This window comes from Eptesicus fuscus, chromosome 10, assembly GCF_027574615.1.
Source record: "Eptesicus fuscus isolate TK198812 chromosome 10, DD_ASM_mEF_20220401, whole genome shotgun sequence".
Taxonomy (NCBI): domain Eukaryota; kingdom Metazoa; phylum Chordata; class Mammalia; order Chiroptera; family Vespertilionidae; genus Eptesicus; species Eptesicus fuscus.
In genome coordinates, this window is record NC_072482.1 from 11,709,325 (window position 1) to 11,965,407 (window position 256,083).

At 48.3% G+C, this 256,083-nt stretch overlaps 6 protein-coding genes, 2 long non-coding RNA genes, 3 other non-coding genes and 2 pseudogenes across 19 annotated transcripts; 5 read left to right on the forward strand and 8 right to left on the reverse strand.

Moving 5' to 3' along the window:
* Positions 1-19,529: 19,529 nt before the first annotated feature.
* LOC114228841 (60S ribosomal protein L12-like) lies at positions 19,530-20,014 on the forward strand (annotated as a pseudogene).
* Positions 20,015-28,066: 8,052 nt separating this feature from the next.
* On the reverse strand, positions 28,067-55,857 carry MED20 (mediator complex subunit 20). Of its 2 annotated transcripts, none has more exons than XM_054722355.1 (5): positions 55,750-55,857; positions 53,476-53,630; positions 47,098-47,351; positions 32,898-32,979; positions 28,067-28,151 (listed from the first exon to the last, which is right to left on the reverse strand). In XM_054722355.1, the coding sequence occupies exons 1-4, from the start codon at positions 55,761-55,763 to the stop codon at positions 32,908-32,910; spliced, it is 495 nt and encodes a 164-aa protein (XP_054578330.1). In that variant the 5' UTR covers positions 55,764-55,857; the 3' UTR covers positions 28,067-28,151; positions 32,898-32,907. The 2 variants fall into 2 exon arrangements, with proteins under 2 accessions (XP_054578330.1, XP_008157136.2); XM_008158914.3 differs by lacking the exons at positions 28,067-28,151; positions 32,898-32,979 and adding exons at positions 42,147-42,450; positions 45,268-45,459.
* On the forward strand, positions 36,486-44,562 carry LOC129150555 (uncharacterized). The gene is made up of 3 exons (XR_008557268.1): positions 36,486-36,688; positions 36,941-37,293; positions 44,497-44,562. It is a non-coding gene; the product is annotated as an uncharacterized LOC129150555 (long non-coding RNA).
* LOC114228850 (small nucleolar RNA SNORA29) lies at positions 43,346-43,450 on the reverse strand (annotated as a pseudogene).
* Positions 55,858-55,968: 111 nt separating the features above from the next.
* Positions 55,969-66,074, forward strand: BYSL (bystin like). Its single transcript, XM_008158913.3, has 7 exons — positions 55,969-56,523; positions 60,151-60,313; positions 62,388-62,526; positions 62,857-62,990; positions 64,034-64,194; positions 64,362-64,464; positions 65,439-66,074. Exons 1-7 carry the CDS (start codon positions 56,256-56,258, stop codon positions 65,782-65,784), a joined length of 1,314 nt encoding a protein of 437 aa, XP_008157135.2. The 5' UTR covers positions 55,969-56,255; the 3' UTR covers positions 65,785-66,074.
* Positions 66,075-67,774: 1,700 nt separating this feature from the next.
* Positions 67,775-158,628, reverse strand: CCND3 (cyclin D3). Of its 4 annotated transcripts, none has more exons than XM_054721964.1 (6): positions 158,392-158,627; positions 118,886-119,010; positions 73,181-73,396; positions 70,113-70,272; positions 69,427-69,563; positions 67,775-68,931 (listed from the first exon to the last, which is right to left on the reverse strand). In XM_054721964.1, the coding sequence occupies exons 3-6, from the start codon at positions 73,349-73,351 to the stop codon at positions 68,764-68,766; spliced, it is 636 nt and encodes a 211-aa protein (XP_054577939.1). In that variant the 5' UTR covers positions 73,352-73,396; positions 118,886-119,010; positions 158,392-158,627; the 3' UTR covers positions 67,775-68,763. The 4 variants fall into 4 exon arrangements, with proteins under 4 accessions (XP_054577939.1, XP_054577940.1, XP_027991511.1 ...); XM_054721965.1 differs by having other exon boundaries at positions 158,365-158,627; XM_028135710.2 differs by lacking the exon at positions 118,886-119,010 and having other exon boundaries at positions 158,392-158,628.
* Positions 99,076-99,183, reverse strand: LOC114228849 (U6 spliceosomal RNA). Its single transcript, XR_003614967.2, has one exon. It is a non-coding gene; the product is annotated as a U6 spliceosomal RNA (small nuclear RNA).
* Positions 158,629-159,694: 1,066 nt separating the features above from the next.
* On the forward strand, positions 159,695-189,950 carry TAF8 (TATA-box binding protein associated factor 8). Of its 3 annotated transcripts, none has more exons than XM_008158908.3 (9): positions 159,695-159,744; positions 160,496-160,652; positions 163,648-163,746; positions 164,042-164,104; positions 165,165-165,289; positions 165,927-166,074; positions 167,785-167,927; positions 174,456-174,595; positions 175,294-176,124. In XM_008158908.3, exons 1-9 carry the CDS (start codon positions 159,700-159,702, stop codon positions 175,400-175,402), a joined length of 1,029 nt encoding a protein of 342 aa, XP_008157130.2. In that variant the 5' UTR covers positions 159,695-159,699; the 3' UTR covers positions 175,403-176,124. The 3 variants fall into 3 exon arrangements, with proteins under 3 accessions (XP_008157130.2, XP_027991510.1, XP_054577938.1); XM_028135709.2 differs by having other exon boundaries at positions 175,141-175,353; XM_054721963.1 differs by lacking the exons at positions 174,456-174,595; positions 175,294-176,124 and adding an exon at positions 189,454-189,950.
* Positions 170,670-170,800, reverse strand: LOC114228853 (small nucleolar RNA SNORA42/SNORA80 family). Its single transcript, XR_003614970.2, has one exon. It is a non-coding gene; the product is annotated as a small nucleolar RNA SNORA42/SNORA80 family (small nucleolar RNA).
* Positions 189,951-201,040: 11,090 nt separating the features above from the next.
* Positions 201,041-233,755, reverse strand: C10H6orf132 (chromosome 10 C6orf132 homolog). Its single transcript, XM_008158930.3, has 5 exons — positions 233,428-233,755; positions 221,736-221,842; positions 208,335-208,410; positions 201,901-204,877; positions 201,041-201,228 (listed from the first exon to the last, which is right to left on the reverse strand). The coding sequence occupies exons 1-5, from the start codon at positions 233,570-233,572 to the stop codon at positions 201,111-201,113; spliced, it is 3,423 nt and encodes a 1,140-aa protein (XP_008157152.2). The 5' UTR covers positions 233,573-233,755; the 3' UTR covers positions 201,041-201,110.
* LOC129150655 (small nucleolar RNA SNORA8) lies at positions 207,074-207,191 on the reverse strand. Its single transcript, XR_008557369.1, has one exon. It is a non-coding gene; the product is annotated as a small nucleolar RNA SNORA8 (small nucleolar RNA).
* A 2,154-nt stretch (positions 233,756-235,909) lies between the features above and the next one.
* LOC114228844 (uncharacterized) lies at positions 235,910-246,251 on the reverse strand. Its single transcript, XR_003614963.2, has 5 exons — positions 246,215-246,251; positions 239,938-240,109; positions 237,781-237,931; positions 236,461-236,643; positions 235,910-236,200 (listed from the first exon to the last, which is right to left on the reverse strand). It is a non-coding gene; the product is annotated as an uncharacterized LOC114228844 (long non-coding RNA).
* Positions 245,364-251,338, forward strand: GUCA1ANB (GUCA1A neighbor). 3 transcript variants are annotated; one of them, XM_054722221.1, is made up of 2 exons: positions 245,364-245,463; positions 250,798-251,338. In XM_054722221.1, the coding sequence occupies exons 1-2, from the start codon at positions 245,455-245,457 to the stop codon at positions 251,131-251,133; spliced, it is 345 nt and encodes a 114-aa protein (XP_054578196.1). In that variant the 5' UTR covers positions 245,364-245,454; the 3' UTR covers positions 251,134-251,338. The 3 variants fall into 3 exon arrangements, with proteins under 3 accessions (XP_054578196.1, XP_054578194.1, XP_054578195.1); XM_054722219.1 differs by lacking the exon at positions 245,364-245,463 and adding an exon at positions 247,883-248,180; XM_054722220.1 differs by lacking the exon at positions 245,364-245,463 and adding an exon at positions 249,901-249,996.
* Positions 251,339-256,083: the final 4,745 nt, after the last annotated feature.

The window sequence follows — 256,083 nt, forward strand, 5'->3', positions numbered from 1 at the left end:
ACCCAGATATCTGCTGTCTACAGGAAACCCACCTCAAAAAAAAGGATGCATACAGACTGAGAGTAAAGGGATGGAAAAAGGTTTTCCAGGCAAATGGAAATGAAAAAAAAGCTGGGGTTGCAATACTTATATCTGACAAATTAGATCTCAAAGTGAAGGACATAACAAGAGATAATGAAGGCCACTTCATAATACTAAAGGGAGAAATCCAACAAGAAGAAATAACTCTGGTAAACATATATGCACCCAATACAGGAGCACCAAGATACATTAAAAAACTCCTGGAAGACATCAAAGGAGAGATTGACAGTAATACAATCATAGTAGGAGACTTCAATACCCCACTATCACCATTGGACAAATCCTCTAAACAAAAAATCAGCAAAGAAACATCAATCCTAAATGACTCACTAGAACAGATGGAATTAATCGACATCTTCAGAACATTTCACCCCAAAGCCACAGAATATACATTCTTCTCAAGTGCACATGGGTCATTTTCAAAGATAGACCATATGTTAGGACATAGGCAAAGTCTCTCCAAATTCAAGAAGATAGAAATCATATCAAGTATCTTCTCAGATCACAGTGGCATAAAACTGGAAATCAACTACAATAAAAACAACCCAAAGAAATCAAACACTTGGAGACTAAACAGCATGTTATTAAACCATGACTGGGTTACCAAAGACATCAAGGAAGAAATAAAAAACATCATGGCAACAAACGACAATGAAAACACAACAATCCAAAATCTATGGGACACAATGAAAGCAGTCCTGAGAGGGAAGTTCATAGCTCTACAAGCCTACCTCAAAAAACAAGAAACAATGGTAATAAATTACCTAACCCAACAACTCAAAGAGTTAGAGAGAGAGCAACAAGATAAGCCCAGTGTAAGCAGAAGGAAAGAAATAATAAAGATCAGAGCGGAGATAAACGACATAGAGACCAAAGAAACAATACAAAAGATCAACAAAACCAAGAGCTGGTTCTTTGAAAGGATAAACAAGATTGATGGACCTCTAGCCAGGCTCACCAAGAAGCAAAGAGAGAGGACCCAAATAAACAAAATCAGAAATGAAAGAGGTGAAATAACAACAGACCCCGACGAAATACAAAGGATTGTTACAAAATACTACGAACAACTCTATTCCAACAAACTGGACAACCTAGAGGAAATCGACATATTCCTAGAAAAATACAACCTTCCAAAACTCAATCAGGAAGATTCTAAACAGCTCAACATGCCAGTAACTATGGAAGAAATTGAAGCAGTCATCAAAAAGCTTCCGGCAAACAAAAGCCCGGGGCCAGATGGCTTCACAGGAGAGTTTTATCAAACTTTCAAGGAAGAACTAAAACCTATCCTCCTCAGACTATTCCAAAAAATTCAAGAGGAAGGAACACTTCCAGGCTCCTTCTATGAAGCTAGCATCACCCTAATACCAAAACCAGATAAAGACAACTCAATGAAAGAGAATTACAGGCCAATATCCCTCATGAACATTGATGCCAAAATCCTCAACAAAATTCTAGCAAATCGGCTCCAGCAGTACATCAGAAAGATCATACACCATGACCAAGTAGGATTTATTCCAGGAATGCAAGGATGGTACAATATCCGCAAATCAATAAACGTGATACATCACATAAACAAACTGAGAGATAAAAATCACATAGTCATATCAATAGATGCAGAAAAAGCATTTGACAAAATCCAACACCCTTTCTTGATAAAAACTCTCAACAAGGTGGGAATAGAAGGCTCATACCTCAACATAATAAAAGCTATTTATGATAAACCCACAGCAAACATCATACTCAATGGGCAAAAACTAAAACCATTTCCCCTAAGAACAGGAACAAGACAGGGATGCCCACTCTCACCACTCCTGTTTGACATAGTACTGGAAGTATTAGCTATCGCAATTAGGCAAGAAGAAGAAATAAGAGGCATCCAAATTGGAAAAGAAGAAGTGAAGCTGTCCTTATTTGCAGATGACATGATATTGTACATAAAAAACCCAAAAGATTCCATCAAAAAGCTAATAGACTTAATAAATGAATTCGGCAATGTAGCGGGATACAAAATTAACGCCAAGAAATCTATGGCTTTTCTATACACCAATAATGAACTTACAGAAAGAGAGACTAAAAAAGCAATCCCATTTACCATCGCACCAAAAAAATTAAGATACCTAGGAATAAACTTAACTAAGGAGGTAAAAGACCTATACGCAGAAAACTACAGGACACTGAAAAAAGAGATAGAGGAAGAAGTAAACAGATGGAAGAACATACCATGTTCCTGGATTGGTAGAATCAACATCATTAAAATGTCCATACTACCCAAAGCAATCTACAGATTCAATGCACTCCCCATCAAAATACCAACAGCATATTTCACAGACCTAGAAAGAACTCTCCAAAAATTCATCTGGAATAAAAAAAGACCCCGACTAGCCTCAGCAATCCTCAGAAAGAAGAATAAAGTAGGTGGGATCTCAATACCAGATTTCAAGCTGTATTACAAAGCCACTGTTCTCAAAACAGCCTGGTACTGGCACAAGAACAGACATATTGATCAATGGAACAGAATAGAGAACCCAGATATCGACCCAAACCACTATGCTCAATTAATATTTGACAAAGGAGGCATGAACATACAATGGAGTCAAGACAGTCTCTTCAATAAATGGTGTTGGGAAAACTGGACAGATACATGCAAAAAAATGAAACTAGATCACCAACTTACACCATACACAAAAATAAATTCAAAATGGATACAGGACTTAAACATAAGACGGGGAACCATAAAAATACTAGAGGAATCCACAGGCAACAAAATCTCAGACATATGCCACAAGAACTTCTTCACTGACACTGCCCCTAGGGCAATGGAAGCTAAAGAGAAAATTAACAAATGGGACTACATCAAAATAAAAAGCTTTTTTACAGCAAAAGAAACCATCAACAAAACAACAAGAAAGCCCACTGCATGGGAAAACATATTTGCAAATGCTATCACTGATAAAGGTTTAATCTCCAACATCTACAGGCAGCTTATGCAACTCAATAAGAGGAAGATAAATGATCCAATAAAAAAATGGGCAACAGACCTAAACAGAATATTTTCAAAAGAAGACAGAAGGAAGGCCAAGAGACACATGAAAACATGTTCAAAGTCACTTATTATCCGAGAGATGCAAATCAAAACAACAATGAGGTACCATCTCACACCTGTCAGAATGGCTATCATCAACAAATCAACAAACAACAAGTGTTGGCGAGGATGCGGAGAAAAAGGAACCCTCGTGCACTGCTGGTGGGAATGCAGACTGGTGCAGCCACTGTGGAGAACAGTATGGAGTTTCCTCAAAAAACTGAAAATGGAACTCCCATTTGACCCAGTAATCCCACTCCTGGGAATATATCCGAAGAAACTAGAAACACCAATCAGAAAGGATATATGCACCACTATGTTCATAGCAGCACAATTTACAATAGCTAAGATTTGGAAACAGCCTAGGTGCCCATCAGCAGATGACTGGATCGGAAAACTGTGGTACATCTACACAATGGAATACTATGCTGCCATAAAAAAGAAGGAATTCTCATCATTTGCAGCAACCTGGATGGAATTGGAGAACATTATGCTAAGTGAAATAAGCCAGTCAATGAAAGAAAAATACCACATGATCTCACTCATTTAGGGATAGTAAAGAACATTATAAAGTGGTGAACAAAAAGATAGATACAGAGACAGTAAAGCATCAAACAGACTTTCAAAGTACAGGGGGAAAGTTTGGGAAAGGTGGGGGAGTTATGAAATCAAACGAAGGACTTGTATGCATGCATATAAGCATAAACAATGGACGCAAAACTCTGGGGGGGGAGGGCATGTGTGGGTGTGGGGTGGGGGGGGGTAATAGTAAGATATGTACACATATAATACCTCAATAAAAATATTAAAAAAAATAAATAAATAAAATAAAATCATTGGTCAAAAAAAAAAAAAAATACCAAATGGCATATTTCACATACCTAGAACAAACTCTCCAAAAATTCATCTGGAATGAAAAAAAGACCCCGAATAGTCACAGCAATCCTGAGAATGATGACCAAAGTTGGAAGGATCACAATACCAGATATCAAGCTGTATTACAAAGCCACAGTTCTCAAACCTGCCTGGTACTGGTACAAGAACAGACATATAGACCAATGGAACAGAACAGAGAACCCAGAAATAGACCCAAGCCATTATGCTCAATTAACATTTGACAAAAGAGGCAAGAGCATACAATGGAGTCTCTTCAATAAATGGTGCTGGGAAGTTTGGTCAGATACATGGAAAAAAAAGGAAACTAGATCACCAACTTATACCATACACAAAAACAAACTCAAAATGGTTAAAGGACTTAAATGTAAGATGGGAAACCATAAAAATCTTAGAAGACTCCATAGACAGCAAAATATCAGACACATGTTGTAGCAATATCTTTGCCGATATAGTTCCTAGGGTAATGGAAACTAAGGAGAAAATAAACAAATGGGACTATATCAAAATAAAAAGCTTCTCCACAGCAAAAGAAACCACCAGCAAAACAACAAGAAAGCCCACTGCATGGGAGAACATATGTGCCAATGCTATTTCAGATAAGGGTTTAACCTCCAAAATTTACAGAGAACTCATACAACTTAACAAAAGGAAGATAAACAACCCAATCAAAAAATGGGCAAAGGGGTGCTGGGCGTGGAGGCCATGGGGGCATAGGCCACCAAGGAGACAGAACTAAACCTCACATCACCCTGCTTGGCCCCGGAGGATGGCTGGTTAGTCAGAGACGGGTAAGATTCCTCAGGGAAGGAACAACCTAAGACAGGCACAGTCACATAGGGGCCATCAGGAGAGAACCTGGGGGTCAACAGAGGTGGGGCACAGACCTTCACCCCCCAAGTTTGCAGGGGCCTGAACCCTCACCCCTGCTGAAGGAGATCTCCTGCCCCCATGGCTGCTCAGCTTCACATGCCCAGCTCAAATTGGGATCCAGGTAACAGAGACATGGCCGACAGCAGATGCCCTCTCACTGCAACAAGACTTGATGGAGATGTCTTGCACCCATGATCCGGGGAACTGGGGTCTATGATATCTAAATCCAGCCTAGCACCAGGAATGCTCAGGGCCTACTCAAGAAGGCAAATAATCCTCTCCACTAATAATTACAGGGTAAAACAAGATGGTTGTTAGAGTATTAAATTTGACAGTAAAATAGTAGTCAAGTTTTCAGACTAATTTAAATTGGCCAATCAAAATAAGCAAATACTCTAGAAAAATCAATTGTACTGGACAAAAAAAGCTGTTCCTAAAGTGTTAACTAAAATTTTTATTGGTAGTTCATCTCATGGTAAAATTGCGTAACATATAATGAACCTAAAGCAGTCACATTTTAGTGCAAAAAAGTTAAATTTAAAAGCTATCAAGATTAGAGCATAAAATTTCCAAAAGCCTCCCAATATTTAAACCAAAAAAGGGGGGATAGTAGAAGAATATCATGTAAGGAAAATTATCCTGTAAATAAATTACATCTAGAAAATTTTTACTTTAGAAAATTAACTTTCATTTGTAATGCTAACAGCCAGACACCCAGGTAAAGCATACATGGTGTCAAAACAAGCCAAAGGAAATCGTTTGGGCAAAAAAATGAAAAAGGATCACAAGACAAATTTATAGAAAATATTCCTTTATTAACTTTTGGTCGAGAATATGTTTGTATATTTTCAGAAAACAACTCCGAGACCATGTGGATTCCTGCAACAGAGAGGAATTGACAGGAGTGCTCCAGCCATGAAGACAGAAGAGAAACAGTCCAGAGATGGAAGACGCTGACCATGCCTTGCCATACTAGCAGTCAGCAGGTGTGCGTCACTGCAGATTGCCCAGGACCAAACCAGAGAGGGTCGGACCTGCATTACCACCATTTGTCCACCATCCAGAACTGAAATATCATTGCTGTTATGAACACATAAACAACTGTTGGACATAGAAACCGGGACTCAAAAGAATTGTTGGCCCAGAAAGAAACTCACTATAGACTGATTCATTTGCCTCTCAGCATAACTATTATTGCTTGTCTCATTTTCGGTTCCTATAAGTGTATTCCTAGTATCACATGAGCTCACTCATCTAGGGGAAAAGATGAACAACATAGACTGAAGAACAAGAACAGCATTGATCAGACTGTCAGACCTCAGAGGGAAGGTAGGGGAGGGTGGGGACAAGGGAGATAGATCAACCAAAGGACTTGTGTGCTTGCATATGAGCCTAACCAGTGATCACGGACAACAAGGGGAGGGGGGCATGCGTGTGGGGGGGTTTGGGAAGGGAATGGGGGGGGGGCGTTGATGACAAATATGTGATACCTTAATCAATAAAGTAATTTAAAAAATCATGTTAATCACATCAAAGGAAATGTGTTAGAATATTACAAATTAGAATGAAGTGTTAACATTTAGGATTTTTAAAAAATAAACAGAATAAAAAAAAAAAAAAATGGGCAAAGGACCTAAATAGACACTTTTCAAAAGAGGACATACAGAAGGCCGAGAGACATAAGAAAACATGCTCAAAGTCTCTAATCATCCAATAGATGCAAATCAAAACAACAATGAGGTACCAGCTCACACCTGTCAAAATGGCTATCATCAACAAATCAACAAACAACTAGTGCTGGTGAGAATGTGGAGAAAAAGGAACCCTTGTGCACTCCTGGTAAGAATGCAGACTGGTGCAACCACTGTGGAAAACAGTATGGAGTTTCCTCAAAAAGTTAAAAATGGAACTCCCATTTGACCCAATAATCCCACTTGTAGGAATATATCCCAAGAAACTAGAAATACAAGTCAGAAAGGATATATGCACCCCTATGTTCATAGCAGCACAATTCACCATAACTAAGATTTGGAAACAGCCTAAGTATCCATCAGCAGATAAGTGGATTAAAAAACTGTGGTAAATCTACACAATAGAATACTACGCTGCTATAAAAAAGAAGGAACTTTTACCATTTGCAACAGCATGGATGGAACTGGAGAGCATTGTGCTAAGGAAAATAAGCCAGTCAGAGAAAGATAAATATCAAATAATCTCACTCATATGTGAGATATTATGATCAACATAAACTGATGAACAAAAATAGATCCAGAGACAAGGGGCAGGGGAGGGGGGGCTAGAGATCAATCAAAGGACTATGCATGCATATTAGCATAAACAATCGACAAAGACACTGGGGCAGTGGGGACTTGCCCTCGGGGGTGGGAGTGGCAGTGGCGGGGGGGGGGGGGTGGTGTGTGTCAATTGGGGAAAAAGGAGACATGTGTAATACTTTAAACAATAAGAAAATAATAATTTGCAAAAAAAAAAAAAAAGATTATAGATGGTCTTTGCATATAACCCAAAACTTGTCAGAAAAACAAAAAACCAATTCATAGTAACAAAAATACTTGAGTATGAGAAGCTAAAATTATTTTTGCATAAGCAAACTATATAATAACTAGAGGCCCAGTGCATAAATTTGTGCACGGGTGGGGTCCGGTGACCCGCCCTGATTGGGGCAGATCAGGCCAGGCCGGTGGTGGTGGTGGGGGGAGACGGGGATGTGGGAGGTTGGCCAGCCAGCCCCGCCCCCTGGTCGAATTCCTGGTCGAGGGGAAATTTGCATATTAGCCTTTTACATATAGGATGAAAGATGCCATGAAGTGACCCCTTTGTGTTAGATGGGTTCATGCATCTTGGGGAAGCAACATACATTTTGTATATAAGGACATTAGATTAGTGAAAGATATCTAGAGTATACGATTTGGACAAATTACATGTATAATACTTTTTCAGGTTTCTGACACTTTATTCAGGAAGTGGACTCAATAAGCTTCGATTAGTACACAGTCAGCCACCATGTAACACGATGAAAAATCTTCTATTTTGTCATCCTATAACTAACACAAGAATTCCTCTTAGAAGGAACTTTCTTTGTGAAAATATGTTTTCTCAATATGGGTCACCCCACCTCTCATGCCCTGCAGAATAGCTGTCAAAAGAAGGAAACTTGCATTAGACAAGGGAAATATTTTATCTCTGAAAGGAACAGAGAGAAGAACAATGAGGAGAGGGAAAGGAAGAGAAGAGTCAGCCTAATGGAGCAAAGCTGGGATTAGGTGGGGGCGAAGTTCTTGTGTCAAGAGAGGCCTGAAAACATTTTGAGAATGGGGATGCTTTACCAGGGAAGTTGCATTAATATAATGTAAAGCTCACCCCACCTCTATTTTGTCTCCTTTCTTCAGTTAGGTGTACCAAATCCACAAATGTCCTGTGTGAATCAGAGGAAGAGCCAGCTTTCACACCTGAGCGTACACAGTGCCCGTCAGAGGTGCAAGGCAAGAAAATAGGGGGCTAGGAGGCAGAAGTGACTGTGAGAAGATAAAACCCAGGAAATGCACAAAAACCTTTTTTTTTCACCTGAGAATATTTTTTCCACTGATTTATTTTTATTTTTTTAGAGAGTGGAAGGGAAGGGGGATAGAGAAACATGGATATGAGAGACACATCGACTGGTTACCTCCCACATGCACCCCGAACAGGGCTGGGGATTGAGCCTGCAACCCAGATGTGTGCCCTTGACTAGAACTGAACTTGGGACCTAGAAGATTTAACTAAATGGAGTTTAGGCTTAAAAGCCCTATGAAACAGCTATTAATTTGAAGGATAATGACTTTAATAATAATGACGGTGATCTTGAAAACTGCGAAATTATAATAAATCAGCTTACTATTAATAAGGCTCCACACATTCCAACATTTTCCATCTAGGTCCAGCTTATGCCACTTAAACTACTATAATATACTTTTGAATGGGGGAAGGGAAATTATAGAATACGTATATAGAATAAATCACTACAGTAGAAACAAAATGTGGATGACATCCCTTTAAATCATTATTAGAAACTAGAGGTCCGGTGCACAAAATTCATGCATGCGGGGGGGGGGGGGTGTCCCTCAGCCCGGCCTGCACCCTCTCCAATCTGGGACCCCTCGGGAGATGTCCAACTGCCCTCAGGGATCGGGCCTAAACTGGAAGTTGGACATCCCTCTCACAATCCTAGACTGCTGGCTCTTAATTGCTCACCTGCCTGCCTGCCTGGCCGCCCCTAACTGCCCCCACCACCACCGGCCTAATTGCCCCTCACTGCCTCTGCATGCCGACCTGATCACCCCTAACTGCCCACCCTGTGGTCCGGGTCGCCCCCAACTGCCCCCTCTTTGCTGGCCTTGTCGCTCCTAACTGCCTCCCCCACCAGCCTGGTTGCCTCTTACTGCCCCCCATGCTGGCTGGGTCGCCCCCCCTTACCCCCCCTGCTGGCCTGGTTACACCCAACTGTCCCCCTGCTGGCCTGGTCGCCCCACGCAGCCTGCTGTTCAGTCGTTTGGTAGTCCTTCACTAACCCCCCTACCGGCCTGGTTGTAGGCAGCCATCTTGTGAGGGCATGGTGGTCAATTTGCATATTACCTATTTATTATATAGGATAAGGTCCCCAGCAAGCATATTCAAGCTGATCTATTAAGGAAACTTGCCGTACTCTCTGGCTTTGTGGTGTCATGCAAGGCAAGACGTAGAGAACAAAGACCAGTTATCATCATGGTTTTCCTTTCTAGCATAGACCCTATATAAGTTACTTAAATCCCTGAGCCTGCTTTCTCGTCTACTTCATAGCACTGGTGTAAGGATTAAATACTAGTAAGAATGTTGGTAAAATGCTACTATACCGCCTGGCACATAGTTTATGATCCTTATCTTTCTACCTTTAGTTTAGAACAATTTTTCAGGGTGTGAGGAGAAAATCCATTATTGAAAACGTTACTCAACTTATTCTTTTTAAAATATATATATATTTTATTGATTTTTACAGAGAGGAAGAGAGAGGGATAGAGAGTTAGAAACATTGATGAAAGAGAAACATTGATCAGCTGCCTCCTGCACGCTCCCCACTGGGGATGTGCCCGCAACCCAGGTACATGCCCTTGACGGGAATCAAACCTGGAACCCTTGAGTTCGCAGGCCGATGCTCTATCCACTGAGCCAAACCGGTCAGGGCTCAACTTACTCTTTTTCAGCCTAATAACAACAATGATGATGATGATGATGATGTTGATGACATTTATATAGCCTTTCCTGTATTCCAGACACTCATTTAAGCACTTTTACACATGTTAACTCATTCAATCCTCACAACTATGAGCAGGCATTATCTGTGTGTGTGTGTGTGTGTGTGTGTGTGTGTTTTTTCTGTTAATCCTCATCCAAGGATATTTTTCCCATTGATTTTTAGAGCGAGTGGAAGGGAGGGAGAGAGGGAGGAGGGGGAGAGAAAAACATCAATGTGATAGAGACACATCTATTGGTTGCCTCTCACACTCGGTCCAGCTCCGGGATAGAACCTAGAACCCAGGTACAGGCCCTTGACCGGGACTTGAACCCGTGACCCTTCGGAACTCAGGGCTAATGTGCTAACCACTTAGTAATGCCAGCCAGGGCAAGGTAGGCATTATCTTTAGCCCCATTTCACAAACATTGAAACTGAGGAACAAATAAGTCCCACAGTTAACAAATGGCAGAGCTAGGATTCAAACCCAGATTGTTGCTCTTAAGAAATACTAGCACTGCTCAGCCGGTGTGGCTCAGTGGTTGAGTGTAGACCTATGAACCAGAAGGTCATAGTTTGATTCCTGGTCAGGGCACATGCCTGGGTTGCAAGATCTAACCCCAATGTGGGGTGTGCAGAAGGCAGCTGATCAATGATTCTCTCTCATCTTTGATGTTTCTCTCTCTCCCCCTCTGCCTCTCTCCCTCCCACTTCCTCTCTGAAATCAATAAAAATATATTTAGCTGAAACCGGTTTGGCTCAGTGGATAGAGCGTCGGCCTGCGGACTCAAGGGTCCCAGGTTCGATTCCGGTCAAGGGCATGTACCTTGGTTGCGGGCACATCCCCAGTGGGGGGTGTGCAAGAGGCAGCTGATCGATGTTTCTCTCTCATCGATGTTTCTAACTCTCTATCCCTCTCTCTTCCTCTCTGTAAAAAAATCAATAAAATATATTTAAAATATATAAATAAAAATAAATAAATAAATAAATACTAGCACCAAGGACTAACAATCAAGGTGACAGCATCAAGGCCCTTTCTTTAAGAGCTCTCTAATATGGCCTGGCCAGTGTGGCTTAGTTTGTTGCAGGCTCAATACCCGGTAGGAGGCATGTGGGAGCGATGGATGTTTCACTTTCCCATTGATGTTTCTTTCTCTCTCTCTCTCTCTCTCTCTCTCTCTCTCTCTCTCTCTCCCCCTCCCTTCCTCTCTCTCTAAATATCAATTTAAAAAAGGAGCTAATATTAATGTACTCTGATAGGGCATGTTCAGATGGCTTACCAAATAATATAGATCCATATTTTAGTTAATTAAGATTACCTTTAAAATATATTGTTTATACATTTTAAAATAGCTTATATGTTATCTTTCTTTAAAACATTTAATATATTATATACATTTTATATTTTTAAAAGTTTAAAAAGTTGACAAAGAGATTATTAATAAATCAGAAAAGAAATTTACCAAGATTATACCTTTTCCAGCAAGGTCAGTAATGTGGCACTGAATCACTAATAGAGGACCCACTCTTTTATTTGTATGAATCACTAATAGAGGACTCCCTCTTTTAAATTCAAGTTTATCCCAAAATACAAACATTTATTAATCTATGCTGTATTTTACCTGTAAGTACCTTCCCTGTAAGCTCCTGGAACACAGCAATAGCATCTTGTCTTACTTATAACCATCAATGATGTCTGAAAATGTGCCTAGTCCTTAGTAGGTGCTCAACACATATTGATGAAAGAAGCAAGAGGCTGGGTATTAAACAAAGGAAAATTCAAGTCCACCTATTATTTCCATTCACAATCTAAGGCACTAACACTCCAGGCTTATTTCTACCACCCATTCACTCCATAATTTTACTATCAGCAAGGTCTTGCCAGATTTAAGTGTTTTCTTGACATTTGTGGCCTATTCCAATCTTTAATCTCATGTAGCAAACATCTTATGACAAAGAGTATCAAGGATACAGTTAATCAGAAGATTCATGCATGCCTGCATACATGCAACATACTATGATGGCACTTTATAGTTTTCAAAGTTCTTCCACATACATCTTCCAGGTGTCTCAAGACAACCCTGAGTGTAGACAAGGCAGGTGTACTGATAGTCCAGGAAGCTACCCCTAAAGCCTGTGGTGTTGCATGATACCTAGTCTAGCTCTGAAGTCCCACTCAAATTTAAAATTCTAAATTTTGTACATATCACCCTAAGTAATAATGCAAAAGAAACATAACATTTCACATTTCAGTGTATTGCATGGACAGCATAAACAAAGGCTCAAGATCTTCTGACTTTACTGTTCTAAGTTTCTAAGTTATTAGTTTGCCATAGATTTTACCCATGAACAGCTCTGAATAATGATTTAAGTTCAAGTTGAGGATCTCTGCATAGAAAGTGTGCTGAAAGCCAAGATCAACAGTAATTAATACAAATGTGAGAAGTCCGGTCAGAAGGCTGAATAGGGCTTTGATATTCAGAAGGCTGAATGTCTGCATTGTTATTACCTGCTGCTGACTCAATGGCCAAAGGCAACCCCCCGCCCCAACCTGATAATCCTTTTACTGTTTGCTCAATATTACCTTTGATATGCCTGTTTGCATTCCTAAAAGGCAACTGTGTATTCTAGTAAATAAAAGAAGATGGGTGCGGAGATTCAATGGAGCTTAGTCCCTTGAACTAAGTTCACAGCTGGCTTCCCCAATAATTTCCAAATTTATATTTCTTGTCTTGTGTATTAATTTGCACATCAGCCCTTTCTCCAGGCCTCTGAACCCAGGCCACGTGAGCCGTAGCCTCACAAAAGTGCAAAACCGACAGATTTATGATTTTCTGTAAACCACAAAGGATCGCATTTATACTCTTTGATCGTGGTTCATAATAATCTAGATGACAAAATAAATCTAAGTTCACTTGTCAAATGAATTGATTTCTTATAAGTTATTTATTAAAAAGTTTTTCCACCATTAAGCAGAAATGTGGTGCATGGATTTATGAAGCTGTTAGACAGTATACATGAAATGACAACATAAACTGTGAGTTTCCTGAGGACAAAGATTGCTTCTCATTCATTTTCATGTGCCATTGTCTTTATAGTATTATTTGTCTGAATCACTAATAGAGGACCCCCTCTTTTAAATTCAAGATTATCATGACTGAGCAGGAATTTTGTACTATAGGAGAAATTTTGGTCCTCAAGACAGACATGACCTACTTTTTTTTGTAAGAGAAAACTGAGGCCCAGGGAATTTAAGGCACTTGGAGGTCCCAGCGCTGTTTTGGGCAGAAGCCAGGCTAAACTCAGTGTCTTCTGACTCCCAATACATTTCACGAAGGGATTCAATTTTAATGCTCAGAAAAATCATCTAGTTAGTATTAGAGGGCCTTTGAGGTTTTTTCCCTCAAAAAAATATCCCAGGATGGGTGGGCAGGGGTGGGCAAAGCAGAAGAATCCAGACTAGCTCCTGAACTGAGTGCTTCTCCTGAGAGTGGAAGTCACCAGCACCTGTTAGCTGGCCAGCTTTCCTGGAAGTCTGAAATGGGACCCAGGCATTCTATGTTTAACAGGTGCCCTAGACAATCCTTATAATAAAAAGAAAACTTGGTGAACAAAAATTTAACCTGTAAGCATAAGGCCTTTAGAAAGTCAATCAACTCTACGAAAAGAATTAAAAAATTATTTTATTGGGTAGTGTTCTCACTGTAGGCAGGAAGGCTTTTTCCCCCTCAGTAAAAAGGCTTTTTAATTCGTACAATTGTTGCTATTTTTTTTTAAATACCCTAACTACTCTATTTACTTCTGGTGAAACAAAACCAGTCATTAAAAATGTTCTTTGCTTTTATTTTTCCAGACTGTAATGGAATGGCTCTCCTAAAAAATCCCCATGCGTGTACACACACACACACACACAACCATTTCTCTAAGCCATTAAGTTTCCTTTTCTAGCTTCAGTGCAGATCACTTTTGTTTTTGTTCTGTTTTAATCATCTGGCATTCACACGTTGCTGTTAATATGTGCTTGTTTTTAATTAAAACAAGAATGTTTAAAAAATAAATAGCCCTGGTGGGTGTGACTAAATTGGTTGGGTGTGACTAAATTGGTTGGGCGTTGTCCTGTGCACCCACAGGTTGCTCATGCCTGAATTTCGGGCTCAGTCCCTGATGGGGTGTGTGTGGGAGGTAGCCGATAGGTGTTTCACTAGGCGATCCTTGTTTCACTTTCACATTGACATTTCTCTCTCTCCCTCTCCTTTCCTCTCTCTCTAAAATATCAATTTTTAAAAAATCTTTTAAAATAAATAAAAATTCACTGCAAAATTTACTTCTTAGGTCAGTGGTCGGCAAACTCATTAGTCAACAGAGCCAAATATCAACAGTACAATGACTGAAATTTCTTTTGAGAGCCAAATTTTTTAAACTTAAACATCTTCTAACGCCACTTCTTCAAAATAGACTCGCCCAGGCTGTGGTATTTTGTGGAAGAGCCACACTCAAGGGGCCAAAGAGCCACATGTGGCTCGGGAGCCACAGTTTGCCAACCACTGTCTTAGGTCATATGCTTTCTAACATTTATAATGCCTTTTAAATTAAAAAGTTCACATGACATTTACCACTGTAAATTGTAATTTTTATCATCTCTCCACACATACATTTTGTATAGAACAAAACGTTTCCCATTGTCTTGGCATCCTATATAATAAAAGTCTAATATGCAAATTGACTTAATAACCGGAACGACCACCAGCGAGCGGGCAGTGCCAGGCCAGGGAAGATGGGTGCCAGCGGGCAGAGGGAGGGGATGGCGATGGGGCCACCTGCTCTACAGCCTGTGGGTCACCTCCCCCAGAGGGAGGCCAGACTGCGGCTTAGGTCCACTCCCGTCAGGGAACAGGCCTAAGCCGTCAGTTGGACGTCCCCCGAGGGCTCCTGGTCTGCTAGAGGGTGCAGGCAGGGCTGAGGGACCCCACCCCGCCCCCTCCAGCGCACAAATTTTCCTGCACCCGGCCTCTAGTTCTTAAATAAAAACAATTTGGCATCAATACAACAATGTATAAGAAATTCAGAGTCTCAGACTGAAAGATGATCAAGCTCCACATTAGAAACTTTCTTCCCTAAATGACTATGTAATGGTTAGGACCAAAAGGCTTTAGGAATCCACCTGCCTTGTTGACTGACTTCCATATCTAATAAGAGACTAAATGGGTCTGTTAATTTATAAGGAGCATAAGAACATGGGAGTGTAAAAAAGCCTTAGATTTAGAATCAGAAGGCTTGGGTTTACATCCCATATTCACTTATTAGCCGTATACTTGGGAAACTCACTAACGTCCTCTAAGTCTTCACCTATACATGGATATAACATCAACTCTCCTCCTTTTCAAGGATGCTGTGAAGATCAAATGAGAAAATGTGTAAGTGCATTATAAACTGACAAGAGCTACTCATGGAGCTATTCTTTCCTGGCTACCAAAGAGAGCAAAGACTTGAGATCATTATTCTGGTGAGAAGAGGCATTGGCATTTGAAAATTCCAGGATGTTGGGGGCATGCTGGGATAAAAGAGCCTGATCATTCAGGTACAGCTCAAGAATCCTAAAATGTGTTTGATATCTGGGTCCTTATTTTAGTTCAATAACATGCTGGTCTTAACTAACATCTTAATAAGAATTAAAAGGCATAAGATCTTAGCCAGATTGGAATTCCTTCTCACCAAAAAATAAAATGACCTAAAAGCAATAGCATAATATGCTTGCATTCTCCCCAATCATCCAAGATAAATATATGCAAACAAAAGCAATACCAAATCCCATTTAGTTTGTAGAGCTGCAGTATTAGCCACGAAATGACTTTCCATACCCCAGAGCACACCCCAGAGTTGCTATTTCATAAATAGCACACCCCAGAATTGCTATTTCATAACTGTGCTTGAATCTAACTCCCCACATATATTACTGATTGGTAGAGTTCAGTCTGCCAGCACATATTCAGACCATTTTTAAAACATTAATTCTATCATTGCCAAGCATCTTTATAAATACTATACAACAATTTTATTAGCACAGCATGGCAATTTTAATGGGAAGAAGACATTTATGAACATGTATTAGACTCCTACTAAATACCATGTCCTGTGAGGTGTTTTCACATATATTTGCTCAGTTAATTCTCACAATGAAGTAATGTCAGCGGCACTTTACAGATGAAGAATGAATACTCAAATTGGTTAAGTGACTAGCCCAGGATCATGCAGTAAGAAAACAGTATAGCTTAGACCCAAGGTAATTGCTTTGAGTTAGCGTGATTCCAGTAGCCAGTGGCAAAAAACATGAGGTTAAGTTTAGTGCCATGGTCAAACTTAATAGTCAGTTAGCAATATCCTGAGGCACTTTACCTTCCTTGCTTGAGAAGTTATTGAGCTGTAAATATACACTTCTCCTAAAGAAACAGTTTCTAACTTTAAAATTTAAACATCAAGATTTATTTCAGCTAGCTGTTTTCTGAGAAAACATTGCAAAGGAAACATTAATTCACTAAATACAGCAATAACTGTTTTATAAATAAGATAGTTCTTGAAAATCATATCTTAAAAAGTGCCAAAATTACTTGTGTCTTACAAACATGAAAATATTTTAAATAAGAAATTTAAAATATTATATTAGAAAAATGCTTCCTATAACCACAGCTCTTTTAAAAATTAAATTTAGCCTAGCTGGCGTTGCTCAGTGGTTGAGCATCAACCTATGAATGGGGAGGTGACGGTTCGATGCCCGGTCAAGGCACATGCCTAAGTTGCAGGCTCTATCCCAGTATGGGGCATGCAGGAGGCAGCCTATTAATGATTCTCTCATCATTGATATTTCTATCTCTCACTCCCTCTCCCTTTGTCTCTGAAATCAATAAAAATATATTTTTAAAAATGTTTTAATAAATAAATAAAAATTAAAGTTAGCTCTAACCTAAATATCACTATTCACTATATTACAAGTGATATTATTCATTTTCCCTGATAATTAATTACCATGAAAAAACTAATATTTATAAAATAAATATTTTAGTCCTAACCGGTTTGGCTCAGTGGATGGAGCATCGGCCTGCAGACTCAAGGGTCCCAGGTTCGATTCCGGTCAAGGGCATGTACCTTGGTTTCGGGCACATACCCAGTAGGGAGTGTGCAGGAGGCAGCTGATAGATGTTTCTCTCTCATTGATGTTTCTAACTCTCTATCCCTCTCCCTTCCTCTCTGTAAAAAAAAAAAAAAAAAAAATCAATAAAGTATATTTAATAAATAAATAAATAAAATATTTTATTTTATTATTTTAAAAAATATATATATTTTATTGATTTTTCACAGAGAGGAAGGGAGAGGGGGGGAGAGAGTTAGAAACATCGATGAGAGAGAAACATTGATCAGCTGCCTCCTGCACACCCCTACTGGGGATGTGCCCGAAACCAAGTTACATGCCCTTGACTGGAATAGAACCCCGGACCCTTCAGTCTGCAGGCCGACGCTCTATCCACTGAGCCAAACCGGTTTCAGCAAATAAAATATTTTAGAAGGGCTCGGAAATGAACAATATAGTAAAGATAGCAATGAAGCCCTAGCTGGTTTGGCTCAGTGGATAGAGCGTCGGCCTGCGGCCTGAACGGTCCCAGGTTCAATTCCGATCAAGGGCACATGCCAGGGTTGCAGGCTTGATCCCTAGTACGGGGTGTGCAAGAGGCAGCCAATCAGTGATTCTCTCTTATCATTGATGTTTCTATCTCTCTCCACAACCCCCTTCCTCTCTGAAATCAATTAAAAAAAAAAAAAAGATAGCAATGAAATCTAAAAGCCTGTAGAACTTTCCAACAAAAAGGTTCTAGCAAAAATAATAGAGTTTGATGGCTACATTGTTATCTGGTTAGAATATTCACAGATGCAAATAAATGCAGATTTTAATACCTTCATTAGGTATAGTAGTTAAGAGAGCAGGTTTAGGAGCCAGACTGGCTGAATTAGAACCCCAGTGGGGCAAATTCCTACCCCCATGCCTCCATTTCCTCATCTATCCTACCTAATAATAGAGTAATATGCAAATTGACCATACCTTCGCTGCACCCACCAGCCACGCCCACCAGGAAACCGTCGCAGGGACGTTGGGGTGCTGCGGAGCCCAAGGCTGGGAGCCTGCACGGATCGCAGGCAATGACCAGGGGGTCGGCTCCTAAGATCCGTAGCAGGGACGTTGGGGTGCAGCCGAGCCCAAGGCCGTGAAAGCCTGTAGAGGCTTTCACGGCCTTGGGCACCAGCGGGGAGCCTGCACAGATCGCAGGCAACGACCAGGGGGTCGGCTCCTAGGATCCTTAGCAGGGACGCTGGGGTGCAGCAGAGCCCAAGGCCGCCACCCGGGGCCAAGCCCCGACCCTGAAAGAAGGCAGAAGGCGGTGGCCACAGCCAAGGCCTGGGTCCCCGGTGCCGGCAGAAAATTGGTGCAGGTGAATGAAGGTCTATTGCACGAATCTTCGTGCAAACGGGCTGCTAGTTTGTTATAAATAGTTTTACCTGTTATAATTATATTTGGGGAAAGAGTTTCCACCCTACCCCACATGGAACTTTCGGAGCCTATTGAGAAGGGAACAGGAGGAGGAAAAAAGAAACCTTTTAAATGCTAATTATAAATCTTCAAGACAGAAACATCTTTAAATAGTAAGATACAAATGTTCTTAAGTTTTAAAATTCACCAAAATAAAACTAAATCCCCAAATATTAACAGGGGGAAAAAAACACTTAAAAATTCCATGATTGTAACCTAACATCTACACTAAACTAACAGGACATTTGGGTGACATGAGTGATGGATAAAGGGCTCCTATTTCCAGGTACTTTAATGAGAACAGAACCATACTGGTAAGGAAAAGAACACTGGAGAAGAGATTCAGTTCTAGGTCTAAATAGATGAGTAAATGTAATTAAGCCACTTCTCAGCTGAAACAGGTGTCTGTTTCCACATCTGCATAAGGAACATTTAAGAGACAACCTAAATTTGTTATTCTACCTGTAAACTTCCTAAAATCAGTTAGATGTCATTCTCTAACAGCAAGCTATAGGTTAGGCATTAATCCATGAGGGTAGCAAAAACCAAATGAATTTATGTACCCTAGAATTCTGCTACTGTAGCAAAATTCTGCAATTGCTATAAGCCAGCGATTTTCAACCTTTTTCATCTAACGCCACACATAAACTAACTTCTAAAATTCTGCGGCACACTTTCAGCTTTGGGCTCAGGAGGCATAGGTGCAACTTTTTCAGTCTTTCCGAATCTGGGTTCATCTGATACCACCCACCTCCACCATGCCACAGAAGTTCAATCCCAAGGGGATCAAAGTTGTATACCTAAGGCTCAATGATGATGAAGTCGGTGCCACATCTGCCTTGGTCCCCTAGGCTTGTATCCAAAAAGCATTGGTGATGATATTAACAACGCAACCAGTGATTGGAAGGGTCTGAGGATTACAGTGAAACTGACCATTCAGAACAGAGAGGTCGAGATTGAGGTGGTGCCTTCTGCCTCGGCCCTGATCATCAAAGCCCTCAAAGAACTGCCATGAGACAGAAAGAAGCAAAAAAGCAGTAAGCACAGTGGAAATATCACTTTTGATGAGAATGTCAACATTGCCGGACAGATGAGGCACCGATCTTAAGTTAGAGAACTCTCTGGAGCCATAAAAGAGATCCTGGGGACTGCCCCATCTGTAGGCTGCAATGTTGATGGCCGCTACCCTCATGACATCATAGATGACATCAACAGTGGTGGAGGGGAATGCCCGGCTAGTTAAGAAGTACAAAGGAAAATATTTCAATTACAGATCATTTGACAATCAATAAAAATAAAAAAATTCTGTGGCACACCAAAAATTATATTTTTTGTCTATCTAACAACAAAAAAGGGATAATTTTTATTTTTTTTTTCAAAGAGAGGAAGGGAGAGGGGCAGAGAGATAGAAACATAAATGATAAGAATCATTGACTAGCTGCCTCCTGCATGGCCTCTACTAGGGATTGAGCCCACATCCCAGGCATGTACCCTGACCAGGAATCAAACCGTGACCTCCTGGTTCATGGGTCGACGCTCAACTACGGAGTCACACCAGCTGGGCAGTATAATTTTGATTCATTCACACCAGACAGCTATTATTGTCACTTTTTTAATTTGACAATCTAAGGGAAAAGAGATCAGTGCCCTTGACTAAATAGGTCTTGCATGTTTTAAAAATTCTTGTGGCACAGTGTGCCATGACAGACGGGTTGAAAATCACTGCAATAAGTCTTATGTTGAAACAAGGCATCAACGAAATAAGCTTGAATATTCCATGAAACATAATGCACTAAATACTTCTGCATTTACCTCTGTCCTCCCCATAACTCCATTAAAATGGAATTAAAAACATAAAATACACAAAGACAAAGAATAGAAAAATACGATAACAAAGTTTTCGGAAGCTAAAACGCAAATGGTTATTTGATTTAGCAGAGCAAAGAAAGCAAAAGCTATAAGCATGTTAAGGAAAAGCCCCAAACAAAACGAATTGTGTTGGGATAAACCAGAAAAGCTCAGAATGCTTCTGAAAGTGGAGAATGCAGGTAGGCCTAAAAAAAGGAGAAGAGGGTAAAAGTTCCACCCCAAGGTTCCCTCCTTAACTCCAGGTATCCACTGGTCAGAGGACAGGAAGTGTGTTCTCTGGAAACTGAAGAGACTCTGTACTTAAGCACAACAATGGGCAGCCCTACCAGTCTAAAAATCTGGGGATTAATGGAAACCTGAAAGGTAAATATCCCCAGCTCTTTCCCCACGCAGCTCCCCAAATGTTGCAGCCAGGTGTGTAAGTCAATGACTGAAGCATTCTCTCTGGAGGAGAACCTGGCCAAGAGAAAAATATCTACAAATACTGACTGCTACAGGTAACCCCCACCCCACCCCCAAAAGTTGGGTCCCTGGCTAATCACTTTATAATGGAAACCACCAGTTAACTTTCAGAAGCCCCCAATGTAGCAAATTCAGCTTTCAGTTTTTCCATGGTTCATTCTGGAATATGAGTAAGATAGCCATGGTTATACATTTAAATAAAAAACCAAAACAAATAATCAAGGAAATAGAGATGGTATAGGAGGCTGAAGAAATATTTTTAAAATTATAATTAACATACTCAGAAGAGAACTATTTCATCCATAAAACAAAAATAGAAAACTATTAAAAAGCAACATTAACTCTTGAAAATTGAAAATAGGATAGTAGAAATATAAAACTTACTAGAAGAGTCTGAAGATGAAGTTTAAGACATCTTCGAGAAAGTAGAGCAAAGAGACAAAAAGATAAAAAATGGAAAAGATAGAAAATTAAAGTACCCATCAGCATCTAAGTTCCAAATACAAATAATAAGAGTTCGAGAGAGAAAGAATAGGAAAACTGGGGGAGAAGGAGAAATTTGGTTTGAATTTAAGAATTTAAGAAAAATCTCAGAAATGAAAAATCCAAATTGAAGCCCTCGTGTGCCTAGCACAATAGATAAAACAAGACCTCCAGTGAGGCTGATTATCACCAGGGACAAAGATAAGATCCTAAAAGCAATCAAGGAGGGGGAAAAATCATGACTCTAAATACCATCAGACTTTGATTATCATTAACAGAAGCAAGAAACCAATAAAACAATATTTGTTAAACTCAAAAGAAAATACCATTCAATCTAGAATTCTATACCCAGGGAAACTATGAGAGAAAATGAAGAAATTTTCACATATGTAGATTCACAAATAAATTTATACCCCGTGCACCCTCTTAGAAATTTTATGGAAGAATTGCTTCAAGTATCAACAATAAAGGAGGAAGATATGGGGTCCAGGAAACAGGGGGCTCTCAACATAGGGAGGTGAGCGAAATACCTAGGATATGTGAGAAGGTAGATCCCAAGATAGTAGCTGAGCAGGTCTAGAGAACAATCTGTACAGATTTTTTAAAATAGCAGTCTAAGGCCTGGCCAGTGTGGCTCAGTGGTTGAGCATTGACCTATGAATGGGGAGGTCACGGTGCAATTCTGGTCAGTCCATATGCCCGGGTTGCGGGCTCAATCCCCAGTGTGGGGCGTAAGCAGCCAATGATTCTCTCTCATCATTGATGTTTATATCTCTCTCTCTCCCTCTCCCTTCCTCTCTAAACTCAATAAATCAATAAAAATATATTTTTAAAAATAGCAGTCTAAGACCAATGTTTAGAAAAATGGCATTAAATATCAAAAGAAATAGCTCTAAGAGTAGAAAATGGAGGTAACTGGAGGAGAGGCAGAACGTTGGGGGGAGTGAGTAGTATACTTTATATAGGCTTAGTATTGATAAATATTGAATTTTAAAAGACTCTTGCCCTGGCCAGGTAGCCCCATTGGTTGGAGTGTCCTCCAGTACACCAAAAGGTTGTGGGTTTAATCCCCAGTGGGGCGCATTTGAGAGGCAACCAATTGATATTTCTCTCTCTCAAATCAATAAAAACATATCCTCGGTTTGAATTAAAAAAATTTTTTTAAGATTCTTGAAAGGCTAAAAAGGATGTTTTAAAATCACATCTAGCCCTAACTGGTTTGGCTCAGTGGATAGAGCGTCGGCCTGAGGACTGAAAGGTCCAAGGTTCAATTCTGGTCAAGGTCATGTACCTTGGTTGCGGTCACATCCCAAGTAGGAGGTGTGCAGGAGGCAGCTGATGGATTTTCTCTCTCATCGATGTTTCTAAGTTTCTATCCCTCTCCCTTCCTCTCTAAAAAATCAATAAAATATATTTTTAAAATAACATCTAAAAATAAAATTTTCCAAGCAAGATTTCTGAGGGGGGTGGGGGGGAATAATGAAAGAAAAATAAATTTTCAAGACAGAGCAATATCAAAGTACTTGGAAAATTCTACATCTTAGCATAGAGTGTGACTGAAAAAAAATAAGAGCAGGAAAAATGTTCTGCTCATAGATACTCAAAAGTCATAACTACAACACCAGCAAAAAGAGAAAAATGGAAGAAAACATTTTAACATATTATGTATTATTGGGAAAAGTTCATGGTTTATAGCTACGTCAAACACATCACAAATTAAATTTCCCTTTTCACTCAGTTAAGCAGATGCTAAACCAAAGTCAACAGAAAAACCTGATTGCATCACATTTTAGTCAGAACTGAAAACACTTAAAACACCATGTTGCTTCCTTAGGAAAGGAAAGCACAAATATTGTGAATCTGTTGGAACAAGGGAAAAAGCATTCTGAGTCAGTCTTTATCCTCTCCTGAAGACTGAACAAATAGGGGAATTCATGTCCAAATCTGAAACAACTGCTGCCCAGCTTTCTCTAATATCCCAAGAAGCTGCATCTCAATTAGGAAATATGCTTTTCTCTATCCTCAAATACTTTACATCTATATTTTCTATGGCCCTTTCACAGAAAAACTGGAAGTATAATCTGGTACTTGTTTATCATACTTAATATAACCTACTTAGAGTCAATGAGTGTTAAGTATTTAGTTATTGATCACGTGATAGGCTCTTCATGGAAAGGCAAGCAGAGGTGTTGCCTGCTATTTACTCAGTTTTATGACATTTGGAGCACTGTAAACAGAGGGAAACTGCTGGATTTGAGGTTTTTATAAAAATAATCTTCTACTGATTTTTGTCTAGGGGTGACTTTTATTTTGTTTTTTTTCCCAAACATATTTTTATTGATTTCAGAGAGGAAGGGAGAGGGAGAGAGATACAGAAACATCAACGATGAGAGAGAATCATTGATTGGCTGCCTCTTGCACGCCTCACACTGGAGATCATGTGGGGATCGAGCCCACAACCCAGGCATATACCTTGACCAGGAATTGAACCATGACTTCCTGGTTCATAGGTCAATGCTTAACCACTGAGACACCCAGGCTGAGCCAAGTATGACTTTTAAAATGTCTAATATGCCGAAACCGGTGTGGCTCAGTGGATAAAGCGTCGGCCTTCGGACTCAAGGGTCCCAGGTTCGATTCCGGTCAGGGGCATGTGCCTTGGTTGCGGGCACATCCCCAATAGGGGGTGTGCAAGAGGCAGCTGATCGATGTTTCTCTCTCATTGATGTTTCTAACTCTCTATTCCTCTCTCTTCCTCTCTGTAAAAAATCAATAAAATATATTTAAAAAAAAATAAAAATAAAATGTCTAATATGCTGAAGCACTTTCCAACCAAATCTATTCTAGTAAAAACACTTGCTCTCAATTTTCAGCATAAATAAAGACAATGAGAATAGATTAGACAGGTGGTTTAATTGTAGCATATTTTATGGCTTTCAAGTTGAATGCTTAAAAATGTTTGCTTCATCGGTTCTTGCCATCAGGAAGAAAACACACTTTAAACTTTTATATAAAATTTGATGTTTTTTCCTTTTTGAAGTCTGAGAAAATGCGTTAATATCTCACAAAATATAATGCATAACCAAAAGTTCCTCCAGATTAAGAAAGTAAATATACTATGTTTATTGTTTCATGCTTACTTCACAGAAAGGAAACAGCTAACTAGAATATGAAGAAATGCTCAAACTCACTAAGAATAAGAAAATATAAATTAAAATGAGACATTATTAAATGGCAAAAATTAGAAATGTGGACAATACCAGGTGCTGGGGTGATGGGGAATACAATGCCTATGGGACGTAAACTGACACACCATTCAACAACCTAAAAATATTTATTTCACAATGCCACGGAAAACACTTAAAAAACTGTATTGCTTCCTTAGGAAAAGAAAGCACAAACACTGCGAAAGCACAAATACTGAGTCTGTATCACGAAGAAATTCTCAAACACATCCATAATGGACATGTACAAGACTGTTTATTGGTAGCACTGTTTATGGTAGCCTAGGCACCCATCACTATGGGAATGGATGCACACCATGGAATACTATGCTGCAATTAGGACCAATTAGCCAATATACATCCAAAAACTTACTTAGCTCTTAAATCAATGCTAAGTGAAAAAAGTAAAAACCAGAGCAAGATCTATAGCATTTTTACAGGGAGAATTCTATAGCTAAATTCTACAGTAGTATGACATAATGAGGAATTTTGGAATTAAAGATACATATAGGATCAAAGACATATAGCAAACACATTAGAAAGGGTGCTTGTAGGGTGGGAGAGGAAACTGGGCACAGGAAGGGGGTTAAACAAAGGGCCTTTATACACCAATGCTAGACTGTGCCCAAATCACAGACTGTGAAGTCCAAATTCAGAATATTTTTCATTTGTGCATATATTAACTTATTCATTTTTTAAATTTTGTATTTATTGATTTCAGAGAGAAAGAAGGGAGGAAAGAAACATTGATTTGTTGTTCCACCTATTTATGCATTCATTGGTTGCTTCTTGTATGTGCCCTGACCAGGAATCAAAATTGCACTTGGCGTGTCGGGATGATGCTTCAACGAACTGAGCTAACTGGCAGGGCCTATTCCATAAAAATTTACTAAACACGTCAAGTGCCAAGTACTATGCTTAAATATAAACTTTTCTTTTATTTCTGCTGAAGGTTTTAAAAAAAAACAAACAAAAAAAAAACCTCAAGAATGTTTTATATGTTCTAAGATAGGTTTCAACTAGAAGAAGAAGGGGGAAATAATTTAGATTAGAATATAGTATATACTATAGTCTGAGAAAGTCATCATTCTTAAAATAGATTAATTTTATAGCATAAAAATTTATACTTACAATTTTTTCATCAAATATAAACACACCTTGAAATTCTTTAAATGACAAACTTAAATAAAAAGCTGAAAAACAAAGAGAAATCTAAAGCCCTACAAAATTACACTGTCACATTTCAGTTCACAGGTAAAACATCTTTTCTCGTGGCTCTCAAGTATGAAACAATTTTTTTTTTTAAGAAATGTTTTCTTCTTTATTTGTTCTATGAAATTTTCCCACAAAAAAAAAAAAAACACACTATTTCAACTGCTCCAGGAATACTTCTTGCCAGATTTCTGTTTTCTAAAAGATTTCACAAGCCGAATGCTGGCTGTCAATGTAGGTGTTGCAGTTAATATGGCTCATTACACAGCACTGCTAACAAAATTAACACATTCAGTGAATAGTGACATATCTATTCCACAGAAAATGATGCTTTCCCCCCAAATTACCTATTCCCCTCTTTTTTTCCACAAACCCCAAATGTTAATTAGTATATACGATAATATTGGTAAACAAAATCAATAGCAACTCATAGGACATCATGTGTCTAGCACTCTAAAATTGTAACTCTTCAGTATTTTATTCTTTAATACTAAGTGTTAGTAGGTGGGAGGATCAAAGCTGAAGAACAGGAATGGTTGAGCTAACCATCCACACTACTGGAAAAACCAAAGTCACTTGATCTGTCAGTGAGGTGTGCAGAATCATCATCGTACATAATAAAGACAACAAAGGCCTACAAACGATAATGTAGCCCGACCAGCATGGCTCAGTGGTTGAGGTTCAACCTATGAACCAGGAAGTCAAGGTTCGACTCCGGGTCAGGGCACATGCCTGGGTTGCGGGCTTGATCCCCTAGTAAGGGGCATGCAGGAGGCAGCCTATCAATGATTCTCTCTCATCATTGATATTTCTATCTCTCTCCCTCTCCCTTCTCCTCTGAAATCAATTTTTAAAAAAAGATAATGTATTTTCATTGAATAATCTATAATAATAAGAGCGTAATATGCTAATTAGACTGGACGTCGTTCCAGATGTCCTTCCAGATGACCTTCTGGAAGAAGCCGAGGTGGCGGGGGCCGAGTCCCTTGCACAAATTTCGTGCATTGGGCCTCTAGTAGCTAATATTGAGCTTACTATGTGTCAGTCACTGTTCTAAACATTTTATATGCATTATTTAATCCATCCTCACCACAACCCAATGAACTAGGTACTATTATTTCCCCCATTTTACAGATCATTTTTCAAATCAAATGTAAGCTCTTTCTCATTACCTTTGAAACCTCCACCAAATGGCCTCAACTTCCCTCTGTTCCCTCTTTGTTACCATTCCAGACATTTCTGACTCAAAAATATGACTGATGTTTCTCATATGAATTAATCAGTTCTCTTCTCTGGCCAACCTCCTCCTCCTTCTCCCTTATAAGCACAGAAAATTCCTTCATGAATATGTTCTCTTAACTCATTCCTTACATGCTTATTAAAAGTAAAGAATATAGAAGTATAGAGTATAAAAAGTGGTTACCTCCCTGCAAAAAGGGAACACCTCAATAACAGTCCTTAACATTTTATAAAAATAGGAATATTCTATACATATCATTCTATAATGTGACTTTTAAAAATAACTTTACAATGGACATCTTTCTACATCAGCATATAGAGATCCTCTGTATTCTTTTTTTAAAATATATTTTTATTGATTTCAGAGAGGAAGGGAGGAGTGAGAGAAACATCAATGATGAGAGCAAATCATTGATTGGCTGCCTCCTGCATGCCCCCTACTGGGGATCGAGCACCCAACCTGGGCATGTGTCCTTGACCGGAATTGAACCCAGGACCCTTCAGTCCACAGTCCGACGCTCCATCCACTGAGCCAAACTGGCTAGGGCTCCACTGCATTCTTAACAGCTTAGTGGCATTCCACTGTGGGGACCCATCATAAATAATTTAACAAATCTCCTAACTGAGGAACTTCATTTTTTACTACAACAAACAATGCTATAAAGAAAAGCTGTACTACAGTTTCCATGCAAGTGTATGAATATTATCCATAGGACAAATGTCTATAAGTGGAATTACTTGGTCACAGCGTTCACACATTTTAAATTCCAATAGGCATTGTTAAATTTACCTCCAAGGAAACTTACATTCTCACGAACAGTGTGTGAAACTTCCAATTTCCCCACATCCTCATTCACTACTGGCTATCATCAACTTGTTTAATCTTTCAATCTAATAGACAAAAAATAGTAATTATATGTTTTATTTTATATTTATTTAAATGATTAGGATTATTGATTTTACAGCTTAAATAGATTTTTGAATTTATTATTAGTTGTAAATTAAGCTGAACTGCCTATTGAAAATAAAAAGTATTCAAGAAGCACATTAAGAATATAACTGGGGAGACTGGTAATGTTTAACCAATTTGAAATTTTTAGCGTGGAGTAAGACAATGAAGCCAACCACAAATGGTTTGATTTCTTCATAAAAGCACACATATCTTTCAAGTGAAAAGTATTGTTGTCAGTTCTTCAAGCTATGCCATACATTTTAGAAATGTTTCTTTTAAATGAGTATACTCAATTCCATAGTCATATATTAACTTCTTCATCTTTACTTACTCATAACATCTCTTTATGTGATCAGTCCACTCGATTTTTTGTTGCTTATTAATCTGACCTTTGACCTTTTATCTAATTACACTCTTAAAGCAAGAGTGTAATTAGTATCTAGCTACGAATTCCCAACATAATTAGGACAATAATATAGGTTGTTGTATTAGAACATTAAAAGAAGTAAATGTGAGGAAAACATAGACTCACATACGCTATGAATGCTTACACAAATGCAATGTCCTTGAATGCTGATGCACTGTCAAAGGCTAGATGTCTATGATTATAATGCTACTAGCAATGATGGCTTAACTGAGCTATTCACACACTTTCTCACCTGATTTTCTTTGTGGCCACCTCCAGGCAACAATTTTTTGTCAGGAGGACTCTAATTAATTCTAACAGGGACTCTGACCTTATTATCCTGATAAGTTAGTATCTCTAACTGCAAAAATAAGTACCACAAGTTATCTAGCACACTAGAAAGGTTTTGGCTCAAAACTAATAAATCACTAAACCCATCTCTACCATTCCTTTAATTCTCAATTAAAATTATATTCCTCACTAAACAAACGGATCCTTACAACTTTTTCCAAAGTCAAAGTCTTGCTACTTTAATATGCCCACGTGGCCTATCCAAATGAGCGCATGACAGATACTACTCATCACCTTTCTCATGTGTCAGAGACTGGGAGAGATAGGCCAGGGGCAGGAAAGAGCAGAAAACCAATGTGACAGAGTGCTAATACCAAGCAATAAATTATCTTTCAGTCACTCACGGCTGCATTTTGAAAAAGCTGATACAAAGCAGGGCCTATCATTCCTTTGGAGGAATATGAGTGTTCTATAAAAGTACTTTCCTAACTCATAGCAACAGCGCTGCCCTGCCTCCCCTCGCTTAGCAGGCCTAGCAAAAGAAGGACGGTTGGGTTATAAAGACAATGACAAGAAGCTCTGTATTCTGACAATGGGAGGGACCAGTGAGGATCAGTTTTCTGGGCTGTAAACCATGCCAGACTGTTCTGCTAATCCTCCCCAAATCCCACAACGTTGGGGTGGGGGTGGGGACAGAACAGAAAAGTTCAAAGTTGAATCGAGGACTGTTGCTCTGGATTACAGGAGGTCGTAACACTCCTACTTAAATGTGGGGGGAGGGGAAGGGGCCGGGAAGGGACATATACAAAAGCCTGCATTTATTAAAAACACAAAAATAAATTTTAGCCTTGATCCTTCTGATGTGCTAACCAACATCTGCCCCCAATCACTTGCCAGCCATGCTGCACGGAAGGCACAGAGTAGCAGGCGTTTTCACACAGGGAGGCTGGAAGAGATGCTACTAGAGTGTAAATTACTAATTAGCTTAGTAGAAGACAAAGAGAGAAAATACCTGTCACAGAATGCTGTTTACAACATGACACATAATAAAAACAACCCTGAACATTTCAGAAGAGTGCCTTACTTTTCAGACTTCTATTAACATGTAAATGGCAAAGGAACAGTAGTATAGTCTTTAAAAACTGACCATGCCTAAGAAACAATAATGCCTGACTGGGAAGAATGCTTTCCAAATAATTTGTAATTTTATCACCTTTATGAAAGCAAAGTGTTTTTAATTTTACAATCAACTGTAATAAGAAGCTATATTTCATCAGTTTGATGATCACTTAAAATGGGGGAAAGGAAAAAAGGCTTACAAGTGCTGTAATTTACATCTGTCAGAGTACAGCTAATAGTCCTTTCACTAAAATCAGACAGGGCTCATTCTGCAGGACATACCTTTACCAAAAGGATAAGCTACCATTTTAATAAGAAAGACAGAGAATGAGCTGGAAGGTGGCAGTGGAGATGGGGGTCAATTAAATCTCCTTATATGACAACTGAAAAGACTCCCAAAATGTAGGTTATTTGGGGGGAGATAATAGAATGTTACAATATTTATAATCATTCCCTTACCATAAGGCAAACCTATCAGTATGAATTGCAACCAATGGTCTTTTACATTTTCCACTTAGATCTTTTCCATCTCCTTAAAGCTACAAAAGGATCTTCAGAATATATCTTAGGCATGGTGTTGAACAGCTCTGTGGCTCCTGTTTTCACATAACTTCCCACTCATCATCAATACTTAGCATATCCTGAGGACCCACTCATGTGTGAGCACACCATGCCAGGTCCCCAACAGAGGGGTACACCATGACACAGTTTCTAATGATGTGGGAGGGGCCTACAAACTCATCATTCATAGGTAAAAGAATGTTTTTCCGAATAGAATGAAGAAAACAAACCATAATAGCACAAAATCCACTGATTACTTTGCTTCACATGCTTGACTAAAATAAAATACATACCTACTAAAATAAAATACATACCTACTACACTCAAGACATTTTCCCTTCTCTTTTAAATATTAAGGTCTTCATATCCATTTCCTTTTTAAATTTACTTGTTTAGAAATATTCAAGTGAGATAAAAAAAAATAAAACGAAAACCACTAGTGATTTTAAATAAGTGTATATAGAAGTTCCCTGTTCCATTTTTGTAACTTCTGAAAGTCTAAAACATTAAAATAAAATTTTAAGTCACCCAAAATAATCAAGTTATTAACTACAGATATTCTCTAATAAGGTTGTCAAGTTTCAACCAGTTGACAAATTTAGCTCATGCTACACTTAGTACACACTAATTATTAGGTATCTTTTTATTTTTATATATATTTTTATTGATTTCAGAGAGAAATGGAAAGGAAGAGAAACATCAATGAGAGAATCACTGATGGGCTGCCTCCTGCACACCACCTACTGGGGATCGAGCCTATAACCCGGGCATGTGCCCTAACTGGAGTGGAACCCGGGACGACCCTTCAGTCCACAGGCTGATGCTCTATCCACTGAACCATACCAGCTAGGGCTAGGTATCTTTTTAAAAGAATGTATCATTTGTACTAAATAAATCACTGGGTGGGGGATGCTGATAATGGGGATGTCTATGCATGTGTGGGGGCAGAGGGTAAATAGTAAATCTCTATACCTTCCCCTCAATTTTACTGTGAACCTAAAACTGCTCTAAAAAGATAAAGTTTTGCCCTGGCTGGGTGGCTCAGTTGATTGGAGCATCATTGTCCCACACACCAAAGAAGGTTGAGGGTTTGATTCCCAATCAGGGCTCATTCCTAGGTTGCAGGTTCGATCCCTAGTCAGGGCACGTACAGAAGGCAACCAATTGATGTTTTTCTCTCACATTCATGTTTCTCTCTCAAAAAGAAAAAAAAAATCAATAAATATATCCTTGGGTGAAGATAAAAAAAAATAAAAAATAATAAAGTCTTAATTTTATAAAACAAATGCATCAATTTACTTAACCAAATTAAAGCATGCATAAAAGTACTTAGTACATTATTTATACAGGCAAACAAACAGAAGTTAGTAAAAAGTGAGCAAGAGTCTTCAAACCTGTAGGATATATAGGGGGGCCTTTTCTAGCTAAAAAAATAACCATTAATCTGCAATGCTATTAGGCATTTTTTAAATTGTTTTTGGGTCATTTTGTCTTATAAAAACAATTTTATAATGAGAAATTAGGAGTATGTAAGAACCTTGATATAATCTTTGCATTAGATATAACCCTTAGGGTGTTTGTCTCAGGTTCCCCATCGAGAAAGGACCTGAGAAATAGTTAATAACAGAACCAAAGGGATAATTTAAGGATTGGCAAACAAGACACATTAAGCGATTAAAATAAACCAGCACTGTGCAGCAGTCAAGTAGAGACAAAGCACAATGAATGAGAGCACACACTTTGCTAGCAACATGCCAACGTTGGAATCCTATCCCCCACCACTTGGTAGAAATCTCCCTTATGAACTATTAAAAAAAAAAAAAAGATTAAATGTATCATTTAGTTACTACTTGGCAAAAGAAAAACTCCAAATGTTACTTGTACTAAAAGATTATCTGAGTATAACCTTGGGCAAATCAGTTAATCTCAAGGAGCCTCTATTTCTTCACCTGTAAAATGGGAACAGGAATAGTGCCAATCTCATAGGGTTGATGTGAGGAGTAAATGAGTTATAATCTGTAAAGAGTTTACAACCATATCTGACACAAAAACACTATAGATGGCAGCTACTATTATTAAGTTTATGAAGAACTAGCATCTTCTTAATACTTTAATAAGCAGATATTTTCACTCAAAAATTGAGAATGAGGCCAGAGAACAAATGTAAATATCGTATTAAGTGTGTGCTGGTTAGATAGAAAGCAGACTCTCCTTATAAAGAATATAATTAAATGCTAGAAAAGGTTATCTACAAAGGTTGCCACATTACCTCTGGAGATTTATAAAAATAGCATAAATCTTTATCTACCTGGGTTGATTTAAGTGGGATATTGACTGAAGTTGCTGGATAAACTAGAGGTCCTTTCAAGTTTTCGTCCCATCCAAAGAATCTACAATTAACCAGAAAGACATTTAATTATGTACAACCTACTTACTCAAATCTGAAAATATAAACTTAAAAGTTTTTGCTTAGCAAATACGATTATAAACAAAATAAAGTTAACTTGAATAGAATTCTACTTGATGAACAAATGAAAATAAAGCTTAAATTTATCACCAGAATTATTATTGATAAATAGTATCAGCTGAACTAAAAGATTATCCATTTTCAGTTTTAGGAGTGTCAAGTAAGAAATAACCATTCACAGAGAATTGATGATTTAGCACACTATGACAGCAGACAGAAACAAAAGACAGGACTGAGCCAGACTCTTCTCCTTGGTGGTTCTTATACCTTATATCTTCTTCTTTACCAATGTTATTAATACTAAAATAATTTATGTAAGAACACAAGTATAAAACAATTACATTATTAAAATGGCAATGCCATTTTACTAGTAATTCCAGCTCAAACACATCTGTAAAGAAAGAAATTCTCACACACATCTCACAGAAACACACACCTCATACCAAAGTTACTCTTCATTAACTATATGAAAGTTAATATTTAAGATTAATCTTCTTGAAACTTAGCAGCAAAAATAGTAATTTTTTAAAATCCTGTTAAAGTGCTAAATCAATCTAATCACCTTGAACACCTGCTTAACAGAATCCACAATCCATGAATACAGTTAGCAGCTGAATTCAGAAAGATTTAAGATTCTAAGTTATTTATATATATTAACAACCAATGTTTCTAATATCCACAAATCAAAATCGAATCTTTGCTATTACAAATGCCTTTAACCTAATCTTTGCTTTTACACAAACACCCACAAAACAGTAGTATTCCAAAGAATTTACCTGCCTTTGAAAAAAAATTATCTTTGTGTATCTCAATGTATACTAATGAAATAACCTCAAATAAGATCCTCAAGAACAGTTTGCATTTTTAAAGTAAATTATATTCTATCCTTTAGTACCGTTAAGTATAATCATTCGTAGTCTTAGCTAAATGTAAGACCTTCAGACTAAAAATCATCCAAATACTCAGTAAGAAAAACCTAAATTTTGTCTCAGATTTCTTCCTTTAATTTCCCAAAGTGTCTTAAAAATAAAAAATCTTCTGTAAAGTTAATATTAATATTGGCTTTCTTTATTCACACATACAACATAGGAGAGGCAGTGAGCTGTCCAAAGCTCCAGCTTGCATTATATACAGAGGTTTTCTCCATGATAAAAATTACTCATAAATTCACTATTTAACCTATAAGTCCCACTTCAAAATCCTCCACTACTCTATAAATCTCCCTTTCTTTATTTCATTTTGCTAAATGGATGCTACCTACTACACTATGAAATGTCCCACACAAACCTAAAAGCAGCTCATGAACTCAAAGCCCTCACAGCCCTGATTTAAATCTCTTCCTCAGCAAACTTCCCTGGTTGGTCATTTGCCTCTTTCTGAAATGATTTTTCAGTATTCTCCAGCCACCAAACACAGCTAGGTAGAAATCTGGATATTTATCAAAACAAAAAGATCTTCATCTTTATCTCACTAACAGTGGGCTCTCCACTGAAAATGAAAATACTGTGGATAAAGCACTCTGCTTGCCCAGTGCTTGTCAGGAACAACACAGCACTGTCACACGACACAGGCACAGCCACCCTGTTAAAAAAAAAAATGCACCCCGTTTTCCCAAGATCACAACCCCAGTGAAATGCAGAGGTTTTCAGCACGGAGCTGATGCTTTATCATTCAGACAAGAACAATATCAAATCAAAATGAGTCTCATCTCTTCAAAGTGGACATGAAAGTCAAATTAAAAACAATGAAAGGCAGAAGCAGATTTAAAATTCCTTGAAGAGAGAAAGAGGTTTCTGAAATTTCCTACTTTTATGGACAAAAGGACTCGAGACAGTTTCAACACAGTTCTCTTCTCAACAAAGAATTCCTCCCCACTCTACTTAGTTTTTACCCCTTTCTCTGGTCCCTTTTCACTCACCATGGTTCCTCCTCTTCTGGACCAAAGGCTCCCTACACTTGATCCTTCACTACGGCAGCTGTGCCCTGACCCGTGCAGACCTTCTGGAGTATCTGCCCCCAACATGCACATTTGATTCCCCGCCTCTGCACTATACCCCAGTTCTGCATCCATCAGGATTCCTCTGGTTTTCCTGAACCCCGTGCTCTTCCCTTACTCCCCTTCTCATCATTTAAACCCCGGGCCGTCTCTGCCTTTCTCCTCTCCCCCTCTGCTCTCAGCCCCATCTCTTCACTTCACTATTTTTACCTTGGACCTCGCTGAACCTCATCAATTAACACAATTCCGCCGTTACCCTGTCCCACACCGCCCTCATTTCTTACACCCGTCCTCTCTTTTCTTTCAGCTTTTCTGGTCCCCGAGTTGTCCTATAAACGCCCTCGCTCTCATCTCTATGTCCTTGCACCCTTCCACCACGCTCTTCTTCCTAACTCCACCTGGTACTAGTCCAGTGTTTCATTCACCCTCTTTCACTTTCAGGAATTGACACCCATTGCCCACCACTAACCCATTACCTTTCTCAGAACCTCGCAGTTCCCACCCACCGCCAGTCCTAGTCCTTCAGCTCATCTCGCTCTGCACTCGTTCACACCCTTGTCACGTCTGGCTCTTAATCACTCTCTCTCCTCTGCTCCCAACTATCACCCCAGCTCTGCCTCTCCTCGCCGCCCACTTCCAACTCTCACCTCAGTACCCATCAGCCCGCTACCGCCCCTGCAAAGCCTTCCCCTTCAAACCCTTGCTCTTACACCTAACCCCAGGGTGCCTCTTCCAAACGCTGGTCTTCCTAACCTCACTCCTTGCCCGGCTTCCTTCACACCCTCCCTGGTTTCTGCCTCCTTGCTACCTCCTAGGCTGGCTTTTCTCCTGCCTTCTAACCCTTCCTCCCCTTAATCCTCATGTCATTTTGAGACCGGTTCCCCGCAACCGCCCCCCAAGCCTGCCTTCCTCCCTTCTCCTCAAGGCTTTTACCCAAACCCAGTCGTCGCCCACCCCGCCAAAATCCAGCGCCGGCGCGCCTGGACCGCGGTCTCTCGCCTCCCGCCGGCCCCCGCCCCGGGCGCCTCCGGCCCGCCGGCGCCGCGGTCCCGCCCCCTGCCGCCGCTCCTCCCGCCCGCGAGGCGCGCGCCGCCTTTGTCGCCCCTCACCCGGTGTGAGGATTTTGCTTCTTTAAAGGGGAGGGCCAGTGAGCCGGAGACTCCTGTCCCCGCCTCCGAGTCTTGGAATGGGCTCCCTGGCCGCCCTGGTCCCCGTCTCCCCCACCCCCTGGAGCTACCCCCTTTGCCGCCTCCCCACCACCTCCACCCCCTTCCTCGACATCCACCCCCCCCCCCCCCCCTCTATTTACCGCCATCATCTGCACGCGCGAGCTGTCACCAGGGCGCGAGACAACCGAACTCGGCCCCGCCCCCTTCCCACCCATTGGCCCGCACGCCGGAGCCCCGCCCCCGGCCCCCGCATTGCGCCAACGGCGCAGCGTTGGGCCCAGACCCCGGCAAAGGCGTCCGCTCCCAGGGTTCGCGCCGCGGGCGCAAAGTTTAGGGTCAACTGTGAACGCGAGGCCAACTTGAGCCTAGCGTAAGGGGCGGCGGCGTAGAGGGACGCTAAGAATCGAAGTTTGGTTGAAGCACAAGAGGGGTAAAAGAGGAGGTTTCCAGACAAAGAGACTCTTAAGGTACCGAGTCTCCTGTCCGTCCCTCCTCCTTAAAGGGCCAGACTCTCCCTAGCCCATCTCCGCTCCCTTCTCCCCAGCCCTTCAGCCGTGGAACAGTCAAGGAGTATTAGTTCCCCGCACTGTTTTTGGAGCTCCTTTAACATCTCTCACCACCGCCAAGCGGGGAAAGCCTTTCTCCCTCTCCCGTCTATGCTTTTGTTTTGTTCTGTTAAAAGACTTAAGTTTTAACCGGGTTGTTTGTTCCGAAAGCAGCAGCCTCGGAGCAGTGGCGTTTCCTGAGGCAGCGCCTTGGCCAAAAGTTACTGCTGGCTTCCATACGGGAGAGCACGTGTCTGACTTTTGTCACCGATGACCGAGGCGGGATTCAGCTTTTTATGGAAATCCCCTCAAGGAAGTTTCACTCCGTTAAGTGAAGACGAGTGTTCTGCAGATCGTGGGGATGGAGAACAGACAGAACGGCGGCTATTCCTACAAGCCTTCTCGGTCTCAGAAAAGGTCTTTCCCGAGCAGCCTTTTGGGTGCATTGTCCGGACAGAACTTGTGAGTGGTGACGGTACCCAAATAAGACCAACACTGTTACATCACCCAACACATGACTAAAGCAGGTAAAGGCTTATATTTAAATATAAGGACAAGGAAAAAAACATATGCGTTATCAGCTACACTGGCACAAGGCTACACACTTGTAAATATGAAATAGAGAAGCACCAAGGCCAAAGAACAATAAAATAAGAAGGGGGAAACAGCACTGCATGTCCAAGCATGAAACTACAATGCCTGGAGCCAAGCTCAATTATGTGTGAAAACATTTCCAAAGGCAATTAACTTGGACATTTTTAAGAGATTTGATGGAAGAAAGGACCTGGTGATTGATTGATTTGGTGAGGATTTTGTCACGTGGGTCGAGTTCAAAGTTAGATAGAAAATTCAGCATTCCCTTTGTTGTCTTTCACCTTTATCGTTATTCTTTTTAAGAAATTCTTATCTTACATTATAACTCCTTACTTATTTTCTGCCTTTGGTCCCCAAACTGCCCAAGAAAATTCTTGGAGAATAAAGATTGTATCTTATTAAATGTTAATTCCCTAACAAAAAACCCTGACACATAATAGGTGCTTTTGTTGAGTGAAGGATTTGGGAGATACTTAGACTTCTGAAGGAAGGGGTACTCTCAGAATAGCAATCCAGCAGGTAAAGATTCTCAGTGCTGTGAGCATGTATTATTACATCAGTGTTTCTCAAAGTATGGCCTGTGGAGCCCTTCGGATCCCTGAGACCCTTTTGGGGGTGGAGGTGGTCTAAGATCAAAACTATTTTCATAATAATAAGATATTATTTGCCCTTGTTACTGTGATGACATTTGCACTGATGATATACCAAAAGTAATAATAGGTAAGCATAACCAATGGATACAGACACCAGGGGGGTGAGGCATGAGTGGGGGGGGGGGGAGCAATGGGGGGATAAGGACACATATGTAATACCTTAATCAATAAAGAAAAGAAAAAAATGACAGGTAAAATTGTTACTGCCTTAACACAAATCAAAGCAATTGTACTAGCAATCAAGGTTTTTATTCTTTATTGCCACCCATTCACAGGGAAAAAATATCTATTCTACTTAAGGAAGTCCTTGGTGAAGTACTAAAAATTACTTGTTTTATTTAAGTACAGTTCTTTTCAATAATACTATTCAATGGATGCATGCATAAAGCACTTCTGTTCCTTACCTAAGCACAACGATTTTCTTGAGGAAAAGCACTTGTGCAATTTCTCTGAATTTTGAACTGAATTAGTAACTTTCTTCGTGGAATACCACTTTTCCTTGAAAGAACAGCTAACAGATGAACTAAAGTAATTCAGCCTTAGGTCTCTGACAGATATTTTCTCAAAAATAAACAAAGTGAGCCTGACAAGCATGTGTTAGCAATGATAAAACTCATGCTCTCAAACAAAACTTAGAATTTTTTTAACACTTGTATCCATCACTGTGAGCTTAACAGCTTCCCAGGGCTTTTCTGATGAGATTGGTTGTGATATTAACAAATATAACTTTTTGGTACTGTATGGTGAAATGTGTGTCAAAATTTACAAGATCTGCAGTATTTTCCAAATGACCAATGCACCAACCACACCTTGGTAAAAAGATCCCTTCCAAGTGCAAAATAAACCAATGAATGCTAATATACAAGAGCACAAAAAGTTCACTGAGTTTGAGATTCCACATTGCAACTAACCTTTAGTGGAATTGTGATGTAGTATCAAAGAATTTCCACAATTATCTGAAAAGATTTTGTTGTTGTTGTTAATCTTACCAGAGGTTCCTTTTTTTCCCTATTGCTTTTGAGAGAGAGAAGGAAGGGAGGAAGGAAAAGAGAGAGAAACATCGATGTGAGAGAGACACATCCACTGGTTGCCACTCCAACGTGCTGTGCCCCCCAGGCTGGGAGCAAACCCTCCAGCCAGGTACGTGTCCTAAACCGGGAATTGAACCCAAGACACTTCAGTGACCAGGCTGAAACTCTGAGAAACACTAGCCATGTCTGAAAATATTAATACTAGAGGCCCGGTGCATGAAATTCATGCAGGGGCGGGGGAGGGGGTCCCCTCAGTCCAGCCTGTACCCTCTCCAATTTGTGACCCCTTGGGGGATGTCCGACTGCCAGTTTAGGCCTGATCCCTATGGAATTGGGCCTAAACCGGCTGTCAGACATGCCTTTCGCAATCCGGGACCACTGGCTCCTAATTGCTCACCTGCCTGCCTGCCTGATCGGCCACAGGTTGAGAACCGCTAGCAGGGTCGCCTAAGATCGTCGGAAAACACAGCTATTTACATTACGATTCATAACAGTAGCAAAATTACAGTTATGAAGTAGCAACGAAAATAATTTTATGGTTGGGGTTCACCACAACATGAGGAACTGTATTCAAGGGTCGTGGCATTAGAAAGGTTGAGAACCACTGTGTTAGATGAAAGCAGACAGAATAAGAAGGCTATTTTCGATAATTCACATATGAAACAACTATGCAAGATAGCTAACAAAAGATTTTATTGTAGCTTCAGAGTTAAGAGCTTAGGTAGTTCATCAATGAGGAATGGAAAATAGAATCAGGAACACTGAACTTTGTTTAAAGACACAACTGATTACACATGCAATCAGGATACACATGGCATTAAAAAAAAAAAAAAAGAACATTCAGAGACAGCCACAACAAAGGCTTGGGAGCTGAGGGGAAACAGGAATGATGTGCTTCAATAAAAGATTAAAAGATACAGTTGTTTCTAACCTACTTCCCTTTTTTTTTTTTAAGCCCAACCCCTTTTTCTTTAGGTTAAAGGAAAACAAGTAAAATGTTATCACTATGAATAAGTATTAAAAACATATTTCCATGCTTAAGAGATGGTCCATACAAATGGTCCATACAACTGTGTTCACTGATCTGGTTACAAAAAAAATACAAAAACCTGTATGCTGAATATATCCTCTGACCCCTCTCTACGCTGCTTGTTCTCTAATACAACTCTTTCCACTGGAGAATTTTAACCTGCCACTAAACAGCAATGACCTCACAACCTCCCACCTTAAACATCCTCACCAAACACCAATACCTTCAGCACCATTAAAAGATGCAAGAGCAGAAGAGAGACAGCATCTCCTTACTGATAAAGCACTCTTCTATTCTCCATTGAACCTCTCACAGAGCCGATAAAATATGGAGAGTTGGAATCATCATTCCCACTTTACAGATGAGACCCCAAAAGACCAACCTGATTGAAGCTCCTGGGCAAATTAGAGACAGTACTATGGCTAGCACCCAGCCATCTGTCTCTCACACCTGGTCTCTTCCCGTTAATAGGCTGCCTCAGAACAACTGTCACCTCTAATCCCTAGCCTTGCCTTTCCTACATGACAAAAGATTTCTACCCTTAAAAACAGGTCAGTGCCATCTGATGGGGCAGAAATGTGTTGGGAAATGAAACAGAGAATAAAAGAGAATTAGGATTCATTGTCATAATCGTTCCAAAAAATTTTTTTAACCTGCTGATTTCATCACAGATACTAGGAACTATTTCTCTGCCATCAATCACTTCCTTATGAAAATATATACTCATTATGCCGAATTCCATCATAACAGAATAATTTCCAGATCTCATCGAGTGTGGCATAATGGAAGAGTAACTGGGGGCCACCAAGAAAGCCTGCTGTAAAGATTGCTTCATACAAATTTCTCCCACTCATTTCTAAAAGGTTCTGTCTGTGTTTATGAAGGAGCAGTCCAGCTTCCCAGAAACTGAATGAAAGGCCTGAAGGACTACAAAATGAAGGAGGAAATTCCGTGGAGAGGACCCCAGATAAGGTGTCCGAAAGGCAGGGCAAGTTCTTGCTCCCAATAAGCCAGTTGGACATTGTTCATGCTTGCTTTTTTGTCTTTTGTCTTCCTGCTGTTTCCCTTCAGAGACTTATTTTTTGGATCACGATCTCTGGAGATACTCTAATGAACCCTATAAATCCTATTCCCCCAAAACTGTGCACCTATACAAAACAGTCCCCAGTTTCAGGACATCTTAGGCCTCTTGAGGCTCCCCTTGGGGATTGATGACCTGCAGTAATGTTAGAACCCCTATTTTAGGGTCATAGTTCATGCATACTCCGGCACCATCTAACAACAAATGCCCCATTAAGCACAATACAATCTCCACAACCTGCGAGGGAAAGGGCAAGTATGTTTGTTGGGTTTTAGTCTCAAGAGTTAATGAGAAAACCGGTGAAATACAGAGATACAGACGAAAGGGATTTCCCTAGATGCTGCCAAGTCAAGGCTGCATGACATGTGGGAGGGATGGTGTTAAAGATATGAGTACTGAAGGTCAAACTAGCTGACCTAAAGGGTCCCTTCTAACCCCAGAGACTGAATTACAGAAACTCATCTTGGGGAAAGTCCACCCCAGGAAGTGACTGCTCTAAGGCCAAAGACACCAACCCCTGGGAGAAGACCCAACTTGTAATACAACTGGTTTCAGCCACTCCACATGGCAACTGTAACTAGGGCCTGCAGCCCAAAGCACTCAAACAGCAGCAGATCCGGGGAGGGAGGCTGTAGGGAGAGACAGGCAGTACTGGGAGTTACAAAACGGCCACACATATACATCAGTCCTGCACGACTCTAGATCTTCTGTGAATGTCCTCAGAATGTTCGAACTATAGACCTTCCTATCTTGTACTTTAAGAGCCTCAACTTTCAAAACCTGGAAGACATGCTTAAGTGGGAGTTTCTTTTTTTTTATTTTATTGATTTTTTACAGAGAGGAAGGGAGAGGGATAGAGAGTCAGAAACATCGATGAAAGAGAAACATCGACCAGCTGCCCCCTGCACACCCCCCACTGAGGATGTGCCCGCAACCAAGGCACATGCCCTCGACCGGAATCGAACCCGGGACGCCTGAGTCCGCAGGCCGACGCTCTATCCACTGAGCCAAACCGGTCAGGGCTTAAGTGGGAGTTTCTAACCGCTCCTCTTACCTGGTAGGATTTGGAGATAGAAATTTCACTTCCTCATCCTGAAGCCTCAAAAATGAATACTGGACCCACTGGTGGGAAGGAATGGTCAGTTTTTAGTTATTTTCTTCAGTGGAGCAGTGACACCAATGGAGGTCGGGGAAATGTGACTACTTGGTACTCAAGATCCAAGGAAAGCAAGCAGGAGGCAGCAAGGAACAAGGTGCGGTGAATCAGAACAGCACAGCAGAAACAGAGCAGGAACCTTCAACGGATACAAGAAATGGACTAGACACTAAACAGAGCGTAGTGTTTCCCCAAATTCCAGCATTTGCCTTCTGCCTCTACAGATTGGCCATTTGCCGGTATCATCTGTACTATAACTTAATAGTTCTCTTTTCAAAAAACTTACCCTCACCCTTAGGACTAAAGAGCTAGTTATAGTTTTCTCTAATACACTTTAGAGTAAGACATAAGTGTTAACGTAACAATGTTTTCCACATTCCATTTGAAATCACCTGGCACCACAGAGGTCCGGTGTCACACTGACACATGCTGGTAGCTAGGAGACCTGGTTGTGAAGTTTGGTCCTGATTCCAGCCTTATGTCTAGGAAGCCACTGCTTTCCCCTCTTACAGGAGAACTAGATGAGCCCCACAGCTGCCCTGCCTAGCTCTGAGAGTCAAGGTTGACAGATTTCTATGTGGCTCTGGCAAAGGTAGCCACCAAGGTGACGTGTTAGCAGGGTCCTAGAAATTCCCCAGTTTCTGCTCTTTTAGGGGTAGCTACAGGTGGGGAAAGGGGTAATGCATTTGGAAGCAAAGGAAGTTGGGTAGAAGACAGCCTAGTGTAGAAGAAAGAACATGAGATTTGAACCCAACAATTATGGCATCTCCATTTAGCAGCCAAGTTTAAGGTTTTTTTCATTTATAAAGTGAAGATAACCATGCCCTTTTTCCTTAAATTTATACATTTGCTCCTCAATTTTCAATCCACTGGAGCCTACAAAAATCCACACACTGATATTCTCAGACTACTCTTGCAAGCCCCATCTAAACTTGCACACAAGTTGTCTATGGATAACATTTGGGCCCTTCTCACTCGTTACTAGTTCCATTTTTGGCAATTTTGCAAGTGGAGGCATATTTGTGTTCTTGTTTTTTCTTCTGTTTAGCCATTTCACATAGAAGGAGGACACACACAAATCCTCCCCCTTCAGATCATGGCAATGCTAATCTATCCCATAAGTGGAGTCATATTTGTTAAAATGTATTGCATTACCCGCCTTTTTTAGTGATAAATTTTCTTTAACTGACACAAAGGACAAACACAGGCAAAATTAACTAAAGTGGCAGATCTTAAAGCCTGAGCTGGACTTAAAGCTGGTCAAATGTGTGCTCATAAAAGACTGGTGGCAGCCTACAGAAAAATACAAGTAGATACATCTGGATAAGAGCACATGTAAGTCAGAAGGCCAAAAACATAAGGTCTGTGCATTTTATTGTGTGTAAACCATATCTAAAACATACCTCAATTTCAATATAGCAAAAATAAGCCAGAAAAGCAGGGGAAGTGAGAACAACAAATGCAGGGGACAGGTCCTAGAGTTATAAAGTTGAATCGAGCTTCCTGCCAGCCAAAGCGAAAAGGATCTACTAACAGATTCTTGCTGCAGAGCCCTATGTGTGAGAACAATTTCTCCTTAGGTGCCTTCCAAGAGGACAGCGTGGCAGTGTGTACATTAGCATCTTTCCTAACACCATCCCCAACTGTATATTGTCAATGTTAGCCTGACTGAACGTTTCTGCAGCAGGAGTGGGGTGGGCAGGCAATGTTGATCAAATGAGCAGCTTGGAGGCACAAATGAGATGAGAAAGAGCTCAGTGCATCGAGTCAACTGGGTGCATGTGAACTGGAGAGGCCTAGATACTGAGACTTAGGCAAGGGGTTCGGAACTGACTTCCTAGTGTGACTAATCTAGCTAAACCAAAAGGGACTCTGGCATCAGCCCTATCCCAATCCAATTCATAAACAGCTGGCTTAGTTAGAGGGAGTACTAACTGCAAAATAACAGCCAAGAGCATTCCTGGGCACATCCACTGAGTCCCATGTAGCAGAGGTCATTAACTAGACCATTTTCTCCATCTTCCAGTCACAAGATCCCTGAGCTTTAACTGGGCACATGACTACTCAAATAAGAGGCTGTATGTCCTGCTGTCCCTTTCAACAAACAGTGGCCATAGTGGTTTGAGCAACTCCAAGTCATTCATATCCTTTATAAAAGAAACTGCTTTGTTCTCTCTTTCCCCAGTGGAATGCGGACATAGAGCTGATGAGTCTGCTTTGACCTTGCAGACAAGGACAACAAGCTAGTGGTCGCTGAACAACAGGATTAAAAAAAACCCAAGTTCCTGATGACCTTGTACAGTTAAACCTGCCCTGGACCATCTGACTACCTCTGTTCTATTAAAAGAGAGCTTAAACGTCTACTAGGCTCTCTTTGATATATAGGACTCAGGCAAGTCCCTAGAAAAGTCAACTCTCAATTCACTTCAGCGAACAGGTCAGAAAATGACATCCATAAACTAAGCTGGCCTCCTACTCCTCTAGGAGGTGAAGCACATCTCTGAGCAGAGGAAGAGGCCTTTATTGCAGCACAGCCCAAACACAAAATGCAGCCTGCCCACTGGCCTCGGCCAAATCCACAATAGCTGGAGATACAGACTACTTTCCCCACCAAGGCCAGGCAGGGACGCCCCTGTCCTACCTTTGCCCCTACAGCAGGAAAGCTCCAAGCTTCTCCACTCTTCATAATTACCGATCTGGAGGACAGGCCAAGTCCAGTAAGGCAGGGAGTGAAACAGCTGTCAGGGGACTGTGTGTGAGGTTCAGGGGAGGGGGGTCCGGAGCCCCAGAACACAAGCCACAGCTGGGAACTGGAGGAGAGAAGCCTCCATGTCCACCCTGGGTTTCTGGGGCCCAGGGCCCTGAGGGTGTAGCACCTGCTCCTCCTGTGGAGTCTCTTGGTGACAGAGCTCAACCATGCAGCTGCCAGTCACTAACGAATCCCAGCCACCGGCACCTGCTGCTGCTTGCGAATCTTGTTGAAGAGTTCCATGTACTGGACCATGGTATCTGCTGGGCCGTAGACTGTGTCGTGTCTGTTGCCAAACACTGCGGGAGCCCCTGGCGTGTGGCTCCCTAGAAAACTCTGTAGGAATTCGAGCAGCAGGCTCCAGCAGTCACTAGCTACCACACACGGGCCATATTCCACCTGGGACCAAAGGAACAGAGAATGAGGGTGAGTGCAGGGAAGGATGAGGACTTCTGTTTCCCTTGCATCTTCTACCCTTGCTCCCATCTTCCCCAACCCCAAGCCAAAGACACACACCTTCTAGCACAGTGTTGCTGCACAGGAAATATTCAACCTGAACACCAGGGATTTAACACACCACCATTCCCTTTAGGCATCTTTGACATTCTTGTTTGGAGTTATCAACCCCCAGCCCTGCCCACAAGATCTAAGGGCAGATCTGGGCCCCTTTGGATTATCTCAGAACTATATAATCCCTACCTGCTGGGACATTCAAGGAGAGCTCAGGAAATCCTGAGAAAACAAAGAGAGAAAGAATGTGTGTGTGTGTGTGTGTGTGTGTGTGTGCGCGCGCGCGCGTGCACGCGCGCTCAGTATCTGGTTCCATGTGCAGAACCCAGGTTCCCTAACTCATATTCATACAGGGGAGCAATAGAGCGCAAAGTGGACACATATGCTCATAAGTCTCTGCAAGACCAAACATTACTCCCAGGTAGACCCAGCCTGGGCTCCAACCCTAAGAAATAATTTCCTGATCAATGTAGCAGGGGCCACATGATACACATCTTCAGCTTTCTCACTGGGGAAATCACTGGTAACCAGAAGGAGAAACTGCACAGAAACAGCTGGGTTACGTCTGTACTACAAAGTTGGAAATGTGGAGGATAAACACTGGGTTCCCAGTGGGTCTCAGCAAATGCAAGGTGTGTCTCAAGCTGAAAGGGCCAGGAAATCTTGGCCCTCGAGTACCCTGGAATTTTAGAGCAGTAACCCACTAATGCCCTGTTCTCCGCTGGGGCCACCTTTTAGGACTTAGCCATCCCCATGACTCCACATTTGAGTCCCTCCTTAAATGCTGGTCCTGTAGGAGGCTCACAATCCAAGTCAGCCGTGCTCTCATTGGCACGAAGTCCCAGAGCAATCTGTGGCACTTCTCATAGACTAACTTCAAAAATGGTCTGTGTTCCGACCCTGCTCTCTTACTAAATAAAAAATTTGCAAAAAGCAGGCCCCATAGCTTATGTATTTTTTTTTTATCTCACACAGTGGTGGGCAGATTGTGGATTACCACTGGTCCTAACGCCAGCTACCTGTCACACTCCCTCTTTGTCATTTTCAGTCTATCCCTCAACGATGAAATCATCACACGTACCCCTTTCCACCAGGAAAGTGGATAGCATGGCAAAAGGAAAGGCACATCTTTGCTACACAACTTTTGAGACCCATCTTAAAGCACACTAAGGAGAGATGTGTGGACCCACCTCACAAAAGTTAACTGCACCGAAAGTTGACCTGGTCTGCTCCAATCTTCTTGTGAAAGATGACTGGTCCCTCACAAAATTCGCCTGCCTCCCTTGGTTATGCCTTCCCTTCTCCAGCAAGACAGCCTTTCTAAGCTGTCTACCTGCTGTGATCCCAGCTTCCAATTCCCATCCTGGTCTAGAGTCTCCAATGATAAAGAACAGGGTAAAAGGTGCAGGTGCAGGGGGCAGGTCGGCATAAACACCGGTTTGCACTCAGAGGGACGTGGAAATCTGCAGTGCCCTGTGCTGAGCAGCTCCTTCAGCACATCCCGCTCCTAATTCACCAAGGTCTTACCTCCACAGAGATGCCTCGGGCGCTGGGCCCCATTGTGACCGTGCCCACCTTCACTAGGAAGTCACAGTACTGGTAACGGGTGCCCCGGGTCTCAATCTTGCTGGCCTTGGCACTCTGGAAGAAGCCCTTGAGCTTCACCATGAGCACATCAAAGTTGGTGTCGGCAATAAGGCAAGGGCCATTCTCAAAGAGGGCGAAGCAGCTCAAAGGGTATTCCGAATTGTGCATCACATACATCAGCTTCCCAGTCTGACCTGCAGGGACAGAGATCCTACTCAGCATCAAGACCTCCGTCAGCAAACCCCAGAATAGAGGCAAATGCAGGGAACAAGGCCAGATGGCATTACCTAAGCAGTCTTGGGGTGGGGCCAGGGGATCCCCTTACCAACAGCCTTTTCTGAAGAATAGCATGTGGTAAAATCTACCTGCTCTACAGAAAAGGTGAGGGGTACACAGGGAACTCACTAGCGTTAATAACAGTTGAATTTTTAAGGTGAGTGATAGGGTCATAGATGGATGATGATCATGATTTACTCACAGAGACTTTACATATAGTCTTTTATATAATCACTAGATGCCCGATGCACGAAGATTCGTGCTAGAATGGGCTTTCCTTTCCCTGGCTGCCAGCACCGCCTTTCCACTCTGGCCCAGCCCCTTTCTGCTCAGGCCCCAGAGCCGCCTCTTTCCGCTCCAAACCTGCCTTCCCACACTGTCCAGAGGCCCTGAGAGACAGGGTGGGGCAGAATGCCCCCATCACTCAGCGCCTGTGTATGCAAATTAACCCCCATCTTTGTTGGATTAATTTGCATATCACTCTTGATTGGCTGGTGGCGTAGCGGAGGTACGGTCAATTTTACATGTTTATCTATTATTAGGTAAGACTAGAGGCCTGGTGCATGAATTCGTGCAAGGGTGGAGTCCAGCCCGCCCACCCTGATGGGCCTGGAGGGCTGGGGGAAGAGACACGGGACATTGGCTGGTCGGCCCGTCCCCGATCGAGGTGGGGGAGTGATCCGGCAGGGGGAGGGGCCGCAGGCGGTTGGCAGGCCAGCCCCGCCACCTGATCAAACTCCCAGTGGAGGGGACAATTTGCATATTAGCCTTTTATTATATAGGACAGGTCACATAACAAGGAAGATGAAATAACAGCATTTCAGTATGCCAAATGAAGCAGACACTCTCTTCTGTCCACTCCTACCTTCCTTGGCCTCTCCCTCTTTGATATATAAGTGGCCCCAGAGACACAGCAAAGGGGAGTATCTGAGAATGAGGCTAGGAAGATAGACCAGAGCCAAGCGGTGCTACATCTTGTCTTCCATGCTCACGAAGCCTGGACTCCATTCTAAAAGCAATGGTGAAGCCTTGGACAATTTTAAGACATCAGCCGACTTGGGAAGCTAGCATGAACTCAGCATCTGAAATCCAAAGGTCTAGTTTTCTCATTGATTACTATAGATTTTCTGCAAGAAGGAAGTGAAGTTTTATATATATATATATATATACACATATATATATATATGTGTATATATATATACACATACATACATATATATATATACACACATACACACACACACACACACACACACACACACACACATACACACACTAGAGGCCTGGTGCACGAATTCGTGCACCAGTAGTGTCCCTCGGCCTGGCCTGTGGAATCAGGCTGAAACCGGCTCTCTGACATCCCCTGAGGGGTCCTGGATTGCCAGAGGGTGCAGGCCAGGCTGAGGGACCCCACTAGCACACGATTGGGGTCAGGGAGGGGAGCAGGAGGTTGGCCAGCTGGGGATGGACCACAGGAGGGCTCCAGGGGCATGTCCAGCCTGTCTTGCTCAGTCTGATTGGCCAGATCCCAGCAGCAAGCTAACCTACCGGTCGGAGTGTCTGCCCCCCTGGTGGTTGCACGTCATAGCAACTGGTCAACTGGTCAACTGTCTGCCCCCTAGTGGTCAGTGCATGTCATAGCGACTGATCAACAGGTCAACTATCTGCCCCTGGTGGTCAGTGCATGTCATAGCAAGCAGTTGAGCAGCCTTAGCATACCATTAGCTTTGATTGGTTGAACAGACGACTAAACACACTTAGCAAATTAGGCTTTTAATATATAGGATGTGTGTGTGTGTGTGTGTGTGTGTGTGTGTGTGTGTGTGTGTGTGTATTTGGTTAAGTGGAAAATGGAAGAAGGCAAATGGAAAGGAAGATTTCCTCTCTCATACTTTACAAGAGTTAATGGATAGACTGCCACAATCTCAAATATTTATATTTATTAAGTATTTAAACTATTCCCAACACTGTCCTAGGGTTTAAGAAGCATACAAGTAGAGGACTTAGCCCTGGCCTCGAGAAGCTAATAATCTCACTAGGGATAGGTTAAAAACTTTAGGACCTAAACTAGGATACAAAGAGAGGGCAGGACTCAGCCACATGGAGAAGGAAAATGATGAGAGTGTAGCAATGAGAAAGAGAGAAGGGGTGGGGAGAGCTGGGGCATTGTGACCTGTATATATGCCTCCACTCTGCTGCCACTTGCTGAACACAACAGCTCTGCACAAACCTCCCTGCACATCCCTCCTGACTGCCTGTTGCCAGTTCCCACCTTTCACCTCCCACAAATCCACTTCAAACACTTCAACCCTCAAAAAGACATCCAAAGTTGATCTGTCATTATGTTCTGTGCAAACTCACTGTAATAATATAATTCATATGCACCTGCAAGTATTCTTACTGTCTTGAAAATATTTTGAAAGCCAACAAAATGAAAAATGGAAGAAGGCAAATGGAAGATTTCCTCTCTCATACATTACAAGAGTTAATGGATAGACTGCCACAATCTCAAATATTTATTTTGTTTTTTAATGAAGAAGCCACTCCCAGTTGTTTATAGACAATACTATATTTTAATCAGTGAAGTAGTTTCTTATCTGCACAAATGTGTGAAGTAAGCTGAACCAGTGTCACTGTCCCCCTTTTGCAGATGAGGAAAATTATGGGTCCCAGACCACCAGCAGCAGCAGCAGCAGCAGCAGCAAAACCACCACCACCACATGGAAGCTTGTTACAAATGCAAATTATCCACCCCACCCCAGACCTACTGAGTCAGAAAGTCTGGGAGAGAGGCCTGTGTTAACAAGCCCTCCAGGTGATGCAAAACGCTGGTCAGTGTGAGAAGTGCAGATCTAAAGGCACAGAGCCAGCAAGCAGCAGAGCTGGAACTCCAATCAGGCTTTCTGACCTCAACTTTATTGCTCTTTCCATTCTACCCAATTGCCTGCCAAGAATGATGTCTCCCTAACTGGACTGTAGTTTCTGATCAGGAGGAAAACAGCCCACACCAGGCAATTTCATAGAAGTAGTGTTTCTGTATATATACAAACCAGAGCCCGGTGCACAAATTTGTGCACCAGTGGGGTCCCTTGGCCTGGCCTGTGGGATCGGGCTGAAACCGGCTCTCCGACCTCCCCCGAGAAGTCCCAGATTACAAGAGGGTGCAGGCCAGGCCAAGGGACCCCACCAGTGCACAATTGGGGCCGGGAGGGACGCAGGAGGTTGGCCAGCCAGGAGGAACCATGGGAGGGCTCCAGGGTGTGTACAGCCTGTCTCGCTCAGTCCCAGTCGGCCAGACCCCAGCAGCAAGCTAACCTACCGGTCAACTGTCTGCCCCCTGGTGGTCAATGCACATCATAGCGACTGGTCGACCAGTCGACTGTCTGCCCCCCTGGTGGTCAGTGCATGTCATAGTAAGCGGTTGAGCGACCGTGGCATATCATTAGCATATTACGCTTTGGTTGAACGGACGACCAGACGACTGGACACTTAGCATATTAGGCTTTTATTATATAGGATGTTTTATTTTCCAAATGCTTTCATAACCATTTTATCTCTTGATTCTTCCTTCCTTCCTACCAAAACAATGGTTAACACTGCAATTTTACAGATGATGAAACTCAGTATAGCTCTTAGCTACCGCTTATTAAAGGTTCATTACATGACAACCTCAGTTCTTGTGCTTTGCATGTATTAACTTATTTAATTAGCACAATAAAACCAGGAGGTAAGTACTACACTTAACTTCATTTTAGAGGTGAGAGAACTGTACCGGAAAGGGTGCAAAAACAGAACCCTCACCAGACAGCTTCATTAGAGAGGGCGGATTTAATACAGGGAACAAAATATAGGGGATAGAAAAACTAAAAAACCAAATGGAATGATGATGTCATCCAAAAATTAGCAACACAAGGAGCCATTATCATCCCTAAGCCTGGAAGGAAATAGAGATGTGCTGTTATTAGAGCCATGAGCAAAGGCTGCCCAGCGGGAGCTAGAATCAAGGACACAGCCCGAGGCACTGCCTAAAGCAGAGGGAGAGACGAACTGTGGTCTCCCTTTCTCCTGTCCTCTGATCTTCCCCAATGCCTTTGCAGATCCAGGGAATGGATCTATGGGGAAATAGGAAAATTACCAGCATAGAAATAGTCGCAGGTTGTGGACTTACCTAATGTGTGGTTAGTATGTGGCAGAGCTAGGATTCAGTTATCTGGTTCCATGTCTAGACTCTGAATCACTGTGCTATGGAACTGTCAAAGGGAAAGTTACTGCAGAACCCAGGTTCCCTAACTCATATTCAAAGATCCTCTTTGCCTCCTTACCATCACCACCACCACCATCCACAGCCATCTCATCTCTTAATACATTTAATACAAAAGGTGATTCATCAATCAAGGTTATGATAATGAGGTAGCCAAGGCCACTGTCCAGGTGTGGGAAACAGGAAGCTTTTCTGCAAAAAGTTCTTGAAACTCTAAAGCTCTATTAGAATCCTATACAAAAACGTCTGAGCTTAAAGGAGTCTTTCTCAAATTTAGAGTGCATAACGGGGAGCTCGTTAAAATGCAGATTATGAGGCCCACAACACCAGTCAGTCCGTAAGCAGAGCCAGGAACTGCACCTTTAACAAGTAGCCAAGATGATTTTGATGAAGTTAGTAACCAACCCTCTGAGAAACACTGCTTTAAAAGTCCAAGTGCAAAAAGACTAAAACATGGGCCAGGTCTAAGAGATGAAGGATCAAGAATTAATGAATTAAGCCCTAGCTGGTTTGGCTCAGTGCCTAGAGCGTCGGCCTGCTGACTGAAGGATCCCAGGTTCGATTCTGGTCAAGGGCACATGCCTGAGTTGTGGGCTCGATCCCCAGTAGGCAGCCAATCAATGATTCCCTCTCATCATTAATGTTTCTCTCTCTTTCTCCCTCTCCCTTCCTCTCTGAAATCAATAAAAAATATACTAAAAAAAAAAATCTACACTAATAAAAGAGAAACATGCAAATTAACCATCACTCCACTATGCCAAGCCACGCCCACAGCCAAATTAACCCAACCAAGATGGCAGCTGGCCACGGAGCTGGAGCAAGAAGGAGGCTTGGGTTGCCCCCGGCGATGGAGGAAGCCAAGCTTCTCGCCTGGCCAGCCCTGGCCTCGGCTCAAGGCTACAAAGTTTCAATTATAAAAGATAAAATAAATCCTAGATACTTGTTTCCAGCAGGCCCTGGCCTCTGCTGAAGGAGGGGCTGAAAAAAAAAAAAAAAAGAAAAAGAAAAAAAGGAGGGGCTGGGACCTTGGGTCGCCGGGGGGTGATCAGGCCAGGATGGGACGGCAGGGGCTGTTGGGGGTAAGCAGACCAGCAGGGGGGCCAGTTGGGGGTGAGTAGACTGTCAGTGGGGGTCAGCGGAGGTGATCAGGACAGCGGGGGAGGGGGAACAGTTTGGAGTGAGCAGGCCAGCAGGGGGGCAGTTGGGGGTGAGCAGGCCAGTGTGGAGGGAAGGTAGGGGCGAGCAAGCAGGCCAGCAGGAGGAGCAGTTGGGGGCGAGCAGGCCAGCAGGGGGGGCAGTTAGATGTGGTCAGGCTGGCAGGGGGGCATTTGGGGGCGAACAGGCTGGTGGCGGGGGGCAGTTGGGGGCGAGCAGGCTGGCAGGCAGAGTGGTTAGGGGCAATCAGGCAGGTGAGCAGCTGGAGCCAGCAGTCCCAGATTGTGAGAGGGATGTCCAACTGCCGGTTTAGGCCTGATCCCTGTAAACTGGCAGTAGGATATCCATCAAGGGGTCCGAGATTGGAGAGGGTGCAGGCCGGGCTGAGGAACACCCCCCCTCCCACGCACGAATTTCGTGCACCAGGCCACTAGTATATATATATATATATATATATATATATATATATATATATAAATGCACAGCATTTATAAAAAAAAGAATTAATGAATTCCGAAACACATCTGCCACATGTTCAAGAATATCACTCTTAGAAGAGCAGGAAGATTTCAGTGAACATAAATGTCTATCAACCCCAAGCCAGGATGCAGACGCATCTCACTAACCTTGGCTGCCAAGGGTAGAAGCAGCCGTGTGATAGGTCTCACAGTCTACACAAAATGTTCCTTGCTTCTCTGCTCCGAGCATCTCCAATTTCCGGGTGAGGAGCTCCACGGTCTGCTGGACACTCTTGCCCTCAGCCACAGGCATCTGGGACACACTGGAAGGGAGAGGATCAAATCGTCAGTATCCAGAGACATGAGCACTGGCTGAGCCACTCCATCACCCACGGAGTCACAGCTCATCAGGACCACAGAGACCACCCACCGTGACCCCTTTATTTTAAAGATGCGGAAATAAGAGACCCACAGTCCCTAAGAACACAGATCTCATGATTCTCTCACAACAGCGCAGTGAACTTCCTATCACACCAGAATTTCCTAAGCCTGTCAGGTGCGCCAACATTCAAGAGAAGATTTTAGGTGGCACACAGACTGAACCCTTGACAACACTGTGTCATGTAATGAGTTTCCTTCACAATTATTTCAGTTCTGACTATATCAAGGAGATAGCCTTAATGTGGGGTATGTTTTTCCCAACTCTAACACTCCGAATGTGTGCTATCCAGTACAGTAGCCACAAGCCACATGTGGCCATTTACACTTAAACAAGAATGTAGTCCAAACAATGAAACAAAAAAATGTTATTTCCAAGACTTCCTTCTATGGTGAGTAAAACTAACTTCCCCTTTAGAGTGGTAGTTAACAGTCACCAAGTCCCAACTATGTGCCAGACAGTGTCCAAAAGCCTTGAGATAAATAATTTGAATCCTCACAATAGCCCTAGGTGTGCTATTATTTATCTCCTTATTACAAACGGGGAAACTGAAATACAGAGGGGTTGACTTGCACAAGGTCACACCACTTGGTGTGGTGCAGCCAGATTCAAAATCAGGCAAACTGGCTCCATATCCGTGCCCTTAACTACTACAGTAGACTACTTCCCTAGGGATATAGTTAAAATACTTTTAAGAAATAGGTTTAAAAGGAAACATTAACAAATACTAGTACAAGTAGTACTTAGCTATGTAAAAATCAGAAAGACAGCCATTTGTGACTGAATTTGGGGAGACACTGCATTACTTGATAATCAATCAGCCAAATGAAGCTATAAAGGTAGAGTCCTACTTATTGCTAAAAATTGTCACCACTCTCCATCAAAAAAGCACTAATAAGGAATGATGATGATGTACCTTATTTTGAAACATAAGAACATTCCTAAAATGATGCTACTGGGGTGAGAAGTGCTAGGAGCCTGAAAAAGTTGATAAGGATCCTAACAGAGAGCCCTTTCCCTCCGTCTGCCTTCTCTCTCGAAAGAACAGGGACTTCCAGGGTTCCAAGCCTCTGTGCTGCACACTTGCCATTCCCATCGCCCACACATCTCCCTTACCCTAGGAATCAGAGGAGGCTGGTGATGTCAAATGTCAAATGTAGTAAACAGAAACGCAATCACTGACAAACTGACAAGAGCCTGGGTGACCAGGAGTTTCCACAGGGAAGCCTAGAGTCAATGACTTCAGATAGCCTGGCCTCCAGTCCTCTCTGATTGGAAATGCTTACACTTACTGCTGTTTAAAAAAAAAAAAAAAAAAGGCTCTGAAATCTAGCATTTTGGAACTAATGATTCCAAGAGCATATCTTTCCCTATCACCCTGACTTATAGTGAGTTAAGAGATTTTAGAAGTCCACAGAAACAACACAAATCATGTAGAAAACAGGTCTTGAAGAAGTGATGTGCTTAGAACCCAAATCTCCTAATTCCCAATAGCTTCACCCCACTCCCACCCCCCTAAACCCAAGACCTTAAAATGGTCAAACTAGAACTTGACATAGACTGGTCTAACTACATTTAGTGGCTGGAAGGAGAGACAGGTGAAAACCTGAAAAAAAGATTCTGTCTCCTCTTTGCCTATCCCCAAACCCCTCCAGCCCTGCCTGCTGATGAGGTCTAGCCCACACATCCTTCTTTCCGACCCTCAAGTTCCAACCCTGGCCTCACCGGCGGGAAGATGTGCCAAGAAAACGGGAAGGAGGCACCCAACCACTGATGGGTTCCTGGGATAAAACCCAGGAGGAAAGGGGCGCATCTCTAAGGAACCAGGCCCGGAGACTCCACAGGCCTCACGGTGTCCCCCTCACCCACACAACCCGAAGACATCGTGCCAAACTCCCGAGAGACAGCAGACCCGAGCCCGACCCTCCTCCAGGGAGCACTCCCGGCTCCGAGGGCCCTTCACGACCCCAAGTCCCTACCCACAGTATCCCCTGCTGTCCTACCAAGTCACTCCCATGATGTCGGACCAGCAGGATGGCAGGACCAAACAGTTGAAACGCAGAGTTCTCTGGCCACGCACAGTTAGTGAAGCCCCCTATTGCAAGCTCCGGTGGCCGGAGGGCGGGGGGTTGCTCCGGAAGTGACGTAAAAACAGAGCGCCCAGTCGACGCACCACGAGGAACGGGGGCGTGTCTAGGCGCCTCCTCTGTGACACCTTCGTTGGTATCACTGCCCAGCTGCTGCTCCCAGGCTTGCAGCACCCTGGCCTAAATCCTCAAAGGTTCGGGAAGACAATGTTAAACGCACAGCGTTTATTTGGGAGTCTGGCTCCAGGACCCGCGAGTTCTTAGCAGGTGGGGCGGCGCTGATGGCACTCCTGGCCTCCGAGCGGTAGGGGGCGCTGTGCTTCTGTGTGCCCTCTTGGGAACGGGGAGTACCCAGCGCAAACGCACTCAGGACCTCTTCTGCGTCTCCACGTGTGAACTTTCCCGGCAACTTTTTGAGAAAAATGCCCAAATTCAAGGCGGCCCGCGGGGCCGGGGGCCAGGAAAAACACGCTCCCCTTGCCGAGCAGATTCTGGCTGGGGACGCGGTGCGGGCAGGGGCCCGGGAGAAGCGGCGCGGTCGCGGAACCAAAGAGGAGGACGAGGAGTATGTGGGGCCCCGGCTGACCCGACGGATTTTGCATCAAGCGCGGCAGCAGCAGGAGGAGCTCGAGGCCGAGCATGGGACTGGGAGCCGGCCCGCGGCGCCGCGGGAGCGCATCACGCGGCTGGGTGAGTGGCGGGGATGGGTGCGAGGAAGGAGGAGGTTAGGAGAGGATGGACGGGCTTCGGGCAAGGGAATAGCTTGGGATAAAAAGGGTCCGTAGTATTATTCCCTTACAAAGGTACTGTAATGGGAGACGCAGGCCTGGAGCGGATTTAGGATAGTCAAAGCCCTCCACGCCCGCTACTAGTTTTAGGCCCTCTCTTGTAGGTACCCCTGAAGTTGGGAAACAGGAAGTGATTGCCGACACCACTAAGTTCTCCTAGTATTTATCCATCCATTTGTTCTGTAAATACTTATGGGATGTCTACTAGTGCTTCGTACGGTGCTAGGAGTCTAGGAAGTTTGGATCAAGAGGTAAACGAGGTAGACATGCGCCTGACTTCAGGATTTTATAGTCTGGCCCAGGAGAGAGCAGACAGTAGACAATGAGAATAATACATTCCATGGTAAAGTATAATAGATTCTCTGATAACAACAGCGTTGATTTTGGGGGTCAGGCTCCCCAGATTGCATGACCTTTGTGCTGAGACCTGAAAAATGAGTGAGGAGTGCCCTGAGCAGAAAGAATAATATTGTTTAGGGGCCAAAGAGGGCAGAAGGTAAGTAAAAGATGATCAATATTTTCTTAGGGTGGGAGTGTTGACCTTCCTATCCAGTTCTCAGATCTCTTTCCTTTGTCCTGACACAATTGAACATTGGCCTCCTGGCTATAGTATCTTTACTTGACTTCCAAGACATCACATTCCTGTGTTACTACTTCTCAGTAGCCTTTGCTAGCTCCCTTTTGATCCCCAATCTCTCTTTTTTTAAATATATTTTTATTGATTTCAGAGATGAAGGGAGAGGGAGAGAGAGATAGAAACATCAGTGATGAGAGAGAATCATTGATTGGCTGCCTTCTGCATGCCCCCTACTGGGGATCGAGCCTGCAACCCGGGCATGTGCCCTTGACTGGAATCGAACCTGGGACCCTTCAGTCTGCAGGCCGACACTCTATCCGCTGAGCCAAACCAGCTATGGCTGGACTCCTCTTTCTCATTCCACATCTTATCTATTGGGAAATCCTGTTGACTCTGCCTTCAAATTATATCCAGAATCAGACCACTTCTCACCACCTTGGAACACCATCCTCTGCAAGCCACCACGATCTCTCTCGCCTGGATTATTACAGTAGCCTCCTCCTTAATATCCCATACCTCCTACAGTCCACTCTCAACTCAACAGCTAGAGAATTGCAGTGGTTTGCAAAGCCCTATATGATCGGCTCCCATTGCCAGTCCGACTTCTACTTTCCCCTTTTCACTCCACCCATATCGGCTTAAACATGGTAAGTTAGGGCCTTTGCCCGGGTTCCTCCTTTGTCCTCATACACCTGTAGGCATACTCTCAATTCTTCACCCTCTCAGGCCTGTTATGCAAAGAGCTGAGACCCGGGGAAGATAACCCAGAAGACTGGCTGTGAAAGACATGGGCTTATTAGGACTTGCTGCGCACGGTGGTAAAGTTTTGCCCCAGCACAGGGTTGTATAGAATACAGAGAACAGGGCATGCAGGAGAGACGTGCTCAAGCGCAAGCTCTGTAAGATCAAAACACTAGTCGTTGACAATCGGGCTCACATCCAAGATCCGTTTCTGTTTGGCTGTTTCTTGACTGAGGAGCTGTTCAGGCTCCCAAGGGTGCTCCCACAGTCCGTTTACAGGTGGCCTTCATCATATTCCCACAGGGTCAGAGGGCAAGTTGGAGCTCGGGAAGGGGCCCAGGTTCTCACATAAAACACACCTTCCCTGACTGCTTCATTACAAATTGCAACACCCCCTCCCTGGTCTGGTGGTTCAGTCGGTTGGAGCACAGCATTGTTCCATATACCAAAAGGTTGCAGGTTCGATTCCTAGTCAGGGCACATACCTAGGTTGTGGGTTTGATTCTGGTCGGGCTGGGTACCAGAGGCAACTGATGGATGTTTCTCTCTCTCCCTTGTTTCTTCTCTCTCTAAAATCAATGGAGGGCATGTCTTCCGGAGAGAATTAAAAGGAAAAAAGAGAGAGAGAAAATTTCAACACCCTCACTCCTATCTTTACAGTCCCAACCTCTCTGTTCTTCCCTATTGCTTTTTTTCATAGCACTTGTCTTTTACCTATCATGTTATATTTATTGTCTGACTTCCCTCACTAGAGTATAAGCTCTATAAGGGCAAAAGGTTTTGTTTCTCTCGTTCACTAGTATAGTTCAGCACCCAGAACAGTGTATCACATATACTAGGCACTCAATATTTGCTGAATGAACGGATTAATGAATGATGGTGAGGTGGGTAGGAACCAAATCTGCAAAAGACTTGAAGGCTGTGCCCAGGATTTAAAGCTGTCATAAAGACAATGAAAAACTATTGGAGAATATGGAGACCAGTTAGGGGACTGTTTAATTAATCCAGGCAAGAAATGTTGCTGATCTAGGCTTCGACAGAGCTGCGAAGGATTTGAAATATTCTCTGAGGTAGAATTGGATGGGCTTTAGTAATTGAGTGTTGGGGATGAGGCAGGCCTGCCTCCCAGGTTCTGGCTTAGCATGGGGTGGACGGTGGTGCTGTGTACTTAGATGTAGGACACAGTGAGCAGTATAGACCTAGGAGGAAAAGAGAGTGAGTTTGGTTGATACAGGTGAAGTTTGAAGTTCTTGTGAAGAGCATCTGTACAGGTAGCAGCTGGAGTTATGGTCTGGAGTGAAGGGACATCTACCTCCAAGTAGAGATTTGGGGGTTGTTAGCATGTGGAGACAAAATACCTTCGCCACATCACCACCACCACCACCACCATACAGCTTTTATCACACACTTCCTTCGTTAATAACCTGTTCATATGCAGCATTTCATCTCCCCGATTGGAGTATGGCATCCCTTACCAGATGCCCAATCAGCTGTAGCCTTCCAGTAATCAGTTCTTCCATGGGTTGGTCCATTGACATCTGAACTACACTGCCTGGCCTCGAGGCCTTCCACAGTCTGGGTTCACTTTACCCATCCAGCCGTATTTCTTGCTGCTGCTTAACAGACAGTCTTGTAACCAAGCCCTTTTGCCAGTTGTAACCCAGGTTTGGACCACACTCCAGCTGCACCCACGCTCCCTATCCAGCCTCTAACCATCGTCGGCACTCATCATCTTCTAAGTGCCTATGGTATATACTGTCTCTGCCACTCATTTGGCATATGACCAAGTCCATCCATGTGTGTAGAATATGGGTAAAGAATGCACAGTCTAGGCCCAGACTACATGCCATAGGCAAATTACTTAACTTTCCTTGTGCGTTAGTGTTCCCATCTGAAACTGGATATACTAATAAGACCTACTTCTTGGGGTTGTATTATGTACAGTATTTAGAACAGTTCCTGCTACATGACTGAGTATAATGTGTTAACTATGATATATTGGCATCACTATGTCATTGGTTCACATGTACGTTTTGTTTCTCAAGCAAGATTGTAAGCCCCTGGGTACAGGAAGATAGTGTGTGCACACGTCTGTATCTATTACAAGCACACGTGAGGCTTACACTGTACATGGTGGTTAAAGTTAACTTGACCGCTAAATCCCTCACCCATCGCTTACCTTTTTCATCAAATTCATCGCCCCTCTTCTAGGTCCAGGAGTGCCGCAAGATGGATCAGATGACGAGGATGAAGAGTGGCCCACCCTGGAGAAGGCTGCCACAATGACAGGGGCGGGCCACCATGCAGAGGTGGTCGTGGACCCAGAGGATGAGCGTGCCATTGAGATGTTCATGAATAAAAACCCTCCTGTCAGGTTGGGCTGACATGGCCTAGAATTTGGGGTAGTGGGTCCTGGTAGCAACTTCCCACAAGGAAGCAAATGCCCTGGCAGAGTTTTGGTTCCCTACCTTTGGGAGGGGCCTGAGCGTTGCTAGTTGTAGGGCTCCACCTTAACAAAAGTGGCCCATCCTCAAAAGACCATTCTGAGTGAGAAGGACACAGACTCAAAATACCTCTCCCCCCCTGTCCACCTGTTCTAGAACTGCTCAGATTACCTGGGGAAATAGCTACCCGACCTTTTTATGTTTCTGGGGAGATGTATCCCATTGCATTTCGTCTTGGCTGACTCAGTTTTCCTAGTGGTGAGCTCAGTTTCCTTGGCCAAATCTCTTTCGTACCCTAAGCTTCATTTTATTCAAGGTTTTTCAGCCTTAGCACTATTGGCATTTGGAGCTGGATGATTGGTGTGTGTGGAGGCTGACCTGTGCATGTAGGATGTTTAACAGCATCTCTGACCTCGACTCACTAGATCCCAGGAGCGACCTTCCCACCAATTGTGATAACCAAAAAGGTCTCAGGCCTTGCCAGATGTCTCAGGCATTGCAAATTCGCCCCCACTTAGAACCACTAATTTATTCCCATCTGTACTAAATGCTACTCCAGACGATGTATGCATTTGAGCTCCTGTAGTCAAACCCCGGAGCATGTGGATTTTGGCCCAGGAGTGGGGAATCTAGCAGAACCCTCAACCAGTTCATTCTGATCCTGTGATATTAACATGACATTGTCCTTGGTTCTTCGGGCTACTTTGGGTTAATGCATCTCTCATTGCTAATAATTCTATGAAAACACAGGGAGGCTGAATGATAAGGTCTGTGGTAGTTTATTTGAGAGCACAGAACGGAATGAGTTCCTCTTTCAGATTGATACCCAGCAACTGAAATGGATGTCACAGAGTGTGTACTTGGACTTGTGTGCTTGTCCCACCAGAGAGCCTCTCAGTGCCTTAGAACTCCTTTCTCACAGATCATTCTGACGAACTTGGCAGCATGATTTTCCAGCTTGCAGTAAATAGAAGAGCAAAGCTACTGGAAACAGTGACTCCTGGCAGTTTTGAGAAAGGACAGCTGGCATCTTCAGAAAGCAGGCCCAGACCCACAGGGGCTCAGCAGTCAGAGGCTGTTTAGTTTGGACGCACATTACCGTGTGCTGTAAAGTACCTGAACTTTAGAACCTGAGCAACCGGGGCGTGACTCTTTCCCCCACTTGAGAACTCTGAGACCTTGGGTGCGAATTAACCTGCCTGAGGATCAGTTCCCATGTTGAATAAGGGGAATAACACCCAGCATAGATGTTGCACGGACTACCTAAGATAACGTCTGAGAAGTCCTGTACTCGGTGCCTGGACTTGAGAAGACCCTCAGTTTTAAATATACGTTAGCAGCCTCTGGAGATACCATTCTTATACCAAGCCCAATGAAAGGAGAATAAGGAGTCATCACAATAAAGTTATGTTGGGCATACTGTTTAAGTATTATTAATCATAGAAATACAGCTACTTGCAATCTTGGTATATAACAGAGGCCAGACCAGTATTTTATAATTGGAGAGACTTCAGCCTGTGAGAGATGTGTCTGAAATAGGCAACACATTACACATTCTCTATGTACTAATAGTTCCAAGTAACGTACATGCATTAATTCGCTTAATCCTGATGTTAACTCTATGAGGTAGGTGCAGTTATTACCCATTTTATAGATGAGAAAACTGAAGCATAGAGAGGCAAAATAGCATGCCCAAGTTTATACAGGGAGTGGGAAAGCCAGGATCTAAACCCAGGCAGACTGGCTTCAGAGTCCAGGTTCTTAACCTTCACACATTTGTCTGCTTCATCTTAAGTTGAATGGCTTTTAGGTCATTTGTGCTCTGCAGTGATTCCATGGTGGGTCCGGCCCCGAGGGGAACTGAGGTCGCATATCCCAGCAAGATGACAGGTTTATTGGAGCTCACAAGAAACTGTGTGTGGAGTCTAGAGCTTCCTGAACTGTGACCACAGCTCTCCCGCCCCTTCCTTCCCCTCTCCTCTGCACCCCACTCCCAACTCTTAGGCGTACCCTGGCTGACATCATCATGGAGAAGCTGACTGAGAAGCAGACGGAAGTTGAGACGGTCATGTCCGAGGTGACAGGATTCCCTATGCCCCAACTGGACCCCCGGGTCCTAGAGGTCTACAGAGGAGTCCGGGAGGTAAGAGCTGGAATACCTTCACAGGGGCTGTGGGCTCCCACCTAAGGTTTTGGGTGACAACATCTCATACACAGAAGCCTGGTGACCGAGAACAGTCTTAAGTCAGAGTGTATGGGTTCAGAGTCCTGCTATACCACTTAGTGACTTGGTGGCTGTGGGTAAGGGCCCCGTTTCCCCATCTGGAAAATGAGGATGATAGTAGCATCTCCTTATGTGGTTGTTGTAAGGATTCAGTGAGTGAACACATGAAAAGCCCCCGGACGAGTACCTGGCACTCGGCAAGCAGGATGTGTGCTAATGGCAACGACGGTATTACTCCCTCCTCCCCAGGTGTTATCCAAGTACCGCAGTGGGAAGCTGCCCAAGGCATTTAAGATCATCCCTGCGCTCTCCAACTGGGAGCAGATCCTCTATGTCACAGAGCCTGAGGCCTGGACTGCTGCTGCAATGTACCAAGCCACAAGGTAGAGTGGATGGGAATTCGAGTGGCCTTAGGTCTATAGGTAAAGGGCCGGGGGCATAGGAAGTACAGGCTTTCCTGGTCTTTGCCATTACTTTTTTTTCCCCCTCTTATTTTTATTTTATGTATTTATTGGTTTCAGAGCAGAAGGGAGAGGGAGAGAGAGAAACATCAATGATAGAGAGAATCATTGATTGGCTGCCTCCTGCACACCCGTTACTGAGGATTGAGCCCACAACCTGGCCATGTGCCCTTGACCGGAATCGAACCCAGGATCCTTCCGTCTGCAGGCTGATGCTCTATCCACTGAGCCAAACCAGCTAGAGCTGCCATTACATTTTTTAAAAATATTTTTTATTGATTTTTTATTGAGAGGAACGGAGAGGGAAACAGAGAAACATTGGCCGCCTCCCACAGGCCCCCCCCCACACCCCACTGGGGATCGAGCCCACAACCAGGGCATGCCCCCTGACTAGGAACAGAACCAGCAGCCCTTTGGTGGATGGGATGACGCCCAACCAACTGAGCCACACCAGCCAGGGCTGCCATTACAACTTTGCCCCGGAGCTCTCTCTTGTGCTTCTGTATATCATCATTTTCCCGGCTTTTCCTGTTTCATGTTTTGGGGCCAAGAACCTGTTGAAAATCGCCTGTGATGAGTTTTTAGGGAAGAGGCTTATAACTACTGGGCTACCACCCTGGTGTGTCAGACAGGCCTCAGAAGTCTGTGGCTCCCCACACGTGCTCAGGTCCCTCAAAGAGTAGGGTAGAGAAGGCCCATGATGGGGAGAGGAAGGTGAGTAGCTGAGTTGCCATTGGTTTGGGAGCACTCTGGCTCTCTCGGTGTTCACCTGTTTGGATGCATCTTGTAGACCTCCTGTTCCCTCCTATCTGATTTGGGTGTTGCATGCACTGAGTTCACACACTCCCACCCCCCCCCACCCCCCCGCCAGATCTTTTGCATGCACCATCCACAGTGATATTTAAAGGGCCAGCTCCAGGCTGTCAAGTGACCTGGGATGTCCCTGCTACCCCCAAAAAAACTAGGATTTTCGCATCTAACCTGAAGGAACGCATGGCCCAGCGCTTCTACAACCTTGTCCTGCTCCCCCGTGTACGAGATGATATTGCTGAATACAAACGACTCAATTTCCACCTCTACATGGCCCTCAAGAAGGCCCTTTTCAAGCCTGGAGCCTGGTTTAAAGGTGAGAACCAGGAGGCAGTTAAGAAAGGAAGGGGCTGGAGCTCCTGCAGGTGTGATAGCAGCAAGCATGACTTGGGAGACGGCTGTCTCTGGTAGGTGGGGGTGCTTCCTGCTTTGCATCCTTTCTCTCGCCCTCAGCTCAGTGACTGCCCCTCTGACCCTCCCCAGGGATCCTCATCCCACTGTGTGAGTCGGGCACCTGTACCCTCCGGGAAGCCATCATCGTGGGTAGCATCATCACCAAATGCTCCATTCCTGTGCTGCACTCCAGGTAGTGTTTCCACTCCAGGGGAAAGAGGATGGCTGGTCAGTGGACTCACCAGGACTTGGAAAGTTGGTGGGGTACAGAGTGGGAAAGGAGCTAAGAATAGTCCTGGGTTTGTGGCTTAAGCCACTAGGTATATCATTACTCAACTAGATTGTAATTCCATAAGAACAGGGTCCCAGTGCCTGGCACTTGGTAGGTGCTCAGTAAATAGTTGAAGGAATGAATAGGCAACATGGGAAGGAAATAGGTCAGGGGTAGAGATGTTGAGATATTTGAACATACTCTCATTGGATACTGAGTGAGGCAAGCACTCTGAGACAGGAGTAGGGATTTGGGATGAATCAGCATCCCAAATAGAGATGATAACCACAGTGCAGGGGGAGGAGGATCAAGACTGCAAAGGTGCCCTAGCCCCGTGGTCGGCAAACTGCGGCTCACGAGCCACATGCGGCTCTTTGGCCCCTTGAGTGTGGCTCTTCCACAAAATACCACGGCCTGGGCGAGTCTATTTTGAAGAAGTAGCGTTAGAAGAAGTTTAAAAAAATGGGCTCTCAAAAGAAATTTCAGTCGTTGTACTGTTGATATTTGGCTCTGTTGACTAATGAGTTTGCCGACCACTGTCCTAGCTGGTTTGGCTCTGTGGATAGAACGTTGGCCTGCGGACTGAAGGGTCCTAGCTTCAGTTCCGGCCAAGGGCACATGCCTGGGTTGTGGGATCATTCCCCAGCAGGGGGCGTGCAGGAGGCAGCTGATCAGTAATTCTCTCTCATCATTGACGTTTCTATCTCTCTATCCCTCTCCCTCTCTGAAATCAATAAAAATGTAAAAATAAATAAATAAAATTACTTGAAAAGACTGCACTGCATAGGTGAGAAGGCCTGAGATGGCCCTCTTAGGCGTACCACAGTGTAAGGGCCAGTAGAGGAGAAGAGGGGAAAGCACATTTCCCCACCACTAACCACCCATCTTCCCCCCAGTGCGGCCATGCTGAAAATTGCCGAGATGGATTACAGCGGTGCCAACAGCATCTTCCTGCGGCTGCTGCTGGATAAGAAGTACGCACTGCCCTACAGGGTGCTGGACGCTCTGGTCTTCCACTTCCTGGGGTTCCGGACGGAGAAGCGTGAACTGCCCGTGCTCTGGCACCAGTGCCTCCTGACTTTGGCCCAGCGCTATAAGGCAGACCTGGCCATGGAGCAGAAAGAGGCCCTCCTGGAACTGCTCCGGCTGCAGCCCCATCCCCAGCTGTCCCCTGAGATCAGGCGTGAGCTTCAGAGCGCAGTGCCCAGAGATGTGGAAGATGTTCCCATCACCATGGACTGAGGAAACAGCCACTCATCCTGGTCTGAGGGGGTGGGAGGACACCAGGATCCCAGTTAAGGTGACACTGAGCCTTTACAACTGGGCAGTGAGAGCCCCTGGGCATCTGGGACTCCCCAGTACCCTACAGGGAGGACTGAGGGTCAGGCAATTGTTCCTGCTCAGTTCTGGAACCTGTTTGAGCATTCCCTTTGCCCTGCTGGGGCTTGGAGTACTTTCTCTCAGGCTATGTCAAGTCACTGGGATGTGGATGAAAAGGTGGGTATTTATTGAGCGTCTGTGTTTTCTTGTGATCAATGGAGATCTTTCTGTTTTCCCTCTTTATCTAAAGGTAGGGATTACTCTTCCCTGTTTCTGTCTAGGAGTGGATTCTTACCCAGTATACTAAGGACCCCCACCCCTATCCTAACTCTACAAGCTAGGTTCTCCAGGCTACACCCAGAGTTACCCCTAGGGGGCTCATCGCTGCCTTTCCCCAATACAGGCTGCTTTGGGAGAATGCCAGGAACCAGGAGGTTGTTCAAAAGATGGTCCATCTCAGCTGTGGGTGGAAGAGCTAGAGGAGAAAGCCCCTAGAGCAAGCATGTCAAACTCAAAGGCTAACACTGGCCAAATAAACTAGGCCTGTGGCCCGCGAGCCATGAGCTTGACATGCTTGCCCTAGAGGGAAGTGGAAATGCAAAGGCCAGACAGATGAGAGAATATTGGTTGTGCCAGGATGGTTAGATCTGGATCACCACCAGACAAGTTCCCTTTCTGGCTAATGAGAGCATTAGACTGGAGGTTGGCAAACTAGGGTCATATGCCCATTTTCTCATGGCCCATGAACTAAGAGGGGTGTTTACATTTTTTAATGGATGGGGAAAAAATTTTTAAAGAGTATTTTGTGGTAGGTGAAATTCCAATTCCAGTGTCCATAGTTTCATTAGAACACAGCCACTCCCATCTATTTACATGTTTTCCGTGGCTGCTTTCATGCTGCAATAGCAGAGTACAATCCTGGAACCCTTGTTTGCCTTTGAAAATGTGACTTAGTTCCAACCCAGTTAATATATTTGGGGACAGTTTTATCATAAAACAAATATCACATTTATTTATATGCAGTTTTATCCTTGAGAAACACCACATAAAATCAGAAAACTGCACCAAGCTGAACCAAGCCAGATACACAAGTGCATGCACCTCTGACATGTGGGTTAGGACTCACATCCACAACCTGCCTTCCACATCCTCCCATCTTCGGCTTGCACAAGCAAACTTCAGGTCTGTTTGAAGATAAAGGACTCTATTTGTGTTTCTCAACCATTTAGCATATAAAAACTATGCTATCCTTTTTAAAAAAATACTTTTTATTGATTTCAGAGAGGAAGAGAGAGAAACATCGATGATGAGAGAGAATCATTGATTGGCTGCCTCCTGCATGCCCCAGGTTGGGGATCAAACCTGCAACCCAGGCATGTGCCCTGAACAGGAACTGAACCATGAACTGGTTCATAGGTCCACTCTCAACCACTGAGCCAAGGCAGCCAGGCTTTTTTTAAAAACATATCACTCAACCCCGCTGTGTGATTGTGCATAGATCCATGAACCACGTGGGTTGGATCAGGGTTGTGGGCTTGATCCCCAGTAGAGAGCATGTACCAGTAGGAGGCAGCCATAGATTATCCTCCCATCATTGATGTTTGTATCTCTCCCTCTGAAAATAACTTTTTAAAAAAACATCGCTCATCATTTTGCATGTTGTGCCCATACATACATCCTATGGATTTTATTAGGCAGTTTTGCAAAGTACAATGATTTTTAGGAACGATCATGTTCCATTATAAAGTAGCACTGACTATATGGGACAGTTACTATCCCACAGGCCTAAAAAATTTATTCTGACCCTTTACATTAAAGGCTTGATGGACCACTGATTGAACCACTAATTTCTGCCCTCTTGACCTCATGCTTTTACCCACACCTCCATCCAATCCAAGAAGCCAAGGCCAACTTTATTCCAGAATCTTTATTAAGGTAGCATGGTCCTGGGCCAACAACTGGACCTTGTGGCCTTAGGAAAGACCTGTGCTAACAGGGCTTGCGTCTCCAGACAGGGGGTTTGGTCACCTCCAGGTCATCCCTGCTTCATCCCCTGATGAAGGATGGGGCAGAGGGCCAAAGGGAGAGGAGGGCCTGGCCCCTCCCAGGCTGTAGCAGCTCCTCGGTCACAAAGATCCTCTAGCCAGTAGCAGAGGAGGGATGCAGCAACCGCCAGGGTCACCACTTGGGTTGGTGGACCCCACCACACCCTCTTACAGTTGTATTCAACACAATTAATAAATTAAAACAACCTCTTCCTTCAGCACTGACCCCCCCTCAATCACACAGGAGAAGCTGGGCAGAAAGCAAAGCAAGGAGGAACTGGTTGATTCTTTGAACCTCTGACAGAGGCCTGGGCCCCTCCCTCTAGGAGCAGCTGTGGGCACGGATTATGCAGGGCTCTCCAAAGGCTGTTGAGAAGAGCTGTGCAGAGTGTGTCCCCTCAGAATATCAGAAATTGCTTCAGAAAGACCCCAATCCAAATGCAGTAACTCTAGAAGGTGCAGCACCTTTATAAGGCACCAGGGCATTTTGGCAGTTGAGAACATGAGCCCCAGAGATAGGGGGCCTCAATAAGGAATGCCGGTACATGTATTTTACCTACTTCAATTTTGTCTCTGACCAGCTGACCCACCCCCAGCCAGGGAAGGAGCTGAGCTGGTCAGAGGCAGGGAGGAGGGGCCTGACTAGCCACCCAAACATGGCTGGCCGGGCCCCTTAGTGCACACTGCAGGGATAGGTAGGACCTGCCCCCTTCTCTTTAACAAAGGGCAAATAGGAAGGAGCCCCCCCAGACTTAAGTTGTGGCAGATGTGACGTCATTCCTGCAGGCAGGGAGGGAGGGTGGCAGTGTCCCCTCCTCTGCTGTCAGTGGCCACTGGAGGGGGCCTCTCCCAGGGGCTACAGATGGATGGCTGTGACATCTGTGGGAGTGCTGGTCTGGCTGGGCCCCTGGCTGCTGGAGCCTCTGGGGGCTTTGGGTGCTGGGCTGGGGGACGACTGGGCAGCTTCCCTGAGGCTCTCCCTGAGTGCAGCTTCAATCTGCTCCTGACAAGCTCGCAGGCAGTCCTGGGAACAAGGGGGAACAGTGAGGAGGGACTGTTGGGTGAAGTGGAGGAAGGTCCCACTGGAGCTAAAGGTCCACTTCCCTCCTCCCATAGCAGGTGCAGGGGACAGACACCTCCCAGCACACAGGGAAGTCTGGGGAGGTTAGGCCACAGCCCAGCCCCAGGAATCAGCCTTCAATTCTCAGAAACTGGCAAGAGGATGTGGCAACAGGGTGTGAGCGCAGCCCTGCATCCGACACCAAACCTCCCACCCCCACTCCTGCACACCATTTGGCAGAAAAGGGCACCAAGGGATGGTGCCCTGCAACCCACCCAAGACAACTTGCTTTTCCCCAGACAAGGCAGTAGATGAAACCCCACAGAAGCCCCAAGGGCAGGGCACGTGAAACCAGGAGTGGGCACCAGGTTGGAGATGGACGCCTCCCTCTAGTGGAGGCTCAGGGAATAGCAGCGCTTCATGAATTGACAGGCTGCTGCCCAGCAGCCCTGCACTCACCACTTCAGTGCCTGTGATCCCTGCCAGCAGCTCCGTGAGCTCATCTCCGGATGCGGACCAGGCACCCAGGCCTTGCACTGCAGCCCCAATGCTGCCTGTGGCGATCATGGATGGTGGGTACATGGCAAAGGTGTAATCTTGGAAAGAGGGAGAGGGAACCATGAGGCAAGGGGAACATCAAGAATAACAACCAGGGTGCACTTCCGATTCCTCAGAAAGTGCCAGGCAGCAGGAATGGAGCAGGGGCATACTGGAAAATGCCAGCAGTGAGTTGTGTCAGACAGGGGCAAGAGAGAAAGGTAGGAAAGATCCTGTCCTGGAGGGCCAGGGTGAAGAGCAGACTTGTGCAGGCCAGGTCCAGGGTGGTCCCTAAGGGAGTGAATGAGTCTCTGTCCCTGGTGTGGAAACAAAACCAGGGTCAAGACCTGGGTTCTGCCCCTAATTTAATCACCATGAAACCTTGGGTAAGTCACTTCTAAGCCCTGAGGCCCCACCTACATTTGTACTGGGGTCTCTAAGATCCCATACAGCCCAGATTGTGCTCAGCATTTTTTCTGTATTGAAACGGGGGGCTCAGAGGGGACATAATTTTCACAAATTTTGTAAGGCATATAACAAGAATCTCCTATGACCCTTCCAAGTCTTGATTTTCCTGATTTGGCAAAAATATGCCTGGAGTTTATTACCTGTAGCACAGAGGGCCAAAAACGTCTGAGCGTGCTTTTTGACCAAGGCCTGTCGGTCACTGGGCAGAGAGAGCCGGTACAGGATCAGGGCCAGGAAGTCATGGGCAATCACAGCAGCCAGGTCCCACTTGAGCTTCCCCAGGACCAGCACCTCCCAGTCCTGGAGAGTGGAGAAGAAGGCGGGGTCAGTGACTAGAGGAGGCAGGGGAAGGGAGTAAAGGAGAAGGAAGCCCATCACACTTGAAGGTCAAGACCCCAGTTTTGCTTCTGGGTTTAGGGACGGGCCCTGTGGAATGGGGAGTCCAGGGCAGGGAAGAGCTGGGGACATTTGCTTTGAGCACTTGTTCATCTTTTACTAGGTGCCAGACTACATGCTGTACATGAATTGTCTTTTGACCTTGTTTGGTTATCTTTTGGGGGCCAATAATACAGGCCTTTTTCTGACTTGACCCAGGGCTCTGAGCATTTCTCCAACTAGGGTTGAATGAAAAGACTGCAGCAACAGGTACCACCACCATCTCCATGAACTTGAGACTCCTCTGGGGTAAAGCAGACTCTCCATAATCCCAAGGATTTGTAAAAGGGGAAATCACCACTAGCCTCTCCCCAACTCTGCATCCCAGCCAAGCCTATGCCTCTTGTAGAAACCGAGTGAGCATGAGGCCACACCACCTCTGATACAGTCACTGAACTAACTCTGAGGTTCCTCAAAGGGGACGTTGCCCAACCCAACCCACATCCCCTTGGTGGGACATCAGGGTTGGGTCCTGAGATATAACACCCACCCCACCCCCTTCAACTGGAACCCACAGTGCTTAGTGCCATTTGAGTCTCAGAAAGAGCTGTGGAGGCCATGCCAAACAGGATGGGTCTGGATGATCTCCGAGGGACCAAACCCCATCTCTCCCTGCCCAAGCCTGCACACCCCTGCTAGGTCCGAGGGCAGATGGGAGCCCCAATCCACTTGTCTGGGGTTCCCAGCCCTGGCCCCACTTCTGAGTTGCACATATGAGGATTTCTTCATTGTTTTATCTCAGGAAGGAACTCGAGGGTTTGACTCCTTACTGAGAGAGAAATAGCAGCCCCACCCAACCTCTTCCCGGCCCCCGCCTAGGTGTCATCCTCCCAAATCAGCCCGGAGCTCCCCCAGGGCCCCACAGAAAACAGCCTGGCCTGGAGCCAGAAGTTGGGCAGAGAAGCTAGCCTTCTACCCCTGGTGCTTGTCCCGGTGGCCAAACTCCTAACTCAGAAGTGAACAGAAAGCACCTAGCCTCCAAGGAAACACCTGGAAGGCCATTTGGAGTGGGACTTGCCCTGTGGGGAGGCATGGGGTCCTGTGTGAGGGAAGGTGGCCACCCTATCCTGTATCCAGGCAGCCCCTGAGAATCTCAGCCCTCGTCTGGCACAGAACATACCCAGGGAGGGATTAGCTGCCGTGGCTGGCAGCTCCCATCATGTCTCTGGCCTTTAGGGCCACCTGGGCTGGCCAGAAGACCCAGATTTTCGTCATCCGCTTCAGGGCTGCCAAGGCAGGACCCTGCCCTCCTCCTCTGGGCCTCCGCCTTCTCTGCTTCACGAGCACTTGGACAGCCGAGTTCACTGAGGTCCCTTCCAACTCTGACCTTCTAGGAAGCCATCTGCACGCTCCACCCCCAGCTCAGGCAGAGACAGTGGGGGAAGAGTATTTTTTGCCCGTTCTGAAAAACTCCCCTCATACAAAGACACACATCCCATCCCAAACTTTTCACAAAAAAGGAAGTCCCCTTTTACCTTCCAGCCCAAACCCCTCCAAAAACATCTTTCCCGCTGGCCCTGGAAAGCAGCTCCACCTTCAGACTTGCCAAAAACTACCAGATTCATCACAAAGAGCTGTGGGGCCTCCCGGATTCCCAACTCCGGCCTCCTACTCCCATCTCTGAGAGCTACTTGGCAGGAAGAGAAATCCTGTTCCTGGACAAGCGGCAGTCGGGGGCCCCAGTACCCTGGCTTCCTGGCCAGCCAATCACAGCAGCCTGCATGCTGCCCTCCTCCCCGGGAGATGGGGCCCAGAGACTCTCTCAGGGTCAGGAGAAGACTTGGCAGTATAGAGTGAGGGTGAGGAAGGTGCCCGCTCACCCACCCTCTCTCAGAACCGCCCCCCCCCTCTCCCCGGAGGAGATCTGCATACCCCTCCTCCAGATCCAGGCAGCTCCCCCACCTCAGGCTTTGGGATAAGAGAACCGGTGACTTTCCTGCCCTGCCTCGGAAGAGCCTAGCCCAAGTTCCCAGCAAGAGGCCCAGGGAGCCACTTCCCAAACCACAGGAGTGACAGCAGCTCCCCACAGGGTTATGAAAGACCTTGGTCAGAGTGGGCGGGCCAGGGGAGGGGGCATCATTATCACATCGGAAGCAGCTGCAGCTCAGCTCCCTGTCTGTCCCTCCGCTCTGGCCTCTGGCTAAGGGGGAAAGGGAGAGATGACTCCACCAGGCCTGAAGCAGCTGCTCCAGTTCCTCACAATGAGGATTAGGAAGGAGCTGTCTCTTCTGGGACAGGAGAGGAAGGAAAGAAGGTGGGATGGAGCTCCTCGAGCCCTTCCTTAGAGCAATCAGGGCTGGGCTTTAATCTGCTCTGGGAGGCTTTTCGATCACAAAGTCCACACGGGGATAAAGACTCACCCAAAGCAGCCCCCCTCCCCCACAAGAAGCACATTCCACTCCCCCACTCCGGTGGGGGTGTGCAGGCATGTCCTGCCGCTGCCAATAAATAACTCATGACGGTTGTGTAAACCCAGAGGCAAAGTACTAGTGAGTGTAGACATGCAGTTTGACTTGTTGCTATCTGGGGGAAAGACCAAGAGGAGTGGCACCCCCTGGAGGTCAGGAGAAGGGGAGTCAGTTCCTGCTGGCAGTTTAAGCCTGGACTGGGGCTACGCTAACCATCCCACGGCACTGCCCATCTTTTGTCCAAATAGATAGCCTCTGCGGCCCTGAGCCCACCCGGGGGGGGCAGAAAGCCTCTGAGGTCTTAGCTTTCCTTTTCCCGGTGAGGAGGCGGTATGCGCTAGGGGTGGGGAAAATTAGGCACGCACCCGCATCTGGCGGGGGGAGACAGCGTGGTCGGTGTAGATGCACAATTTTTCGATGGTCAGGGGAGTCGTCTCGCGCAGCTTGGAGGCTAGCAGCATGCAGACCGCACCCAGGAGCTGAAATTGCGCCTTGGGGGTGGGGACACAGGATAGGTAACGATCCAGGTAGTTCATGGCCAGGGGGAAGACTTCCTCCTCACAGCGCTGCTCCTCGCACACCTGGGGGGAGGGGGAGGGGGAGGACACAGTCACTTAAGGGCAGGAACGTGGGAAGCACAGCAGCACTGAAGGTGAAAGGGGGCACTGAAGGGAAGTGGGACGGGGAGCAAAAATGGAAGGGGTACGCCAGCGGCTCCCGGACTTAATGAGACCCCCCCTCCCCCATGGGGACCCCAAGAGTCGCCCACAGTAGCCAGAGAGCCGGGACCTTACCCCCATTACCATCACCCACTGCACACACCCAAAGGGAAGGGAGGAGACTCCAGCCGCTGCCTCCCGCACTTTTCATTTCCCTGACCGCCGGAACCGCGCGCGCGCCACCCCCACCGCCTCCCCGCCAGAACCCCGCGACAGACACCGGAACCGGCTCCGGGGCGGGGGCGGCTGAGCCCAGGGTTTTCCAGGCGCGCTCTCCTAGGGCGACGGGGCGGGGAGGAGAAGCAGGAGGCGCCAGAGAAGCCGGAGGGGAGACGGTGAATCCTGCCCCGCTTTCCCGGCCGGAGAGAGGATTAGTTAGGGTGCCAGAGTCGGGGTTGGGGAAGGAAGAAGGAAGGGGACACCACGAAGGCAGCGGCTAGGGTGCCGAGTGGAAGGCCAGGCCCGGGGGTCTGGGCCACCGAAGCATCTTGCAGATCGTTGCTGAGACCAGGATGTCCCCACAGGGCGGCCCCGGGATGTCCGGAGCCGAGGACGCAGGGGCGGCGGGGGAGGGGAGACCCGTCCGGGCGGTACCTCCAGCATCCAGTAGGCCAGCATCTTCCGCATGTGCGGCTTGATCTCCCGCTGCACGCACTGGAAGTAGGAGGCGCGGGGCACGTAGCGCTCCTCCAGGCGGAGCAAGCTCTGCAGCACACGCTGGTCCCCCAGCAGCCGCGGGTCCGGCCCGGCCCGGGGCGCGTGCCGGGTGCCCTCGCAGCACAGCAGCTCCATACTCGGCGGCGCACGGGGAGGACGGGAGTGCGGGCTCGCGAGCCAGAACGCAGGCGGCGGGCCGGAGAGCGCGGGCGCGGGGCCGGTGCTGGTGCTGGTGCTGGTGCTGGTGCTGGTGCTGGCACTGCGTGGAGGAGCCCGGCCCGCCTGCGCCGGCGCGCGGCTTTCCTGACAGGCGCCCCGCCCCTCGCGACGAGGTAGCAACCGTGGAATGCTCCCGCGTCACACGCTCCAGGGGCGGAGCCGCCGGCGCCCCAGACGGAAAGGGCTGGCGGCGCCCCCCTCCCCCGCCGCGGCCGAGCTGGTCCTCGGGCGCGGGCCGGCCCGGCTTCCGGTTGCCCCGCTCCCTCCCGACCACCCCGCGGAGAGCGCTTCCCGGGAGGTGGTCCTCGCCCCCACCGAGGAGCCCTCCCATTTTGCTCCTCTGACATTCGTCGCCCAGGAAAGAACTGTTCTCCAGAGGTGGTTCATTCATTGGTCAAACCCTGCTTCCCCCGCTGCTGGCTCTAGGGAATATAAACACTAATAACTAGTTCTTAGCGAGCACTGTTCTAAATACTTAACATGCAGTAACTTATTAAAGCCTCACGGAGTTAGGTGTGGTCCTTACTTCGCGGGTAAGGAACTGAAGCACACCCACAAGCAATGGGCGGCCAAGCTAGGACTGGGGAGCCGGCAGTCTGGCTCCAGAATCTGGGCTCCCCCCCCCCCCCCCCCCTGGTACCCCACTGCTGCACACGAACACGGCGATCCCAAAGCCCGCACCGTCTGCATCGCCTAAGAGCTGGTCAGAAAGGCGGGCTGTGAGGCCTACGCCTGACCTGCGGGATCAGAATCTGCATTTCAACAAGATCCCCGCTGTTTCTGCGCGCAGTGAAGCGGGAGGCCGGGTGGAAACCAGCCCATCACCGACGTACAGCGGGGCGGGGAGGCCGCGCATTCAAGGCCTCACCTTGTCCCTAAGCCCGCTGTGTGGCCTTGGACAGGCCCTGCGAGTCGGCCTTAGCTTCTGTTGGAGGAAAACGTGGGCGGAGAAACGAGATCCTCTCTGAAGGGGCTCCTTGCTCAGACTCTATAAAATCTCCCAATTGCCATTTCTTCTGCCTCCCAAACTCCTGGGTTACTTTGTAGTTTCCCCAAAACTGGATTCCACATGACCGAGAGGCAGACCACAGGCCTCCAGTAATGCTCCCGGTGGGAGGAGGCCCTGGGGAACTCCTACCTCCCTCTCCTGAGGTCCTCTTGAGGGAAAGGACACCAACAGGCAAGTTCTATGCTAAATATATTCTCAATAAATTGTTTTTTATATGATAAATTTCATTATAGTTCTAATATCATGGAAATATTCATTTGCATTGTAGAAACCTTAGGAAATCCACATAAGCCACACAAAAAAGGAGGGGAAAATTACTTGCAATTTCACCATCCATAGATAACCCTTTAAAATGTCAATATTTGTTTTTCTAAGACTGTTCTATTTTTTAAAATGAGGTCATTGCTAACTGTTTTGTAAGCTTTTTTTTTCCACTAAAAAAATATATTGTTAGCACTTTCCCATGTCATTTATACTACAACATTATTCTTAATGGCTACATACTAGTAGTATGCCATTGGGTGAATATATAATGCATTTTACCCAACAGGTATTGTTGAAAATTTAAGTTGTTTCTCATTCTTCCCTATTAGAAACAATACTGGGAAATATTTTTATGGTAATATTTTTGTGTGCACTCATCATTACTTCTAGAAGTGAATTAATTTCTAGAAGTGGAATTTCTAAAGTTATGAAACATTAAAAGACTTTTTTAGATTTTTCAAAATTTATTTTCCAGTTATAGTTGACATACAATAATATATTAGTTTCAGGTGTATAGCATAGTGGTTAGATATTTATATAACTATGAAATGAACCTCCCCATAAGTCTATTACCCATCTTACACCATACATAGTTATTACAATATTATTGACTATATTCCCTGTGCTGTACTTTATATCTCTGTGACTATTTTTATAACTGGCTATTTGTACTTCTTAATCCCTTTCACCTTTCATCCATCCCCCAAAACTCCTCCCATAAATTTCATTCTAAATTCCCTGCTGAAATGCTGAACCAATCTAATGAATAAACATTAGGTATCTATTTCAAAACAAAACAAAGCAAACAAACAAACACCTCTGCCAACTGGAAAGATGAAAACTAGTTTATTAGTAATAAAATATTTGTGTATTTGTTTTAAATTCAAGAACTCTTGTTATGCCAACATGAATGTGTGCCATGTACCTTATCTAATCTTGCAAACCCATTACTCCTATCTTCCAAAATACAAGTATGAAGTTTTAGGTAATTAATCATAACACTGCACTCTTTCATTAAAGAGAACAATATATTTTAAATTATAAAGGATAGATATGGCCCAGCTGGTGTGACTCAGTGGTTGAGCATCGACCTATGCACCAGGAGGAAGTCACAGTTCGATTCCCAGTCAGGGCACATGTCCGGATTGCAGGCTCGATCCCCGGTAGGAGGGGTACAGGAAGCAGCTGATCAATAATTCTCTCATCATTGATGTTTCTCTCTCCCTCTCCCTTCATATCTAAAAGAATAGATATGAAGTTATGGGAAGACAAAAATGTTCAAGTGTTAAGAGGTTTTTAGTATGCAGGAGGACTAAAAAATATAGCTTTGAAGTAAGTACATAACCAGAAACCAGATCTGTCCTGAAGGAAGTGTTTCTTTACTCTCAGAATTATTGAGTAGACTGTTCAGGGTAGAAGGTCATTTATCTTTGATGAGAAAGTAAATCATCATTATTAAAGCTTTTTTCCAGTTTTATTGAAGTATCAATTGTATTAAAGTATACATGATTTAATATACGTATATATTGCAAAATTATTACCGTAAGTTTAGTTAACAACCATTACATAATTACAATATTTTTCTTGTGATGAGAATTTATTTTAATTTTATATTGAATTTATTGGGGTGACATTGGTTCATAAAATTATATAGGTTTCAGGTATACAATTTTATAATAATGTTGAGACTTTTTAACATCTACTCATTTAGCAACTTTTCAAATATACAATACAAAACCGTTAACTATCATTACCATGTTGTACATTATATTCCCAGGACTTATTTATCTTATAACTGGAAGTTTATATCTTTTAGCCACCTTCACCCACTTACCCATGAGGTATAGCTGCTATTATTACCCTCCTGTTACAGATGGAAACACAGACACAGGGAAGCTAAGTATCGCCCAACGCCATGCCACTAGCAAGAGGCTGCCTTAGTTGGGTCTCCCCAAAGACAAGGATTCAAGTGAAGTAATTGACCCAGGAGGTGATTCCAGGAAGCACCCCAGCGTGGAGAAACGAGGCAGAAGGGAAGGAAACCAGTGAAAAGTACATTGTTGAGTAAGTTAACACTGTGGGCAAATGGAGCTCCGTCCTGTTGAGGAACTCTGGGACGTGATGAAAAGTGCATGCCTCCGCCTGGGAGGGAGCAGGGACACCTGCCCACCACTCCCAACAGCCAGTGGCGGAGGGCTGCTGGGATGGGGAAAGGGGCCTGCTGTTAATTCCCCAGAACATCCAGCTTTCCTGCGGGAGAGCACATGGACTGACAGCCAGGACCAGCCCTCAGGCAGTCACAGCGCTGGCACTGGAAGGGGGCTGGTGCACGCGGGGAGGAGGAGAGCCATGGGTATCTGGGTGGCCACAGCTGCTTGTGCTCCATTGGATTTGAACCCCGTCAGGCGCCAGAGCCTAAGTTCGAAGTCCGAATAAATATTTTTAACAGTTTTATGCTCACTTTATTTTTTAAAATATATTTTTATTTATTTCAGAGAGGAAAGGAGAAGGAGAGAGATAGGCATATCAATGATGAGAGAGAATCATTGATTGGCTACTTCCTGTCCCTGCCCCCCCCCCCCCCCCACTGGGGATCCAGCCCGCAACCGGGCATGTGCCCTGACTAGGAATTGACCTGTGACCTCCTGGTTTATAGGTCAATGCTCAACAACTGAGCCACGCCAGCCGGGAAGTTTTATGCTCATTTTAAAGTTGTATTTGTGTGTACCAGAACAACAAACCTGGGACTTTATCAGGTTTCCTTTTAAAATAAATTTACTTAATGAAAAACTTAACTTTAAAAACATTGAGTAGCCCGGGCAGGGTGGCTTAGCTGGTTGGAGCATCATCCCATACACCAAAAGGTCGTGGGTTCGATTCCCAATCAGGGCACCTACCTAGATTGTGAGTTCTTTCCTCATTCGGGTCGTGTATGCGAGGCAACTGATCAATGTTACTCTCATATAGATGTTTCTCTCTCGCTCTCAAATAATAAAAAATAAACAAAAAATGCCCTGGCCAGTGTGGCTCAATTGGTTGGGTGTCATCAGGAGGTTGTGGGTTTGATTTCCAGTCAAGGGCACATGCCCGGGTTTCGGGCTCCATCCCTAGTGGGGGGGAGAGAGGGGTGCAGGAGGCAACTGATAGATGTTCCGCTCTCACATCGAGGTTTCTCTCTCCCTCTCCCATCCTCTCTCTCTAAAAATCAATAAACTATTCTTTAAAAAATAAATAAATAAAATGGGTTGTATGTTTGATTGCATTTACCTTATATAAAAAAATAAATGGTTAGTTCAGGGGTCCTCACACTTTCTAAACAGGGGACCAGTTCACTGTCCCTCAGACCGTTGGAGGGCCGGACTATAGTTTAAAAAAAAACTATGAACAAATTCCTATGCACACTGCACATATCTTATTTTGAAGTAAAAAAACAAAACGGCAAAAACACCCGCATGTGGCCCGCGGGCCGTAGTTTGAGGACGCCTGGATTAGTTTATTATTTTTGAAAAACATCAATATAATTCATCAATATGTTGATGAATTATATTAAAAGATTAAAGGTGGGAAAATCATGATAGAATCAACAGATGCCAAAAAAAGTTTTTGATAAAATTCAACAGCCATTCACAATAAGAAAAAACTATTAGCAAAGTAGGGATAGGTGGGAACTTCCTTTGTCGGATATAGGGCACCTTCCAAAACCCCACAGCGAACATCTCCTTTAGGAGTCGATGCACAAAAGTACACCAGGCCGTGTCCAACACGCAGGGCAGTGGGAAAAACCGAGAGGCTGCTGCTCCATGGTCACCTGGCTCGTCCTTCCCTGGGACTAGCGAGGCCATGCGTCCCAGTCTCCTCAGTGTAGACCATGTACTTCCACCCCTCTTTCAATGTGCACATTTTTATGAATAGCACCATCTTTCTGCTGAGTCTTCAGATGTTAAACTCTGGTGCCATCTTGGATTTCTTCCTTTCTTTGTTTTCCTGTATCCAATCAATTACCTACCCCCCAAAAAAACCATTAGGGAAAACTTACTTAGATCCTATTCTTCCCATTCCTCCAGTAGACTGTTAGCCAGTTTCTCAAAATTTGCCACCAAAGTAAACCGTTCACAGCAGAGAAGAAAGTATCTCTCTGAGGAATCTAGTATGATCTAAAATAGTCCTCTGCAAACGTGAAATGTATTTGAAGTCTAACATTCTGCCTTGGAAACATATGCACATTTACGATTCTGGTCCATAATACAGCCACAATTGTCATAAAGTAAAAAGTACATTTACTTTAAATTACCTATGGTTAAGGAAAATTAAACTTCACGGAAGCCATGTGTATCCTGAGACTGGCGGGAGTAGTCTCAAACCCTCTTTTAAAAGACTGGGCCTACATTACTATTGCAAAAGCCTCCCTGAGAGCCTTTCAGTCCTCACAGAGCTTCCAGATAGATCCGGATCAATGGCGCAGGGCCATCAGATTAATCTCCTACAGACACTCCTTTCATCTCCAGTCCAAGGACCTGCTTATCAGGTCAAATTTAAAAGTCAACCAGCCTGGCTTTTAAAGTTCTCCTTCAAGAGGCCCCAGCCACCCTATCCAATTTTATCTCAGCTGGAGCACTCCAGCTCACCCCAAGGCCTTATCACCCACTACTGGCATCCTGGTCCTTTCTCCAAATCCAGTTCCTTCCTTCAAGTCCTAGTTCCCGGCCCACCAGGGTTGTAGCGTTAGAGAGCAGGTTAATTTAGAGCCAGATGGATCAACAGTGGCCCACAGAGGGGAGCTGACTTACCCAAGGGCACACACCAGTTAACGATTGCTTTAAATTAGTCTCATTGTTTCCTGTTAATAAATCCTATTTTCCCTCCAAAACTGGAAACTCCTGGGGGTAGGTACTACACCGTTTTATTCCCAATTTGGTTAACCTGCTGCAGGAGGGACTCTGCATTAAAGATACGTGCTTTGTTTCCACCAGACCCCCTGCTCCTGCAATTCCCAGGCTTGGTATGTCTTTCCTCCACCTTCTGTCAGCCACCCACACTTACAAAATCAAGTTTAAGATCCCTCTAATTGTAGGTTATTTCGTTTTTTTCTTTTTAAATTATCATTAGAGTTGTGCCCTGGCCAGTGTTGCTCAGTGGTTAGTGTGTCAGCCTGTGCACTGAAGGGTCCAGGGTTCGTATTCCTGGTCAAGAGTATGTACCTGGGTGACAGGTTCAATCCCTGGCCCGGATGGGGTGCATGTGGGAGGTAACCAATCAATGTGTCTTAGATTCCAGTCAAGATGGCAGCATAGGTAAACACAGCACTCGTCGCCTCCCACAACCACATCAAAATTACAACTAAAATACAAAACACCAGAGTTGACCAAGTCACTCCCATTCTGAACCAACCTCAAATTTCCTGTGAAATATGGGGAAGGAGCTAAACCAGGGGTGGAAGAATCAAGTGATTTCAGAGGTGGGGCAGGTAAAATAAATGAATTCAGAGTATGGGACTAAGAAACAAAAAATAATAAAATAAAATACCAAACAACCATGATTCAGAACCACCTGAAATCTAGCTGAAAGGAAGTCCTACAACTGGGGAATTAAAGAAGCAGCACATTGATACTAATAAAAGGGATGGAGATGTGGGGTGGAATCTCAGAACCAGCCGGTCCTACACTCACATGTGATGGTTTAAAATTGGGAGGGATATGTTGGCTGTGGAAGTTTTCCTGGGGAGCAAGGAGACCCAGCCCCACACCAGACTCCTCCCCACTTTGTGCCCCCCCGCCCCCCCCCCCCGGCCCAGCCCACGGTTCCACTGCTGAGAAGAGAAGTCCCCACAACTTCTGGCTGTAAAAACCAGCAGAGATTGTGGCTGAATGACATAGAAGTCGCTGGAGCCCCAGGCAGCTCCTCTTAAAGGGCCCGCACACAGACTTACCTGGACTCCCTCCCTCTGAGCTCCAGCACTGAGGCAGCAGCTTGAAAGGAAAGTGGGACATTCAGGGAGGAACTAACTTGTCTGGAATCAGGGCAAGAGCTGAAGGGGCAGCTTTCTCCCAGACAGAAATGCTGGAAGAGGCCATTGTTCCTTTGCTGAGTTCTCCCCACCACAGAGCTAACAGGCAGTCACCACATCAAAATCTCCATCAACCTGGCAAACACTTTTTGCCCTCCCCTGATAATTGCCCACCCCTCCCTACTTGCAGGCTCAACCAAGCCATTTCCAGTGGTTTTTCCTTATAACTGGCCTCTCTTGCCTCATGGTAGGCTTCCCTAAAATCACTCAAACAAGCAGTAGCTGGCCTCAGCATGCCCCATATCTCTCAATAAATGGACCCAGGCCAGACACTAGCAGCAGCCCACCTTGGTTCACAGCTTGGCCTCTCCTGGGCACCACACGAGGCCCAACACAAGTAGAAGCCATCTGCAGATTGCTTTGTAGCTCATGCTGGGTGGCCCCAAGCAGGGCACAGGGAGTGGCTGACTTTGCATCTCCCCAGAGGCTCCAGAGCCAGAGCACTCAGTGGCCAGCTTCTACCATGCCAGATTACAACCCTACCACCACCAGGAATGACACACACAAAGGACTGACTCAGTGAGCACCAAAGCCCCACTGAAGTAAGTCCTGCTCCACAGGGTCGGCTTCTGCACAGCAGTTCTTCCACTGTAGTTGCAACTGATCCTCGCAATCCATTGGCCTGGGTTGCACCAACATCAATCAAGGCTCAACTATAATAGAACAGTGCACAGAGCTCACACAGGGGCACACCTGCAGTGCTCAACTCTGGTGACTGGGGAGGCTGAGCCACTGGGCCCTACAGGACACCTACTAACATGGCCACTCTACCAAGTCCAGGAGACATAGCAGATTTACCTAATACACAGAAACAAACACAGGAAGCAGCCAAAATGCGGAAACAAATAAACATGTCACAAATGAAAGAAAAAGAGAAATATCCAGAAAAAGAACTAAATGAAATGGAAGCAAGAAAACTACCAGATACAGAGTTCAAAACAATGGTTTTAAGGATGCTCAAAGAACTTACTGAGTACGTACTTCAAGGAACTTAGTGAGAACATCAACAACAACAAAAAAGGACCAGTCAGAAGTGAAGGATACACTAACTGAAACAGAGAATAATTTATAGGGAATCAACAGTAGAGTAGAGGACGCTAAGAATCCAATCAAGAATTTGGGATATAAGGAAGCAAAAAACACCCAATCAGCAAAAAGAAAAAATAATCCAATAATATGAAGTAATGTAAGGAGCCTCGAGGACAGCTTCAAGCATACCACATTCACATCATGGGGGTACGGGAAGGAGAAGAGAGAGAGCAAGAAATTGAAAACCTATTTTTAAAAAATAGTGATAAAACTTCCCATACCTGGTGAAAGAAACAGGCATACAAGTCCAGGAAGCATAGGGAGTCCCAAACAAGTTGAACCCAAAGAGGACCACACCAAGACACATCATAATTAAAATGGCAAAGGTTAAAGACAATGAGAGAATCTTAAAAGCAGCAAGAGAAAAGCAACTCGTTATCTACAAGGTAGTGCCCATATGATTGTCAGCTGATTTCTCAAAAGAAACTTTGCAGGCCAGAAGGGAGTGGCAAGAAATATTCAAAGTGATGAAAAGCAAGGACCTACAACCAAGATTACTCTACCCAGCAAAGCTATCATTTAGAATTGAAGGGCAAATAAAGAGTTTTACAGACAAGAAAATGCTAAAGAGGTTCATCACCATCAAACCAGTATTATATGAAATGTTAAAGGGTCTTCTTTAAGAATAAGAAGGAAAAAAAAGATAAAAAATACGACCAATAAAATGGCAATAAATACATATCTATCAACAATTGAATATAAAAATCAAAATAAATGAACAAACAGAACAGAAACAGATTCACAGATACAGACAACATTTTGATGGTTGCCAGGTGGAAGGGGTTTGGGGGGGGATGAGTGAAAAAGGGGAACGGATTTAGAAGTACAAATTAGTCATAGCCCATGGACACAGACAATAGACAGGTGAAGGCCTGGGATGGGGTGGGACATAGGTGAATGGAGGGCAGAGGGAAGAAATGGGGGGCATCTTTAATAATCTCAACAATAAAATAAAAATTTTAAAGAGCAATAAATAAAAATATTTTTTAAAATCGGTGTCTCTCACATGGATCTCTCTCTCTCCCCCTCCCTCCCTTCTTCTCTCTCTAAAAATCAATAGAAAAAGTATTCTCAGGTGAGGATTAACAACAACAAAAATTAACATTATTGCCCTAACTGGTCTGGCTCAGTGGATAGAGCCTCGGCCTGCAGACTGAAGGGTCCCAGTCAAGGGCATGTACCTTGGTTGCGGGCACATCCCCAGTAAGGGGTGTGCAGGAGGCAGCTGATCAATGTTTCTAACTCTCTATCCCTCTCCCTTCCTCTCTGTAAAAAAATCAATAAAATATATTTTAAAAATGAACATTATTGTTGTTAAAACACTGAGCAGAAAATTACATTTTTAGAAGAGACTTATATCTCTCCCTGTCAACTCACAAATCCCTGTCAGTTGACTCATTCTTTTTTTTTTTTTTTTTTTTAACATTCCCTCCAGGAGAGTGTGTCATTCCTTCTCTCACTCACTCATTCATTTATTCCACGGATCCTTATTGAGACTCTGTGAAAGATACTCCGGGGCCATGGACAATCATACAGTGACAAATGAGACAGTTCCTTTCTTTTAAAGAGAAAAAATTTCCTAGGGGAAATAAAATGTACTTTGCTTTCCTTCTTAATAATTTACCTTCACTTGATTCTTTAATTAACTCAAGCATGTGGGTTTTGGGGCTGTGACTCATCATGTGGCCAGAAAGTTCTCTGAATCAGGAATTGAATCTTCTAGTTTGTTGGTCTCTAAGTAGACGCAGAATATGTGCCAGCTATCCTGGTATAATTATCAGTGCTGTACCTTTCACTCTCAGAAGTGTGCCTGTTTGGAACAGCAAGCGCTGGTGAGGATGTGGAGAAAGTGGAGCCCTCATACACTGCTGGTGGGAATGTAAAATGGTGCAGCCACTGTGGAGAACAGTCTGGAGGTTCCCCAAACGTTAAACATAGTTGCCATGTAACCTAGCAATTCTACTCCTGGGTATGTACCCAAGAAAAATAAAAACACATCCACAAAGACATCTGTATTCAAATGCAAGAGCATTATTATCATTCATACTAGCCGAAAGTGGGAACAACCCTAATGTCTGCTAACATATGAACAAATACAGTGAATATAATGTGGTATACCCATATAATGGAATAGCATTTAAGTCATTCATAAAAAGGAATTACGTACTGAGGCATGCTATAACATTTATAAAAAGAAACGAAGTCCTGAGGCATGCTACAACATGAATGAACCCTCAGAGCATTATGGTAAGTGAAAGAAGCCAACCAAAGACCACACATCATGATTCCATTTATATCAATTGTTCAGAATAGGCAAATCTATAGACACAGAAAATAGATCCGTGGTTGCCTAGGGCTGGGGTGGTGATGGTAATGGGGGGTGACTGCCAATGGTTACTGAGTTTCTTTTGGGGGTGATGAAGATTTTCTAAAATTAGGTTATGGTGATAACTGCACAACTCTAAATATACTAAAAGCCATTAAACTGTGTACTTTATATAGGTGAATTCTATGTTATGAAAATTATATCTCAATAAAAATTTTTAAAGATCATTCCAGTCTGGACAATAAATTACAGGGTCATTTTCTACCTATTGGAGCCTTAACGTGAGTGACTGAGAGAGTATGGGGGCTTTTGAGTTAGAATTAGGGCTGAATCACACCTCTACCACTTGTGTGACCTGGGGAATAATTAACTGATTCCTCACCTGCAAAATAGAGTAACAGTGCCTACCTCAGAGGCCTGTTGTAATGTAAGCAAAATAATGCATGGAAGGTACTAGGAGCCCCCCAAACCTATGTTCAAAGTGCTCAACTTTTATTTATTTATTTTAAAATATATTTTTATTGATTTTGGAGAAGAGAGAGGGAGAGAGATAAAAACATCAGTGATGAGCCCTAACCGGTTTGGCTCAGTGGATAGAGCGTCGGCCTGCCGACTCAAGGGTCCCAGGTTCGATTCCGGTCAAGGGCGTGTACCTTGCTTGCGGGCACATACCCAGTGGGGAGTGTGCAGGAGGCAGCTGATCAATGTTTCTCTCTCATCAATGTTTCTAACTCTCTATCCCTCTCCCTTCCTCTCTGTAAAAAATCAATAAAATATATTTTAAAAATATGTTAAAAAAAAAAACCAACCATCAGTGATGAGATAGAATTATTGATCAGCTGCCTCCTTGCATGCCCCACATGGGGATCGAGCCCACAACCCAGGCATGTGCCCTGACCGGGAATCGAACTGTGACCTTCTGGTTCATAGGTCGATGCTCAACCACTGAGCCACGCCAGCCAGGCAAATTGCTGAACTTTTAGTAGATATTTACACTGGCAAAAGTCTGATACAGAATGCATGGATGGACCAATGGATGGAGCGAGCCTGATGTAACTCACACCTGAGAGCAGATTATACCCATTCCTGTAAACCAGATGTTCCCCTTAAAAAGGAACTCAAGCCCGGCCAGCGTGGCTCAGTGGCTGAGTGTTGACCTATGAACCAGGAGGTCACTGTTCGATACCAGGTCAGGGCATATGCCTGGTTTGTGGTCTCAATCCCCAATGTAGGGCATGCAGAAGGCAGCCAATCAAGGATTCTCTCATCATTGATGTTTCTATCTCTCTCTCCCTCTCTCTTTCTCTGAAATCAATAAAAATATATTTTAAAAAAACAAAAAGGAACTCAAGAAGAAGCAGCAGCAGACCAAGTTCAATGCTGCTGCCCATTCTGCTTGGTCCTTCAGTCCCCCACTAGCGTTCTCAGCCCGACTGTGTGCAAAGTCCTAGGCTGAGCCTCCTGGAGAATAAGGGGGGGGGGACGTCAGGATCCCTACCTTCAGGAGTTTCCCCTCAGCAGTGGGAGGCGGGGCGTGTGCAGAGGAAAAAGCTCCTACAGAGGCCGTGTAAACAAGCCCCGGATGACTGGAAGCACCTTGGTCTGAGTGCCTCTGAGCAGGTAACCAGACTAGGTCAACGGCGCGCTCCTCCTGAGATGGGGCCTCCACCACCCACCACCAGACACCGAGGTCCGTCAGATAGTCCCAGCGATGCCTCAATCCAAACACTCATCCCCAGGTCCCACCCCGGCTCCTCTTTCCTTCACCAGCCTCTAGAGCTACAAACATCTGCCAGGCCTTAAGCCAAGGCCCGTGTTTTCACACTTCAGAGACCATGTTCTATTCCTTCAGCCTCAACTTTCATGTTTCTCCAGTTCTAACCTCCACAGCTCACATCCCCACCTGGATGTTACAGATGCCAGAGCGCAGGATGCTCCAAACCTGCCCCTTCTCTTTTGTACTATGTATCAGTTAACCGCGATCCACTGGCCATCCAAGCTAACGATGCTGACATTATCCCTCTCAGCTCTTCCTGCTCCAAATGTCCACGTTAACCTGGAAGCAGATCCTGTCACCTCTGTTTCCCAAATGTTTCAGGAACCTGGCCCCTCCACTAACTGCTCGGGTGTTCCCATCTAACACTGGTGCAATGCCCTTTCTCACGGGCCTCCATTCTCCCTCCTCAGCCCACGCTCCCCACTGCTGCCCAAGCTCTCCTTCAAAAACCTCAGGAATGCACATGTGCTTTCTTGGCTTCTTAAAACCTTAAAATCCCAATGTCTTCAGGATAAAATCCTGATCCCTTATCTGAAAGGAACATGCAAAGTCTGCCATTTAACATTTTTAAAAGGCTGCCATTATCTACCTTACATTCTTCCCGGAGCCTTATCTCCCCTGCCCCAACACATACACCTTCCTTATACCTATATTCCAGGTCCACCGAGTGGTCCAACACTGATGCTTCTGCTCAGCTCACGCTCTTCTTTCTGCCTAAAACACCCACCCCACCTCTCTTAAAAATTTGCTTCATGTCCCTCAAGGCCAGCTCAAATACCACCTCTGCAAAGATGCTCACCTCAGTTCCTCCTGCTTAAGTTTGAAGGAAAGTGTGCAGTGAGATGCAGTGTTTGTCTACAGAGGCCTCCTTGACTACCGACCAGTGAGGGGGAATGGGTCTTTGCCAAGACATCGTATCTCAGGGTCTCGCCCTCAGCTTTGCAGGAGAAGCATGCGTTTTGAGGCTGCCTGGAGAGTAGACACAATCTACTTGCCTCCAATAAAGGCCACAGAAAGAAACAGACAAAACAGAAAAACAGAGGCAGCAAGTGAACCTAAACACCAAGCCAGCCAATCAGCCCCTGCTCTCCTTACCATGGGAAGCCAAACTCCAACCAGGGGATGAGAGCCAGCTTGCCCTCAGCCAAGACGCCTGCTGTGTCCCACAAAAGACAGTGTAAAGTAATGGCTAACAGTGTGTCAGGCGTTACAGAACCTGGGTTTGAAACCAAGGTCTGCCACTTAATCTTTCCCAGACTCTTGGTTTCCTCATCTGTCAAGTGGAGCTAATGATCTCCTCTGTCCTGGTTACTCCCTCTGCCTGAACCACCCTTCCCCTAGACACCCACATAGTTCCTTTCCCACTTCCCTGTCTCTGCTCAATGTTCACCTTTTCAGAGAGGCTTTTCCTAACCTCCCTAGGTAAAGTAGGAATGCCTCCCCACCTCAAGCACTCCTCATCCTCCTTATCCTGCCATATCCCTAGTGCCCGGCCCAGGGCTTGACCAGAGGGAACTGTCCAATAAATGTGGTAGAATGAATGAATAAAGCATACCTACCACGTAGAGTTGTGAGGATGTTAAGTGTTTAGAATTGTGCTTGGCCCACACCGAGGATCCATAAATGTTATCTTTTATTAGGACAGCCTCCTACTGAGACCCTGCTGCACACCACGCACCCAGGGATGCCCAAGAGGAGTTGGGAGTTCTGAGTCTTGTTGGAAAGACAGAAGGAAGCCTTGGGAGAAAGGCACCTGCTCCAGGCCATGTGTGAATGTGTGCATACGTGTACGTGTATGCGTGTGTGCATGCATGCATGTGTGTGTGGTCTTCTCCCAGGAGAGACTTATGCTGCAGCGAGGCATGAGAAGCTGGCATACTTGGTGTGTGGCTCGGCACTGCCACCAGGGAGGGTCAGGGTGTAAGACAGGAGGGTGGCAGGGACCGGCGCTGGACAGGAAGGCAGGACACATCACGAAAGGCCTGTGGCTGCGAAATTTGAGTTGTGCTCCGAAGGCAACCAAGAGCTATTAAAGGGTTTTAATATGGACCCTTTGGAGTTTAGGAAGGAGGAAGCTGAGAAAGTAGTTCAGAGGTTCTTGCAATAACCTAGTGAGAAATTCAGAGAGCTGCTCATGACCAAAGAAATGCAGGAAACAGAATCACTGGGCCTCGGTGCTGGCGCCGTTTGGATGGTGGTGGGGGCACTGGCCAGGATGGTTCTGGCTTCAGCAATTTGATGGAAGGTGTTTCTATTTCCTCTGGTCAGGAAGAACGGATTTAGAAAAAAAAAAAAAAGATTCTCTATTTCACATGTTGCATTTAAGGTGCCCACAGACATTCAGGTGAAGTCCCGCCGCCGCTGGACATAAGAAATAGGCACCATGTACCACCACGTTCCTACTGTGTGCCTGGAGTGCCGAGTGTCTCTTTTCATCCTCACCACACTCATTCCAGGTGGGCATCACTATCCCATTTCTCAGCTAAAGAAACTGAGACTAAGAAAATAATGTAACCTCTAAGGTCCACCGCCAGCAAGGAGCCCAGCTGGGCTGTGAACTCTGGTCACGTCTGACGACAGCCTTCCCTCTCCCCGACCTTAGCCTTGAGGCCTGAAGTCTGGACGTCAGGAGTAGGCACCTCTAGAAGTCCTCGGGGCAGGCAGCTGAGCCCCGCCTGGGAATGTGGGAAGAGGGGGATGCAGAGGACACCACATTTAAGGGGCAGGGGGAGAAAGTGACTCGGAAGGAAACAACAGCCAGAGAGGTCGGGGAAGGAATGGAAGGCCAAGGAAACTGGATGCCAGAGCACAAAGCTGCCAGGGGTCGGCAGGACGGGGACCCCTCCCTCAGCCCAAGGAGTGTCAAACTAACAAACGCCAGCTCCCTCCACCCCCACTGACGCATTCTTTCTTTAGATATGTTAATAGAGGGCATGGGTTAAGGTCGAGCTGGAGCTGGGGGGCCTTTGTGTCTCTTTAAATCAGTTTGCATAGCTTGGCTCTGACCTGTGATGTATCGATTTTATAGTTTACATCAGGGCAGACTATCCTAATTTCAATTTCTGGGAAGGTTCTTCCAGGCTGACCTCCTGCAGTGTGGGATGTGGCAAAATACATCAGGCCTTTAGATTCAGACCTAGATTCACATATGGGCTCTGCTGTGTGACCCTGGCCAAACCGAACTGCTTAAACCACAGGTTCTTACCTTTCTTAAAAAACAAACAAACAAACAACCCTCATTTAGAGAGAGAGGAAGAGGGAGAGAGGGATAGAAACAGCGATGAAAAAGAAACATTGATCTGCTGCCTCCTGCATGCCCTTTTCTGGGGATTAAGCCCACAACCCAAGCATGTGCCCTGACCCGGAATTGAACTGGTGACCTCTTGGTGCCTGGGATGATGCTCAACCAACTGAGCCACACTGGCCAGGGCAGGTTCTTACCTTTCAAATGCGGTGGTTATGAGGGTGAGAGAAATGTACCTAAAACAGCCAGTTTATAGTATGTGCAGCTATTATTACGTTGTCTCCACTTACTGCCTGCCTTCATTCCTGAACACTTGTTTAGATTTTAATTCTGATGTCTTGTTCATTCCCAGACCGGGAGGTTAGAATCCCCAGAAGCGGGGCTGAGGCTCTGTATATTTATCCCCAGGTGATTTTGAAACATCCAGGGCTGAGAACCAGAAGCCAAGAATGACTTTCTCCTTCCCCTGCAGTCTGTGTATCTTCATACCGAATGTGTCACTCTATCAGTGAACTCTCTTGGTAGGTAGGTCTCTCTAGCCTATGCCTGGAAATTCTCAGAGGGCCACCCCCTCCTAGAATGAATGGGGTTATTCCCAAATCAACAATCTATTGAGTCATGCCTCTTCATCCATCACAATAATCTCATTTTCAGAGGGCAACCCAGAGCTTTCTAATTTATTCATTTATTCACTCATTTGCAGTTGCCCCCTTAAGCGCTCTGCCACATGAATAATTGAGAATTCAAGTAAATTCTGGGGTGAAACTAGAACAAATGAGGAGAGAAGAAGTTTAGCACGAGTTCACCGAGTCTCCTCCAGGTATGACTAACTCTTCCATAAGTAAGAATAACAAGAATAACAACAGTTACATAGCAATTACTTCGAGTCAGGCATTGTTCTAAATGCTTTACATTAATTATGTTAATCCTCTAATTCAACAATTTTCAACCGGTGTGCTGCAAGAATTGTTTAAACATGCAATACATGACTATTTAGATTTCCCTTAGATTGTCAAATAAATAAAATGACAACAGTCAACACAACAAAAGCCATCTGGTGTGAACGAATCACAATTATACCAATTTTTTTCCTGTCAGATCACCGCAGAATTTTAGTAATTAGTCTGTGTATGCCAGGTGATGAAAAGGTTAAAAATCGCTGCTCTAATTTATAGTTATTCCTACTGTACAGAGGAGGAAACTGAAGCACTGAGAGGTGAAGTGACTTGCCCAAGTTCTCACACCTAGTAAGAGGCAGAGGCAGAATTTAAACCAGGTATTTGGGGTCCAGGATTAGAATTTTACTATTTAAGGGCAAACTTAAGAGAGGGACTGGCAAGCCCCTGGTGGCCTAGAATCAGAGGCCACGGAAGAAGAAGGCCTGATGCTGTCCCCCGGCCTGGGGGTCAGAGCTGACCACAGGCATGGCTTCCTGGGTTGCCTGGCAGAGGAATGAGAGCTATGAAAGGGAAATTCCTCCAGGAAAAGAGAACATTCTTGAGGTTTTGTTTTTTTCCCCTTTGGCCTCATCTCTGATTTCAGACCCAGGGTTTCTTTGCTGAGTCATGGAGGACATTTTGAAAGGGGTGGGGTGGTGCAGGAGTGTCACCTCCACATGCCCAGGGCAACAGAGCCCCCAAGGCTGGGCACTCTGGGGGCCTCCTGGGGGCCAGACACCTGTTCTAGAAATAGTTCACCCAGAGGAAGCGGAATCTACTGCTCTCTTCCTTCTCTCCCCTGAGTCTCTTCAATGAATAAATAAGAACATCAATGGATGCTTGGATGAATAATCAAGTAAATAAGTAAGTGATTAAACAGATACTTACTGATCCCTTACTGAAGGCTCTGGAATCAGACACACCTGGGTTTGATTCCAGCTCTGCCACTTATGACCCCAGGCAGGTGACAGAGCCTCAGTTCCTTCATCTATAAAATGGAAATATTTGTTCCTGCCTACAAGCTTGGGGTGAGGACCAAATGAGGTAAAAGCTCTTGGCACACAGTGGGCATTGCATAAATGCACCTCCTGGGTGCCAGGCATTGAGAGGGGCTGGAAATCAAAGAGGAATAATCTCAGCATCTAGGACTTCCGTGGGAGGGGAAATAGAGATGTAATGAATCAACACAATGGATGATGCTAGAAGAGAGGCCAGTTCCCAAGGATAAGGACCGAGAGAGGAAAAAAGACCAAGGGCCAAGCTGGGGTGGACACATCAGGGCGATCCTGCTAAAGCCTTCGTCCAGGGCTTCTGACAATCGCCTGAGCAGAATCACCAAGGACTTTGTGAAAAGACAGACTCCCATTCAGCAGCCCTGGGTGGAGCCCAAGAGTCTGCATTTGTGCCACCTCCCACAGCATTTGCAAGGCCTCAGGACACACCTGGAGTCCACAGCCAGGTGGTTTTAGGGGTTCTCATTCACAGACTTATCTATTACACTTTGCATCCATTTTAGGGTGACCTGCTCAAAGTTGCTTGCTCAACCTGCTAACTAGGCAGCTCTCTGAGCACCTCCAACACCTGGTGATTCTAATGAGTGATTCCAATACCCACTAAGGTTCAGATCCTTGGAGACGGTTGTTGCTTCCTCCAGCCTTCACCTTTCCAGGCCCAATCATTCAAATGCTTCAAATGTCTTCCTATCTGGTATTTTGTAATGAATTCCCTTTAAAAGGTCATAGATTTACAACAAAGGAGTTAATTATGAATCTTTTATTTTATTTTTTTTAAGCGATGTATTTTTAGAGAGTAAGGAGAGGGAGAAAGAGAGAGAGAGAAGCATCGATGTGAGAGAGAAACATGAACTGGTTTCCTCCTATAGGCCCCGGGACTGGGGACCGAACCCGCAACCTGGGCATGTGCTCTGACTGGTAATCAAACTGGTGATCTTTTGGGCCACGGACAACTCTTAACCAAGTGAGCCATACCAGCCAGGGCAATTATGAATCGTTTATTAATATAAACCATTGTCATTCCATGAGGGGAAGCTTTACTGGAAAAGATACGAAATTTTTGCTGATTTGACACAAAATACTAATATCAAAGAAGATCACATTTAGCTGACAGCAAACAGGGTAAGAGGTCTCACCAATTTAAAGATTATTTTAGTTGAATCACTATAACAGAAAACATAAAATGCCCTAAAGTCTTATGGCTCAAATATGGAAAAATTTTGATGGAGGTTTTCCCCAAATTTGACTATCCTGATATTTATATGCCATCACCAATAATGACTTATGTAGCTGCAATAATCCTTTCCATATCATCAATAATTTTTAAACTTCCAATCAACCATGCTGGAAGAAGACTGGGTTATCTTTTTAATTTTATATGTGGAAAAATATTACAAAATCATTGTCATATGGAGATGCAGCCAAAAGATATAGGAAACAGGTGTTAGAGAGGAGTGTCAAGCAGTTAACATAGATATTATGTTATTTTCCTGGATTTTATGATGGTTCAGCTTTAACATATTTTCTAATATGTTGTGATTTTATTTAAAAATCTAAATAAATGTTCACTTTTGTATATTTGTGATTTTATATTGTTTTTCTCAAAGAGGGCCTCTAACATTGCATAAGCTTTAGACCCAACAAAATCTGAATCTACCCTGGGCATACCAGAAAGCACAGGTTTTGGGGTCAGACCAGGGATCACATCTCATATCTACCACTTGCTAGCTGTGTGCTGTGTGGCCTTTGACAAATTACCTAACTTCCCTGAACCACAGTTTTCTCCTTTATCTAAAACAGGGTGGTAATATCTATCTTGCAGGCTTGTCTGAGGGTTAAATAAGATTCTGCATGTAAAGGGGTGATTATGTGACTTTGTGGTAAAGAGACAATTGAGGTTCCTTTGAGGTCACACAGCTGAGAACAGGTACTTTAGAATCTGGACTTCAAGTTTAGATGGACAATCCTCATTCCTCTCCATCTCTCACCCCTTTCAATACAGACAGTAAAAAGCAATCCTGTGCTATCCCTGAGCCCAAGCCAATCTAACCCATCCCTCACCCTTCACCAAAGACAGGGAGCAGAGACTCTTCCCACCGCCAGCACAACCCATCTCCACGTGGGGAAAGTGAAATGAACACCCCTCTGGCAGTGCCTGTCAGAAATAATGAATCAGATGAAATTAAGAAATACTTGGTCTTTTGTTGAAATAATAAACTTGGTTTTGTGTTCTCCTTTTTCCACCAACTCAAACAACCCCAAGATTCTTTTCTTTCCACAAACATGTGCCAGTTTCTTTACAAGCATTATCTCATTTCATTCTCACAGTGGCCCCATATGATAAGTAATTAAAACCCCACTGTGTGGAGAAAGACGCTGAGGCTCAGAAAGGTGACGCATCTTGCCTGATAGAAATCCTGATCTGTCTCTCAGACCCAGGTTCTGATCATTAGGCCACATTGGCTTCCTGTCAATCGCCACTCGTGTATGTTGCTGTGCAATGGAATTGGGACTTAGGAGCTGGAGTAGGGAGTGGACAGTCAGAGGATCCCCGTGGTTCCATATCTCCCCTAAATCCTAGTGTTGCCCAGCTGTGCCGAACTACTCCTGTTTTTCCTCAACCTCCCTTCTGATCCATGCTTTTACTCCCAGTGCTCCCAGCAGAATAGAGCTAAAAAAAAGCTGCTTGCTTCTCGAGGAGTCATCAGGTAGACATCAGAAGACCCTGATTCTAACCTGGTTTGGCCACCATCTCGCCCTTAAGCAAGTTGGTTGATCTCTCTGGACCTCATTGGCCACACTTTACAAGTAAGGTAGGAAAGAGGTACTTTCAGGATCCTCTGCAGTTCCAACATCCTCTAAGTGAGCCTATCAGGTGTACATAGAATGCAGGTCTTTGAATGTGTTCTTGCTGATTTTCTGAAAATCCTCCCAACCCCTCCCCGCCCCCACGTTGAAGCATCCTCTGTTTCTAGTGTATCATGAAGGCTGTAATATATACAGGGTGATTAGTATGATGTGGCTATAAAGTTTAGAGTGACGTGGCTCTGAATCCTGGCTCTACCAGGCCCTGGCTCTATGCAAATTGGTCAAATCTTCATCTTCTTGAAGTCTCCTTTTCCTCCTCCATAAAATGGTGGTTTCATAATGGTCTCCATCCCATAGAGCTGTTGTAATGATAAAAGAGATGAGGTCTGAAAAGTGCTCAGTACCATGCTGAGGGCTCAGTGAATGAAGGCCATTCAGGTCATTACCACACATGATGTCCTTAGGCCTCCTCATCTGTTTTTCACCTGGGATACAGAACCTCAAAGGGATAACCTCAAAGGAAGACTGAGGGGGAGAGGGGCAGAGGGGGCACGGGACATGCGAAGGACAGATGGAGGGATCTTAGGTCCACATAGCTGATCTGGGGAAGAGAATGGGCTCACTCGTTGCCCAGCCCCACCCAAACATGACTACCCAATGCCAATGAGATGTCAATAAGACGATGCTAGAGAACACTAAAATAGCCAGTGTGAATGACAGAGTATTTCTGAAATGCTAGCCCCAATTTTCTATTGCACAGACACTGCCAAACCCTGGGCTAAAGCACAGAGTCCTTTCTTTTCTTCTCTCCACACTGGCACCCTTCCTAATCAGAATTTCATTCTCCATTCAAGCACTCAACTTGAAACCTCCAATCCTTCTAGCCTCTGTGAGCTCAGCCCATCTGCTCTAGATCCTTTAAAACAAACAAATAAACTAATAAACCAAACAACATTCCTACCATTTCTCTCTCTTTAAAAAATCTTGGTTTTTACTTATAATAGTGAAAAAATTAAACCAGCCTAAATGTCCAACAATAAAGGCTTCATTCAGTAAGTTGTAACCCTATAATAGAGTATTATACTATAATAGAATAATATATTATGATAGAATAATATAGTATGAAAGAATATTATACTGCATTACATAGAATATTATACTATATATTACAATTTAATATTAAAAGCAACCAAAGATATAAATTAGAGTGGCGGTTACCATTGTGGGTCCTGGAGTTGGATGGACCTGGTTTTAATTCCCAGATCCACCACATACCAGCTGTGTGACCTTGACAAGTCTCTGCCTTAGGTGTGCATTGGAAAAACGACAATGATAGTAAAGAGGTCTGACGCTATACTCAGACTTCCTGACTGGTTTAAATGCTGGTCCCGTCACTTTCTAGTAGCTGTACCTGGACAGTTCGATTAAAGCCTTCTGTTCCTCAGGTTCCTCATCTGTAAGTTAGGATCTACATACAGGGATTTTTGGGGTGAGAAATAAGGAACACATGTTAAACCCTTAGAACAGTACTCAGCACAGCTAACGTGACACTAGCATTCCCCCACCCCCACCCCACCTCTAACCCCCCAAGTAACTTCTAAATGTAAATGCTTATCCAAGTCACGCAGAGCATGCCACCTTGGAGAGGAGCACCTGAGCTACTCCAGATGTGCAACATCAACCTGCATCCCGCTCAGGGGGGCTCTTGGCAGGGTTGCCTGTCATCAGCAAGAACTGGTTAAGCAGGCACTAACCCTCTAACAAGAGCAGCTGGGGCTTGTTGGGGGCTCAGTTTAGTCTGCTAGAGCAGTGGTCGGCAAACTCACGCGTCAACAGAGCCAAATATCAACAGTACAACGACTGAAATTTCTTTTGAGAGCCGAAAACCGACTTCTGCGCATGGGCCACGAAGTTTCAATCGCACTGTTCGTGCGCGCCCGCACGTGGTATTTTGTGGAAGAGCCACACTCAAGGGGCCAAAGAGCCGCATGTGGCTCGCGAGCCGCAGTTTGCCGACCACTGTGCTAGAGAAACAACAGCCTGACTTCAGTGTATAGTGAGTCACGTGATGGTGTGCACTGCCCGTGAGCTTAACTGGAAACTCACCGGCTTTCTGCAGAGGGTTCCTGATGGAGGGTCCCCAGTGCCCTCGTTACCACTCAACAAACAGCCCAGCTTAGCTGGGGTCACAGAGAGGCAGCCACCTGTTGAACCACAGCACGGTTCAGTTCCCATCTTAGTTCTTCTTGGCACTACTATCAACTTAACCCTTAAAAGGGGGCTGTGTGGTGGGGGGCCAATCTGCTGTTTTTCTTGAGCCTAACTGTCAATTCTCCCTGGTTCTTGGCTTCCGACAGAATTAGGCTAAACCATAGGGCGCATCCTATTTTTCAAAGGGTTTTATACACACATGATCCCATTTGAAACTGACGATCATCCTTTACATGTATATAATGTTAACCATTTTAGAAAATGCTTTCTCCTCCACTAATTCCATCTTCACAAGAACACTGGGAGCTGAACTAGAGAAACTCAAGCCAAAAGAGGGCTGGGGCGTTGCCTGGGGAGGTGACTCCAAGGCCTCACGCTGCCATGGCCTCACCAAGGATACCTCATGCTTGGGCCTACCTCCTCAGCCTCTCAGGCTCCAAAATATGATCTGTCTGCATGTCCAGAAGGGCCTCTACTTCTGGGGGGACTCAAGGTAACCAGGGCCCCCCACACAATGGGGCATCTCACACAGCCAAGTATGAACAGACAGTGGGAGACACAGCTGCTGAGTGGACAGGACAGAGGCCCCTGGGCCCCTGGCCAGCACATGCTCTCCCTACAGCCCCTTCGCCAGGGGCAGCCAGAGGGGACTCAGAAGGGGACTTGCCGGGTAAGGGATTGGAACTAAGGGAGGCAGCCAGTGTTCAGTGTTGGGGGCACAGGCCAGGAAAGGCGACTCTTTCCGCAACAGGAAAACCGCCAGGCCAAACCAGGCTACCGCTCCACGCAGTGACCTCTTGCCTCTTTTTAAAAGTATCCAGAGCTATTGGATCTTTCTTTGTAGCTATGTCAGTTTCCCGGCCCAGTGACGATCAGGCCTCATTGGTCTCAAAGCCATTCTGTCTCTTTAAGGTAACTCAATCCTTTCTGGTTTGGTCTCATCGTCTGCCTCTGAGTCTGATTCTTCTTCCTAGCTCTGGGTGGAGATGAGGGAAGTAGTGAGCGATGCATCTCTGCACCTGTGTATTCTTATTCTTATTCTTATTATTTTATAGATGAGGACATTGAGGGTCTGAGAAGTTATAACAAAACTGTCTTTCTGGATATGAAAGATATCAGACTGTACGCTTCTTAGGAAGAGATCCTGCTGGACTGACCTCAGTAATACCTCCTGGCCCACAGCACAGCGCTCCCCATCAGGAGCCTTCGGCATACGCTTGCCAATTTGAATGCAGAATATGTGAGGCTTAGGGCCCCCGGGCAGCTGTCCCTAAAAATGACTGACTCCCTGCCAGGAGGGTATCTTCAAAGAACTGTACAATCTCCATAGTGACAGAGCTGTATAGATCCATTCCCATCTTTAACCAATGCCCCATCTAAAAGTTCACATTTGCAGCACAACTCCCTGGATGTGGGGTCTAGCCTGGGCCCTGAAATGAGAGAGTCTCGGGGTCAGGGTGGATTCAGAAGTACCTAATTCGCCTAAGCAAATTATTCACTTTCCCCCCAACCCTAGTTCCCAGAAACTTACATCTCAAAGGCCAATAAAATTTCCCCCCAAAACCTAAAAACCAAAAAGTAAGGCTATTACCAAGTAAGGTTATCAGGGAAAAAACCTACAGTCTATATATAACATATTTCATAAAATAAAGAATACCTGAACACCAAATCCTTAGAGAGGGCTCAGAATGAAGGACATTACCTTTAGTGGAAAGAATTTAGTTACATAAAAAACCCAGTACATCATCTGATGAGAACTAGCCTGGAATCAGTCCTATACCAGCCCCACACTGACCCCTGTAGCACCTGGCACTTCTTCAATGATAGTAGCTCACACTACCTGAGACAGCTCATCTATTTTCAAAAAACTTGACTAAGATTTTTTAATTTTATTTTATTTTATTAGTATTATTATTATTTTTTTAAATATGGAACACTTCACCAATTTGCGTGTCATCCTTGCACAGGGGCCATGCTAATCTTCTCTGTTATCGTTCCAATTTTAGTATACGTGCTGCCGAAGAGAGCACAAGATTTTTTAAAATGTATAATATATAAATATATTATAAAAAGTTAAACTGTAGGGATAATGCTTCAGGAACCTGTGTCTATCCACCCCATTATATATGCTGTATCTGAGGCCAGATTCCTGGGAGTAACTAGAATAATAGCTAATATACTGAGCACCTTCTATGAGCTGAACACTGTTCTAAGTGGTTAATATGCATTCACTCAGTTACTCCTTAGATCAATCATATGGGGTAAGTACAATTATTATTCCCATTTATAGATTTAAAAAAACAACAACACAGAGTAGTATGCCCAAGTAAGGGGCCAAGTTCAGATTCAAATCCCAGCAACCTGGCTCCAGAGCCCATACTCTTAACCAGCACACTTGTTTGTGCTAAGGCTTCCTTACATATACTTTCCACTTCCCTCTTCCTCCCATGGCCCTTGGCCCAGTTCATCCTCTCCTTCCCTTCCTACCGCACTGAACCTAACCTATATTCCTGCCTCCATTCTCTCCATCCAATGTACTCCCTCTAGTCCTGCACATATTTAAGTTTAATCTAAAATTATTCTCATTATAAAAGTAGTTATGCTCAATTAAAAAAATTAGCAAATATAGAGTAGAAAGAAAAAAACCCCAACCTATTCATAGCCTTACCAACAACTGAAACCATCTCTATGACACATTTTGATAATGTTCCTTTCAATCTCTTTTTCTAGTACACAAGCCATTTTTTAAAACATGAGATTAAAAAACAAAACAAAACAAAAAAAACCAACTTGGCTCTAATCATATTATCTGTAGAATTTTAGTGAAAATTATCTTGAGCATTTTTCATGTTACTAAACATATTTACATTGCCAATGTAAATTTAAGCTCTGATCATACTAGTTATTGCTCAAAAATGTTTAATATCTCACCCCATGCCTATCAAATAAATTTCAAATTCCTTAGTCTGACATTAAGGTTCTCTGGAATCTATTACAGTGTGTTTTCTCTCCTATTTCCCATACCCTAGCCCTGTCTCAACATGTATTCTTAACAAATGGGATCTCCATTGCTTGAATACTTCCTGTATTTTTCCACATCCCCTGGGTCTTTGCTGACCCACATGATCTAGATTTTAGAGGACACACACAATTTTGATTGGTTTATGCTTAAAATGAACTCTTATTTCACACACAAACCTATCCCCACCTGCGACCCCAACCACAAGCTCCACCATCATTTGCTCAGGGCAAAACTCTTTTCTTAAATTTTTATTTATTGATGAGAGAGAGGGAGGTATGGAGAGAGAGAGAGAAAAGAGAGAGAGAGAGAGAGAGAGAGAGAGAGAGAGAGAGAGAGAGAGAGAGAAGAGAGAGAGAGAGAGAAGGAAAGAGAGAGATTTGTTGTTCCACTTATTTATGCATTCATTGGTTGCTTCTTGTATGTACCCTGACCGGAGATCGAACCTGTAACCTTGGCGTATTGTTATGAGGCTCTAACCAACTGAGCTACACAGCCAGGGCCCACTCAGGGCAAAAACTTGGAGTCATCTTTGAGTCCTTTCTTTCTCCCACATCCCACATCCAATCAATCAGCAACTCCAATGGGTCTGCCTTGGAATATCTATCATGAACCAAAACACTTTTCAGCATCTGCCCCGTGGCCTCTCCAACCAAGCCTCTATTTCTCTAATGTAATAGCCTATTCCTGGACCTCCCTGCTTCACTCTGCCCTTCATGCAGACTGTTTCCAATGCAGCAGCCAAAGGTCTTTAAAAAACATAAATTAGAGCAAACCATTTCTTGCCTTGTAAGTGCCCAATGGCCTTCCATCCCAGCTGGAATAAAAGCCAAAACACGAGGCCCTGACTCTTCCTTAGAACCTCATTTATTACAACTGCCAACTTCCTTTACTGCCCTCCAGCCACACTTGCCTCCTACTGGTACCTCACCCTCAAGAATTAGATCAGGTTTTAACATCTTTGTACCTGCTGTTTCCCGTGCTCTTCCTCCATAGCTGTGCTGACCAATATGGTGGCCACAGGTGTCTACTGAGCACTTGAAACATGGTTAGCCTGAATTCATATGTGCTTCTGAATGTAAAATACACACTGGATCTCAAAGACTTAGTGCAAAAGATGGAGAAGTCTTTGATTAGTAATTTTTATATTGATTACATGATGGAATTATATTTTAGATGTATTAGGTAAAATTAAATATGCTATTAAAATTAATGTCACCTGCCCTGGCCAGTGTGGCTCAGTTGGTTGGGTGTCATCCCATGCACTAAAAGGTTGCTAGTTCAATTCCCAGTCAGGCTCCATCCCCGGTAGGGTGCCTGCAGGAAGCAGCCGATGGATGTTCCCCTCTCATATCGATGTTTCTCTCTCTCTCCCTTTCCCTTCCTCTCTCTCTGAAAATCAATAAAACATCTTTAAAAAATAATAATGTCATTGGTTTCTTTTTTACTTCTTAAATGGGGCTACAAGAATATTTAAAATTACCTATGTGGTTTGAATTGCATTTCTGTTGGACAGAGCTGCCCTGGATCACTGGTTCTCCACCCTGGTTGCACATTGGAATCACCCAGGGGACTTAAAAAGTATGGGTGCCTGGGTTCCATCTCCAGAGATTCTAATTCAATTGGCCTATAGTGTGTGCTGGGCACTGGGATTTTTAAAAAGCTCCCCCAGGTGATTCTAATGTCCAGCCAGAACTGAGAATTACTATTGTTCTAGATTTTTCTACAGCTCCTCTTTCAGGCCTCAGCTCTAATGTCATCACCCCAGAAAGACCTTCCTTGACCAGCCGAATTAAAATGGCAACATCATGCCCAGGCATTCACTCTCTACGCAGAATCTGCTTTATCTTTCTTCATAATTGTTTCACTGTTAGACATTATATTACACACTCGTTTGTTTATGTGCTTATGGTCTGACTCCCCATCAGAGCTTGTAAGATTCCCAAGGCAGAAAGTTGGCCTTATCCCTAGATAAGTATTTTCAGCCCAGAACAATGCATAGCAAGGAGAAGGTACTTAATAAATATTTATTGAATAAATAAGTGAATGTTCAGGCCATGGACCCATGAAACTAAGGGCCCCAACTGCTGGAAGGCGTTACCAGCCATCAAGATGGTCACTTCTCAGAGAGTCACAGAAGTAATGACCACACACTGGGCACCCCCTAGCTTTCTCTTTCTCTCATTTCCTCCCATACTCCCTCTCAGTTAAACCTCAACAGTGTAAATTTGGTAGGTTCCTGGAAGACGATTGGACAATAAGTACCAAACATTTTAAAAATAGTCATGCTCTTCTAGGAATCTAGACTAAGGAAGCCAGAGAAGCATGCAGATATTTACATTTATTTGGATAATCACCCCAAAGGCACAGAACATTAAAGATATGGAGAAATGCTCCCAATACTGTCAGAAAAAATAAAGAGTAGAAAAATGGTTTAAATGGTTAAAAACTAAAAACAAACAAGTAAAAAAAACCTGACTAGAAAAAAATGATTCCTACTTTATTAAAATATTAATGTCTGATGGAGGGAGGCAGGGAGCGCTGACATGTTCTATCTCTTGATCTGGTACTCTGTGCTTGTCACATGACACCTGTGATTTGTGCTCCGGTTTTATGCTCAGAGAGGAATACTCTAAAACATTAGTATTAGTCATCTACATAGTGGAAGTATGGGTGATTTAAATTTTTCTTTTCAAATGTTCTTTATTTTCTGTAATGACAGGCTATATTTCTACAATTAGAAAAAAATGAAACAAATTTTAAAATCTCACTCCTATTAAAAATGATCATGCCTTGTTACAGGTCTTTTGGAAGGCAACATATCAACAGATATCAAGACCTTTAAAAATATTCAAACAAGACACAGAAAATGGTTGGAAAAATCCACAGCAAACCATTAAGAGTGATCACTTCTGTAGAGTCTGTCTGGAGTAAGGGAGTGTTGGGAAATGTTTACTTCTATACTTGGTATATTTCTGTACAGTTTATTTAACAATGAGCATGTGCTACTTTCAGAATCACACAAAATCAAACCCTTGACAAGGAATCTCATCTCCAGAAATCTATTCTTAAAAAAAAAAATTGTTAATAAACAATATAAATGAGCCTATATTACAGAAATTGAATCAATAATTAATAATCTTCCCAAACAGAAAGCACCAGGCCCAGATGGGTTCACTGGTGAATTCTACCAAACATTTAAGGAAGAAATTATACCAATTTTTTTATGATCTCTTTCAGAAGATAAAAGCAGAAGGCATACTTCCCAACTTATTCTCTGAGGCCAGCATTATGCTAATACCAAACCCAGAAGAAACATTATAAGAAAAGTATGGATCTAATCTCTCATGAATATAGATGCAAAAATCCTCAACAAAATATTAGCAAATTGAATCCAACAATGTACAAAAACTATACAACATGACCAAGTGAGACTTATCCCAAGTATGTAAGGGTGGCTCAACATTCAAAAATCAATTAATGTAATCCAGCACATCAAGAGGCTAAAGAAGAAAAATCACACGATATCAGTAGATTCAGAAAAAGCATTTGACAAAATCTAACACCCACCCATGATAAAATATCTCAGCAATCTAGAAATAAAGGGGAACTTCCTCAACCTGATAAAGAACACCCACCAAAAACCTACAGCTAATATCATACTTAATGATGTGAAACTTGAAGTTTTCCCACCAAGATCAGGAACAAGGCAAGGATGTCCCCTCTCACCACTATTTTCAACATTGTACTGAAAGTCCTAGCTAATGTGCAATAAGACAAAAAAAGGAAATAAAAGGTATACAGGTTGGGAAGGAAGAAACAAAACTGTATTTGTTCACAAATAACATAATTGTTCATAAAAAAATCTGAAAGAATCAACCAAAAAAATCTTGGAACTAATATACGATTGTAGCAAAATTATAGGATACAAGGTTAATATACCCAAACCAATTGCTTTCCTAGATGCAAGCAGGTAGAACAAGTGGAATTTGAAATTACCATTTACATTAGCACATGCCCTCCCCCCCCAAATGAGATAGTTACATATCTAACAAAATATGTACAAGATCTAAATGAGAAAAACTATGAAACTCTAATGAAAGGTATTTTTTAAAAAACTAAATAAACAGTCCTGGCCTGTGGCTCAGTTGGTTGGAGTATTGTCCTGTATACCAAAATGTTGTGGGTTTGATTCCTAATCAGGGCACATACCTAGGTTGCGGGTTTGATCCCTGGTCAGGGCACGTACAGGAGGCAACCCATCTCTCTCTCTCTCTCTCTCTCTCTCTCTCTCTCTCTCTCTCTCTCTCAAAACAAACAAACAAACAAACAAAAAACACCAGAAAACAACCATATCCTCCAGTGAGGGTTTTTTTTAATGAAAATAAAAAACAAACAAACACCACATAAGTAAAGAAATAGTCCACGTTCATGGATAGGAAGACACAATATTATCAAGATGTCAGTTCTTCCCAACTTGATTTATAGATTCAACACAATACCAATAAAAGTCCCAGTAACTTATTTTGTGGATATCAACAAACTGATTCTCAAGTTTATATGGAGAGACAAATGACCCAGAATAATCAACTTAGTATTGAAGGAGAACGAAGTCAGAGCCTGACACTACTAGACAGTATAGTATTTGTGAAAGAATAGATACATAGGTCAGAGAGCCCAGAAATAGATCCACATAAATATAACCAACTGATCTTTGACAAAGGTGTAAAGGAATACAATTGAACAAAAATACTCTTTTCAATAAGTGATACTGGACCAACTGGACATCCACATGTAAAAAAAAAAATGAATCTAGATACCAACTTACACCCTTCATAAAAATTAACTCAAAATAGATCATAGACTTTAAATGTAAAGCGTAAAACTATAAAATTCCTAGAAGATAACATAGGAGAAAACCTAAATGACCTTGGATATGGTGATAATTTTGTAGATACAATGCCAAAGGCATGATCCATGAAAGAAAGAAGTGATAAGCTGGACTACATTAAAATTAAAAACTTCTGCTCTGCGAAAGACAATGTCAAGAGAGTGAGGAGACAAATTACAGACTGGGATAAAATATTTGCAAAAGAGACAACTGATAAAGGGCTACTGTCCAAAATATACAAAGAACTCTTAAAACGCAAGAATATGAAAATTAACTATCTGATCTAAAAATGGGCAAAAGTCCTGAAGATCTACCTCATCAAAGAAGCTATTCAGATGACACATAAGAATATGAAAAGACACTCAACAACATACGCCATTAGGGCCGTGGTCGGCAAACTGCGGCTCGCGAGCCACATGCGGCTCTTTGGCCCCTTGAGTGTGGCTCTTCCACGAGTCTATTTTGAAGTGGCGTTAGAAGAAGTTTAAGTTTAAAAAATTTGGCTCTCAAAAGATATTTCAATTGTTGTACTGTTGATATTTGGCTCTGTTGACTAATGAGTTTGCCGACCACTGCATTAGGGAATTAAAAATTAAAACAAAAATGAGATACCACTTGTGTAGGAAAAACTTCAGTCTTCCTCCTGTATGTCTTTCTCCTTTACTCTCACACTACCATACTCACAACACTTCTGATATGAGATCTGGGTCCCTCCACACACACACATTAAGCAATTCTCCAACACCAGATGGGTGTCCTACAATTTAACCTAATTCTAACGCTATCTACCTAGTGTCAGATGCCACAGGTTAAGGGCTCAGTCCCATGTGACTCCCCCACTTCAGATGCCAACTTACCCACAACTTCTGCCTGACTTGGCTACAAATCTGAGGTTCCTATGAACTGCTCCCCCTTGGATTCGATTAATTTGCTAGAGCAGATCACAGAACTCAGGGAAGCACATCTACCAGTTTATTAAAGATATGATAAAGGACACAGATGAGCAGCCAGATGCAGAGATTCATAGGGCTGATTCCAGGGCAAGGTCTGGAAGGGTCCCTAGTATAGGAACTTCTGTCTCCGTGACGTTGGGGAACGTCACCCTCTTGGTACCAGGTGTGTCTCGCCCACCTGGAAGCTCCCCAAACACTATGCTATTGGGATTTTAAGAAGGCTTCTTCATGTGGGCATGATCAATTATCAACTCCATTTCCAGCCCCTCTCCTTTCTCTATGGAATGGAGGGATGGCACTGAAAATTCCAAGCTTCTAATCATGGTCTTTCTAGTGACCAGTCCTTGTCCAGAAACCATTCAGAATCCCACTCAGAGTCACCTCATTAGAACAAAAGACACTCCTATCACCCAGGGAATTCCAAGGGCCCTGTCTCCGGAACTGAGTCAAAGACCAAATATTAGAACAAAGATGCTACCTGTGCTCTTACTGGTTAGAAAATCACAAGGGTTTTAGGAGTTTGTGCCGGGAACTGGGGGCAGAGACCAACATATGTTTTTTCCATTACTACACACCACTACACACCTATTAGAAGGCCAATATCCAAATGCTGGTGAGGATGTGGAGCAACAGGAACTTTCAATCATTGCTGGTGGGAATGCAAAATAGCACAGCCACTCTGAAGACAGTTTGGCATGGTGTATGCTTCCACTTGTTCGTAGCTTCCTCTATTTCTTTCAATGTTCTACAGTTTTCCGAGTACAGGTGTCTTCTACCTCCTTGCTTAAGTTTATTCCTAGGTATCTTATTTTTTGTTGCAATAGTAAATGGGATTGTTTTCTTAGTCCCTTTCTGGGAGTTTGTTATTAGCATATAAAAATGCCACTGGTTTCTGGACATTGTCCCATGCACCGAAAGGTTGCCGGTTTGATTCCTGGTCAGGGCACATGCCCAGGCTGCAGGCTCAATACCCGGTAGGGGGCATGCAGGAGGCAGCTGATCAAGGTTTTGCTCTCCCATGGATGTTTCTCTCTCTCTCTCCCTCTCCCTTCCTCTCTCTCTAAAAACAAAAATAAAAAAATCAATTAAAAATATATTTTTAAAAATGCCACCAATTTCTGGATATTAATTTTGTATCCTGCTGCTTTGCAAAATTCATTTAATAGATCTAGTAGATTTTTGGTGGAGTCTTTAGCGTTTTCTATGTACAATATGTCATCTGCAAGTAATGACAGTTTTACTTCCTCCCTTTCTAATTTGGATGCTTTTTATTTCTTCTTCTTGTCTGATCACTGTGGCTAGCACTATGCTGAATAAGAGTGGTGAAAGCAGACATCCCCGTCTTATTCCTGATTTTAAGGGAAATGCTTTTAGGTTTTGCCCATTGAGTATGATACTGGCTGTAGGTTTTTCATATATGGCTTTTATTATGTTGAGGTATGACCACTCTATTCCCGCCTTGCTGAGAGTTTTATCATAAATGGGTGCTGTATTATATCAACTGCTGTTTCTGCATCTATTGATATAATCATGCGATTTCTTAATTTATTTTGAGAGAAACATCAATGTGGGAGCTGCCCCCTACCAGGGATGGAGCCCAAAACCCGGGCTTGTGCCCTGATAGGGAATTGAACTGGCAACCCCTCTGGTGCATGGAACAATACCCAATCAACTGAGCCACACTGGCCAGGGATGATCAAGTGATTTTTATCTTTCATTTTGTTTATGTGATGTATCACATTTATTGATTTGTAGATATGGTATCAGCCTTGCATCCCGGGAATAAATCCCACTTGATCATGGTGTCTGACCTTTTTAATGCATTGCTGTATCCAGTTGGCTAATATTTTGTTGAGGATTTTAGCACCTATGTTCATCAGGGATATCGGCCTATAATTTTCTTTCTTTGTAGTGTCTGTATCTGGTTTTGAAATTAGGATAATGATGGCCTCATAAAAAGAGTTTGGAAGTCTTCCGTCCTCTTAGAATGCTTTGGAATAGTTTGAGGAGGATAGGTGTTAGTTCTTTGAATGTTTGATAAAATTTGCATGTAAAGCCATCTGTCCAGGACTTGGTTTGCTGGGACGTTTCTTTTATTTCATTACTGCTTCAATTTCATTAGTTGTTATCTGTCTATTCAGGTTCTCTAATTCTTCCTGATTCAGTCTTGGAAGAGTGTATGTTTCTAGGAATTTGTCCATTTGCTCAGGTTGTCCCATTTGTTGGCATATAGTTGTTCAATTCTTTGTATTTCTGTGATGTCAGTTGTTACTTCGCCTCTTTCATTTCTGATTTTATTTATTTGGGTCCTCTCTCTTGTTTCTTGGTGAGTCTGGCTAAAGGTTCATCCATCTTGTTTATCTCTTCAAAGAACCAACTTTTAGTTTCATTGATCTTTTGTTTGTTTTGGAAGACTCTGTCATTTATTTCCACTCTGATCTTTATTATTTCCTTCACTCTACTTACTCTGGGCTTCTCGTGTTGTTCTTCGTTTAGTTCTTTTATGTGTAGGTTTAGATTGTTTATTTGAGATTTTTCTTGCTTCTTGAGGTAGGCCTGTAATGCTATGAACTTCCCTCTCAGAACTACTTGCTCTGTGTCCCACAGATTTTGGGTTTTTGTGTGTTCATTTTCATTTTTTTTTCCAGGTAATTTTTTATTTATTCCTTAGTCTCCTTGGTAACCTATTCATTAGTTAATAACATGCTATTTAGTCTCCATGTGTTTTTGAGGTGTGTTTTTTTTTTTCATTGTAGTTGATTTCTAGTTTCATGCCATTGTAATCCAAGAAGATGCTGGGTATGATTTCAATCTTCTTGAATTTGTTATGACTTATTTTGTGTCCTAACATGTGGTCTATCTTTGAGAATGTTCCATGTGTACTTGAGAGGATGTATATTCTTCTGCTTTGGAATGAAATGTTCTATAAATATCAATTAAATCCATATGATTCAGTGTCTCATTTAAGGTCGCTGTTTCCTTGTTGATTTTTTTGTCTGAAAGATCTATCTAGTGATGATAGTGGGGTGTTAAAGTACCCTACTACGATTGTATTGCTGCCTATCTCTCCCTTAAAGTCCACCAAGAGTTATTTATATACTTAGGTGTTCCTATATTGGGTGCATATATGTTTACAAGGGTTGTGTCCTCTTATAACAGTAAAAATTGATAAACAAGCTTATAGTCCAATAGAAGGGAAATGGCTATAGAACTATATCCCACAACCATTCAGTTATACTTATGAAGCATTTATAATAGCAGGGCAAATGCTGAGAAGTTAAAAAGAGCAGGTATATAGCCCTAGCTCCGTGGTCGGCAAACTGCGGCTCGTGAGCCACATGCGGCTCTTTGGCCCCTTGAGTGTGGCTCTTCCACAAAATACCACGGCCTGGGCGAGTCTATTTTCAAGAAGTGGCATTAGAAGAAGTTTAAGTTTAAAAAATTTGGCTTTCAAAAGAAATTTCAATCATTGTACTGTTGATATTTGGCTCTGTTGACTAATGAGTCTGCCGACCACTGCCCTAGCTGGTTTGGCTCAGTGGATAGAGCATCAGCCTGTGGACTGAAGAGTCCTGGGTTCGATTCCAGTCAAGGGCACATGCCCAGGTTGCTGGCTTGATCCCCAGTGGGGGGCGTGCAGGAGGCAGCCGATCAATGATTCTCTCTCATCATTGACTTTTCTATCTCTCTCTGAAATAAAAAAAGAAAGAAAAGAGCAGGTATCCTATCTAATAAAAGAGTAGTATGCAAATTAACCACCACTCTGCTATACCCACAAGCCACGCCCATCATCCAATCAGGAGTGAGTATGCAAATTAACCTAACCAAGATGGCTTTGGCCACTGAGCGAGAGGAGGCTTGGGTTTCCCCGGCAATGGAGGAAGCCAAACTTTCCACACACCCTGGCCAGCCCAGGCCTCCACTCAAGGCTACAAAGTTTCAATTATAGAAGATAAATAAATCCCAGATACCAGGGCCTCCGCTTGGGTCGCCGGTGGGTGTGGCTGGCCTGCAAACCACCATAGGCCCCTCACCTAGGCCGCCCCATGCCCCAAGGGAATCCCACCCTGACTCAGGGCAAACCAGCTGGCCCCCACCTGTGCACCAGGCCTCTATCCTATCTAATAAAAGAGTAACACACAAGATGGCTGCCCCCATGTGGACACAAGATGGCTGCCACAAGATGGCCAGCAGGGGAGGGCAGTTGGGAAGGACCAGGCCTGTAAGGTAGGGCAGTTGTGAGTGATCAGGCCAGCAGGGGAGGGCAGTTGGGAGGGACCAGGCCTGCAAGAGAGGGCAGTTGGGGCTGATCAAGCCTGCAGGGAAGGGCAGTTAGGGGTGACCAGGCCAGCAGAGGAGGGAAGTTGGGGGTGACCGGGCCTGCAGGGGAGGGCAGTTGGGGGGGATCCAGGCCTGCAGGGGAGAGCAGTGGGAGGGACCAGGCCTGCAGGGGTGGGCAGTTAGGGTGACCAGGCCTGCAGGAGAGGACATTAGGGGCAAACAGGCTGGCAGGGGAGCAGTTAGGCATCAATCAGGCTGGCAGGGGAGTGGTTATGGGGTGATCAGGCTGGCAGGCAGAAGCGGTTAGGGGCAATAAGGAAGGCAGGCAGGCAAGCAGTTGGGAGCCAGCAGTCCTGGATTGTGAAAGGTATGTCCGATTGCCCATTTAGGCCCAAACCCACCGGGATCGGGCCTAAACGGGCAGTCGGGCATCCCTCAAGGGGTCCCAGATTGGAGAGGGTGCAGGCTGGGCTTGAGGGACACACACCCCCAGTGCACGAATTTCATGCACCGGGCCTCTAGTATATGTTTAATTGTATAATTAGAATGATAAAATTACATGTTGTAAAAAAGACTAAAAAGACATACTGAAATGTTAGCACTAAGTTCTCTTTGGGTTTTGAATTTTGTTTTTATAAATGTGTATTCTTTTTATTGTAAAACTCAATAACAGAAAACTTAAAAATACAGAAATGTATAGCAAACAGAAATCACCCATAATCCCAGTACCTAGAGATAACAGAGGTCTCCTTGAATTGTGAGACTGTGTGTTATTTTCTTTTTATAATTTTATTTATTGATTTGAGAGAGAGAGAGAGAGAGAGAGAGAGAGAGAGAGAGAGAGAGAGAGCGCCAGGCCAGCATGGCTCAGTGGTTGAGCATCAACCTTTGAACCCGGAGGTCACAGTTTGATTCTCAGTCAGGGCATATGCCCAGGTGGCAGGCTCCATCCCCAGTGGGGCATGATCAATGACTCTCTCTCATCATTGATGTTTCCGTCTCTCTCTCCCTCTCCCTTAGTCTCTAATATATATTGAGAGTGGGTGGCAGAGTGGAGATCTGGGTGGTAGGGAAAAGTGTAAGTATTCTGGGGAAGAAAAGTCAAATTGGGGCAAAACAGGCAAGGGGGCAAGGACTGGACTGGGGCAGTTGGCACTTAAACTAAATGCCACCTACTTTACCAAATATGTATATATGTATATGTATGTATGTATGTATGTATGTATGTATATATATATATGTATATGTATGTATGTATGTATATATATATATATTTTTTTTTAATAGAGAGAGAGAAACATCAATTTGTTGTTCCACTTATTTATGCATTCACTGGTTGCTTCTTGTATGTGCCCTGACTGGAGATTGAACCCGCAACCTTGGTGTATGCAAGCAAGGGGAACCTTTTTTCTGTCAAGGGCCATTTGGCTATTTATAACACCATTCTCGAGCCATACAAAATTATTAACTTAAAAATTAGCCTGCTATATTTGGTCAAACAGTTAATTAACTCACCCCTTAATGCCTTGGCATGGCCAGACCAGATGATTTTGTGGGCCTTACAGGGCCTGTGGGCCAGATGTTCCCCATCCCTGGTGTTTTGGGATGATGCTCTAACCAACTGAGTTACCTGGCCAGGGCTTATTTTCCTAGCATTCATAGAAAACACAATATACTTTGATAAAATCCTCTTCAGGTATCAGTTCTCAGGCCACCATCAACCTCTCCATGGAATCATGCAAAACTTCCAGTCTGAATACATCTCTCATCCTTGTTAGTACTCTCATGTGCCTCTGTGTTAGCTCGAGATATAGTTTATTTGTACGCTTATTAACCGTGTGCTTTTATTTCCTTCGATCTTTGCAGGCAGGGACAAGCCTTACCCATTTTTATATCCTGCCCCACCCACTCAGGCCCCTAGCTCTATGTTTAGAAGTTTATTGATTAAGTGTCCCTCCCCAATTCCCTTGCCATGTCCCTGCCAGTATCCTTATCTGCTTCCCAGCCAACAGGATGGATGCTCAGAGAGGACCTTTTAGGGGAGATTGATGGCCTAAATCTCTCCCACTTCCTAGGTGGAATGCTGCTCCCTCTCTCTCTCCCTCCCACATACCAGGACACCAAGGGTGGGGCATATTCCCCAGAAGGGCCCCAGTCAGAATGCACCTTTGTATGAAGCAGCAACCTTTGCACTGACAATTGGGACTTTCAGAGGAAACCATTTATCAGATTAGCTAGTTGACACTGATATGCAGAATCTGACTGGGGGACAGAGACACAAGAAAACTGAGGTGGGATGGTGAGGGGGTGGCAGAGTGGAGATCTCGGTGGTAGGGAAAAGTGTAAGTGTTCTGGGGAAGAAAAGTCAAATTGGGGCAAAACAGGCAAGGGGGCAAGGACTGGACTGGGGCAGTTGGCACTTAAACTAAATGCCACCTACTTTACCAAATAGTTTGGAACCAAACTGTGCACTGACAACCAGGAGCAGTAAGAGAACCCGGCTGGACACCAGAACAGCAGCCCCATGGTGCTCAGTAGGGATCAGACACGGTCACCTCTAAGGGCCCTTCCAGTCTGTCAATTTGGGACTTCAAGCGACCATTCCTTTTCTGTCCCTAATGATAACGGTATCTGCAAGTATACAGCGCTTACATTGTGCCAGTCATTGGTCTATGCTTTTTATTATAGTAACTTGCTTAATCTGAAAACCAGAAGAGGGAGGTATTATTATCTTTAAATTACAGATGAGAAAACTGGCACAAAAAGATTAAGTAACTTGCCCAAGGCCCCACTGCTAGAGGCCACCAAGCTAGAGTGGGAACCCATCAGAATCTGTGCCCAGCCACGCTCTGCTGGCGTCTGTGAGTGCTAAGGTCTTCCCTTCCGGCTCCAGTCCCTCGGGGCCTTTGCTCAGCCCTGTAACATTTCTTTTCTTTTAAAATATATTTTTATTAATTCAGAGAGGAAGGGAGAGGGAGAGAGAGAGATAGAAACATCAATGATGAAAGGAATCATTGATCATCTGCCTCCTGCATGCCCCACACTGGGGATCGAGCCAGCAACCCAGGCATATGCCCCAACCAGGAATCGAACTGTGATCTCCTGGTTCATAGGTCGATGCTCAACCACTGAGCCACTCCAGCTGCGCTCTTTTTTTTTTTTTTTTTAAATATATTTTTATTGATTCCAGAGAGGAAGGGAGAGGGAGAGAGAGATAGAAACATCAGTGATGAGAGGGAATCACTGATTAACTTTTTCTTCCTGGCTCTATGGGAGGAAGCAGAAATGCTGGAAGGTTTCTAGCACTGAGGTGATTCTTGGTTACCTTCAGGGGTAGTTCAGAGGTGACCAACAAACAAGCTCCCATCCCTGATTGTGTAGGATTCCTCCACCCATCCCTCCCTTCTTCCCTCCCTCTCTCTATCAGCTCACTCAAGTACTGAGTTTAATTTAGTCTTGCAAATAACCTCTAAGTCAGTCCTGGAGCTGAGAGGATTCATACATTTAAAAATACTTATAGCTCAGTTGGTTAGAGAATCATACTGATACCCCAAGGTTGCGGATTTGATCCCTGATCAGGGCACATACAAGAATCAACCATGCATAAATAAGTGGAACAAGTCAATGTCTCTCTCTGTCTCTGTCTCTGTCTCTGTCTCTGTCTCTGTCTCTCTCTCTCTCTCTCCCCCCGCCCCTTTCCCTCCTCCTCTCCCTCTCTCTCTAAAATAAATTTTAAAAAATATTTTAATACTTATTGTATATCTACTATGTGCCAAGCACTGATCTAGGTGCCACAATAATTTTTTCTTGACTAGGAAGTATTATTAAAGTGAACAAGATGGCAGAAAAAAGTTGATGGTCTCATCAAGCAGGGATTAAACACACGGGACTACTGAGGTGATTCTCTGCTCCATGACCTACGCCTTTGCAAGCAGAGTAGCAAAAGGAACATGCCAGGGGTTGCTGATGTCAAGGATGTCTCTGAGGCAGCTATGGCCAAGACTGGTTAGAAGCCCACCAATCCCTTTTCCTCTTCCTGGTACACAGAAAAACGACAATTCCCAGTGAGGTAGGGGCCATGGCCCTGGGTCTGGCCAATGGACTGCGAGCAGCAATGATGCTGTCTCTTCAGGCCTGGACATGAAAGGCCAAGCACAGTCCTCACACACTCCATTGTGAGGGAGTAGGATGCAGAAGAAGCAAATAAAAGACTTTCAGGATGCAGAGGGAGAGGAGGAAGAAAAGGGGCGGGGGGGGGGGGGGGGGGGTAGAGAGAGAGAGAGAGAGAGAGAGAGAGAGATCCGTGAGAAGTAAGGCCACTGGATCCCTGGTTCACTTCTTGAAGTTATGAAGTGAAAAAAGATGTTTAATTTTATGTACCCCAGTCTTTTTTGTTGGGAGAATCACAGATGATGGTTCTGGTATATTTGGTGGAAATGGGGAAACAGGCTTTCCCTGGTCTGGGAAGCTTTTCCTGGCTTTATCACCCTCCTCCCCACAGGGTTCATTTCTTCTCTAGGGTCTCCTGAAGCACCTTGCATGAATTTCTACAATGGCATATTTTAAAGTGAGTCTTCTATTAGATGGTGAGCTCCTTAAGGGTAAGGCTTAACTTAAAGCCATCACTTAGGTTCTCAAGAAGCTGAAATGATTGGTGGGGAGAAAGGATGAAGAATTTAACTTTGGATATAATGGTTTACATTGATGGTAAAATTTCCCAGTGGTTCTACTCAACCATATTTTAAATAAGGGCTTCAAATTCAGGTAAGAGGTTATAGATGATTTGGGGCTTCAGAAAAGTGTCAACATTTAGAACACTAATAGCAAAAGATACCTTCAAAACTAAGATTATGGAAACCATGACACTGTACCAAGCTCTTTTTATCATTATTTTACATTATTCTCAGAACAACACTATGAAGTAGTTATTAGCTTCAAAAATGAAGAAGTTGAGGCTTAGCGAGGTTAAGAAATTTGCCTATGATCAAGCACTGGTAAATTGAGGATGTAGAATTCATGGTAAAAACAATAGCAACACGATTATCACAATGATAATCATAAAAATAATGAGTTACTCTTTATTGAATACTTACTATGCTACAGATAATTTAGTACTTTTAATACATGTACATCTTACAACCACCCTATGAAATGGTATTTGCAAATGCAAAAACATGGCTCTCTCTACCAACTAAGCCCTTAACCACCTTGGCTTTAAACAAACTTTTGGGGACACTCAAAAAGCTAGGTGGCTAGAACAATAATAATTTGCAAAATAATTTAGAGTTTGCAAAATGATTCCACATAACTTATCTCGATTCTCACAACATGGTGAAGGGTGGTGTGCAAGGCATGTATTCTTGTACCCAATTGAAAAATTGGGAATCTAAGACTCCAGGACACTTTCAAGACAGGTCTACTGACTTCTAATCTAGGCCTCATTAAAAGCAGAGGTAGAAAAAAAGTAATACAGAGAGAGGCTAAAAGTTAAACGATGGAACAAATGCTAAATAAATGCTAACTGAAAGGAAGTGACACCAAATATTAATATGAGATAAATAGGCACTAAGGCAAAAAGCATGATAAGAAATAGTCACTATATGATGATTTGAAAATTGGCTACAATAGTAATTTATTTTATTTCAGAGGGATGGTTACTCCTTTTTAAAATTTTTACTTTTCAATTACAGTTTACATTCAATACTATTTTGTATTAGTTTCGGGTGTACAGAATAGTAATTAGACAATCATTTACTTTCTAAAGTGTTCCCCCGATATTTCAGTACCCGACTGGCACCATACGTAGTTATTACAATATCATTTACTATATTCCCTATGCTTGTACTTTGCATCCCTGTGACTATTTTGTTACTACCAATCTGTACTTCTTATTCCTTTCACCTTTTCACCCAGTCCCCCAACCACCCTCCCCTCTGGCAACCATCAGTCTGTTCTCTGTATCTATGAATCTGTTTCTATTTTTGTTTTGTTCATTTATTTTGTTCTTTAGATTCCACACATAAGTGAGATCATATGGTATTTGTCTTTCTCTGACTGACTTATTTCACTTAGCATAATACCCTCTAGGTCCACCCATACTATCACAAATTGTAAGACTTCACTTTTTTATGGCTGAGTAATATTCCAGTGTGTGTGTGTGTGTGTGTGTGTGTGTGTGTGTGTGTATTATAGCTTTTTTATTCACTTGTGTACTCACTCGTGTATTGAAGGGCACTTGAGTTACTTCCATATCTTGGCTAATGTAAATAACGCTGAAATGAAAATTCTTTTGAATTAGTGTTTTGGGTTTCTGTGGACATATACCCAGAAATGGAATTGTTGGAACATAAAGCAGTTCCATTTATAATTTTTTGAGGACCCTCCATACTATTTTCTTTAAAAAAAAAGAAAAAATATATATACATACATATATATATGTATATATATACATATATCTGTATATATCTGTATGTATGTATGTGTATGTATGTATGTATGTATATATATATATATGTATATATATATATATATATATATATATATATGTATCTGTATTGATTTCAGAGAGGAAGGGAGAGGGAGAGAGACAGAAATATCAATGATGAGAGAGAATCATTGATGGGCTACCTCCTGCATGCCCCCACTGGAGATGGAGCTGCAACCCGGGCATGTGCCCTGACCAGAATCGAACCGTAACCTCCTGGTTCATAGATCTATGCTCAACCACTGAGCCACACCGGCTGGGCATACTATTTTCCACAGAGCTGCACAGTCTGCATTCCTACCAACAATGCACGAGGGTTCCCTTTACTCCACTTCCTTGACAACACTTGTTGTTTGTTGATTTACTGATGAAAGGCATTCTGACAGGTGTGAGGTGAGATCTCATTGTGGTTTTCATTTGCATCTCTCTGATGATTAGTGATGTTGAGCATCTTTTCATATGTCTATCAGCCATCTGTATGTCCTCTTTGGAGAAGTATCTATTCAGGCCCTCTGCCCATTTTTTAATTGGATTTGTTTTTTGTTTTTTTTACATTTTGAGTTCTTTATACATTTTGTATATTAACTTCTTATTGGCTGTCTCATTGGTGAATATGTTCTCCAATTCAGTAGGTTGTCTTTTTGTTTTGTACATGGATTCCTTTGCTGTGCAAAAACTTTATAGTTTGATGTAGTCCCAATCAGAAAAAAAATAATTTATTTTTTGCTAGAATAATATAGTAATTCTAAATCTGTATATATCAAATAATAAAAGTTCTGAAATATAAAGTCAAACTTGACAAAACTATAAGAAGAAACTGATAAATCTACTATTGGGGTAGAAGGTTTAATACATCTTGTTTAGTAATTGGTAGATTGAACAGAAAAAAATCAGAAATGATTTGGAAGATTTGAACAATGCCATTAATAAGCTTGAGATCTATTATCTATAAATTTATATATATTTACATAAGTGTGTACGTATGCATTAAGCTTATTAAATAAATGTATATAAGTATGTGTGTGTGTGTGTGTGTGTGTATTAGAGAATACACTTTTCTTTTAAGCATACAAATTAACTACACATTAGGTCATAAAGCAAGTCACAAAACATTTCAAGAAATTAGTATTACAAAGACTATATTAAGCGACCAAACTGCAACTAAGTTAGAAATCATCAAAAACAACAAATCATCCCACACATGGAAATTTAAAAACACATTTCCAAGTAACATATAGTTCAAATAAAAATATCTTAATTTTAAAATGTTTAAGAACTAGAACTAAATAATAATGAAAATACCACATCATAAAACTTATTGGATAGCTACACTAAGACCCCGCCTTTCCAATTCCAAACAAGAAAGCAATAAAATCACAGATGCACAGCTAACCACAGTCCCGTATCTACACCTCTGGCCATGTTTAACATGATCAGGGGAAGCAGGAGCTGACTTTGCATACGAGTCCCTTTTCCCCGCAAAACTGTATGAAAAAAACAAGGTCAACATTTTTAAAAAAAACTAGTAGCCACATAGTAAAATGGTACATCAAGCATGTCAAACTCAAAGGCTAACACAGGCCAAATAAACAAGGTTTAAGTTTATGTGGGCCGAAAAAAAAAACAAAAGCTTCAATTTTCATAGAAACATAAGTTTATTTCGATAGCGACATGCTGAATACAAAGGGCTGAAATAAATGAGTAACCGTTAACATAAAATAATAGAACATTTTAATAAAAATTAATATTTTTTCTTGAACATTAACTTACCAGACACTGAATAACTGCACAAATTAATAAGCGTAATGCAAATAAACCTATTTTTCTTGTTCTCCGAAAGCAAAATGTTTCCTGTTGCGCACACCAAACAAGTCAGTCCAAGACTAATGACGTGGCCATCGGCTGCTAAAACGTTCGCTGCTAGTATTAGTGGAGAGAAATGGTGCGCCTGCGTGTAAGGCGCGTAAGGGAAATGAGTGCAACATGATTATAGTAATCAGTCGTTAGCGAACATTGTAGTTCGTTATTAATAATTATGTATAACAGGATATTGTAATTAAGTTACAAAAACTAAGAAATTTTTATTAAAACGTTTCTTACATACCGTTATATTGGCTGGGCTGCAAAAATATTCATTGTGGGCCGCATGTGGCCTTCAGGCCGCGAGTCTGACATGCTTGCTGTACATCGTGCTCTGGCCAGGTGGTTCAGTTGGTTGGAGCATCAATCCTGTGCACCAAAAAAATTTCGGGTTCAATTCCCGGTCAGGGCACATACCTAGGTTTCAGGTTCAATCCCCAGTCAGGGTGTTTATGGCAGGCAACCAATCAATGTCTGTCTCTCTCTCTCTCTCTCTCTCTCTCTCTCTCTCTCTCTCTCCTAAAAATATATTCTCCGGTGAGGATTAAAAAAACAAACTACATCGTTTCCATTCATTTAAAAAGCAAAGTCACTAGGATGGTATAAAAGTAATAACCAATGCCTTTTTTTTTTTAAGGTCCATTTTTTAAAATATATTTCTATTAATTTCAGAGAGGAAAGAAGAGGGGGAGAGAGATAGAACATCAATGATGAGAGAGAATCATTGATTGGCTGCTTCCTGCACAACCCCACTGGGGATCGAGCCCAGAACCCGGGCATGTGCCCTTGACTGGAATCGAACCTGGGACCCTTCAGTCCGCAGGCCAACACTTTATCCACTGAGCCAAACCAGCTAGGGCGGTCCGAGTCTTTTTAACTTATTTTTTATTTTTTATTTCAGAGAGAAGAAGGGAGAGGGAGAGAGAGAAACATCAATGATGAGAGAGAATCATATAGATCAGCTGCCTCCTGCACGGCCTCTCCTACTGGGGATTGAGCCCGCAGCCCGGGCATGTGCTCTGCCTAGGATTTGAAACGTGACCCCCAGGTTCATAGGTTGATGCTCAACCACTAACCCACACAGGCTGGGTGCCTTTTAATTTTTTGATGATGAACACATTTTCTCTGAGATTGAGAATGATCTCCAGTCTCAATTCCCACTACCCAAGAGAAATGAAAGCTTACTATGTCACAAAAGACTTGTATAAGAATGTTCATAGGTGCTTTATTCATAGTAGCCAAACACTGAAAACAATCCAAACAAACATCAGCAAAGACTGGATAGACAAATAGTGCATATCCATCCATATAACGGAATAAACTCAGTGATAAAAAGGAGCAAATGAACTAACATACGCAGTGCATGCTGATGAAAGAAGCTGCACTCTCAAGAGAATACTGAATGCTTCCATTTAGAGGAACGGCTAGCCTCGCATAGTCCTCACACTAATGAACTGGTGATGGAGGGAAGACTGATCCAACACGGGCCCTACGGAGCTTTCTAGGCTGATGGAGACAGCCTATATCTTGATTTGGATGATGGGAGCATGGTTGTTAACATTCGCCGAAACTCATAAAACTATAGACTTAAGATACACGCATTTTATGATATGCATCATAAAAAAAGCCTTACAGAATTCAACTTTAACTACACTTACAAGGAAATATATAGCCTTAAGTGCATATATTAGAAAAGAAAAAAAGACTCAAAATTTAAAAAGAGAGCAGCAGAATAAATTCTAAGAAAGTAGAAAGATGAAAACAATAAACATGAGCAAAAATTAATGACATAAAAAATAAACAGTAGGGAAAGTCAATAAAGTTAAATGTGTACATAAAAAAGACTAATAAAAATGGCCGAAACCGGTTTGGCTCAGTGGATAGAGCGTCGGCCTGCGGACTGAAGGGTCCCAGGTTCGATTCCGGTCAAGGGCATGTACCTTGGTTGTGGGCACATCCCCATTGGGGGGTGTGCAAGAGGCAGCTGATCGATGATTCTCTCTCATCGATGTTTCTAACTCTCTATCCCTCTCTCTTCCTCTCTCTCAAAAATCAATAAAATATATTAAAAAAAAAGACTAATAAAAATGGGAAAAAACGTAGGTAATACTGATAAGGTAAAGAAAAAAGTTGCAAATAAACAATGTTAGAGAGTTTTAAAGTAATACATTGGAAGCTGTAGCAGAGTTTTGTATGTGTGTTTTTAATCTTCACCCGAGTATCTGTTTTTTAATTGATTTTAGAGAGAGAGGAAGGGAGCGAGACAGACAGGCAGACATTGATGTGAGAGATAGCAGTACCTCCCATACTCACCCCGACTGGGGATCAAACCCACAACCTGGGTATGTGCCCTGACCAGGAATCAACCTGCCACCCTTTGGTGCCCAGGACTACGCTCCAACCAACTGAGCCACACTGGCCAGGGCACAGCAGAGTTTTAAAAATGAGAAAACTACAAACAACTTTATGCCAATAAATATGAAGCAGACAAACTAGACAATATTATGTAATTAGCCAAAACTAATTCAAGAAGAAAGAGAAAAACCTATATAGTCCTATACACACAAAAACCACATATTTTATTATCTGAACAAGGAGATCTCTGAAAGTGAAAAGAGGCATTATTAATGAGTATGCAGGGAACAGACATAACCTGGTCCTAGTCTAGGCATCTGATTACTTTACATACAGCCAGAAACAAAATTTAAATAGGTAATTTAAATTATTCCTACAAAGATGATACCAGGCCCAGAAGGTTCTATAGGAATGATCTACCAAATATTCAAGAAAGCATCAATTCCAATTTTAAGCCACCTTTTCTTAGATATTAAGGAAGGAAAAACATTCTGAACGTATTCGGTGAGGTTAGTAAAATTCTAATTCCAAAACAGACAAATATAGTATGAGAAAAAAATACAGGTTAATATCACTTATGAACAGAGTTGTTGATACCTTGTTCAAAATATAAACAAATCAAACTCAGTACTATATAAAAAAAGATACTATATTATGCCCCATTTGACTCTATCCCAGAAATACAATGAAAGTTTAACATAAAAATATTAATGTCATTTATAGCATTCACAGAGGAAAAAAGAAAACCCATAAGATCATTTCAATAGATGTAGAAAAAGCATTTGATAAAATTTAACAATAAACTAGAAATAAAAAGAAACGTCCTTAACCTTTTAAAGAGCATGTACCAAAAACCTATAGCAGTCACTGTTATGAAAAACCATTAGAAGCATTTATTTTATAGTCAACAAGTCAAGGATGCCTGCTATTCCTGCTTCTAGTTGACATTATATTGGAGGTCTTAGCAAAATTGGAAAGCAAACTGGAAAGAGTAACAATAAATTAAAGGCATAGAATCAGAAGGAAACAACGATCATTATAAATAGATGATATGTTTGTCTAGATAATACCCCTTCAAAACTGCAAGTGATTAAAACTAATTCAGAGCCTGATAAAACTGCAAGTGATTAAAACTAATTCAGAGCCTGATAAAATAAACCAAACCCTGAGTGTCTCAGTGGGATGCCCCAGAAAGGGCAGCAGAGGAAGGTTCCATGGAATCAGTGGTGTTGTATTTCTTAAGTTGCGAGGTAGGTATAATATGGGTTTAGTTTTATTATACTGCTTCATAATCTACACTAATAAAAGAGAAAGATGCAAATTGACTGTACCTTCGCGACACCCACCAGCCAATCAGGGGTGAGTATGCAAATTAACCCACCACAGATGGCAGGTTAATTTGCATACACAGGCACCCAGTGGCCAGGATGCTTGCGTCGTCGCCATGGCAACGATGCAGGCATTCTGCACCGCCACAGCTGCTCTGGGCCTCTGGGCAGCGTGGGAAGGCGGAAAGGCAGCTCCGGACCGGAGCAAATGCGGTGCTGGCAGCCAGGGGAAGGAAGGCCCATTCTTGCACGAATCTTCGTGCATCGGGCCTCTAGTTTATATGTGTGTGTGTGTGTGTGTGTGTGTGTGTGTGTGTGTGTGTGTTTGTGCGCGCATGCACTTTTGTATTCTTTTTGAATGATATAATTCATAATTCAGTTCAATTAAAATATAATGTATTTTTACTTTCTATATTATCTAATTATTGTTGTATTCTTTTACAATGAAAATGTAAAAATGTATTTGGAAGAAAGAAGATTACAAAAAGAAAAAAACAAAAGCCAATGAAGGGAGCCTGGAATTGCACCAACAGTTTGATGGATGGGCTGGTGAGTGGTGGTGAGGGTGGTTAATAAGGCCAAGTTCAATTAAAGTCAAGACAAGGGCTCAGTCAAGGACTGAGAAGAGGCTGCTAGATTTGGAAGGAATACCCATAGCAGTGACCTTTAAGAGGGCAGTTTTTATAGGCTGGCAGGAGGCGGGGCCCAAAAGGAGGGGGTTAAGTCATGAATGAATACATAGCAAAGAACTGGAAACCACCCAAAGACCTAACAATCAGAGCCTGGTTAAACAACCGCAGTACCATTCATAAAGAAATGATGCTGTGTCCATCCACAGGCGGGCTTACAAAATTAGGTGACGTAAAAAATTTCAGCACACAAAATACCATTTGTGCAGATTACAATCATGAAAGGACACGCGTGTGCAGTGAGCAGCAGATAGGACTGGACAAGAGCAAGTCATGCTTGTGGATGCTGTTTTAGGGCTATGGGATTTTATTTTCCATTTTTGGAATGCTGGTGATCATCAAACAAAAACATGTAATGTTTCTTTAAAATAAAAAGAATGGCTGTTGAAGAAATGGAGGCAGCGAGTGAAGAAATCTGACGTTGACTGGAAGGAATGAGATGGCAGAGCACTGGAGGAGTGCGGAGGGCTTGGGGCAGCCGCTGGTGGGGGTGAGCCAGGGGCGGCTGGGGGACAGGTAGAGGAGAGAGGGAGGCTATTTCCTTTATTGTCTATGTGCCCTTTAAAAAAATTAAAAAACCAACAATCCACTTTTTAACAAATTCAAACAGTCCAGAAGTGTGTGTGTTGGGGAAGGGGGCTGGCGGCTAATGATAGAACCCCCAGCCCTCCTCCCATTCCCTACTATTAATAGTTGAGTGTAGCCCAGTGGTTGAGCGTTGACCTATGAACCAGGAGGTCATGTTTCAATTCCTGGTCAGAGCACATGGCCGGGTTGCAGGCTTGATCCCGTCTGGGGCGTGCAGGAGGCAGCGGATGGATGATTCTCTCTCATGATTGATGTTTCTAACTCTCTCTCCCTCTCCCTTCCTCTCTGAAATCAATAAAAATATATATTTTAAAAAAAATAGTTGAGTGTATCTTTCCAGAGCTCTACGCTTCTCTTTCACCTGCATTTCACTGGCATTTTATTTTTTTATTTTATTTTATTTTATTTTATTTTATTTTATTTTCATTGGCTTTTCATTACAGAGTCAGATAGGCTTGTTAAAATATAGGATTAGAGAATGTAAACAGTGAGATTGCCCATCCTCCAGAGCTAACATCTGTTGGTGGTCTGGAAAAGGTCCTTCCACACTTTTTTGGTGGGATGTAAATACTTATATATACATACATACATATACATATACATACTTATTTATAGCTTCATGGTTGATTGTTTTCATAAAAGCAATACCATATTTCACTCTACAATATGTTATGGCAGATCACTCCCTAGTCACCACATAGGATTGCCTTCATGCTTTTGAATAGCTGACTAATATTTCACAGCATATAGTTGAAAAATAAGATTCAGAGAACACAGGGGTCATCCTTCTTTTTCTGTGATTGGCCAGGTAGGAAATATAAAAATAAAAGATTCAAGATTGCCCTGGCTGGTTTGGCTCAGTGGGTAGAGTATCGGCCTGCGGACTAAAGGGTCCTGGGTTCGATTCCAGTCAAGGGCACATGCCTGGGTTGCAGGCTCCATCCCCAGTGTGGGGCCTGCAGAAGACAGCCGATCAATGATTCTCTCTCATCACTGATGTTCCTCTCTCTCTCTCTCTCTCTCTCCCTCTCCCTTCCTCTCTGAAAGCAATAAAAATATATTTTAAAAATACATAAATAAATAAAAAGTATCACAAATATCACATGCAAAAACAAACAAACAAACAAGATTCAAGATGGCAGGAGGCATTGCTTGCAGGGGACTGGCCGTGAGAGTGGGGAGCAAGCGGACAGAGAAGGTTTTCTTCCTGCCTTTTTCTTAAGCCACAGTCCTACCCAAATCCAGCTAAAGCATCCAGACCTGCAAAGGGGGAGGGTTGTGATTTGGGCCTGAGTGATAAGGCCACCGCCGGGGGCCCAACTTCCTTGAGTGACCTGTTTTTCCCTGGTGATGGCTAGGCAGAGCCCTCTTATCAGAAACCTTAAGGGGATCCCCTGGAACAGGAGCAACATGGTCTGGGAAACAAATTACAAATGCAAATTCTCAGGCCCCGCCTCAGTCCCACTAATCAGCATCTCTGGCCTGGGACCCAGCAGTGCCTGTGTAATCAGCCCCTCAGGGGATGCAGGTGCATGCTCAACTTTGAGCACTTCTGTTCTAGAGTGTGGACTGAGTCTGGCTGCACCCATTTTCTTAGGAGACAGGGAGGCGTCAGCCCGGAAGGGGATAGGTTGGCCAGCTTCATAATTGGTCTTCAGTACCTTCCAGGCTGCAGGCAAAGTCAGTGACCTGGGTAGTCCCAGAAACAGTCCCCCACCCCCGTCCCTTCCGGTGACATCAGTCCTCCCTCTACAGAAAGAGCACCTTTCCCTCCAGTGTGTCCCCTCCCCGTTTAAGGCAACCCCTCTCCTGGGGGCTGCCCTTTGCTGGCTGGAGGGGTGAGGGGGGAGAGAAGCTTTGAATGTTGGGGAGGAAGTGTCCTCATTTCACCCAGCTGCTTCTGCTCGCACCTGCTCTGATGAGGCCCAAGGAATACACCAGTAAATGACGCACAGCCATCTAGAGGGGCCCCTTCCCACAGTGCAGTGGGGCCCGGTTAACTGACAGGAAAACTGTGAATGGGCTCAGGTGGCTGAAATGAGGGGCTGGGGAAAACAGCTGGGCTCCTGGGGGTGGGGGTGGGGGTGGGTAGAGCAACTGTCCTGTGTCACCCCCAGGCTCTGAGTCTGGGGCAAGGGGTGGGAGGGTTGGGCAGGTCAGGACCAGATCAGAGACATACCGATTTCCCTAGGATTCTGAATGGGACACCATTGAAGAGAAAGAAGCTTGAGTAGAAATAGTCCACACCCAAATACTGAGGAGGTTCCGGTTGGTAAGCCCCACAACATTCTTTAGTTATGCTCTAGGCAATAACCTTCATTTTTAAAAAGGAACTTCATTTTTGGAAGCATGTTTAGGTTCACAGAAAAACTGAATGTGAAAATTATATATATCAGAAAGGGAGAGAGAGAGAGAGAGAGAGAGAGAGAGACAGCAATGATGAGAGAGAATCATTGATTGGCTGCTTCCTGCACACCCCACGTTGGGGATCGAGTCCACCACCCGGGTATCTGACCTGACTGGGAATCAAACTGTGACCTCCTGGTTCATAGGTCGATGCTCACCCACGCTGGCTGGGCTTCACCAGAGATTCTGATTCAGGAGCTCTGGAGTGGGGCCCAGACACTCTGGACACAGTCTGCAGGAGATGTTATACATTGGACACCCTGTGCCCTACCTACTCTGAGAAGCTCAGGCAGGGTGTAAGGTACAAGGGCCATGAGACTCTCGTGGGAAAGGAGGAAGCCATGAACATAAAAGACCCGAATCCCATCCCCCACCCCACCCTGAGAACTGAGGACACAGTATGATCAGTGTCAGCTGAGGCACTGGGCACTCACAGGCCCTGAGGATTTCAGATGGCAGGCCAGGGACTGGAACACGCACCAGCTCTCAGATCCCTTCTACAGCAACCAGCAAGAGTCCATGAGGAGGAAATACACCAGGGAACTGTCAGAGAATTTGAGGCCTTGAGCAAGTTCATCTTCCCATGCCTCTATTCCCTGATTGTTGGCGGGCCAGGGGGGGGGGGGGGGCCGGGGGGGGGGGCGCGGTTGTGGGTGTGGAGATGGCCAGAAGAAAGCCTTGAGTCTGGAGGGAAGCAGGGTCCCCTTGAGGACAATTACTGTGGTTGTAGCAGAGGGACCACACACGAAGAAATGCAGGCTTAGGCTGGAAAGATGAGGTAGGGGTTCTGGGGGTTGAGTTGTGTCCCCCAAAACAATATATTGGAGTTCCAACCCTCAGTACCTCAGAAGTGGCCTTGTCTGAAAACAGGGTAGTTACAGTTATAATTAAGATGAAGTCAGATCGGAGCAGGATGGGTCCTTACACCTGATATGACTGTCGTCCCTATAAGAAGAGACACAGAGGGAAGACGGCTATGTGAAGACAGAGGCCGAATGGAGTGATCCACTACAAGCCAAGGAATACGGGAGTTACCAGAAGATGAAAGAAGCAGGAAGGATCTCCCCTCAGGCTTCAGAGGGACATGGCCTGAAGACACTTTGATTCTGGACTTCCAGTCTCCAGAACGGTGAGAGAACGTATTTATGTTGTCTTGAGCCACCCCATTGTGGTCCTTCGTTATGGCTGTCCTAGGAAACCAATGCAGGGGCTTTGGGATGCTTTGGGATGATGAGCGCGGAGCCAGTATGGCCTCGTAAGCAGGGAAATCATGCTTAATGAATAAACCACAGGGACCTGAGGATCCGTATCAAAACCTTCTCCCTGTCTTAGCTCATTTTTTAAAAAGGCTTTACTTAGAAGTCCTTTGCCCACCCATCAAAATGTTGATATCATGAAAGACGATGAGAAATTAAGGAAACATTTTAGATTAAAGGAAACTTACTGAGACACGACAGCTGCATACAACCCGTGATCTGGGACTTTTTTTCTTTGGGGCTATAACGCATATCATTGAGACTATTGTGACATTTGAATAAAGTCTGTAGGTTAGATAATAACATTGTAGAAATGTTAATTTCCTGTTTTTTATCATTCTACTGGGGTTATGTAAGAGAAGACCTTGTTTGATGAATCCAGTGTGGCTCAGTTGGTTGGAGTGACCTCCCATACACTCAAAGGTCGCAGTTCGATTCCCAGTCGGCACATACCCAGGTTGTGGGTTCCATCCCGGCTCAGGGTGTGTGGGAAGCAACCCATTGATGTTTCACTCTCACATTGATGTTTCTCTCCCTCTCCCTTTCTCTCTCTCTAAAAATCAGTAAAAGCATGTCCTTGGGTGAGGATTAAAAAAAAAAAAAAGAATGCACACTTAGCCTTGGCTGGGTAGCTCAGCTGGTTCGAATATTGTCCCCAAACACCAAAATCTCAGGCCCTGACCCCCCCAGTCAGGGCAAATACAAGAGTCAACCAATGAATGCATAAATAAGTAGAACAACAAATCGATGTCTCCTTCTTCCTCTCTCTCTAAAAATATAAAAATAAAAGTATTTAGGAGTAAAGGGACATGATGACTGCAACTTACATTCAAACAATGTATATATACATTAGAAAGATAGAATAATAAAGCAAATGTGATAAAATGTTAACATCTGGGGAATCTGGGTGAAAACTACAGGAGGACTTTCTGTATAATTCTTGTTACATGAAATCACCAAATGAAAAGGTGGGCAGGTGGATCTGCTGACCAGCCCATGGCTCTCCGGCTGAACATTCTCTAACCCTCGGAAGCTTCTAGAGCTCAGATCTGGACACCAAACTAGAGTGATGAGCGAAAGAATTCTGAGAACTTCTGGTTTCTACATGTTGGGATTCTACCGATGGCCTTGGTGGTTGCTGATTACTAAAATGTGGTTAATGTGGAATTATCTGTGTTACAGGTTCTCTCCTTCTCAGGCACAGAATGACCTGGAACTGGAAGGAGCCCTACTTATTTAATCCAAGTTCCTTCCACATTCATTACACCCTCATTAATATTCCGAGACAGGTGAATCCAGGCTCCTCTGAACAATTTTGGACAATGGAGTCGCACCCTCTCTCACGGCCCATTCATTCTATTACTGGTCAGTTCCGACCATGAGAAAATTCCTCGACCGGCTGAGCTGGAGCCTCTATCCACTGATACTGGTCCTGTCTCCTGGATGGTGTTACAGCACCACCTCCCCCCATGGTCTTAGTCATCCTCCCCTGACCAAGTTCCGGTTGGTCAATGTCCCTCTAGAATGTAAATGCAACCCTGCACGTCTAGCTCGATTATCAGAAAGCAGAGACCATGACCTCTCCAGCGCTGAGCATTCTGTTCACACAACCTCAGGTGGAATTGGCTGTTAGGCAACTGCATTACGCGGCTGACTCATAATGAACATAGACCCAACTTACACCACAGTTTTCTCTTGAGAACCATGCTTAACTGCTGTTGGTGTCAGCTGTTATCACCGCCCAACATCCCATCGTACATTTGTTTGCTCAGCGTTAGTCTCCACCCACTACAATGCAACCTCCACGGTGGCAGGGGCTTTGTCCTGTTCAGATCCCAGCACCTAGCAAGTCCAGGCCCATAGCAGACATTCAATAAAGACATGCTGACTAAATGAATGGCTGTGAAGCCCTATCTCCCTTATCCTGTACTTAGCAATTTACTAATAATTCACACCCAGCCGGCTAACAAGAGGGATTTGAGGTGACTTGCTTTACAGAGGACTTTTTGGTGACCGTCAGAGCAAACTTTGTTTTTGTTGGAATTTGTATCTTATTAAATTTACATCATTCGTTACAGCTGGTTAAGGTCTAATTCCTGGTTCTCTCAACCAGCATGTCGGCTCTCCCTCCTAGGGTCAAACTGTAGTGAGGCCCAAAGAGGTTACAGTAACTTCCTCAAGAATGACTCCACTGCGGCCGCACTGGTCCTCTTGCATTCCTCAAATACTCCCGGAAGGTTCTAGTCCCAGAATCTTTGCTTTGGCTGCCCTCTCTGCTAGCACACGCCCTCCCACCCCCCAGGTAGCGACCAGGCCAATTCCTTAACTTTGAGTCACTGTTCAAACGCTTCCTTCTCAGCTGACGCTGGTCATCCTGTTTAAAACTGCAAAATGTCCCCTCTCCAATACTCTCTCTCTCACTGCTCTATGTGATTGTTCTGTGCATAGTCCCTATCGCCTTCAATGAGCTTTGTAACTTTATGTGTTGTGTGTACCGTCTGCTATCTGTCCTGCCAGTCCTGCCCCTCGCTATAGAAGGGGAGAAATGTTTGCCTGTTTTGTTCACCCATGTATTCCAAGTACACAAAACAAGCCTGGCACATAGTAGATACTCAATAAACATTTGCTGAATGAATGAGTGGACAGTGTCATCCCTTCTGGACCCAGAAACGTCTGAGACACCAACATGAAGAGGGCACAAAAGAGCCAGCTGATCGCTTGCCACCCACGTTACCTCCCAATCATTGGTAAAAACGTGCAATGGGACAGACTTCCTCCCTCCAGAATGGCAGCAATCTATTAACCAACTCCCTCCGTGTGTAGTCTTTCAATCAGTAAAACAAGACAAAGTGCCGGGGACCCTATTTCAGAAAACATTTTAGTGGTGCTGGAACATGCTCATTTCATACACCATGCAGTCAGCGGGGGATTCAAAACGGTAAGGTAGCACATGATCCCAATTTTAGGAAAACAGCTGTCTAAACAGAAACAGCACTGGAAAGAAATATTACCAAAATGTTACCAATGATTATTTTTGAGTAGTGGGATCATGGTTCATTTTCATTTTCTTCTCTGTATTTTTCAAAGTTTCTACAGTAAGCAAGTGTTTCTCTTATAGTGAGAAGAATTGCAATATATGGGTACTTGTCGTTGTTATTATCTGGACCACTCAGCCACACATGCCCTCACTCAGGCCAGGAGAACCCAGGGGCCACCTTGAAATGGACCCTGCCCTCGGACAGTTTCCAGGCTGGTTAACATCAGTAGCAAATATGCGCATGTAGAGACACACTCATTTCATTCCTAAAACAACCTATGAGGAAGGTACCGTTATGATCTTCACATTACAGATGAAGAAACTGAGGCGCAAAGAGGTTCAAGTAACTTGCTCAAGGTCAGTGATCGGAGCCTGGTCATGGATCAGAGCCTGGATTTTGAGTTCAGGCAGTGTAGCTCCAGAATGGATGCTCTTAACCATTCCACCAGGCCACACAGTCTCAAACTAGCTCTTCCCAAGCAATAAGATGCTGAAGGAGTGAGTGGTGGGGAGGGCTGTAATGGGAGGAGTGGGAGCTGACATGCTTTGATATACATTACTTCCTTTCGTTCTTGCAACTACCCTGAGAGAAAGGTATTGTTTCCATCTCCCTGTTTATATAAAGAAGGAAAATGGGACTCACTCAGGGGTTTGAACCTCCGCTGTAGTACTTCAAGCTTGCCCTTTGCCCTTCAGTTTCCTCCTCTACAACATGAGGATAATAATAATAATCCCACCTCACTCACTGCCGGGAAGTACTTGGTGAGAAAATAGCTTCAAAACACGTTTCACCACGGTGCCTAGCATGAGTTAAAGGCTTCATAAATGTCAGCCACTTCTACTCTCATTCTTGATTCTAAAGCTCACAGTCTGCCAACGGCAACAGGTTGACTTACTAGCTGAGCAAAGGAGAGGAATTCATTCTCAGTGATGCCCTCAGGAACCGTCTGACCAGTGAGCAGAGTCACAGAGGAGGTGCTAGCCCAAGGGGCTCCGATGGAGCTGCGTTTCGCCCTGTGCAGGGGGGCAGGGCACGCCCTGGAAGCACAAGGGGCACGGTTGGTTCCTGTCCCTCACCCTGGCTGTCCCTGCCCTGCACCCTGCTCTCTCCGCCTCGGCTCCTCACTGCGGCCTTCTGGTTCCCCCGCCCCTCTGCTGGGGTCCCTTGCCTCAGCTGTTTCCTTAATCAGGGCCTCACAGCCTCTGCAGCGGGGAGTGGGAGCCCGCAGGCCTGGGATGGCCCCTGATAAACAGCTGGAGCCCTTGCTCACAGAATCTGTCATCTCCAAAGGAAACACAGAACCAAACTACTGGAGCCAGGGGGGCGGCTGATAATAAGTCACCCCGGCTCCAGGAGGCCCCTCCACTTCCCTCGGCCTCCAGCCTCTGCACCTGGAACCTCCTGCTGGCCCTTCCAGAGCCAGCGCCACAATGTCTCCTCTCCACAAAGCCTGCCCTGACTCCCCCAGCCCCTCACCCCCTGCAAGCTTCCATGGCACACAGTACGGAATTCATTCCTCCATTTATTACATTAAGTGGAAACTGCTAAGGTGTTGGGGTCCCAACCAGCCCGGGCGCTCCAGAAGGCGGGCGTGCTGCGAGGCGCCCGGCACAAAGCTTAGGAAATGCCTGTGGGAATCCGCAATGACTGAGGAACACAGGGCCGCCTGTAGCAGGGGCATTCAAAAACCTACAAATTGACAGAAAACACTGCTGGCTGAAAAGCAATGTAGTTAGATGTCAAGGAACTTTTAATGTTTTCAAAATAATAACCAGCATTTTATATTTTAGCCATACGATGTTCACTTGAGAGGCCATTTTCATTTCACTTGAGCGATCTGAGAATAATGCCTTTTTTCTGTTAGTTTCATTACCTGAAACAAAATAAAAATAGCTATCTCCCACTGCATGTAAAAATGCTTTAGCTAGATAGCAAATGTTAAGGTTTTGAAATCATTTTGATCAATCAAGGAGATATTTCAGTCATGTTCTAAAGTTAGAGATTCCTGTGTTTTCAGGCAATCTATTTTCAAACAGTTGTAAATTGCAGTCTATAACCGCATCATCATGAATGTATGAATTTTTGTGTAACATCAAAGTTTAAGTAACATATGTAGCGTAAAAAAAATGTTATGTAAAAAAAAAGGGAGATGTAACATTGGGCATGCAAAATGACCCTAACTTTGTAGAAGTAAAAACGATTGCATATGGATAGTATTCTATGATCTTATTTTAAGAGAATAAAACTGTAAGAGTACATGCATAGAAAAAGGGTTCTGAGGGACACAAACCAGCCCTTAACACTGGTTTTCCCTGGAGGGTGGGACTCGCATCTGTATTTTCTTCCTGTCTGTAATGTGTTTTTATAATGAGAATGGCTGTTTTACTTTCATAATTACAATTTTTGTACTATTCAACTTAATTTAAAAATTAAATGTAAAAATTAACTATCATTTAAATAGCTATTAAAATAGTCATGTGGAAATGATTTAAATAATAAAGATAAAAGACGAGGAAACACATCAAATGTAAAGGAGGCTGTCTTTGAGTGTTTAGAACTAGGAATGATTTTTCTAGAGTTTTCCTATATTTCTGGATTGTCCACATTTCCTATACTGAGCAAGTATCCTATATAATAAAGAGGTAATATGCAAATTGATCATCACTCCAACACGCAAGATGGCCGCCCCCATGTGGACATAAGATGGCCACCACAAGATGGCCAGCAGGGGAAGGCAGTTGGAAGGAACCAGGCTTGCAAGGGAGAGCATTTGGGGGCGATCAGGCCTGCAGGGGAGGGCAGTTAGGGGAGACCAGGCTGGCAGTGGAGGGCAGTTAGGGGTGACCAGGCCAGCAGGGTAGGGTAGTTAGGGGCGACCAGGCTGGCAAGGGAGGGAAGTTAGGGGTGACCGGGGCAGTAGGGAAGGGCAGTTGGGGGCGACCAGGCCTGCAGGAGAGGACAGTAGGGGTGACCAGGCCTGCAGGGGAGGGCAGTTGAGGGTGACCAGGCTGGCAGGGGAGGGCAGTTAGGGGCAACCAGGCTGGCAAGGGTGGGCATTTGGGGGTGACTGGGCCAGCAGGAGAGGGCAGTTAGGGGTAACCAGGCTGGCAGAGGAGTGGTTAGGGGGTGATCAGGCTGGCAGGCAGAAGCTGTTAGGGGCAATCAGGCAGGCAGGCAGGTGAGCGGTTGGGAGCCAGCAGTTCTGGATTGTGAGAAGGATGTCTGACTGCCCGTTTAGGCCCAATCCCAGTCGGACATCCCTCAAGGGGTCCCAGATTGGAGAGGGTGCAGGCTGGGCTGAGGGACACCCCCCACCCCAGTGCACAAATTTTGTGCACCGGGCCTCTAGTGAATTTTATAATTTTTTAAAAGCTTATTTAAAAAGGCTGAATGAATCAGAGAATGAATGAATGCATGACTTTTTCCCAAACCCAGCTCTTTGCCTGTGTCTGACCCAACATGCAGGAGATTCTTGGCCTTCGCTCTGTCCTCCTCCACGTCACTGTGTGGATTAGGGCCTCAGAAGGACCCTGTGCACAGATGTGCCTGGCCCAGGCCTCCATCCACAGTGCCCTCACCAGACCTGGACACCTGTGTGGTGGTGAGGGGCTGGAGCAAGCATCCCTGGCTCTAGTCAAGGTGGTCATGGTGCCTGCCCTGCCCTCGCCACTCCCCCCACCACACACACACAACCCTCCCAACTCTACCCATTCACCTCGAGACCACTCAGCTCTTCAGGAAGCACCTCCTCAACTCCAACCTTCCCTACCTTTCCTTGCCCTGGAATGCCCACAGAGAGCCTGTACCCCAAGACTCAAACTTGCTGCCTTCTGTTCTCACTTTCCCCTCACTCATTTGTTGGACCAACATTTACTGAGAGAATATCTATGCAGTGATGGGCACTATTGGAGAAACAAGGACTGGGCCCCAAGGCATCGGGCACAGAACAGTCATTCTTCCTATGGGCTACATGAATGAAAGAAGGGTGGAAGGCAACTAAGACACAGTGCAGGAAGGGTGATGAGCTACACCACGCAGAATAGACTACCCAGGAGGACATGCTACCCAGGAGGCAGGATATGTGGGGGGAACAACCAAGTGGATTTAAACTTGAAGAATGGCCAAGTTTGGACAGAGAGGGTGGATGGGAGGAGGATAAAGGGCACCCCAGGAAGGGGGGCAGTGTGAGGAAAGTGGTGGAAGCAGGAACACCCCAGGTAGCAGGCACTCTTGTTGCCAGGAATGGGGTGGTAAAGGTTGATTGTGGCTCAACCTTTATAACCCCATGAGCTTATAAAGAGGGGGGAGGGGGGTTGAGCCCACATGCTAGGAGAGCCAGAGCTCCAGGATAAGTCGAATTTGATGTTGTAGGCCCCGGGCAGCTCCTAACGTCTCTGAGCAGTGGTGCCAGAGAACAGTGCAGCAATCCCGGCGGGCGCCCATGGAGGTCTGGGCTGGGCAGCCAGCCGCAGGAGCAGGGAGGAGGCGCAGAGGGGACATCACAAACTGTAAGTCACACACACTGAGTGCTGGCCATGAGCAAGTCACTATTCTACCGACTTAAACCCTGAAACAGTTCGGAGGGCTGATGGGGCGCCGTGATCCCACAAAACAACTTGCCCACGGGCACCTTGCTAGTAAGCAGGCCAAGAGACGTGAATCCAACCGCCAGGGCGCCCGCTCCCCATCCCACTTTCTTCCAGAGCATCTTTCACAACTGCCAGCATCTGGCACCGCGTTGGTTCAGCACGCACCAGAATGCGTGAATGAAGAAGTGAATGAGCAGGCTGGATGCCAGGCTGGCGAAAAAGCCTCTCAGCACATACAAAGGGTGGAGTGGAGAAGGGCTGTGAGGGTAAATGGAAAATAAAACAAACAATCGTTTCTGTCACCACTTCCTCTGGGTTGGGTCACGGTTTTTAACGGCGTGCAGCAGGCACATATACAGTCTGGCACACGCACATCCACACCAAGAGCTATTTATTTACTTCCTTTGTCAGGGGTAAATACAGATCAGGTCAAAACAGGCTCCCCACAACCGCCAGGGGGTCCTCCCCAGGTGCCGAGGCAGCACGTGGCCCCGCGAAGTCACAGGTGGCCGCCTGCTTGTGTCGCCCACCCCGCTTCATGCACGTGTACGTCTGGCTCACCCGGGAGACCTCGTGTGCAGTGGGGAAGAAGGAGAGGGGGGAGGGGAGCAGGACGAGGCTTCCTCTCCCTTTCTCCAGTGTGGGCCAGAGCAGCAAAACTCACCCACCCACCCAAAAGAGTCAACCAGTGATATGGCCTGGGTGCTGGCCCAAGAGTGGGCACAGGATGCCGGGGCCCCTGCTGGGCCCGGCAGTCGACCCTCAGATTGCTAACTATTTCAGCGAGGACTGGGGCAAGGGGTACCTCTGGGAAGCAGGTAAACAGCAACCCATGTGGCGGGACCATGGATCCTCATTCTCTGTGGACGAGCTGGGGGAAGTGCAAGGCCAAGAGGGACCCGGGGAGGAGCCTGAGAAACCAAAGGCCCCACAAAGGAAGTGTCCCCACACAGATTTCCACTTTCCACACCACCCCCCTTCCTGGAGCAAAGAGATGCAGTTGGTGAGCTGGGGTTGTGGGTAGTGGGAGGAGGGATTCCACCAATGGAGCCCTGGAGGGACAGCCAGGTTTAGAGGGGCAGCGGGACAGGACATGGCCCCTAGGCTCAGATGAGAGGTCACAAAACTCACCAACCGAGAAAAAGCAGATTCCACACCCAGTTAATGAGAGAGAAGTGAAACCGCAGCTCCCAGGCGTGCTCCACCCCGTCCCTGCTGGCACCCCCACGCCCCCGCTACCCCAGCCCACACTGAGCCTTGCCACCCCAAGATGGCGGGCATCCCGTTCGAGGTGCGGGCCTGCCACATGCCCTCATGGACTCCCTTTGGGCCTTCTGAGCTCTGAGCCACAAGGCTGGCGCTCTCAGAGCTGCGATGGCCTGGTGTGCCCTCTATGGGGAGCAGGCAAAACCCAGGGCTTGCAAGCTCCGTGAGGTAAGGGGCTGTGTCTGTCTTGTTTCTTTCTCTTTCACCCACACTGAACACATCTATATCAGGCACTCAAAACACAGACACTGGGTGGGTGGATGGATGGATGGATGGATGGATAAATGGAATGATGAATGAATGAATGAATGAATGAATGAATGAGTTAGTGAGCGAGCACTGGACCCGGAAGACTGCCTTCAGCACCTAGCCACCTGAAGATTCACATCGCCAGAGAGGAAAACCATTTCCCTCTGCCCCCTCTCAGTCCCTGAGACTCCCTGAGAGCTCTGGAGTCTCCACCTCTTGATGCCGCAGATGATGACATCTGATCCTCTCAACCACCTCACTGAAGTGTGACTGTCTCTTCCCCATCTGAGAACAGCAGGGCCTCCCAAAGGGGAGCATATGGCGCTCTTCAGTGAACCTCACCCTGATCCCACAGGGCTCCTGGGACAAGGGCTCCGGAAGGCCCTCCAAGGGGCTTCTGGTCGCGGCGAGGGAGAATCAAACCCTCTACCTCTGACCAGAGATGGGGCAGTCCGGGGAGAGAGCATTAGCCAAGGGGGTGCCAGCCCCTCTGCCCTGGGCCTCCCCCAGAGAGGTCTATTTAAGAACACTTCTTTTCGCCTGGTCGGTGTGGCTCAGTGGCCGAGTGCTGACCTATGACCAGGAGGTCGATTCCTGGTCAGGGCATATCCTGGGTTGTGGGCTTGATCCCCAGAAGGGGGTGTGCAGGAGGCAGCCAATCAGTGATTTTCATCATTAATGTTTCTATCTCTCTCTCCCTCTCCCTTCCTCTCTTTATTTAAAAATACATATTTTTTTTAAAAAAGAAGACTTATTTTCTTGAAGGTTCCACATACAAAAGCCATCCTCACCCATGTGACATGGCTCTCACGGTCCTTTCCCATCTAGATCCCGTGGCAAAGATTGCTCATTGCCCCCTAGAATCCATTCCCCTTCGTACTAGAAACCCCGGTATGTGTGATCCCCAAACTCCCTTGCAGCTAAGTGTGACATGTGACCAACTTTTGGCCAACAGGATAAGCGGCCTGGCGATCTTCAGACCACATCCTGAAAAGGCAGGGCAGAGCCTCCTCCTTCCCTTTCTCCTTTCCCACTGGCAGGGTCATGGGCCCAGGACGTGGTGCTGTCCTCAGCTTCTTCAACACCCGAGGGCACCGAGGAGCAACACCGTGGGAGGAACTGGTCCTCGACACGGTCAAGGGGCAGATCACCCACCCAGACTTGTAGGTGAGAAATTTCCATTTTGTTTAAGGCTCTGATATGTTAGATCTGTTACAGCAGTCTAACCTCCCCCAATGCCTATCACAGACCATTCTTTTTTTTAACTTTTTAAAAATATCCTCACCCAAGGATGTGTTTTTATTCAGAGAGAGAGAGAAACATCAGTGTGACAGAGTAACATCAATTGGTTGCCTTTTGTATGCGCCCCAACCAGGGATCGAGCCTGCAACCTTTTGGTATACGGGACGATGCTCTAACCAACTGTGCCACCCGGCCAGGGCTATCACAGTCCATTCTTTGGTGCCAAGATGCCAACAGGTAAAAGGTGTGTGAGTTAGGCCTTGGTCCTCCCCCGTCCTTCAGCCCCCTCCCTGTCAGCTAACTCCATCAGATCGGCTTCCCCAAGTGTCAGGAGGGCCTTCCCGGTGGATAAGATGCCTCCCAAACCCACGCCAGCTACTGCAGAATGGAGGCAGGAGGTGAATGTCTCCCTCTCTCACAGCACACAAAGGATTCTTCCCTCAAATTGACCATTTCTCCACCTATTTATCTCGGTTTCGAGAAAAGGTTCCCCCATGCCCAGGGAACTGCTGCACCTTGTCAGGCCAACCCCCCCCCCCCCCCAATGGGGAAGGCAGTGAGGAGGGGAGGAAAATGCATGGGTCGGAGCCCTAGTGTCTTCACACTTAGCAGCGGTGTAACTCTGGACAACTCTCGTAGCCTCTCTAAGCCTCAGTTTCTTCCTTTATAAAATGAGGATAATAATTGTTTACAGGTTTGTGGAGAAAAGTCAAGATTATACACTTGTCAAGTCCCCAGCAGCGTGCCTGGCACACAGTAGGTGCTCACTAAACCGTGGCTGTGATTACTGTGGAGATGTGTGGGAATACTGAGGACACAGCTGGAGGAGAGTCCTGAGTGAGCTCCCAGGGCAGGGTGCTGGAAAGGGGGGTAGCAGGGAGAGCTGGGGAGAAGGGGAAGAGAGAGGCCGAGCTGGAGGTGATATGAGGGAGAGGAGAGGGCTCAGCGATGCCCACATTGGGCAAGAGGGTGGAGGGCACTGCTGTGGTATCTATCAGCTGCCTCCGGCTCACACAATTCCTGTGCCATCTCATACTGTCCCCACCCTGCACTTCTGGCGGGTTGGCCACCCTCATCACCGCCACCATTGTTGCCGCACTGTCAGCTGCTGCTTCTTTCCTCATCTTCCTTCCTGCCCCTGATAGGGCAGCAGATGGGGACGGGAAGCAGCTGCCTTGCCCAGCAACCTCTCTCCTGCAGGCTGGAGCTGCCGGGGGTGGGGTTAAGAGCCCAGGCTCTGCAGACAGACAGGCTGGGCTCCATCCCCCACTCTAGCCCTTGAGAGCCCGTGACCTCAGGAAGTTATGCGGTTTGTCTAATCCTTCAATTTCCTCATCCACACAATAGGGATAATAGGGCTACTGAGAGGAAGGAATGAGATCATGCATGATGAGCACCTAGCGCAGTGTCCGGCAAGTGTGCGATAAATGTCAGCTACCATCAGGGCTGGCCTCACGGGCATGCGGCCTGTGCAGTCACACAGAACCCGTGCCCAGAATCTAATGCTCTGTTGTCACCACCCTGAAATTCTTAATAACTTCTGGACAAAGGGCTCTGCACATTGTGAGTCGGCCCTGGCCATTATCAGCATGCATTTCCTGGGTCTGCTCCGCTGGTGGGGGCGGTGGGGGCTGGGTCAGAGAGGAGATGCCCAGCAGGCTGCTGGAGATGTGGGACATCAGAGGGCCCTGGGGACCTCAAGGGAGTCGTTTAAGTACAGGAATGTGGGACCCCGCCAGGGTGCCAGCAGTCAGGGACCGAGAGGGTAGTGAGGCCCCTCTATACACACCCTCACTGGACAACGGGGATGTGTGGGGCTGCCCTCCTCACAGACAGCCAGGCCAGTGGGCAGCCTCGGGAGCCCACCACCTTCCTCTCTCAACCATCCTCCTACCCCGTCGTACATCAGAGCAAACACCCACCCACCTCCCCCCGGACTTGATCCTCTGTGTGCCCTGGACACAGGCCGTGGACGAGGCCGGAGTACAGGAGTTATGTCCAGAGTCCCCACAGCTTTGGGACGCAGAGGTAGCACGTGGTGGGAGCCAGTGCTGCACCAAAGCCCCGCAGTGCCCAGGTCTAGCCGAGTCCCACTGTTCAGGTTGGAACTAGAATGGGGGTGACATAGAAGGAGGGGTGTTAATTACCACTGGTGGCCCAAGAGCGTGGCCCAGTCCCAGGAGGCAGACAATGTCTGCTCCTTCTGTCTTCTTTTCAGTCCCAGGTTAGCGTGTCTAGGAAGGAGTCCAGGGTGTGTGGAGCAGTGTGTGGAGACATGGAGCTTTGCAGGGGTTCCTTAGAGCTGGGGGTACCCCTGGGCACTGTGATGAGGAACGACTTCCGTACCTGCCAGAAGCCTCCTCGGGAGTTACACATCTTGTACCTGCTGTCTGTCTCCCCTCCGGACGGCAAGTTCCCAGAGGCCAGGGCCCACCCGCAGTGAGGCCCGACCAGATGTTTGCAGACCCAGCCAGCAGGACCATGAAGCACACTCTCCTCCCCATCCACCCCACGCTGCCCCAGGTTCTGCCTCGGCTTCCCCAGACTTGCCACCACAACCCAGCCCTCTCCTGTTCCTGGGCCTCCCTGGAGGAGCCCACGTGTGAGCGTGAGGGTGGCCCAGTCTGACAGGTGGAGCCCAGCCCTGGATGAGGCCTCTCTCCATCCGCCTCCGGCCACCTGTCCTGAATACTCACTCCCTTTCAGACAGCTGGAGAGCGGCCCCAGAGCCTCTGGCTAAGGAAGGGGGTGGGTGTGGGAAGGTTCTCAGGGAGCTAAGCCAAGGCCCAGCGGAGGCCCTTCTAGCTCAAGGGGATGCTGAGTGTGCATGTATGGGGGTGGGGCAGGGGAAGGCACTTGGGGGTGGGATCAGAGAATGGAATGTGGAGTTCATTCTCCTGGGGGCACAGCTGTTTATTTTGATCTCCCCTGTCAGCTGCTGCATATTCCTTATCTTGGGGCTCAATCCAGACTCCACCTCCTTCTCTGTTGCTGGGCTGGGGAAGGCAGATACTGGATACAATCCTGCTCCCTGCTCTCACCACCTTAGTTACCCGCTGCTAAAAGGAGCAAGAAGAAAGCAGGCCCCTCAAAGAAATACCTGCCCACACTTCAGACCACCCTGTGCCCATCCACGGGTAACGAGGTCTTCAAAGTGAGTCACCTAACGTCCAAGACCCACCCTCAACCGCCATGACAACCTGAGCTGGTCACCCCAAGAGTTGCCCTTGCCCACATTTCAGTTTTATTGGTGCCACCGGACTTAAAGGGCCGGCACACAATCCTGGCTTATTGGGAACTTGGGGCACAGACAGCTGTCACCTCCCAGGCCACACCAGGCCCTCCTCTAGGTGGTCACATGGTATACTAAGCACCTACTGTCTCCAGTGAGATGCTATGAAAATGATAAGATGATTTTCTATTCACTTATGGAAATACAACTCATGACTGGTTTTGCATTTTTCATGTTTTTGCAGAACCGGAACATTTAGAAAAAGGGGAAAAAAGTAGAAAAAAAAAAATCACCCATAGTTTCACTGCCCCCCAAAACAACCACTGCTAATATTTTTGGTATGTTTTCTTCCAGTCTTTTCTCTATTTGTGTGTGTGTGTGTGTGTGTGTAAATATATAGTTGTAAATACACTGTACATATAATTTGGTATTCTAATTTTTTCCTTAATGTTACCATATAAATAATTTTTGTGACATCACATATTTTTGCAGTTGACATTTTTAATGGCTATCTAATATTTCATTTGATATACAGTTAATCCTTGAACAACATGGGTCCATTTTTATATGCAGATATTTTTCAATAAATACTGTAAATGTATTTTCTCTGCTTTATGATTTTCTTTTCTTTATTTTTAAATATATTTTATTGATTTTTTACAGAGATGAAGGGAGAGGGATAGAGAGTTAGAAACATCGATGAGAGAGAAGCATCGATCAGCTGCCTCCTGCACACCCCCTACTGGGGATGTGCCCGCAACCAAGGTACATGTCCTTGACCAGAATCGAACCTGGGACCTTTCAGTCCACAGGCTGACGCTCTATCCACTGAGCTAAAACTGGTTAGGACTGCCTTATGATTTTCTTAATAACATTTTCTTTTCTCTAGCTTACCTTGTTGTAAGAATACAGTATATAATGCTTATAACATGAAAATGTGTGTCAACTGACTGTTTGTCACTGGTAAGGCTTCTGGTCAACAGTAGGCTATTAGTTTACATTCTGGGGGAGTCAAAAGTTATACATGGAATTCTGACTGTGTGAGGGGTCAGTGCTCGGAACCCCTGTGTTGTTCAAGGGTCAACTGTACTATACTCTGCCCGACCATGCTCCACCCTGAGGCATTTCAGTTGTTCCAAATTTTTGTCACTGTACATAACACCTTGATGAAAATCATTGGACAATGTCTTTTCTACATTCAGAATTATATAAAGTAGGAATGAACCTGGAAAGTAGAATTACCAAGGCAGAGGGTCAGGATGTTTTAGAGGCATTTGATTTTGATACCTATAGCCAACCTGCTTTCTGAAAGGAGAATTCACCACATGACAAAGCCACCAGCATGGCCAAGACATGCCCACTGAGACCCACTATGGTGTAGGGACACCATTCACTGTGAGGTAGCCTTTTGTGTGCCTACGTTATGGCTCCTACCTTTTGAAGACTATTCTTTTTTCAATGCTGAGCACCCAATTCCCTTTCCAGTGACACTGCTACTTCCTTTCAGGAGATTCCCTCTCCTCTAGTGCAAAGCCAGGAGCCAGCCTGCCTGCCCTGCATTATAAAAACTGGAGAGGCCGGTCCATCCATTCCTATCATGCCTGGCCAGATACGGGCAGCCGGTCAGCTGCTGTCATCTCCTCATCTCCTGCAGGTCCCTCTGCCCAGCCCTCGAGCACTTTGTTAGTTTCCGCCCATTGCCGAACCTGGTTTTGTAGTCTTTCTGGTGAGTCTATGAGCTCCCTACCTTCTTCCAATGCATTCCCTGTGCCTCATATTGGACAATCCATTCTGTTGCTGGAGAAGACTGATACCTCTCTAATTCAGTGTTTTCCAAATTGCAAGTCAGGACACTCTACTGGGTCATGAAGCTCATCATGACCACCATTTTTAAAAAAAGAAACAACATGATAAAAAAGAAAATATCAAGTACATCATCTGGACTAAGGGTAAACACTGTTTAGTGAAACGTGTTTTATATATATACTACAGGCCGGATGCACAAAGTTTGTGCAAGAGTAGGCCTTCCTTCCCCTGGCTGCCGGCACTGGCTTCCCTCTGGCACCCGGGACCCAGGCTTCCCTCGCAGCCTTGGCTTGGTCCAGAAGGACATCTGGAAGGAGGTCCGGTCTAATTAGCATATTACCCTTTTATTATTATAGAGTAGAGGCCCAATGCACGAAATTCATGCAAGGGGCTCGGCCCTCGCAGCCTCCGCTGACCCTCGCAGCCCCTCGCAGCCCCTCACAGCCTCAGCTGGCCCTCACAGCCCTGGCTTCGTCCGGAAAGCTGTCCAGACAGTCGTCTGGAAGGATGTCCGGATGGTCGTTCTGCTGTTTGGTCTAATTAGCATATTAGCTCTTCAATATAGGACACACACACACACACACACACACACACACACACACGTATCTATATATATAAAAGCCTAAATGACCGTTAGGACCCAACAACCGGAATGACCGAAACGACCGGTCACTATGATGCACACTGACCACCAGGGGGCAGATGCTCAATGCAGGAGCTGCCCCCTGGTGATCAGTGTGCTCCCACAGCCAACCTCCTGTGGTCCCTTCCCCGAGCTGGCAGGCCTCGATAGGCATGGTAGCAGGAAAGAAGGGGTGGGGAGGCAGAAAACGATGTGGTGGCGTCAGCGTCCGGCATCTGTTCCTTCTGCGCCTGGCCCAGTGACCGTTGCCTCCTCTCCCGACCGCGCCAGGGCCTTTGGGACCTGGATTGGGATGGGGAACCAGGGGTTGGTGGCAGCGGACGTGACCCCTTTCCCAGGGGGGCCAAGGGCCAGCTCCCTCCTCAAGGCCGGTGGTCAACCTCCTGCAGCCCCTCCCCCTAGCTGGCAAACCTCCCATCGTCCCTATCCCCGGCCGGCCAGCAGGCCCTGTCCCTCCCCGCAGCCAGCAGGCCCAAGTGGCGGCGAGGAAAGAAGGAGCAGGCGAGGCAGGGAACTGCGTGATGGCAGGGCACCGTGGGCGGCATCGGCATCTGGCGTCCGTTCCTTCCGCACCCAGCCCAGTGACCACTGCCTCCTCTCCTGACCCTGCCAGGGTCTTTGGGCCCTGATCGCCAGCCAGGCCTAGGGACCCCATCCACACACGAATTTCATGCACCGGGCCTCTGGTACACACACACACACACACACACACACACACACACACACACACACGTGTATGTGTGTTTGAGTGTGTATAAAATGTGTTAAAATAAAATAACATTTCTAGTTTGGAAAAACAGCCCTAATTGAACTTGAGTTACTTGGGAATAAAGAGCAGATAATCTCTGATCCCTCCCTAGATGTTTTCCATATTTCTGCCCAAATCTTTAGCATCTAGAAAAATGTAATTCCTTGCCAAGAGAACAGTATATTTCAAGGTCCACCATTTTCTCCTCATTCACAGCTTGACATCTCCTCCTATCCTTTATTTAATGATACTTAATGATAACGGGTATCTTTTCCTCCTGGTCTTTAAATTCCTGTTAATGGCGCCAATATTCTACCAGCTACACAGGCTGAAATATCCTGGGATCATAATTCTTGATTACTGTCATTCATTCATTTACTGAGCATCCACTGTCGCCCAGAAGGAGAGAAGACATGCAAGCAGCCAACTACAACATGTGGCCACATACTTCATCTATGAAGAATGCATGGTGCCTAACAGAGGGAGGGAAAAGCAATTTCACAGAGCAGATGCTTTTTCATACCTTCCTACCAAATAATTATTAAGTTCTGTTGCTTTCTACCTTCAAAATATTTTGCCAAATCACCCCTCATTTCCATTTCTACTGGTATCACCCTAGTTTTGGTCCTTTTTATAGTTGTGTAGTCAGTGGTTCCCAATGTGGGGCACACGCCCCACAGGGGGGCAGTTTGATTTTTAAGGGAGGCATGCATTTCAGTTCTCTATTATATGTTTTGAAACTTTATTTGCTATTTTTTTCATATCACTTCATATTATTATTTTTTAAACAATTTCTCAATGATTTCTTCCTCAGCACTTCAATTGTCCTTTTGTTCTTTTATTTTTCTCTTTCATGGATGCCATGTTGTTTGGAAGCTTGTTTAGACCAAGTTAATGGCCTTTTAGGCTTCCTCCACATGAACAGGAGTTCACTTTTTGAATAATAGGAATTATATGTCACGGGGGGTAGGGGCAGGGAGCATTTTAGAGATGCTTAGGTGGGACATGGCCAATAAAAGATTGGGAACCACTGGTGTAGACGCTCTTGTCAATTCTATTTTTCTACTAATGCTCTAGAAATCATCTTAAAACAGTTCTCACGCCACTTCCTTTCTCAAAAGCCTTCAATGGCTCCCCATTACCTGCTAAATAAAGTCTAAACTCCCCAATCCAATACTGTTGATTCAGCTTCTTCCCCATCATCCAAAAATTTCTTTCCAGCTAAATGTCCCACTAGGCCAGCTATCCTCTAGAACAGTTGGCAAGGTTCTTCCTTTCCAACTGCTTATCTGTCTTCATATACATCGGCTAAAACAACACGCTAGGACAGACTGAAGGAGAAGCAGGACTGATGATCCAGCTGTCTTCCATTAAGCCACACATTAAAGAGATTTGCAAAAATGTAGAACAAGGCTACCCTTCTCATTAATTCTTTTCACTTTGGAACATATAGTTGTAACTTTATAAAGAATATGATAATCTGAAAAAAAATATGATGCTATGTTAACAGGAAATGAGTTTCTTCTTGTTACTTTAAAGGAATTAACAAATACTTTTTAAACTTCTCATTTAAAAATTTTTAATAGAAATTAAATGTCAACAGCTACAACCTTCAAAGCACAAGCTCTCTGGGATCCTCAATAATAACATTTTTAAGGATGTAAAGTGTTTCTAAGACCATAAAGTTTGATGAACTACTGCCTTAGATTGAACACATTGGTTTAAGCAGACTCGGGGGCTCTGGAAGGCCCCCACCCTCAACATTTTTACCTCGACTCATGTCTTACATCCCTGCCCCAGAGTGCTACAAAGCATTAAAGAAACAAGAAGTGGCCCTGACTGGTTTGGCTCAGTGGATAAAGCGTCGGCCTGTAGACTGAAGGGTCCCAGGTTCGATTCCAGTCAAGGGCATGTATCTTGGTTGCGGGCACATCCCCAGTGGCGGGTGTGCAGGAGGCAGCTGATTGATGTTTCTCTCTCATCAATTTTCTAACTCTCTATCCCTCTCCCTTCCTCTCTATAAAAAATCAATAAAATATATTTTAAAAAAAGAAACAAGAAGTGGTCACATTAGGAACAATTATTGGTATAGAAATGATAGTGATTCTAGAAAAAGCCGCTAATTATTTTAGAAAGAATCAGTAATAATAAAGAACAAGTTGCCCTAATGATTGCCATAGAAATAAGAATAGAAAATAACTATTTCTACAATATGGCTTTCAGTAAAAAAAACTCACATATTCAGAAAAGTAAAAACATACAAAAGCAACCACCACTTAAAACTGAATTTCTCATCAAGCCCACGCCTCCTGTTTTCTCACAGGGAACCTCCGAGAAAGAAATTCCTGGTTAATCCATCCAAAAGCAACTGCTCCTTCCTCCAGATTCCCACCGCACAGTCACTCCACCCTTTCTTGTGGCTCAGGGAGCCCGTAAGCAAGTACTCACTGAATTCCTAAATGTGCACATGGGCTATCACGAATTCAAGGGTATCTACCGGAGAAGACAGCAACCAACCACAGAAACCTCCATATCGTTTACACACTGTGGGCCCTTGCCCCACGCTCAACATCATGTAGTTCCACCAAAGACTCCGCCATCTGCTCCAGTGAAATCTGGCTCTGCTAGAGATGGTTAGGGACAGGAGAGAATACACAAGGTAGGTATATTGTGTTTTATGAGCAGCTTAAAGATAGTTTAACGGTAACTTGTATGTGTTTTGTTTTTACACTGACTTTGAAGCCAACACTATAAAATGTGGCTCTACTGTGCAAGACGGGACGATCCTGAGACCTCGGTGTTGTTGGAGGGAAATGCCAGGTCGGGGAGCCCAGGAGCCCTGGACACATGCAAGCCTGTCTTCTGGACAGAGTATGTGACATCCACCCCGGGCCAGGGCGACTGCCCGTTTCTGGGTGGAGTGTCTTGAAGATCAAGCTTGCAGTTCTAGCGCTACGACCCAGCTCAACCACCAACTCCAGAGGTGCTTCCCCTTAGCCGCTGCCCGGGTGCCACACCCTGCCGAGGCCCGGGTCTGGGGAGAGAGGGGAAAGGAAAACGAGTGTTGGAGGGGGAGCTGGACGGTGAGCTCGTTTTCACCATCGCTGCCGTTGGGGCGGCTGTGGTCGGGCTGATTCATCCAGGGCTCCTCAGATGCGTGAGGGCCCAGCCCCACCTAGCAGAGCTCACATCGCCACCACCCACTCCTGCTTCCTGGGTCCTGTGGGACACCTGGCCTGCCAGCTAAGGGCAGGGCTGGGCCATCCTTGCTCCTTCCCTTCCATCTTGCTTCGCTTAGTGGACAACCCTGAAACTCTGGCCAGGAGCACAGAGGGACGGGCGAGGCTCTGGGCTTGCCGGGGGCACTTGATCCACAACATCTCACCTCCACACAGACATGCAGGTCAGACGCAGATCCCCCATCACACACAGAGGCCTGCCAGCCTGCTCTACCTATCCTGACGTGGTCTTAAAACGGGTCGTCTCACACTCCCCCTAGTGGGTGGGCACACACACACGCGTGCACAGACACGCACAGACACTATGCGCACGGGAAGGCAGGTCAGAGTTCCCTCAGCCACCAGGCTCTCCGGGCTGTCTAGCTGTTTGATGTGGGGCAAGTTCCTTAAGCTTTGGGCCTCAGTTCTTCATCTGTAAACCAAGGAAACCACATGGGATTCTTATGAGGAATAAGTGAGGAGTTAATAAACGTCCTATTTATTATAAACTTACATCTTTACAAATGGCATATAGTATATATAGGCACTTACGACAGGCCCTGGCACGGGGAAGTATTGTGCCAAGATACGCTATTATTATCCCCAACATCTTCCCTGCACGGGCCTAGGAAGAAATGAGGATTGGAGAAATCCACATCATCGATTCCTACAAAGCATACCAAAAATGACTCCCAGAAACTGTGTCAGAGGGAAGGCACGGAAGGAGCCGGGAGAAGCAAGACTGTCTGAGGACCACCCAGGAGGCACCGAGCTCACGCCTAGTGGTTGTACAGGGAGGTTTGAGTGAGAACTCCAGAGGCCGGGCCCAAGCAGGGAAAGACTCCGTGTCCTTGGAGACCAAGAGACCTGAAAGTAAAACAGCTTGGCCTTCGAGGGGGGAAGTTAAGTCAATTCCAAGAACAGATGGAGGCTGTCCCAAGGACCAGCAGGCACCAGCTGACTGGAAGGAAAAAAGACAGGGCCTGGGAGGCTCGGCCTGTGCTCAGCCACCCAGGGCATCCGAGAGTCTGTAACCCCGAGATCCTCTCCCACTGTGATGAGAATAGATTCCACATCTGAACAGTCTCCAAGTGTGTGGTTCTGTAACAGATACTGCTCAGGGAAAAGGGAAGGGCCTGGAAGGAAAGGGAAAAGAGGCCTTGACTCTCAGGGGCCTCGTGTTGGGAGGGACAGCACTCCTCCCCTCCAGAACCCAAGGACGGCTTGCGATGTCCACTTGCCAGAGAGGAATAAAGCGCCCCCGCCCCCCCCGGTCTTACTCAGAGCGGATTCTCACCAGAGCACCCAGCAGAGTGAGCTGAATGAGTGGGAGCTTAGGAAAGGGTCTGTGAAGAAGAGACAGATGCTTCCATGGGGACAGGCAGCCCGGGGGCCCTCTGTGTCCCGTCCTCCCTCTCCTCCCCTGGCCAGTCCTCTCCTCCTCCCTCAGCCTCCAACACCTCCAGCTGGGGCCCAAGCTGGAGCTGCATCTGTCTGAGGCCCTGCTTTGGCTTCCTTTCCCAGAACTCGGGGGCCCCAGGGAGGGGGCAGAAGGACTGGCCTGGAGGGAAGAGAAGGGAGAACTGGAGGGAGGGTAAGCTGGAGCAGACAACGCTGGGGCCAGAACTGGGAGTTTCTGGGACGGCCCCAACTTCAAGCATTCTGTCCAATTATCTGACCACAGGCCAGAACTTGTGGGCTGATTTTTATTTTAGAAAAAAGGGTGAAATGAAGTCATAGGTGGGATGGTGAGGAAAGAACACAGAGCTGTCTCTTGGTTTTGGGGTAGCCCCCATGTCCACCCCAAGGAGCTCAGTCTAGGAGGTAATGAGGACGATGATACGATGATGACTGAGGCCATCACTTATAAGGGCTTATGACCTCCTTGGCACGTAGCAGGGCTTTGTGTGTTATCTCATGAGCCTAGTGCAGCACATGGGCTCTGAAGCCTTGGCCCCTGACTCCATGAAACCATTCTGTGCCTCAGTTTCCTTGTCTATCTGTATATATAAAGAGCCAGGGTCCGTAACGTCCAAAATGACTGAACGGATGATAGAACACCGGAAGTCAGTCCTGCAGTCAGTGCTGGGTTGCCCCGGCGACCCAGCACTGACTGCCGCCACTGCAGGCGCAGCAACCCAGCACTGACTGCTGAGGGGGCTGCAGATCAGGCCTGGAGAGAGGCCTGGGGTGAGAAGCAGGGTCTGATCGGCAGCCTCCATGGCAGCTGCTGATCAGCCCTTGCCTCTCTTTCTCTCCAGGCCTCATCAGCAACCATGGGGGCTGCTGATCAGCCCGCCTCTCTGATCAGGCCTGGAGATAGGCCCAGAGACACTGACTGGCATAGAAACTGACCAATCAAAACCAAATCTGGGTGAACTGCGAGGAGCGAATGGCTGCCTAGGAGGCGGAGCTTTTGACACTGACTGGCATAAAACCGACCAATCAGAACCTAATCTGGGTGAACTTCGAAGGCAGAACCTAAGGTGGGGGCTGAGGAGGGGTTTTAAGGGCAACAGCTGTTTGGTGTAAGGTGTAAGAAAGCGGTTCAATTTTTTAATGACCGGTTTGGCAGTATAGTGCATATGGAAGGCTATCAGTCCAGATGTAGGGATTATGTATTTTTGTCTGCCAAGAGCATCTCTTCCTGCTGAAAAAGGTTCCCCTCCCCCACTTAAGAAATCCTATCCTATATAATCTATCTATACTAATAAAAGGGTAATATGCTAATTAGACCGGGTCGACTGGCCATCTTCCGGTCATCCGACTTCCTTCTGGACAAAGCCATGGTTGTGGGGGACGAGGCAGAGGCGGTTAGGGGCAATCAGGCCAGCAGGGGAGGGCAGTTGGGGGCAAGATCAGGCCTGCAGGGGAGGGCAGTTGGGAGCGAGATCAGGCTGGCAGAGGAGGGCAGAGGGGTTAGGGGCAATCAGGCAGGCAGGTAGGCAGGTGAGCAGTTAGGAGCCAGTGGTCCCAGATTGCGAGAAGGATGTCCGATTGGAGAGGGTGAAGGCTGGGCTGAGGGAACCCCCCCCCCCATGTACGAATTTCATGCACCGGGCCACTAGTAAAGGTATAATAATAGTGCCTCCCGCCCAGCCAGTGTGGTTCAGTGGTTGAGCATTGACACATAAATCAGGAGGTCACCAGTTCGCTTCTCAGTCAGGGGACATGCCCAGGTTGCGGGCTCGATTCTCAGTGTGGGGAGTGCAGGAGGCAGCTGATCAATGATACTTTATCATCATTGATGTTTCTATCTCTCTCTCCCTTCCTCTCTGAAATCAATAAAAATAAATATATTTTTTAAATAGTGCCTCCTTCATAGACCTGTTGTGAGGACACAAAAAGCTCATACTTGTCATGGGAGTATGCACACAATGAACATTAGCTATTGTTGAATATGACTCACCCATAACAAAGAATGAAATCTTGCCATTTGCAACAGTATGGATGGACCTAGAGGGTATTGTGCTAAATGACAGAGAAAGACAAATATCATATGATTCACTTACATGTAGAATCTAAAAAACAAAATAAACATAACAGAAACAAGCTCATAGATACAGAGAACAAATTGATGGTTGCCAAATGGAAAGAGGGTGTGGGGTGAGTGAAAAAGGGAAAGGAATTAAGATGTACAAACTGCCCTAGCCGGTTTGGCTCAGTGGATAGAGCTTTGGCCTGGGGACTGAAGGGTCCCGGGTTCAATTCCGGTCAAGGGCATGTACCTTGGTTGCAGGCACATCCGCAGTGGGGGGTGTGCAGGAGGCAGCTGATCGATGCTTTTCTCTCATCGATGTTTCTAGCTCTCTATCTCTCTCCCTTACTCTCTGTAAAAAATCAGTAAAATATATTTAAAAAAAAAGATGTACAAACTGCCAGATATGAAAAACAGTCACGGGGATGTAAAGTACAGCCCAGGGAATCTTACCTAATAATAGACAAATATGTAAATTGACCGTACCTTCGCTATGCCCACAGCCAATCAGAGTGAGTGAGTATGCAAATTAACCCACCAAAGATGGCGGTTAATTGGCATATGAAGGCAAGGCGGGCAGCACCATGGCCTGCTTCGGGGGTACGGGTCCATCGGAGGCGGAGGAGGCCCTGCGGGCAGCGCCAGACACCGCCCACAAGGTACCAGGCCATGGCCGGGGAAGCGGTGGGGTGGGCAGCACCAGAAGGCACAGGAGGGGTCCGGGTTCAACGCCGCCCCGGGGAGGCAAGGCCGGACCGCCTAGCCGCTCCCGGGGGTCCCTGGGAGCATCGCCGCCCAGGGGAGGCGAGGCCGGATTCACCTAGCCGCTCCCGGGGGTCCCTGGGAACATTGCAGGCATGGGGTTGCTGAGACCCAGACCTGGCCTCTGGCCACAGATTTCATAGCTTCGCGGAGACCTAGGGCAGGGATCTGCCTCATCTGCAGAGAGACAGAGGTTCTGCAGTGGCCCCAAGACGTGGGTGAATATAGTCAATAGTGTTGTAATGATGGTATGATGCCAGGTGGGTACTAGAGCCCAGCCAGGGATCAAGGGGCATGGAAGGACTCCCGGGCAGAGGGGCAAGGACCCTCACCCCTGAGGCGGGGGTTGAGGGGTGGTGCCACCTCAGTGGAGGGGTGCTGCACTGCAGGGTACTGGACTGACTGATGTGATTCAGAGAAGCTCCCAGTGCTAACCGGCCTTTCTCAGGCAGCCTTCACACTTCAGAGGCAGTGACTCCTGCTCCTGCCTTGACCCAAAAGCAAGCCCGCGGTGCCCTGCCCCATAGCAGAGCATGCCTAGGCAGTGAGTGCGAAGCCTTCCACCTGCTCCGGAGAAGCAGGGGCAGTAAAGAATGGGGGGCAGGGGACAGGGAGAGGAAAGAATGTGGAGCATCCACAATGAAGAGGTGCTCAAGAAAGAGGCTCGGAAGCCTAACTGGAAGGTTTGTTCTGTTTGCTGGGCGGCTGCCCCTAAGGCAGGGCAGAAAGCATGGCTCTGAGGGCTTCCTGTGTGTTGAGTCAAGTTCCACAGCCAACTGGAATTGGCCTCAGTTTCCTGGTCTGTAAAATGGATGAAGCGTGTCCCAGTGCCTTCACTGAGCTTTGATGGACAATTGAGATACTATATAAAGAAAATGAGGGAAGAATTGAGAAAGAAAAGGAAGGACGAGCAACACAAAAGAAAGACTGAAAGGAACCTGTAAACCCATTGTCACTTAAATAGGGAATATAGTCAATAGTGTTGTAATGATGGTATGATGCCAGGTGGGTACTAGAAATATAGGGGAACACTTTGTAAAGTATATGATTGTCTAACCACTATTCTGTAACTAATATAAAACCTGAAACCAATACAAAATAATATTGAATGTAAAGAAATGAAAATTGGAGTGAAATTTTTATAAATTTCAAAGTTTAAATAAAAGCTGTGAAGGAAGGAAGGGGAGAATAAAAATAGTGTTTTTCATTTTAAAGAATTGTCTTTATAGGGTGCTTTTATACTTTTCTAAGTCATTACCTCATTTTAATTTCGGGGCAACTTAAAGACAAGATAATTGTTCCCTCCACTCTTCAAAGAAAGGAAATCTTGGTGTCTGGTCCTAATGATTCAATCATCAAGCCTTTATTGTAAAGCAGGGTTAGTAAAATTTTCTGTGCAGGGTCATATTTATACTAATAAAAGCCTTGGGGGTGATCAGGCCAGCAGGGGAGGGTATTTGGGGGCAATTAGGCCTGCAGAGGAGCAGTTAGGTGTCAATCAGGCCAGCAAGAGTGCAGTTAGGGGGCAATCAGGCAGGTAGGTGAGCGGTTAGGAGCCAGTGGTCCCGGATTGTGAGAGGGATGTCCAATTGCAGGTTTAGGCCCGATTCCACAGGGATCGGGCCTAAACCTGCAGTTGGACATCCCCCGAGGGGTCCCATATTGGAGAGGGTGCAGGCTGGGCTGAGGGACAACCTCCCCAGTGCACAAATTTCTTGCACCAGGCCTCTAGTATAGTCAATAATACTATAATAACTACATATGGTGTCAGATGGATACTAAACTTACCAGGGTGATAATCTAACTTATTTGTAAGTTATATAAATGTCTAATCTCTATGTTATACACTTGAAACTAATATAATATTGTATGTCAACTGTAGTTGAAAATAAAAAATAACAACAATAATAATTATTATAATTGTTAATCCTTACAATAACCCAGTGAGGTAAGGGCTATATTATGCCCACTTTACAGATGAGCAACTCAGGGAAGTAGCTAGGACTCAAATCAGGGTGGTTTCTGAGTACAGCCTCTCTTGACCAATTCATGAGCAAAAGCACAGATTAGCGGTTATGTACACAAACTTTATAGCCAAATGGCTGAGTCAGACTTCCAGCTCAGCCACTGACCGGTTGTGTAAATGCAAGCGAGCTGTTTAACCCTCAGCGCCTTGATTTGCTCATCTATAAAATGGGTGTCCTGCCTCACAAGGTTGTTGGGGAAAGTACATGAGTTACTAAGTGCTTGGAACTACTAGGTATGGCCTTTTTCTCTGGCCCTGCCCTCCTTTTGTCCTATGGCCACCGGGCTTACAAATGCACTCTATCCCCTGCTCACACTGGGCTCTGCCTGCTGGGTCCCTGGAGCCCCAGGGGCTCCGTTCCTTCCTAAGGGTCTGGGTGGCAACAAGCAGATCTGAGTCAACAAACAGGCACCAAGCAACCCCTCTCTTCCCTCTCCTTCCTCCCCCCCCCCCCCCCCCGCCCGCCCCCACTTAGGCGTGGCTGTCCAGGGGGAATTTCTACCAGGGTAGGAGAACTGGTCAGACCACTGAGGACAAATAGTTTCAGAGAGGTATGGCTTTTGAGGCCCCTTAAAGGAGATAACATGGGCGTCATGCCTTTGAAGGGTCCGAAAAGCCATGCCACATTAGGTACCCTGCCATGCCCATGAGGGCTGCTGTCCTTGCCTATTGCACCCACGTATGGATTTTTCTGTTTCAAGGGCAAAAGAAGGTCAAGGAGGGGAAAGAGAAAGTGTTGGAGGGAGGGAATCTGTAACCTGGGGAAGAGAGCCTACCCTAGGGGCAGAGGCCTGCCCGGTCTAGCCTGAGCCCAGAGGAGACCTAAGAGGTATTTTATGGGTCAAAAGTAGCTCTCTGCGCCTTGGTATGTAGATAGCTGGGGATGGGGTGGAGGAGAGGCCTCACCCAGCCAGATGGCGGCTGAAGGTGGCGCTCTTCACCCAGTCCAGCTGCCTCTGGAGGACACACTGGGCAACAGCCCCACCTGGTGGACGGACGGACCACCAAGGGCCAGGGAGCGTGGAGGAGAGAAGCCTGGCAAGGAAGGGATGAAGCGGGCGGTTTAGAGGTGCAAGGACTTTAGGGTCTCCTCCAAATCATGTGCTCTAGACTCTCTCACAGGAGGAACTGACTTCTTCGGAAGGGAATTGGGCAATTATCTGTTAGAAAGTTCTTACGCTTTTTAGAAACCTGCCTCCACTGGCCCCCCCTCCCTGGGGGACACAGGCAACATTTCAAATATTTGGACACAGCCATAACATCCCTCCTAAATATTCTCCCCACGTGGCTCGGCCTTCCAGAGTGGGACTTCAACCTTTCACCCACGATGTCTGCTTTTTTCGCGCGGTTATTCTTCTTTAATATACTAACTCCCAAGGAATTTCTTCCATTTCTGTACCCAAGCCATCCTCTCCCCACACCAGCAGCATCGTTTTTAAACACATCTTTGGGCTGCAACTTCCCTGCCGTTCAGGGAGTGATATGTTGGGGAAGCTGATGCTCTGTTTGGGGGTTCAACGAGACATCAAGAGCACACAGGCTTTGAAATCGGAGACCAGTGTTCACCTCTGACCTCTGCCACCACTAGCTGTGGGACCCTCGGGCAAGTTTCTTAGCCTTCCTGAGCCTGTTTCCTCATCTGTAAACTGGGAGTGGGGGTATTTACGACCTGAAGATGCGGGGAGCAGTAAATGAGATTACGCAGGCAAAAGATTTAGGACAGCTTCTGGCGCCATCACCCCCTGCTCCTAAGTGGCCTTATAACCACAGTCCTCTGAGGAATGCAGGGCTGCAGGGAGTGCTTTGGGGAAGAGGAAGGTGAAAGGGCAGAAGGTGAAAAGGAGACTCTCTGGAGTCAGGCAGCCTTTCCCCAGCAGCAAGAGTCCCAGGTGAAAGCCCCAGAAAGGTTACCTCGTTCTGATACCATTTCCAGCCTGTCTCTGGCCACACCCCCCTGCTGAAATGGGGCAGGCCCCGACAGCTCTTTAAAACTCAGAGGGTTTAAATGTCTTTGAGGGCAAGAGAAACACACCAAAATAAACACATCTACCCGCTGGGCACTGAAAGGGAAACTTGGCAGGGGCCCCAGAACTTTCCCCACCCCAGCCCGCCCTACACTTCCTCTTGTGGTTTCTCAAGAGTACAACCTGTTCTCTCCCCCGAGTCAGAAGTGTGCCGGGCGCAGGGGGCTGGGGCACCCGAAGGTTCCCCTGCACCCACCTATGAGGAGGAGGAAGGGGGTATGAGTGGCAGAGGAGCAGCCTGGAGGCCGGCACAGTTCTGAATGTCCACATTCTCCTTACCTGTTTCCATCACACACCGCTCTCTCAAAGACACATGCTGGGGTGGACTGACTACAGGCAGAGAAGGCAGCCCCCGGGCTTCCCCAGATCTGTGCAGAGGGCTCCTGTGAGAAACCTGGAGTCTCGGAAAGGTAATGGGACAATGGCTGGAATCCATGGAACCTCTGTCCTGTGGCCTGGTTTTTATAATGGCCACTGTCCCAGCCTGCCTGGAAGTATGGGGTCAGATCCACCGAGGCAGCTTTGGGATGCAGCAGCTGTGGGGAGGAGGTGAGCATCTTAAGACTGCTTCCACTCCTTGACCGGCTTCCTTAGTCAGCTACCAAGAAGGGCTGCTCCTCCTGGAATCTAGAATGTGAGGTTCTCTGCTATTCTTTTTTTTTTTTTTAAATATACTTTTATTGATTTCAGAGAGGAAGGGAGAGGGGGAGAGAGCTAGAAACATCAATGATGAGAGAGAATCATTGATCGGCTGCCTCCTGCACGCCCCCTACTGGGGATTGAGCCCGCAACCTGGACATGTGCCCTTGACTGGAATCAACCCGGGACCCTTCAGTCTGCAGGCCAACGCTCTATCCACTGAGCCAAACCAGCTAGGGCTCTCTGCTATTCTTAAAGATTCCCAACAAAAGAGGCATCTTGGTTTCCCACCTCCCAGATTCTGGCACATCACATCTATATTGAGTTCTTTCTTACATCAAACCCTGGTCTGCTCCTCTTGGTGACTAGGGCTAAGGAAAAACATACACACACACACACACACACACACACACACACACACACACACGGCCATTAGGACAGGATACAGGATACCAGCTCTGTGCAGTCACCCCAACCCTACCAAGCCTACTCTAGACCTGCTGGGCTCCCTGTAAAAGGCATCAGCACACATGCTCAGCTAACAGATTAGTCCCTTTTGGACACTCCAAGGCCCTTGGCTCCAGTGCATACTCTGTGTGGTCAGTCAAGGAGGCAGGTTTGCCTACTGGTTAAGAACAGGGCCTTCCCAGTCAAATGACCTAGGTTTAAATCCCAGCCCTGCCCTTTCCTTCTGGGGTCCTCTTTAGGAATATTGCTTCTTTCCTCTTTGCCTGAGTCTCCTCCAAGTACTTACCTCATAGGACTCCTCGGAGAATTAAATAAGACATTACACCTAAAACATTGAGAAGAGTGCCTGACAGAGCTATATAAGTGAGAGCTTGTATTCCGAACCCTTGAGGGAAGGAAAACAGGACAGAGAAGGTGTTTGGGACCATGGAGGCCATGGTCTCAAGGACTGGGCTTCGACTGGGATCCAGCTGGAAGTCTCAGAGATGCTTTTGATTCTAAAGTCCAGGAGGGTAGACGCTCTGACTTGGTTACCACTAAGTCCTCAACATCTAGCCTATGCAGACAGAGTATGGCCACAGCAGACAAGTGCTGAATGGATTCGTAAATTGTTAGTCATCTCCCAAAGGAGCCTGGGAATTGAAAGAGCAGAAATGCGATGGAAGAGCCGGTTCTCTTCGCTCAAAGAGAACTGGGGTGAGGGGCATAAAGCAAGGACTTGTTAAAGGAAATAGTCCTAGAGTTCAGAGATGAGGAATGGATGCCCCAAGATTGTGTGGATTGTCACATAACCCCCAGGTGAACCCTCCCAGCTGTAGCTAAGAATTTCTGGGGTTTGGGGGGACCAGCCCTCTCCCTGAATTCATCCCGTTTATAACCAACTCTTTTTCACACCTAGATAGGGGGTTAAATCTGGGTCCCCATTACCTCAATGCTCAGCACCACAATCAGAGTTCAGTACAACTCTGTGGAATGAATAAGTGCCCCAAAGACTGTCCATTTCTTCTCTCAGAACCCAACTCTAATGTCCTCTTCTCTCTGAAGCCCTCCCAGCCCCCCAGCTTGATGCCTTATCTCTGTTGTTCATGACCCACACTAACTGTAGGTGAATAACACCATTGCACTCTCAGCATCCAATACAATCCCAGACACATAGTAGGTGCTCAGTCAATGTTTGGAAATGAATACATTAATGTTCCCTTAGTAAAAGCAACCGCTCTCTTCAGTTACTCCTCTTGACACAGAAGAGGCTAAGGCCCTCGTTTATGCACCCATCAGACGCTAGAGGATGAACACTGAGGGGTTCTTCCTTCCAGCCCTGTCCTCGGGCTTCCTCCCTCAGCCCTGGCTGGCAGGAGAACGCCAAGGCTGCCTGCCCACACTGGTTCTGCCCTCCTCCTCACCTCCCACCTCTGTCTCTGATGTATGGAGAACAACAGCCCCCTGGGTTTCCAGATCAGCGGGGAAGGGGGCTGTGTGGACATACAGGGCACTCGGGGGTTTTGGTGGGGCTTCTCTGCCCTGCACTAAGAAAGTCAGCTGAGTTCTGGGGGACAACCAGGAGGTGATGAGAGCATGGTGACCTCAACCCACCCACCTCCCACCCCCGGCTGGGGGGAGTCCAGCCTGAGCTTGGAGGTCCCAGCAAAGGGGGGGTGCTGAACCCCCATTACCTTGGCTTCTCCAGCCTTCAAGCCTACCTCCTTGGCAGGTGAGCCCCCCGAAGCATCTATTGGGGCCGAAGACGCGCTCCCCGGCAGCCTCCGGCTTCAGTCTCGGGGAGTTGAGGGGTGGGGTCGCAGCCTTCAGCAGCGGGGAGGGGCGTGAACTCGCTCTGGAGCCCAAATAAAATGAGTCTCCGCCCCCGCAGGCGCGGTGTGTTTACAAAGTTCTAGCCGAGCCGCGGATCGCGAGTTTAAAGCTGGGCAGGAAGTGGGGAAGAGGGGGCGGGGGAGACAAAGGGGGCTGGATGCTCTGCTCCGCTGAGGTTAGGGCCTGAGACCTCGTCCGTGAGCCCCGGGTGAGGGCGTGGAGGTGCCCCCCAGGCTCGGGTGCGTGTGGTCGGGAAGGTGCGTTTCCAGACTTCTGCCTTCAGGGCATTCGCCCTCAATCACGCGCTGCCCTGGGAATAAACAACAGTAGGCGATGTTTTTTGACCTCTTACTGTACGTCTAGCACCGTGATAGCCCCTGTTTGTATTCGCTTGTTCCCTCCCCTCCCCCCGCTCTCAATCACGCCCGTGTCACGAAAGAGGAAACTGAGGCACAGTGAGGTTAGGGCATGTGCCCGTAGTCCCAAAGCTAGCGATGTTAGAATTCAAACCCAGCGTCTGCGTCCTGCCAGGCACCTGCAAAAGGAGAAGAATAAGGCGCGATGCGGGCCCCGCAAGAACCCCCATCCGGAGGGGCTGGCGAGCAAGTGAACAGAAAACCCTCAGGCACCGCAGGCCCTGGGAGTGAGGCGGGCAAGGGACAGAGCCTCCTGCCTTCTGCGCCTCCCCGCTAGCCCGGCGGATTGAGGACACAGGGTGCCATGGAAGACCTGGACTAGGCTGCAAGTGGGCCATTGGGCTGTAGACTCGCAGCACAACGTTAAATTTCCCCAAATTTCCCGCTCCAGGAGAATCACCTGGAGAGATTAACAATACGTAGTCTCGGGCCGCCCCCCGCAGACAGTGAGTCACTGGCACTGGGCGGGACCTAGCCAGATGTTGCTAACAGTCACGTTTGGGGCGTTCCAGGGGTGTGCTCTTTATGAGAAACGATTTCTTGGGGAAAGAGGTGTGCAAGCGAGGGCGCATTTTCCGGGCCAATTTCGATGCTCACATCAACCCGTCGCTCAGTGTAGGTCACGTGAGCCGGGTCATCAGAAGGGCCGCCCCCCGGGCCCCCCCCCGCCCGGCCTCGGTTGGGCTTTGGAAAACCCAGAGGTGCGAGCACCGCCCCTCCCCGCCGGACGACTACAAATCCCATCCTGCCCTGCGCTCGCGCACGTTACGCCAGAGCAAGATGGCCGACACGATGGCCACTGCGGGGGCTGGCAGCTCCGGAACGGTAAGGGCGGGAGGCGCGGGGTTGAAGCTGAGAGAGTCGGGGCATTCTGCAGTTTTCCCCTAGCCGGGACCACAAGCTCATACCCAGACATCCAGCCCCACCATGAGCTCCGTATGGAGGAGGGTCTTTCAGGCCGTACATGCCCCCCCTCTTTGGGACTTGGCGGCGGCCTCCCGAGTTGGTGGACCTGTGTGCTGATTGGCTCGTTTCGGGGTTGGGAACCCGGAACACCTTCTAATTGGTCCGAAGAGGCCGTTTCCGCCTTCTTATTGGCTAGCCAAAGTTGGGAGGGATTCCTGTTTCAAAATATTATCTTTCCTACTTTCCGGTGCTGTTATCCTTTGCCCTCCTCTCCTCAGCATCATGTGTTATTATTTTAATTTCCCTTGTTAGTGAAGTGGTGTGCAGAGGGGAGGAACAAGAGAGGTGTTTTTTTTCTGAGAATTAGAAATAAATTCAGTCTCATACGTGTTTCTTCAGCTGTATACCCTGATAATCTGCTAAAATAGAAAGTAAGCAACAGCCATTTGTGTTATTAGAATTTTACGTTTTAGGGAAGCAGAAAGGCTGTCTCCGTATTTAGAGCCCCTTGGCTGCTCAATTATTACTTATTTGGCTATCATATTTTGTTAAGCACTGGTAAGTATTTAGCAAATGAATGTTTGCTCGCCATGACGATGTGTGAACTATGTGATTGCATCCTTGTTTAGTGGATGAAAATCTTCTCTCTTTCTGGGCTGCCGATTCACAGAGATCAGGAGGTAAACAGTCCACTAACCCTGCTGACAATTACCATCTGGCCCGGAGGCGAACCCTGCAAGTAGTTGTGAGCTCCTTGCTGACAGAGGCGGGGTTTGAGAGTGCTGAGAAAGCATCGGTGGAAACATTGACAGAGATGCTACAGAGCTGTAAGTATCAGGAACAACAGGCCTTCTTCAAGTCAACCAAACATCAGTGCCGTGTCCTGCACTGTGATCGTGTTAGAGAGGATTTAAGAAAAAGGACATAATCAAGTGACTTACAGGCTTTAGAATCAGATAGGCCTGGGTGTAAGTCATCACTCTACCACTTAATAGTTGGGGCAAGTTGCTAGACCTCCTCACTCTAAATTTCCTCATTTGTGAAATGGGATAATAATTTGCACCTCATGGAATTATGAGTATAAGTGACATGTATGTAAATCACTTGATGCTGGGAACATTGTAAGCTCTTGATGACTTGCAGGTGCTGTTATTGCTGTTTATGTTCTATACTCAAAGAACTTATCATTTTATTGGAGAGTTAGGATTAATTTCTACAAAATAGATGCCACCACATAATATAATAAAATGCTGTATTATATACAAAGATACAAAGGGTAAGGGTGAATACGTTTTATAGAATGGGGAAAAAACACTTTTAAATGGAAATGCCTTGAGTCCTAGCTGGTTTGGCTCAGTGGATAGAGAGTCAGCCTGTTGATTGAAAGGTCCCGAGTTCAATTCTGATCAAGGACACAAGCCAGAATTGTGGGCTCAATCCCCAGTGGGGGGCGTGCAGGAGGCAGCAGATCAATGATTTTCTCTCATCATTGATGTTTTTATCTCCTCTCTCCCTCTCCCTTACTCTCTGAAATCAATAAAAATATATTTTTAAAAAAAGGAAATGCCTTAAAATTTAGGATCCTAGAATGGTCTCATACTGGCTTTTCTGCATATACAATGTATTTCTCTATTTGGGCCTTTTAGGGGCTAGGATGGGATGAGGGATGGGGGTACCAACACCTATGAATGGAAGTGAGAGAATGGTTTAGGCAGAGGGAGAAATTGAACTGCAGTGCAGTCCAAACAAAAAATTGGCCACTGCCGTGGGGAGCTCTAGGATGATAATTGCCCATCAGGTATCCCACACCAGGCAGAAAAGGGCCCTGCCTTTATACTTTGGTCTTGATCAGTCACTAAGTGTGGACTGCCCCAGGAAGGGCAAGTTCGAGGTGAGATGGCTCTCTGACATTTGGAACTTTTACATACCAAATGTTTTCCTAAAGCAGTCATCTTGGACTTTTTTGATCTTAGAACCTCTGTGGACTCTTAAATATTGAGGACCCTGTGGAGTTGTGTATAAATGGGATGGAGACATAAATATAAATATATATGTGTATATATTTTGCCACATTAGAAAGTAAAACAGAAAATTTTAAAACATGAGCGTGAACAAGCATATGATCCATTATCCATCAGAGCCATGATGTCATCCCAGGTCAGATAGCCTCTGGAAAACTGCCTCAGAGAATGAGTAGAAAAATAAAAAAATGTCTTAATTTGATTTTGAGCCCTAGCTGGTTTGGCTCAATGGATAGAGCATTGCCCTGCAGACTAAAGGGTCCCGGGTTTGATTTCGGTCAAGGACACATGCCCAGGTTGTGGGCTCGATCCCCAGTAGGGGGCGTGCAGGAGGCAGCCAATCAATGATTCCCTCTCATCATTGATGTTTCTATCTCACTCTCCCTCTCCCTTCCTCTCTGAAATCAATAAAAATATATATTTTTAAACAATTGATTATGAAAACACTTTTGACCTGTGGACTTTGGAAAGGTTTATAGGGTCGCCTAGGGATTCCAGACCACGCTTTGAGAACTTTTGTTCGAAAGGAATGGACTAATAGTTCCCATTAGATCCCTCCCCTCCCCCACCCCCCAAGTAAACAGATGCTGGCTTGCTCAGGGTAGCATGGCAAGTTGGTGATAGGTTTTCAGTTAGACACCTTTCCCTACTTGCTTTTATCTTCTGAACCTTTTTGGATCCCTTACATCTGATGAATTCTGTGGACCCATTCCCAGAAAAGGGCTTTGTGCGTGTGTGTGTGTGTGTGTGTGTGTGTGTGTGTAAAATTGAGCACAATTTTAGGTTTCATGGAACCTCCCATCCCCTTTGAAGCCCATTCATGGAGTCTGCTTCATACCTTCCCCTTTCTTTGAAGGACTAAAGCATGACTATAAAACAGAGGTTCAGCTTTAGACAGACATTGCAGACAATAAGACCTTTTTTTTTTTTCTTGGTTGCAAGATATACGTAACATAAAATTTATTACTTTAACCATTTTTAAGTGTACAATTCAGTGACGTTAAATATATTCACAGTGTTATACAACCATCAACACTATTCATTTCCAGAACTTATTATTCCAAACAGAAACTCTAAACCCATAAATGATAATTCCCTAATCACCTCTCCCCCCTGCCCCTGGTAACCTCTAAGCTACTTTTTGGCTCTATGAATTTTTTTTTCTGTCATATTAGTAGAATCTTAAAACATTTGACTTTTTGTGTCTGGTTCAGTTCACTTAGCATAATGTTTTCAAGGTTCATCCATGTTGTAGCATGGATCAGTACTTTGTTCCTTTCTTTTTAAATTTATTTATTTAAATAAGTGTTTGTTGATTTGAGGGAGAAGGAGAGGGGGGAGAGAGAGAGACAGAGAGAGAGAGAGAGAGAGAGAGAGAGAGAGAGAGAGAGAGAGAGACATCTATCGGCCACCTCCGTTATGAAACACAGGCATGTGGGCATGTGCCCTGACGGGGAATTGAACTGGTGACCTTTTCGGTCACGGGACAACACTCAGCCAACGGAGCCACACCAGCCAGGGCTACTTCATTCCTTTCTTATGGCTAAGTAACATTCTCTTGTATGGATCGACCACATTTTGTTCATCCATTCATCTTTTGATGACACCTGGGTTGTTTCCACCTTAAGGCTATTGTGAATAATGCTGCTATGGACATTGGTGTACAAGTATCTATTTATGTTCCTGCTTACAATTTGCTTGGGAATATACCCAGGAGTCGAGTTGCTGGCTCATGTGTCAATCCTTTGCTTACTTTTTAGGGAACTGAGAATAAGACTTTATGCCTTTGATTCTTTCCCAGACATTTCAGAAATTGGGAGGAGTGCCAAGTCTTACTGTGAGCACACAGCCAGGACCCAGCCCACGCTGTCAGACATTGTGGTCACTCTTGTCGAGATGGGTGAGTGCACAGTTTCCAGCTCTTCAGTGCAGCTGAGTTGGAGTTACATCTGCTGAGTGTTTTTTAATTCCCGTATGGTTCTTCCGGTCGGTTTCTAGCTTGAGGGGGTTACCAACAGAGGGTTCCTCTGACCCATTTAAGAGACCTCCTAACTCCCTGGTGGGGATCTGCTGGAGCTTCTCAGTGGCAGCAAAATGCTTGAGTCGGGGAGTTTAAGCTATTTCAGCACAAGGTTCCTCTCCCAAGTTCAGTATCTGGTGGTCTGGGCAGTGACTTTTGTTTTCCTGTTTCTTAGGTTTCAACGTGGACACTCTCCCTGCTTATGCAAAACGGTCTCAGAGGATGGTCATTACTGCCCGTAAGTGACTTTGAACTGAGGTCCTCAGTAAGTGCTCAGTTAATGCTTGTGCAATGAATTAATTAAACAGGGCAGGGATCTGTTTGTTCAGCTACTTCTTTATTGCAGGCTCCCTTCCATCATTTGGGGCTACCTGTAACATCATCTTTGTTTGGGCTAGTGGGACTGGGACATGACGTTCAGTCACCAGAAAGGAAAACCATCTCTGAGATGTTGCCGTGATTCTTATGCTTTAGGCCCTAGAAGGGCAGTTGATGCTGCTTGAGAAATGCTAGTGCTCTAGTTCTTCCTTAGATCAAGAGTCAGTAAACTAAGGTCTGTAGGCCTAATGTGGCCCACCACCTGTTTTTGTAAATAAAGTTTTATTGGAACACAGCCATGTGTACTTATCTTTGATTGCCTTGTGCTATAATGGCCGAGTTGAGCAGTTGTGACAGACTGTATGGCTTGCAAAACCTAAAATATTTACTCTGTCTCTTTGTTTCTATCGAAGGCACAGTTTGACGACCTGTGCCTTAGATAGAAACTGGCTGCTATAAACTGAGCTGGGAGTAACTAGTGTGGGCTGGTAGGACCTGGGGAGACTTCATTTGATTTTTTCCCACCACTTTTTTCTGTCTGACATCTTGTGAAGACCTTCCCTCTCAAGTAGCAGTGAAGGTGCCATTTTTAATCCCATGCTTGCTTACCCTGGCGTGCTGTATGACTTTGTTACCTGGGTTCTATGAAAAGAGAGTTAACAGCTCATCTAACTCCTTGGTCACTCAGCAGCCTCAGTGTGCTCTTTTGTGATGTGAACATTGTCACAGCAAACCACTCACCTACCTAAGAGGCTTGCAGGCAGATGGTTGTAGATGGGAATGTCACCCAGGGTCATTCAGGGCTGGGCCTGTCGGGGTGACCTGAGGTCCTTAAGTCCTTAAAGGCCTTTTTAAAATAGAAATACAAAGTATCCGTTGTTCAGAAAATTGAGACCCAGCATTTACTTTGAGAAAAGGAGGGTTTGGGTAGAGACCCAAGTCCTTGGGTGGAAGAGGAACCAGTTGTGACTCTGTTGCAGCTCCAGTGACCAATCAGCCAGTGACCCCCAAGGCTCTGACTGCAGGGCAGAACCGACCCCACCCGCCGCACATCCCCAGCCATTTTCCTGAGTTCCCCGACCCGCACACCTACATCAAAACTCCGGTGAGTGTGAGGAGATGATGGGGGCTATGACTGAGGCGAAATATTCAATTTCTACTGATTGTTGGATCAAAAGCTTATTGATAAACGGTGGACTCAGAACTCAGAATGTCTTTTCTTATTAATAAGCAATTTGGCAAAGGAGAATTATGTTCTTCCGTTGGCTAACAAAAATATAGTTAACAAGAAATTGAAGCCTGTCCCGCCAAAACGCTAACGGACCTAGCCACCTAGAGAAGAGAGTGGAAGGGCACCCAGAAAATATTCATAGTAATTCTCAGTGGGTCATGGGTGACTCTTGTTGCTTTGTGTGTGCTTAGTTCTGAGTTTTCCATACTTTTTATAGAAAAGAGTTATTTTTGAAACCAGACGGAAGGGTTCCAGGTTTGATTCCAGTCGAGGGCACATGCCTGGGTTGCGGGCTCGATCCCCAGTAGGAGGCGTGTAGGAGGCAGCCGATCAATGATTCTCTCTCATCATGGATGTTTCTATCTCTCTGTCCCTCTCTAAAATCAATAAAAATATATTAAGATAAAAATAAGTAAAAGGTGGAAGGATATGGAAACGGCAAAGCTGGGCCTCGGGGAGGACAGGGTGACCTGTTGGTATTGCTCTATAGTGTCTTTGCTGTTCTTTTCAGACATACCGCGAGCCTGTGTCTGACTACCAAGTCCTGCGGGAGAAGGCTGCATCCCAAAGACGTGACGTGGAGCGGGCACTCACCCGTTTTATGGCCAAGACAGGCGAGACCCAGAGTCTTTTCAAAGATGACGTCAGCACGTTTCCATGTAAGAGTCTAGCCCCTCTTCGGACCCTGTCTTGTCATTTGAGATAATAGCACCTTCCCTTACACTCAGCATGGTAGGAAGAAGCAAATAAGCTTTGTCCTTGTCTTGGGTGCCTCTCATTCTTCAGATTTCTGGCTCCTTTCCCCAGTTCTTCAGGGCCTGTCCCTAACTGATGCCTCAGAATAGTAATGGCCTCTGTTGGGATTGGCTGCTTGAGGTACGTTGAGTTTAGGTACCTCAAGAGTAACTGAGCCCTGGGCCTCAGAGACGCTCATGCAGCAGAAGTGGCAGCCCTGGTCGCAGAAGGGACGGTGGCATCAGGGGGGCAGGGCAGTTACAGAACACCTGCCAGGCTTTGCGCTTCACCGTGTCCTCACACAGGTACCGTCTCACTTAATTTCCCATCTCAGCACTACCATTTCGCCATGTGACCAAGCCGCTCCATCTCCACAGGCCTCAGGTTTTCCAAAGGTGAACGAGGGTGATTCATTCATTGAGCAAGTGCTCGCTGTGTGCCTGGCCCTGAAGTAATAGCAGCTAAGTTATTAAGTGCCAGGCGAGGTGCCAGTCATTTCCCCTAATCAGCAGTCGCCAACCTTTCGGACCTCTCAGACCACTGGTTGGCGACCGCTGCCCTAAATCATCTCATTAAATCCTCTCAGGAGCCCACGAGGTAGGAGCTGTTATTACCACCACTACAGGAAGCCGAGGCTTATAAAGAGGAGAAAGGAAGTAACTTGCCCAAGGTCACACAGCTAGTAACTTTCAAGCTAGGCCCACCTGATAATCACATTCTACCATACACAGAGACCTTCTATTGTTTATTTATTTTTTTTAAATTTTATTTTATTGTTTAAAGTATTACATATAGTAGTACATATATCTCCTTTTTCCCCCCATTGACCTTCCCCCAGCCTCCCCTACCCCCTATCTCATGCCCTCATTTCACCCCCCCAGTGTCTTGTGTCCATTGGTGTGCTTATATGCGTGCATACAAGTCCTTTAGTTGATCTCTTTCCCCGCCTTCCCAACACTCCCCAGCCTTCCCGCTCTAATTTGATAGTCTGTTCGATGCTTTACTGCCTCTGTATCTATCTTTTTGTTCATCAGGTTATAATGTTCTTTATTTTCCATAAATGAGTGAGATCTTCTGTTGTTTATTTATCTCATCGCGATTTCTTTTCACACCCAGTGCTGTTTGGAAGTGCCTGAAGTGCCCTCTAGCTCAGTCCATGCAGGGAGCTCTCAAACCCAATATTGGACTTGGCTCCTTCAGACTGATGGGCTCAAAATCTCTGCTCTAGAAACGAGGCTCAGAGGGGTTAACCAGGTGTCAGGCCACGAAGCTGATGCTTCACTAGGATGCAGCCCCAGTTCTGTCTGATTTTAGTCCTCCAGAATTTGGGAGAAGTGGGCTCTGAAGTTACGCTGCTCAAGTTCAGATCCCACTCTGCCACTTGCTGTGTGCTGGAGGAAATCACCTAACCTCTCAGTGTCTCAGGTTCCTTCTCTGTAAGACGGGGTTGGTGATAGTACTTAGCCATTACAGTGGATTAAGAAAGTACATGTGAAGCCTGTAGGATATAGTGAGTGCTTAGAGTGTGTCAGCCACTATTGTCATTGGGTGCTGATCACTGATCTGCTGTGAGGCCCTGAGCCAGCTGCAAGGACGCCATGACAGTGGAACTGTGCTCTCTTCCAATCCCACAGTGATTGCTGCCAGACCTTTCACCATCCCCTACCTGACAGCTCTTCTTCCATCTGAACTGGAGATGCAACAAATGGAAGAGACAGATTCCTCGGAGCAGGATGAGCAGACAGACACAGAGAACATCCCTCTTCATATCAGCACGGTGGGTCCTGCCTTCTGCCTGCTTCAGAGTAGCCCCCAAAGTAGCCCACACTGCCCGCAACCTGTCACCCTGGGACCTGGACATGACCTACCCCAGGTCTCTGCCTTCATGTTAGGGACTTGCAAGATGGGCTCATGATGATCCGAGTGTGATGGCATCTCTAGTTTGAGAGGCAAGTCCTGTCCTGGGGCTTCATTCATTCATTCAATAAATATTGAATGAGTGCCTGTCAGAGCCAGGCACAGTTCCAGGTGCTGGGGAATTAGTAGGAGACAAAACCGACAAAATTTCCTACCCTCATGGAGCTAAGGTATGAAGTAATAAATTAAGAGATGGGAAGTAGCTATGGGCACAGGGGAATGTGGTTTTAGGATGACTGAGAGGGTGGCATGTGAGTAAAGACCTGAAGGGAACAAAGCTTACACATCTGGGAGTAGAGCATTCCTCACAGGGGGAACAGCAGGTGCAAAGGCCCTGAGGTGGGAGCTGTTGTGCTGAAGAACAGCAAGGCCATCAGGGTGGCCAGAGTGGCATGAACAGGGAGGAGAGTAGGAAGGGATGCGGTCAGAGAGCATATTGGGTGGGGTGCAGGGGTCAGATCTTAAAAGCTATGTTAAACATGTGGGCTTTTCCTCAGTCATTCAGGAGCCATGGGAAATGCTGAGCTGAGCGCCAGGAGCTGATGTGGGTTGGTTAACAGCATCCGTCAGGTTGCTGTGTTGAGAGGAGACTAGAAGGTAGGGGTAGAAGCAGAGAGACCAGTTAGGAGGCTCTTGCATAAGCTGAGAGATGGTGGTAGAAGCAAAGGAATGACACATGGTCAGATAAATTATTGGTCAAACTAGATTATTTTTAGAGTGGAGCCAACTGATGGAGTGGATGTCAGATGTGAGAGAAGGAGAGAGTCAAAGATAAATTCAAGGTTTTTTGCTTGAACAACAGGAAAGATGGACTTGCCTTCAACCACGATGGGGAAGACTGTTGGGTGGAGCAGGTGTCTGTGTGTGTGGCGGGGGGAGTTCAGGCTCAGACAGGTAAGTTTGAGATGCTTATTAGGCATCCAGGTGGTGATGTCAGAAGAGAGATGGATGTATGAGTTGGAGTTTAAGGAGCTGTTAGGGCTCTAGATGCGAATGTGGGAGTCATCGTTGTGTAAGTGTCTAAAACCCTGAGACTGGATGAGCTCCTGGAGAGTGAGTGAACTTAAAGGAGAGAAGAGGTACAAGGACTGAGCCCTGGGCTCCCACTGTTCAGATGGGGAGATGGAGCGGGCACAGCCAGGAGTGGGAGAGCCTGGGGGCCCAGGGAAGGAAGTGTTTCAGGGAGGAAAGAGTGATCACCTGTGTCAAAGCTTCCATTCCTTTCAGTGATAGGAGGACTGGCAATTTGTCCGTTTGGCGATTTGAGTGTAATTTGTGACCTCGACAAGAGCAAGTTCAGTAAGAGTGAGAGCAAGGGCCTGCAGTGAAATCAGAGAGAATGGGAGAAGAGGAATTGGCATCAGTGAGTGTAGACTTGCATTGTCCATTACAGTAGCCACTAGCCACATGGGACTGTTTAAATTAAATAAAACTAAAAATTTAGTTTCTTGTTACCCTAGCCACATTTTAATAGCCACAGGTGGGTCATGGCTACCATACTGGGCAGGGCAGAGAAGAACATTTATATCATCCAGAAAGGTCCATTAGACAGCACTTACATAGACAGTTGTTTGAAGGAATTTTGCAGTAAAGGGAAGGAGAGAAATGGAATGGTGACTAAAGGGAAAATTAAGGAGTTAAACGAGGGGTTTTGTTTTTAAGATAAAAGAAAACCAGATGTGTGTATGCTGATGGGGATGATCTGGTAGAGGGAGAAGGGATGCAGGAGAGAGGATCATTTTGGAATAATGTGTTTTGGTGCCCAAATGGCAGGGTTAGCCTTGTTCTGGATATTTTACACCCAGGACAGGAGGTCAAGTGTGTGAGTACAGAGACAAAGGTGGGTGAGGAGGTGTGCTCATTGGAACTTGGGGGTGTTCTCTGGTCGATGTGTTGTGCTTGGCAGGAGAAAGGATAAGAGCTCTCTCTCGTTCCTGCATCGTGGGAGGAAGTAAAGGAGATGGCAGGACTGCTGCAAGCTGATGCCTTTGAGGCTTATAGGACCCTTAGAGTCAGGTTGCCATGATCATCCATTCTTAAGATTGGCCCTGGCTTTTAGGCAAACGATGCCTCAGTGGCTAAAGTTGGACGAGTGTCCTGCGTTCTCGAAGGCACGGTGCACCACATGGCGGCCCGCAGCCCAGTGGAGGGGGAGAGTGCCGTGCTGTGTCCGCTGTTTGCTGAAGCTCTTCCTTGCTTGGGCACATGCTTCTTTAATGCCAAATGATTCCTCTCAGAATTAGGGCTGGGAGGCCATGGCTTGACATCAAGCAGAGGAACTTCTGATTTGGAGTCAGTTAATTTGGTCTGAGATAGGGCGATTGGTGATGGACTGAGGTTCACCGTATGAGAAAGAGGGGTCTTCTAAGCAAACATCACTTCCCTTTGTAAGTACTAAGGAGTGAAAGGGCCTGCGGCTGTGTTACCTAACACTCTAGGTAATGACACAGGGGAGGCCCGGCGGGGAGTGCATCGAGGCTGAAATAATGCCGGGAGCTGCCTGGCTCTCCTGGACACCGAGGCGCCTCGCCGTACGGCAGAGGAGACAGACCTGACCCTTGGGGTCAGACTGGTCTGGCTTTATTTTATTTTATTTTATTTCCACTGTGCAACCTGCTTCAGTGCCTGCAGCCTACGGGCAGAGGCCGGGCAATGGTTCAAGCGCAGCTTGCTCTGGCATGGGGCACTGTGAGAGACCCAGGGGACGGGCCTGCCATAAACCCAAACCCATGCCCTGGTCTGGCTTTAGATCCAGACCGTGCTACTCCCCAGGCACGTTCCCCAACGTCTGAGTCTGCTTCCTCACAAGGACAAATGGGAGCAGGAGCGCCTCCCTCTCGGGGAAGCGGGAGCGAGATAAAATGAGCTCCCGCACAGGTGCCCGGCCCCGGGCAGCTCCCGCCCCCATTGCGCCTCCCTGCTGTTCTGGGCTCTACAGCCACATGCTGTCCTGTAAAAAGTCAGCGAGAGGACTGAGAGAAGGATTCTAGCAACAAAGTTCTCTGCAGTCAATTGGATAGGTTACTCTGTTGGCCTGTTCAGAATGTACAAAAAGATGTATGGTGGCCATTCTTCCTCCGGTCCTCGTGCCCTGTTACCCACCTTCCCGCCTACAAAGCAGCCAGCCACCAGCCTCTTTCTTCTGTGTCCTTCTAGAGACACAAACACAAACTGCAGGTCACAAGTGGTTTACCCCTCGCTGTGTGCCCTCATCCATGCAGCTTGGCGGTCATTCCATATCTGTGTAAACGAGCGTCTTCATCCCCGCGCTCAGCCTCAGCATGTTCCAGGGAGGCAACACATGAGTTTAACCAGTCCCTGTGGACGTGGGGAGGTTTTCTATCGTTAGCATTCACACACATTGCTACAGTTCATTAAGTAACTGGCATTTTAGATCGTTCTTTTCTCTGTCGATGGCAGCATATCTCTCAAGGACTCTTGCTACATAGTTTTTACTTAACCAGGTCTATTTTCTCCATCTCCTTGAACATAAAGGAACTGTTCATTTTAAATTAGTGTGTAATAGAATTATTTTCCCCTCCCATTTGAACTAGCAGCTAATCCCAGGGTCTAAACGTTGCTCTTTCACGAGCACTGTGCCCGTCATTTATTTATTTAGTGCCTGCTGGCATGTGCCAGACACTCGTCTGAGAGCGTGGGACCCATCAGTGAACAGAACAAAGAAAACACCCGCCTTTTAGGAGCCTGTGTGTTGGCAGTGGGAGGATGACAGTGACTGGACTATATAAGTACATCGTTACGTAGTTTATTAAAGTGCTACTGGGGACGGGGAGGGAAGGTCTAGGGCGAAGGGTGGAGGCTTCAGGTTCAGAGTGCTCAGGGTGGACATCCCTGAGAACTGACATTTGAGCAGAGACTTGAAGGAGGCGAGGGAGGGAGGGAGGGAGCCAGGTGGCTATCTGTGGAAGAATGTTCTGGAAAGGGAGCAGCCTGCGCAGAGGCCCTGAGGAGCAGCACGGAGGTGAGTGTGGGTGTGGCTGAGGCAGGAGAGAGGGAGAGTCACACCAGGACCTTGTAAGCAGGTTTAAGACTGGGTTTCAACTGGGTGAAATGGGAGTGGTGGGAGGCATGGTGCAGAGGAGGGACGTGTCTGAGTTACCTTTTTCCAGGATCGCTGACTGCGGTGAGAAGGGACTGTAGCCGGGGCCGGCAGAGCGTGGGCTGTGGAGGGAGATCGGTTAGGAAGCATTTGAGAGAGTAGTCTAGGCCAGAGCCAGTGGTGGGTCCTCGCAGGATGGTCACAGAGGGCCACTGGCAGTGGCCAGTTTCTGCCTGTATTTTGAAGTAAGGCCAAGAAGTTTTCCTTACAGATTGAGGTGGGATGTCAGAGAGAGAAAAAAATTAAGAATGACTGGAGTGTTTGTCTTGAACAACTGGAAGGCCAGGAGGGCTGAGGAAGGGCTGTTACGCACAGGGGAAGGTCCGGGACTCAGTGTTAGGCACACGAAGTTGGAGGTGCCTACCTGACACCCAGGGGAGATGCTGAGTGGCCGTGGCTGTGTGAGCCTGGGGGTCGGCAGGCAGGTGAGGGCAGGTGTGGGCAGGGCACTGAAGCTGGGCTGGGGCAGTCCCCAGGGTGGGCTCGGTAGCACCCACGCATTGCCCGAGTCTGGCCTTTCCAGGCTCCAGGAGCTCTTAAAAGACCCTTCTGCTTCCACAGTTTTCACAAAATCTTGGTTGGAATGGTACTTTACTCCTTTTACCTTCTCCTAGCCGTCCCCACCTCAAGGCTGCCTGTCCCTGAGGGAGGCAAGAGAGTGGCATTGCCAGAAGCTCTGCTTGGGAGAAGAGAGGCTGTGTCCGTGGCTGGGACCACATCCTGGCCGGTGAGACAGTGAGCCGGTGGAGGCAGCCTCAGTGCCTCCAGCAGGTCGAGGCTGGCTTTTCAGCACCCTTGTCACCTCCATCCTTATTTCAGGAAACACGTAAGGCACAGCTGAAGTGAACTTCCAGTAACTCTAAGATACGGTGTTGACCATGGAGAAATGATAAGAGGTGGGTAGGGGGTGGTTGCTAAATTAAGCCGTAAAGAACTTTAGAAAGCTTAGGAGCCAAACGTCCCAGGCAGGCCTGGTGGTGGTCAGACCTGTGTCTGGCGTGAGCGAGGGTGATCTTGGGCACTCGCTTTCAGAAGAGCCTCCGGAAGCTCCACTGCGGCTCTAAGTCACCTCGCGGTCCCGCCGGGTCAGGTGTTGGAGAGGAAAGCACAGGGGTCCTGCCTGGCAACGCACAGGGCCTCTGGGAGGACGCAGTAGATGGACAGTGTGAGCGCGTGCAGCGGAACCCAGAAGTGACCCATCTCTTCCGGTTCATGGAGCTGACTGTGGCCTGCCTGCTGGGCCAGCGGTCTCTGCGGGAGAGCCTGCCGTTCATTTCGTTCATTTCGTGCCATCTGATGGTAGTGTCCTCTGCTCTGGTTGAGGTCAGAGCCTCCACAGAACAGGAATCTCAGTGACAGAACCTTGGCCTGTCACCAGGGGGCGCAGTCCCACCAGCACCTCTGGTCACTTACAGTCTCTTAGGAATGAACTTCTGGGTCAAGTTCTTTGTGTGATTTTGTCCCCCTTCCTCTGCTAGGCTCATTTTACAGAACTTAGAAGAGAGTATAAATAAGGAAAGGAGAATAAATCACTCATATTCTCAGAACCAGTTTTTTAAATTTCAACATACTACTTTTTTTCTGTTTACACACAATTGTGATTTTTAAAAAATTTTAATTGGTGTCATATTGAATATATGTAAATTTATGAACTTTTCTGCAAAATCACTGTCTTCAAAAACCAAACCAGAAAGACCTGATCCCCAGGTGGCAGATGGGGGTATGGACGATGTTCCTGCATTGGTGCCAGATGCTCTGCTTGGCCTTGGTGGGAACCCTCGAGGCTCTGCTGTAACGTGATCACTGGTACCATTGTTGCAAGTACCAGATAATTTGAGAATTTGGGGGGCCATCTCTGACACTTTACATCAGCTGTGGTTCAGGAGAGGCCTCTGCATATGATTGTTCTCACCCCGTCTCAGTTCTGCAAAGGGTGGAGGCTCACTTCCCTTTTTCTTCATCTCCCCACAATGGGGCTTCCTTCTTGAGCACCTGAATTTTAGCCCCAGACCTCCTGCCCCTCCCAGGTCGCTATTCTTTCTAACTCGTGCCCTGTCTTGTCAAGAGCTCAGGGTTTTGTGCTCTGTGCTCCACTGTGGGAGCTGTTGGTCTCACCTTCCTCTGATAGCCAGGCTGCCTGGGCCTCATTCACCTGAGGCCCTTTAGAAAGGAGTGGTCCCTGAGCTTCCAGCCTCCCCCGGAAAGGGGCACTACGATCTCTTTCCTTATACTGTTGGTGTTTTGCTTTATTTCGGCTTTTGCTCAAAGGATGACTCTGGAGCCGAGAAGGAGAACACCTCTGTCCTGCAGCAGAACTCCTCCTTGTCAGGGAGCCGGAACGGGGAGGAGAGCCTCATCGATAACCCCTACCTGCGCCCCGTGAAGAAACCCAAGATCCGCAGGAAGAAGTGAGTTGGGAGCTGGGTGCAGAGAGGCTCTCTGGCCAACCGAGGGAGTCTTCTCTGCTTCAGGGCAGAAAAGAGAGGCCACCAGTGGGTCTGCACCTTGGGGAAAGCTACTCGAGTGAGCGGAAGTATCATCCCTTTTCTTCTCCTTCCTCGTCTGCCACATGTACCTCTTGTTGCATAGAGGTTGAGCTTCCTGCAGCCCGGGACTAACCCTCACAGCCCTGGAGTTGTTGCCTCCTAGAAGGAGAGCAGGTGGGGCCACCACCAGGCAGGCTCCATGGATTCCTCTTCTTTCTAGGTCCCTCTCGTGAGCTGAGAAGGAAGCCTGCCTTGTACAGAGATTCGGACACCACGCTCCTGGGGGAGTAAAAGCCACTCGAGGGAAGCAGAAAGGGTGGCTTCCCGTGGTCCAGCCGAGGCTGCTGGGTGTGACTGGGCATGCTTTTAATAGCAAATTCTGTGTTAATATTTCCCATTTTCACTGGATGTTTGGGTTGAGGAAGATATGATGTGGTGGTAATAACGAGGCTTTCTTAATTAACCAGGCTGGACTGGGGCATAGGAGCAGCTGGTGACGTCATTCATTATCACAGGACCTGATTCCTTTGAACCCGAGAGACGAGGGAAGGCAGCAGAAAGAAGGGGCTGTACCTTCTTGGCTTACTCCAGAAGGACTGTTTGCCTCGTTTCTGTTTCAGGCTATCCTGGTCCCTTTTATTGACTCACAATCAATGTGTAGCACCAGTTTATCACTCTAGAACCTCATTCTTATTTCTCTTCTCACCTGGCCTCCAAGTGCCCTGCTGAGATGACCGAAGGTGACTTTGCCTTCCCACATGTCACTCCTTGACCTGGGCCAGCAGGAGTCTGGAGGAGTGAGCAGGTGTGTCACGTGGAGGAGGGTGATGCATAACAGCACACCAACTCTCTCATCGCATTTGGTGAACTCTTCCTACAAGGCAGCGCTCTCTCGTGAGAGATTGGTGTTTATTGTCCCTCTGTGGAATGTGTGCTTTGGGACGACTGAGTCCTGCCCCATCCAGGAAAAGAGTTTTCTCTGACAAGAGCCTCTGCATGGTATATTATGCTGTGACTTGCTGGAGGAATCCGACCTTAAACAGCAGGAAAGGGATTGGGGCAGGCGCGGAGATCTTGAGGGCTGGATGGCCTTGTTTGCTGAGAGCTGAGAGCCTGGTGGGTCTGCTGGAAGCCGGCACAGAAGGAAGCCATGCGGTGGAAACCGGTGGGCCAGGCCAAGGAGTTCTTCCAGAAGCAGATCTGAATCTGTTCAACCTCTTTGCATCCTGGGGAGAGATTTCATCCTTCCTGAACCCTACAGATCAAAACACAAGTGTTTAAGGAAGATGGTGGACAAGCTGATACCCTTCAGCTGGTCTCTGAAAGAAGAGATTTAAAAACCAAGTCTAAGGAAGAAAAATGCCAGTGAGCCTAGAAGTTTACACAGTAGCAATGAGGAGTCCCTGGAATTGTATTGAATTTTTCTTATACTTGGCTTCCACAGTCATCTCTCTCTCTTTTTTTTTCTTCTTCTTTTTTAATTATTTTTTTAAAAAAAATTTTTTTAATTGATTTTCTTTTTTTAGAGAGAGGAAGGAAGAGGTAGATATCGAAACATTGATGAGAGACATTAATTGGCTGCCTCCTGTATGCCCCCCTACTGTGGAACTGAGCCTGCAACCCAAGCATGTACCCTGACTTGGAATCGAACCAGCGACCTCTTTTTGCATGGGTCAACTCTCACCCAACTGAGCCACACCGGGCAGGCCCACGGTCCTCTCTTAACCTTCCATGAGTCCAATTCAAAAACTTGGAGACGTGACAGCAGGCTCCACATCCGTCCGGCCTCACTGTTCTCTAGGGCACCCTGTCCCGTCACCCAGAGGGAAAGAGCTGCTTGTGAGTAACTGAAGGGGGGATCCCAGTGAGAAGTGGACTCCAGCTCTGGGCCAAATAAGAGTTTTTCAGGTGTGTGGTGAACTGACGCTCTTCCAGGTGAAAGCAGTTTGTGATCCGGCTGTTGGCGATTCTTGGCCTGTTGATTTTGACTCCAGTTCTGAGTGTGCATCGTGGCTGAGGCAGGAGGAACCTCCCTGCTTGCTGTCTTCACGGCTCTTGGGAGCAGTCGTCCCAGTCAGTATTCCTGCAGTTCCTCTCTTGTTACCATCCAAAACTAGTGCCTAAGGGAGAAGGTCGGATTTGGAAAGGAGTCGCCATTTCTGCTGCGGGGCTGTCAGAGGCTGTGCTGCTGTGATTCTGTTCTGGATGAGACACTGGGAGATGGTGGACAAGCTGAGATATTGTGTAAGAACTGTGCATATTCTCAATGTATACTTATAAACTTCTATTTTTTATAATTTGGGGGGAATTCTTGGAGGGAATAAGTAGTAGGCAGAGCCAGATGAAGAGTGTAATTTGTGAGGTCTTAATAAAGGTCATAAGGAAAACCTTCATAATGAAACAATTTTATAAGCTTTGAACTTAATTTGTATTCACTAGTCATAGCACTGAGTAAGGCTGTAAACAGACAAGTGAGGCTTAGCCCTTCTGTTGACTAGGTACCGCTGGGAACTGTCTAAAACTTTATTTTGGAAATTTTCAAACCCAAAATTAGGAAAGTTTATATATTTTCTCTGTTTAATTCTTCATCCAGCTTTAACACCATTTTTTTCGATTCGGTTTCATCTATTTCTCCCACTTTTTTTCCTTTATTTTTTTCTGCCTAGAGTATTTTTAAAAACTCATCCAAGACCTATATCATTTAAAGTGTAAATATGTCCTTATGCATCTCTGATAGGCTTTTTTAAATTTTTGAAATAATTATAAGAATCACAGGATGCTGGGGGGAAAAAATTTCAGGGAGGTCATATGTACCCTTCACCCAACTCCCCCAGCAGTAGAATCTTATATAAATGCAATATCAAAACCAGGAAATCGACATTGGTACAACCCACAGAGTTTATTCAGATTTTACCATTTCCTCTCTGTGTGTGGTTCTATGCAGTTTGTCATGTGTAGATTCAGGCACCCACTCCCACAGTTAAGGTACACATGTCCATCACCATAAGGCTCCCTCAGGCTCTCTCTAGAATCACATCCACCTCCTTCCCCACCCTAATGCCTGGCAAACCACTGCTCTGTTCTCCACCTCTATAATTTTATTTTTTAAATGTTATATAAATGGAATAATAAAGTTTGTAATCTTTTGAGGTTGGCTTTTATATTTGTTTTTTTTATTTATTTTTATTAATTTCAGAGAGGGAGGGAGAGAAGGAGAAACATCAATGATGAGAGAGAATCATTGATCATCTGCCTCCTACATGCAGCCCCCACTGGGGATCGGACCCGCAACCCGGGCATGTGCCCTCATCGGGAATTGATCTGTGACCTCCTGGTTTATAGGTTGATGCTCAACCACTGAGCCATGCCTAGCCAGGCGAGGTTGGCTTTTTTCACTCCACAGGAGTGGGAACCTTCCAGGTTGTTGTGTATGTCAGTAGCTCCTTTTCATTGCTGAGTAGTGTTCCATGGTATGGATGTCCCACGATCCGTTTAACTTGTCACACATTGAGAGTCATCTAGGCTGTTACAGTTTGGAGCTATTATGAATAAAGTGGCTATGAACATTTGTGTACAGGCTTTTGTGTAAACATAAGTTTTCATTTCTCTGAGATAAATGCCCAAGAGTGCAATTACTGGGGCCTATGGTAACTGCATGATTAATTTATTTTTTTATTATTTTTTAAAAATAAATCTTTATTGTTCAGATTATTACAGTTGTTCCTCTTTTTTTCCCCCATAGCTCCCCTCCACCCGGTTCCCACCCCACCCCCTGCCTTTACCCCTCCCCCCCAACTGTCCTTATTCATAGGTGTATGATTTTTGTCCAGTCTCTTCCCGCACCCCCCCACACACCTCTTTCCCCCCGAGGATTGTCAGTTCACTCCCTTTCTATGCCCCTGATTCTATTATATTCACCAGTTTATTCTGTTCATCAGATTTTTTATTCACTTGATTTTTAGATTCACTTGTTGATAGATAAGTATTTGTTGTTCATAATTTTTATCTTTACCTTTTTCTTCTTCCTCCTCTTCTTTTTTTAAAAATTATTTTATTGATTTTTTACAGAGAGGAAGCGAGAGGGATAGAGAGTTAGAAACATTGATGAGAGAGAAACATCAATCAGCTGCCTCCTGCACCTACAACCATCAATCAGCTGCCTCCTGCACATGCCCTTGACCGGAATTGAACCTGGGACCCTTCAGTCTGCAGGCCTATGCTCTATCCACTGAGCAAAACCAGTTAGGGCTTCTTCCTCTTCTTAAAGAATACCTTTCAGCATTTCATATAATACTGGTTTGGCGGTGATGAACTCCTTTAGCTTTTTCTTATCTGTGAAGCTCTTTATGTGACCTTCAATTCTGAATGATAGCTTTGCTGGGTAGAGTAATCTTGGTTGTAGGTTCTTGCTATTCATCACTTTGAATATTTCTTGCCACTCCCATCTGGCCTGCATAGTTTCTGTTGAGAAATCAGCTGATAATCCTATGGATGCTCCCTTGTAGGTAACTAACTGTTTTTCTCAATATTCTCTCTTTGTCTTTTGCTCTTGGCATCTTAATTATGATGTGTCTTGGTGTGGACCTCTTTGGATTCCTTTTGTTTGGGGTTCTTTGTGCTTCCTGGACTTGTAAGTCTATTTCTTTTACCAGGTGGGGGAAGTTTTCTGTCATTATTTCTTCAAATAGGTTTTCAGTATCTTGGTCTCTCTCTCTTCTTCTGGCACACCCATAATTCTGATGTTGGTATGCTTGAAGTTGTCCCAGAGGCTCCTTACACTATCTTCATATTTTTGGATTCTTTTTGCTTTTTGCTTTTCCGGTTGGGTGTTTTTTGCTTCTTTGTATTTCAAATCTTTGACTTGATTCTTGCGATCCTCTAGTCTGCTCTTGGATCTCTGTATATTATTCTTTATTTCAGTCAGTGTATGCTTAATTTCTAGTTGGTCCTTTTTCATATCCTCGAGGGTCTCACTAAATTTATCAGCGGTTTCTAGAAACTTCTTGAAAAACCTTATAACCGTGGTTTTCAACTCTATGTCCTCCATTTCTTTCATTTGTGACCTATTTCTTTGTCTCCACATTTTGGATGCTTCCCTGTGTTGATAGAGTGGCTTTGTGTGCTAAATGTCCTATAGGGCCCAGTGGCTCAGCCTCCCCAGTTACCTGAGGTGGACACTCTTGGTGCACCCCTTTGTGGGCTATGTGCACAGTCTTGTATTGATTGTTGTTGGTATCACTGGGAGGAATTGACCTCCAGGCCAATTGGCTGTGAGGATCAGCTGTGTCTGCGATGGGAGAACTTCTGTGCTGGAGACACCCTTATGAGGCAAGACTTGCTTCAGTGGGGCTTTGGTGCTCACTGAGTCTTCCCCCTGAGTGTGTCCCTTGTGGATCTGAGGAGTTGTAATCTGGATGGTCGCACTCTGACCACTGGGTACACTGGCTTTTGGATCTATAAGGAGGTGCTAATTTAGCCTCTGCCTGAGGCCACCCAGCAGGAGCTACGGAGAGATCTGCAGATTCCTCTTCTTTGTTTGGGGTTGGAGGTGCCCAGCTGAACACCCTCTTCTTTTGGGTGTTCTGGGTCTCTTTGACTCAGCTGCAGTTTGTTAGGTAAGTTTAGATTTCAAAGGACCAGGTCATTCATATGCAAAAGCCTCTGCGCACAGCTTGGGTGGGGCGGGGTCTCAGGGCTGAGCAAACAGCAATGGCTTCCCGTCAGCCCTTCCCTAAGAGGTCCCTGGTTCTCAGTGTCCCGCGGTAATCACTGCAAACACCTCTGAGAGAAAGCTGCCCTCGAGTTCCACCCGATGCCAGACAGTCCAGTTTCTCCCCGTATGAGTCTGGGTCCACAGAGTCTTGCCTGGAACTGGAGTTCAGAGCAGTCAGGAGCTTGTGTCTCCCTCCCGAATGAAAAAGACAGCTGCATCCTCAGTTGCCAGCCCTTTCCACATGTGCGCGCGCCTCCGTACCTCTGCACTTTACTTCTGCAGCTCCTGTGAGTCTCAGTGTGCTTTTCTCTTTCCTTCTAGTTGTAGAATTTCCACTCAGCCAGCCTTCCTGTGGTTCTGGATGATGTCCATTTTGTCTTTTAGTTGTAGTTTTGAAGTGGTTGTGCGAGGTAGCAAGTTCAGGTGTTTATCTATGCCGCCATCTTGGTTTCTCCTGCATGTTTAATTTAAAAGAAACAATTTTCCCTTATTGCATTCCTACCAGCAATGTATGAGAGGTTCAGTTTCTCCACATCCTCACCAACATGTAGTGTTGCCATGATTGATTTTAGCCATTCTGATAGGTGTGTGGCAATATCTCACTGTCCTCTTAATTTGATTTCCTTAATGGCTAGTTGTTGACCATCTCTTCATGTGCTTATTTACTGCCTAAGTATCCTCTTTGGTAAGATGTCCATTTGAGTCTTTTACCCATTTTCTAATTGGATAATTTCTTTGTTTTGGGATTTCTTGGTTGGACATGTGGTTTGCAAATACTTTCTCCCACTCTGTTGATCGTCTTTTATCTTTATAGGATCTTTTGCAAAGCAAAATTTGTAATTTTGATGAAGGGCAATTGCTCTGTTATGAATTGTGTTTACATGTTGGGTCTAAAAACTTTTTTCACCAAGCCCTATATCCTGAAGATTTTTTCCTATATTTTTCTAACATTCTTATACTAGTAGATTTACTAGAGGCCCGGTGCACAAATTTGTGCATGGGTGGGGTCCCTCAGCCTGGCCAGCGATCGGGACTGTCTCGCCCAGTCCCTATCAGGGCAATCAGGGCCAGCCAGCCAGGGGAGGTGGGGTAGGGGGGAGGGACCACGGGAAGTTGACCCACCCCAGGAGGTTGGCTGCGGGAGCGCACTGACCACCAGGGGGCAGCTCCTGCGTTGACTGTCTTCCCCCTGGTGGTCAATGGGTCAGTGTGCATCATAGCGACCAATTGACCAGTCATTCGGTTGTCACAGTCACTTAGGCTTTCCTATATAATAAAAGGGTAATATGCAAATAGACCGAACAACCAATCAAAGCGTAATATGCTAATGATATGCTAAGGCTGCACTATGACATGCACTGACCACCAGGGGGCAGATAGTCAACTGGTCGACCAGTCACTATGACATGCACTGACCACCAGGTTAGCTTGCTGCTGGGGTCCAGCCGATCAGGACTGAGGGAGATGGGCCGGACACGCCCTGGAGCCCTCCTGCAGTCCCTCCCCAGCCCGATCGTGCACCAGTGGGGTCCCTCAGCCTGGCCAGAGCTCTCTCGCAATCTGGGACCCCTTGGGGGATGTTGGAGAGCTGGTTTCAGCCCGATCCCGCAGGCCACTCCCCTTGAGAGGGTGCCAGACGCAGGGCTCATGGCTGGTGAGCACTGCTGTGGCAGTGCAAGCCTCTCCCGATCGTGACTGATTGGGCGCGAGCCCGCTGCAGGCACAGTGAGGCCGGGATGAGCGGGAGCGCCAGGTAGGAGCTGCAGGTGGCATTGGACTGCAGGTTTCGGCCTGATCCCTGCAGGCCACCCAGAGGGACCCCACTCGTGCACGAATTCGTGTACAGGACCTCTAGTTATATATATAGATGTATTACATTTTAGTCCTTGGTCTTTTTTCAGTAAATTTTTATATGAGGCATGAGGTTTGAATTGAGTTCATTATTATTTTTTTAATGTTTTATTGATTTTTAGAGAGAGGAGGGGAAAGGGAGAGATAGAAATATCAATGATGAGAGAGAATCATTGATCAGCTGCCTCCTGCACGCCCCCCTATTGGGGATCGAGTCCACAATCCCGGGGCATGTGCCCTGATTGGGAATAGAACCAGTGACCTCTTGGTGCATGGGTCGACCCACTGAGCCACACCTGCTGGGCTGAGTTCATTATTTTGCCTGTGCTGTCCAACTGATAAGCACCATTTGTCGAAAAGCTCCCCTTCCTCCACTGAATTCCATTTGTACCTTTATCAGAAATTAGGGGTTTGTTGGTATGGGGCATTCTTATATGGGTTCTAAGACTTCTTCTCCTTTTTCTTTTTTTAAAAAGCAATCATGTCAATATCACACTTTTCCCTAACTAGAGGCCCGGTGCATGAATCGTGTACCAGTGGGGTCCCTCGGCCTGACCTGTGGGATTGGGCCGAAACTAGCTCTCTGACATCCCCTGAGGAGTCCCGGATTGCGAGAGGGCACAGGCCAGGTCAAGAAACCTCATCAGTGCACGATCGGGGCCACGGGAGGGCTCCAGAGTGTCTGGCCTGTCTTGCTCAGTCCCGATCGGCTGGACCCCAGCAGCAAGCTAACCTACTCGTCGGAGCGTCTGCCTCCTGGTGGTTAGTGCACCTCATAGTGACTGGTCGACCAGTTGACTGTCTGCCCCCTGGTGGTCAGTGCACATCATAGCCAGCAGTTGAGCAGCCTTAGCATATCATTAGCATATTACTCTTTGATTGGTTGAATGGACGACTGTACACTTAGCACATTAGGCTTTTATTATATAGGACACCCAGTTCATATTTAGAATATTTCCAGTTGTCTCAAAGATGTTCTTGTTTGTTTTTAACAGTTAGCTTGTTTGAATCAGGATCACAGTAAGATCCACAGGTTGCACCAGGCTTTTGTGTCTCCTGAGTGTACAGCAGTCCGTCTGTGTTTACTGACCAATGTGCCCCCTCCCCGACCTCCCACCTTCTGGGCCCCAGCTCTGGCCTGCTGGTGAGGATGCTCAGCAGGCCCTTTTCCTTTGTATCTGACCTGAAGGAAGTTAAATGATCAGTGGAGCTAACTGAGAAACCAGTAACAAAATGGTCTGGACTTTGGGGAGAAACCAGTGTAAAGGGAGCTTTGTTCTTCTGGAATCCTGAAGTCTCTCTACTTCGAGGCCACGTAGTTCTGGAAAACAAGGCTTGGTGACATTTGAATTTACAATTTACCCACTGTAAGATTTGGTGCAAGTCACTAAACTTCCAAACCAGTTTCTATAAAATGGGGTAATTATGATGCCTCATCAGGAGGATTTAATGAGAACATCTGTAACTGTGCTTTATAAATCATAGTTATTCTATTGCCTGATTGTTTTTCTTTTCTGTTGCTTTATAAATCCTATATAATAAAAGGCTTATATGCAAATCGACTGAATGGCGGAACGACCAGTCACTATGACCCACACTGAACACCAGGGGGCAGACGCTCAACGCAGGAGTGAGCAACACTCAACCAGAAGCCAGGCTCACGGCTGGCGAGGGCAGCGGCGGTGGCAGGAGCCTCTCCCGCCTCCGCAGTAGTGCTAAGGATGTCCGACTGACGGGCATCCCCCGAGGGCTCCCGGAATGCAAGAGGGCACAGACCGGGCTGAGTACACAAATTTCGTGCACTGAGCCTCTAGTTATATATGAAGACTAATACTAATTGAGAACTGTTGCCAGTCACGGTTCAAGTGTCTTACACTTATTGACTGTTTTATTCCTCACAGCTACCTCAAAAGTAGATGTTCTTACTGTCCCCGTTGTAGCTGAGGACACGGAGGCCCCAGGAGGTCAGTGACTGACCTCAGTTTGCTCAGCTGCTAAGTAGCGGCTGCGGTCCACCCCCCAGGCATCCCGCCCACAGCCATGCTGCCCATCTTCCACACCGTTACCTCGTGGCCGTGCGCACTGCTGTTCCTCTGGAACATTGACCACTCCATCCAGGTGACCCCATCGCACACCCACACCCTCCTTGGCCTGCGGGTGCGAGGAGAAGGGAACTAGATAGAAATGGAACCACTTAGGGAGCGTGATGGGGATGCTGGTAATCGCTGCTCTTACTCATTCCTTGATTAGATAGATAGGGGGACAAACATTTTTATGAAGACTTTGGATCAGTTGATGAATAATGGATCTGTAACAGATTATTAAGGAGACTAGGATCTCCTTGTGCATAGAGTGAGGATCTTGCCAAGGGAAAAGCCAGTGCTCGCTCTCACCCTGGGGCCCCTGGCAGAGTTGGGCTGGAACAACTTTTGATCTGATCCGAGGCATTTGTACTGGATTAAGTGGTGGGTTCCTATATGAGGCTGTTCTAACAAAATGTCCTCAAAATATAGTGGCTTAAGACAGGAACGTATGCTTTCTCTGAAAGTCTGGGTGGGTGGTCCAGGCTGGCTTGGTGGCCTCTGCTTCCTCCGTCACCTTGGGTAATGCTTATGTCCGTCTTCTGGGTCCTCATCCCAGCGGAGGAGAGGGAGGGAGGTGTACACAGAGGAGACCTGAAGACCGCATGGCCCCACCAGGCTGCAAGGCAAGGAAACGTGGGATTTACGGCGGTTCTGTGTCCAGGTAAAAATTGGGAGCCTTGTCACCACGGAAAGAAGGAAAGAATGGATTTGGAGGACAACTGGCAATCCTTGTCACAAATGAGGATTAGGACATGTGCCCAGGAGCAAACCCTTCTCTAACACGGAACCCACCTAACTTGGCTCTCCGAGGGTCCCGGACGCCGGCAGTCAGCGCGCCTCTAGGATGGGGCCTCTGGAGTCCAACCGACTCTAGCCTCTGGCCTGGGCTGTTGGCTGCCACCTTCCTTCTATGAAGTTGTTCCTTGGGCTTCCTTGACATTGCCCTCCTTCCTTTGTTATTCTGCCTCTTGGCCTCCCTTTTCTTTGCTGGCTTGTCTTCCCCAATCTACCCGCTGTGTTTGGTCCCAGACACTCCTCTGCTATCCAAGGCGATGGCTCCTCGGCTCCTCCACTTTCAGCTGTTCCCCCCCCCTCATCACCCACTTCGGGAGTCCTCAGTATCCATCTGTCTGTCACTTGCTGTCCACTGAGCCAGCTGGTTATATTGTCAATGCAACATGGTCAGAGTGGATTTGATTCATGCTTCCCCCAAACCACTTCCGCTCCCAGCTTTCCCACTGCAGCCGGAAGCTGGAAACAGTGGGGTACTGCTCTTGGGCCAGGGTTAAACGCTGGAGGCTTCATTCTGCATCTGCACCACATTCTGCCACCTCTCCCTGCTGGTCTGATGCTGCGGCCTGTGTCCCCTGCCAGGCCCAGCCTGCCCGCCGGCTCTGTCATCTCCCTTTCTGCAGCAGGGCTCGCGTGCAGTTCTACCCTATTGCTCTTCATTCCAAGTCCAAACCGCCCAACCTGGCTTTCGAGATCCTCTGCCAATTCATTGTTTCTTTTGGATAACTCACATTTCTTCCATTTGGTCAACAAACACGGATCTAGTGCCTTCTGTGCATGCCAGGTACTGTGCTAGGCGCTAAGGATACCACAGGGAACAGGATGGGACATGGCCTCTGCCCCCAGGGGGTTCATTCCAGTGGGAAGACGTACAAACAAAACGAACCCGAAGCCTTGCAGATGGCAGAGAAGTGCTAAGAAGGACAGAGATGGGTCTTTGGCCTTGAGGGGCGCTCTCACCACTGCTGCACCTGTGCCTTCCCCTGTGCCCTTCCCCTAAAGCGTGGCCTCCTCCCAGCCTCCATGTCCTACTTAGCTTACAGCGATCCTTCCCTTCCTCATTCATGCATTCAGCAAACATGCACTGAGCTACTTGGTGCAGGCGCTGAGCCAGATGTCGTAATAAAGTCACCAACCTCTCTGACCTTATGGTCCAGTGGGAGACAGTTTCAAACAGCAGATATGCGATGGCAGGTGCTGCATTGGGGTCCTGAAAGAAAATGGATGGTATGCTTTGGGTGATTGAGAAAGGTTTAATAAAGCAATTACCTCCAAAGAAGTGGGCAAGGTGTAGGGCAGTGATGGCGAACCTATGACACGCGTGTCAGCACTGACACGTGTAGCCATTTCTGATGACACGCGGTCGCATGCCGAGGATGAAACCTTTGCTGCTCCTGAGGATGAAACATTTGCGACTAGAGTCTTGGAGTTAGTTTTTTCCTCAAAGTGACACACTACCCGAGTTATGCTCAGTTTTTTGGCGAAGTTTGACACACCAAGCTCAAAAGGTTGCCCATCACTGGTGTAGGGGAACCCAAGGGGTAGTGTAGTACCTCGGTGAGTGACAGGGAGGGGCGGGAGCAGATACCGGAAGCTGGAGAGAGGCCGAAGTGAGAGCCTGCCAGGAGCTGAGGCCTTGGGTCCTTGAGGAGCCAGATAGCACACAGCAACCCTGCAGGGAGGGAGCCAGCCCAGGAATTAATACTCTGACCTCACCTCCCTCCCACCTTCTGGTATCCTGCCTGTTCTCTGCTGGAAGCCAGAGGGCACAGGCTAGAAGTCAGAGGGCACAGGTTAGAAGTCAGAGGGCACAGGCTAGAAGCCAGAGGGCACAGGCTACAAGTCAGAGGGCACAGGTTAGAAGTCAGAGGGCACAGGCTAGAAGTCAGAGGGCACAGGCTAGAGTCAGAGGGCACAGGCCTGCAGTACCTGGCCAGCCTCCCGGGGTAGCAGTAAGGTAGAGGAGGCAGAGTGTGTGGATCCGGAGGGGCAGATGCTGGAAGGAGCTGTTAACGTAAAAAAAACACTGAAACGTGTAAAGAATTTTTGTGAGTTTATTGAGCCAAACTGTCGACATGTGCCAGGAAACAGAACCTCAATGAACTGAGATAATGCTCCCGAGAATGGCGGGTTACATCTGTATTTATACATTGCAATCAAAGGAAAGGGACGTAGGTGGGTTACATGAAATCCATTGGTGATAGACTAGAGAGGCAGAAGAAAGCAAAGCAGGGAAACCCCTGGGATTGGATAAACAGTGAAATGATAGACACGTACTTAGGTGGGTGCAGGAACAATTAACATGATAATGAAGGAATTGGTGGTATCTGTCCTATTAAGTTGTGCCCCAAGGGATCCGGAAAAAGGGAAGTTACAAGTTACCCAGACATTTCAAAGGGCATGTTATTATAGATGCAAAAACACAGATAGGCTCAGTTAAGGTAAAGTTTGACCTTGTCAGTGAAGATACCGGCCTAGGAAGTAACTGCCCACCATAGCTGCTTTTAGTTAAAGTTTAATTTCAGACCATCCTTTGTGGTTACTTTAGGTCTCTGAGTTTGCAAGACTGCCATTCAGGCCTCCCCTGAGCTTGTCAGGTCAGCATGTGGCCCCTTTCGTCCACAGAGCTAAGTGCCAAAGGGGTTGCTGTTTGAGAAAGGGTAGGGAGGGAAAGCTGTCTTTGAGCAGGGCCCTGAATGCATTGACCAGGTGCATGGAAAAGCATTCCAGGGAGAGGGAACAGCATGTGCACAAGCTCTGAAGCAGAAGCGTGTGTGCCCCTCGACAGTGAGGGGCCAAGTGCCTGGAGAGAGGTGGGGGAGGGGGCCAGATAGGAGCAGGGGCACACTGTGCAAAGCCTCCTGGGCCTGAGTAAGGCGACTGGGTGTTATTCAGAGTGAAGTGGGCAGCAGCCAAGTGACAGGAGTTGACTTAGCTTGCCAAAAGGTCATTCTGGCCCTGGCCAGGTGGCTGTTGGAGTATCATTTGGTACAGCAAAAGGTTGTGGGTTCGATTCCCAGTCAGATGTTTCTCTCTCTAAAAATCAATAAAAACATTTCTCGGGTGAGGGGAAAAGAAATCATTTTGGCTGCTGGGTAGTATCCTGGCTGGAGGGGGCATGGGAGACTATTTCTCTTCAGGTAGTTTCACATAATTTGGCATTTAGCAAGCATGATTAAACTGGGGGGACAGCCAGCCACCCCAGAACTAGGGAGAAGTTAGTCCTGGCCCCAGGAGAGCCAAGTAGTGACTGCTCCCCGCAGACTGAGCTCCGAACCAAGCGAGGAAACACAGTACGTGATAAACCCTTCCCTGGGGCGTGGCCTTGTAGTCATGGAGACAGATAAACACAGGAACCGGTCCAGCACCACTTACCAAGGCAGGAACAGCTGTCAATAGAGGGTTGGACTGGAGGACTTTCGGGCAGAAGCCTGTGCTGAGAGCCAAACAGGGTGGGGTTAGCAAGAGACGCTTCTGGAAGAAGTGAGTAAGGGATGGGGAGTGCCGGGATGGCCTGGGGGAAGGCAGGAGGCAGGTGACCAGCCTGAGAGGACTCAGGTGCCCGCCTCCCCCAGGCCCCACCTGCCCCGCAGAGCTCCCGAGGCTCCTGCACCCTCCTGTGATGTCTTCCCTTTGAGGCTAGTTTGCTGCCCACCGTAACCAGCCTTCTCGCTTGTAAAGCTGGCCGAGGTCCCCGCCGTGGCCTTGGCCCTCAGACCTTACCTGGCTGGGCAGTTAGGTTTCAGAGCGTGGATTTCCCCGGGAAAGGGGTCATCTGAGCTGGGGGGCCTTCCCAGCAAGGCCCCTGGGGGCCAGGGTTGGAGGGGCTCTGCTCCAGCTGCTTTACCCAGGTGAGTTCCGATGATCTGAGCGGCATTTAACCCGAAGAGCCAGGGTCCGGAGGCACTGAGAAGCTCTGTGTTTTGTGGGTACGAGAGGAATGACCCAAGGCCATCAGTGTTTGCCATCATGAAAGAGCCAAATTCTAGTCCTAGCCAGTTTGGTTCAGTGGCTAGAGTGTCAGCCTGCGGACTGAAGGGTCCCGGGTTCGATTCCGGTCAAGGGCATGTACCTTGGTTGCAGGTTCCCTGGCCTGGTCGGGGTGCGAGCGGGAGGCAACCCATCGAAGTGTCTCTCTCACACTGATATTTCTCTCTGTCTCTCCCTCTCCCTTCCACTCTCTCTAAAAATCAATGGAAAAATATCCTCGGGTGAGGATGAACTAAAAATAAAAAAGAAAGAGCCAAATTCTACTTCTTTTTCTTTTGGACTTGGCTATGCACTCACCTGTGAATTTTCTTCGACCACTGATAATGAGTTTATCCTTCTGTTTTACTCAGGCTCACACTGAAACCCGTTTTTAATTCTCTGAACGTCAAGTGACAGTGCCCGGGTGCAAGTGGGGGCAGCTGCCCTGAGGACACTCTCACTCCTGGAAACAAATGCAAGGTCTTTTCCTCTTGGAGCGGTGGCTTACCCATCGTCTCCATCTCATGACGGGCTTTCCTTTTCCCTCTTTACTAGAAAGTTATTTTATTTTGAATAGATATATGTACATAGTATAAAGTTTAAGAGAGAAAAAGGTGTGTGATAGCAGCATCCCCCTCCTCCTGTTCCCCAGACTCCCAGTTCTCGCCCCAGAGGCTCCCGGTCCGCTGGTATCAGTATGTTTTCTGTATTCTTCTTGAAATAGTCTAAGCATCAAATGCAAATGCTTGTATATAGGTTCTCCCCTTTTCACACAACGGTAGGTGCTGTATAAACTGTATTTCCCCCCACTTTCCAGTGTAACTTTGGGCGATGGTTCCATGTCAATAATAAAACTTCTCGGTTCTGTTTCGCGGCTGCACAGTGTCCCATTGTCTGGTCGCCCATCGCTTGCGTACCCAGTCCCCAGCTGGTGGAAGGAGCCGCTTGTGCGTGTGCTACTGAGCGTGGACAGACGCCGCCCCGTTCTCCTCACCAGACCGTCGTGTGCACTGTAACCTCAGTGCCTGTTTCCACCTCGGTGCCACACAACACGTTGACCTTTGTAAGAAGCGAGCGTGTGTATCGGCTGGAATTGGGGACGAAATCACGATTGGTGTGCTGATGCCCCACAGCAGGGCACCCGGGTGCTGTGCCATCACAGAGCGAGGGGCACAGCCCCTTCCCGGCCGGGACTTCCGGAGGAGCCCGGAGCTGGTGACATTTGAGCCGGCCCTGGAGGCTGAGCAAGACAGGCAAAGGAGGGAGGGACATTCCAGACCGAGAGAAGACCACAGCCCGCGGGAGCACAGGCCAAGCGTGGGCGCGCAGGTTGACGATGGGCCCCGAGGAGTGTGCGTTTTGATCCCGTCGGGGTCAAGGTTCAGATGAGAAACCAAGTGGTCTGCTTTGCTTGATGTCCAAGATGTATTGGGGAACAAAATCATTTCCTGAGCATTGTTGCATGCCAGGCCCTGCACAGAGCGCTTCACATATTGTTAATCCTCACAGGAACCTGGTGAGGTGGTGCATTTATCCCCACTTACATGAGTATCACCTCATTTGATTTTAGTAGCACTGGCATTTTTACTGCTTGACAGAGAGGAAACAGAAACAGAGAGGTTAGGGATTTGTGTGAGGTCCCCAACCTACTAAATGGTGAACAGCTGGGCTCCCAGCCCCGCCCTCTCCTGTGCAGTGTGGGGCTCCTGCCACCAGAGGGCGCAGGTATGCTCATCCTTGGATGGGTGGGACCCACGGGGACCCAGCCTTCACAGGTCACCAAGGCCCCTTCCAACCTGCAGCCTGTGATACCAGTTTCTGAGGTGTCTTCCAGAGATCTCTGCACACCCAGCAGAGACAGACAACATACGCTGCAGGCCTGTTACGCATTTGTTTTCCCCACTTAGAGTCTCCAGGAGCTCATCCATGTTGGTCCATGAGGAGCTTCCTCCTCTGTTTTTATGGGTGCTGAGTGTTCCCCCGTGTGTCCTGTTCTCATTTATCACCATTTCTCTATTGAGAGAAATGGAAAATATTTCCAGCACACAGTGCTCCCGTGACAGGATGCCATTTTGCTGGTACATCTGTAGGCCAGCTTTCTCGAAATGGAATTCCTAGCCCACAATATACAGTTGGCATTTGGTACCTATTGCCAAATGCCCCCATGGGGGCCGCACCAGGTCAGCTTCCCTCCAGGGAGAAGGACTGGGGCCCTGGTCACACGGTGCCACTCCGAGCAGTGCAAAGTGGCATTTTGGAAGAGTGTGCATCTGTGCTCCTGTGATTATGGTGGAGGTGAGCTCCGCGGCGTGGCTTACGATCCAGCATCCCCCACCCCACACCTAGAAGGCGGCTTCCTCCACTCTCCCCCTGGTGCTGGGGGCGCCGCCCACCCCTGCAGTTCAGGAATCACAGGTGTGTGCACAGGTGCGAAGTGGCCACTCCTCCTGACACTGCCTTCTCCAGGGGCAGGACTGGGCTGCAGAAAGCTGCTCCCCTATCGCATTACCCCACTGCAGTGCCAGGATCATCTTCCTTTGGAAATCCCGAGAATCAGCAGAGCAGTTCTCCTTCCCGCCTCCCCGAGGATGTATCCTCAGTCCAGATACAGCCTGGGAGTTAATAGGCTGTGTCCTAGGCTCCCAAGTGCTCCCAGGAGGCCAGTCTCCAGTAGAACAAAAGTCAGAAGAGACATACATGTAAGCACGCCACGTCTGGTAGACCTTCCAAGCCCCACTGTTGCGGGACGCTGCCCCCACACGTGTTGGGGACAGTGGAACCCGGCCCTGGGCCCTGTCCTGATGGCCCGTGTGACAGGGCCAGCTGCAAACCTCTGGAAGTTCATTCAGCCAACCCAGAGGACAGGTCCTGCGCATCCTCTGAAACACTGTCCTTCCTGTCGGAGGCCTCACTGCCCAGCCTGCATGCACCAGGTCTCGTGGCCTCTCCTGGAGGCACCCTCTGCTCACAGATGCTCTGGGAAACCGGGATCTTGTCAGGGAGTGTGTCCCCAGCTTGTACAGGGAGACCCACATCCTTCCCGGTTCTCGGGGGTTCACCTCTCCCGGCAGGGCCTGGCTCTACAGCCACCGCCAGCCACCCACCTGGCGGTCAGACCCGCTCCCACCCACCACCCAGCTCTGCTCTCCCTCCCCTCCCAGGCCTCTGCCCCTCCAAATAATGTTATATGATGAATAAAAACAACAATAGTTTATACTTACTACGTGCTGGGTACTATTATAAATGTTTTATTTATATTAATTCATTATAAATGGACACAATACGAAATTCAAAAAGTGCAAGACCAAAGTCTTCCTCCTCATGCCGTGTCCTCGGCTACCCATTGCCGCCCCAGAAGCTTCTGCTCCTACTGGCTCCTGCGTGTCCCCCAAAGCGACCCAGTGAATCAGTACCCAGCACACAGGTATGTGTCCTTTCATCGGTGTTACACAGGCGGGCGGCGGCATACAAGACGCCACGTTCTGCATCTTCGGGTTTTTGGTTAATTTCCCCAGGTTTGCTTTTCACTCCTGCGAGAGAGATTCGTGTGCCCCTTCCCCCCTAGATGCTGAGTGCTGTGATGGGGGAGGGGGGACGGTCTGCAGGCATCCCCTGCCCTGCACTTGACTGTCTGCAAGTGACTGAAGGGCTGGGAGCCTCACCTTCCTCCTCTCCCAGGTGCTATGAGACATGACATTAGCGATGGCAGGTGTGACAGTCACCGTCGGTATGGACATTATCCCCAGGGATGTGGTCACCTGATGAGGGGGCAGGGCTGGGTTATGGACACTGCGCACACCCTGACCTGAAGGCGACACAGGAACAGGAAGTACAGGAGCACCAGAGCCCGCCCCCCACTCTTCCCCAGATGCCGCGGGGAGGGGAGAAAGGGCGAGGAGGGCTGTGCTCTGGGCCGTGTTGCAGAGGGTGGCGTGGATGAGCCCGTAGCTCTGGCCTCTTTTGAAGCTGATGTGGACGCCTTCCCCCCCCCCCCCCGCCCCGCCCTACCCCCGGGTAAGCCCTGCCCCAGAACCAGCCCAGCCCCCCACTGCAGAGGCTCCTCCCCCAGCCACAGGCCTCAGCTCTGGGCACTGCAGCAGCTGTTCCCCCCTGAGGCCTCCCTCCCTGACCCCCCACAAGCGCTGACAGGGCCTCAGGAGCCACTTGCTGTGGAGGAGCCTCGGTCCAGCCCAGCCCCTCAGTCCCGCCCTCACTGCCATCTTGTTTCCTCCACCTCCTGGCTCCGTCCACCTACCACCTTCAGCAACAAAGCCCACCGTTACGCTAGGCCTGGCGGGAGCTGAGAGCTAACAACCCCAGTCCTTCTGGAAACCAAGGCCAACTAAGGCCCCGGCGCCACAGAGCGGCTGGTGCATCCACCAGCCTCCGGAGGCGGGCGTGGCAGCCGGGAGCCCCGGCCCGGAGCAGCTTCCCATCAGGCGCCTCGCTGGTGGAGTTATTTTTACTGAAACACTTTGAGGAAAAGGTTTTATAGTTGAGTTTGTGTAAACTCAATAGGGAAAAAAAGTGAGAAAAGTCCATGAAAACTCAGGCCTCGAGGAAACTTGAGGAGGTAGGACAGCGTGTGTGTGTTCCACTCCGCCGTGTGGGAATCTCGTGGAAAGCCATGAGGACTAGGCCCCTGAATGGTTCTGCCGTTGACCATGTGATCGCCAGCTAGTTCTTTTCTTGTATTTCTTTTGATTCCACAATAGATAGAGGCAGCTTATAACAAAAGCAATAAATTATTAAAACATATATAATTAAAAAGCAGGACCAGCCCTGGCCCGTGTGGCTCAGTTGTTTGGACGTCTGCTGTCCTGTGCACCAGGAGGTTGCTGGTTTGATTCCCGGTCAAGGACATATGCCCTGGTGGAGGCTTGATCCCCGGTAGGGGGTGGGTAGGAGGCAGCCAATTTATGTTTCTCTCTCATATCGATGTTTCTCTCTCGTTCTCCCTCTCCATTCCCCTCTCTCTAAAAATAAATACACTATTTAATTTTAAAAAAGGAGGGCAAGTGGAAAATGGACATTAAATGAATCAGGAAGAAAAGGGCCAGGGATAAACAAATAAGTATATTGTACATCAGATGGTGGTAAGTGCTAAGGAAAAAAGTAAAGCAAGGTCATGCGATCTGTATTGCCCTTTTACAGAGTAGTCAGGAAGGCCCAGCTTCTCCAAGAGTAACACTTGGATTGAGATCAGCACCCAGTGGTGCAGGTACAGCATGTGCAAAGGCCCTGAGGCAGGAGTGGGCTAGCGTGTTAAGGTGTCCATGTGACCAGCATGGAGCAGTAAGGGGCAGAGTGGCAGAAGGAAGGTCAGAGATGAGGGCAAGTGGATCGTGTGGGGTCTTGTGGCCTTGCAGTCTTTCCTTGGGCCAGTGGGGCTGCTGAGGTTATGAAAGAGGGAAAGAGGAAGTATCCAGGGCCACCAGGTTTCTCTCTTCTCACAACCCATGTGACTTCTTGGTACTCCAGCCCCCTCACCTGTTAAATGGGATAATACTCGTTCTTCAAGGTTTGTGAAGTTGGAGGTTTGCCTTCCAAACCCTCTCTCCACCCCCACGCTCAAGTATCTCTGACACCGTCACCAAAGCCTACTCCCAGTGGTCACTGCATCGGGACAGTGCGAGCCAACAGTGTCCCAGGTAGTCACCTGCTCTGTGGGAGACCAGGCCTTAACCTAGATTTCAGGGCATCTGAGCCTGACATTTGGGCTGGATTTGTATGTGTGGCTGCCTAGTGCACTGTAGGACACTTCGTAGCATCCCAGATCTCCATCTCCTAAACACTCTTAGGGTCCCCCCAGGCCCGATAACCAGAAGTCTCCAGTCATTGCCAAAGGTCCACTGAGGAGCCACATTCCTCCAGATGAGAACCACTGAACTGAACTTGAGCAGCAGGGCTCCGTGTGCAGGCACCGCGAGAGGCTGATGGGAAAGACTGCGGGCAGCAGAGAAGTTTTCCTTCCTTGAATCAGAATATCTTAAGCTGTTTCCTTTGTTTAATCCCCCCTGAGGCTCAACCACAGGAATGTTCTGGAAGAGTGTTGTATAATGCGTAAGGCCTACTTCAGAGCTCCCGAGTCTGATGGGAGTCCTGGCTTGGTATGCAGCCCTTCCGCTCCTCCATGCTCATCCATAAACAGGATGACGGGACACCTGCCCCCGGGCTGTGGCAGCATCACATGGAATCACACGTGTAAGCGCTTAGCACGGTGCCGGGGGCACGACAAGCCGTTGCAGGACGGATTCCCCAGGAGACGGAGATCTGTGTGCGGGACATCCATGGGGATGCGGCCAGGGTGTGGGGGGAGGGAAGCCCAGGCAGGGGTGGGGCAGAGGGAGAACCGCAGGGCTGCCTGCACTGGCACCAGAGGCCCCGGAGCTATGGAGCTATTGGCGACCCCTCAGAGTCGTGCTGAGGCTGGGAAGGACCGGTCTGAGAAGACGGCTGCCCCAGGGAGTGTGGCCCGGGGCGAGGAGGCTCTCAGGTGGACAGGACAGTCCAGAGGGGACCCGGCAGGGAGCAGGCAGCGGAGCTTCGGTCCTGGAGAGGGAGGCGGTCATGGCCGCGCACAGCATCCGAGGCAGGATGCTTGTTGGCCGGCACTGTGAGGCCAGGCTGAAGTAGCAGCCAAAGTGCTTTGGAAACACCGTAGACACCCCAGGAAGCCTCAGTGCCATGTCCCTGTCCCAGCGCCTGCACAAGCCGCGCCTCCTCTCTCCTTACTGTCCGCCCTGGAACGAGGATGCGCAGGCAGAGCGAGAGGCGCGGCCACCTCCCCCCGCACACACCCTCCGCCAGACACGCTGCCCTGGAGGCAGAGGGCAGGGCAGCCGCGCAGCCGGCTCCTTTCCACGCTCCAGCCTGTGGCCTCGGCAGCTCACTCGGCCCGTCCAACTTTCGTTTCTTCCCGGGAAAGCTGGGAGCGGCGCTGCTACCCGGAGCGGGTGGGGCAGGGAGGGGCCAAACGGGAGACTGCACGCAGCCCTTCTCCAAGTGTGGTCCCTGGGCCACCAGGACCGGCTGCCCACCTGGGGACTTGCTAGAAACCTGAGTTCTTGGGCCCCAGCCCAAACCCACTGGCTCAGGAGCTTTGGGCCAAGTGTTGGACAAGTCCTCCAGGGCTCAATGTGGAGAATCACTGGTGGGCCGGACAGCATTTGGCTCCGGGTCTGGACCGTGGGGGGAGAGCAGCGTCAACCTCAGCTGAATGTGAATGGGAACTTGAACCCGAAGTCCACCTGCTGAGCTGGAGGTCAGGCACCTGTGAGCAGAGCGCCACCTGCTGGTTACAGCCCCACCGCGCAGGCACGCACAAGGCTCAGGCAGGGACGCAGGGACCCAGGACAAGCTACACATGGCAGACGGGACCCTTGCCCTCAAGGAACTTAAATAGTGCTCAACAATATTTGAATAACTACTAACATGTATTCATTCAACAAACATACGTTCAGTACCTTCTGGTGCTAGGGGCAGCGCTAGATGCTGGGGACACTGCGGTGAGTAAGACAGGCAGTCCCTGTGCTGTGGAACTCACAAGCTGGGGGAGGGAGAAGGGGAGCAAGTACCCCATGGGGAAAGGACCAGGGGGCTGTGGGAGCCTTTGACAGGAGCTGATGTGGCCTAGGCGGGGAGGAAGGTCTGAGCCTGAAGACTGGGGGTGAGGGGGAGGAGAAAGGGGGGAGCGGAGGGGAAGTGGTGCAGAGGTGTGGAGGAGGGAGGGTCTTTGAGCAGGGCAGGGCAGGAGGAGGAGAGGTGTGTGTGTGTGGGGGGGGGGGGGGCGGGGCGGGCTTCCTGCCGGATCTTTGATCTGAGCTGGGCCTTAGGAGGCAGAGGGGGCAGAAGTGGAGATGTGGGAACAAGTCTTTGGGGATAGTGGGGCCTCACAATTGTGTGAGAAGGAGCCAGGGGAAGAGCAATGCCTTTGGAGAGGCTGGGTTTGAGTGGCTGGCCAGGCATCCACAGGGAAGTGTCCGGGGGCCCTCCCAAGGTGGGAATGTGCAGCTGGGGTGCAGGTGAGGAGGGGGTGGAACGCAGTCTTCAGAAGAAACTATAGAGAAGGAAGACGGAGACCGAGGACAGGTGCCCAGACCCCTGGGTGGAGAGGGGAGACGCCTGGAAGGCAGAGGGGATCAGAGAACAATTCTCCGGGAGGGGCGGGAGGCCTGGCTCAGAGACCCCAGCAGGGGCCCCGAGGAGCCTGTACATGCGGGAGCTTTCAGAATGCAGGGCCTGTGTCCACCCTTTCTCAGAACCGCACCTTCTCTCCCTTCCTGGCCAGCCCAGCAGCGGGTGTGCAGCAGCCGGCCTTCCCTGGGGCTCCGAGGGAGGCGGCCCGGCTCTCAGTCTGGTGTCAGTGGCCACCCATCCCGGACAGCTGCCTAATGATGGGACGCCAGACCCGCCTTTGAGCTGCAGAGATGAAAGCGGCCACAGGCGGCTGGGGGCGGGGCGAGCAGGCAGGGGCAGGCCTGGCGGCCAGCTTCCCACAGGAGCTGAGGCTCACGGGGAGTGAGAGGAGGCCTCTCTGCTTAAGTAAGTGCGGCCCGGGAAAGCTGTGCTCCTGTCCGAGGACAGGGCCCTTCACACATGGCTGACTGCAGGCCCCGGCTTCCCGCACAGCCTGCCCCGCACCCACCCCCACCCCTGCTTTGGGCCGGGCTGGGCCACACCCAGAGGGCAGTGAGGAGGCCCCAGAAACCAAGGTGTGGCCAACCTGATCCAGGTTGCACATCCTGCACCTACCACCCTCACAGCCTTGTCGATTGGCTTACCCTCCTCCTCTGAGCTGCATCCTCCGCCAATTTATATCTTCCCACTCTGATAGGAAGATATAAAATGTGGGGGGAGGGCTGATGGGGAGAGGGGTGAGTGGCAGAGGAAGGACACAGCTGCGGGGGAGGCGGCCGTGGGGAAGGATGCGGTGGGGTCAGGCGGGCTATTCTGACAGTTCACTTCTCTCCTCGGAGCCTTAACTTTCTCACCAGCACCATGGAATGAGGGGCACACAAGCCCAGCACGTTTTGGAGGACGGTCATGAACGAACGCGAGAATGAGTGAGCTTTCCAAACTGCCGAGGTAGGTACTGGGGCTACCACAACCACGGCTACATCAGTTTCCATGTGCTGCCCCGGAGCCCAGTTTTGGGAGGATCTGTGGAGTGCCTGGATTGTGTGTAAAATGCATGTGAGGCATCTTTCTGGGTGGGGTCCATAGCTCTTAGGGAGGTCTGGGCCCACACGCAGGGTCTTAGACACCTTTGAGGTGAGTCAGCTGAGACCCAAGCTCCTCCGGCTTGTCCGAGGCAGAGCCAGACCTGGGACCCCAGTCCCCCACCCTCCACTCCTCCCTGCTGCCCCTCCGGGTCAGGTGAGGGGAAGGAAGAGTTTGAGCTCAGGGAGGGGAGAGCAGCCAGAGGGGGAGCCCCAAGTCCTCACGCTGTTACCAGGATAAGGACATCACAGTGGAGGGTGGGGGACGGCGGGAGGGTGAGGGGGGGGGGGGGGTCAGGCCTAGGAAACGCTTCCTGGAAGTTGAGTCAATGAGGCATCTTCCCAGTTTCCGTTTCCCAACACGCGCCCCCCCCCCCCACTTCCCAGAAAAGGGCTCCAAGGAGGAGACACAACCCTCCCCTGACACCATCTCGAGGGGATTCTCTGGGTCCCGTTGCCACTTTTGGGAAAGCTGAAGATGCCGCGTCGGAGCTTCCTGGGAAACGGAAAGGCCACACACAAGCGTGAAGTAGTCATCACCCAAAGATGCAATTTATTGAGCAACTACCAAGTGCCAGGCGTGTGCCGGAGGCTTTGCCTAACTCGGCATAAATGTCACCACTTCACGAGGCCTTCTCTGACTCCCCGGTTAGACTAAATCCACGCCGCTCCCTCGCCTTCCGGTTATTCCCACCTTCCCTGCTCCTTCCTGCGCGTGCTCCTTCCATCCCTCTCCCCTCCACTCGGCTACAACCTTGCCATGGGCAGGAGTCACCTGACTGCTGTACCTCCACGCTAGGCACAGGGCCAGCCCCCTGGTGGCCACTCAGATACTCGTTACATGAACTCGGGCCTGTCTCCAGTCTTCACAACCGCCTTATGAGGTAGGTATCATGGTCAGGCCTGGTGTACAGAAGAAGAGACCACGGCTCAGAGAGGCAGAGACTTGCTGAAGGACACAGGTGGTTACCGCCAGACTTCAGCTCTGCTCCTCCCCCTGAGGGATTTGGAGAGCAAGAGAACCGAAGGGTCAGAGGGAGCGTTTGGGTCCAGCGAAATGGCCCCCAAGTCAGTTCAGCCACCACCCCGGGCTCAGCCTCCCCCACCGAGCTCACCCACCCTCTCCTCGAGCCCTGCTAGCTCCGAGTCACCAATCTGCAGCCACAGAGCTGGAGGCCAGACCCAACTGGCCTGTTTATTTCTCAAGCCAAGTGAGACCCTGTCCTTCCCCCCAACCCAGAGCAAGCTACAGCTGGGAGCCCACGCCCCACCCCTCCCGCCTTAGCACAGCAGATAAATTAGGGGACTCTTTTATAAAACATGTACAGGCCAAATACATACATACATACACACATACAGAGCCAGTGACAGCGCTGGGGTGGGGTTCGCTTCTTGAACACAAGATCCTGCCCCGTTAGGGTGCCTGCCCTCTCCTTCCCTGAAGGGGCTCACCTGCGGTCCCCAGAAGCTGGCACCTCGGCAGGTCCCCACAAATCAGAGGCCCACCGTCTTGCCCCAAAGGGAACCGCTTCCTTGCTGCCCCCTCCAGGCTTGCACCTCTGAGGTGGGCCCCTCCCTGCCCTCCCTCCTCACCAGGCAGCCTGCCTCGGCCTGGTCCCACCAAGCCCTGAAGGCAGGGAAGACAGACCGAGGAACGCTGCTTCCTGACATGGCTGGCGACCACCTATCATCCACATCAGGACTTCTGTGAGAGCGGAAGGGGGTCTGATTCACTGGAAACCAGGCACACACCAGGACTGCTCCGGTGAAGGATGCACGGCCACCCTACCGATGGGTCCCTGCTCTGGACTGGCCCAGTCCCACCCCTCTTGACTTTCCGAAACATGCATGTTGGCAAAGCTCTCTCAGACCACTTCTCCCATCTCTGCCACCTCCCACTCTCCCAGACCTCACAGCATCTCGGCGACACCTGTGAAGGCCCCAGTAATACTGGGGACTCGTAGTACCGGGGTTGGGAGGAGGAGCTGGGAATGATGCCCCCTCCAAACCCCTGGTAGGACTCGGCTATGCAAGGCTTTTGGTGTTGAGCCCCGGCCTTCTGGCTCCTGGAGCCCAATCTCCAAATCACGGCTGCCTGGGTCTAAGCAGAAAAGCCAGCCTTCATTCTGTCTCCCAGCCCGAACTGGCCGAGGCTTCTTTCTTTCGGACTCCCTATAGCTAAAGGCCAGGCCAGCGAGAGATGAACCGTCAATTCCCATCACCCTGCCCTGGGCCAATCAATGCAAAGCACTGCCTGGCACCGCCTCCACATGCATGTAGGCACATTCCCGGTCCCACCTTCTATGCTAGGGCCCCCAGGAATCAGCTCTTGGGGTGGCAACTGATGGAGGCTGGAGAGAGCAACCTGTTGGTGCCCTGGACCCCTCCCCTGCATCCCCCCCAAGCCCTTCATGAGGGCCTGACAGCAATCACAGCCACCCCAGGACCAGTTTACTGCCCCGCCCCTTGTTTTTAGAACCTGCTCAGGAGGCAGTGCTTGTAAAACTGCTTTAAATGAGCCTTACTAAGGCAGATGGTACCAGATAGCAGAAACCCAGGCTCCAGGCCCTGGGAGCCACCTCCTCTCCTCCCTCCTCCCCTCCCACCCCATCCGAGGGCAGTCCACAGCTCCGTGAGAAACAGGCCCACTCGGATCTTCCTCTGGCCACTGCTTCTTGCTGGCTGTCCATCTCTCTGTCTTCCGGGAACAAAGGCTCCTTTGTGTCCGAGTCTGACTGCGTCCCTCCCACCCCCACGAAAATCGTGCCCAGATGGACCCCTAGGAGGAGAGCTGCCAGGCCCTGGGCTCAGGACAGGGCATTCCGATGGGCCCCCGAGTAGGCGTAGGAGATGGGATGGCGGGTCCCAGGCCTCACGGTGAACGTGTTGATGGGGCTTCCATAGTGGGGGGTGCTGCGGGGAGACCTGGTGGGGAGCAGAAGAGAAATGAGGTGAGTCTTTGCAGCTGGTTAGCCAATAGCCCCCCTTTGTCCCCAGGGCATAGAGGAAAAGATGCCGCTCAGCGCTCTGGTTTCTGCCCCACGAGCCCTGGGCTTAATCAACCCAGGCCTCCCGCTCCAGTCCAGGCCCTGGTGGCCAGAGGACTACCTAATCCCTTCTCCTCAGAACCCGGGGCTCCTAGCCTGGCTCCGGATCTTCTGTGTGGTGGGGAAATCGGCTCCCAAGGACCACTCAGACCTCCCTCCACTCCACACTCTGCCTGAAGCCCTGGGACTCCACCCCACTCTCTGCCTGAAGCCCTGGGACTCCACCCCACTCTCTGCCTGAAGCCCTGGGACTCGGGGCAGGGGAGCGGGGAGGAGGGGGAACAGGGCGAGAGAAGTGGGGGAAGCTGGAGGATGGGGAAAGCGAGAACAGGGGAGATCAAGGGAGATGAGGAAGCAGGTGAGGGGCGCGCCCTCTGCAGGTAAAGTGAGCCTCCCTCCCCTTTCTCTGGGCCCCGAAAGCCAGAGGGTAGAACACCGGATGTGCCCCAGACGGGCGGCCGGCCAAGGCCTGTCTACGGGGGCCTCCACCTCACCATGCTGCCCACCGGCGCTCCCTCCATCACCCTCCATCGCCCCAGCCCCAGCTCACCTGCCCGTAGCAGAGGCGAGAACGAGGTCGCCGCTACTGGGCGCTGGGCCGGCAGCTTTGTACTTGGCCTCTCCGCGGGTGGAGCCCTCCAGGGACATCCTCCGTGCGCGCAGGCCGCCAGGGGGCGCGCGGCCCGCCGAGTTGACGCGCCGCATCTCCGGGCCTCCGGGCGCTCCAAAGGGCCCCCCGGGCTGCGGCCCGAAGCAGTTGGGGGAGCTCAGGCTGCGGCCCGAGCCGCTGCGGGACGGCGCGGGGCTGCGGTGGGGCTCCCCGACGTACAGGCGCTTCTTGATGAGCGAGCGGCCCCCGCCCGAGAAGCGCTGCAGGCCCCCGGCCCCCGAGTAGAGCTCGCCCGCCGGGTAGCGCGCGTCCAGGGGCCGCCCCGAGTCCGAGAACCTGTTCCGGGGAGGGGAGGCCCGGCGGCCCAGATACTGGAGGGCTCGAGGCTCAGGGTCATTGCTGAACTCCGGCGGGGGCGGGATGACCTCGAAGCTGAACTCCTCCTCCTCCCCCTTGCAGGACGGAGAGGAAGGGGACGAGAAGGACTTGGGCAGCGGGCGGCCCTGGGGGCGGTTGGAGGAGGCTGATCGTTCCCAGGCCACAGGGGCCTGGGGCTCCGCCTTGGTCCAACTGTGCCCTCGGCTGGGCTCGGCGTCCTCCGGGTCTCTGCCCAGCTGGGCCTTCCACGGACGGGGCTGAGCAGAGGCGGGGGGCTGGGGGTCCTTCTCAGGCTCTGTGGGCGGCCTGGGGACCACAGTGAAGGAGTTGGGCTGGCCCTCCCGGAGGAAGATGCTGTCGGAGCCCGCCTGGGGCTGCCCTCGGAGACTCCCGGGCAGGGAGGTCCGGCCCAGGCCGGCCCCTCGAGACCGCCCCTTCTGTGCCCTCTGCCTGGCTGCGAGGAGCAGGGCCATCGGGGAGCCCCGCTCCACCACCTCCCCGGTCACCGGGTGCCTGAGGAGTTCGTCTGCAGGCTGGGCGGGGGCTGGGGCTTTGTCTGGCAGCCCTTGGGGCTCCCCCGCCTCCACAGCCTCCCCTGACCCCGCAGCCGCTCCTCTGGCCATGGTGGGCATCACCACGGCAACCTCGCGGCTGGGGCTGCTCTGGCTGCTGTTCTGGCTGCGATGGGGTTTGTAGAGACAGGTCACCTCTCCTCTCCCAGGGGACACCTTGGGTGGGAGGGCTGGAGGGGAGAGGGCTCCCTGTGTGGGAGGCTTCCTGGCCTCCGAGGGGCGCCCTTCTGCCTCTGGCTGGGAAGGCGCTGCAAATTCTTGGGGTTCTGGTTTCTTCCTCTGCTCAGCCGGGACCAGTTTCTTCTCTGCCATTGGGAATGGCGTGGCGGGCAGGGCTGTGGCTGTGGATGGTGTGGCTGGCCCACTCGTGGCTGCAACAGGTGTGGACTCGGGTGGTGTGGCTGGCCCAGGCACGGCCTTGGACTGGAGTGGTGCGGTTGGCTGGGCGGCGGTGGAGGGCGGTGGCATATTCTTGGCCACGGGCTTGGGGAACTGGCCATTAGCAGCTCTGTTTTCAAAGACTCTCCCCGCTTCCAGCCGAGGCTTAGGAGGCAGAGCCCCTGTGCTGGGCTTGGGTTCCTTCTCGGCTGATGCGGAAAGCCGCGCCTCCAGCTCACTCCGGAGCTGCTGGACACTGAGCACCGGAGAGTCTCGGGGGGTGTAGTCCGCAGGGGGCAGGGGCAGGCTGGCGGCGGCCTCTCTCTCTGGGCAGGGACTCTTCTCGGGATCACGTGGGGGGATCTCCTTCTCCGGCGGGCTAGGGCCCCTCCTGCCCTCCTTTGCCTGAGAGGCTGCCGCGGGGCCTGGCCGGTGACTGGTGCCTCGGTCCTCTCTCTTGGAGCCGAAGAGGTAGGCTGCCAGCTCGCTCCGAAGCTTTGCCATCTGGCTGGGGTCCCGCCAGTCCACGGGCTCTGAAGAGGCTGTGTCCTCTGGGCTGGGGGGGTTGGGTGTGGGTTTGGGAGCAGGAGAGCTGGATTTGGGGCTTTTCAGAAACCTAGCAGGTGGAGGGGTTGCCTTCTCAGCAGAGGGCAAAGGAGGGGCAGGTGGGGGGAGAGGGGGTGCTGGGGGAGGGAGCGGGGGTGCTGGGGGAGGGAGCTGGGGTGTGGGGCGGGGCAGGGGAGAGGCTGGGGGTGGAGTCTCAGCTTGTTCACTTGTCCTGGTCTGGGACTGGCTCAGCCTGGGGCTGGCAGGTGCCTCAGTCCGGAGCTCCCCGGGGCGATCTGGTTCAGGGGCCCTATCCGGGTAGACCTGGGATGCGGGGCGGATGTGGAAGCTGGGGGGCAGTGGGAGTCGGCTGGGGGCCTTCTGGGTGGCCCCTTCTCCCTCTGCAGGAGCCCCGTGTGCTTCCTGAACTGGGATGGACGAGGTCCTGACTGGGGTTGGGGGAGGCACCTTGAATGAACGGGGGAAGGTGAGGTGGGACTCTGGTTTAGGCCCCAGGGGGCTCCCCTTTGGCTCAGCAGGGCTCCTGGGGGGGCTGGTCCTGGGGGCCTCTGGCTGCTTGCCATTCAGTGTTACCTCTGATTTCCATTTGGTGACACCCGCAGGGGGAGAGAGGTGAGTCCTCGTAGTGTGAGGAGACACTGGAGCTGGGGGTGCTGGGGCCGGCATAGGGGGCGGGGGTGGGGCTACAAAGGCCAAGGGCGGGGCAGGGGGAATGAAATCAGGAGGGGTGGGTGTGGTTGGGGGGGATAGGGTCCCTGATACTGGGGGTGGGGGAGGGGCCATGTTGGGTGGCGGTGGGGGTTCCACCAGCAGGGCAGGTGGCAAGGACGCCATGGAAGGTGGCGGTGGTGGCAGGGACTCCCCTGGAGGTTGCGAAGTGTCTGGGGGAGGTCCTGGAGGTGGCCCTGGGGCGGGGCCTGGGGGAGGTGGGGGGATGAGTGGGTCCTGGCCATAGTGCCCAGGCCTGAGGTCACCCACAGAGCTGTACAGTCGGAGGTTGCCATTGGCTAGTGAGCTGGTACCTGGAAGGAGGGAGAGACAAAGATGAGGAGGCATGAGGCCGACCAGCTCTGGCAATCTCTGTGTGCCCAGGGCACATGGGTGGGCATCCTAGGTGTAACTGGCCAGGGCCATGCCTTTCTTCTTGAGCACCACGTGAGGGAGCGGCAATGTCTCCCGAGCTGTCCTGGGAGTGACCCTGTCCTCTGGAGGGAAGGACGCCTGCCGGCCCCTGGCCCGGCCTCTGGAGACTGTACTGCATATCCTGTTTGCTCACACTCTGGTATCTCACCCCCTTTTTTTTTTTTTTTAAATATATTTTATTGATTTTTTTACAGAGAGGAAGGGAGAGGGATAGAGAGTTAGAAACATCGATGAGAGAGAAACATCGATCAGCTGCCTCCTGCACACCCCTTACTGGGGATGTGCCTGCAACCAAGGTACATGCCCTTGACCGGAATCGAACCTGGGACCCTTCAGTCCGCAGGCCGACGCTCTATCCACTGAGCCAAACCGGTTTCGGCTCTCACCCCTTTATTGAACTCTCTTCAGTTACCCACTTTGAGAGCACCATCTATTTCTTACAAAACCAGAAAGACCAGGGTTCAGAGCCCAGTCCTACCACTTACCAGGTGTGTGACCTTGGACACACTAATTAATCTTGCTGAGCCTCAGTTTTATCCTCTCTAAAATGGGCATAATATCAGTGCTTACCACAGCGGTTGTGAGGATTAAATAAGGTAATGCATGTAAATCCATATAAAGGGCCTATCACGGTGCTGGGCCCATCGTAGGCACTTACGAATGAATAGTAACCACTTTGATTACTACCGCCCATGCTCAGCGTTTCAGACTGTGCAAGACAGACAGGGAAAGTAAGAGTGAGGAAGTCATGGATCAAGGGCAGGGCCTGGAGACCCCCTCAGTGAGGAAGTTTAGGTGAAAGTTTAAGAGGGAGCAATTCGTACGAGCAACTCCTCTTTCTAAAGACCCTGAATCTGCCCAGAGCTCAGCTGTCCACCTCACAGAGAACTTCTAGAACACGCTCTGGCCTGTGGGATGGAATGGAGGAGTGTAGAAAGAAGGGGACCAGGACAATCTGGCACCAGAGAGAAGCTGAGTGCCCTGGGCCAGCAGTTCACACCCTGCCCTTCTTTTTTTTTTTTTTTTTTAATATATTTTTATTGATTTCAGAGAGGAAGGGAGAGGGAGAGATAGATAGAAACATCAATGATGAGAGAGAATCATTGATCGGCTGCCTCCTGCACACCCCACACTGGGGATCGAGCCCGCAACCCAGGCATGTGCCCTTGGCCGGAATTGAACCTGGGACCCTTCAGTCCACAGGCTGATGCTCTACTCATTGAGCCAAACCGGCTAGGGCCACCCTGCCCTTCTTAAAGGCCCTCCCCGCTCCTTAAAGTCTGCACAGCCAGGATGCCCAGGTTGCTTCTCTGCTAGGGGCACCCCTTTCCCACCTCCCCTCCTCTTTGCTTCTAGCACAGAGCATAACAAACCTGGGGAATGTCAGCTCTGAAGGGCTATCTGACTTCATAACAAAGAACAGAGGAGAGCCCAGCCAGTGTGGCTCAGTGGTTGAGCATCGGCCTATGAACCAGGAGGTCACAGTTTGATTCCCATCAGGGCATGTGCCCAGTTTGCGGGCTTGATTCCCCAGTAGGGGGCGTGCAGGAGGCAGCTGATCAATGATTCTCATCATTGATGTTTCTATCTCTCTCCCCCTCTCCCTTCCTCTCTAAAATCAATAAAAATATATTCAAACAAACAAACAAAACACACACACACACACACACACACACACACACACACACACACACACAAACCCAGAAGAGGGTAGGAAGGGGAAAACTAACATTCATTGACACCCTAACATCCCAAGTGTTAGGAGCTGAGATACAGCAGTAAACAAACAAACAAAGCTTAGTCAAGTCTGGCCGGCGCGGCTCAGTGGTGGAGCATCGACTTATGAACCAGGAGGTCACAGATCGATTTCCGATCAGGGCACATGCCTGGGTTTCGGGCTCAGTCCCTAGTCCGGGGCATGCAGGAGGCAGCCAATCAATGATTCTCTATCGTCACTGATATTTCTCTCTCTCTCTCCCTTCCTCTCTGAAATCAATAAAAATATATTAAAAAACAAACAAACAAAACAACTTAGTCAAAATCCTAGCCCTCTAACTGAACAGTAAGAACTGTAAGAATGTCTCAATAAAAATACCAGGTTTAACATGCACAAAGCCAAGGAAACCAACGATGCCAGACACTGAATTTACAGTTCTTACTGTTCAGTTAGACATAAGTAATCTTCAGTAGGAACTAATACTTGTCTTTTTCCAGGGTGTCTGAAATGAAAAAAACAGGCAGATCCATCTACTCAGACCCTAACCATGGCCCTAAAGTAAATTGCTTGAGGAAATTAGTTCCCAATGATTATAGGTGCAGAGTTTTTGAAGCATGTCCATATCCAAGCGTAGATCAAAGAAGCTCAACTAAAAGGATTGTGGACTGACTGAAATGACATCAGGATTGAGCAAAAAAGGGAGTAAGATGATTAAGACTCAAACTCAGGAGGAACTAAGGCAGTGGGAGAACTCAGAACATGTGAAATTCCTTAAATACATAAAAGTTTATTAACTTAAAAAAAAAATCCTAGCCCTCCTGGACCTTATGTTTAAATGGGACAATGAGACAGACCATCAGTAAGTTATTACCACATTAGGATGGGTAACATGAGGGGGTGCTGGAGGTGCGGTCTGAATAGGGTGATCAGAGAAGGCCTCCCTGAGAAGATGCCATTCGAGCGCAGAGGGCAGGCCTGGGGGAGAGAGCTGCCCGGAGGTCCAGGAGGGGAGCAGTCTAGGCAGAGCAAGTGCAGTGTAAAGACTCTGGGCTGAGATGTGTCTGGGCATTGAAGGAGCGGCAAGGAGAGCGGCTGGCTGGAGGAGGGTGAGCCAGGAGCGAAAGCAGGCCGTGAGGCCTGGTGAGGTCGGATTCTGCCAGTCCCGGCAAGAACCTTCCCTCTGAGTGGCATGGAAAGTCGCTGGAGATTTTGAGCAAGAGGCATGACAACAAGTGACTGACATCCCATCCAGGACTTCATTACTCCGCCAGTGCTGGGACTGTCTTTCCCAGGGCTCATGTGATGGACAGGTGTCAGGGGTTAAGTGATTTGCCCAAGGGAGCAAAGCGAATGTGCAGGGGTCCTGGGATTCAGAGCCAGGTCTGTCCGACTCCATGGTTCTTTCTCCCACTTCGTGCTGCCCTTCCTGCTGTTCTGGCCATCCCCCCCTCTGGAAGTACGCCTTACCCAACCCTGGCCTCCTCAACCCTCACCCTCTGCAGCCACTAGCCAAGAGGCCTGGGGACTCTGGTGTTATTACCAGCTGGGGAGGTGGGCCAGATACCTGGGCCTAAAGAGGAAAGAAAGATGGACAAGCCCCAAGCCCAGGGTTCTCTTACCTGTCACTTCCTTGTCTGCAAAGTCTTCTGGGACAGAGGGGGTGGGCACAGCCAGGCCATGGTTCTCCTGGGCATTCTGAAAGAGAGCGGCGAGATCAGGAACGAGGAGAAACGGAGGGGTCATTCTTACCTGCTGCTGGGTGAGGGCATGCACGTACCGCTGTGAGGGTGACGGGGCACAGCCTCTGAGTATACTAAGGTATAAAGGGCTCATTTCAAAAGGTGAATGCTATGATACAGTGGAGTTTTGTTATTCACACCGATTATGGTCTGTAAAGTTGCCTCAAGGAAAATGCAAGGTTAGGTTCCTGCAAACCTTGGCTACAGAGTTTTCATCAATGGATCAATACATACCCTTCTAGCTGGTTTGGCTCAGTGGATAGAGCTTCGGCCTGCAGACTGAAGGGTCCTGGGTTCGATTCCAATTAAGGGCACATGCCCAGGTTGCTGGCTCGATCTCCAGTAGGGGGCGTGCAGGAGGCAGCCGATCAATGATTCTCTCTCACCATTGATGTTTCTAACTCTCTCTCCCTCTCCCTTACTCTCTGAAATAATATATATACGTATATATATTTAAAAATACATAACCTTGCTTTATGTGTATTTCTGTTTAAAGACACCTTGTTTAATATACACTGTTGGTTCATTAACATTGACCTCATGGCCGATACTGTAACTCACGATTGAATGAAGCTGATCCCACACACGTATTTTCTCTCCCAGGTACATCACAGCCTTCCTGCCCTAAGGGGCCCTAGCATTTCAGCACTATACTTGGGGGCCATCGGAAACAGTGAGATCACCCACAAAAAGCACAGAAATACAAAAAGCAGGGCACTAAACAGAAAGGGACCCTTGTTAACAACGTGAGGCCTAAACAAGAAGCAAAGTGTCCTCTTGTTCCACCTCAGCTGGGAAAGTGTGCATCAGGGGACCGAAATTTTTACTTCTCTCTCTACACATGACCGAAGCATCTCACGTATTGACTTTGGGGTAGCAAACACATTTTAGTGGGAAGGTGAGTTTCCAAATATAAAGCCCACAAATGATGAGGATCAACTGTGTATGAATTATATCAATGAAAACGAAATAAAACAAAACATCCGGTGGATGTCCGTAAGTTCAAAGCCGAACCCCAAGGCCCAGCCTGCTGCTCACCCCTAGTTTTCATCAGGGAGTTACAGGAAAACAAATGAGCGGAAAGAGGCGAGCGGGAGCTCTGACACCCTGCGATGCCCTTCTCATCCCTCTGCTTCGCAGGCGATGTGTTTGCACAGCTGGCGGGTTTGTACATACTATTTTGCATTCCATTTTTTTCTCCAAACACACATTTCCATATGTCAACAAAGTCCTCACACCTGTCCTTTGAAGAGCAGAGAGCATTTTATGGCAGCTTTGTGGGTCTTCAACAACCTGGCCTCACACTTCCCGGCCAACTTTTATTTCCCACTCACCTGTCACACCCACCCGACCGACTCCCTCCCAACCATCCTTCCAACCCAGGCGTGTAGCTCCCGCCCTCCCCTGACCTGGTGTTGGTCAGGCTGTGACCCTCTTCTCCTCCGTTTCTAACAATAATACCCCTTGCACTGTGCTCTAAACACAAGATCCCAGTCACATCAGGCTACTCCCTCATGGGCTGATGCTGCTAACCCTCTGGGCATCCTATATAATAAAAGGCTAATATGCAAATCAACCGACCAGCAGAACAACCGGTTGCTATGATGCACACTGATCACCAGGGGGCAGACACTCAATGCAGGAGCTGCCCCCCGGTGGTCAGTGGGCTCCCACAGGGGGAGCACCGCTCAGCCAGAAGCCGGGCTCATGGCTGGTGAGTGCAGCGGTGGTGGGTGGGAGCAGTGGTGGGTGGGAGCGGTGGTGGCAGGACCCTCTTCTGCCACCACAGCAGCGCTAAGCCAGCCATCGGACATCCACCGAGGGCTACCAGACTGCGAGAGGGCGCAGGCAGGGCTGAGGGACTCCCCAGAGTGCATGAATTTCATGCACCGGCCTCTAGTTATATATAAGAAGGGTGTTTCAGAAATAGCTACAAGGTCCTGGGTTACCAAGGGTCATCCCAAAATCACTCTTTGGTCTTTGGGGGGCAACAAACACCTTCTTATTCTTAACAAATTCTGCAGCTGGAATGACCTGAAGCCATCATCTCTTTCTGTCTCCACTGATGCCCACGGCCACCACACACCTGCTCTCAACATCTCTCAACCCCAGTGATTCTGACAGGGACAGCCAGTCTGTGCACACTCGCATGCACACACACACACACACACACACACACACACACACACCACCGATGTCTAATCGCATCCTCAAACATGCACACTCCCATTTTGATGAGATGGGGACCAGGCCTTCAAAGGCCAGGCTGTGGTCTCCGATTACTCTTTTGAACATAACTGGAAAGTAGAAAGACTTGGGGACTTAGCACCAAAATGCATACTTTGGCCCTCGACAGTTTGGTTCAGTGGCTAGAGCGTTGGCCTGCAGACTGGAGGGTCCTGGGCTCGATTTCGGTCAAGGGCACGTACCGAGGTTGCAGGCTCGATCCCAGGTGCAAGTCAGGACACATGCGGGAGGCAACCAATCAATGTGTCTCTCACGTCGCTGTTCCTTTCTCTCTGTCTCTCCCCCTCCCTTCCACTCTCTCTGAAAAATCAATGGAAAAATATCCTCGAGTGAGGATTAACCACAACAAGAAGAAAACTCATGCTTTGAATTTTGCCCGCAGTGCGATGTCCGACGAGCAGTGGCGAGGAGGGGTGGAGATGGTGATGTTAAACTCTCACTTCTGCACCTACTGTGTGCCAGCACTATCCTGAGCGCTTTACCTATGTTACCTCAACTCCCTTACCAGTGCCAGGGTGCAAACCTAGTCCTCCCAACGTACCTTCTCTACAAATCACCGAGAGCCATTCTCCTCACTTACCAAATTCTCAGGGCCACTCTGAGAATCAAGTGAGATAATATTCCTAAGCCAGGGGATCAGTGCTAGGTGAAGGTTATGTCACCGATCCTCCCCCCACAAGGTGAAAACACTGAACAGGCTAAGCGGCCCGCGGTCCCGGAAGCGCCTGGGGCACCTGAGTGCTGAGGTACAATTCTGTCTGGAGGAGGAGGACTGGCGGCCTTTATGGGCCAGAGGTGACACTGCTCACCCAGCTTTGATCCTAAAGACACTGGAGGCGCATGGACGCCCAACACCACAGGATGGGAGTCTGCCTCCCACGTGGCCTGGCAGCAGCAGCCCTGGCAGAGCCAGGCTTTGCCAGGTCCCCGCATACAGGGGGTCCCAGGGCTTACCCACCACCCACCGCCGGGCTTTGGGTGGGGGGCACTCCGCCGTGCACCACCCTGGGGGCAGGTCCCGAAGTCCAGCCGCCTCCTTCCAGGAGCCCCAGGACTGAACTGAACACAGCCCCGCATCTCCAAGCCCCCGCTGGCCCTGCCCGGTCACACTTGCGCCCCATGGGCTCTGGTGGACGTAGGCTGTTCCTACGTCCACTCTGTGTATTCAGAGAAGGCAAACACAAATTCATTGTAAAATCAGTCCCAGAAACCAGACCCAGAGGTGCCCTCCCTCAGCTCGCCACAGGTCGCAGGCAGCTGGCACTGAGCCTGCTGCCCGATGGCGACCTGTTTCAGCGGGCAGAGACCTGGGTGCTGGGTCTCCTGACCTGCCTCCTAGCCTCAGAGAACCGAGGAAAGAAGAGGACTTGGAGGCGACACCCAGATGCAATGCATGGAGGACATCAATGGGACGATCGGAATAATTAAATGTACATGAAGGTGTATTAGCTAACAGCATCACATCATCATTAAACTCCTGGATTTGAGCGTTGTGCAGAAGTCTCTGTTCTTCGGTAGCGCCCACTGAAGTATTTAAGAGTAAAAGGGGTGCGATGTCTCGACGTGCGCTGCAATGGCTCAATGGAAGAAGCAGTGTGTACATGTCACGTGAGGGAGGGAGCGATGGAGCCAACGTGGCAGAACGTGGTGGGTCTGAGTGAAGGCTCTAGGACAGTGGTTCTCAACCTTCCTAATGCCGCGGCCCTTTAATACAGTTCCTCATGTTGTGGTGACCCCCAACCATAAAATTATTTTCGTTGCTACTTCATAACTGTAATTTTGCTACTGTTATGAATCGTAATGTAAATACCTGTGTTTTCCAATGGTCTTAGGCTCTACAACAGCTGTTCTCAACCAGAGACTTCTGCACAACGCTCAACAGGTTGAGAACCGCTAGCAGGATCGCCTAAGACCATCGGAAAACACAGATATTTACATTACGATTCATAACAGTAGCAAAATTACAGTTATGAAGTAGCAACGAAAATAATTTTATGGTTGGGGGTCACCACAACATGAGGAGCTGTATTAAAGGGCCGAGGCATTAGAAAGGTTGAGAACCACTGCTCTAGGAGGTTCCTTGAGCTATTCCTGCAACTTGTCTCACCTTAGGATTGTTTAGAGAGAAAAAGTTACTGAATGCCACCGAATTATACATTTAAAAGTGATTAAAATGATATCACGCTATGTGTATCTTACAATTTTTAATAGTTTTTTTATTTAGTACTCCATTACATGGATTTTGTTTTATTTTTTTTTTAATTTCTTTATTGATTAAGGTATTACATATTTGTCCTCATCTCCCCATTACCTTCCCAACGCCCCCCCCCTCATGCTCCCATCCCCCTGTTGTCTGTGACCACTGGTCAGACTTATACGCATGCATACAAGTCCTTTGGTTGATCTCTCCCCTTTACCCCCACTCTCCCCTGCCTTCCCTCTGAGGTTTGACAGTCTGATCGATGCTTCTCTGTCTCTGGATCTGTTTTTGTTCATCAGTTTATGTTGTTCGTTATTTCCCATAGATGAGTGAGATCATGTCATATTTATCTTTCTCTGACTGACTTATTTCACTTAGCATAATGCTCTCCAGTTTAAAAGGTATTTTTGATTGATTTTTAGAAAGAGGAAGGGAGAGGGAGGAACATCGATGTGAGAGTGAAACATCAATCAGCTGCCTCCTGCACCCTACCTACTGGGGATCGAGCCTGAAACCCAGGCATGTGCCCTGACCAGGAATCGAACTGGCAACCTTTGGGTGCAAGGGACGATGCCCAACCAACTGAACAACACCGGCCAAGGCTGTATCTTACAATTTTAAAAAGTTAAACAAAACAATGACAAGAATATCGAAAGAGAAAGTGTTGGGCGAGACTCAGAGCTTATCCATCCACTGGTCATCAGCACCTCCCATGCCCTTTCTCCCACCCTCTGATGCTCCCAGTCTTAACAATAATAACAGCTGCTGTTTGTCTAGCACGCACGGTACCAGGTGCTCCTTCTGCGTTTTCCATTTCTTAACTCGTTTACTTTTCACAACGAACCAATGAGACAGGTACTGTTATTTCCACCTCCGTTTTGCAGATGAGGAAACTGATGCACAGAGAGGTTGAGTGACTTGCCCAAGGACTCAGAGCCAGTTGTATATCACTGTCTTTCCAGGCGCCTGTGTGGTCCTCACCTGTGTGCATTAATTATTATTATAGCCGACATTAGATGCCGGCGTGTGCCAGGCACCTCTCTGACTACTTCACCTGTAGGAACACAGTTATTCTTCACAGTAACCCTAAGAGTCAGGCTATTGTTTTTGTTTTTTAGATGAAGAAAGAGGCACAGAGAGGCTAAGCACACTGCCCAAGGTCACACAGCTAGTAAGTGGCAGGGCCAATATTGGAACCTCAGAGTTTGCCCTCTTAGCCACTCCAGCACTGGCCCCACACTCTTCCTCCAGGAAAAATCAAGCGTATGGTGGACGACTGTGGTCTTTGCTACCCCAGCCCAGCCCACTTGTGGGTGGCGGCCAATTCTTCGTACATGCCTGGCACAGACTGGCAGTTCAACAAATGTTTGTTGAGTGAGTGGATGAATGACAGAAAGAACACAGGACAGAGAGGAGACAACCTGTGTTCTAGTGCCAGGCCTCCCCCTGGCCCCCCGATAATAACTCAGAGCGAAGTCACTTCTCCGTAGCCTCTGCTGTGAATAGCACCGAAGGATCCTTTCAATCACCGTGCACTGAGCCTAGCCCATAGGTGTCCTGGCTGTGACTCAGCTCACCTAGGCCCCATGGGCGGTGGCTTGGACACTCGGGGCTACCCCGTGATGACGGGGTGTTGGGACAGAATCTGCCATTGTCTCCGGATAGTTATTTGCCTCCAGAGAGGGAAAGGGGCAGGTGGGGAAAAGGTCGAGGAAAACTGGGAGGAGGAGTTCCTGAAGCCACAGGGTGAGGCCAGGCAGGCAGGGCTGGGCCTGTGGTCACTGCTGGCTTCAGACACAGGACTCCCACGGCTGCATGCAGTCGGCGGGCGAGCTGGCTGTGCCCCACCCTGGGCAATGGATAGACCCTGCTCCCTGCAGGGGTAGGCCTGCCCCTGCACACCCTCGGGGGAGAGGGGAGTGTGACCTTTCAACAGAGAGAGGTGCACCACCTGTGGGCAAGGAAACACCTGAGAACATGCAAATGAGCATCGGAGTGCCTCTGGGGCCGGCCCCTCCTCGGGCCAGTGGGCAGCCGGCCATGGCCACGCCGCTCCCTGCCCTGCTGCCCCAGCAGGCCTTGCTCAACGCAGGGGCAGAGTCCAGCCCCGGCCCTGCCGGGTGGGGCACTCACACGAAACTGGGCCTCAGCCCTTCCTCGTCCCTACACCTGACAACGCCCAGAAGCTAAGGTCCCGGGCCACCTCACTCACTCACCCAGGGACACGAGCCAGCTCCCAGCTCAGTCAAGCAGCCCTTTCAAAGCCATCACAGCCAAGTCTTTTGAAAGTTACCCAGCAACGACTAGCTGGGGGACAAGGGTGCCATTCCAAGAATATTTATAATTATTTCCTTCTTTATACTTATCTCTATTTCTAGGTTCTTAACAATGAACTTTTGTTTCCATCGTAATTAAAAAAAACACACCAATACAATAGTAATTTTTAAAAAAAATTCTTGTGATCAAATGGAAAGAACACAAACGTTGGAGTCAGGCAGGCCAGACTGGCGATCTTAATTTAACTCACTGTCCCAGAGCAATCGTAGGCAGCATCTGACACGTCGTCAGTGACCAATAAGTGTGCCCCTCGCTTGCCTTCGGGGGCTCAGTTTTTTCATCTGTAAAATGGGGACAATCCCACTTCCCTCGTATGCTGTCACCCACCTGAAGATGCTGTGGAGTTAGCGTTCAAGAAAGGCCATCTCGCCCTGGCCGGTTTGGCTCAGTGGATAGAGTGTGGGCCTGTGGACAGAGGGGTCCCAGGTTCGATTCCGGCCAAGGGCATGTGCCTGGGTTGCGGGCTCGATCCCCAGTGGGGGGAGTGCAGGAGGCAGCTGATCAATGATTCTCTCTCATCATTGATGTTTCTATCTCTCTCTAAAATCAATAAAAATATATTGAGGCTCAGTGGAGCCCTTGCTCCGGGGAGTGTTTGCCTGGTGGATCTGAAGAGATGGGCACTTCCCAAGGTCAGGGTCAGGAACCCCCTACTGCCCTTCTGACTACAAACGTCTCAGAGCCGACGAGAAGGAGGAAGGACAGACAGGAAGGAGGACGGGAGGAAGACACGCTTCGATGTTAAGGTTGGTCTCCCCCGTAAGGTTTTAGAGGGTCAGAGCCCGCTGCTAACACCCTGCTGACGGCCCCTGCCCTTGGCCTCCTCATGCCTGGGACACATCCTCATGCCTGGGATTCCTCAACCTCCAGCCAAACCCCAAGGTGGGTCCCCAGGGCTGGGCTAATGGGCAATACCTGGTTGACCTTGGGCACAGGCCAGCTCTGAGTTAGCCACACATCGCGGAATGCAAACCTCCTCACCAGGTTCCTCACCAGCTCGGCTGGGGCACCTCAGGGTGGGGTGCGGAGCTGCAGGGGGTCAGGGAGATGACCCCGAGCCAGCGTCAGAGCCGGGCAAGGCTAGGGGCACTAGCTGGAGGAGCAGGGGATGGGACCCCAAAGTGACAGCCACAAGGAACGCCGTCCAGGCACCAGGTCCGTAGCTGGGTGAAGCCCAGCCAGGTGTCTCCCTGGCTTTGTGGGCAGAGGGAGGGGCGGGGTCTGTGTTCCCCATGGAGCAGCTTCTCTGAAACTGGCAGCCAGTGAACTTTCTATAAAAGAGCCAATTGCTTCCCTGGCCCAGCCGCACCCGCTGCCATTGCTCACCCCACTCCTGGGGCCAGAGAAGAGTCCCACCACGAGGCCGCCCCTCTGGACCTGCCTGCCACCCAGACCTGCTCTTAGACGCGGGCTAGCAGGCCCTGCCCTGGGCTGTGTGCTACAGGGGCCCAGCTCTGGTTCCTGAGGGCAAGGGGTCCACGGGGCAAGGGGACGTGCCCTCGAACCTATACCACCCTCACCCTCTTCTTGACCCTGTCAGGGCCCGAGGGCCCAGAATTCCCTGCCCAGACGGTCCTGAGCCCACTTGAGCTTCTTCCCCGGTCAGTCCTCCGAGGCCACACGGGCCCAGGCATGGCAGGGGTGGCAGGGGTGGCTGGTGTGGTAAGGATGAGGGTGTGGGTGGAGCTTGGGAGATCAGGGGAGGCCCTCTCGGCCCGGGGAAGGAGCAAGGGGAGGGGAGGGGTGGGCTGCAGGGGGCGGGCGCTAGGTCGGTACTCTGCCTGCAGGTCTCTGACAGGAATACACGGAGCTCAGGTTCGTGAACATGCTCCTGACGTGTTCCCCACATGAACACAGAGCTCCCTCACCCACAACCCTCCCAGCCAACGCCAGCCACATAAATCTGCCAAAAGCCAATCCGGCTGGCACGGACCCTCTCTGAGCTTCCGGGCGGGGGTCCAGGGCAGGTGGGGGCCTGCCCCGGGCACAGCCAGGCCTGCCTGACTCAGAGGGTGGGGTGACCAGGGAGCTCTCACTGCCCGGGGCACCCGGGGACCTGTCTGGCCAGTTTCCCCATACTTGCCACATTGGCATTTAATTTTTAATTCCTCACATGTCTCACCCTGGGGATGGTTTCAGGCAGACCAGGGTGGGGAAGAGGGAACCCCAGAGGGAAGTATAAGCCTCCCACGACCAGCTGTCCCAGGGACGCGGCTCTGAACGCTGTGCACGGGCTCTGGCTGAGCCCGGGGCCCGGCTTCCCCTTGGAGGGGAAGCAAGTGGGGAGGAAGGATCCTTCCCGCTCCTCCCAGGCCCGCGTGGTGTGGGCAGGACTGGACGGGGAGGAGACCGGTTCGGATCCCATCGCTGCCTCATTGAGCTGTGTGATGGGCAGGCCCCGTCCCTCGGGGGCCCCAGATGAGCACTGAGGGCCCCCCAGGTCTGAAGCTTGGCAATCGTGACCCAGCTCCTCAGAGCCCTCTGAGCAGGAAGAGGGAGGTCCTGGTGGCTGGACAGCCGCCCTTCCGGAGGTGAAGCAGGGCTCTGGGCGTGATCCCTGTGCTGAGGGGCCCGCTTTGGGGGGGCCTCCAGAGAGCGGACCACACTGGGGGAGTTACCCTAACACAGCGCAGCAGGGGGACCCTCCCGCGGGTGAGGAGCAGGGACGGTGCCAGTTACCCGAGGATCAGTCAGGTCCTTTTCATAACAGGCCTATGGCTGCCGGGCACCTGAGGAGGCATCTGCTAGTTCTCTGAACTCCCGCCTCCAACAGAGCGAGGACGCTCCAGGGAGGGCAGACACCTGCTGTTGTCCTTACCCCGCATCGTGCCCTCTCCCCCCCCGGCCCCCCCCCCCCCCCCCCCCGCACCGCCCCGTCGCAGGCTCGTGTGGGACACTGACGGTGAGGGTGAGGGTGCATTTGGAAGACAAGACGACCCCGGTCCAGGCAGAGCAGGAAGAGCTTGGGCCTGGCCGGGCTGAGCCTGGCTTCTCGGCGCGGCTGCCCCCCTGGGTGGGGAGGGAGGACCCGGAGGGAGAGGCCCAGCTGGTTAGGACAGTGCCACTCCCCACCCAGCCTGACTCGGAGGGGCTGGGCGTGGGTCTGTGTGTGGACCACACCCACAGCTCTGTCTTCTCCTCCTCCTCCATGCCCGGCCTCCTGCCCCATGCCCCAGCCTCCTGCCCCAGCTGGAAGACAGCAAAGGGCCTGGCCCAGGGCCTAAGGGCGAGGAGCCAGGTTCCCCTCAGCCCAGGAACCGGTGATGAAAGATGATGGGGCTGCGGTGTATCTTGTTACCTAAGTCGGGAGCACAGAGATGGCCCCGGGATATGGGTCATCAGGCCAAGGGTTCCTAACCCAAAGGTGCCCCATAGGAGGGCTTCCGGGGGCCCGAGAGCCCTCTGCATCAGCAACATCGCATGTATGTGCCCAGAGCCTCGTCACGGTCTCAAAGGGGTCTGTGTCCCCACAGAGGCAAGACAGCCGGGTGCCCAGCAGGCCCAGCTGCTGGCAGGAGAGAGAGGCGGGCAGGAGGTGCAGGTGGTTCTGCAGGCTGGTGCTGGGAGGGAAGATCAAAGCTTCTAGATAGTGGATGGAGGGAGAGTAGAATGGCTTGAATAGAACTTGGACCCTGGAACCCAGCTGCAGGGGTTCAAATCCCAGCTCTGCCACTTAGGAGCTGTGTGACCTTAAACAAGTCCCTGCCACATTCTGTGCTTCACGTTCCCCTCTGTAAAATGGGGCTTAATGACAGCACTTCCCTGATTCCTGTGTCAGGCTGTTGACTGACACACCCGGGAACATTGCACGCCACTCCACCTGCCTTTCCCTGTTCAGCGGGCTCCCAGTGGGCTCGGAGGCAAGGGGCGAACTTCCCTTTTGGGGTTCAGTTCCTGCCTCTGTAAAATGAGGCTAGTGTGGACCTCATGAGCCCCTTTGAGTTGGCAGTTTTCCGTGTGTTCCTTCTCTGGCGCTCACCAGTGAGGGGGTGTGAGTGCGCTGGGGAAGCCCCGCGTTCTGGGCTGGCTCTGGGGCTTGCCTGGAAGGGCCGCTCCCCGAAAGCAGCCTCAGGTCGCCAGGCCTGACCAGCCGGCCAAGCCCCCTCTGGTGGCTGCCTGACTGGGGTCTGCCGGGCCCCTGAGTCAGGACCTGGTTGGCCCAAACCAGATCTAACCCGAGTGTCCAAACCAGAACCAAGAGCAGAAAGGCTGGGACTTGCCCAGGTCACCAAAGGGACCCGAAGTGGGTGGGTGGGGCATACAGGGTGCCAGCCAATCAGAATAAACTCAGCATTAACCTGTTCGTTGTTGACTCAGATCTGGTGGAGAAACCAGGACAGCAAGAGCCACTCAAGGGGGAACAGACTTTTATTTCAATATTTTCCAACCAGACTGGGTATGGGCGTGTCAGCCACGGGCCCACACGTCTGTGATCTGAGTATGTGTGCTGGGGGTGCATGAGGGGAGAGAATCTAATTACCTCCAGCAATAGGAAAATTACTTAGTCTGTATTTATGGGTGCAATGACCCCTGTAACAGGTTTATGCACCCCTAGAAACAAAGGTAGGGCTGACTCATCTGCTTTATACCTTTTTGTTGTTCTTCCTGTGTTTGTCTGTGAATTGTTTTTATAAACAGAAAATAAATTATTTAAAGTTGTATTTCCAGAGGTCTGTGTGCTCAGCCCTCCACAGAGAGGCCCTGGGGATACAGCAAGGAGAATGTAAGGCTCGGCCTATTCCTTCTAGAATCTCGGGCTCTGGTTGGTGAGGTTGGATACACCAGGAAAAAAAAAATGGTGGTGGAGAAAGGTGGTTGTGCCAGGCAGTGCTGGGCAGAACCTGGCGGTGCCCAGGACCAAGGTGTGGGGTGCCTGAGGTCCAACAGACCCTGAGCACTCGGGCCAGGATTTGGTGCCTCATCAGTGCAGGTGGTACAAATCCTCACGGAGCCCAGAAACAGTATTGCCCCGACCGGGACCCCCCTGACAGACAGGAGTGAACCTAGAATCGATGGGGCTGACTGTTGAGGCTCTAGACCTGGGCTGTCCAACAGGAGCCACTGGCACATGCACTGCGGAGCACCTGAGTGTCGCTGTTGGAAGTGGGGTGTGTGTGCCCTAAGTGCAGTACCCCAGATTTTTGGTGGTTGTTAATCCTCACCCGAGGATATGTTCCCATTGATTTTTAGAGAGAGTGGGAAGGAAGAGGGAGAGACAGAGAGAAACATTGATGTGAGAGAGACACATCAATTGGTTGCCTCCTGCATGCACCCCAACCAGGATTGGGGAACCTGCAACCAAGGACGTGCCCTTGACTGGAATCAAATCCGGGATCCTTTAGTCCAGGGGTCCTCACACTTTTTAAACGGGGGGACAGTTCACTGTCCCTCAGACCGTTGGAGGGCCGGACTATAGTTTAAAAAAAAAACTATAAACAAATGCCTAACTGCACATACCTTATTTTGAAGTAAAAAAACAAAACGGCAAAAACACCCGCATGTGGCCCGCGGGCCGTAGTTTGAGGACGCCTGCTTTAGTCCGTGGGCCCATGCTCTATCCACTGAGCCAAACCGGCTAGTGCAAGATTTTAAAGACTTAGTGTGAGAAAAGAATGTAAAACTTCTCATGGGTATTTTTCACACTGACTAAATGTTGAAATGATAATCTTTTGAATACATTGGGTTAAGTAAAATATGTTATGAAAATTAATTTTACCCATTTCTTTTAAGGTAGGTACTAGAAAACTTAAAATTGCATATGAGGCTTACATGGTATTTCTATAGGACAGCGCTAGTCTAGGCTGTCCCAGAAAACCCAGAAACTCTCATCACAGTAAAAAGAGCCAGTCACAGAGCAGTCTCTCTTGTCAAAGAACAAGAGTCCATCACAGGCTCCAGAAGGGAGTTTTGGGTTGTTTTGTTTGTGTGTTTTTTGTAGTTTTAGATCTACAAGCAAATCCCCTTCTCCCAAGGGTCGCTGCTCTTTGTCCTTCGAGACAGCTCACGTGTCACCTCTTCCAGGAAGCCCTCCTTGACCACCCCTATTACTGGATCAACTGCCCCTGTCCTGGCCCATGTTCTAATAGTCTGTTTATTCACTCGTGACCTGCCTTGAGAGCTGCAATGTTGGCTCAGTCACCTCCACATCCCAGCACCTAAGGCAGGGCCTGGCACGGAGCGGACAGCCATCAGTGATTATGAAATACGAATCCTCCTTAGCTGGAGGTACCCACCACTGCATTGCTTTTGCACACAAGTTCCCCTTAACCTCTCCCGGGGTTTCAAATGGAGGGGCTAACACCCCTAATCCCAGCCTTTCTGCCACGAGTCTCAGCCATGCCTCCTCCCAGCAGCCACCCTGGGTTGGCATCGGAAGAAATGGACAGAGGGTGAGGCTGATGTCCACTAGCCCAGGGCAGGTGGGCTCCCTCCTCCGTGGCCGCCGAGGTGGCCCGTCCAGAGAAGACCCCCAGATCCCAGGGCAGAACTGTACTCACCAGCGGAAGGAAGGTCAGCAGGGGCCGAACTCTGGGCCGAGCTTTCAGCGTGGCAGTTCCTGACTCGCTCACCGTGTCAAACCGATTGTCTCCATAATAGATCCCATCTAGAGGAGACAGGCGAGGGGAGACCGTGAGCTGGACATCAAAGGCACGCCGGCCACTGAGTTCAATCTGCCCAGCGGTTGGCCGGTTGACTCAGATCCCACAGATGCGGTGTGTGCTCATGGGGCAGGATTGGGGGGACTTCCGGGGCTGGTTTCTTGGGGTCTTCTGCAGCCTTCCCGGGACGCTCAGCTCCCAGCAGCCATCTCTCTCCTGAGCCAGCCCCTACAGGCCTTAAACTGTCACTCTCACAGGTTGACTCTCCTTTGGGGGCCCTGGGAGCTTGGCCAGGGCCCCAGCTGGAGCTTATCTCGGAGAGGGAGGAAAACAAGCTGCCTTCCCCTCAAGTGTTTGGCTTTCTAATCTGGAACAAGCAGAGGAGATGAGGCCGCCTGCCGGCCCCGTCACCCAGCACCCACCGGGGCTCCTCCAAGCCCCATCCACCGATGGTGTGTGCACGGCTGTGTGTGATGCGCCCCTGAGGGCAGAGCAGAAGGAGCAGGACAGCAGGGTCCACGTGACCCAGTCCACATCCCAGCTCTGCCACTGCCTGGCTGGCTGTGTCCCTTAACCTTGCCGGCCTCAGTTTTCCCAGGTGCACAATGGGGTGATGATAGTGCCCGCCTCATAGGACTGTTGTGAGGAGGGAGTGTGGCCAGCACATAGTAGGTGCTCAACAAGTGTGGTCTCTGTCCCTGCAGGCAGGTGATAGGGAGGGTTCTGCTCCCTCCAGCAGCAGCCTGTGCCCCAAGCTGTCTCTACAGTCGTGGGGAGGGTGTGAGGAGCCACCACACTTTCTCAGCCAATCTTCCTCATGACCCTTCACACAACACATGGCTGCTACGAATCTCACACCCCATCTCAGGTTCACACTGTCGCCTCCTACAATGTCACTCACAAGCAAGGAGGGCTTACATACACTTCACAGGCCAGGAGGGAGTTTCTCTTTCTCTATAGCCAGAGGGGCAAGAGAAGGAAGGTCAAAATCCCAATTAATCGGAATTCTACTAACTGGAGCATTTAAGGAATGATGCTTACATTTCCCCTTGCAGGTGACTTTAGGAAAGAAGTGCAAGAAAGCCAGATAATTTATTCAAAAGAGACTGGGCTTGTCCGAGAGGTCCTGGGATCAGAATATATTCATCCCCAACTCCGAGGCGTACAGCTATGGCCCTCTATGTGACAAGCTGGGCTTCGAATGTGACATTGACCCCTGGGAGCACCCCAGGTAGGGGTGCAGAGCCCTGTCTGCTGCCCTACCAGGCAGAGAGGCAGCGGTACATTTAAGACTCCCCATCTCTCCAAAGGGCCAAAAGGGCCGGTTTTCCCCGTGCGCTCCGCAGTCCCAGGGCGCTCCGGTTCCCTGCCTGCAGCGTGCACTCCCAAAGTCAGGATTCCCCAGTCCTGGCTGCTGGGCTCCAACCTGAGGCTGCAGACCAAGAGCAGGGGGCGGGGCAAGGGGGGTGGGGAAGCCAGGGGAGAATGCAGAACCAACAAAAGTAGAGATAACTGCAGGCACCCAGCAGCTACTCTTCAAGCCCACAGTATTCTCTCTGGCTCCCAAGAGTCTGAGTGTTGGCGCCAGGATCTCCTGTGACATAGACAGTGCTTCGTGGGGGGTGGGGGGGTGTCCCAGGTCTTAGATCTGATAGGGCTTCGGCCCTTGTAGTAGTGAGGGTGGGGTGGGGACTGACACAGGGACCCGGTGAGAGGCACTCTCTCCTAGGCAGACCCTCTCGCTAAGCTCTGCACGGTGTTGGGTCCAGGGAGCCTCTTTCAACAGCTGGGTTATCATGATGTGAATGGCTACTGTTCTTGTGCATCTAGGAACTTCAGAAGCAAGCACCCTGGCAAGGTGATCACTATAGTCGTGGAAATAACATAATAATAGGTAAAACTTACGGAACAATTTTAACGGGCCAGGCATCTCAAACATTATTAATTCCTTTCATTCTCAAAACAGCCCCATGCAATTTGCATGATCATTACCCCTATTTTACAGATGAGGAAACGGAGGCACAGAGAGGTCTAATACGCTGCTGCCCAAAGCCCCAAAGTGGTGAAGCTGGGGTCTTGGTCCTGGGCTGATCTCTGAACCACTACACACACTGCTGTGGGGGTGGGGGGTTGGGGGGGTGTCCTCATCCCACCATTTACAGGACGTGGATGGGAGGTGGGGGTTCAGGGGCCGGGGAAGGGAGGCTCAGCTTGGCCACGGAGCTGGGGAGGAGTGGGAGGTGAAGCCGCTGGCCCAGGCCCATGCAGGGGTCAGGGCACAGCCAGATCTGACCCACACACAGGCCGGCCCTCCAAGCACCTATAGGTTCCATGACTCAGCCTTGACTACCAGGTACTGCTGTCTCGGTCGGTGTGTGGCTGTTTTTAGCAGGGAAATCCTTTCTAAGAACAACTGTTCTCGGGAAAAGCCGCTGAGGGGAGGGGCTGGGCTGAGGCGGGTGGAGGCCCGGTGGCGCCCGCCCCACTGGGGCACCTCTGCGAGGCCAGTGTCATCTGGAGGTTCTAGGAGGTGCGGCTGGGCGTCAGGGGAGGGGTGAGGCGGCAGAGTCAGAGGGCCGTGATGTGAGGAAGACTTGACTGGCCACTGCTGCCTCCGAGGGCAGGGCGAGGGCAGGAGACCACGAGCCAAGGACCACAGGCCGCCTCGGAAAACGGCCGGAAAAGGGGAGAAAAGAGTCTCCCCACAGCCTCCAGGAAGGAACGCAGTCCTGCCGACATCTAGTTTTAGTCCACAGAAGTGTGAGATAATAAACGTATGTTGTTTTAACCGCCCCCCACCCCCACCCCCAATAAAGAGCTGTGGCCAGGTCGGGAGGGGGGGGGGGTGCGGGGTGGGAGGGGTCAATGGGGGGGAGGGGCATCTGTAATACTTTCAACTATAAAGATACATTTTTTTTTTTAAAGCGCTGCGGCTAAAACCTGGCAGACCTTCCCTGGGGCCCTCAGACCTGGGCTGGCCCACCAACAGGGGAGGCAAGTGTGGCCACCTCCATAAGCTAGGTCCTCCGGGGTTCAAGGTCAGGGCCGAGGTTTTCGGAGCCTCAAAGTCAAAGTCCACAACAACACAAAAGACAATAGTCCGACCCTGGGGATTTTCCTATGCAAGTGCAGGGCTCCACAGAGATCAGGGTCAGGGCCGAGGATGGGCCGTCCTGAGAGGCAGCCCCTCCTCCACTGAGGAGGCGAGGGGGGCAGGCCACCTCTTGAGGGAGGGACAGTGAGGAGGTGAAGGGGGTGGCGGGGAGGAGGCGGGACGACCTGCTCTCTGAGGACACGATGAGACTTAAAAGAGGGTCCAGAAACAACTCACAGACACAGACAACAGTGGGGGGGGGGTCACCGGAGGTAAAGGGGTGGGGCAGGTGGAAGAGGGCAAAGGGGGGTAAAAGGGGATGGAAGGAGACTGGACCTGGGGTGGCGAACACACAGTACAATATACAGACGCTGTTATGGAATGGCACACCTGAAACCCATGTGATTTTATTAACCAATGTCACCCCAATACGTTCAATTAAAAATAAATCAGAATTTTACTCTGAATAAGCACTTGGAGGTAACTTGTGGACTGTAATAATCAAGTTGTTAACATTCAGTATATTGGCATACATGCAAATTGCTATGAATGTTTGATTTCCTTTGTAATTTGTCACAAGACAGCATGTTGACATGTAAAATACTCATTTATCTGTAACCTAAGCCTGAAAAAATAAAAGAAAGAAAGGAGCCGAAACCGGTTTGGCTCAGTGGATAGAGCGTCAGCCCACAGACTGAAAGGTCCCAGGTTCGATTCCGGTCAAGGGCATGTACCTTGGTTGCGGGCACATCCCCAGTAGGGAGTGTGAAGGAGGCAGCTGATCAATGTTTCTCTCTCATCGATGTCTCTAACTATCTATCTCTCTCCCTTCCTCTCTGTGGAAAATCAATGAAATATATTAAAAAAAAAAAAAAAAAAAAAGGAAAGAGGGGCCCCATTCTATCGTCTTGTCCACCCTGAACTTGGAATCCCCGTGTCTGCCTTTCATGGTCCTTTCCCCCTGGAAGGGTCCTGGGGGGTCTCAGAGGTGTTGAACTGGCCCCACGGAGCAGAGAGGCAGCTGAGGAGCATCCCAGTGGATCAGAAGGCGGGAAAGGGAGCCACCGTGGATTCAGAAGCTTCCAGAGAGGAGGCGTACCTCAGGAGACCCCGGAGCAATCCCAGCAGCCAGGAAGCCTTGGGAGGCCAGGAAGCAGGTCTGGACAGAGCCACAGCCACAGCCCTGTCGAGGTACAAACTCAAGCCTCTCTGTCTGACAAATTCTTCTAAAAACGACACAGTGATAAAATAGGAGAGTCCAGGCCTGCTTCCATTTACCCACCCCAATCATTAAAACAATCCTTTTCCCCCAATGAAGTCCTCTTTCTCATGGGATTGTCCCAATCCCCCCCCCCCAATGAAGTCCTCTTTCTCATGGGATTGTCCCATTCCCCCCCCCCCATGAAGTCCTCTTTCTTATGGATTGTTCCAACCCCCCCATGAAGTCCTCTTTCTCATGGATTGTCCCAATCCCCCCGCCCCCAATGAAGTCCTCTTCTCATGGATTGTCCCAATCCCCCCCAATGAAGTCCTCTTTCTCATGGGATTGTCCCAACCCCCCCCCCATGAAGTCCTCTTTCTCATGGGATTGTCCCAATCCCCCCCAATGAAGTCCTCTTTCTCATGGATTGTCCCAACACCCCCCAATGAAGTCCTCTTTCTCATGGATTGTCCCAATCCCCCCCAATGAAGCCCTCTTTCTCATGGATTGTCCCAATCCTCCCCCGCAATGAAGTCCTCTTTCTCATGGATTGTCCCAATCCCCCCGCCCCCAATGAAGTCCTCTTTCTCATGGGATTGTCCCAATCCTCCCCCGCAATGAAGTCCTCTTTCTCATGGATTGTCCCAATCCCCCCCAATGAAGTTCTCTTTCTCATGGATTGTCCCAATCCCCCCCAATGAAGTCCTCTTTCTCATGGATTGTCCCAATCCTCCCCAATGAAGTTCTCTTTCTCATGGATTGTCCCAATCCCCCCCCCCAATGAAGTCCTCTTTCTCATGGATTGTCCCAATCCCCCCCCCAATGAAGTCCTCTTTCTCATGGATTGTCCCAATCCCCCCCCCCCAATGAAGTCCTCTTTCTCATGGGATTGTCCCAACCCCCCCCTCCCCAATGAAGTCCTCTTTCTCATGGGATTGTCCCAATTTCCTCCCAAATGAAGTCCTTTCTGCGGGATTGTGCACAGGACTCCTGCCAGTGGTTCTGTTTCTCCCTCCCAGATGGGCAGGAAATGAAGGCGGCTTTGCTTTTATTTACACTCCCTCAAGGGCTCCAGTTCACATGAAAACCACCTAATATTCTAAACACCTGGCTCCAGAATAATCCTGGTGCCACGCCTGTTTCGGCAGGAAGGCTTCACCTCAGATGCCAACCGGGGGAGGGCACTCCCTCCTCCCTCAGGAGGACCTGACCCTGTGGCTGAAGGTGCCCGGGCTCTGAGAAGCCTGCAGCCAAGGCTCGGCCCCCAGCCGGAGACCCCCAGCGGGGAGGGGAGGGCCAGGGTACAGAGCTCACCTGAACTTGGGTTCCAGACCCTGCTCCATCACTTGTCACCTGCGGGGCCTTGGGGTGCTACTAGATCTCTCTGAGGCTGTTTCCTCCTCTTTGTAAATGTGAGCAGTGGCCCCTGCTGGGGGGCTGGTGTGAGGCTGAATGAGATAAAGTGTGCCACGGGTCAGCACAGCGCCTAGGAGATAATTTGTGCCCAGCAATCGGGAGGGCTGCTGATTAGGCTGTGTCACTAGCAGATTGTGGGTGAACACCTCTACCCGTGGGTGAAAGCCACTGGGAGGCAGGTGGCCCACTGCTCTCTTGTCCAGGGCGGGGGGTGGGGGGGGGGTCGACTCTGAGTCTAGACCCTTGAGGCTACCCTCTCTGTAGGTGAGAACACTGAGGCCCAGAGTGGGTGGGGCTGGCCCAAGGTCACAGCGCAGCAGGGGTACCGGGCCCATATAGGGCCCTGACGGGTGGAGCTGGGCGCCAGGCACAAATAATGCAGTGCCTTACACACGGCGCATGGCTCACTGCCTCCCCCCAAACAGGCTGGCCTGGTTCTCTCGGTCTGGGGCTGTGTATGTGTGTACACGTGTGTTAAGTGGAGTGGGGAATGGCCAGCTTTGGGGAAGCTGAGAGCTGGGCCCAAGCTGCTGCCTCACACCCAACCCCTTTTTCCTCCCCTTTCCCCCCAAATCTGGAGCCTCCCACCAGGTTTGGGGCATTCCTTTCCTCACGCAGTCCAAGGTGGACAGCCCAGGAAAGTGCTCTCCCTCCCCAGCTCCAAAGCTGCCCCTGGGTCTCCGTGGAAGCTGAGGTCCAGGACAGCTAGGTCCACACTAGAAGAATATAATAACAAAAACGCAAATGTCTAACATGTATTAAGCTTGTGTGATGAGCCAGGCACTACTCCAAGTGCCCTTCACAAACCTGTCGGGGAGGTCCTCTCACTATTTGCATTTTGCAGATGAGAACTCTGAGGCTCAGAGAGGTTAGGTCCCCTGCCAAGGCGGCACAGCTGGTGAGTAATAGGGGCCAGGACTCACGCCCAGGCACCTAACTCTAGAATCCAGTTTCCTCTGCTATCAGCCAGCACAGCAGGGAAATAGTGTGGGGACCCATCAGCTCTGCCCTCGGTCCTGTTCTCCAGAGTGAAAGTCGGTGAGGCCTAGAGGACACGAACGAACCCAGGAATCAGAACCCCACCTGATGGCTTTGAGCACTTTCTCAGGCTGTTTCCCCACCTGTCAGGTGGGGATAAATTGCTCTTATTTTGCAGGAAGCCTCCCAAAATTAGGATGGGAGGGAAGAAGCCAGCAGGGATAAGATGAAGGCTGGGGTGATGATGTACAATCCCAAATTGATAGGAGCCCCCAAATGACCCCAGCAGCACTGGCCACAGTTCTAATTGGATTCCAAGGGCTTAGGAGGGGTGGGGCTTGAGCTTGTTGCTTTGACCCAGAGTAACCCAGAACCCCAAAACAGACGCCCCTCCCCTGCCTCTAGCTCACAGAATAGGGCATCTAATCCTTGGCCACCAGGGAAGCCCCAGCTTTTCAGGGAAGCAGTGGGGGATGGGAGGTGTCGTTTCTCCCCCCCCCCCCCCATGTGAATGAAACTCACAATGGCGTTAATGAGGCCCTTCATCTCTAATTAACAGGCCCACATGACGGGAACCTGAAAAGGCCAGTCTGTCCCAGCAAGCTCCAGCAGGCCTGACCCCAGTGCCAGAGAGAGGACTTTGTCCAAGGGCAGAGGGGACGCTGAAGGTGGGGCTGGGGTGGGGCAGGAGCCACAGAGCAGAGGAGGGGGAGCAGAGAGGAAGCAGCCTTGCGGGGAGCGATGGCGGGGAGGCGATGGGGGCCAGTTCAGCACACAGGCCCTCAGCTTCCCAGCTGGGACGCGCTACTCCAAGCAGGCTCTGACCTGCGGGAGGCCTGCGCCTGGGAACCAGCGGAAAGTGCAGTCTCCCTCCATCCCTAACTGACCGTCAGAATCGGAGCTTAACCAGGGCCCGGGAAGCACTTTACTGCTTGAGCCGCCCTGAGAGTCCTTTACCTACCTGAGCCTGCTGAGTCTCTTTCCTCAACTGAGAAAACGTATGTAGTGTTTGTTTAGCATAGTGCCTGGTTCAGGAAATACTGATAATGCCGGTATTATTATTGTTATTAATTGACTGGCTGGGAGAGAAGGGCGCCCTGAGCCGGTCCGCAGTGGTGGAGGGAGGGCCTGTCTTTCTGAACTGAACTGTGGAGACACGAGGAGCTTATATAATGGGCAGCAGAGAGGGTGTGTGTGTGTGTGTTCTCACTGCCAGCAAACCACAGCTCACCTCCAGGGGACGGGGCAAACAACAGCCTCCTTCACGGCCCTGCACCGCACAGGGCAGCTTTCCGCAGGCCGCTGCCTGCCGGGCCCTGGCGGGAAATATGTGCTCGGCCTCGGGGCTCATGGCTTCCTAGCCTTTAGCCTGGCCGGAGACTCAGGTCAGGGCCCCTAGGTGCAGGGATGACAGAACCAGCAGCCACGCTAGGAGCACGGGCTCTCCCGATTAGGCCCCAGTTCCCACACATTTGTTCACAACCCGCAGGAAGCCTTAGGGGGAAGAGAGCGGCCCAGCTCCCACCTGGGGAAGGAAACCCCAGGATTCTCAACTCTTCCGTTGCTAACAATCCAGACCCCGGGCCCCAGCCCTGCGCTTCCGACTTGGATCCCTGAGGTGGGACCCGAGAAATCGGCATTTTAAAGTAAGTGTCCTAGGTGGTTGTGACAAAGGTGATTTACATTTGGAGGGAAAACAGAGTTCCCCAGCGAGCGGGGTGCCCCATGGCTGGGCCGGGGCGGGTGGTGGTAGATAAAGAAGCTGGGCTCAGTGAACCCAAGAGACCAGGGAGGCGCCCACAGGCCCTGGTCTCGGGCTGCTGCAGCCCCGCACTCATCTCGGGACTTGCCAAGACCCTTGCGTGGCTGGGGGAAGGCAGGAGGCTTCGTGCGGACTGCAAGTGCATTACGTGAAGCCCTCAAGTGGAGTAAGTTTCTGGGATAAACGTTAGGGAAATTCTTCAAAGAAAAGTGTATCCATCACCACCTTCATGTGATTGTTTGCCTTTTACCCGCTGTGCCAGGCCTACCCTGTGCAAACAGATTTTTCCCGAGCCAGCGGTTACTCCTTACTTCCCTCACACACAGGTTGATCGCCCCCCTCCATCCCACCACCTTCTCCAAGGGCTGGATACCGCCAGCCTCGCAGAGGGTATCACAGACTCAGGAACCCCGTGAGACCTTAGGATAGCGCCTCATGCCCGTTTCCTCTGGTCCACAGCAATGCTAGGAAGAGGGACTGACGCAGGCCAGGGCAGGGGGAGCTCAGGGTTGGGGAAAACCTGACAATAATAAAGGGCCAACTAGTGAATATGTTCAGCGTTGTGGGCCACATAGTCTCTGCTGCAGCTACTTAATTCTGCCACTTTAGCAGGACATTGGTGGCAATAAACATTATGTAAATGGTGGGTGTGGCTATGTTCCAATAAAACTTTATTTACAAAAACAGGCCATGGGCTAGAGATGAGCCAGGTCCATAATTTGCCAATCCTTGCTTTAGGGCATTTCTTTTTAATGCTCTTCAAAGCACTAACACATACAAACCTCAAGCAGACATCTGCAGGCAGACTGTACACCATCGCCATTTAACGAAAGAAAAAACTGAGGCCCAGAGACTGGCTAGTCCTCACGTTATTGGCAGAGGCAGGACCCTAAGGCAGTTCTGAAATCTCCATCACATCACAGAATCCCCAGCACTGGTCCCTCCCATCCCCAACCCCAAGTACTTGTCCTGTTCAGCAGGAAAAGAGGACCTCTGCCACACCCACCCGCACCGGTGGGACACCCCACAAACACTGGAGAGCCATCCTGCCAGCGCACGGAGTCTCCCACCCCTCCACGTGCAGGGCGCGACCAGGCTGAGTCAGCTGGCGGCCCGGCCCAGCCCAGCCCAGCCCAGCGCAGCCCAGCCCAGCCCAGCGCGGGGCAATGGGAGGAGCTGCCCCCTGGGGTCTAGCCCTGCCCAGGCTGCTGAAGGCAGCAGCTGGTTGGAGATGCCCCCATGGAGATGCACCATGCCCCCATTTCTCTCACCGGAGGGAATGATCCCCACCAGCAGCTGGCTCAGTGCAGGCCAAAATGTAGAGGTGTGTGTGTGTGTGTGTGTGCGTGCGTGCGTGCGTGTGTGTGTGTGTGTGTGTGTGTGTGTGCAGGTCCTCAGGCAGATACCCACTCCAGTCAAATTCACCCTTGAATTACCTTCCACGAAGTCAATTCAACAAACTGGCTAAAAGTATGTTCTCTGCAGCCCGACTGCCCGGGTTCAGATATTGGCTCTGCCTCTGAGAGAAATGTTGGGGTAATGGAATGTTCTAAAACCCCATTGTGGTCATCGTTGCACAACTCCTTACGTCTACTAAAAATCATTAAATTGTACACTTAAGAATATCCTGGCTGGGCCATTTAAAGCTGTGTGATCTTGGCCATGCTGCTTAACCTCCCTGTGGCTCAGTCTCCTCATCTGTCAGACAGGAATAACAGTGCCTACATCATCGGCTAGCTGAGGATTCAGCGAGTCAACAACACGAGGACTTTAGAATGGTACCTTGCACCGAAGGGATCGATAAATGCTTGCTACACAGGTGAGGGGAGGTGTCCGGGCCTCACAGAGTTATTCTTGGCGGCGCACATGTATTTGTAAATTCCTACACCGTGCCTCCAAACCGCCCAGCCCCTCCCAGCCTTTGCTCCTGCTGTTTGTTCTGCAAAATGCTCGATGTCCTTTCCTTTCAGCTCAAATGCTAGCTGCAATCAGAGGTCATCTTTCCTCTCTCTCCTTCTGCACTTAATCTTTTATAGCAAGGGCTTGGGAAGGGCTGAGCGGCGTGTGGTTAACTGTTCACCCCCTGGTTTGAGATCCTTGGGTCAGGGAGAGGTGACCCCTTGTTTGCCCTGCTCCTGTCGGGGTGGCTAGTGGCTGGTGTCCCTGTTGTGACAATCCGGGTGCTGAACTGAATCCAACAGCAGGGGCCGAGGCTACAACATCCTTTGTGGGTCCCAGTACAGGGGCCATAAAGGTCAGTGAAGGTAATGGGGAGACAGTGAAGGCAGGTGAACTAAAGCACGGATGGGTGACCTCCTTGGGCCCAGAGCCTTGGATCATAGGCCAGAAGGGAGTTCCTGCGCCTCCCCGCCCGGTTTCCTCGCAGTTACAGAAGGTATAAAAGGCAGAAAGATGCAGCGATAGGGTGACCCACAGCCCCCCGGGCTGGGCCGGCACGGTGGTTTCAGATGCCTGCAGCCATACACCACCCTGACTCCGGCCAGGCTCAGGGTCAGGCCGGCTTCCCTGGCCTCCACGGTCCCACCCCCGGCTTCCCATCAGAGCACGCAGACAGCCGGGCCCGAGGGAGTGCGCTGGTGTCTTGCACAGGCTGGTACCCAGCTAGCAGGGGCTCCCGTGGGCCTCTCCTGGGCCTCCCCGTGCAGAGTTGTCTGAGACCCTGGGCAGGGGGAGGGGGAGATGCGGGGGGGAGGGGCCGGAGGGAAGAGAGACATCGGAAAGGGTGAGGGCTGAAGGGATCACCCCTCGCCCTCCGTTGTGGGGGCCACTTTGGCTCCACAGAACGGCTGGGGGAGGAGGAGCCACTGCGCCCCGGGAAGGCTCAGGCAGCAGCCCTAACTTCCAGCCGGGAGGGAGAGTAAACACCTGGGAAGGAAGACTGGGACCCGACGCGGTCCGCAAAGGTCTCCGCCCTCCGGTGGGGAGGGTCCCCTCCTCCCGCGCCTCTTCCCCCCACAGCCCGTTCCCAGAGACACCCGCTCGGCGCCACCTCCCTTCCCGGCAGCTCCTTCCCGGCCGGTCCGCAGGTTCCAACGTGTCCCTTCCCCTCCGCCCCGCGCCCGCCGGGAGCCCGCGGCCCGGACGGCAGAGCCGCCTCCTCTCCCCCGGGCGCACTTACCCAAGACCCTGGCCCCCTCCTCCGGGGCCTCCTGGGTGAAAATCCAGGGGGGGTTGGTGACGTACAGGGAGGTGGTGGTGGGGCTGGCGTGCTTCTTGCCGAAGATCTTGCTGAAGGTGCCCTGCACCGTCTGGTTCTTTTTCATGCTGCCGCCGGCCGCGCGCGCCCCGGGCCAGGGCCGTCCCTCGGCCGCCCCGCGCTGCCCGGACCGAACCCCGCACCTTCTCCCCACGCACTCTACCGGGCCATGTCCCCGCAGTCCTCCCCGCCCGCGCGACGGGACGGGCGACAGGTGGTGCGGGCGCCGCCGCTCGCCGGGAAATGCGAGCTACCTGGGCAGGTAAGAGGCTGCGGCTGCGAGCGCCCCGCCCCGCCCCGCGGCCGCCCGACTCCCCCGGCCGCATTCCTGCCCGCCTCCTTCCACAACAGGCCATTGTGGGCACGGCCCAGTGGGCTGGGGACCTCGCCCGGCCCCCGCCCCGCCGGGAAGGAGAGCCACCCCCTCCCCGGTCTCCTCCCGGCCCTCCTCCCTCCACCCCTCCCGCCGCGGGAGGGAGGAAGCGGGCAAGTCCCTCGCTTCTCACGAGGGTCATGAGCAGGTCAGGAGGGGAACTTGGGGAAGGACTGGCCTTCAATGGACAACAGAACGAGTTGCCCCTAAGGAAATGCAGGGGGAGCAGTAAGCTCGCACCCAATCTGATGGCAAAGGGGGAAATGGCTGCGTTGACAGAGCTCCAAGAGAGAATGTAGGATGACTAAATCTTGGCGTTTTTTTGTACATCACATTTTTTTTTTCTGTCAAGTTAAGTGAATATAAATTTTTAAAAACTCAAGGTGAGCCAGCCCACTTAGGGTTGGGCTCACCCTCCACGGAAATGAGCTGTGGGCCTTTATTTATTTTTTTGTTAATCCTCACCCCGAGGATATTTTTCCCATTGATTTTTAGAGTGAGTAGAAGGGAGGGGGAGACAGAGAAAGCGAAATCGATTGGGATTGGTTGCCTCCTGCATGCATATGGGGAAGGGGAGAGGGAGGGGGATGGAGGGAGGGGTGCTAGCCTGCAGCCCAGGTATGTCACTGAAATCCAATGGGCCACCCTTCAGTCCGAGGGCTGACGCTCTAACCACTGAGCAACCTGGCTAGGGAGAACTGTGCACCTTTAAGGTGCATGGGGTAGGTCCTGGCTAAGGGGTGGGGGGTGGTTGTCCACTGGGGAAGGTCGGGTCAGATGCCGAGGCGGGAGAGTCAGGCCACAGGGTTGGATTTTGATGCTTTCAGGGCGGCAGGAGTGGAAGGCTGGGGAGGTGGTGATCAGTCTCAGACAGCGTTTCCCCGAAGCCCCTGGAACAGCACCCACTGCTGCACTTCCCCTGCTCCGTCTCCCAGGAAGTTGGGATTGTATCTTTCTTTGTACTAAAGGCATTTCCTCCTCAACTTTTCATTTTGAGGAATTTGAAAGACCAGTAAAATGACCACCTGTATTCCTTCCTCCTGGATTTATCAATTGTTAATATGTTGCCATAATTGCATTCTCTCTCTCTCCACACACTTATTTTTTTATTTTCATTTTGCTAAAGGTTGGAATGGCATATCTCCCCACCCCCATCAATACTTCGGTTTCCTTTGCCTAAGAATACGGATATTCTCCTAAGAGACCACAATACAGTCATCACACTAAAATTTAACGTCAACACACGATTATCATCTCCCAAAACGTCATCTTCGTTTTTTTCAATCCACAGTCTAATCAAGACTCACGCACTGCATTTGCTTATCATGTACCTTTAATCTTTTAATCTAGCACAGTCTCATGTCTTTATTTTTCATGACAGTGACTTTTTATTTTTAATCCTCACCCGAGGATATTTTTCCATTGATTTTTAGAGAGAGAGTGGAAGAGAGAGGAAAAGACAGAGAGAAATATCGATGTGAGAGAAACACATCGATTGGTTGTCTCCTGCATGAGCCTGACCAGGGGCCAGACCCGGGAGGAGCCTGCAACCAAGGTACATGCCCTTGACCAGAATCGGACCTGGGACCCTTTGGTCTGCAAGCCAACTCTCTATCCACTGAGCCAAACTGGGTAGGGCAACAATGACATTTTTAAAAAGCTCCCTCTAGCCCTAACTGGTTTGGCTCAGTGGATAGAGCATCGGCTTGCGGACTGAAAGGACCCAGATTCGATTCCGGTTAAGGGCATGTACCTTGGTTATGGGCACATTCCCAGTAGAGGGTGTGCAGGAGGCAGCTGATTGATGTTTCTCTCTCATCGATGTTTCTAACTCTCCCTTCCTCTCTGTAAAAAATCAATAAAATATATACATTTTTTTAAAAAGCCCCATCTACTTGCTCCAGTGTCAATGGACAGGGTGAGTTGGACCTTCAGAGACTGTGGCCATGAGGTGTTCCCCAAATGTTTTTGGTTGGAGACATGCCTGTGGTCAACCCCGGCTCACCCATCCACCCACCGCCATGGCATTCCTAGAACCAATTCCTGTTCCTTCAAGGAGTATCTGTGGAGGCCTGGTGCTGTGCTGAGGTTTTGGGGTGCATGGGGATATAAGAGAATTTGAGAAGTATTATTTATACTGGAGAGCATCTTGGGGTCTCATCCGGTAGGTAAGGTTTTACATGATTCAAGGTGGCAGGCCACGATGACCGAGCACAGAACAGTGATGCTGTCACTAATACACACAGCAGGAATTTTAGAGCAGGGCGGTCAGCGTGAGCTGGAGAAGTCCAGGAAGGCTGCTTGGAAGAATCAGGACTTGAGCTGGCCCATGAAGGATGACGAGGATGTTAATAGAGAAGGGAAGGAGCTCATTCTAGGGCACACACACATGCCATCCATCCTTCCACCCTCCTATCTCTACATCATGGTTCCTCCCACCGTCTACCTAGGAAGGGCCCAGGGAACCCCAGATGCCCCATCATGCCCTGGACATCTTCACAACCCACCCCAGTGCTCTAGACACTCGGGTACAAGACAAGGGCTTCTTCCGTGGAGACCTCTGAGGTATGAGGTCCTCTCACCTGGGTAGCTCCTGGCTCTGGCACCCAGAACCAGTCCCAGCAGGGCCCTCATGGAGTGGCTCCATTCCTATGCAACTTCCATTATGTAACTAACGTTCTTCAGAACTGCCGTGTGCCTAGCTCTGGGCTGTGAAGGGTCCAGAGAAATCAAAGGCATGGTTCCTGAGTTCAAGTTGCTTTCATCTGTTTGGAGAGATGAAGAGTGGGGAGGTAAATGAGGAGGAGACGAACAGTGGGTCAGAGATTCAGAGGAGGAGCAACCGGGGTGGGCTGGAGGGCAGAAGGAGGGCATGCAGGAGGTGTGAGGGCCTCTGCAGGGGCTCAGGATGGTGGGGCTGGGAATTAGGGGACAGAATGGAGGTCGCAGCAAGGTTGGCCAGCGCGTGGAAGGCTTAAAAAGGCCAGCTGGGAAGGTCAGAAACAACTCCACCTGGAGATGACTGATTAAATAAATTATGGTTCATCCACACAATGGAATAATAATGCAACTCTAAAAATGAATGAGTCAGCCAACCGTGTCCAGTTATCTTCAAGATAAACTGATAAGCTGTTGACAAAACGGTGTGTGTGGTGTGCTGCCATTTGGGGCAGGATAAGATCTGTTCAAAGAGAAACTTTGGACAGATCCATAATAAATGAACAAAAGTGTTTACTGGCGGGTGGAGGTAGGGGGAACTGGGCAAAGGGGCGATAGGCGTGGGAAGGAGAATTTTCACTGAAGGCCTTTTTACGTTTTTGAATTTCCAACCATGTAAATGTGTTTCCTATTCAAACATTAAAGAAGAATAACTAGGCAGAACCAGCAGCTTTTGCATCACGCTGGCCCCGTCCCAGACACGGAGCAACCTGTTTGGGCCTCAGTCTGTTCATCTGTAAAACAGGCTATTAATTTAAGGTCATTACGAGTCTCAGTGAGCTGGCGGATTATGGGGCCCAGGAGAGCATCTTTGTTTGAACAAGGTCCCCGCGTGACTCAGGAGCATGGTAAGGTTTGAGAAGCTCTGGCTGCCAGGAGCAGGCACGGCTGACCGTGCAGGCAAGGGTGACTGGTAACAGCTGTGTTTTAAGGATGTTCATCTAACACCTGGATGAAGGGTGGGTGGGAAGGAGAAAGTGGAGGCTGGGGGGCGAAGGGAAGGGGCTTAACTCATTAGTGAACGGGATAATGAGGTGGTTAATTGATACCAGCAGGAGGGGATGGGGCCGCACGTGTGTGCTGGTGGCAGAAACAGGGAGAGCGGAGTTGTTTGTGGGACATTTCTTAGGAAGAAGGGAAGGTAAACAGCTTGCATATAGGAGAAATAAAACAAACAAACAAACCCAATTCTGAGCCGGTTTCCTCAGCTGTGCACGGAGCGGCAGTCCCCCCTCCTAGGGGCGTTATGGAGATGAAGTAAGAGGATGGATGTGAAGTGTCCAGCACAGGGCACTCCTTAAGCGTTGTTCATTTCTCCGCACTGTGGTCCCCTTGCTTTCGGAGGAAGAGGGGGAAGCAGGGTGATGCGTGAACACCGGGAGGGCTTGAGGCTGCTCTCCCTGCCCCTACACACCCATTTCACCCCCATTTCAGGCCCATGTTGGTGGGGGCTCAGGGGAGTCTCTGGACAGCCTGGGTTCCGCAGGGAGCAGAGCCGCCCACACCCCCAGTTGCAGTTTCACCCTGTCAGCCTGGAGGCTTTCCCTGAGACCAGGCTGGGGCCCAATTGTCTGTCCAGCTCAGCACCCTGTACTGTTGCTGCTTGGCCCCCGCTTCATCTAATAACAACACCTCACTCCTGCTCCCCCAGTGAAGAAACAGCCAAATAATAGGCTCGCCTCGAAACAGCCCAAAGCCCCGTCCTATAATTAAATCTCTGCTGGGCAATTGCGTAGTAAGTTCTGGAATGTGGGGTGGGATTGGGGCCCGGAAGTTGCAGTCTCCCCAGAGACTCAGGCCTCTGTCAAGTTTGTGGTCTTTCCTCCACCAAAGTCAAGTGCTCCTGGCTGGGAGAGTGCACTCTGACTCGGAGCAGGGCAGGCTGAGAAGTCCTGAGAGTCACCTTCATCGTCCCCCCAGGTCCCTGCAGCTAGCTCTCCAGGGGCCAAGGTCAGACCTCTGGTCATCCTAACTCCCAAACCATACTGAGCTGCAGGTGGTCTGGCCCAGCCCCTTGTTCCAGGCCGGCAACGCCTGGTGCCAGGCCAGCGCCGGAGACAGCTTCCTTTGGCTGCAGGCGGGTGGGCTCCAGCCCCTGCCTGGCATTCCTCTGAGCTGGGCAGGCTCAGAGGACATCAGGCTGGTGTGGACCCCAACAACCTGAGAGGGGGCTCGGAGAGGTCATGACCTGGTGCCTGAGCGTGTGGGGTCCAAGGTCCAGCCCTGGGTGGAGAGAGGTGTGTTCAGGGGTGCTAGGGAGAGACCATGGACTCTGTCGCTGGACCAGGACATGGTGGGAAGGTCCCTGCTGGGGAACAGGTTTCAGTTCTGAGGAGGCTGCTCACGCGGCTGTGACTTGGGCTGAGTTACCACCTCTCTGAGCCTCAGTTTGTTCATCTGTAAAACAGGGCTATTAAGTAAGGTTATTAGACTCAGCAAAGATAGTGGGTTCAAGTACCCAGCCGAACTCAGTGCCTGCGTGTCCCTGTCCCCCTTCTCTACCCTGACTTTGGGCCTGGAGATGCTGAACAGAGAACACAGAGACGGAACAGAGGCGTGAGGGGCTGTAAGAGAGCAGCGCCCATTCAGCAAAGATCCTCAGGAGCAGTGGTCGCCAACCGTTCGGACCTCACGGACCACCAGTTGTCCGCGGACCACCGGTCGGCGACTGCTGTTGAGGGAAAAGTCAACCGGGGCCCAGGAGACAGGGTGGGGCAGGTGTCTACAAGGTCACCTGGAAGGCCAGGCCAAAACAGCCCATTATAAAACACATCCTACAATCTGAAGTAATGTGTGTGTTGGAATAAAAAAGGAATTGGTAAGAACAAAACCCAAAATTCTATGCAGGTTGCAACTGTAAATATTTAAAGTGTATCTGTGCGTGGCCAGGGCTGGGAAGCAAACAGACTGGGAATGCCAGCCCTCCTTGTGGGGCTTTCCTTTTGAGTGAGCTGCTCTGTTGGGAGAGCATTCGTTTTAACTTAACCTTTGTTAACAAATAACAACGAGCACAGTTTAACATGGAGTGCATTTTCTTAGTTTTTTTAAAAAAAATGTTTTTATTGATTTCAGAGAGGAAGGGAGAAAGATAGAAACATCAATAATGAGAGAGAATCATTGATTGGCTACTTCCTGCATGCCCCACACTGGGGATTGAGCCCGAAACCCGGGCATATGCCCTTGACCGGAATCAAACCCGGGGCTCTTTAGTCCGCAGGCCGACGCTCTATCCACTGAGCCGAACCAGCTAGGGCGATTTCCTTTCCTTTTCTTTTCTTTTTTTTTTTTTTTAAGAAGGGGGAACTGGAGATTTGGACATTAGTGCCACTTCTACTACTCACTGTGAGACCACGGAGCCTTCCTGAGCCTCGGTCTCTCCATCTGTAAAGTGGGATGGTGGGATCCAACACTCAGTTGTGGTTTCACATCTGGCTAAAAAGCTGGTTGGCGGGCAGAGCAGAGGCAGAACAGCAAATGCCTGGCACCTCCTGTGTGAGGGGGCCACTTCTGGCTCTGAGGAAAGAAGGGAGAAATGGGATGCCTTAAGCATTTTCTGGGCCCAGCCATCTGCTCTGAACCAGGCCCTGCGCTCGGGCTGTGGGGGCTTTTAACTTCAAGATCAGTCCTTGCCCTCGCTGGTTTGCCCAGTGGTTAGAGTGTCAGCCCAAAGACTGAAGGGTCATGGGTTCGATTCCAGTCATGGGCACATACCTCGGTTGCAGGCTCAATCCCCGGTTGGGGCACATGCGGGAGGCAACCAATCGATGTGTCTCTCTCACATTGATGTTTCTCTCTCTCTACTCCTCCCTTTCACTCTCTCTAAAAATCAATGGCAAAAATATCCTCAGATGAGGATTAACAAAAAGTAAGATCAGTCCTTACCCTTGGGGGACCTGCACTGCCCCACGCACTTCTCACATATTTTGGAGACCAGCTCTTGAACTGGGACTTTGAGCCTTGGGAGCAATTTCTATGCAACTCATCCTGGGTCCAGCTTATTTCTCTCTCTCTCCTGAGAAGAAAAGCAGCCACATCTACCATTCACTGAGCATCTTTCTGTGTCAGACACGGGGCTGAGAGGATTGCACGCATTAACCCACTACCATCAAGTGAGCCCTGCAAAGGTGGGGGCAATATACCCATTTTATGGATGGAGAAAAGACGACTCCAAATGATGTTTACTCATACTCTATAGCCAATCAGTTCAGCTCTTGGGAACATGCCTTCTCCCATAGCTGACATGGATGTGATGTCATTGCTATGCTGTTTGTGGGGGTGAGGAGTTGGAGGCACCCCGGGGGAGTAAGATATAAAATGTGGTGAACACACTGGGTGAACTACACAGTAATTGGAAGCAAGGAACTAGATGTTCATATAGCAACACAGATGAATCTTAAAAACATTAGGGAGCCATCAAAGTAAACAGAATGAGATCTAAAACACACATGGCACTTATGTAAATAAAAACAACATGCATACAAAAGAACAATATGTATATTTTGCAAGAACACATATAAACAAGAAGATACTCATTAAGCACATGAGAATGGTTGCCTCTGGCTGGGGTGGGTGGGGAGTGTAGTTGGAAACTGGAGATTAAGGAGGGAAATTAAGACGATGAGAGAGGAGGCCCTCCTGGGCCAGGGATGATAATGCACCATGAAGGAGATGTGTGAATAGCTCAGCCTCCTGTACTCGAGGGCCAACAAAGGAAAAATACGTAAGGATTAGAGAGGTTAAGTAATTTGTCCAAATCACAGAGCAGGTAAGGAGGGGTGGAGAGAGTATTCAATTAACCGGGCCTGCTTAGACCAAGACACTTAAAACCACCTGCCTGAACCTCAACAGCAGAAAGGCGGGAGGGATGGAGGCTGTGTGTGGGGGAAGGTGTGGGGGCGGTCAGTGGATCCTCCTGTGAGCCAAGCCAACCCGGAGTCTCTCCTCATCCGTCCCAAGCACCCTCTGAGCGCTGTGGGTACAGATCACAGTTCTTCCTTCCCGGAACTTCGATGATCCATAAAATGAGGCCATGCCAGGAGTGTGGCGAGAAGTCAGAAGAACGGGCTTCCAGGAGGAAGTTGAGAAATAATAACGATATGACTCTTGGCACTTAGCTTGCAGCAGGCAGGCACTGCTCTACAACGCAGTCCTTACAACAAGCATTCCAAGTCAAGTCTCTTATCAGCCTCACTTTCCAGGGTAGGAATTCAGGCACAGAGAGTTCACTGATTTGTGGAAGTCACACAGCAGGGAAGATCTGGGATTTAAACCCAGGCAGAGTGATTTACAAGTGAAATAAGACTGATACAGCTTGACTAGCCAGGCCTTCCTAACAGAGGTCTCCCAAGCCACTGCCCCTTGTTGAGGTTCCCACAGGGGGGACCTGGGATGGGGACAGTCCTGGCAGGGCCCACTCTTATGGACAGTCGGGTGGGTCCCTGTCTGAAGTTCTCAGAAAGTGACTCAATTCCCCTTCTTCAAATGTCCAAAATGGAGGAACCCAGCGTCCTCTCTATAACATAAGGAAACAGGCCCAGGGATGGGATGGGACTAAGCTCAGGTCACCTGGGACTCCTAGCAACCAGCCCAACACTCACCCCCTCCTGGGCTGAGACAGAGTGGGGTGAGTGCTGAGTCATGGTGCCCTGCTCCCCCAAACCATCTCCACCCGCTCCAGCCTCCTGGGTTCCTTTCCGACAGATGCTGGGCTAGGACCCAAGCCACTTTCCCCAGAGCCAGACCTGCTGGCCACTCCACCAAGAATGCCATGCTCCTACCTTCCTGCCCTCTCCCAAACAAGATATTACCACCCTAGAGCCTTGGAGATCTTCATCAGAGGCAAGCCCTGCTTGCTGCTTCTCCTCCTCCCTCCCAGCCTCCTCAGAAATTAGGGGCCATAACCATCGGGGTGTGAGATCTGAGCACAGTGCACACGCCATCAACACCCCAACTTCCAATCTGCCTCTGGGCTCCAAAGTCCACCCACTGACCAATAGTCAGGGCTGACACAGTGCCAGGAAGGAAACAAGTCCTGGGCCCCACCCAAGCCAGGGTGTCAGCGGGCAGGAAGTCACCAGCTGCTCTGTTTCCCTCCCCTTGGTCCACCCCCTGACCCCAGGAAGAAGCCCAGGTCTCTCTACATGTGGGATTTCTAACACATTCCTGGGAGGTGCCCACCAAGTCTGGTGTTGGGGAGATGGTACTCAAGGAAGGAGGGGGGTCTGGTGTTTGAAGATGGGCAGCCCATTCAGCAATCCTCCATCAACCCAATTACTCACACATGAGGATAGCTGCTAGTTATTGTGTGCTTATTCCGTGTAGACACTGACCTAAGTGCTTTGTCTAACTCTCTTGATAGGGACCTTTAGTCCACTCATTGTACACATGAACAAGCAGAAGTAAAGAGAGTCAATTACTTGCCCAAGTTTACACAACTAGTAAAATAGTAATTCCAGGATTCAAGCTCAAAGAACCTGACTCCTGGGTCTGTAGTCCCATCCTCTATAACATAACCACCCATCATCTACCCATTTACTGACCATCTATCCATCTACTCACTCATAGACAACCAACCCAGCCACCTGTCTACACATCTATCCATCCATCCCTGCACCTCCTAATCCCCTACTTAAATGGTCTAGGAGAGGGAACAGCAGATGCAAAATCTCAGAGGGAAGAGAATAGGGTATGTTTAAGAATTTAGCTATTGGCCGAAACCGGTTTGGCTCAGTGGATAGAGCGTCGGTCTGCGGACTGAAAGGTCCCAGGTTCGATTCCGGTCGAGGGCATGTACCTTGGTTGCGGGCACATCCCCAGTAGGGGTTGTGCAAGAGGCAGCTGATCGATGTTTCTCTCTCATCGATGTTTCTAACTCTCTATCCCTCTCTCTTCCTCTCTGTGAAAAATCAATAAAATATATTTAAAAAAAATAAAAATAAAAGAATTTAGCTATTGCATAGAGGAAAAATAGCAAGAGTTGAGGCTAAAAAGGTGAGCAGGGCTCAAATCAGGAGGGACCACCCATCTACCATCTATCCATCTACCTACATTCTGCCCATTCCCTATCCCACTCTTCCGTCCATCCATCCATCCATCCATCCATCGTCTCTGTAATTTGGAGGGCATATAAGAAGAGAGAGAAAGAGCTCTTTGCTGCATTTACTGAAAGGATGAAGACCATTCTCAGCAGTCAAACTGTCAACGTTCCAGAAAATGTTGGTATCACTCTATGCACAGTTACTGTAAAGGGTCCCAGAGGTGCCCTGTGGAGAGACTTCAACCACATCAATGTAGAACTCTATAAATATTTCTCTCTTCTCTGCGTCCAGCACAGCTAAAGAGTGGTCTGGTTCCTGAGTAGGGGCAATGGGGGATGGAGAAAATGAAAGAGGCGGACAAAATACAGTAGGGAAAGCTGGGACTGGGTGGGACCACTGTCCTCTGATGGAGAGACAGGAACCCAGAGTGTTTATTTTTTACAGCAAAATACCAGGAAGTTTTACTAAAGCCCAAGACAAAGGAGATTATGTGCATTCTTGTGGCTTCTTTGTATCGTCATTTCTGGGTGGGTCCGGATATGTTTGTTCCTGGTGCTTGGCTGGATTTAGATAATGAAACCCACCCCCTGGCGCCTGAGCTGAAGGTCAGGCTGACAACATTCTTGCCTCTGGCAAGGTGTGTTTCCAAGACGTGGCTCTGCCAATGCCACTGGATTCAGCTGACAATAATTAAGGAAATGCTCATGTGCCTTCCCAGGTGCTCTCTACAGAACTTAGTCTCCCTGGAAAGGAAAAGAAGAGACTCTGGGTTGACAAATGGTGGGGAAATAGAAAGGAACTGGCTATGATTTGCATGATCTGCAGTCACATACAGAACCTGGCCAGGTATTCCACTGGGCTGCCGCTACAAGGTGAGGTCTGTGTGTGCTCATTCTCCATCTGTTGTTATTCAGGAGAATGGTTCTCTTGTTGAAATCAGAAATTTCTTGGGCGAAAAATACATCTGCAGGGTTTGGTGTCTCAAGCCCAGAAAGATGAATTGATTCTTCAAGGAAATGACACTGAACTTGTATCAAATTCACCTGCTTTGATTCAGCAAGCCACAACAGTTTAAAAACAAGGCTATCAGAAAAACTTGGATGGATCTATGTTTCTGAAAAAGGAACCATTCAGGAGGCTAATGAATAAGATCTAAGTTGTCCAGCTACAGAAACTGGGAGATGCTGACTGATTCCTCGGAGTTATTTGTGACATTGTAAAGATGCAATGAAAGCCATGTTTTGAAAAAGAAAGAAGACACACACAGAGAGAGCTAGCGAGAGAGAGAGAGAAAGAGAGAGAGAGAGAGAAAGAGAGAGTGCTCACTCACCAGTGAGTGCCTGGGGGAAATGGGGACTTCGGGAAGTACCTAGATAACTCTCCACTTGTCCCACTACCCAAAGCTCAGGGGTCCTGGGAGACTGTGGGAAGAGGGAATTGCAGAGAGGGTCATTGTCAAGGTTAAAAGAAAGACCTTTCCAGGCCTTGAAACTTCAGCTCCCAGCCCTGCCCCCCTGTCTAAAAGGCCTCGCTGGGCTCTGCCTGAGTGGGTGCGGGGCATGGAGGCAGAGTTCTACTCAGATGCCTTTCTTTGGCTCTAGCTCAAACCCCAAGTGAAAATAGGTAGGGAAGGGGCAGGTGGGACCCTCTGCTTAGGAAGACAGAGGGATTGTGTTGTCAAAGAGACATCACAATGTCACTGCCCACACAAATTCTCCCCCCGGTGGCACTCCCAGTAGCCGCCCAAGAGCCCCTGGGAGCCCCGGGAGCCCCTGACTACCAGAAGTTCCATCTCACCACCAAGGAAGACCCCGGTCAAGGATGCCCAAGGTGGGATGACATCACAGGGCTAGATCAGGGCGGCCCAATGTCACAAGAAGTTTGACTGACAGGATGGAGTAGGAAGGCCTAGCCTGGCCCACCTGTGTGGCTAGGAGCTGGGGACCGCTTACAGAAGGCTTAGGGGCCAGTATCACTGTCGGACTCGTTCCCCTGCTATAGGGCCTGGTGGGGAGCAGGAAATACGCCACCATCCAAGTCCTCTGGTTCTTCTGCCCCTTCACATCCCCAAGACACGTCCTGGACTCTTAGTTTGCATGACCCTATCTCATAGCTAAAGTTTATAGCGTGCTTGAAAGGTCTGGGCACTTTATAGGAACTGTCACATGAGCGCTCATGGTAACCTTATGAGACAGGTCCCCGCGTTATCCCCACTTCCTAGGTGGGAAAACTGAGGCGCAGAGTATTAGAAATGCCAAAGGTCAGGTATCAGTGGGTGGTGGACCTGGAATTTGAACTCCGGGCCTCATGTCACACGGCCTCAGGAAGCTGAGACCCCGTTTGCACCTCCCCATCTATGCCCTTCTGAGTCCCTGCCCCCAGCGCAGGCAAATGTGCCCTCATCAAGGTTCAGAGAGTGTGCTCAGAAGCAGGCTGACAGTAATTATCATTTGCATTGTGCTTGCACAGTTCCCACACGCATCGCACCCCCACAGCAAGCCGATGAAGTAGATAGCAGCCTTATTATCCCCATTTTGCAGATGAAGCAACTGGTTCAGCCACTTGGCCAAGGTTGCCTGACCTGTAAGGGCGGAGTCAGGCCTGGAGCTCAGGTCTTCAGCCTCCAAGACCCAGGCACGTTCCACGGAACCAGGTGCCTCACCCCGTGCCATTTGCATTTCAACAGGGAGGAGGCCTTTCCACCAAAGAGCGAGTTGCTGATGGTGGAATGCCAGGCGTGGGCCAGGCTGGTGGAGGTGCCAGGGGCCTGGAGTAGTTGAGAGGATGGTGTCTCCCCGGAAGACCTGTAGTAATGTCACGTATGAGGTCCTCTGGCCCTGCCTAGAAAGCTCCACTCCTGAGTCACCCTCTTCCCCATTCTCAGCCCTGGTTAAGGGACAAACACATGCCCGGCCTGTCTGAAAGGCCTCGCTGGGCTCTGCCTGAGTGGGTGCGGGGCCTGGAGGCCCAGTTCTACTCGGATGCCTTGTTTTGGCTCTAGCTCCAACCCCAAGTGGAAATAGGGAGGGAAGGGGCTGGTGGGACCCTCTGCTTGCCCTTTAAGTTTCATTGCTCCCTGTGGAATGGGAAACTGAAGCCAGGGCTGCCGGAAGCAGGTAGGGGAGAGGGGCCCTTCCTGAAACTTCTAAGCCAGGGTTCTTACCTCGGCACTGCTGACGTTGGTGCTGAGCTGTCTGTGCACTGGGCCTGCTCAGCAGCACCCCTGGCCTCAACCCACGAGATGCCAGCAGCACCCCCCCCCCCTCCTTGTGACAACCAGAAATGCCAATGGCCCCTGGGGAAAATTCTCTCTCTCTCTCATACACACACACACACACACACACACACACACACACACACACACGCGCACTTGACAGGGAGGACCTGACTGGGGAGGAGATGGTTAAATGAAACCAGATGTTAACCTAGAAAGTATGCATTGAGGCCCCACCCTCCCTCCAGAGCTGCCTGTGCTCTGGGCTTAGTCACCTGCAGCCTCGCTAGGCCCCCAGAAGGGGCAGGGCAAGCCTAGGGCCTCCTGGGCTTCCCCCTCCTCCCCTCCTTGCCAAGTATCCTGCTTCCTCCTCGCTCTCCTCTTCTTCTTCCTGAGACTGTACGGTCCCTCTGTCCCTGGTTCAGTGAAGGCCTCATCCCTGGATGTGCTTGGGGCCCTGGGGCCCCCGACCAGGGTCCGAGGTTTGCAGCAGCAGCAGCAGCAGCTGGGACATAGCTGACTGGTAGGCCCAGGGCAGGTGAGCCGGAGCCAGGGCCTGAGCTGGGCAGAGGGAGGGCAGTGTTCAATTCCTGGCTCCCCCACTAACTAGTCACTAGACATGGAACTTCTACAAGGTGCTTACCCAGCACCTCACTACCTGCATGAACTCAAACAAGTGCTCAGACACCCCTAAGCCTCAGTTCCTGCATTTGAGGAATAGGAGTGACATCTCAAATGGCTCTCAGGAGAACTGGCACTTGATAGATTCTCAATTCTGTTGGCAAAGAGTGTCACCCTTCCTTCTGTGGGGTCTCTGGTAAGACTCCCCTCCCCCACCCGCAACCATTCTGAACACACCTGCCTCCGTTACCCCTGACACCAGCCTCCCGAGCCCCAGGGGCGTGGTCCAAGTGGCTGAGACTGAGGCTGGGCTGGGGAGCAGGTGCGGTGGGGGTTGGGCCTCTGCAGTTCCCTCGTCGCCATGGCCACAGGCTGAGCCCTTCTGTCCTGTCGGAAGGGCCGGAACCCCACATTCTTAGAACCACGCTTCACAGGAAGAAACCCGAGCTGCTCCCGTGGCCCAGGAAAGGGAAGATTCTACTGGGCCAGGCTCTCACCCTCATCGCTCGGGATAAAGCGGTTGCCATGGACTCCACGGCAGTGACTCGCACTGCCCGCAGGTGGCACTGGCAGCGATGAGGGGCAGTGTTGTCTGTCACAACTGGGAAGCGGGTAGAGTGAGTAGACGCCAGGGATGCTGCTAACAGGCCTGCCATGCACAGGCCAGCGCCCCCACAAAGAATCACCCCGCCCCAGATGTCCAGGTGCTGAGGTGAGAAGCCCTGCTCGGCCAGCCTTCATATCTGTGTTCCTACCTGTGAAGTCTTTGTTCCTTGCTCACCCAGGGCCTGGCATATGAGGGGGATAGTTTTGAATGAATGAAGCAACCAATATCGTATCGTCAGCTCTGCAGAGGGATGGCAATTCATAGTATAATTGTCAGTGCATTGTCCTGTCCACGCGGAGGCCAAGAACCCAGAACCCAAACCCAGCATTCAAAGCCCCAGCGTTCCAGCCACCCTGGCCATCTGGCTGCCTGGCCCTCTCGGGGGCCTGGGGTGGGAGGGCGGCCCAGCGCACCCGGCAGGAGCTCAGCACGTTGATGGGACGAGGGCAGAAGAGACTTGGTAGGCCTTGTCCCCACAGTGTAGTGGACACAGGATACATCGTGGAGTACAGGCTGTGGACCTTGGGGTCAGCCAGGCCTGGGTTCAAATCCCAGCCTGGCTTTTACCAGCCACATGACCTCCTTACTTTGTTTTCTCAGCTTGAAGTGGGGTTAACAATAATACCTTCCTTAACGAGTTACTGTGAGGAATAGAAGCGATAATCCACTTAGTTCGGTGCGACTGTGCTCGGGGCCTGTGGTGGAAAACGGTGGCCGATGACCGCCATCACAGCTCATTTCCGGGGCTGGCCCCTCTGCGTGTGATCCCGCACCCCAGGGCGGAGCCTGGAGAGTCGGGAAGGCGCTGAACACCCGCTCACGCCCCTCTCCGGCTTGGCTGTGTGCCATGCGGGGGAAGCCCCAGGGACACAGGCGAGCAGGATGTGGTCCCGACCACTGGGAGCGGTTTGCAGGCTTGTTGGAACCTTAGCAGGAGCCGAAGGACCGCAGTTTGGGAATAGGATGAGGCAAGCGCAGCACCCGGGGGCCGGCCCTAAGGAGGCACTCACTGCCCCACACGACTCCTAGTGAGCACCTCCTTCAGACTGATGCGCTGGCCTCACCCTAGTCCTGCCCTGCACAGACTCACATCCCAAGAGGAGGCCTGAAGCATGGAGGGTGGGGGTGGGGGGCAGGGACTGCAGCGCCAGGGGCTTCCTGGAGGAGGTGTCCCCAGAGCCGCTGGCTTGAAAGGACAGGGAGAATGTTGAAATGCAAAGCTGAGGCCATGTAATACACTCATGGGCAGGAACCTATAGGAGCAAAGGCTGCCTTTGGGAAAGCCCTGGGCGTGTCTGAATTGTGCAAATAGTTTGTAAATTAAATGCAAAGGAGTGTGCATTGGGACTTGAGAACCAGGGATTTCTTTTGTAAAACGGTGGGGCTCAGGGTCAGTAATCTGCAGCTAGGGGCTCTCTCCCAGTCCCCAGGGGCTGCTTCTCTGCAGAAAGGAATTGGCTCCCACCCCCCTACCCCCCCCGCCCCTCTCCCCCCCACACACAGATGTGTCCTGGGAAGCAGCACAGAGCCAGCCTGACACACGCGCATCGTCCCTCGGGTAGCACTGTCGTGCCTCCAAAGATCCCCAGTGAAGTGGGCATTCGGTAGCCAGGAGATAGTGTGGGGTTCAAAGACAGAGGACAGTCAAGGAGGCGACGACAGAGGAAAGAAAGAAATGTCTGTACAACGTGACAAATGTGGCAGCGGGGACCTCCGAGGGGGGGACGCCATCCCTGACCACCCGGCGAACGTGTCTCAGAGAACAGGACACACTTAACAATGGGAGATGTTCTAAAACGGAATGGGCCGGCCGGCGGACGGGGCCAGCCCTCACCACAATTCAGTTCATGTGAAGCCATGTCTATTGCGTTCGCATAAACACTTGGGAGTGAGAGAAGGAATGAGATCTTGCAGGATGAGGGTGAGCGGGAGCTCTGGGCTGAAAGAGAATCTCCCTGATGAAAGGGAGGCAGGGTGTGGGCTTGGGAGACCGCCGGAGCCAAGGCCTGCGGCCAGGAAGGGGAAGCGTGGCCGGAGGATGATGGTAGATGGCAAGGCCTGAACATAGGGTGCGGGGATCCCCACGCTGAAGCTCCTCCTTCCAGGCAGGGCCTGGGCTTCTCTTTCGTGGCTGAAGAAACCAAAGGAGGTTTTGAGGAGAAGGGCCTCGGATCTGGCCATTGGCACGGAAAGATGAACTTGGGTGTGAGTGTGAAGCACAGGAGGCTAAAGAGGCAGGTGATTAGGAGGCAGGAAGACGAGAGAGAGAGAGAGAGAGAGAGAGAGAGAGAGAGAGAGAGAGAGAGAAGAGAGCTGAGTGACCCTGCAGGAGGGAGGGGGTGCTTGGCCAGCGGTGCAGAGGTCAGGCAGGGAGAGAGGGGCCAGAGGAGCGTGACCTGGGGACCCTGACAGACAGGTGGGGTGTGGGAGGAATGGGAGGGTTTTGAGGTGTCCCCAGGCTCCCAGCCTCTGAGCCCGCAGAGGCATCTGCGAAGCAGGTGGAGGTCTGCATTGCGGCGGGTGGGGTGGGTGGGTTGGCAAACCAAACCATGAAGGTGCTGCCTGGAGGTGTCTGGCTGCAGAGCTGTGCTTGCGGGGGGGGGGTGGGGAAGGAGGACTCTGGGGCTCTGACCATGGCCCCTTTGTTTCCCCTCCTGCCCCTGGCCCCAGCAGGCAAGTCCCCTGTGTGATGTCCGCTCTCCCTTTCTCTCCTTCCTCCCAGGACTCACAGAAGCCCTCAGCACCCAGCTATGGGCCGAAGACACCGTTAGGCAAGAAGGGGAAGGTGGCCCTGGCGTGGCCTCCGCTGTCCCGCTCATGGAAGAAGGACCATGAGCAGGCTCTGGCCGCAGCTTACATGCCGGTGGTGGTGGACCTCAGGGGCCAGAACAAGGACAAGCTCACCTTCAATTTCTACACCTCCCAGTACCCCAACACCTTGAGCCCCTTCCGCACCATGCAGAAGCCGACGTGTGGCTACCTGTACCGCCGGGACACGGACCATACCCGCAAGCGCTTAGACATGCCTCCCGCTAACGCGATTTTGTGGCGTTCCTAGCCCTGTGCCAGCCAGAGGCCCCCGCCCGCCCCCTTGCCCAGGATCCCCGGTCCTGGAGGCGAGAGGCTGCGCACCCCAGCGGCGGTGGACCGTGCCGGGGCTGGGATGGCTGTGCCGTGCCCATGACAGCTGTGCCATGCCCCTGTCAGCACTGGTAAAGGGAGGTCTCTCTCCTTGGCAGCAATTAAAGTTTGTTCTTCCTTTCCCTGGCATCTGACCGCGTGTCTGTGAGTGGGTAAACTGAGGCCATGGGGGCGCTTTACAGCAAGGTTATGTCCATGGTCCCGGCTGGGCTCTCCAAGGACAAGAACGAGATGCATCCGCTGACCACACCAGCTCCCGTAGGAGGCCTCGGCGCAGGCTGCAGCAGCCAGGGGAAACAGGACGTGCTGTGGGGGTGAGCCATCCCGAGGGGCCTCGCTTTATAGGAAACCGCTACCTTTGACTTGCCCTTGGTTGGTGGGGATGGACTTCCTGTCTCTCCGCTCGCCCAGGAGAGCTGCCTCCGAGGTTAGTTAGGCTCGTGGGCCATGGACCATGGAGCAAAGGGATGAAGGCAGAGGGTACGTGACCCAGGGCAGTGGCCTGGTGAGTCCCTGGTCACTGCCACCCAGGGTGAATGGTGGGGGCTGAGGCCAGCTCTGAGCAGCCCGTGAGAGCCAACTGTGGGCCTTTCCTCCCAACTTCACAATTAACAACTCGTGTTGGCAGCTTGAAATGGGCTATGGGAGTATTTACACCACTGAAAGCGGCCAACACCTACAAAGTGGGGTTTCTTTTTCCCAGGGAGTCAGTTGTTCAATAGTCCCCAGCACACCCCTGAGCAAATCCAACCGGATTCATTTCTAGGAGTCCCATCCCATTCTAGGTAGCATGGCGCATTCAGTGGCGCATACGTCCAGAGCACAGGCGGCTGGGGCGGGTGTGGGATAGCAGGACAGGGTGTCCGGGGACTCCGACAAGCAGCCGGTGCCGGGCCAGGCTCCCCTGGTGCCTCCCTCCGAGCAGGAGATGGTAAGGAGGCGGGAGGACGCAAGGCCTCCCTGAAGGCTGCCTGGCAGCCTGGGATCCAGGTTCTGTTTGCTGCAGGCGCTCTCTCACCTTAGGGGTTCCTCGCCTGTCTGGTGGTCCGGGCTGCAAGCAGGCCATTGGGCATCTTACCAGGTCTCTCCTGCCTGGTTGTGGGTGTTTGAGGAGCCAGCATGGGAAGGAGCTGGAGGCGGCGGGGCGGGGCGGGGGGGAGGGCATGTCTCACTCTTCCCTTAATGCCCCAGTTTTCAGAACAGCCCTCTCTCATAACCTTCGGCCAGGGTCAGGAGGGGCAGATGCCTGTTCTGCCCCGTGGCAGAGGGCACTGGGGAGGCCATGGCTCCTTCCACTAACTGCCCACCTGTCCTCTAATGCTTCCGCCCCAGGTTGTGCACCCCAGCCTTCGGGGCACCTTTTGCACCCACCCCCCGCCGAGCCTCCTGAGGCGGGGATGGGCTTTGTAACTGTGCCAACCACCACGTCCTCCTGCTCCTCGAGAGCATTTAAGTCTCAACTTTCTGCACTCTGATCAGACAGTTACCGCTTGTCCATCTGCCTCCTGTTTTCTGCAATTTTATTAGAGCCTCCAATGGGCTGTCTTCCTTCTCGCCGCCCCTACCCCCCGTGGGCGTGTAGCTTTGAAAAAATTCATTTATTATTTTTTAAAATACACTTTTATTGATTTCAGAGAGGAAGGGAGAGGGAGAGAGAGAAACATCAACAATGAGAGAGAATCACTGATCGGCTGCCTTCTGCACACCCCACACTGGGGACTGAGCCTGCAACCCCGGGCATGTGCCCTGACCAGGAATTGAACTGTGACCTCCTGGTTCATAGGTTGACACTCAACGATTGAGCCACGCCGGCTGGGCAAAAATGCATTGATTGCCATTGTAGTGGGATTTGGAAAAGGAGCAGAGATAAATACAGGCTTTCCGTCTATGTACAGCCAAACGTCTCCATCCTCCGTCCACCCAGTCGTCCACCTGCTGAACACCTAGCGCCGCCTGGGTCCTCGGGCCTCCAAGACGAACAAGAACCACCTCCCTCCGCCCAGACCGGACAGCCTTGGGGGCAGTGGGGGCGAGGCCAGCGTCTTCACTCCCTTAGCTGCCGCCTCCTCCGTCCCCTGAACGATGGTCTCCCCCTGGAGGTTCACCTTGGTAGAGCAGCCTCCACGGAGGCTCCAGGAACCTTTTAAAGAAGCGGCCAGGTCCCAGTGGGTCTGGGTGGGATGGTCCCAGGAGCAGAGCTGGTGCTCCGGGTTCTGTGTGTTTCCGTGTGGGAGGTGGTGGGCGGGCGGGCAGCCTTGGAGGGGGGTCACCAGTGTCCTTCCAGTCTCTTCCCAGCCTGGCTTCCCCTCCGGCACTGCCCACCTGTCCCTTTCCTTGGCGCCATTCTGCCAGGTGGATCCTGTCCCTCTGGTGTGGCATCTGTCCCAGGGGGATTCCTGCAGACAAAGCAGCCGGGGAGCCACGAGGCCTCTCTTCCCGTCCACTCCGCGTACTGCCTCTCCTGGGGCCCGAGGAGTGAGTCCCAGGCCTCCCTGACTTGGCGTCCGTGTCTTTAGGGAGAAAGGAGAGTGGGCCTGAGAGGGCCACCGAGGAGGGAGAAGCTGTAAGACCTGGCAGGTGCCCCACGAGGCAGGGGCAGCGAAGCAGCCCTCCGGTCTCTGGTGTGCCGGGAGCGCTTTGGCACATTCCACCTGAAGCTTCTTGGTGGAGAAGGGAGAGCCCTCCCCGGGTGCCAGGGTTTTGCTCTGGTGGTTCAGCATCCTGAGCTGCTGAAAGGGGTGTTCACCTGAGAAAGGGCTGCTGGGCGGGGGCATAGGTCCCCACCACTCGGGACTCCTTTCCTTGCCAGGCAGTGGCTCAGCCTGTGGGTGCAGCAGTGGGCACAGCCTGGGGGTGCCGGCAGTGGGCTCAGCCTGGGGGTGCGGCAGTGGGCACAGCCTGTGGGTGCCGGCAGTGGGCACAGCCTGGGGGTGCCGGCAGTGGGCTCAGCCTGTGGGTGCAGCAGTGGGCACAACCTGGGGGTGGTGACTGAGCTTCCTGGACAGAGCTGGCCGCACCTCTGAGCTGACCTGCAGGCCCAGGAGCCACAGCCTGACATTCTTACACAAAATTGCATGCGAATCGCCTTCTTGGTGCTTTCATTCTCAAACCGCCTCTGAGGGTTCGGGTGTGTGTTTGTCTAAATGAAAAGGGATTCTTTTCCAAACGTAACCGGCACCGTGCAGAGGCAGTGGGTATGGCCATGGGCACAGCAGCTCCACAGCGAAGGCTGACATCTCTGGCTTTCGTGGCCTTTCCCTCTGCTTACAGCCTCAAGGTCCCAGGAAGGCCCTGCATTCCAGGCTGCACACTCACATTCAAGGCCAAACGCAGGGGAAGGGCGGGCAGCACCAGCGGCTTCGTTATCACTTTTTATCAAGAAAGCAGTTTCCCCAGAAATCCCTGGCAGACCTTCACTCGCATTTCTTTGGCTGCACCATGTCATGTGGCCACGTTAGCTGCCCAAGAGGCTAAGAAAACAAGTCTCTTTTCCAGCAGCGTCTTGTAGGAGAGGCAGGCAAGGGGGCGGGGAGGGGGGACGGGGCTGATCTAATGAGGTTTTAACGAAGGCCTCTACCTTCTCTGGAGCCCGATCACAGGTGGATGTCGGCCCCCACACACAGGGCAGGGCCATGGTTAATGGGATTAAAGGGACAAGAGACAGGGTTGGCTGTCATCAGGGACACTGCTGTGCCCAAGATGCAATGTAACGGCACCTAATCCTAAGTCAACAGCACGCCACCACCGTAGCAGATACGAACTAATGCAGCAACCGCCAATATGGGGCACTCACTCTTTGCCAGACCCGGTTCTAAATGCTTTCCATTTATTGATTTTAATTCACTCCATCCTCTTACCAGCCCTGTGAGGTGGGCACCCTTAGCTCCATTTTAAGAATGAAACTGAGGCCCAGGGCGGTTAAGGTACTTGCTCAAGGTCACCCGGCAAGTAGTGTGAGCAAGAAATAAAGTTGTGATGCTTTCAGCCACTGAGGTTTTAGCGTGGTTTGTTACTATAGCATCACCTGGCCAATTCTGAGATATTTATGCATGTACTCTGATATGTAATATATGTTATATGTAACATAGATTGCATGCCATTTATATAAGTTAATTCATATGTAAGTATATTGATGTCATTATATAGTTATACATTTTATGTACATACTAGAGGACTGATGCATGAAGATTTGTGCAAGAATGGGCCTTCCTTCCCCTGGCTGCCGGCACTGCCTTCGCTCTGGACCCGAACTGCCTTCCTGCCTTTGCTCTGGCTCAGAGCTGCCTTCCCACCTTCCCACGCTGCCCAGAGGCCCAAAGCAACTGGGGTGGTGTGGAACGCCCCTGGCCGCTCAGCACCTGTGTATGCAAATTAATCCACCATCTTTGTTGGGTTAATTTGCATACTCACTCCAGATTGGCTGGTGGGCATCACAAAGGTATGGTCAATTTGCATCTTTCTCTTTTATTAGTGTAGATAAGTACATTTACATACATACTCATGAATATAAAAATCTGCCTTCACTCTGAAGAAACAGTGCTTTGCACCTGGAATAAAGAATCCTCTCCTTGCAGCCTGGCAGTGTGGAAGGGCCGGGCACACAGCTGGGGGTCCTGAGAGGAGCTCGGCAAGCCTGGTGCTGCTAGAAAGACTCGTGACATTTGTGCAGTATTTATTTATCTATTTAAAAATATATTTTTATTGCTTTCAGAGAGGAAAGGAGAGGGAGAGAGAAACATCAATGATGAGAGAGAAACATTGATCGCCTGCCTCCTGCACACCCCACACTGGGGATCGAGCCCCCATCCTGGGCATGTGCCCTGACCGGAAATTGAACTGTGACCTCCTGGTTCATAGGTTGACACTC

Bases quoted from the DNA above. Each gene is read 5' to 3' on its own strand.
- MED20 (XM_008158914.3), bottom strand. The intron at 47,352-53,475 runs GTTAGTGAGATG...CTGTCCCTGCAG, and splicing joins TTCTACCCTTGGCAGCCAAG to GTCAGACTGGGAAGCTGATG. The intron at 42,451-45,267 runs GTGCCGGTGGCT...TATCCGTTGAAG, and splicing joins AGATTCGCAAGCAGCAGCAG to GTTCCTGCTCTGTTTCTGCT.
- BYSL (XM_008158913.3), top strand. From the start codon at position 56,256: ATGCCCAAATTCAAGGCGGCCCGCGGGGCCGGGGGCCAGGAAAAACAC. The intron at 56,524-60,150 runs GTGAGTGGCGGG...CCCCTCTTCTAG, and splicing joins GGAGCGCATCACGCGGCTGG to GTCCAGGAGTGCCGCAAGAT. The intron at 64,195-64,361 runs GTGAGAACCAGG...GACCCTCCCCAG, and splicing joins GCCTGGAGCCTGGTTTAAAG to GGATCCTCATCCCACTGTGT.
- CCND3 (XM_008158910.3), bottom strand. From the start codon at position 74,326: ATGGAGCTGCTGTGCTGCGAGGGCACCCGGCACGCGCCCCGGGCCGGG. The intron at 73,397-74,128 runs GTACCGCCCGGA...CCCTCCCCCCAG, and splicing joins TGGCCTACTGGATGCTGGAG to GTGTGCGAGGAGCAGCGCTG. The intron at 68,932-69,426 runs GTGAGTGCAGGG...CCTTGTTCCCAG, and splicing joins GGATCACAGGCACTGAAGTG to GACTGCCTGCGAGCTTGTCA.
- TAF8 (XM_008158908.3), top strand. From the start codon at position 159,700: ATGGCCGACACGATGGCCACTGCGGGGGCTGGCAGCTCCGGAACG. The intron at 166,075-167,784 runs GTAAGAGTCTAG...CCAATCCCACAG, and splicing joins TGACGTCAGCACGTTTCCAT to TGATTGCTGCCAGACCTTTC. The intron at 167,928-174,455 runs GTGGGTCCTGCC...TTTTGCTCAAAG, and splicing joins TCCCTCTTCATATCAGCACG to GATGACTCTGGAGCCGAGAA.
- C10H6orf132 (XM_008158930.3), bottom strand. From the start codon at position 233,572: ATGAAAAAGAACCAGACGGTGCAGGGCACCTTCAGCAAGATCTTCGGC. The intron at 221,843-233,427 runs GTAAGTGCGCCC...TGTCTCCTCTAG, and splicing joins GGAGGGGGCCAGGGTCTTGG to ATGGGATCTATTATGGAGAC. The intron at 208,411-221,735 runs GTGAGTACAGTT...GCTCTCTTTCAG, and splicing joins TGCTGACCTTCCTTCCGCTG to AATGCCCAGGAGAACCATGG.
- GUCA1ANB (XM_054722219.1), top strand. From the start codon at position 248,103: ATGCTGCTAACAGGCCTGCCATGCACAGGCCAGCGCCCCCACAAAGAA. The intron at 248,181-250,797 runs GTGAGAAGCCCT...CCTTCCTCCCAG, and splicing joins CCAGATGTCCAGGTGCTGAG to GACTCACAGAAGCCCTCAGC.